Source organism: Ailuropoda melanoleuca, chromosome 13 (assembly GCF_002007445.2).
Source record: "Ailuropoda melanoleuca isolate Jingjing chromosome 13, ASM200744v2, whole genome shotgun sequence".
Classification (NCBI taxonomy): domain Eukaryota; kingdom Metazoa; phylum Chordata; class Mammalia; order Carnivora; family Ursidae; genus Ailuropoda; species Ailuropoda melanoleuca.
The window spans coordinates 36,188,389-36,416,595 of NC_048230.1; the positions used below are offsets into that span (position 1 = coordinate 36,188,389).

Below are 228,207 nucleotides of genomic sequence, written 5' to 3' on the forward strand. Positions count from 1 at the left end.
AACTTGCCTTTTGCATTAGTATCATTCTCTCTCCTTTGCATTGATTCCTATATTCCCCATAATCCATCTGTCCTTGACTTTCTACCACAAAAAAGGAATTATGCTTTGGATTTTGGGTTATCCTGCATCATGATTTTTCATTATTTGTGTGAAAAGCAGCTAGCACTCTGGGCCTACCACGTGTCAGGTGATCCAACAGACACTTGACATAAGTTTTGCCTAATCTTTAACAGATGCCTGTGTGATTAGGTGACTGCCCTCACGCAGAACTGAAAAGTAAACCTGTGTTTCATCGATTCTGAAGTCTGTTCTCTCTTCATTAAGCCCTGCTGCTTCCTATATTCTATTTGTATTTTAAAGTGCTGTTCTTCCCAAAACAGAACTGATGTCATTAGCCCACTGCAGTAACACATGATCCTCTAATGGTGGGATGTGTTGATGTTCACTGGCATTAATCTTCCTTCCTCTTCTGACCAAGGACAGTGATCTGTTCAGGTTCAAGGTGCCCTCCGTGTCCCCACATAGATGATTTTCTCTGAGGAAAATGAATAATCCTTTAAAGAGATAAGTGAAGGCAGACAGTGACCTATTCCACAGATTTTAAGGTTTTTGTTACCTACATTACACCAAAGGTCCCCAAAACGTCTTCAACCTTACAGATAAGACTGCTATAAAGTTTAATAGGAATGATCACGTTGAACTCAGAGTTGTCTGGAATTAGGAAAAAGACTTATTGTGCATTCAATTTCCTACCCCATCTCAGCTCTTCCATTTCTGGGCGATATAGTGATGCTATTTGGTCCTGGAAACAGCACTCATGGTGGATTCTATTATAACTAGAGACATGCACGCTGCATAGATTTAATTTGAGTCAGACCACAGAGCAAAACCTAAAGCAACAATCTTTTGCCAGCCCTGGATCCCTTGAGGGACCGTCAGATGACTAACACTGTTTTGCTATAGTCTGGGAGAGAAGGGGGCTATCATTCTCAACAATCCACATTGTAAACCAGAAGTCTTGAAGGAGATTTTTCTCTCCTTCCTTCCCATCCATCCTTTCCTCCTTCCTTCCTTCCTTCTCTTCCTCCTCCTCCTTCTCTCTCTCTCTCTCTCTCTCTCTANGCGATATAGTGATGCTATTTGGTCCTGGAAACAGCACTCATGGTGGATTCTATTATAACTAGAGACATGCACGCTGCATAGATTTAATTTGAGTCAGACCACAGAGCAAAACCTAAAGCAACAATCTTTTGCCAGCCCTGGATCCCTTGAGGGACCGTCAGATGACTAACACTGTTTTGCTATAGTCTGGGAGAGAAGGGGGCTATCATTCTCAACAATCCACATTGTAAACCAGAAGTCTTGAAGGAGATTTTTCTCTCCCTCCTTCCCATCCATCCTTTCCTCCTTCCTTCCTTCCTTCTTTTCCTCCTCCTCCTTCTCTCTCTCTCTCTCTCTATCTCACACACACACACACACACACACACACACACGCAGTATTCAATATATTCAAGTTGGCTCAGGGCTTTTCTGAATTACATGTTTATTTTGTCTTCTTGACTGATATTTCCTCATGTCTGAGTATTGTGCCTCTAGGAAGGAAAACTTCTATTTTTTTAAAGGAGAGCTTTTCTAAAAGTCTTGCCAAAAATAAAGTGGCTTAAAATGACAGCACATAAAGCTCTTCCTTTTAAAAAGAGAATAATGTTGAAAATTTTATTTGTAACAATTTCTATTGTCCAACAGGTTTTTTGAAGAAGCAGGAAGGCCTTCATTTGAATAAGATCAGAGAAGACAGAGTCAAATGTTGATGGTGCCCAGGGAATGTGGGGTCACAGTGAAGGCTTAGGTATTATTGGACATACAGACATAATTCCTCTACTAGTCTTTCTTCATCAGTTTCTCACACCTGCAGCAATTTGGAACGTGAATTACGAATAATCATTGAGCATGTCTCTCTGGTCACAGACTGGTCTCCTGCATCTGCTACCCTTCTTTCAGCCACGCAGGGGTACTGACAGGTGCTAAACGCACCACACTCTGACTTCTATTGTCTGCAGGGCTCACCTGCCTACTAGGCCTGACACTGCTTCCGCTCATTCCTCTGGATCAGGTCACCTGTTTTCATCTCTGAAATGGGATCCTCCCCCCTCCTCCTGAGAAGAATCCACTCCATCCTCCCTTGAACACATCCTGATTTTAGCCTGTAAATGAGATACAATTATTTGCTTATAGATCTGTCTGCTTTACTAAGCAGGAGTAAGTTGAGATGAAGCCCATTTCTTATTTACATTATATCTTGACCACCAAGCACAGTGCCTGGCAGATGGAAGGTGCTCAGTAAACACTAGGGCTATGACCAGTGAATTCCATGATCTGAGACTGGTCTTGCTTTGAATGATACATACGAGGCACCAGAACTTCGGCTGGCAGTTTCAATCAACGGTCATTTTCTACAGATTTTTCAGAAATTTTCTCTTTTCTACTAAATTGAAAACTGCCTTAAATTATAGAAAATTCCTGGGGTGCCATCGTGGCTCAGTCGATTAAGTGCCTGACTCTCGATTTCGGATCAGGTCATGATCTCAGGGTTGTGAGAACCAGCCCTGCATCAGGCTCTGCGCTGAGTGTGGAACCTGCTTGAGATTCTCTCTCTCCTTCTCCCCCTGCCCCTCCCCACTCATGCACTCTCTCTCTCTCTCACAAAAATAAATAAATAAATAAATAAATAAATAAATAAGTTACAGAAGATTTCTGTATGAAATTCTGCATTTCTTGTACTGTGGCACAGTACTCTGCAAATAGTGAGCATTAGATAAATGCAAAGAAAAAAACATTAGGGTACTTGCTCTAGGTTATGTGCCTAGGCCAAACAGTAAGTAAGTCCTTTAGGACTTAATCTAAGTCATTCATTGCTCTAAACATTGCAATGCGTTGTCTCATTTGATCTGCACAACTATGAGGGGGAAAATAAGTACTATTTTATCTCTAATTTATAAACAAGCAGAGAGAAGATAACTTGCCCACGGTCACACACTTGTGCATGGGATACCAGGATTTGGAAAGCCCATGCATTTAACCACCACCCTTCGCAGCCTTGATTAATGCATGTTCAGTAGGGTTAGAAATGCTGCAAGAAGGAATTCCATGTACGAAGAAATCAACAGCTGATGGGGGGAGGTTACAGCAGAAAGGCGGGAAGAATCATATGTTAAATTACGTTTTACACATCTACAGCCCAAAGGTCCCTCAAGTCCTCTTGCTCGTGCTGTAACTTAGCCCTCCAAATGGCACTTGGTTTATTCGCATTTACTCATCCTTCAATAAAACATGTATGTTCATGGCAGCCTGCTCTTGGTGATGTTGGTTTTTTGGAATACAAATGTAAATGTGGTGAAAANTTAACCACCACCCTTCGCAGCCTTGATTAATGCATGTTCAGTAGGGTTAGAAATGCTGCAAGAAGGAATTCCTTGTACGAAGAAATCAACAGCTGATGGGGGGAGGTTACAGCAGAAAGGCGGGAAGAATATGTTAAATTACGTTTTACACATCTACAGCCCAAAGGTCCCTCAAGTCCTCTTGCTTGTGCTGTAACTTAGCCCTCCAAATGGCACTTGGTTTATTCGCATTTACTCATCCTTCAATAAAACGTGTATGTTCATGGCAGCCTGCTCTTGGTGATGTTGGTTTTTTGGAATACAAATGTAAATGTGGTGAAAAGCTACTTTGTTTCGCACTCATTTGGATTTCAATATTATGAGAATGGATCGGATTGGGGTTTGTGTCATCTTAAAAACTGATAGACTAGGTTATGGAATTAAAAGTTCAGATGTTTTAAAAAAGACGCTTTACCAGCATTCTTAAAACCAACTCTACCAATGCGTAGCTAACATACTATTTTATTTACAGTGATGTTTTATCTCTTTCAGCTTGTCTGCTAGTGTTCCTACTTGGTAACACGACCAGCCACTTATTCCTGTTACTCTGCATTCCTAACAGTAATAAAACACCATTTTGAAAGTGGCTTATGATTGAGATGTCTAGTTACTTCTCTCTCTTTAGCGCATCCTACCTAATTTCTTTTCACAGTTCCATCTGATCTGTGGTTCAGTACTTTTTTCTGAAATCATCAAATCCAAGAGAAACTACTTTCAGAAGTTTTAGAATTAAAGTATTTAGGGAGCACCCACTGATGAGCAATCATATCAGTGAAATTCTGGTGGAGTCTGTCTTCTGTGAATACCTTGAAGATGTCAGTTGTTTGTTGTTTTTTTGTGTTTTGTTTTCTTTTTTTTTTGCAATAACATTTTTGTTAAATTGGACATTATGGCTTGAACTTGACTCCAGGCAATAGTAATATTAAATGGTGTGGGAAATAGATTCCTTAAAAGAAGAGAGATCAGAAATTTGGGCCCTGAAAATTGTAATGGATTGCATACATCTCGAATTGAAAATATAAAATCACTTTCAACTGCGCCCGCATCTTCTCCTTGGTGGCATAACTACTTGTCATTTCTTCTGTGATTTGCTTTTAGCTTTTGAAAGAACAATCATAGTTTCAGGGAAAAAAAATTCCATTATCAGCAGATCAATGCCTTTTTAATGTGATACTTTTCTGAAACTCTTCAGGGTAAATCGATATGGTTTTTTTTTTTTTTTTNTTTTTTTTTTTTTTTTTTTTTTTTTTTTTTTTTTTTTAGAGAGGGGGAAGTGGCAGAGGGAGAGAGAGAATCTTAAGCAGGCTCCATGCCCAGTGTGGAGTGCAACGCAGGGCTGGATCTCACGATCCTGAGATCATGACCTGAGCTGAAGTCGAGTCAGATGCTTAACCAACTGAGCCACCCAGGCACCTCTATTTATTATTTTTTTAACGAAAATTTATCCTTAAGCGTAAGGGGTAATAAATTCTGAGGAATCGACGGTGTATACTTTGTTCTATCAACATTTTTCACTTTTGATAATAAAGAATACAATTCATTGGAATGGATTTCTCTGTTTTCTTTAGGCTGGTTACAGTCACAGATTTCTACTTCGACCTTTAGCTATGTCATTTCATGGTGAATACAATCCCCATGCTCAAAGTTGAGCACAGAACATCTAGTGAATAAGTCAAAGAATCTAGGAAAGACTGATTACTGGAACTTCAAGAGTCCCCAGAGCAGTCAGGGGAAAACCCAATCTACGTCAGACTCTAATATTTATTGGGAACATGACACTGATGTGGTCACTTTTGCTTGTTTACCGTTGAAGTGCAGTTTACTAAAATTTGAAATTACTGAATTCCTTTTGCATGGCTAGTCATGAAAGCGAAAGGGAAAACAGACACTGGAATGAGAAGGCATTGGGAACACGGAGAAAATAAATTAAAGGAGCAGGAGTATATAAACAACATTCTAGTAGCCCTCCTGTCTCTACGTTCTCTTATTAAGTAGTGAATTCTTCACTCTCTGCGTTTCAGGAGGGTGCTGAGGTGATGTAGTTATCAGCCGCATGGTTGGGCCAAAGGAAAAACTAACCAAGCAAAAAACAACCCCCCGAGTTCACATATCGACTCTCAGAGATCTGGGACTATCTGAACCTGGGGTGAGAGGGAATCTCTGAGGTTCCTCAAATCTCAGTAATTTCGAGAGAAGTGCCTTTTCACACGGCACATCCATGGAATGAATGCAAACTCAAATGGTTCAGTCAGTAGGTGGACTGACTTACAGATTATCCCCTAGAAAGAGCTTTAAGTTGACAATCTGCTCTCATAGATCCTGAGATGTCGCTGTCAAAAGCTGGCGACTTGGACCGTATTTTATTAGGATATCTATCTAGGAGCAAGGGAGGTAACTCTTCAGATCTATTCTGCATGGGTCAAATCACAGCATACTTGTTTTAAAACTCCCTCTCTCAGATAGAATATTCTCAGGGAGAGAGCAACCACTGAGTTCCCTTGAGTAATGAGACAACGGGGATGTTCAGCCCACAGAAGCAAAGAGTAGTGAAACCCGGAGAGAATACGAGAGTTTGGACATGCTATCATGCAAAAGAAAGTTTAGGTTTATTGGTGATCCATGGTTAAACTTCAGAAGCTAGTGCAGAAAAAACTGTAGGCTGAGAATATTTTCATAGAGTGGAAGATTTTCTAATAGGGGGAATGATGTCTTCTAGTTTAAAACAAAAAGAAAAACAACTATGACTATTCTAACTCATTACTCTTCAAGCCCTAGTCATAATGCAAATTGATGTGTATGTTATCGGGAAGACTGAAGCACTGGGTAAGAAATTGAGCTGAATAAGAACCATAGGTATTTACTAAAAACAGCTTGTGTTAGATCGAGCGGTAACAACGCATATTACCATTGCTAACTTTCAGAAGAATTCCACGAAGTTTGTATTATTAATCCTATACCACAGATGAGAAAACAGTAGGTCAAGAAAACTACATGACTTTCCCATTTCTGGTGAAAATTTGAGCAGAGGACAAAACCAATCTAAATTTTATGCCTACAGAGTCTCTATTTTACCCTGATATTCTTTGATGCTAACAGAATCTGACCCATGAACAGCGTCTTTTCCACCAATTAAGCTGTTTTTTTAATACCCCCCCTTATACTATGTCTTAAACCTGCCCATATTCTCTCAGATGTGCTAACAGCCGTGTTTAGTTAAGCTTCTGAAAAATCATGGCATGAGCCTATTACATCTGCTCCTCACTCCAGCCATCTGTTTTCTCAATTGTCTTTCTTGCTGCTTCTCTACCAACCACACTTTGTGGATCTGGCTTATCTCCTTCTAACCACTTTGTTTTCAACTCAGGAACCGTCTTCTCTCTCCACCTTACGTATACTTGACTTGCTGTCTGTTAATACTTCTTTTCCTCCTTGACTTTGAGACCATCTTTTGTGAAATGTCCCTAATATTCCTGGGACCAGCCCACCTCTGACTCAATTCTTGAAGAACTGTAGAATGCAGAAAATATTACTGACGTCCTCTGAATTTCTATAGTTATAATTGCCCGTATACAACCAAGCAGCAAATTGCAGAATCTCTTATATGAAGTTTCCAGTGTTCTCATTTGCCCTGGCTACATATCATCTCCTCAAAAAAAGGTACAAATTCCTTAGAGAAAGGGTTATATCTATAGACACACTTACTACTCAAAAATGGGGTTTACAATGGGACTTAAAAAGGTATTATTTGATTTGACTTATTTATACAACCAGGTTTATATTTGATGCAAAAATCATCCTATGTTTTTTGGTTAATCTAAATTTTTATGGAAATACCCAGTTAAATTTGATCTCCCCTTAGTAAAAGCCAGTGTAGATTTATATTTACATGACTGATTATATTAAAGGAAGTGACTAATTCTAGATTTTCTTATGGTGGAAAACAGATTTATCTCTAATTGGAAGAGTCTTCTCTACTTAAGCCTTGTGTTACCCCCAAATCAGCAAACACACAGTAGAATTGAAAAAAGGACAAAACAAAAGAATCACCAAGTACTGAAGCCTAGAAAAAAATTAAAACAACAGGCACAATTTATTGAGAATTTATTATGTGCGAGAGTCTAACCACCCATTTCATGTATCTCTAAGGATTAGCTTTCTAGCACATCTGCGTGAACCATCAGTCAGCACACAGGAGTTCAAGGTGTTTAAAGTGAAGAAAAAACTTCCCAACTTTCAGGAACATTTCTGCTTACAATCTTACATCATGTTTTCCCTATAGATTTACAAGCACATATCCAAACTGTAACCTTATTTTTTTAATGGAATCTTGCTTTTTTTTTTCCTGGTCTATTTAGATACTTATCAGAGTACAAACAGTACAAGTGGGCGCACACACGTGCACAGTGAATAATAAAACTAAGTATTTTTAGTACTGTGAGTGTATGTGTTATTCTCATAATGTAAGACGTGGAGAAGGGATGGCAACCTTTTTGAAATTTTTCTGCATTTTAGATAGAAGGCATTTTTATTAAAGTCTGTGGAAAGTGCCTCTGTCACTTGGTTGCACACGATCGGCAGCTCGTGCAGGCTTAACGTCAATTGCTGTACAAGAGTGATCACACATTTACCCTTGACTTCAGATCGCCTACATGCTCTTTAACTAGAAATATTGCTGAGGGTTTGCCAAACACGCAAAGGCCGCGGCTTTCCCCATTTTGCAAGCAAAGGAAACAGCATCTGAACCTCTTTTGAAAACTTTTTTTTTTCACATTAAGAGGCGCCACACGAACAGAACGTGCCATAAATAACGTGTGCTAACATTTTCCAAAAACTGGACATCAATTAATGCTAATTTATGAGGAAACTTCTTTGGAAGAGCATAGTCCAGACTCATAACTACTGAAAAGACTCATTAATATAAATGTTAAAGGGAGTTTTTTTAAAGGGAGGGCATTAAGGTAAATGCATATCATTACATTGAAAGCTCATAATTTATTGAAAATTCAGTCGAAAGGAAACTTTACACTGTATGTTTCCAAAGGTAATGTTTTAGCACATTAATCAAGAAAATAAAGTAAGGTTGAGGATGTGACCTTAAGAAAGACACGCAATGAAAATCTAGCTTAATGATACCTAACGTTTATTGAATAAGTACTACGTGTGCCGTTATGCATACACAATCTTGTTTATTTTTTCCAAAAAATAATATGGTGTAGTTCGTATTATTTTTGCCATTTTACAACGGAGCAAACTGAAAATTGGTGCTCTAGGTCACAAAACTAACAACTGGTCAAACTCAGATTCAGAACTCCACTTCTTAAAAAAAAAAACAAAAAAACTCCACCACTCACAACACTACATTCTATTGCCGTTGACGATTGTCAGACAGATGTACCGACAAATTTAGGTAAACTTATGTAATGCTTACTCTCCAGGATCTCTCAAAATCAAACAAATCATTTTTCCATGAATTAAACTATACATTTCTACACACACAAATTAATTTGATTATGATGGTCTTAAGTAATTTCTTTGCTGAAATAAAAGTGAAAAAAAAAGATATTTATTTGGTTTCTTTAAGGATTGTGTGTGTGTGTGTGTGCAGATGTGAGTATATATTGACAGAGAAAAGATGGGGCACTGGGGAGAATGACAGAAAGCAAGAAGAATATTTTACCCACAATCGTAAGAAGGGTTATCTATTGCCTTATAAATGATAGACTTCTGGTAGATTTATTTGACTTCAATGTAAGTATTTCTTCTACAACCTGCAATTGACCCTGTAACTGGGCAAAGACTCTAGCAAAATTATGGATGTTCGTCATCTCAGTAGACAGTAAAATGTATGAATCCTTCTAGAACAATGGGTCTCAAACTTGATCATGCTTCAGAATCATCTGGAAAGCTTGTCTAAGCATAGGCTCCCAGGCTCTTGTTTCTGCTTCTCCAGCTCTAGAGTGGGGCCTGTGAATTTGCATTTCTGACAAGTTCCAGAGACTTGCTGTTGGTGCTACTCTAGGGACCCCACTTTGAAAACCACTGCAACAGAGTGGGCACTGTTAATGGAACATACGTAAGCTCATAACGTACTTTAGTGATAGTAGTCAAACATGCAATAAATAGACAGTGTAGTTTGTTGTTAGATTAATGAATTTAAAATATTTATATATATATATAAAGTAGTTACTAATAGATTCATAAATGTCACATTCAGTTCACAGAACTAAAAGATTAGTATCCAAAAATAATTTACTATGATTATTGAATAACTTCAGACTTTCTAAGTCTTTTTGTAGCTACCAGCAATCTACCCAGACACTCAATGTAACTTTGGGTTAAAAAGTAAGAAAGGGAAGAACTCTCAGCGCCATTCCTTCCTGAATTCTCCAAGGGAACTGAAAAGCTTGCAACTTGCATAAATTGAAAGGGGAATCTCATTAAAAATGGACCACACTCAGCATACAGAATTAAAGGAGTTCTATTTGGATGATTAAGTACAGAGCTTATCAATGAAAAGATAAGGCTAGGATACCAGGATAAACAAAGAAAATTCACCAAGGAAATACGAGGGAAAATTAGGGATGAATTTAAGCGGAATAAAAGATATCATTTTCAATTGTGAAAGTAGAAATCCTGTCTATGTTTTCTCAATAATTCACTTTAAGAAACACCTCTCCTCATAAATCTCTTCAGGGAAAGGAGGTCGTTGGCAAAATTAAGTATGAAATCCTTCCAAAGTTTACCTAATATGGCTCCCTAAAAAACAAACAAACAACAACAACAACAAAACCCCCACCAGATCCCTGTTCCCGATTCTACGGGAAAAATTTGTGTATCAGTCATGCAACGTCCTCTGTAACTGAAGGAAGAAGTATGAGTTTAACATGCAAAATTCACTACATGAAACTGTGTGAAATGTTTCAATTATTTCTATAATAACATTTAACATGTTCCAGATACAGCGCATTAAGCACACAGCCAAGAAATGTTCCAAGCCTATGCTGTTTTTCATTTGGGTGTATTATAAGTGTATGAAACACATGTTAGGAATATATTTCATATTCTGCATTTGTAAAATATCAAATTTATATCAGCAGAAACCACAAGGCAGCACAGGAGCTGCCCCCAGAGCAAGGCCATTTTGCAATCAAACTTTTAACACCACATTATCATTTTAAAGAACAAATCTCCTGGTTGAAATGAAGAAAACTATTTTCACAACTCATGGAAATTTTCTTTATGTATTTATTACACAGGATTCAAAACACATACTCAATAAGAATTAGTCTCAAGTTTCTATTTTTCTGGAATATGTACCATGCTCAAAGTATATATTACAAATAAAATTAATTCAACTTGGTTATCTATCCCATTTTACAGCAGAGATATAATTGTGTGAGATTTTTGAAGTTTAAGCTGTGGGTCTTCACAGTATTCTATGCTAAAAAGCAATCAAGGGAGAAAAGTATTCTCATAGGCTAACTAAATTTATTTGCAAACTACTTTGGTATTATAGTTAAAGAGATGAAATGTTGATAGTTTTCTGAGAAATTTACTTATGCTGCAGAATTTACCTTGCATCCCCAAATCTTAGGTGTTTCCCCCACATCTTATTTTTTAATTAGAGATGATATTATGCTAACAGTTATATTTTATTCTAATTATGGATGACATGGATTTTGATAGGACCAGCATGATTTGTCTTATATTGAATTATTTTCTAATATAAGTACTTTTGTGCTTGGATCCACTATCATTATGGTCACATTTACAAATCCTAAATGATGTACTCACTTCCTGGACCTGGCACACCCTGGTCAACTTAGGATACACTTGAGAGAAGCTGATTTCAAGGTAGTGCCTAAAATATCAGCCTAAAGTGCATACTACACTGGTCTGTTATACAGCCATCTACAGTCATGGATCTTGCTTTGGGATTTTTCCCACAATAAAGGAAACTATTTGATCAGTATATGTCTGTGGCTCCTACACAGAGTGGGCAAGTTACTTAATTTCTCTGTCCTCAGTTTTCTCATCTGGCAAATAGGAACAGTAGTAATACCTGCCTCATTGATTTTTTTGTGTGACGACTTACTGAATTAATACCTGTAATGTACTGAAAATAGCTTATAGCATGGAGCAAACACTGCCCAGATGATAGGTAGTATTATCGATCACCAATAACACTGTGTTCTCAGTGCCTGCCTAAAAGGAATATGCATTTAATAAATGAAGATTAAATTAATGAATAAAATAATGGAGCCCTTCCTTGGATTCCTTCATAGGCTTTTGTTTGGACCTAATAAGATATACTGTATTTCGTATCGTATCAAAATGTTTGTTCTCATATTATGTTCCCCTTACATTACGTGTGGGCAGGGAGTATATCCTGTTCATATTTGTAGCACGGCAGTGACAAGGACCATGCCTGGAACACAGGATATATCTATTATGAGCATGTGTGGAATGAATTAACAACAACAGAAGAGCCCAAAGAAATGTGAGACTCTTTGCCTCTCAATCATTAATTTTTTTTCAATTTATTTTCATTCCATATTTCTAGAACAACTAGTCTGTGGATGACATTTTGCTGTGTGTGATACAAAAATGCATCAGAGTCCCTTACTCCAAGAAAATTATAAATGCATAGGAAAGGCAAAATAACACAAAATGCTTCTACCTGGGTAACATCTGACTTACAAAAGAGTATTATATGAAATGCGAAGAAATTCCACTGGAAGAAGACATCATTCCTAGCATCACAGAGCGCCAGAAAGACATTGCAAAATTGTACAAGGTTATCTCCCTCTAGTGCAGCCTTACAGCAAACAACGGCATGGCTCTATTTTCTCCCACTGGGTTGGTTAAATTGACATTTGTTTTGTTTTATTATGAAATAAATTTGTGGGTATTTCTACCCAGACTCACTAAACCACCTGTGAATTCAATCAAAGTGGTGAAGTGGATTAAACAAAATTCATGGGCTTTTTTGGATTCTTGTAGGCATAGCTCGGATATTAATATCTGTTTGTTGACTTTGGGGCTATATATTAGGAAGCCAAGGAACTAGTGAAACTGCTTAAACTCATCAGTGTGTTAGTATTTAATAAAGCGTTCCCGGCTATCAGTAAGCACGGCTCTGCGTCGGCAAACACTAACCACAGGAAAAGCAATATCTGATGAAGAGCCAGGAGCAAGTATAGCCTAATGTGATCATTTTCAGTGTTGTGATCAGCTAAAAAGAGTTAATCAGGCAAGCTGTGTAGACTCAGCATTGGCTCCTAGGACCCACTTTGTGCATGCATGTGCATGTGTGTGTATGCATGTGTCTGTGTGTGTGTTTCCATGATATTTCTCTTCCTCTTTTTACTTGGCAGAAATGGCTTGACCCAAATGTGAATGGACCTGGCAAGATGTGTTATGTTTCACAAATTTCTAATCAGAGTGGAGGATCCAGGAGCCTCCTGCCAGCCTGGGCCTGAGGCATCCTGCAATTAACATTGTCAAGTGTTCCCTGCCTGTAAACAGTTACCTCACGTTACCTCAGAGCACGAGGCCATGTTTGCACAGGAGAGCCGGCAGCCACAGGATGGCTTAGCTGAAATTCTGACTTCTGGAAGTCATTTTCGACCACGTGCACGTTTCAATAAATCTGCAAAATAACTTAACCAAAGAGACCCTGGGTGATTTTTCTTCTTTCGTTTTTCTCCCCCCGCCCCTCCCCACCCAACTAAGCTGTAAAACTAAGTCCCCTTTATCACAAAAGTCTCCACTGTGTAATCCAATGGGCTTTCAGGGTTGGCTTTCACACGTGTTTGTCTCTTCCTGCGCCACTAAATTGTATCAGCTGCTCTGGATTTGGGTTTGATGGTGATTGCTGAGGTGGGAAAGGCAGTGGCTGTATTTGTTGGCTACTTCCTCACAAAACACCCAGATCAGGGAGTACCGTTTGGGGCGTTCGTGGAATTTACTAGATATATAGGTTATTTCATTCACTTTTTAATTTGGTCTTTGGTCAAGATAAAAGATAAAAACCTTGAGATCTAGACTTGATTATACTTTTTGTTTCATACCACATTGTATATAATAATACGGAATTCAATATTCCATTATGTTGATCTAGGTATGTATAATCATACCAATCATATTAACATATAAATATCTATATAACATAGTAACACTGTATATAGTAATGATGCGTATAATATATTATTTCTAATAATAAAATTACTGAGTAGTTCTGAGGGCAAAGGATACAGTGTTGTCTAAACTCAACAGTTTGTATGTTCATGTGTTTTGATAAATTCAAATCTAAAGTCAAATAAATGTTTTACATATATTTATGTGTGTGTGTACTATTTTTAATAGAGCCAACACATGAGATAATATAGCCAACCCGGGGTCTTAAATGTATTTATTAGGAAGATTTACAATTCGGTCTTCACAAAAAGCTTTGATTTCACTTTTCCAGAATGATCCTTCCCCTTCGATCAGCCTTCTTCAGCATATGCAGTATGAACTAGATCTACTTGTCTGAAGGAACCTAGATTTTAATCCTCAGCCATATGGCCAAGCTGCTGGGTGACTAGACAAATGGGTCTTGCTATCATTCCACAAAACGAAGAATATCATACTTGTATTACTTCTTCATTATTTTGTTTGGCCTGGTTAAATAAAATAATATATGTGCTATATTTTGAAAATGTTAGTAGTATCATCCCTAAAAAGATACTGCTAACACTATTAGAATTATAATTTAGCGATCATGATTACTTTCCTTTTTACGTTCTTCTTGGGTTTTCTTTCTCCTTTGCTCATCTTGACTAATATTTCTCTGACTAATCCCACCCATGCTGTAAGCCCAGGTCAGCAGAGTTTTCTGTAATAAGCTAGATAGGAAATATTTTGGGCTTAGTAAGCACCCAGTCTCTGTTGCACACACTGATTTCTGCCATTACAGCATGAAACCAGTCATAGGGCATTGTAAGCAAATGGGCATGGCTGTGCTCCAATAATACTCTCTCTATGAATGCTAAAATTTTAATTTCACATAATTTTCACATGTTCTGAAAATAATTCTTCTTTGGAAGTTGGGCTCCCCCCACCCCCGACTATTTAAAAACAGAGAGGATATCATTCTTAATTTTTGGTCCTCAAAACAAGTCGTCTGAGCTAGATTCCTCCTGGGGGCCATAGTTGACTTACTCCTGCTCCAAGCAGGGAGCTAACCTCAGGACCATGCTCCAGACGAGAGGGGCAGTTCTTGGCTTAGAGGAAGGGGTACTAGTGGCTGGAGGTCACCCCAAATCCCAGGTTGTACCTCCAGTTCAAATTCCAGGGAGAAAAACTAAATAAATGTTCTAAAAATATAATCCGTAATATAGATTTCTTTCAGACCAGTCATCCTCGGGCAATCGAAAGACAAATGGCCGATTTTCAATTCTTTTACCTTCAGGTCACTATAACCCCCAAGTCTTCATCAGTGATGTTAGAATGTTTTAAAGGGAAAAAATGTAAGCTAGAAGTCACCTAAATCCTCTCTCTTTCTAGAGAAGGGAACTGCTGTCCCACTGAAATGGAATAATTTGCTCAAAATCCATGCAGGGCAAAACTAGAACTCGTAAGACCCAAGAGGGGGCTCTTTTCACTACAAAATTATGTTTTACTATAATAGCTCCTGGAAGCTCACCCCAAACAAAAACAGAACCCAAGTAACAAACTCTTGGACGCTTCAATAATTCTAGGTAAAGACGCTGACCCAGTTATTTCTCCCTCATTTTAGAACTACATGGCAGAGAGAGGGTTTTGAGTAAATGCCAGTGGCCTGCTAAGTAGCCCCAGTTTTCAGGTAACGTTTTAGGGCAAGCAACTGTGGGGGCCCACTGCTGGGTGGAGCGGCTGTCTCTGCTTACATCACATCTTCTTATCATGGGCTACTAAAAATCTAGAAGGTTTTAGCCCCTCAGAAAACTCGCCCCAGCAGACCTAAGGCACCACGGGGGTTTCTTTCTGATTTGGCGGAGGGATCCGCCCCCAGGAACCTTCCCAATCAGACCTGCAACCCGGTCTCTGTGAGAGTTCACGGCTTCACCATCACCTAAGGCCACATCTCAAATCCTGCAGTTTTTCATTCTCATGCAAACAGACACCGGAATGGAAAGGTGGTGCATATATTATCCACATCTGTAGGCTACAAATCCTGCTCAGTTTCATGCTTTTAGGACAAATTCCAGGCAAAGGGCCACTGGGAGAGGCTCCATTTCTCAGTACCCCATGCCCAACTCTGTCAGTGAGGCGGCAGAATAATTTCTTTCATAAGGTCTGTCCCAGCCAAAAACAACATACCCATGCCCCGTGGCATGGGATCTCCGAAGGGAAGGGACTGTGTTCTGAATTACTCTCCAAGGGGAGCTGACCTGAGATCCGATGCCTTAAGACCTGGAAAGCAGCGAGACAGGAATATATCAAAGATGGGCTTTATCATTTGGCACGGTTGGAAAATCAATTTTCTATATATGGAACCGTGGCATGGATAAAACCCTCCTCTCTCATACTCTGCTCTCCTTCTCCCCCGGTATACATAGGAAGCACCGCTTTCGTAGCTGGGTATCAACACTAAGGAAACAAGCATCTCGAAGTTAGAGCCAATCATTGAAAGTGATGGAAAAACAAGCCTTCTTTTAAAAAAGACATGGAAAGATGTCATTTATATGCACAGATTAAATTAGCAAAAAATATAGGCCCATTCAAGGTCCCTGCTGTGCTGCTTTATGTATCTAATGGAAAAATTGCTCCTGATCCAGGATTTTATTATTATTGTTATTATTTGAAATGCCACCTTAGAAAAAAAAATTTCCATTCGATACCCACCTTACTAGGAGAGGCTCAGTACAAAAATAAATAGTTGAAAATGTGCTGTGACTAAAATAGCGTTAGCCAAATTAATGCTAAATTTCCATCTGGACTTCAACATGCTACCACCCAGAAATATTTTTTGGATCTCATTTCTATCTAACTCTTTCCTGTTGTTCTTTTTTTTTTTTTTAAAGATTTTATTTATTTATTTGATAGAGACAGCCAGCGAGAGAGGGAACACAAGCAGGGGGAGTGGGAGAGGAAGAAGCAGGCTCCCAGAGGAGGAGCCTGACGTGGGGCTCGATCCCAGAACACCAGGATCGCACGCCCTGAGCCGAAGGCAGAAGCTTAACGACTGCGCCACCCAGGTGCCCCGGTCGTTCTTTTTTCTTTTCTTTTTCTTTCTTTGGTTTGTTCTGTTTTGTTTTGAGATTCTTTCCATTTGATCTTCTATGGTAATAGGGTTGGGCAGTTGGTATAAGGCGAATTATTTTATCACAACCTTGGGCTTACCTCCCATCTCTCGGAGGTATGTAATATCATGTGATTCCATTGGGAGGGGGCACCTCTAATGGTGGTCTTCCCCCCACCCCTTGGCTGCTGGGCATTTTAGCAGGTTTATCCTTGGCTACAACATAAGGAAGGAGAGTCTCTGACACCATGGCACACCATCTCTGCATCTCTTCATCATGCTTTGCTATAATCTTGGCTTTACAACTTTTAATGAGTAAGGGAATAAACAAACGTGGGGTCAAGCAGAGCTTCAAACAGAAAAGCTGGACTCACCAGGTAATGAAATAGTAGAATAGTTCTCATAACTTAAAATATTCTTATTATTGACAGGTCCAAAAAGCCTTGGTATGTCGGACAATTCACACCCACAATCTGAACCTCTATGAAATGAATTAAGTTCTTACCATGGTGGGAAGGGGCAGGGGGAGGCAGATAGAAACAGATTAGAAATCCTAAAGTCTAGGCACTCTTCCAAGTTTCATTGCTAACTGACTCTATGACCTTGTACGAGTCATACAACTACCCGGGTCTCTAGCTCTTTATTTATTTTTTTTTAAAGATTTTGTTTATTTATTTGACAGAGATAGAGACGGCCAGCGAGAGAGGGAACACAAGCAGGGGGAGTGGGAGAGGAAGAAGCAGGCTCATAGCAGAGGAGCCTGATGTGGGGCTCGATCCCATAACGCCGGGATCACGCCCTGAGCCGAAGGCAGACGCTTAAGCACTGTGCCACTCAGGCGCCCCTCTAGCTCTTTATTTTAAAAAATGGGACTAATCACAGCCACACTGCCAACTTTTTGGTAGTATCTAAGCAGATTCTTGAATAGTTGCAAATGGCCTTTGGAAGCGCTAAAAATGTGCTATAACAGCACCTTTTTTTTTTTTTTTTTTTGGCCAGGAAGATCAGCAAAAATTATTTTATAGCTTAAAGAGATTGTTATTTGAAAATTCAAACTAAAATTTATTGGGCATCTTTTCTATTCTAGGCACTGTGCTTGGCACTTTATAAATATTGTCTTCAACCCTCACAACATCCTTGGAAGTTATGTGTCTGTATTCTAACAGGACAAAAGAATAAGCAAATCTCAGAGAGCTGAAATGACTTGTCTAAGATTGCACAGTATGCATGGTGGAAATGCTTTTAGCTCTCAGAACTGGCTGGTCCCAAACAATGGGTGCCAGTCATCCACCACACAGTATAGAGACCTGTTGCTGGAACCAAAGATTCCTGTTTCAGTTCATTTTAGGTAGTTTCTGTTCATTAGTTTTGGGCAAAGCTCATTGGATGAACAGGATTTTTTTTTTTAATTAGGCTGGAAGTAATGCTTAGTGGTAATATCTGGAACCAGTGGCCTCAGGATCTGTGGTCCTGTCCAGTGCGGTCCTTACGTGACATTCCACACCATCTGTGTATAGAAAAATAAGTGTTTGTGGGCGGTGTGTGTTGTTTTGGTTAGTAAATAAAGAAATTATAGTGTTAAAAGTATAATTATCTCCTCTACTTATATTTTTTTAATGTATTAGCAATAGCTACTGCCACTTTCTTTCCCCTACTAAATACCAAGTCCTATACTAGATCCTGAGGGGCAAAAGCAAACGTGGTCCCAACCTCTAGCTTTGAAAGTCCACATGGTGGGAGAGAGTTAGGTCTATTGGTTACTGAGAAGGCAAATGGTAGTTTTAGCCTAGGGTCACGGCGAGGAATTTGGAAAGAAGTAGATACCTGTGACAGATATTTAGAAGGTAAAAACCAGTAAGTCTTGATTATGGACTCAATACAGTGGGGTAGGGACATGGAAAGGAGAGAGGTCTCAAGGATGTCTTGCAAGTGAGAAAGAAAACTCTGGAGTATGGTGGCATTTCCCTTATTGAGTAGTAGTGAAGATTAAGGCAATGGAGAGGTTTATGCAAATTTGATAACATATATGGGAATTCCATGTAGGCATTCAATAAATGTTAGATTGTGTCTTCCATGGATCGTTCATAATTGACAAACCAACCAATAAAGCTTCCTATTTATCTCAGAATGAAAGTCACATGTGTATGTGCTTATTTGAGTATAACTTGTTTCTTAAAAAAAAAGGTTTTATTTACTTGAGAGAGAGCGAGAGAGAGCACAAGCGGGGTGGAGGGGCAGAGGGAGAGGATGAAGAAGCAGCAGCTTCCCCACTGAGCTGGGAGCCTAACGAGGGGCTCGATCCTAAGACCCTGAGATCCTGACCTGAGCCGAAGTCAGACGCTTAACCAACTGAGCCATCCAGGCGCCTCTAACTTGTTTCTTATTCGGGAAGACATATTAGTAGGAAGGAATCCAAAGATACACCACCTCTATTATAGGTTCTGGAACCTTCTTTTCACATTGGTACAGCAACCTTCCCTCCACTTTTTTCCTAAGGCTACAATAGCAGGAGCAGAAATTGCCTGGTTGAGTTTCCTTCTCTTGCCCTTCCCTCTGGTTAAGGTTCAGTCAACAGTGCTAATGAGCAGTGAAATGGCCAAGAGGTAACAGAAGAAAAGAGAAGGAAAAGAAAGGGAGAAGAAGTCAAATACTATATGTTTTAGTGCTTATCTAGGATTTACATTTTGCTTATATTCATAAGGGTTTGAAATAAAATTTAAAAAGAGGAAGGTGCCTCTCATGGTGCAGAGTATAACAGATTCTTGTTAAACACATCAACTTGCTCTGTGTATCAGTTTTTACTAATATCACCTTGTTCATGACTGTCATCAGACAGGGTCAGGGTAACTTGGGGAGCTGTAGGAGATTTGTGGAACAGGACATCATTTTAGGGGTGTAAGACTTCATCAGAAAATATGGTGTAAAGCTCTTTACTTCCAGATCCAAGTCAGGATAATGGAGGAGACATTCCTAGTTTCCATGATAAACAATGAAAGGATACAGATGGGTTCAACAGGTAGCCTAACCAAATGGCACTTAAAGGGATGCATTAAATCAGTGAGCTCTGAAAATTAAATCACCCTGCAATTGGTTAGTGTCTAAAAACCTTCCCTCTAAATGAAAAGTAATAGGAAACATCAAACTAAAATAAATGTTATTAATTTGAACTCTGATGATTAAAATGTTAGTCATAGGTACGGCTGTAAGTGTTCGGAATAAATGAATGATATTAGAGGCAGATTTGAAATAAAGAACCAAACTTGAGTTTTAAGGTTTACAGCAATATTCTGTAAGTCCTATTTTTCTCCTTTCATTCTCTTATTTTACTGTATCTTTGGTACTTGCTTCAGTTTCTAGCTTTATCACATCAATTTCCTTCAGTGAGAAAGCAAAAGTTAATATTGCAAAATTAAATCTGAATTTTTTCTCATTTGGACAAATTCTTACTGTTGGATGCACATTAGTGAGGCTTGGCCGTTTAGGGTAGGATGACTTATTTTTACATTTCCAGGATGGTTTCAGGAATAATTTAGGGGAATTAGTAGGTTTAGAAAGAAATAGGATTTTTTGTTACAGAATTTAAATTAAATAAGAAAGCCCCTTTTCTGGTACTGACTGAACACGCTGCTGTATGGAACATGTTGAAATAGGGCTCAAAGTCACGGGTAAGAGGCTCTTTCTAACCCAGCATCCTGGGTCCAATAGAGCCACAGGGTGGGGATGTGAGTCTGCAGATAAGCCTCTGCTGGTTTGAACACCCACAAAGAAACATTCACTGGTCGGGTACACTGGATCCTGAAACCACAAACCAAGGGAGTCCGTCCAAAGCTCCTTGACCGAGTTTAAATTGTGTGGATGTGTGTGCTACCTTTTCATCCGTTTCCTCAGGTTACAAGCAGGCGCAGAACGGACATTTATGTCCCTCTAAAGACCTCTTATTATCACCAGCTTGGTATCAGCCAACTGATGGAAAGCGAAATGCGCCTTCGAAACCACCTAACAGCTCCTTTTAAAACGTCCTGTCATCTTCGGCATTTCCTTTGGCCCCAAGGAAATAAGCAACAGCTGAATCATTCAGCTAGCTGGCTTCCATATCAATACACCTATTTCTCAGAAAATCGAAGTAAAAGATATAAAACGATTAAAAGGCCAAGGTATCGGTTTCCTTAATAAGGATGACTAAGCCCCAGCACTGCTGTAGCCCCCGGGGCCACCATGCTGTGGTTTCTATTATTCACCCAGATTTGCAGTTTTCAAAATGTATTAGAACATAACCAAGGTCTCTTTCTACAAGTAAACTGCTGCTGCGTAGGGGGAAAAAAATGTAAGAGTTTTACAAGGTTTCAGATGCTTTTACATGAAACTGCAATACAGAACGTGACAATTTCATATAATTTTCACTTATTCTTGTTTCTGAGTGAGGGTGTTGACTCTCTCTCAAAACTCCAACACCAGAACTATACCAAGAGGAGCATTTCAATCCACATTGCCAGCCCAGCACTGAATGTGTTATACTCAGGCTTCTGTCAAAGGAAATTTTCCAGAACCTTCCACCTCACACCTTCTCTGGACCAAGGGGACAAGTACCAGTTTCAGTGGTAAATTGGTCCGTATCCATGATCCGAAGGCAGATTATATGCTTGATAGATGAAAGACTGAATTCTTACACACACACACACACACACACACACACACACAGAGATAAATACACACACAATGTGTCCTGGTAACAAGCCTAGCGTTAACATGGTTATGGTATAGGTTACTTATTTTTAAAGTTGTAAACAACAACAAAATAGTTTATTTTTCCTCTTTGAATAACCCTTTAAATAACTGTCTCTTTCTCCTCTCCAAATAATGATGGCCCTATTAATTCCCCACATGAGTCCGATTTTAATCCCTTCTTTCAGAGCTGTTCATGAGCCCTGTACTCCCATGAAGACGGAAAGAGTCATGCATATGTACCTTGCTTTTGGTACTGGGGGAAAATAATTGAAAAGTATAATGGATATGCAATTATTTAAAGTGTTAATTGTGTCAATGTATCAAAATTTTGAAATAACAGCAATTTCAAATGCTTGTTGAGTATATTAATGTTTAAAAATATTCAAATATTTATATGATTGGTCTATCATATAAACCACATGTGACTGGTTAATTCTGTACCTGTCTTTTTGGTAGTATTTAGGGTACGACGTGTCCTAAAGCCTCTTTATAACAGAAATGCACTGATTCGTGATAACTCAAGAATGACGTATGTGATTCTTGGACATAAAATAAGTCATTAAATCATTTTAAGACCTAGCTCATACAGAAATCAGCAAATTTTAGAGTAAATGTCAAGAGGTGAGAAAGCCCACACTGTAAGCTTCTGGTAATATATATCTTATGCTAAACACAAAAAACATTTAAAAAATATTTTATGGTTATTATTTGTGTAATATTCGCTCTTAGGAGTTTTTTCAGCATTTAGTATCTTTGCAACTTAGTTTAAATACAATACGTAGAACTGTTGAAGGAAGAAAAGGTTTCTTTAATTGTGCACCTTAAACACAATTTTAAATGAGTCATGTTCTTATATGTACTTTCACTGATTCTGTGAAATCTGAAAACAAAATGAAAATACAGTTGACCCTTAAACTAAGCAGGGGTTAGGGACATTGACACGCTCCCTGCCCCACACAGTTGAAAATCTATGTATAGTTTTTGACCCCCCCCCAAAACTTAACTGCTAATTGCCTACAGTTGACCAGAAGCCTTACTGATAAACAATCGATTAACACTTATTTTGTATGTTATTATGTATGTATTTTGTATGTTATTATGTATGTATTCTTACATAAAGGAAGCTGGAGAAAAGAAAATGTTATTAAGAAAGTTGTGGGGCGCCTGGGTGGCACAGTCGTTAAGTGTCTGCCTTCGGCTCAGGGCGTGATCCCAGCGTTATGGGATCGAGCCCCACATCAGGCTTCTCCACTGGGACTGCTTCTTCCTCTCCCACTCCCCCTGCTTGTGTTCCCTGTCTCTCTGGCTGTCTCTCTCTGTCAAATAAATAAATAAAATATTAAAAAAAAAAAAAAAAGAAAAGAAAAAAGAAAATTGTAAGGAAGCTGTGCCTGGTTGGGTTTAGTCGGTTAAGCATCCAACTCTTGATTTTGGCTCAGGTCATGATCTCAGGGTTGTGAGATCAAGCCCCATGTAGGGCTCCATACTGGGTATGGAGCCTGCTTGAGATTCTCTCTCTCCCTCTGCCCTCCCCCACCTCCTTCTTTAAAAAAAAAAAAAGAAAAAAGAACACCATAAAGAAGAGAAAATATGTTTATAGTACTCTCCTGTATTTATTCAAAAAAACTTGCTTATAAGTGGACATGTGTAGTTCAAACCTGTGTTGTCCAAGTGTCAACTGTGATTGATTTATGGGTAGATTCTTTTTTTTTAAATTTTTATCTGAATTTAATTAATTAACATTATTAACATTAACATTAATTAATTAATGTATTATTAGTTTCAGAGGTAGAGGTCAGTGATTCATCAATCTTATATAATACCCAGTGGATTCTATCTATCTTTAAAAGTAGGAGAAAGGGGAAGCTTATTAACCTTTTGCTATCTGTCTTGAGTATCCTGTAGTTATTTTCCTACAACAAAGCATTAAAATTCCTATTCAATCAGTGATGTTCTTGCTTTAATGCTTTATTCTATGTTGCTTTACTCTTTGCAACTGTATCCTATATCCATGCAATACAGCAGGTAACTTTTGAAAGAGGTTGAGGGAAGGAGATGTTTTTAATTGGAAGGGGAAAGGTGGTTTCAATTTAATGAATCAGCTTCATTTTTGCACTATTTCCCCTTCTCAAAATTGACATTCAAAATTGAGTTTGGTTTTAGCCACACACTTGTCTTCTACTCTTTCCTTCACACCTGCCATGAAGTAGATAAAGGTGTGAGAAATGTGAGCCCATTCCAGTCACGCAGGTTTAAAAAATGGTCACGGTAATAGGTGTCAAACAGAGTTGGGGTTGTGAGAAAGAAAATATGACTGTTTTAATTTTAATGTTTGAGCATTGGCAATATATTGGGCTGTTGTTGTATACTCCTCTTGTCCATATTTTCTTTGAGTATTTGACTCTGTGAAGAACACAATACATTTCCATACTATTTTAAGTTTTAAGAGCCATTAGTGTATTTATATATAATACTTGGGGTGGGGGTAGTTATTAGTGTCTAGTTAGTTTACTTTGAGCATTTAAATATCAAAACTGTCACTAATACAATGCTGAAACTTCCAAAAACTATGCCAGTATATATATATATATAATCTTTAAAATGATCTGCAGAGTAATTTAAGTACATTTAGTAAAATGTTCACAATCATTTTGTTTCATTTTATTTTACTTTTTATTTTGTTTTATTTTTTTATTTTATTTTATTTTATTTTATTTTATTTTATTTTATTTTATTTTATTTTAAGGGATGGAGTATATAGTAAAAATAACCCAGTGTGACCATTATATACTCACAATAAACTAAAAAGCTTTAGAGGAAAGTGACATATTCCCAGTTTCAAATCTGATTTCAAAATTATGTATTTTTTGAAGAGGAGTATAGAAAAAAAATAAATAGGTGTTGCAACATGTAGAAATATTCCTTCCCTAGTAGACTGTGTCTGCTGGCAAGGTTCAGGAACCCTGTGGCCACTTTTTACCCAGGAAAAGGCCACAGTAGTGCTCTGTAACGTGAAACTGTTTCACATTTTTGTTAACTGTTTAGATTCCGTCTGTCAAACTGAATCCTCACATGCAGAATTTTAATTTTCACATTTTGCTCTATCTTTCAAAGCCCTGTGCACTGTTAAGAAGAAAGGGAACCCCAAGGTCACAGCTGGAATCTTCCAAGTGGGGCCTGGTGGTGAGCGGCACAATCCACTGTGTCTCCATGCCTGCATTTTATTTGCAAATGAAGGAATCAATGTGTGCTAATACTTAATATACAGCTGTATATGGGTGTCTCCCCATGTCATGTGTCACTGATGGTTATAATACATAGATTGGTATGGGTATGTAGCAGATGGTCACGTGTCCTGTGCAGTCCAAAACATGCCCTAAGGCAAGGGTGTGGGTTCGACAGTGCAAGTGTCATCGTCCTCTTTCTTTCAGATAATTGCAAGGCATTGTGAAAATATGCAGTTTAAATATATTTAAATAGATGGCTCCACAGGTTACAATGTCTGCTTTTAACTACCCCAACACTCATAAAATGGACACAGGGCCTAGATGGTTTCTACGAAGAAGCCACAGATAGACTATCTTGATGTGAATCCCTCCTCTACCTTTGCCACTTATTAACCGTGTGACTTGAACACTGGAACAGTTTACATCTCTGGGGCTCTGTTTCCTTATTCAAAGTCAGATAAGGGCATACTCCTCACTGCTTATAGAAGGCATTAAATGAGTTAACATATGTAAATATCTTGAACAGTGCCTAGAACATAGAACGAGGTAAGGCCAATTGCTATCACCTCCACTACAATTACATTTACTAATGAAGGTGGGATTCGACAAAAGAAAAATGATAGAGCTATAACTGCTTTTACTCTGAGAAAAAGGTTTCCAGCAGGCATTGTATTGATCAGTGTTCTCCAGAGAAATAAAATCAAGAGGATGTATGTGTGTCTATGAGTGTGTGTATATGTGCGTATACATACATATATGTATGTAGACAAAAAGAGAGAGCTTTTAAGGAATTGGCTCACATGATGGTGGAGGCTGGCAAGTCTGAAATCATTAGGGTAGACCAGCAGGCTGGAGACCCAGAAAAAAGCTATGTTGCAGCTGTGGAGTCTAAAGGCAGTCTGGAGGCTGTATTCCTTCTTCCTCGAGGTACCTCAGTCTTTTGTCTTAACGTCTTCGACTGATTGGATGATGTCTACTCACATTACAGAGGAAAAGCTGCATTACTCAAAATCTACTGATTTAAACAGTAACCACATCAAAAAAAAAAAAAAACCCTTCACAGTAACATCTAGACTGGTGCTTGACTGAACATCTGGACACCACAGTTCAAGCAAAGTTGACACATAAAATTAGCCATCACAGGCATACTACAAGTCAAAAACAATAAGAAGCTAATCAGAACCAATCTGTTTAGTCATGTACTCTTTTGCTCTTCGTTCACTTTCAAAAAGAAAATAATCTGCCAGGCTCTTTCTATCAATTGGTCTGTCATTCTAGATTCTGAGGACACGACTGTCGACAAAATGCATTAGTCCCTGAATCAGAGAGGTTATATTCTGGTGGTGGTAGATAAACAGTAAACAAATGCATAACTTAAAAAATATATACATACAAGTGCTTACATTGGGTAAGGGGTGATGATTTGCAGAGTAAGGGGAGTAAGAAATGCTATGGGTGGAGAGGTATGTACTGTCAGTAGGGGCTCAAGGAGCAGAGACATGAAGGAAATGAAGGAGCTACCCATGCAGACACTATGGGGAAGAGCACCCCAAACAAAGGGCAGGGCAAGGAATGCTCTTGGTATGTTCAAGGATCTGCAAGAAGTATTCTGAGCAAAGGAGAGGTACAGTCCTATTTACCTTCTGACAGTAGAAGTACTAAGTGCTAAGTACTGTGTGACCAACAGACTCTGCGGGGTAATAAGGACGATCCCTAGAAGGGTACTTCAGTTATACAATGTGGGGGTGGGGATGATGATGGCAAGGACCAGAGTGGCAGCAGCGATGGTAAGAGGACTGCTCAGATTTCAGAAATAGAATGTTTTGAAGGTAGAGTCAAAAAGATGTATTGATGAATTAGATATGGTTTGTGAAGTAAAAAGAAGTTAATTTGTCTCCATGGCTTTAAGGCTGAACAAAGGGAAGGTTACAGCTGTCATTTACAGATGTGGTGACAAATGAGGGAGAAGCCATGAAGGGGAGGAATATGGAGTTTGATTGGGACCTGTTAAATTTGAGATGCCTCATAGACATAGAGGTAGGGGTGTCAAGTCAGTGTTTCTAGAACTATCTGGAGTTCAGTAGAGAGGACCAGGCTTGAGATGGAAACTTATAAGTCATCAGCATTTGGATGGAAAGCCATGAGCATGCCTGAGAGCAACTACATGCATACGACCCCTGACTGGATGATGGACGGTACACTGTCTTCAGAAGTCTTGAAAGAACGGGGGCGCCTGGGTGGCACAGCAGTTGAGCGTCTGCCTTCGGCTCAGGGCGTGATCCTGGCGTTATGGGATCGGGCCCCACATCAGGCTCCTCCGCTGTGAGCCTGCTTCTTCCTCTCCCACTCCCCCTGCTTGTGTTCCCTCTCTCGCTGGCTGTCTCTATCTCTGTCAAATAAATAAAATCTTAAAAAAAAAATTTAAAAAAAGAAGTCTTGAGAGAACAGAATGAAACAACAAAGTAAACATAGGGTCAGATGGTAATCTTGGAAGGGAGACAGTGCTTCCCAAGGGTCAGGTGAAGATGGTGTGTCAAGGAGGAGGGAATGGCCACCCAAGGAGGAGAGAATGGTCAAGTATTTAAGAATTAGCTAATGGATTTACATCTGTGAAGTCACTGGTGACCTTGGAAATAACTATTTCATTGGGGCAGTGTTTGAGGTGAAGAAGGCCCTAAAGGGAGTGTATAGGAAATATTTTCAAAGAAATTTGCTATAAGGTGGGATACAGAGGAGGAAAAATAAGTTTCCTTTTACCCTTCTAGGTTCTTGGCTGAGACCTTTTGTAATAAAAGATGGATTAACAAGAGAAAAACCAATAGACGTTAAATAGCATGTAAATCTCTTGTATACATTGAAGATACCCAGGAAAACTGAGTAATTTTCAAAAAGTGGCCCAATACAGTACCTTAAATACCATCTCCAGACAAAGACGAAAAAGAGGGGGGGCAGGGTGGGAGGGAGGATGGAATATGGGAGGTTGTCAGGAAAAGCACAGTAAACAATATTGAGGATGTGTAAACTTAATTTCTTTGTCTTCTCCACTGATAAGTTTTTAGAGATTTAGTCATTTTTCTCTTCCAGGTGCACAGAGAGAAATACTCTTACAAATGGTAATTTCCCTTAGAAATGTAAATGTCTCTTACAAAAGGGTAATTTCTATTTGGTTTTTCGAGCACTTTCTGTATCTGCGCTTTCTTAAAAAAATGAGCTCAAGGTAAAAGTTACGCCAAAGAGACATGTTTTGGGGTGGCAAAATCTTTTCCCCAGAGCAGAGATAGTGAGCTATTAGAGTCCTGGGATGCTCTTGTTTTGGTTTTCAGATAGGAAACATTATAGAATGTTTGTATGCCATTTGAAACAATGCAACACGAGTACGGGGAAGAAAACACCACCTCAGAAAGAACAGAAACAAGGGCTCCTGGGCAGCTCAGTTGGTTAACAGTCGGACTCTCGATTTCCTTTCAGGTCATGCGCTCAGGATTCTAGGATCGAGCCCTACATGGGGCTCCCTGTTCAGCACAGAGTCTGCATAAGGATTCTCTCTCTCCCTCTCATAGATGCGCACACATGCTCTCTCTCAATCTCTCTAAAATAAGTAAATAAATCTTTTTTAAAAGAAAGAACAGAAACAACTGCTGAAATTATGTACTGATTTAGGAGAGAAGAGGATGGAAATTGAAGCTGTCCTTCCATAGAAGCACTGAATCCCCTTATTAGCAGGATGACACAGAGCATATGTGCAGACAGAACAGGTCAGAAGTGGCAGCAGACACCATCATCTTGCTCTTATCAAACACATTATTTGTAGTGTAGCTAGTATTCGTATATTAGTAAGAACAAAAAGATTTTTATGTATGCTGTTAATACTAAAAGATTTATATTACTCATACACCTAAAAAATTTATTTCGAGTATTTAACACTGTCTTTGTCAACAATACACAAACATGCTTGTATGTGAAATAAATAAAAATGTATTGGGGAATAATCCTAAAATGTAATATTGGTAGGGGCGTTGTAACCAAACTCAAGGGGTTTCCCCCTTGGGGTGCATCAAATTAAAAGCAACCCAAGGAAGTGTTGAAAGCAAGTAACTTTTTGTTACTTGTTACAAGTAAGGAAACAGGGAGACAGCTCTTAAAGCACTATCTCCCCATTGGGTTAGTGCAGTAAGTTTTTTTTTTTTTTAAGAGTTATTGTTTTAATTAGTTAGTTATTTGACACAGAGAGAGTGCGTGCACACAAGCAGGGGGAGCGGCAGGCAGAGGGAGAATCAGGCCCCTCACTGAGCAGGGAGCCAGATGCCAGGCTCTATGATGGCCCAGGGCCAAAATCTGATCCAGCACCCGTTTTTGTGCAGCCTTCAGACTAAAAAAGTTGTTTTTTTTTTTCAAATGAACATTTGCAATCAGTTTGATGACAGAAAACATTAACTTTGAACCTCAATTAGATGAAATTTTAGCCCCCAAAATGGAACCCTATTTTTCTCAGTAGATCTGTATTACAAAATAAAATAAAATACTTAATTTTTATTATTTTGAATTTCATCAAAAAAATGTGGAAATGGGTGTGTGTGTGTGTGTGTGTTTTCTCGTGCTATATAAGTACCTATATAATATCCTCAATTTACACCTTAGCCTACAAGGTCTAAAAAACTAAACTTGATCTAGGTAATTCATTAATTTTGACAATCGATACTTCTCCATTTTATAAGTACACAATTATTTATGTGTTCATTATTTAATTAATAAACTAAATTTCATTGTTTTGTATTTTTTGCTATTAGAAATAATGCTTAGAAACTATGGTGTCCTCTTACACATGAATGAAACTTGCTGTGTGTATGAACCTAAATGTGGTTTTGTTGGCTTAGAGGGTATGTGTATCTTCACCTTTATTATATATTGCCTATTCATTCCACAAAGTTCTCTACCAGTTTATATCCCAATCAGCAGTGGGAGAAGGTCTCGCCAACATCTTAACCAATACTTGTTAATTTCTTAAATTTTCTTTAGTGTATTTATTGTAATCAATGTAATTTCATATCTGAACCATAAATTACTTAAAAACATGTCTTCCAGTTTCTCAAATCTATTTTTAAATCTATTATTCTCTTTCTAGCGTATGGACTTTACAACTAAAAAATTGATCTGAATGAAACTGACATGCAGATATTTATAACATAGTATATAGTCAATTTGTATAAACATTCCATTTGTTCTTGAAATTGTGTTTTGTTCTACAAGCAATGAAACCAATCACTTCTTGGCCTTTTGGCTAAGATCAAGTGTAGTACAGGCAATCAAACTAATCATTTATAATATTGAACTCCATCATCTTTTTTAAAAGATTTTATTTATTTACTTGAGATAGAGAGAGAGGGGAGAGAGAGAGAGAGAGTAGGAGTGGGGGGTGGGCAGAGGGAGAGGAAGAAGCAGACTCCCTATCTAGCACAGACCCCGACACGGGGCTCAATCCCAGGACCCTGGGATCATGACCTGAGCTGTAGGCAGACACTTCACTGACTGAGCCACCCAGGATCCCCATCATCTACTTTTTGCCTGATTTATTTAATTACTCTTACAGAAAGGCATGCATTATTGCAAATTAAATTTCTCCTTGGTCTTCCGTCAATGATTGCTTTATACATTTAGGCCTGTATTGTCAGATACATATAGATTTAATGTTGTTTTGTGTTCCCAGTAAATGGCTCCTTTATCACTAAGTCATGACTCTCCTCTTACCCAAAAATCTAATTTCCAATATTGATAGTGATATATCAGCTTCCTTTTGGTTGTTATTTCCCAGTCACGTTTTTCTCCATATCTTTATTTTCTACCTTTCTATAACAGGATATTTAAAGAAAATCTTTCAAAGCACTAGGTCATTTTATTATTCCAGTTTTAAAATTGGTCCTTTCACAGATCAGCTGTTTTGTTTGCAGGTAATGTGTTTGCTGACATACTTGCAGATCTTCAAGCCATCATATTGTGCATTTTCTATTTACCTATTTTTCTCTTTCTTGACTTTTATCTACCTAAGCCCATTTTACTCCCCTAATTCTTTTGAATGTGTTCATTATATTTTTATTCTTAATTGCTTACTCTTAAATTTAAAAAGAATCAACAGATTTATTTTTAGTACAGTTTAGATTTATAGAATAATTGAGCAGATTGTATGTAGAGTTCCATATATGCCCCACCCCAACCCTATATGCAGTTTTCTTTATTTTTAAAATTTGACACCAGTGTGACCCTTTGTTACAATTAGTGAACCAGTATTGATAACATAGTCATTTATTATAATTCATAGTTTGCATCAAGTCTCACTCCTTGTTTTGTACAGTTCTATGGGTTTTGACAGATGCATAATGATAGGTATGCACCATTACAATTTCGTACTGAATGGGTTTACCTGTGCCTCACTTACTCATCCCCCCCCCCCCAATCCCTGGCAACTACTCTTCTCCTCACTGTTCCCATTTTTGCCCTTTCCAAATTGTCATGTAGTTGGGATCCTGTGTTATGTAGGCTACTCAGAGTGGCTTCTTTCACTTAGCAACATGCATTTAAGGTTCCTCCATGTGTTTTTGCAGCTCAATAGTCCATTTATTTTTATGGATAAAGAACGTTCCACTGTATAGCTGTACCACAGCTTGTTTATCTATTCACCTACCGTGTTGTTTCCAGTTTAGGGCAATTACAAATAAAACTGCTATAAACATTTGTATGCAGGCTTTTGTGTAGACATCAGTTTTCAACTCACTTGGGTAAATACCAAGGAGTGTGATGGCTGCATCCCACGGTGAGTATGTTTGGTTTTATAAGACGCCACCAAACTGTCTCCCAAAGTGTCTGCACCATTTTCATTCTCACCAGGAGTGAATGGGCATTACTCTTGTTCTGCATTACCTGCAGCATTGGGTACTGTTAGTGTTTCAGATGTTAGCTATTCTAATACGTGTGTAGTAGTGGTTTTGTTTTAATTTACAATTCCTCAGTTTTGTTTTAATTTACAATTCCCTAATGACATATGATATTGGGAAAATTTACTTTTTATTAATAGACTATACTTTTTAGAGCAAGCATCTTTATTTTATTAGCAGGCATAATTTTAATTTCTCATGGGAGAATTTTTCCCTACCCAGGTCCAGACAGACAGCAAATTTCCTGTCCCAATGTGTGCGAGTGGATGAACTTTTGTCTGTTTCCATTTCATAGGGGTTACATTCCTCCCAGTCCTTTGGGTTATGCAGGAGTCTCAGAATCAACTTTGCTCGGTGGTTCCAAAGCAGTATCTCCTACCTCGTGGTGGGGCCGTAGGATTCCAGATAGCCATGGGATTCCAGATAGCCACGGCTGCTGTAACTTTGGTATATGTGATTCCTTTTTTGGTGTGGTATCCCCTCCTACTTGCTGGAATTTGGCTTTTTCCATTCATTTTCTCTTGCCTAAGTATCTGTTAAATGAGGCATCATTTAAATGCAGCCTCTCTCTTTATGGGATAGAAGCTAAATATTGTTCAAAATTACCTAGGTAATATAATTTTGTATTTTAATAAAAAAGGAACGAGGATCCATGAATACTTTTCTTCATTTACATTAGGGAAAAAATTTAAATAAAAAAGCTAAGTTACCAACTTAAGAAACTAGAAAAGAGAAGAGCAAATTAAAACCAAACAAGCAGAAGGAAGGAAATAATAAAGAAGAGGTAAGTGGGTTTTTTTTTTCATTTTAAAACAGAAAAATAACTGAGAAAAATCAGTGAAATGAAAAGCTGAATTAAAAAATATATATTAATTAAAGTAATAAAACTCTAGCCAAAACCATCAGGAAATAGAAGAAAAGAGACACAAATTTAAAAACTAAGAATCAAAGATGGGATAAACTATAGACTTTTTTTCTATAGAAGATGCTGAAAAGATAATAAAAGAATGCTGCCAACTATGCCTACAAATTTAAATAGATTAAATGAAGTGATATATTTTAAAATAAAATGCTGTCTTGACCCAGTTTGAGGCCTTGGTTAGAGGCTGGTCAATTCCCTTTCCTGCAGCCAATGAAGTCCACACTCCAATCACCTCCTTATGAGGCTCTCACACTCTCAACTACTGTTCACCTGTCTTAATCACCCCAGAGCTAGATACCAACAACCAGTGAGAACTACAACCCATATCCCATGAAGTTGTTCAAATTAGCCAATCCAGGGAGCCCAGGAAACCAACCTGATTCTGCTCTAACGGCCATACATAAGCTGACCCTTACAGCTCCCGTTTGCTATCACCCTACACCCCAGGTGCAAGTCTTTGTGTGGCCCTGCCCAGCAGCCTTCTCTAATTTGATGTTGTAAGTAACAGAGGGATCTGCCTTTCACCTACCCAAGTATATTATACTGTGTTCCACCATCAAGAGTCTTTAAGTCTTATAAAATAATAAACCACTTAAAAGACACAAACTATTAAAACTTATTGGAAAATAAATAGATTACCTAAATAATACCTGCTATGATCTGAATGTTTGCGTCTTCCCAAAATTCACATGTTGAATATTAACTGCCAAAAGTAATGGTACTGGTAGGTAAAGTTCGGGGAGGTTATTAGGTCATGAGGATGGAGACCTCATTAATGGGATTAGTACTCTTATAAAAGAGGTGCCACAGCAATTCTTTGCACCTTCCACCATGTGTGGACACAGTAAGAAAGCTCCAGTTGTGAACTAGGAAGAGGGTCCTCAACAGACCATCACCATGCTGTCACCTTGACCTTGGATTTACCAGCCCAGGTCAGAATTGAGAGAAATTAATTTCGTTGTTTGGAAGCCTATTTGGAAGCCACTCAGTCTGTTTTGTTTTGTTTTGTTTCTTTAACAGCAGCCTAAACAAAAACAATAGTATTGCTTGGAAATAAATTGAATCCATAGCTAAAAATCATCCAATAAAGAAAACTCTAGGCCCAGATGGTTTCACTACCAAATTCTCTCAAACATTAAGAAATAACACAAATACTGCACAATATCTTTCAGTAAATGAGAAAGGAGGGAATACTGTACAACACATTTTATGATGCCAGCATTACCTTGATGCCAAATCTAGATAAAAACATAAAAAGGCACAAAGACCATAAATCAATATACTCGTGAACACAGACGAAATAATCTCAATAAAATAACGCAAATTGAATTCACTATATATAAAATGTATAATTCACTACACCAAATAAAATTTATCTTAGGAATGCAAAGCCAGTTCAACATTCAAAAATCAATCAGTGTATTTCATCATTATAAGCAGAATAAAAGTAAAGCAAAAAAAGTTAATTACCTTAATAGACGCAGAAAAGCATTTGACAAGGCTTTAAAGATTCATTTATGATAAAAACTCTCAGCAACTTAGGGATAGAAAAGGACTTCCTGAACATGAAAAAGGGAATTCACAGGAAGAAAGAACATGAGCTATTATACTCAATTGTGAAAACCTGGATGCTTTCTCCCTAAAATTCGATACAAGATAAGGATGTACTTGCTTTCTACTCCTATTCATCACTATACTGGAAATCCTGGTCAAAGAAATAACACAAGAAAAAGAAATAAAAGGAATACAGAGTTAAAAAGGAAGAAATAACACTCTCTTTTCACAGCTCATACCATCTACCTAGAAAATCTCCAGGATTAGCTCAAATTAAGCCACAAAGAGCTACAACTACATTACTCTTACAATGGCAAGAAACAAAAACAAATACAAACACCTGATATTGCCAAGTGCAATGAGGATAGAGAATAATTGGAATTCTTATGCACTGCTGGTGTGGGTACAAAATGATATGGCACAACATTTTGGCAGTTTCTTATGAACTTAGACATACACCTACATAGGCATCAGTAACCCCGCTTCTAAGTATTTAATCAAGAAAAATGAAAATTTATGATCATTCAAAAACCTGTACATGGATGGTTTTAACAGCTTTACTTAGAAACACCAAAAACTGGAAATAACCTGAATGTCCTTCAACACATGAATGGATTAACAGCCTAAGGTACATCCACACCATGGAATATTACTCAGTAATGAAAAATGACAAGTGGAATGGCATGGATGGCACTATTGACAAGTGGAATGGCATGGATGAATCTCAAATGCATACATTATGTAGTACTAAAAAGCTAATATTATATTATTGCATTTAAATGTTTTTCTGGACAAGCAAAACCAAACATAGAAGATATCAGTAGTTGCAAGGGGTTGAGTAGAGAAGGGTTGACTACAAAGAAGTAGCATTAGGGAATTTTTTTGATATATGGAGGCATCATGTTTATTGTTTTTGGTGACAATTACATGATTTTTAAATTTTTGTTAATTTTTGTGGAACTACATACCAAAAGAATAAATTTTAATGTATATAAATTTTAAAATAAAATAATGTCATGTTTCATTATTATCACATCATACTGTCAGTATCTTTTTCTCATTAAAAATAAATACTCACTACATGTATGGTTGGATTTTGCAATTAACATTCCCACCTTCCTGTGGGGGATCAAATCTAGTCACTGGCTGAATCAAGAATTAGAGAGATGATCTGGTTTGTAATCACCATTTTTATGTTCTAAATAAACTAATTTTATATTCCCCAAATTCCTTCCTAAGATGGACGGCTCCAGTAATTCTTCACCCCCCCCAATCCCATTTCCAGTAACACTAATAATTTGGGTTTTCCTAAATCGGCCCCGCCCTAAGGCAAAGACAACCTCCTGTGGAGATCAGCTTCTTGGTAAGAGGATGTTTCCACCCACCACTGTATACTGACACTTGCTATGCTTCTGGCCATAAATCACTTGATGACATCACATTGTTGCTATAAATCCATGAACAAATAAGCTATCCTTCCATTAGGGAACATAAAACAGTCCATTTTCAGACTCAGTCTGCATACTGTTTATGGGTTGCTTGCTGCTTTCAGGGTTTTTACAAGAGAACATCCACTGTTTCTTTCTGGCGCTACTCCAGAGAGCAGTGTTAACATTGCCCATTTTCCGAGATATTTGGTGGGAACACTGCATAACAGAGCCACATTTTCCATCAGGGACCTGCACCATATTTTAGTCTCTATTTTCCCAGACAAATTAAACCCACTGCTTTATGAGCTTCTTCAAAGGGGCTACACAGTAGCTCATTTTATTAAGTATGGATCCTGCCACTCAGAAAACCAATCATATGATAACAGAGCCTAGAGCTTACAGAGTCTAGAACATAGTAATTACTACGTCAGAGTCTGCCTTTAAATTACTTAACTTCCTCAAGGAAAGTTAGGCAGTGGCATAGTGTATGACCTTGGAATGGAAAGCACCATGAGCTCTGACTGGTTATCTGCTAGCTGGGGCAGGGTAGAATAGTACGGGATCACTAAGCACCAAGCATCAAGAAGGGAGTATATTTTTACATCATTCTTTCCTTCCTTTCTTAATTTGAGCCAGAACATGATGCTCTATATTGTAATTTTCCTTCATGGTTTTAAAGTCAGCACTTTGGTTTGGGGTCTGGGTTCCAACCCAGAAGTAAGTTGGAGTGACAATGATTAAGAGGCAAAGAGATTCAGGGGCGCCTGGGTAGCACAGTCGTTAAGTGTCTGCCTTCGGCTCAGGGAGTGATCCCGGCGTTATGGGATCGAGCCCCACAGCAGGCTCCTCCGCTGGGAGCCTGCTTCTTCCTCTCCCACTCCCCCTGCTTGTGTTCCCTCTCTGGCTGGCTCTCTGTCAAATAAATAAAAATAAAAATCTTTAAAAAAAAAGAGGTAAAGAGATTCAGTTTAGCTCAAAGAAAGAGATAATAGGTAGATAGATGATACACAGATGAAGCTACATGCCTATCCATTTCTAGAAATGTATATCCATTTATAATTATATATCTTATAATTTATAGAAATATATATACATTTATAGAAACAAAAGTATACAAAGTTTTGAATTGTTACTTATTAGCCCATTCAGTTATTATTGTTAGGTTATCCAAGCCAATCCCTGGTTTTTGTTTCTCTTGTTTTTGACTCTTTGTCACTGAAATTGAATTACTTAGGTTCAACAGGTTTTGGATGGTTCTTTGATTATGTCTATGGTTCTTGGTTCATTTGCTTAACAAATAGCAATTACAATAATACCCAATAAAATAGGTTAAATTTATTTATGGTATGACAGGCACTATAGTGAGTGTTGCGTATGTTTTCTCATTTTAAAACTACAACAACTCTATGGGGCATGCACTGTTGTTATTCCCATCTTGATTAGAAAAATGAGCATCGGAAAATTGGACACCTACCCAAAGTTGTTCAACTTGTAAAAGAGGATTCTGATTTTGAATGCATGTCTAAGTGACTCCAGGGAACATTCTCTTAAAACAATCTAATCCTGATCCATTTACTAGTAATTTAAATAAGATGATGGGGTATGTTTCTATTTGGTAAATAAAGGACCTCACTATGAAAGAGAGCGCTATCATGAACCACTTAGAGAATAAAAGCTATTGACCATTTCCCTCCAGAAGTGTCCATAAATGTTACTCAAGCCATTTTTCATAATTCTGTCCACTGATTTGAGAGGTTCAAATAGAATCCTGATAATAAGGCAATTTAAAATCTGTATTTGTCTATTTCCTTTCTTGTAAATTCTCCCTCTGTATTAGTCAGGGTTCTTCAGAGAAACAGAACCAGAAGGATACGTATATATGAAATTTATTATGATAAGGAACTGGCTCACATGATTATGGAGGCTGACAAGTCCCATGATTTGCTGCCTGCAGTCTGGACATCCAGGAAAGCCAGTGGTATAGTTCCAGTCTGAGTCCAAAGGCCTGAGAACCAGAGGAGCAGACATGTAAGTCCCCGTCTGCATGTAAAAGACTGATGTCCCAGCTCAAGAAGCCAGGCAGGAAGAAAAAAGGAATGAGTTCTCCCTTCCTCTACCTTTTAGGCTATTCAGGCCTCACTGGATTGGATAACACCCACCCACACTGGGGAGGGCAATGTGCTTTACCGAGTCCTCTGATTCAAAGGCTCATCTCATCTGTAAACACCTTCACAGAAACACCCAGAAATAATTTTTTTAAAGATTTTATTTATTTATTTGACAGAGATCGAGACAGCTAGCGAGAGAGGGAACACAAGCAGGGGGAGTGGGAGAGGAAGAAGCAGGCTCATAGCGGAGGAGCCTGATGTGGGACTCGATCCCAGGACCCCGGGATCACACCCTGGGCCGAAGGCAGACGCTTAACCGCTGTGCCAGCCAGGCGCCCCGCCCCCAGAAATAATTTTTAATCAGATACCCGGGCATCCTCTGATCTAGTCAAGTTGACACATAAAGTGAACTAACACACCCTTGTGTCTCAAATGATTTTGCATTTTTGTTGGTTTTATTTGTTCATGGTAGTTTCAAGGCAATTGTGGATCAGAGACATAAAAAGTGGGCAATACGTAACACACTTCAAAACACAGGCTTCATTGTCAGATAAACGGACGTTTACATTTATTTTCCTGGGACACCTGGGTGGCTCAGTCAGTAAAGCATCTGACTCTTGGTTTCAGCTCAGATCATGATCTCAGGGTCGTGAAATCGAGCCCTGGGTTGGGCTCCACACTCAGTAAGTCTGCTTAAGACACTCTCTCTCCCTCTGCACCTCCCCCCTACTCTCTCTCTCTCTCTCTCTCTCTCTCTCAAATAAAGACTTTTAAAAAATTTATCTCTGATCTTCTTGCTATGGGAATGTGAGCAAATTATTTAAATTCCCCAAAATCCATTTCCCCGTATATAAAGAGAGGATTAACCTTATGGATTTTAGTTAGGTTTTAAATAAGATATATTTGAAACCTAGAAAATTCTTTAGTACATACTGAAGGTACTCAGTATATAAGGTAGCTAGTTAGTCCAAAGTTCAGGGTGGCATAGTACATGTGTGCATGTGTTGTGAACCCCATTCTCCCTCGTGAGGATATTAGTAAGAATCATATAAAATTTCATGAAATGCATATTCTTTGTGAATTTTCACCGGAAAAACATGGAGCTGTTTCTCTGTTTCTCTGTGCCTTGGGTAGCAATGGTGGTGGTGGTGATATGTGTTTGTGTTGGGGTGGGTACAGGCTTCTTTCCAAATAATTGAGTTAGAAGCACATTGTTCCACATAAATATTCTACCACCAGCAGGAAGGAAAAAAAAAAAGAAAGAAAAAGAAAAAGAAAGGAAGGAAGAAAGAAAGACAGAAAAGAAGAAAGTAAGAAAGCCCTACCTAATTAAAAATCTGAAAATTGGCAAGATGGACGTGATTTGCAAGTAGAAATAAGTTCTTCATGAAGTAAAATTTGAAGAAAAGAGTAAGTGTGTGGAAGAAACATGTGAAAAACTGCATCAATAAAATTGCCTTAGTTTCAATATCAAATAGTCCATGAAACTAACAACGAGAACAACAAAAAAGATGTGCAGAGGAACGGCCAACCAAGAGCACTCAGCAGTGTGGTCACAGCAAATGGGATGAGGAGACTCACAGGTGACAGCGGCGAGTGGGAACCCCTAGGACATATGGCGAGAGCTAGATGATGACATCTGATTTTCCCGTCCTGAGGTCCTCATCAAGAATCTCCAACTCAACCTGATGCGAAAAAAATTAAAAAAATAATAATAACCATACTTTTGTGCTTTCCAAGTGAACAGAATTCTAAAACCACACCAAGGCAATGATACCATTAATGCTTTAATTCAAGTGGAGAATCTTCTATAGGCAAAGAGGACTCAATATTTTATCACCGTATTTACCACTACATAGGTGTATTTCTGGGGCTCCGGAAGAACTGTCCCGTATCTAGCTTTAAATTAAGATTTCATCTCGACAGGTAACTCCTGTCAGGTGTCCAGCCTTAAATTAAGATTGAAGTCATTGCCTTTGGAGGGGCGTTTTCAATCTTTGTGGACAGAAGTGACTGGTCAGGGTACTGGAGAAATTGGAATGTCTGTTGGTAGTTCATCAAACATCTGCCAGCCTAAATATGACCCAAATTGTGTTTTCTTATTGAGGCTTCATTTTGGCTTAAGATGTGTTCCAAGACCTCGGACTTTCGACAGGAGAGCTCTAGATGCCAAGTATCAGCAAGGAAACATAATTATTACTAAAATTGAAGCAGGTACTATTAAATCTTTTCATTTCAATTTGGAAATATAAGATGAAGAGTTTAATATTAACTCAATCAGTCAGTTTAAATTAGGTCACAGTGTATTACAGTTAATAGCATTAAGATCACTAATACAGCTCCTTGAAAAACAAGTGAAGTATTATAGTTAGTCCAAGTAGACATATTCTACAACGATTTGATTATATTTATATGTTTTCTTGCAAACTCCAGTGGTATTTCTCAAGATTTTTTAGGTGTCAACATATGGTTTCAATTTCTCTGAAATATATAGCTTAGCTTGTTCTCAGAGCAAATGCTGTCAAACAGGACTTGTAAATGTATCTTGAGGTAAAACTTAACATCTCGTCCTTTCCTATAGGGCTCCTTGACTAATGCCTGCATAACCACCTCAGATGGAAAATCACACCATTACCCAAATGAGGTTTTCTCAGCTGAAAAGGGAAACAGGTTTGCCTTTCTTATGTACACTAATCTATACTATAACTGAATTTTTGCCCATCAAGAAGATAAAAATATAGGCATGTTTAGGTACTTCATAATTGCCAGTTACGATCAATTTCGTAACTATTCAAACTAAAGGGACCAGGCTACCAACATTAGTAAAACAGAAAATTTTAGGGAGAAGGCATCTTTAAATCATCTTAAACTTCCCTGGTCTGCTGTTGCTCCAAACACAGAAAAAAAGGACAATTTTTTTAAAAGGCTGCATTTGATTTCTAATAAAAATATTGCCAGAAACCGTGATAATGCTCTATTTCCTGATGGAGCAAATATTTGTATAGAATTGTTTAACTTTAAGGTACATTTCAAATTCACTATTTGTGCATTTGCATAATGCACATTCAAAAGTTTTCTGTTTCTCTTTTGTGTGTGTGTATATATATGCACATATATGTATGTGTGTATATATATATATATATATATATAAATATAATGTGGGTATGGGTCTGTTTTTTTTAAATAAAACTCTAGGATATAAATTTAAAAATTCAGTTTGACATTTGTATGTTTTGTCTATATTATAACCCAGATCCAGGTAGTGTATGAATCCATTTTTAATCCTAATACTTTGTTGTAGACATTTTCTTATGCTATAAATTCTCAAGGAACATGGATGGCTGGTTTCAGTGGTTTGGTGCAGCATTGATCCCTGTCTAATACGTGTGTACCCTCTGCTGATAAAGATGCAACATGGTTCATATGCAGAAAATGTTTTAAACTTCTGTTTTTATATTTAGGTAACAAGAAGATACAATCGGGGAGCAGAGGGGGGATTTTGTCTACGAAATTGTCTCCTAAGTTCCAAATGATTATCTTGAAGTCATAAACGATCCAGCAGTCCATTAAACCGTATCTCTCAATTACTCACGATTTCCACGCTTGGCCACCTTCGCACTATTACTGTTTTGTCTCATACCAAAGGTGTTTATAAAATACGTATACAGAAACAGACTAAATAGAACGGGACAATGGTGTGCTTCAGTGAGAACAGAGCGTGTTCGGTGCATTTCCCTCACCAACATTAGGAACATGTTGTAGGAAGATTAAGACTCCAGTTACTTTTATTAGTTTAGTACTTTCTTTCTTTTGATTATAAAAAATAAAAAGGTTATGTGTAGAAAATGTTTAAAAACACAGGTAAGTGAAGACAGTGAAATTGAAACTTGCCTAAGTCACTCCACAGAGATGTGTAACCATTTGTGTTTCTGTCCTCTTAAAAAAAAAACCAGGCCTATAACCTACAGAATTTCTTTAAAATATAAAGATGGATCAGAAGCATCTTTCTTTCCACTAAACACTTTTCAGTTCAGGGGTTTTGGTTTTTTGTTTTGTTTTGTTTACAGCATTGTGTTAAAGTAATCATAGCTATTACATTTCTGGAACACACCAAATTATATTTACAAAAACTACTGGACTTTTAAGTTATTTTCTTTTAGTTACTTTCTTTGTTTTTAAAAACTCAAGAAAAGAATACCATTTATTGAATTTTTATAGTGTGTCCAACAGGGTGCTTTGTGCCCTGCATGAATAATTTAGTCCAGAGGTAGCAAACTATATTCTGTAGCCAGACCTCGCCCATTGCCTGTTTTTTCAAAAAAACTTTTATTGGGACAAAGCCACACCCATTTGCTTATATATTGTCTAAGGTTGCTTTTCCACTACAATGACAGAGTTGAGTAGTTACAACAAACACCATATGGCAGACAAAGCCTAAACTATTTATGTGCTAGCCTCTGACCAAGTTCAACAGAACCTTCTATAATGATGGAAATGCTTTGTATCTGCCATTTCCAACATGGTGGCCACATTTTATACGAGAGTACTGAGCATTTGAGATGTGGCTGGTGTGACTGAGGAAATGAATCTCTACTCTTTAATTTTGATTAATTTAAATTAAATTTAAACAGTCGTATGTGACTAGTGGCGACTGTACTGGATAAAACAAATTTGGAAGCCTTGGTCTGAAATATTGCAAAGCCCGTTCTCATAATGCACAATTTATGAGAAGGCTAAAGATTTAGTACCTCGAAATTTCGTAACTAAATCTTTTGGCATTGTTATTATTTTAGCATTAAATTTTTGTTAATTTAGCAGTATGTGGCAGTTATCAAAACTGTTCTTATTTTAACAGTGGAAGTTATTTGGGGCACCTGGGTGGCTCAGTTGATTGAGCGTGCAACTCTTGATTTGGGCTCATGATCTCAGGGTCATGAGATAGAGCCCTGCATCAGAATCCATGCTTAGCATGGCGTCTGCTTGAGATTCTCTTTCCCTCACCATCTGCCCCTCCCTCCACTCATACTCTCCCTTTCTACCTTTCTCTCTCTCTAAAATAAATAAATAAAATCTTTTAAAAAAAAAGCAATAAAAGTTTCTTAAAATAATTACATGACAGGTTGCACAGAAATAAGAATATTTTCCCCTGAACAAAATCAGAAAGTTGTATTTTGCAACACAAATAAAATGTTACTTCTGTTGCTCCTGGTTAACCCTATTCAATTATTTAATAGAATAACCAAAGCACAGAGAGAAAGATAAGATCCCCAAATCCCCAAGTTTCTTGTGAAATAACAAAGCATAGAAATGGAGGGGACTATAACCATTCTCTTTATGAAACCATGGAAACCATTTTACAAGAAAGAAATTATTTTATTCTTAGATTCAGTTATTTATATGATCAAAAAGGGACTTCTTTTGTGTTTTGCTGTTGTGTTTGCTGTTTATTTCTTTCTTCTCTTAGATTCAGTTAACTTGTTAGGAGAAAGTGGAAGCATGCGAGTAAATAGCTGTTTTCTCCTCAGCAATCAGACACATTGACTTCTGTTACCCTAAGCATTTTTGCCTTCATAGCTCCCTTCTTTCATTAAATAAAGAAGCAGAGAAAGGAAGGAAGAGAATGAGCAAAGAGGGAGGGGAAGAGATGGAAAGAGAAGGAGGTAGAAATCATATTTTAAAACTGCATTGGTGGGCGCCTGGGTGGCCCAGTCAGTTAACCATTTGCCTTAGGCTCAGGTCATGATCTCAGAGTTCTGGGATTGAGCCCAGCAGTCGGAGAGCTCAGCAGGGGGTCTGCTTCTCCCTCTCCTCTCCACTTGTGCTCCCTCTTACTATGTCTGCCTCTTTCTCTCTCAAACAGATAAACAAAATCTTCAAAAATAAATAAATAAATAAATAAATAAAAAACAAAACTTCATTGGTATGAAAATAAATGTATTAGTATTAGATATTAAAGCTTTTATTTGACATTAAAGTACAGTGTGTTTTTTCTGATTTTAAAATAATTTAAAACACTTTTTTGAGCCCCTCAACTTATTAGAGGTCCTGGTACCTTGTCTCCAATGCTTTCCATGACCAATGGGTCACATTAAGTATGAATGGCCTTTGGTGGCTGGATTTTAGGAGCAGTGCTCCAGAGGGGACTCCAACCCCCCAAAATCTTTCCTGTTACTAGTAACGTATTCTTCTGGAATAACAATTAATTTATCCTTTAAACTGAAAATATTTTAAAAGGTTAGATAACCAATGGAAATTAACAAATTAGGATTCACAGTAATTAGTGCATGATTTTATGGCGTTGTTTCCAGAGAGCAGCAATGAGGAGGGAGAGCACCAGAGAGAGATTGAAGTGGGGGGAGGGGCAGAGGGAGAGAGAAAATTTCAAGCAGGCTCCATGTCCAGTGCAGATCACTACCGGGGTGGTGGGGCGGGGGGCGGCTCGATCTCACAATCCTGAGATCATGACCTGGGCCAAAATCAAGAGTTGGTCACTCAACTGACTGAACCACCCAAACACCCCAGGAACAGGTGATTTTATGAGCAAATCTACTGAGTACATTTGCTTCCTTCCACACCTAGAAGCACACATTTATAGCTTTTTTTTTTTTTTAAAGATTTTATTTATTTATATGACAGAGAGAGACAGCCAGTGAAAGAGGGAACACAAGCAGGGGAGAAGCCTGATGTGGGGCTTGATCCCAGATCGCCGGGATCACGCCCTGAGCCGAAGGCAGACGCTTAATGACTGCACCACCCAAGTGCCCCTATAGCTCTTTTTGACACTTAAGAAGCAACTGTAGAATTCTAAAGAAACCGAGCTATGCAGGCATGGCCCCCCAGGTGCCAGAGTAGGGCTGGAATTTGGGTTTGAATTCCAGTTCTCTCACTTCACAGCTGTGTGCCTTGGGCACATTTACCAGACGTTGTGGGGCCTGTGTTTTCATCTGCGAAATGGGGATTATGGTCCCTAGGGGCATCTGACTGTCAACAGGGGTCCATGAGGCAACTGATGAGGGCTCTTAGGAAAGTGTCTGGGACATAGCACGCACTGCTTAAGTGTTGGCTCTAGTGAATGCAGCTGTCTAGTGGTAGATGGATGAACTCAAGGAGGCCTTGCCCTTGAAGAGCTCATGTCCAAGGCATGGATCTGGTCTGCCTCATGTGCTGACTTCAACTGAGAATTCTGAGGTTTTTATTCAAGTTTGGAGAAAGAGAGTACCCAGTGTGCAGAAGAGGGCATTATCGTAAGTATCACACATTTTCATGCCTGTTCTAATAAGATGAAGGAAAAACAAAGTCAACATTTTAATGAGTTATTTTTACAAGCTAATGATCTCCCTTAAAATATAAGTGCATGGCCTAATGTAACTTAATACTCTTTCATTCATAAGGTTCATGTATTCGAGTAACTTGCAGTGAACATTCAGACAATAATTTGTTTCATTTTTGACATATTTTCTTCCCCCCCAAAACCACTGTGCTCTTTCATTTCATAAAAAGGAATAGAGAAATTGTAAAGAAGACGTTAAAAAAAAAGACAATAATTAAGAAGTGACGATTGTATTGAGGAAGAAGGACCTGCTTTTGTTAGACGCATCTATTTCTTACTTGGCTCTCTCAAGTTCTGTTCATCACGTATTTCGCTGCAAAAATACTTGGCTGTATAATGATTTGAAAGCCTGTTTCTGTTTGCTTCAATCTGCCACAAGCAAACGGAGGCAAACAAATGCTTGGTAAATGAAGAATGATCAAAATGGCCTAATACATCAGCCTAGCCAATAACAAATGTCCTCTCTGGGTAGCCATTTACAAAATTACTGACAATGCAAATCATGATCAGAAAAACAAATCTATAAGGTACAATTCTTTTAACTGAAATTAATCATACATAAATCTGTTGAGTTACCTGGCCTTGAATATATGCACATATATGCACATCTTTATCAATCTTCATGTACATCTCCGTATTTCCTTTCCAAATAGGTAAACATCTGGGGGAACTATATCCTTCTCAGTGTACTTGAGTTATAGCAAAGAGCTTGACTTTTGGGTTTTTTTTTTAAATCCTCTTTCATTAAAAAAAACACACACACATTGAAAATGGAAAATTCTTACCACAAAATTAATATTTATATAAATGGATTTTCTCCATATATAACTAAACAGTCCAATAAATCATTTGAAACTTAAAATGTATTCTTTAACTCCAACAACTACATTCCCCATTCAAAATTTACAATTTGTAGCTAATTTGTTAGCAGTATTTCTCCTAGTTTAGCAAAATAATAGAAACATAACATTTACTTTACCCATAAGATACAGAGATATTAGAATTAGACTCTGATTTCTATTAAATGTAGTTAATAATTTAAGAGTTATTTTGGGAAATAGTATGTGTTATATGGATTTTTAGAGATAAACTTAACTAGATGTGGTCTTTGGAGCCTTAATTAGCAGAATATAGTTATAAAATATGTCCCTTGTTTGATGTACCAGAACCAAAGTATAGAAACACTTTAACAGATTGTCATACAAATTAGCTCCCTTTAAAACTGTTTTTGTTACTTTCTTCTGATATTCTAGCTTGTAGACATCCCAAAAGAGCAGAGAAAAGCAGGGGACAGAATGTGTATAATTTCAATCTGAAGTCAGATACTGTTAACATTTAAGCATATTTCTTTTTTAAGTAATACACTCATTTTGATTTTACATAATCAGTATTACACTGTATATAATTCCCATGACGCTTTTATTTCCTTAAGTCTGTAACATAAGCAATTTCTTATGTCATCTAAACCAACACATGAAAATGAGCTTTGAAAACTGGACTCTAATGGCCATCTATAATTCCAATGGTCTGTAACAGGAGTCAGCCGATGTTTTTCATAAAAGGCCAGAGAGTCAAGGTGTTTGGCGCTGGGAGCCAGTGGTCTTTTTCCCAACTACTCAGCTCAGCTCCTGCAAGTCAGAAGTGGACTATCGGCAAACAACTGGATGTGACTGTTTTCCAAGACAACTTTTTTTATGGTTACTAAATTTTGAATTTCAAAAAATAGGTACATGTCAACAAATACGATTCTTCTTTTTATGCTTTTCCCTAAACATTTAAAGATATAAAAACTACTCTTAACTCCTAGGCAAAAACGAACAGGAGGCCAGCTGAATTTAGCACAAGGATCTTAGTTTAATGATCCTTGGTCTAGGGCTCCTTTAACTTGCAATATTCCTGAGTCTTTCCTAGTGCAGCTATGACTTTGTTTACCTATTTTTTTTCAAATTCGGGAACTTATTATAATATTTGAGAAGAGTGACAGCAGTTACTTGACTTTTAATGGAAGCATTTAACCAACTGGAGGATTTTGTTGTAAAGGGCTTCCAGAAAGTAATTCTAAATGTGGCATCTCCCAGAGTCTAAATCCAAGCTGATGTAGAGATGGAAACATTTTCCTCGACCCTCTTAGGGGTTGGTTCCTGGCTGGGTGTAAAAATTAAACTGACAAAGACAGGTTAACAGTAGAAAAGCATACATATTTTGTAATGTAAGTTTTATGGGACCTGGAGCCTTCATAAGGAAATGAAGACCCCAAAAACAGTAAGACCCTATTTCTGGAGAAATAGGATAGGTTAAGGAGTATGAGGTAATGGTAGTAAACTGGGAAAACCCAGTGAGGCCCATTTGTGAGGATTCTTCTTGAGATCCCTTTGTTCTCAGAGAAGGATGCTCCTTTCCTGTGGCTAGAGGGTGGCACCTCTCTCATGAGTGTTTTATGACCTGCTTCAGGACAGAAAAGCAAGCAGGCAAGGAGGTCAGAGTAACCTGCCTGCTTCTGCCATTTTTTCCAACACCTTCAACTTGAAATATTCAATAGGCCAAGATGCCATATCTTGGGGTAGCATATCCTGAACCCCCTTCCTGATTCATGGACATTTGAAAGAGTTTGCTTTCTTACCAGTAACCATAATTTGTTACTGTTCTTTCAAATGATTATTTTCAAAATGGTGACAGGTGATAAAAAAAAAATAAGATATTCTGCCATTTGTGAAAAATATTTCTTAAACTTAGGGAAAAGGAAAATTTAGACTGCTGTGGGAGAAAATCAACAAGGGTACCATGAATAAGCCTTTCTTTCAAAACGTCAGGTCTGAGAGCATTCTAACATGGGCAGGGAGGGCAGAATCTTTTCTAGGGCTTCAGCAGATGGTGCCTTATGGTGGCAATTTTCTGGAATAGTTGGTCAAGGATGGTTCTAGAAGAAGGGGAAATTGTTCCTATGAATTAGCAGCCATTGTTTGGACAATTTGGATTTTTTTTTTTTTTTTTTTTTTAGNTTAGATTTTATTTATTTGAGAGTGAGAGAGAGAACGCACATGATCGGGGGGAGGGGCAGAGGGAGAAGCAGACTCCCTGCTGAGCAGGGAGGCCGATGAGGGGCTTGATCTCAGGACCCTGGGACCATGACCTGAGCTGAAGGCGGCCTCTTAACCACTGAGCCACCCAGGTGTCCTGACAATTTGGATTTTATTAAGAAGGGCAAGGAGGAAGAGCTACTGTCATGTGTAAGAGGGGGTGAGGATGAATGACTGGGGCTAGGGGGGACACCCAGGATGCTATGGTGGAAAATTCACGTCACATTGCACGGGTATTTAAATTGGAACTAAACCTTTATAATAAACCATTTGCTAGAGTCTGTATCACTTTTTTTTTTTCCTATTTCCACTATGGTAAATATTATTGTGCTGGCTTAATTACTATAAGAATGTTATTATTAAATTATCTATTGATTATATATAATAAAATATTATATTAGGTGGATGGGGTGAATTCAGCTGCAAATTGATCAGATCCCTGATGCAGAAATGGGTCATTAAAAATTCTCAAATAATGCTCGGGATAAGCAATATTCAACCCCTTATTTTCCCCAAAGCAAATAACAATGACAATATAACAATATTAGCTTTCCTAGAATGAATGATGACCACGTGAGAGGAGCATTATCTTGCCATAGATCACGAGCTAGGTATTATAATCTTTTTTTTTTTTAAAGATTTTATTTATTTATTTGACAGAGAGACAGCCAGCGAGAGAGGGAACACAAGCAGGGGGAGTGGGAGAGGAAGAAGCAGGCTCCCAGCGGAGCAGGACCCTGGGATCACGCCCTGAGTTGAAGGCAGACCTTTAATGACTGAGCCACCCAGGCACCCCAGTATTATAATCTTAATTTTAAAAATGAGGATGCCAAAACGTAGAGATTTTAAGCAATGTATATCACATAGTCAATGGAAGTGAGCATTTGATCTTGGGCAGTCTCAACCCTACTATATTCTTAACTACTAGGTCACAGAGACAAAAGTCGATTATTCAACATGTGACTTAAAACTGCTTATAGATCATATCTGCAGAAATCATTCTCTGGCGAAATTTTATTTCTAGTAAAGTAACTGGCAAACATACATATGATAGAGACCGTTTCTCAGTATATTTGAAGATTGCTTTAGAGATTTTACCAGGCAATTTCACTGGCCCCTGCCATATGCCCCAAAGTGTAGCATTCAATCTTATTAGAAAATCTGTCCTTAAGAGAAGATTCATAGGGAGAACCCACAGTCACTGTTCTTTTTCCTCCGGTGTTAGGAGCCAAACTCTAACACGTTCTTTTAGATTTCCTAAAAGGAAGGGGGAAAAAATTACCCAGGAGAGTACATTGAGACAACACAATTTGCATATCTTAACAGCCTCCCATGGTGCCCCGCAAATGGAGAACAGTTGAAGGATATAGAGTTCCTTTTACACAGCATCACCAGCGGAAATGACCAGTGATGTTAATTTGAAACAGAATGAGACAGCTACACTGAGGTGCCTTGAGGAAGGAGACAAAGAGAGCCTTCTCTCGAGCACGAGGTGCTGACAGTGTGGGTGAGTCCATCCTGTGCAGCTGATGGAAGGAATGGCACATCCTTAAATCTCAACACCTGGATAGAGCTTGGGAGATTTTGAAAGAAAGCTAGACAGACGGTTTCTCATAATGACAACGGCATCTGCAGCTGGCTCACTTAGAATCAGAGTTAAAAAAAAAATCTTTTTTTAGAAAGGCTCATTTATCAATGCAAACAAAGTTGAGCTACTTAATAAATCCTTTCTAAGTCCCCATGTTGCGTAGACCTATTTTTGCCTTAAGGCTCTTTCTGGGGGCTCGGAAGTTCTTGGTTGTCATCAACCTGCTTTAATCCCAAGTACAGCCTGTGAGAACAGAGAAGCATCCATTCATATTTAAACCAGTTGAACAATCCTTGTAGAATTTGATTTTCTATTTGTTTTCCCCATTAAAAATATCATCTCCCCTCAATCCATATGGAGTTCAAAATGGAATTCATTGGGAATTTCATGGGTTAGCATTTGATAAGGCGCATGACCTGTCTACCTTTCTGTGACCATGACACCAACCTCAATCTTTCTGCTTTCTCAAATAATCAGTTTCAGTTTATCTATTAAACTGTCTGGAAGATGAGCCTGTTAATGCACTGGCTCAGCGGAAAAGAAAAATACTCTTCCTCCGTGATGAGAGGCGTGCCGGGGAGGCAGTACAGGAGAGGAAACTCACGACTTCAAGCATGATCTGGTTTTCTCTAACCTGTAGAGCAGTGACATACAGCCTCTTACTGCACAGATCTGACGTGAGGCTAAACAGAACGAGAACGATAGAAAACCGCTGTGTAAGTGCACAGTGCAAGGCCATTTATTACAAAATAATTTATTATTCAGTTTCAAATACACTGCCTTGGACGCCACCTTGAAACCTTTTTAGAACAAAGTGAGATAAGAATAAATAATGAATAGAACATAGTTCCCTCTGGCTGTATCACGAATTCCTAGCCTACATAATTTATGTACATTGAAAGACTAAAGAAAAAAAAAGAAAGAAAACAGAAAATGTCTGGGTCTCACCCTGGAAGCCCTTCTAACTTGTTTTAGGATTAAGCGATATGCCTGTGGAAGGAATAGTCGCACAGAAAAAAAATATCTCTAGAAAATGGAACGTCAGCATCAGAGGCAATGAAATTCTTCAGAGAAAAGGAGCATCTCTGAGAGACCCAGCAATCCTGGAAGACGAGTCTGCACCTCAAAGCAGGATGCAACCTGTGTTGACCAGGAGGAACTGGGGAGAAGTCCACAAAAGAAATCTTCATGAGATAAGACTTCCTAATCATGCCCTACGTGTATGAGATAAAAGTGCCAATTACACACTTATGATTTATTTGATTTTGTTCTGTTTCTACCGAAAGGACAGTCTTTGTTTTTTTCCAGCTTCACTGAGAGATACAATTGACATATAACATTATGTTAAGCTGAAGGTGTACAAGGCGTTGATCTGATACACCTATATGTTGCAAGATGAGGATAACCCTGGGACGCCTGGGTGGCTCAGTCTGTTAAGCGTATGCCTTTGGCTTAGATCATGATCCCAGGGTCCTGGGATGCAGGACTGGGCTCCATGCTTGGCACAGAGCCTGCTTCTCCCTCTTCCTCTGCTGGTCCCCCTGCTTGTGCTTGCTCTCTCTCTTTCTCCCTCTGTCAAATAAATAAATAAAATCTTAAAAAAAAAAAGATCATGATAACCCTGTTGTTAGTGAACACCCCCATCATTACCCTTCTTTTCTGAGATGCTACCATTTAATATCTACCCTCAAAAGGCCACTCTTAAACCATTTACGCATATGAACAAATTTAAAAGCTGGTGAAAATACTACATGCTCAAAGGTGAAAGGGAACACCAGCTCAGGGCCAAGCGTCGGTGCAGAGCGAGGCTTTGATTTTGACTGTCCTTCCCATACTACCAGCTTGGTGGGAAACTGTACCAAGTCCTCAAGAGTATCCTGCTTTCTCGGGGATGCTCTAGCAGCCCCTTCCATGTGTGGCACTGAAATGCCTTCCTGGAGCCCAGCCAACACCTGCTCAGAGAAAGAAGTCACAACACAAATGAGGGTCACCAGATGACTTGGAAAGTACTTAGGATCTTTGTATAACCTAAGAGTTTAAATTTAACAATTAGGACAAAACAGTTCTGGGGGCCGGCACCGAAAAAAATAATTAAAAGGTAAAAAGTGTTAGTACGCTGTGAATTAGACAAAATTACATCGCCACATCTCCGGCTAAAATCGAATCTTGGAATTACTGTGGGGCAAAAAGTGAAGACATTATCATTTAATTGCTTGGGTAAAAGAAAATGCCACAGCACGGGAAAATAAAACTTTACCAAATAAGGATTAGATTAAAACCGGGGGCCATCACCCACTGCTTCAGTGGCTCCTGTGAGCTCCAACAGCTTTCGAATTGCTTAAATAGTTAGCAAGGTGACTGTAACATTGACCAGCAAATGACATAAATCCAGAATTAATTATAAAGGCTTACATAAGCAAAAAGAAAGGGTTTCCCTGGATCCAGGTTTATTGTGAGATGTCAGCGTAATGAAATTTTAATCAGTTTGTTTATTTAAGGAAGAATTAATTGCATATCATATTGCAGAAAATATAGTGCAGTTGTAAAGGTACCTGACTTCAGACTCTTATGTAAGTGGATCACTTGTATCTTAATTTTCTTAGACAATTTATATGGTTTTGGAGTTTTATCAGGCCTGTGCTCGGCTTGTCACATTGACTAAAATTAAGCAATGCTTATGAGATCTTTCAAGGGACTGCTTTCATTTTTTAGGGAAAAAAATGTCCTGTCTTTCCCATCCCCATGCCTCCTGAAATGTCATTCTCCCATCTAATTTGGAGTAAGTTATTTATGGATTGTTTTTAATTTATGAAGTGGTGAGGGGAGCCATAGTTAGCTGGATGCCCCCGTGAAGTTCCACAGATCAGTGGTGAAGCCATACATTTACCAATTGACTTTTAACCTTCTCTAGCTGACAAAACATGATTTATTTTCATGCAAAGAAAATGAGTGAAACTTTTGAATATAACCGGGTTTTTGTGTGCAACCTGAGTATATTGCCCCTGAAATCAACCATTTCTTAGAAATACAGAATGGATCAGAGCTAGTCACAGAAGAAACCATAGGGCATTGGTGTTCAAAGTCAGAATACCTATCTTTATTGTGCTTCAGGAAGATAACTTCCAGATCGGTTTCCATCTGTGGAATAATCGTCTTACATACACGTTATAGACTACAATAGTACTAAGATTTTCTTTGCTACCAAAATGTATTCCCCTCTAAATTTATCCCGGAATTTAGTATAAGTAACGCTAAAATGGAAACAGGACAGAGTAAAAGAGTTTTGCTTCAGGAGAACAGAATTCTATATATGACATTAGTCATTACATTAATTATTATTTGAGTGAAGATTTATTGAAACCTCCAAATCCACCCACCATTGTCCCTGACAGTGCTTTGTCCAGAGCCCAAGCCTGCATTCATTAGCACATTTCCTTGAGTACTTCATAGAGGCCAGGCACTGTTGTTAAGTGCTTTGGGAGGACTGCTTTCTTGTCTGTCCTCATGGTAACTTTATGAGTTAGGCATTATTATTATTATCCAAATTATAAAGAAGAAGAAACTGAGGCCTGAACAGTCAAACAGCACTGTGTGGTTACCACTGCCACGAACTGGTATACGCTCATACTACTCATGTTTTTTTATTTTCTCTATTTTATGATGCTTTCCTGTCTTGGAACCTCAGGAACCCGAGGAGGAAAGAGACTGAACCTGCAAGGTTAGCTAATTCCTAGTGCTAGCTATCAACTTGCCTGTGAGCACACCTTTGATATGCAAACCAACCAATTCTGAGTTCAATCACCTTCTTTATCAAATTCTCACTTACCAAGCTATTTAGTGTTCCTTCTGCTTTCAATCACCCCAGGGCCAGGTTTGGAATAACCTCTATGGTTATAAGCTCTATGGGCCAGAGCTTGCCAAAAGTTTTCCAACTATCCGATCCTAAACCTGTTCAGCTGCTTACCCTGCCTCGCCCCTTCCTTCTTGCTAAAACCACAATCAAGGCTCTAGTCCATGCTTCCCCTATACTCCATCTGCCTCCAGACTGCTTTCCTCTGTGGACCTGTAGGGACCAAGGGCAGGCTGCCCCCAAATGGGTCACTTCATCATGAAAATTATTTTGAGTTAAAAAGCAATCAAAACCCAGCAGACTTAGGAAAAGCACTTAACTTGCCCCTCAACTGCCTAATAGAATTTACATAGAAGACCTGCTTCAGGAACAGAGCTGTCACCATGGACAACTACATTAGGACGCGAGCTAGGTAGGGCAGATAGGGAGGAAGCTAACAAGGCCAGTCTGAGCAAAGTCCTCTCTTCGTCCAATTGTTTCCGAGTGGCCCAGCAAACATTTGTATACCAAACATTACTTTTTCATCTTCCTGTAAACTGCATTCCTTTCTTTGGAAGTCCCAAACCCCCACCCCCTCCTCCTTAGTTCAGGATGACATATGTCCCTCATTGTGCCTGATTGTCTTTGGAATCTCCATGGAATCTCCATGTCTGTGTGGATTCTCTGTATGCTATTAAATTTGATTTCCTTCTGTTAATCCATCTTATGTAAATAGGCATTCTTGGTCCAGCTAGAAGGACCTTGAGGGGACAGAAAATTCTTGCTCCCCGACAGTCTATGTAGCATGGCTCCTGTTCCCTCCTCTGGGGAACTGTGAGTAACTATCTTTTCAGTGATAATGGTCTCCTGATCTGTTGGCCTCACCATATCTGACTACAAATAAAATCCAAGGCACGTTATAAAACATGGGCCAAGGGTTAAGCCAAAGTCGTTTGACTGCTAAATGCCCCCTGACTGTTTTCCAAGCCCAAGGGTCGTCTTCTTCTTCCTCATTATTTTCAATTTTAAAATAATTAAAGCTTTACAGGAAGTCACAAAGAAATGTACACGGAGCTCTTACGTGCCTTCCACCCAGCTCCACCAATGTCTGTTCCTTGTGTAACAGAATTCAGTATCACAACTAAGAAACTGACGTTGGTACAATCCATGGAACATATGTTAGACTCACTCATGTGTATATGTGAGCAGCTCTGTGTGATTTTATCACGTGTCGGCTCTCTAACTACCACCGCAATGGAGGTACTCAATTATAGCATCACTGCAAAGCTCTGCGCCGTGAACCATTTATAGCCACACCTACCCTCCCCATCCCTGACCCCAGGCAACAACTAATCCATTCTTCATCTCTATAATATGTTATTTCACAAACGTTGTATACATGGAATCATGTGGCATATATCTTAAGATTAGTGCTTTTTTTTTGTTGTTGTTGTTCAGAATTATCTCCTTTTTTTGTTTGTTTTAAAGATTTTATTTATTTATTCGACAGAGATAGGGAAAGCCAGCGAGAGAGGGAACACAAGCAGGGGGAGTGGGAGAGGAAGAAGCAGGCTCATAGCGAAGGAGCCTGATGTGGGGCTCGATCCCACAACGATGGGATCACGCCCCGAGCCGAAGGCAGACGCTTAACCCCTGTGCCACCCAGGTGCCCCCAGAATTATCTCCTTAAGGTTAATACAAGTTCTTGCACTAACTCCTTTTTATTGCTCAGTAGGATTCAATAGGATGGGTTTAACAGTTTGTTTAGCCCCTCATCCGCTGAAGGACATCTGGGTAGTTTCCGGAGTAAGGCTGCTATGAATAAAGCTATGATCATTTATGCACAAGTTTCTGTATAATACATCGATGGCTTCCAGTGCAACACACTTCCTGACATGCTCTCACCCTTGTGTTGTCTTCTCCCCTTGAATATGGGCTAGCCCAGTGAATCATATTAACCAGTAGAAGGTGGCAGAAGTGACACTGTGCCAGTTCTGAGCCTAAGCCTTAGGAAGATTTTGCTCTTGCCCTTTTGGAAGTTAACTACCCTGAGAACCCAGTCCTATAAGGAAACCCAAGCTAACCACACCGAGAGGCTTGGGGAGGAAGACTCATGAAATCCAGGCAGAAGTGTGAACCAAGGCTAGTGGCCAACCCATACATCTGCGTTCCAGCAAACAATCATCATCAACCTTCCAGCCATGGGAGTTAGCCTGCTTGGGAGTGTAGCCTTAAGCCACCCTCCAACCCCCGCCCCCGCCTATGCCATCGAAGCACATGAGCTCTGCTTGCAAAGCACTGACTGGATGGCAGAATCATGGCAAATAAATAAAATGGGTATTATTTGAAGTCCCTGAGTTTTTAGTAAGTTTGTCTTACCAAAAACTATGCATAACAATGCATTATTAGAGAAGAAGTGCAGATCCTCGTATAACTAGGTCCTGGATGCATGTTAGTTTTTCATTAGTATGCTAAAATTCCAGGATATTATTTTAAGTAAATATAGTTGTCAACTATACACATCTAAATAAGTAATACACAAGAAGGCGTATTTTATATAGCATAAAGGTCTACCGTATTTGGATATTCTAGAAATGTTCGGGATCTGGACTCACAGATCTACAATCAATCCACAGCTCTATCGGTGACACTCTGAAATATCACAAGCCATGGACAACTGTTAGGATCAGATAAAACAACTGATATAAGGTTATTTTGTAGGCTGTGAAACATTAAACAAAGAGAAAGTATTTATAGTGGCTCACAATCATTCAGTTGTTGATTGATAACTGGGTACAAAGAAAACACAGGTGTTGATCATAGTTTAAAGAACACTGAATTTAACCCACCATCACGTTTATCAACAAACTCTCATCATATGTTCAGACATTATATGGCGTATACTCTGATAATTTCATGAATTTATGTAGAAACCCATGACTTCTAATAAACTGGACATACACTTAACTTCACACGAAAACAGAAGTGACTAGTAATAATGTAGCTAATTGGAATTAGACAAAGACTCACATTTCACTTTATTTTCATAATTTTATATAACGACTATCACAGCAGCGAGGAGAAAAGGATAATTAAGTTCACTTGCTCAAGTACTTCTATCAATGAGTTTCTATTATCTTCTATTATCTTTTCCTGCCCCCCCCCAAAACCAACTGTGACTTGAGAGCATCTGATGTGGGGGCAGACATACATTTTTCAAGTTTGTTTGTTTCTGAGCTATTTTTGGCTTTCTTTCATCATTGAGTCCAAATTAAGTGTTGGTTAATGTGGTTACATTTTACTGGAGCTACTAAAATAAGGTTACATAGAGCAGAAAATGGAAATAAAAGTTTACAACAAGCTTCATTCTGCTTTCTTTCTTTGAAGCTCAGTGGAAAGTATGAGAGCATTGCACATTCAAGGCTTTGCATATTATTAAACTAAAAAAAAAATTATAAAGAACATGACAGGCTGAAAGGAAAAAGCAGCACAAGCCAGTACAAATTCTAGCTGTTGATCGTTTCCCAAAGATATTCCCCTTCGTGCTCCATGGAGAAAAGCATCACAAATTCTGTCCAATACCGTGTTTCCCTAATGTCCAAAACCTGGAAAATTCAAAAAGTGAGTTTCTTTGGGTTTATGCTGCACTAGATAATCAATTTGTGGCTAGTGTTTTTCCTCACCCAATTTCCCAGTTGCTTTGGAATTCATCAAATGTGTTCGCCAGTCCTCAAAGTAGATCAAAAGCAAGTCAGTGACAAGACACAAATGGAAACATTTGGTCCCATTTAGTATGAAATTCATTTCAGAAAAACATAGCCACAAAATCTAGATGAATGAAAAAAGACACTAAGGAAATGAACAGGTTACCATGTATAGATATTTAGAGGAATTCCTCCATCTTAGGCTACTGTGGTGAGGACCATTTCTCTTCTATCTAGCATTCTTCTGACAAATGACAGTTTTTAAAGTTGTTTTGCTTGTTTAAATCTTCGTCTGCAACTTAAAGTATCTCTGAGTGGATTTTTTCCATTTTCCACTAACTGTAAAAATGAGATTGTAATAGAGACAAGTTGAAAGAATTATTTGAATCTGAATTTTAAAAAAATTCAAATTCATTGTTCGGTTGAGAGTATGAGAAATACTGAAAATGGTTCATTCCTGGAAGTGCCTAAGAGCACACCTATGCTAACCCGTATTAAGCAAGCCATCTTTTGAATATATAAATTGTATCAAATTATAAAAGCTAAGTATAGAAATAATCAAATATGTTTATAACTTAGACCAAAAGTCTTCTCTGATGGCGTGTGATTAGGCATGGGTGCAAGAGGGTGATGGTTATAATAAATATTTGATGAATTGCCTAAATTGTCCGCATTATTTTATTTATTTTTGCAAATGTGGGCATCACCACTAAATCATAGTTTCTCCAACTGTAACAAAAAAAGATGTGTCTAAAATGACTGTATTAAAAAAAAATTGGGGGCACCTGGATGGCTCAGTCAGTTAAGCGTCTGCCTTCGGCTCAGGTCATGATCGCAGGGCCCTGGGATCCAGCCCAGAATTGGGCTCCCTGCTCCGTAGGGAGTCGGCTTCTCCCTTTGTCCCTTCCCCTGCTCATGCTGTCTCTCTCTCTCTCTCACTCTCTCAAATAAATAAAATCTTTAAAAAAATTCAAATAGCAGTGAAAGAGGGGAATACTTTACTCTTAAATTGCTCCAATATTCCATTTATAGATCCACACCCCTAATAGATTCTGAGTAATAATCTGACTTTGATCTTTGAAAAAAATTAATCTAGATTTTAGATATACATTTAAGGGTGGTCTAGATCTCTCTTTGATCATAGGATTGTAAGTTACTAAGTGCTGTACACACAGTATTAAATACAGTATATTAGGGCAGAGAGTGGATATGAGTACTTGGCAACTAACTAGTCAAACTTCTGATATGTTTATTTAATTTAATAAAACTGTTTAGCTGGAGAAAGAAAGCAACTTTTGAAGAGCAAAAACTATTTTGGATCCTTTTAAAAAATTTTTAAAAATTAGTTGTAGTATTTTCCTATGTGGTTTTTAGTCTTAAATATTATGGCGACAGAGGCTTTCCATCCCTAAGGTTGTTAAAAAACAAAAACTAAAACAAGCAAGCAACCAACCAACCAAACAAACAAAAACTACTCACCTGTATTTTCTTCTAATCCTTTAGTATTTTTGTTTTCTACCAATTTGCTTATTATTTCACCTGGAACTTGACTTTATGTAACTTCAGTTTTATCCATATTTTAACCAGTTTTCCCTAATTCTGTAATCAAATAAAATGCTGCTTCCACACTGCCTTTGAAATGTCACTTTTACTAGAAACTACTTCCCTGCATCTAATCCCTCTCTGACTTCACCCATCCTTTCGGACCATTTCATACTCTGGCCACTGCTGCAGCTCCCAGTGGATTCAGAGCTGAGGGCGACTTTGCCTCCTCTGAAAACAGAAATCTCTCCTTTCCAGCCCAGGGACTTCCTCTGCCACAGTGGCAGAGAAGGCTTGGTGAAACCACTCGGCCACTATGACACATACACAAATCCTGAAGTATAAGTGAATAGTACCCTTGACCAAGGACAACCCCTGACCAGTGTGTGGGACAGGAGACCAGATGAATACACTGCTCTTCTGTCTTCTTCAGTGACGAAGATGTATTGTACATGGCTCCTCAGAATGTCTCCAGTGGGACCAAGTCCTAGTTGCCCACTTGAGTTATCAGCCAAATAATGCATCCCTTACATTGGCTTTGCCTCTTTCTTTGTGCCAGTCTTCCAAGTTCCCAGCTCCTATCCCTAAGCTATCTGGATGCAAATGTTTGTCTTACACCGATTTTAAAGCAAACCCAAGCTAAGATAACCATCCTTTATTCTTGATTCTATTTCTTGACTAGATTCTGTACCATGACTCTGTCCTTTTCTGGCTTTATAACATATTCTAATACCTGTTAAGATAATCGTACATATGCTATTCTTTGTTTGAAAATTACCCTTGGTTGCTCTAGTGGACTTATCTTTTCCGACCAATTTTGAACCATTTAAGAAATTCCAAATTCCTATTCATTTTTCAAATTAGAAATAAATTTACTTCTATCCAATTTCACATTCCTCCAGTTAAGCTGTATGGACTTATGTGCTTTTTTTCTTTATGCCCCAGTATCCTCTTTTATGAGTTGAACAAAATAATTCCTTCCTCACTGAGTTGATATGAATAATAATTGGGATATACACACACATACTAATAATTGTACAGTTACTGACACATAGTACACCCTAAACATTCCCAATGGATTATATGTATTCTGATATCACTATAATATTGAATCTCTTAATCTATAAAGATAGCATATTATTTCATTACTAAAAGGAAACCTTTTATTCCATAGTAAAATCTAGTATTTTCCTTCTTATAGGTCCTACATTTTTTCTGTAAAATTTTTCTAAGAATTTTTTTGTATATTTTAATGACAGTTTTGGATGAGATAATATTAATATCATTTTCCAACAAATTACAACTAAAATATTATGTTTATTCAGCTGTTCCGAATGCTTTATGTATGTTATCTCAATTATTCTTATAGTAGTTGTTTGAGATGAGAACTATTATTAGTTCTATTTTATGGATAAAGAAATAGACACAGAAAAGTTTTCCCCCAGCTAATTCCAAATTTAGTTCAAGACTAATCTTGATTTTTAAGAAAGCAATTGATCTCTCTATATTCTTTTTACAGCAAGCCACCAACAATTTACACTTGTTACTTATAATTATTTTTGTCAGTTTGCTTGCTTTTTTTTTTTAAGATTTTATTTTTATTTATTCGACAGAGATAGAGACAGCCAGCGAGAGGGAACACAAGCAGGGGGAGTGGGAGAGGAAGAAGCAGGCTCATAGCGGAGGAGCCTGACGTGGGGCTCGATCCCATAACGCCGGGATCACGCCCTGAGCCGAAGGCAGACACTTAACCGCTGTGCCACCCGGGCGCCCCTGCTTGCTTTTTTTTAGACAATCATATTAATTCCAACTATTGATATCTTGCTTCTATTGTTCTAATATTTATCTTAGTAATGATTTTCTGAACAAATAGAGCTTCAATGAATTAAAAACAATACAATTTTAACTCATATTTTATGAGTTGTTAACAGAAATAAAAGACAAATGTCCCAGGGACAGAGTGTCCCCCCTCATTTCTAAATCTAAAATATTTTGCTAAATCTGTTTGCCAAACCCTGACACCTAAGGGTTCCCCCATCTTTTCTTAAAAAATAAGATACCACCACCACCGTATAATTGTCCCAACCTCATCTTGTAGACATTTTCTGGTGCTTGGCTTGGAAAGGCAAACTCTAAGACACTCAGGAGCATATGGCAGGGAAAGGTGTTTGGGATCAGGTTAACCACCTTTCCCACCCAGGACACCACATTTGGCTCACAGTTTCCCTCCAGATGCCTCACACAAACCAAAGGACAAGTCTGGAGTCCAAGTTCTGAGAGAGCAGTTTAATTTCCAAAGGCCACATGACTAAGAGGTAACTTAAACTTTCCAGTAAGTCCTTCACCTTCTTTTCCCTTCAAATTCATAGACCAAAATATTGAAATCGAGGCCCTGCATGGTGGTAGCTCCTTCCCAGTGAAACTTGGTTATTCACAAGACCCAAGGCATTGAGTCAACAGACTGATTCTCAATCTCCACTTTCCCTCCTATAAGCCAGGGAGAGCAAAGAGCAGTACCCATGTGTAAAGAAGGAGCAGATCTGTATTCAAAGGCAAGCCAGATGAAAGAAAGGACATTAGCAAGAGAAGATTCCAACAATTCATCAAAGTCATTCCAAGGTTGTTCTATTGAATGGTTTTCCCAGGTGATTAATTTGTGTCCATTCATTAGATTCAGATACCAGAACCTTGTTACTCATTTGCTCCATATTCTAGCATATTTCCTTGAAGCTTTTTCTCAAACTGCTGTGGTAAGTGTTTCTACAACATCGAGAATTTTAAATGAGTTTATGTAGGGTTTTTGAAAGAAAGAAAAAATAGTTATTTTTCTCTCATTAAACTTTGTTGAGAGACACAGGACAAGAATGATATCATGGTAACCTCTCCCCACTTAAAAAAAAATGCCCACAACATTGTAAGCTCTTATTTAGTGATAGGATTAGGACGTGTGCATGTATTATTCCTATATTGACAACAATCCACTAACCCGATTAAAACAGAAACAAAACCCAGAACTCCATCTTACGGATGTATCAATGGAGAAAATGGAAACACAGCACTACATATCTCCTATAGACATAAACTATGTCTATAAATATATACCAAAGAGTCTTCTGGTGAAGGAAAATACTCTAATACCACAATAGCCAGTCTATTATCTATTAATCTTGCAATAATGTATAAAATGTCAACACTGGCCCTCATGTCTACAATGTGTGAAACAATAGGACAATTTCCAGTAGGTACAACAAAAAAGCAATAAAAGAAGGACTCGTCTCTTTAACTGAAAGTTCTAAGAACAGGAATTGCCCTTGTTTTAGTAAAAGTAGATTATCTGACCACTAAATTAAGTCAAATACTCATTTTTCCTCTCTCAAATACAGTCGTCTAAGCTATCTTTGGAAAAGATCATGGTACTCAGAGATGGGAAAAGACAGAATGGTAGCTTCGGCAAAAACCAGGAAGACAGAGGGACCAAGGAGCAGGTACAGGGAGCAGGAAGGCAAGGTGAAGGGTTTAAGAGATGTGTGCATCCAGGTGAGCAATGAAACACATGCAGCCATGCGATTTTTATAAAGGAAACGACCTTTCAAAGAAAGAAAATATAGAAGTGGCTAGTCTTGGTTTAAGGAATAACAGAAGGCCCAAATGAAATAGTATTTTATTAGCTTTTTAAGTGGAGTGAGTCAAACATGACTTGTTTGAAAAACATAAGACATCCAATTAACCTGATTTCTGAGCCTGACATTTAAAGGGCCACTGGTCTTCGGAGGGATAGCTCCCTGAAGGTTTCTGGAATAGATCCGTAATTGTTCGTGTGAGCACACACATAGGCTCCCGTGTGGTATGCATATTCACACACATGCTTAGACACACACCTAGAATATTAAGTTGACCTGCTTTCCACGAGGGACTACTGATGAGAACCCCCCCAGGGCAAGCGGATGAAAGTGAATTCGCGCTAAGCACGAGGAGGCAGGAAGGGGATGAGAGATGGCGAGTGTCTGCGCCGTGCTCCCCCAGTCCCCTCCACTGCGGTTTCAGCCTCCCTGGGCCTTCCCCGCAGAGCCACAGTTACCTGCGGAAACAGCCTGGCTCCGCCTGGAGCACCAGGCAGTCTCCCCGGGTCCCTACGTAGCCGAGTGGAGCCGGAGGGTTGATCCCTTAGCCCCCATACACAGCCTTCCTTTCACCACCTTCCGTTTATACAAAGACTGGCTTATCCCAATTTTTTTTTTTTTCTGTTGCCTTTGCAATGAAAAGCTCTCCACGCGCAGCCTAATAAAGTTCTACGCCTACCCCACCCCCATCCCCCAAATCCCTGCCAAAAAAAAGAAAGGGAGACTTAAACCTGGAACTCATTTAGCTAAAGGGACTTTAGTTAACAAGAAAGTTACCCATCATGGACTGCAGGTAACACCTCCCGTGATCCTAAGTCCATTACCTGGAGACTTACCCAGGCTGAGTTTGATTTTATGAACTGTGAGGTTGCAATGTTGAAAGTCTGCAAATTGGACATAAATTGGACGCAAAAGACTGGGGGAGCCGAGTGATTTTCTCTCTAATGGTGTAGCAGGCTCTGGCTCTTACCAGAGATTCCTGTAATCTGGAGCAGAGCCAGGGATGAGTGAGTGCCTGCGTCTGTTTGTCTCTCAATCCTGGACCCCCCTCCCCCAGAAAGGTTTGACTCAGCCTCTAGCAGCTCTGCCTAGAACAACCTGCAAAGCAATCAATTCCTCTAATGGAGGAATGCGCATGTGCATGCGCCCAGGGTCTGAGCTCAGAAACAGAAAAGGAGTTTTCTCCTGCTCCTTGTCCCTACTGTCAACAATGTCCGCTGGTGGTTTCGACCGGACCACTTTTCATTCGCCCCCTCGCTCGTCATTTTTCACAATTGTATTTTAGAGACGACAGCTGATGCCGTGTGGTATGCAGTCATGAGTGGCTTCTGCGTTTTAAGGAACACTAAGACTACTTTCAGATTAGCAATACCTTCTGCTCTCCATTTAATTGAGCATTTATTTATTATTTTTTCTTTGTTCACTTATTCATATTCATTTAACTTTTACTTACTATGGAAGGAGCTAAAGATGATCCAGAGATCAAAGTCGGGGAAGGCACACAAGTGTCCTAACTGAAGTAGAAATCCAGGTATAACCAATTCTATAATAGAGATCAGACAGAAAGATCCAGAAGGAGGAAGATGAAATCCAACTGGGAACTGGGGGGCAAAAAAAGTATGAAACAGTCTGGGCTTCAAAAATTGAATTGTGATTCTCCAAATGGAGAGTGGTGTTGGCTTGGGGCAGAGAGTAGTGGTAAGAACTACAGGCAGAAAGAAGGATTTTAGGGAGAGGGCAGGAGAAAAGTTCATGGGATGGCCATTGGAGTGACACAGCCATGGTTCCCTGTACACAGGGGAGGAGAGGAGCAATGGATAAAAGTCTGAACATGTCCTTATGGTCAAACCCAAATGCCACACGGATGGGTTTGGGCTTTATTCCATACATAATAGTAGGAGTTTCTGGAATATTGTGAACATGAGAAGTATACCAGAAACATGTGTATAAAAATTTGCTCACATCAATGACAACATACATGTCAGTGCCTCAAATGCATAAATCAATCACAGTTCATTCAAATGATGGCATACTCTACAATATTTTAAACAGAAGTATTTTTTAAAGTGAATGTAAGAAGTTTAAAAAGTTGTGTATAATCTACTATTATTAACATTCAAAAGCAAAAAGGAAACATGAATTTTTTTTTTTTTTATGGATTCCCATGTCTCAGCTCCCTGATGTTAAGTACCTGTGAGGACGTAGAGGGGAACATGGATATAGCTATAATGTTTTATTTTTTTAATAGAAAAAGCATAAAACTGTACTCTTAAGCAAATATGGCAAGATAGTCACAACTCTTTTATGTGGGCTCCAGGGACTTGGATATCAGTGTTCTCTGAATTTTCCATAGGATTTAAATATTTTGTAATTTTTAAAGGGCAAATTCCTGTATCTCTTTTCCTCCACACACTCATTCAATGCTTCAGCTCCATCTGAAGCTTCCTCAAGGGCGCTTGGGTGGCTCAGTTGGTTAAGGGTCTGCCTTCGGCTCAGGTCATGATCCCAGGGTCCTGGCATCGAGTCCCAAGTTGGGCTCTCTGCTTCAGAGGGAGTCTGCTTCTCCCTCTGCTCCTCCCCCCACTTGTTCCCTCAGTCTCTCACAAATAAATAAATAAAATCCTGAAAACAAACAAACAAACACAGCTTCCTCAAATATTTCAGAGAGTCTCAGGGAGCATCTCACGCATGGCCATAAATAAACATGGTCAGTCACCATGGGGTATGACTTGTGTAGTGCTGGCCCTCCAGGAGGGACCAGGGCTGTTTCCCCGAGTCTCCCTGTGCCTCACTGAGTGCCAGTCCAGGGCACCAATGTCTCTTTCTTATCTCTGACAGGACTTCTTTATTTTTATTTTATTTTTTTTTAGAGAGGGGGGTAGGTGGGATGGGCAGAGGAAGAGGGAGAGAATCTTAAGCAGGCTCCATCCCCAGTGCAGAGCCCAACTTGGAGTTTGGATCTCACGACCCTGAGACCATGACCTGAGCCGAAGCCAAGAGTCAGACGTTTACCAGGCTGAGCCACCCAGGTGCCCCCAACAACACTTCTGTAGAGGAAAGCTGTCCTATAGGGCTTTCCAACTCTACAAGTGTTACCACCCACACATTGAAACACATTTTTAAAAAGATTTATTTATTCATTTTAGAGTGACAGAGAGAGCATGGGGGGAGGGGCAGAAGAAGAGAAATGCAAGCGGACTCGTGCTGAGTGCAGAGCCTGATGTGGGGCTCAATCTCACCCCCAGAGATCATGACCTGAGCTGAAATCAAGAGTCAGACGCTCAATGCACTGAGCCACCCAGGTGCCCCTGAAACACATTTTGGTTCCAAAAGCCCACGAGGGACCTCAGAGAAATGAAAACAAGTAACGTTTAGCCATTTTTTGTGTTACGCACAGTTCACAGGATACCAAGTAGTGATTATTTTGCTCTTAGGGTATAAAGAATTTTTAGTAAAATAGATCTCCTAGCTTTAGCTCCACAGTGTTCCTCTGGATGAAGATTCTAAATCCAGTAGACTAATCACAGGCTCCTGGCTGAACTCAGAATCATCTGTCATTTCTGACAACTCAGGTTTTATTACTTGATCAAGCTTTACTTTTTAATTCTTTATTTCCCACAAGATGAGTTTCTCCCAAAGGCCCCCCGAGCCCACCTACAGATAAATGTCTTGTCATAACTGCCCATCAGTTTAAACGACATGCCCAGACATAGTTTAGGCTCAAGTTGGGTTCTCCACTACACCAGGAAGTTTATTCTGGCAGGAGAATGTGGGACAGGCTGGAAACAGGAAGAGGCTGGAGTCAGGGAGACCAGGGAAGAAGGAAGCTACTGCAAATATACAGGCACACTTTTATTTTCACATTTAATCATTTACAGGCAGTCTTCTCGTATGATGTACTGTGGGTGCGTTACAGCACGTGTACTCTATATGTACCCACTGCAATGGGGTTTTCTCTACTTCTTCAAGCCTGAAAAGCAATGTATTGAAAAACTGAGGCTTTGTATGAATATCTCAGGAGGTTCCCTGACTCTCCCCAATCTGCAGATATGGCCCTGAAATGGAACTCTCAGAAAGGTAACAGAGGGATGAGGAAGAGGGATGAAAGAGATAATTACAAACATTCCATGGATTTTGTCTTTAAATATGCCTTTACGTATTTAGCTCACTTAACTCTTTATTCTGCCCAGAACGACTACTTACAAAACCAGCTGTGCAAAAGCAACCAAACCAATAAACCAACATACAAAACCAGCCATGGGACATGCTGAGAATCACTGATCAGGCCACCTTCTCTTAACATTTACTAAAGTGTTGCATTCTAAAAGCAAATGCCTACAGATCTCATGGATGGAGGCTTGTTGACCTCAACCGGTCATAGGCCTGGTACCAGGGGGAATGAAGACGAGTTAAGAAATAAGCAACCTTTCAATATTGCCTTGAAGTAGCTAAATCGTTTCATTTGATTGGTTCCACTATTACAAAAGCCAATGTTTTAGGTGAACACTACTTTTCCCCAGTATCATTTGTAGATGTGTTAGGTTTCTATTGTGCTGGATGCTCACAGTATTTGCCTGCAGATTTTGATAGCCTGAGTATATAACAGGAGGAAAACAACATCAGCCACTGAACAAAATATAGCACAGCATGCATCTGAAAGTCTTCTGTTTTCATATACTCTCAGCACAACCAATACAGATGGATTGGACAGTAGAACATGGTTGATTCTAGTCTTAAGTGTATTTATGTGAACTGCACAAGCCAAATAACTGTGCCCTAATTCAGCTAATTGCTACAGAACAGACTATGAGAGATCTTTTCTAACGTTTTCGATTACTCTCATTACTACTCGAAAAACCAACAAAGCAACATTTCAAAATGGTTCCCTGATGTCACTTGCCATCATGGTATTTTAGGGATGGCCCAGGTTTCTACTAAGGCCCGTTTTCTTTTTAAACCATTAGGGAAATAGAAGGACCTCATCCACATGAGAGACGAGAACAACCCTCCCTCACTTCTCCCTTTGATCTCTGACATAACCAAGTCAATCAATAAAGCTGAATTATTGTTGACATCTTCATTATAAGGCCAGAGAAACCAACCTGGACAACAATATTACTCATTGGAATCTCTTTGTGTACCAAGTGCAGTTGAAAAATGCATAACTAGGAGCTTGCGTGTCCACAGTTAACTCACCTCTCTCCTTCATAAAATAACATAGTGTTCCATTCTTACATAAGGAGATTTTAAGGAGTTCACTGTTATGGTAGGTCAACATCATAAATAATTTAATTAAGCTTCTTAAGAAGAACTGGATAATTGTCTAAGCAATTGCTAGCTAAAATAATGATAAAAGTGAAATCGAGTCTTCTGCTGCAGGGCGTAAGCTGAGTAGCAGTGGTAGCTGGGGAAGGCAGTTCCCTCTGCTATTTATTTATTATATTTACTGGACTCTCCCATTGCAGGAAAAGCCCGAAGGCACAGTTAGGAATAGCTAAATGTGGTGGCGTCGAAGGTACTTTTTTATCTATCTATTTTTCTTTCTCTATCTTGCAAGGACGTGTAAATACGGGAAAAACTATCAGTCAGCAGCAGTTCTGTTGCTCAAGCCGCTTTATGGGCTGTTGTGTATAGCTGTGCGTTTTTGTGTCCCCTAAAAACACTAGGGACCAACTTCTATGAACATAAAGGGATGTTATTGGGCTTTTCTTGTCACAGTACAAACTGCGCTTTCTGGCTGCAGCAAGAGCAGAGAGCTTAAAAACGTAGAACGTGAATATATGTAAAAAAAGAAAAATAAATAAACTATTTTCCCGACTCTGTACTCTGTTTTTCGCCCGTATATTCTGATCACTGTAGCTGACATGAGACTGTTGTATAATTTTTGCACATTACAGCTGTAGAATAGAGAATATGAAGTGGTCAGACTCCCACTGAAATAAGACTGTGGTGACAAGGCTCTGCGTGCCCTCATGAGTGGGACACAGAGCTACTCAGGTGAAGAAAAGCTTTCTCTGAGATGAGATAATTTCACAAGCAGGATTTATGATATTCACTGGACGCTCCTAATGCAGGAAAGGCTCACTGTTGGGTCAGCAGCCAGCTGTGTATCCAGTCTTCATGGGATAGGCAGTCCAGTGGTAGCCTGAACTACATCCGGGTGTCTGTAGATTTTGGAAGGGATGCCCATAGGAGAATCTCCAGGAGTACCGTCCTGGGTGTTGGAAATTTACTAGGAAAAAAAGTCATAAGGTCCTGCAGTCATAAAGTTATAAGGGCTGCCAGAGCACCGAAGCAGTGAAGGTGTAGTTATCACTCTGATGGCCACCAAGCTTTGGAACATTCTTGGATATCTGTGATGACATAAGCACAAGCCCCCAAATCTAAGACAGCTCATCTAATTCTTAAGTTATGATTTTCTACTGCCCAGCCCGATTCTCATCTCCACAAAGAGAGTCACTAAATGCTATTACCACTCCCAGTAGAGCATTCATCAAATTTCTTGTCTAATTAAAGAGGAATTACATGATTGAAATATAATTTGAGGGACAACTGCCTAAACTATGTTCAAAGATCAATGCTAACAGTGGTTGGAAACATGCATATGCAAATGAGTCTCATTGTGAGGTTCTCACTCTTGCTTGACATAGATCTTACTCTGTTCTGTTTCTAAATATCTTTTAAACTACTTCTCTGTTAGAAGGGTATTTTTATAAAAGATATTTTTCTATAACATGGATTTTAGTAGAATATTATGTAATTTAGTTAACCAGCTATACTTTTTTACTTCAAAATTTTGTTTAGCATGATTTGAAGCTTTTCTGAACACACCTGTATGCAGAACTACTGTTATTTTCTGGAAAAAAAATATAGTCTAGAATGTGGGTTATAGAATCAGTGAATATCTACAAGACCTTTGAAGAATACCACAAACTTGTCCTCTAGAATTATCTTGCCCATTTTACCACACAAGCAGGTCACTTTCTTTTTAAGATGCTGGTATTATTTTTATCTTTTTAAGCACCATGGGCAAAATAAGTTCTAAAACTTACAAAGCACTAATATGTGAAAAGAAACCTGTATGCATCATTAGTTTTAGTGTGGCTGGTCCTCCCCTGATCTGTGGGAATAGCACCATTGCATAGAGCTCCCCAAGGATTAGGACGAGTCAGTTACCCTCACTGTGGCCCCACTTTCCAATTTCTAAAACTGAGACAGGGCTTAGCCATATTTATTCTCATTGCAGCAGACACAAATGCGCTCACAGTAACACAGTGTAAAACATCACTGCAAGAAGAGCGTGCTTGTTGTAGGCAGAATATGTGACAAAAATAAGGAAATGTCTTTTGGAAAAAAATTTGGAGGATCTTAGACACAAGATAGGGTACAATCCGTGAATATCTCTGTGCCTGACATGGGACTGACATTTGGGATTCTCAGAATTGGGGGGAACTTCCTGTTATGGGAAAGAATAAGGAACTCTTCTCTGTCGATAAACTGTTATTCACTCATGGTACACTGTGTACCGCCATTTTGGTCACATGTAGATTAAATTTGCGTAATTTATGAATAGAACATTAAAACAATAACAATAGTGAGAACACTAGCAAAGTCTGAATTCTGATTACTGCAGATAACCAAAATCAAAGCTTCTTATCAAAGACCATTTGAAATTAACCTGGTGGAATATAGAACAGGTCTAGGCATCTTCAGTCAAGTAATTAGAAGCTCTGGTGTAGACGTGATGATACATGAAGGAGGTTGACAGACCTGGGTTTAAATGGCTGCTGTGTGAGACTACATGCATTTCTTATGTGTTTTTTTTTTTTTGGTCTTATCTTTCTTCTTTAATTGACAAGGATTTGGTGGGATAAAGTGTATAATGAGCTGAATGTAGAATAAATTATTTAATAAATTGTAATTATTAGGATTAAGTGTAAAATGCATAGAAATACTAAATATGGATGGATTATCTGAGCTTCTTCCTGCCTGTCAGCAAATCCCAAGTTTTGAGAGTGTGCCTGAAGTCATTATAAAGCCCACTAAATAATTAATTCATTTACTTTGGTCTCAATATCCAATAATTACTTGAGACGAACTACACTGGGCTAGACCCTCGGGTTATGGAGATAAATAACTCACAATCTTACTCTGTGCGAACAAAGAGGGTGCATCTAATAACTGTCCAAATATAGAGAATAGTTCTTACCTCTACTTGTTCATATACAATTCTCAAATTAATAATCAATTACTGGGAAGCCTGGGTGGCTCAGTTGGTCAAGCGTCTGCCTTCAGCTCAGGTCATGATCCCAGGGTCCTGGGACCGAGTCCCACATCGGGCTCCTTGCTCAGCAGGGAGCCTGCTTCTCCCTCTGCCTGGCTGCCCCCCCTGCTTGTGTTCTCTCTCTCTCTCTCTCTTTATCACAAATAAATTAAAATTAAAAAAAAATAATCAATTACCGCTCCCCAGGCTCCTGCTTTCTGAACTAAATACACTGAATCATTTGTCTTTCTGTACATAAAAACTACCCAATTTCTTACCTTATTTTTCTGGACTTTTCCTAGCCTTTGCAAACATTGCTGACTTTTACTTTGAAGACTGCTACGTACAGGGACATGACCCATTCCTTAATTAAGAATTATGAAGGAATTCTTAATTATCCGGGAATGAATTATTGGAATTAAAAATTATCCATGAGGACTCTGCTTTTAAATTTATATTAACATTTTCATTCATTCAACTAATTATGCATTTGTGGAAACGGGATATTTACGTAGGGTTAGGCTAGCAAGCAGAAAGATTTTCAAAAGCCAAAATAAGTATCTCTTGCCCTAGGGAAGGTGCGAGGGGACAAGATTTGCAAAGGACTGCTTTTCCTCAGGTTGGTGGTTTGGAACAATCAGTCTCAGAAGTGATATAAATAAGTCCTTCTATGAAAATAAGGAGAGGAGAGCCAAGCACGAAGGCAAATTGAGAAAGGTGACTGCGCCTCATTAAACATCATTATATGAATCATTATATTAACTTAAGAACTGAGAAATTCTACCTATCACATCACTGCCACTATATTAAAATAAAACCCTCCAAAGAGCAAATGGGCACAATTTGAGGATTGTTCTCTCTCTAGAGTTATCTGTGGCATCTTTTGTCGCTGTCTCTTTTTTTTTTTTTACCCATTAATGCAAATAACTGATGGGCGACTATATGAAATGTGAAGTGTGGGCTGGGTCAAAACCATCACTCTCCTTGGAACTTGAATGAGGGCAAACAAAGTGCAATGAATAGTAACAAAAACAAGACATTCCTACTGCCCGTTCTAGGATGGAAGGTACCTCCCGTAACTGAGAGGACTTTGACATTTTATTTCTCTTCTTGTGAGAGGGATCAAGGTGGGTAGACTTCCCTTTCTCCTCAAATACTAGCTCAGTTCTCTGAATACTAGAGCATTATTTGCTGATTAATTTATTTTGTAGATTTAAAACTCCAGTTCGTTTTCTTTTTGCAGTGTTTATTTAGGAGAGATCTAATAGAGAATGGAAAGAAAAAGAAGAAAAAAAAGCACATATTTGGGTGAGTAACAGAATTAACACACACTGGATCCTTTGATAGGTGGGAGTGAGGTTTGTTCAGGACTGGGTCCCCTAGAATTTTGCGAAGAAGAAGAAAACACGGAGGCATTTCCTTTTAACTTTTGGGAGCAGACTAATTTGGGGTTTATAATTAATTTAGGACCATTAACATTATATGGAGGTGGGGGGGACAAATTACCCCACAACATCTCAATCCTCCCCTGGAAGCACATCCAAAATAAATGCTGTCCCTTGATACTGTACCATGAAATACATTTCTAAGAAACCCTTGGCGCCTTCTCCCCGAATTTCCAACATCGTCTGCTAAAGAAACTTTTCAATGAAACCACACAGGTACCGCCTCAGAAAAAAAATCATGGCACTGGAGAGCATTTTCCAGCCAGTTAGCTGGATGTATTCACATTTTTCATATTAGCCAAGAGATGTTTGGGATAGCATCCATAGCATAGGGATTTCTTACAGAACTTTAGATGTAGTTTTCTAATGAGACAGTATCCTGATCTCTGTCTGTCTTTCTCTCTCTGCAGGTCTCTACATATTTATCTTTGTCTCTCTGTCTGTCCCTCACTCATTTTCAATCAGTGTCTCCTCCATAATTTGGGAGGGAGACATTCCTATAAATCAAGCAATAGGCTCACCCACATTTCAGGATCGTAGAGCATTCATCTTAATGTTGCCTTATGGTTATCATTCAAATAAATTATTTAACTACACTGAGTCTATTGTTATTTATTTTTTTACGTAAACATGAATTAGGAAAACGTAATATTTATCATAGAGGGAAGTACGCAGGGAGAGGGTATAAGGCATGTCTTAAGAATATATTTTCCTTGTCCTGAAGGAAAAACATGCAGATGTTCCTTTATCGAGTAAGAGTTGTCAGGTATATTTAGTTCAGTCAGCCAGGGGAAGAAGCAACACAAAACAAAAATCACAAGTGTTCAAGCTACTGTATTTTAAGAAATTATAAATCATGTATCATTTTTATAAATATCATAATCTCATTTTATATTCTGTCAGTACAGTCTGATCGTGTATCACCTACTACCCTCCAGTTCACTTACGCTGGTTCTCCCAACTAACTCACCCATCAGTACTTCCAACCCATCTCTGGCACCCTGTTTTCATTATCATTCAAAACCTCTTTACATCCAAGTGCTCATTTCTCTTCTTAACCAAGCTATGTCCCATAGTCTAGTACTATAACCGATCCCTTGCATATATCCTTCAATATGCCCAGCAATACCTAACTCTAGTTAACCCATTAACCACTTACTCAATGCCTGGATCCGAGGATCTGAACAATCCTTGAAGTAAGACAGGTGACAAATTCACGATCACAAGTAAGCCTCCAAGTTTCTGGACTACTTTAGTATTTTAACATAGTCATGTTTCCCTGTTAAAGATGATATTCCCCCATTGTCTTTTTCCTGAAATCTTCAACACTTTCACTCCTCATTCTCAGTTGAAGACCTGATTCATACTCCATAAAGAAAATAGACCTAATAAGAATCCTTATCTGACTGCAACCACATCTACCAACCCACCTGCCTAAGCATCATATGTTGAAACTCATCTCCCTTTAAAGTACACGAACTTCCCCTGCTCTTATTCACGGCCGTGTGTATACTGTGGGTCTATTCCCCTCTACCCTCTTAGGACTCTACTCCTGGAATTTCCCCCTTTCTGCCCTGCTTCACCTAGTTCTGTCATTCTAATGGCTCATTCCCATTAGTACTCAAATGTACCTTAATATCACCCACCTTTAAAAGGACTTCCGTAGACCTCATGTCCATCTTTTACTATTCCAGTTTCCATTTCCTTGGCTGGCAACATGCTATTTCATCAAACAGTTGTCTGTGTTCCTAATTTCTTAGCCACCATTCTGTCCTTAGATCATTCCACTTGGACCTTCGTCTCCATCACTCCATAGATATTTCTCACGCTGTTACTAACAACATTAACCTCGTGAAAGATGATACTCCTGATGCTCATTTTATTTTTAAAAAATTTTTAATAATATTTTTATTATATTATGTTAGTCACCATACAGCACATCCTTAGTTTTTGATGTAAAGTTCCATGATTCATTGCTTGCGTATAACACCCAGTGCACCATGCAATACGTGCCCTCCTTACTACCCATCACCAGCCTATCCCATTCCCCCACCCTCCTCCCCTCTGAAGCCCTCAGTTTGTTTCCCAGAGTCCATAGTCTCTCATGCTTCATTCCCCCTTCTGTTTACCTCCCGCTTTCTTCTTCCCTTTCTTCTCCTACCGATCTTCCTACTTCTTATGTTCCATAAATGAGTGAAATCGTATGATAATTGTCTTTCTCTGCTTGACTTATTTCGCTTAGCATTATCTCCTCCAGTCCCATCCATGTTGCAGCAAATGTTGAGAAACCATTCTTTTTGATGGCTGAGTAATATTCCATTGTATATATGGACCACATCTTCTTGATCCAGTCAAGGGCCATATGGCCCTTCTCTTCACTACGTCTGTATCTTTGGGGTAAATACTCAGTAGTGCAATTTCTGGATTTTAAACCACAATTTAGCCTCAGTAGACACAGAAGAACCAATCCCTCCTTCTTGAAACTCTTTGTTTTCTAGATTTTTCCCCCCCAACACCAACTCCTATCTGGGTTTATTTTCTACTTTTCCTTATCTTATCACCCTTTCTGAAGTGCTCTTTCTCCCTTATTGGACCTCAAAACATTAGAATGTCTTAGAGCCCTATCCTCAATCTTCCTGTCTTTTCCAGCACTACCTTATTCTCAGATTTCATTTGTTCTCATGGTTTAAAATACTTTATGGACCCTGAAAAATCTTCAATTTTCATCTCTAGACCAGTCTTCTGAGCTCACATATTACATGTCTGACTGCCTGTTTGGGAGCTCCATTAGGATACTGAATTGTCATCACAGTAGAGTATGGCCAAAAGCAAAAGTCTTGATTCCCCCGACACACAAACTTACTCCAAAATTTTAGTAGACAATTCAGTAAACAATGTCACCACCACTTTGTCATTTAGAAATAGAAACTAAGAATTTTCCTGGTCCTGCTTCCTGCTTTCTGCAAAACATCTACTCCAAGAGCAAGTCATGTCAGTTCTGCCTCCAAAATATTTTATGAATCCAAACTTCTTTCCATCACACTGCTAAAATTATATTGCAAGGTCAACATCATCTCTTGCCTGTATTATTCTGATAGCTTTCTCACTGGTCTCTCCACCTCTAGGCTTACCCTCCCTGCAATGTTGCCTTTCTCACCATTCCCTCCACACAGCAACAAGAATGACTTTTTCCAAATTGTGACTGTTCTCACACCTTCCCCTGCTTAAAACCTTCTACTTGGTTGCAACCAGATTATCCACACTCCTCTGTATGGATTACAAGTCTCTATATGACTTGCAACTTGCCTATCCATCTGATCTCTACAGTCTCAAGTCTTCTGTGTTCCTTCTGCGTATGCTACAGAGACACCCTTCTGTCTCAAAGCCAATATGCTTATTACTGTCTGAAGATTTCCACTTGCTATTTCTCTGTATAGGACACTTTATTCCCTTGAGATTTCCTCAGCTGGTTACTTCTCATCACTGAGGTCCCAAATCATAAATAACTTCCTTAATGATGACATTAATAACCACCTTAGTGAAAATGAACACATGATCTCTATCACATTACTATGTTTATTTTTCCTTTTTCTTTTTATAGTATTTTTCAAAAGCTGGAACTGTCTTACTCATTTTGTGTTCATTTTTAGCATCTCCTCTTAAGCCCAACTAGAATGCAAGCTTTTAGAATGTTTTGTTCTTTGTTGTATCCCACAGCCTAGTAAGGAAATTATTTTTTTTAAAGATTTTATTTATTTATTTGACAGAGATAGACAGGCAGCGAGAGAGGGAACACAAGCAGGGGGAGTGGGAGAGGAAGAAGCAGGCTCATAGCGGAGGAGCCTGATGTGGGGCTCGATCCCAGAATGCCGGGATCACGCCCTGAGCCGAAGGCAGACGCTTAACAACTGAGCCACCCAGGCCCCCCAGGAAATTGTTATTTTGATTTTTAAAAGAACTCATTAAATTTGTTCACTGGGCTAGCCACACCTATCTCCACTGAGACACAAAGTGCCAAGCATGCTTCACAAATCCCAGCAAACTTTAATGCACTCCCATCAGCTGATTATAGACAAATGGAGAATAACAAAGTGACCCACCATCTCAGACAACTGTCCAGAAGTTAAAACAGGCTATCTTTACATTATAGGGCAGATTGTGTCAGGTCAGAGAGTGGGGCACTCTGGTTTGGTTAAACCAAGGTACCCTGATTTTCTTGCATTCGCTGCAGAGCAATGGCGATGGTGTATATCAGCGGTGGACCCCAGTGCCTTTAGGGTCTTTGAAAAGCAACTGGGTCCTATGAAAGACTCCTCTGTCCCTCGTCTCCTGAGTGTCAATCTTTAGTTTAGAAGAAAAGAAAATTACCGCTCTCTTATTTGGCTGTGTTAAAATTTATGGGGCAGGGTGGTTTCCAGGCTGCTGCTCCTGCCGGGCACTGCTCTGATGATGTATGACTGTGACGTGTCACCAGTGTAGCCAGGCTCTGATGATCCATCGCCGCAACAAGTCATTTGTCATACATCACTGCCTCCACGGCTCCCCCCATCCAGGCCTCTCCTGTACTCTCCAGCAGGGAGTCCTGGCTCCAAACAAGCTCCATGTTCCCACTGCACTCCCACGACCACCACACGCACCACGAATTTCTCCTTTTAGTGGAAGAGAAGGAAAATAGTTTTCAGGAGCAAAGTCTATTGGACGAAGTTAAAACTTTTAAAGATAAAGGGTTCATATACTCTGATGCCATAAGCTACTAGCCAATGATAAGTCTGGGAAGGTGCCTTATGCTTTCAGAATGCCACGCTAATGAGAAACACTAGTAAACAGTTATGCAGCACCCATTCATGGACAGCCATTCTCCTAAGGGTTTACAGGCACTGACTCACTCAATCCTCTCACAGTCCAATAAGGGAGATGGCACTGTCAGCACCCATTTCACAGATGAAGAAAATGGAGGCATAGCAGGATGACTTTGCCTGCTGTCACCCAGCTAAATACGGAGAAGAGACAGCATAGAAACCGGGCAGCCCAGAGCTGGAACCTCTGCCCTCAACCATTGTGTCCTGCTGCATGTACTTCAGTCCGGTCCTAGTGGCTCTTCACGTATGCTTATATTGACCCCAGCCTTCTAGGACCAGACAAACACATGGACACAGTCCAGGCACCTTGTAATTTACGTGTCACTCTAATTTACAGTGACACCATTTAACAATTGCTTGTTAGAGTCCACAGTATACACTAGGTGCTCTGCTCATATAATCTTCCACCCCTGCAAGATATTGTTTCAGGTCCTTTTGTTTTGAAGAGGTGGGTAGAGAAGTAAATAAAAAATTGACTGAAGATGTTTTCAAACAAGGGACTTGAAAGGGGAATAAAGGGAGAAGACCAAAGGATTAGGGATAGCTATAAATTAAAAAGGTGTAGGTGACTGGAAAGAATTTCTATAGAATTGTTGAAATGACATTTGTATACATTTTAAATAGATCAACTTAATGACAATCTATTCAAATGTCACTAAAACAGAAAACTATGGAGTATGTCCGCTTTTTTTGTTCCAACTTTTTTGTTCCAACTTTTTTGTTCCAACTATGGAGTATGTCTGTTTTTTTGTTCCAACTGAAAATTAAAGTTTATGGGGAAGGAAGAAAATCCCTTCACAGATTCATATTCTTCACAATTCTTAGTATTTAATTAAAACAGACTAATCCATGAAAGAAAAAAAAAGATAATTTGGACTTCATTAAAATGTAAAACTTCTGCATTGTGAAATATAAGGTTAAGAAAGATAAACCATAGACAAACTTTTATTTGTAAAATACACGTCTGGCAAAGGATGTGTACCCAAAATATATAAAGAACTTCTCAAGGTGCCTGGCTGGCTCCATAGGTTAAGCATCTGCCATCGGCTCAGGTCATGATCCCAGGACCCTGGGATCCAGCCCTACTAGGGCCCCCTGCTCAGCAGGGAGTCTGCTTCTCCCACTCCCTTCCCCTCTGCCTCTCCCCTAGCTTGTGTTCTCTCTTTCTCTCTCAAATACATAAAATCTTAAAAAAAAAACAAAACTTCTCTTTGCCTCAACAATAAGAAAACAAACAATCCGATTTAAAAGTAGGCCAAAGATCCAACAGACATGTTACCAGAGAGATATAAAGACAGCAAGTAACTATGAGAAAATACACTCAACATCATTTGTCATTAGAGAAATGCAAAATAAAATAACAATAAGAGACCACTCCATACATCTTAGAAGGGCCTAAAATCCAAACAAACAAACAAACAAACAAACAAAAACCAACCCCAATGTGATGATACCAATGCTGGTGAGGAAGAATAACAGAAACTCTTATCGTTGTTGCCAGTCGGGGATGGTCGGGGATGCAAACGGGTACAGCCATTTTGGAAGACAACTTGGCAGTCTCATAGAAAGCTAACCAGAGTCTTAGCCTACAGTCCTGCAGTCATGCCCCTAGGTAATTAACCAACTGATTGAAAGTGTACCTGCAACGAGAGTATGCATGTTTATAGGAGATTTCTTCACAGCTGTCAAAAAGTAGAAGCAACCCTTCAATAAATAGATGGATAAACCGTGTTTTATCTATAAAGGGAATACTATTTGGTAATGAAAAGGAATAGGCTGTTAAGCCACACAAAGACACAGATGATTTTTAAATGCATTTTGCTAAGTGAAATAGAGCCAGTCTGTAAAGGCTACACAGTGCATGCTTCTATCTATTGACATTTTGGAAATGACAAAACTACAGAGATAATACACAGATTGGTATTTGCCAAGAGGTGGAATTGGATGGTGAAGCAGTGAGAACATTTTAGGGCAGTACAACTATTTTGCACAATAGTATAATAAAAATGCATGACACTAAGCATTTGTCAAAATCTTTAACAAAATCACTCAGGCGGCTAGGGGACTCCAGAATGTAACCCAACTTTATTAAAAAGGTATGAAAAAACCTTACTCAAGGAGATAAAAAAAAAAGTACTGATTTAAGTAACTTTGGAAATGAGTTACATCTGTAAGAGTAAAAGCAAAAAAGACTATTCTTAAGCCCTGTACACTAGTTGATAGTATTGGGTAATAACTCAAAGTATAAAAGAAATATCCATGAGTGCTTACTGATAAGTTACTTAATAAATAATTACAGAATAGTCTCCCATGCAGAAGAATTTAAAATAATGTATGTACATATTCTGCCCGCAAGGAAGCGAGGCATAGCCCCTACTCCTGAAGGGTGGGCTATCCATACTGACTTCCTTCCAAAGAGCACAGTGCAAAAAGGGGGAAAAAAGAGTAACTTAACTGCGGAGAATCCTGACAAACACTGCTTCACCCAGGTAATCAAGATTAATATCTATAGTAATAAGTTATGTTGATAGAATGCACCCTTGGTATGATGGTATATAAATGGCACTTTTCTTCTGTAGACGTCCTCCAAAACGCCCATATAACCTCAGTCTAATAATGAAAAAAGAAAAAGCTTTAGAGAAATGCCAACTGGTGAGCATTCTACAAAATGTTGACCCGTACGCCCCAAAACTATCAAGGGCATCAAACACAAGGAAAGTCGGGGGCGCCTGGATGGCACATTTGGTTAAGCATCCAGCTCTTGGCTTTGGCTCAGGTCGTGATCTCAGGGTTGTGAGACTGACCCCATATTGGGCTCTGGGCTTAGCGCAGGAGTCTGCTTGAGATTCTCTCTCCCTCTCCCTGCCCCTCCTGCTTGCGCTGTCTCTAAAATAAATAAATAAATCTTAAAAAATAAATAAGGAAAGTCTGAGAAACTCACAACGAATAAGACACTAAGGAGTTGTATCAGCTAAACGTAACAGTATGTTGGTTGGGATGCTGGGACAGAAGAGACATTAGTAAAAAGTGAGGAAAACCTCAGTCAAGAATGGACTTGAATCAGTAATGACCTATCAGGATTGGTTCATTAATTGTGACAAATACGCTATGCTAATAGAAGATTTTATTAAAAAGAGAAACGGGATGTGGGTTGTAAGGGAAGTTGGTGTTATCTTTGCAATGTTTCTGCTAAGCTGAAGATACTGTAAATTAAGAGATATTAAAAGCAGATTAATGTATCTCAAATTTATTGCCAATAAAACTGTAAACAAGTTGTTTTGCAAAGGGCAAAACACACAAAAGAAGGCCTTGAGTGCTTGATTTGATGGATATTTTTGAAGACTTTTTGGCTTGACAGAAATTCACAAATGTTAAAGGAACTCTTGGAAAAAAAAAACAACTCAGCATTTTAAAAAAGGGCAGGATAAAATAAAACCAACTGAGCCTGTTTACCAAGACAGTCCATGATGCCCTCAAATTCTAAGGAAAAGGTCTCAGGCTAAAAAGCATTAAAAAAAATGTTTCCAGGGTCTCCTGTTAAAAGATGGAATTATGAACCTCACTGACAACTCAGTAATGTGATTTAATTACTGCAGGATTTGATATTTGGCACATGCAGAGAAAGCCCAGTTTGAATGGGTGGATAGTGACTTACAGCTGTGAAGAGAAATTATTTTAAAGTCAGTATCAGTCCACGATCTTTTAACTTGACTTATTAGACTTAGTAGCGAATAAAGTCCCACTTGACAAATTCTATTCTGAATATCCAGGAACCCATCTGTGCTGCTCTCTTAGAGACTTTCCATTCTCTATGCATTAAATTATAAACTTCGGTGGGCATTTGACTCTTTAGGAAAAAGGTTAGAATGTTGCATCAGGCCAATATAAGCCCCCCTATTTTATTACACTTCAGATATTTTGGAAATGCTGCTGGCTATATGTTCAATGCTAGTCTATGGTGTTGCTTGTCCCATGGGACCCTCAGTTGGTTACTAGAGTCCCCAGCAAACAGTCACACCCAGGAAGACCAGCTCTGCGTGTGAAAAACATTTAAATGGAACAGAGCCATGCCTTAAACTGTACCAGCGGCTGGATTCAACTTCCCTGCACGCCACTGTGTGGTGGAGAAACGACAAATTTGCCCTCGATTTCCTCAAGCAGTCCTTTTCTGAAGGGAGGGCTGGTGGATTCTTAATATCTCTGCTGCCATGGCCTCCAAAGCCAGACATTCCTCCTGAATATTCCCCCAGGCCAGGCCTTTTATTCCTGGCCGAATATTGAGGCCAGCAATCAATAAGTTGGTTCTCCATCTGCCTTTGACAGAGGAAACACCAGGCTGACACCAGCCAGTCTGGGATCAGCTGCTTCCCGGCCTTTGATCTCCTCAGCTGGGGCTGTCTAAGCTCCCCGGGTCTCTGCTTCAGCTTAGATACAAGCCCCGTCCTGCTGATATCTCCTCCAAGGCCTATTGTAGCCATTGTATTTGAGGAGGGGGATCACCTGTCAAAGTGACTGGTTACAACCCCTCCTTGACTGCGGGAAGTCTTTTTGATTCGGGGCAGATGATAATGAGAGTCTAATTGAGTGATTAACTACCTCAACTGACTTGGAGGTTTTAATGACACCTCTTCATTAAGTTCTGCGTTTCTCAGCAGGGCCCCAGTTTGTAACTGTAGGGCCATGATATTTGCAATTATAAGCCCTTCCTTTAACCAGCAGGGATTTAATAAATGGACTTGGTTAATCATAGCTAGATGCTCCTTACATCTGACTTTGTTGTGAAAAACATGTGTAAAGTTCAAGCACATGACTGAATGATTAATACAGGCCATTTCAAGTCCATGGCTCTATACATAAGGGGGAGACTGAGTTTTGGAAGATTTGGGCCAACCAAATCTTGACGACCAACGTAAGCTTCAATAGAGGGAAAATACCTAGATAAGAACTGGTTTTTAAGAGTTGCCATGCCTGTGAGAGCCCGCCTAGATATACTGTCTTTAATTAACTGGGTCTGAAGGGCCTATTAATGCAATGTTAAAAGGAACCAATCTCCATGGGTTCTCACAGTGGGAAAGGTATCCAAGGCTTTCAATTTACAAGGTCTTATTACAAAAGTGCCCTGCTGTTCTGATCCGTGTTCTTTCTGCCTGGGAGCAATTTAATGATCTGCTTTAGAGCAGAGAAATGGTCAGAGAGAAAATGTTCAGTGTTATGTGTTAGCGATCAAATACCCAGCGGAATTTACAATGGTAACCAGACACTTCCTTTTCATATCAAAGTAGAACGGGGACAATGACATAAATATATTTGATTTGAAAAACGCTAATTGAACAAACTGGTAGTCCTCTGTGAGTGTTTGTTGATAGTATGAGGCTAGTATTGAGTATGAAGCAAAGCGCAAATGATCTAGATGAAATGTGCAATGTGAAAGGAAAAAAAGAGGACGAGAAGGAAGAAAGAAAGCTTATTTAAGGAGAATATGGCTTTTGACTTGAAAGCCCCTTAATAATTTATTCTTCATTTATTCCACATCATTTAAGAAATATTCATAATTATCTATCATGTCCCAGGCCTTCTATTGCCTATAGTGGGGTCAGCAGCCATCTTTCCTTTCTTCATTCACATAACTATTGATAAATGACTACAATTTGACAATTATTATTGTACTCTGTTGATAATATTTTGATTATCTTTATTTCCTAGACCCAAATGCAAAGGCTGAAAAATATCATTGGTGAATAAACAAACAAGTGAATATTTACGGAGAGATTCCTGACCTGGTGTCAATGTGGTTCCTCGTCGAAAGCACAGACATGAAACTAATACTTAGGGTGCAATGTGATAAAAAATACAATAGAAATTTGCACCTGGTGGCAAGAAACCACAGAAGTAGGGCTTAGTCATGCTCCTTAACTGAAGAGAGTAAGAAAATACAGAAGATCTGAAATTTCAAATGAGTGGTTGAGTTTGGAGGGAAGGGAAGAAAATTCTGAATCTGGGATGAGCTTTGGGCATCTGTTCTTTTAAAACAGAGCTTCTAAAATGTCTGAAGCTTACATTTTACAGAGCTGGGGGTCCTTGATTTCCAAGGAACGAGCATAAACTAAAGGGCATCAGAAGAGTTTAGGATTTAAAAATTTTCAATCCTCAAACTGCAGTTAGTTGTCCCTTAGTTCGTCTTATCTGGAATAACAGATCGGAGTAACAGGAAGGTAGGTGAACCAAGCTACTGACACTTTGAAATTTAAGAAAACACTGTGAAATTTTAACTTTATCGGGTCTACACTTCACCACTAGGACTATTCTTTCTTCTGGTAAAAGCAAAAAGGTGGTTTCAGGCATACTACCACAGCATCCAAGACTGTTCTGGGGTGTCCTCTGGTCTTGCCCCAATGTCACAGTTGACTTTCTCAGATTTGCCTTTCCTGACCTGTGAACATACTGTACACCTGGGATAGTTCTATAAGAAGAGGAATTAAACCACTGCCTTGAGCCCTAAAATGACAAGCTCCTCTCTAGACTAATGGCTTCAGGCTAGATCACTAAAAACTTCCTCCAGGCTTAAATCAAGAATTATTTGCATTCAAAGATGGTTTACACTCACACTGTATTTTAACAACACTTACAGGTTGATATAGGGACGTCAAATTTGCTGAGTTCCATGGACCATGTCAGGTCTTGATTCAAAACACTTAGAAGGCATTATATATTACGTAAAATAGAAAATGTGGAGAAAAACACTCTTGTCTACAAGAATCGTTATTGTTACCCTCTTGCTAGAGGAGAAGCAACTGGACCACTCAAGAATTCAACCCATGAGAGCACAGCAAGGCTCTGACCACTGGCTGGTCACTCACAGGAAGTGTTCTTTGCTGGCACTACGTATGGACAGCATAAATCTGATTTTAGCAGACAATGCTGTAGCATTCTATGAGCCAGTGCGTGCAATGAGAAAGCAAATTGGTGATGATAGCAGTAACTTGGTGAGTTTATGATGTATAACTGCCACTTGGAAAAAAACAACACTTCCTAGTGGGAAAGTTGCTAAGGGCAGAAAATTGACCAGGTGAGGCAAAAAGGTCAAAATTGATGACTTTGGAAAACTGCAAAATGACCATCCATTATGAGTTGACCCTTGAACAACACAGGTTTGAACTGTCCAGGTTCACTTTTACGCAGATTATTAAAAGTAAACATGGGACAGTCCAGTAAATGTATTTTTTTCTTATGATGTTATTAATAGTATTTTCTTCTCTCTAGCTTATTTTATGGTAAGAATACAGTGTATAATACATATAACGCACAAAATACTTGTTCATCGACTATTTATGTTATCGATAAGGCTTCTGGTCAACAGTAGGCTATTGGTAAAGTTTTTGGGGAGTCAAAAGTTATACTTGGCATTGTGACATCACAGGGGGTAAGTGCCCCTGACCCCTACATTGCTCAGGGGTCAACTGTTCTTTCATTTAAGGTCTTATAGATGCTGGTTCTAAAAGGGAGCCATGCATTGCAAGTTGGCAGGGGGTGGCGGGGGTGGGGGCGCTTACCTGATGCAGAGGGACTAAGACAATAATTTGTTTCAAATCACTATTTTGTTGCAGAAAATATACCCAAGATTTTTTGTTTTTTTCTTGACGCTTTTTCAAAACACATGCTCTTGTATCCTGGGTATCTCTTTTTTATTATCTGAAAATGCCTAATAACATAGCTTGCCATAGAAATGACCCCAGAAGAGAATCTTCATCACATATTTTGTGTAGTCTTTTGGTTTTTATAGGATAAGATTTGATATTTTCATAATCTTCCCTAAAGAGAATGAATCTGAATGAAAAGTTACTGAAATCAATACAGAGATATTGTAATTTATAAAATGTTACTTTCCAGAAGCAACATTCTATTTCTTAAAGTTCTGCATGTAAAAAAACATATCCCTTCAAGATACCACGCTGTTGCACATGCCAGACTTGATCCAATTATTTTATCTATTCAAATACTGAAAAACCTCACTGAGGCAGCAACACTCATTATGTCTAAATGAACCCTATTCACAATCATCCAGTAAAAGAAATACACATTTCAGTGGGCACAATTTTGGGGTTCACACTCTATCATGAGCCCATAACAATAGTATCCAAAAAATGTTTTCACATGAGTAGACCATGTCTTTCCTGTTTTAGAAGTATGGCTTAGAGAAATTTATCTGGAAAAGTGTATATACACATGCACAAACACACACAAACACACACATAGAATGGGTACTCGATAGGACATGATGTCACACTAGAGATAACCTTCAAATAATCTGTGGTTGGAATGAGGAAGACACACAGCGCTCTAAGAACAAGTTTTTAAGAGGTTAAAAGCATGGAATACTCATTTTCCTACCCTGTAAGGGAGGGAGATGGAACATTTTAATTCATTAGAAAAATCACTAGCCATTATTTTTTTGTAAAATCATAGATAGTTACAGTCTTGGAGCAGTAAGAAAAGACCTTGTACAGTAATAGGACAGAAAGGATGTTGGATATTCAACTTTATAAATGGTGAAATCCCAAAGAGAAAATGTGACTTACTTACAATCACAGACTTATTTGGTGGCCTCACTGAAATTAGAACCCAAGTTTTCTTGGTATACCACCCTGTTTTTCTGTTTTCTATATGTTACATTTACTTCTACTTAATGTGAATTTTGTGGGGAAAAAAATAGTATTTCTCCAGGAAGAAAGAAGCTAAAGTCCACTAGCAAGGTTGCTGCTGATTCAGGTTAGGTCCGATTGGAATATGGCAGAATGTGGTTTGCTTTACTTGGCTGGGAGCATTTCTCTGTAACTTGAGGATTCATTAGTTTGAAGGACTGGCCTTTTGCCTCTTTCCAAGGCCATTTTAGATGCAAATTGTACCCCAGACATCATTTTTAAGTGACAGGAAAATCTCTGGAGATAACAAGAATCAGTCTGTTAAATTTATGGACCCTTTGCATTTTCTAATCCTTCTTGATGAATGACTCAGTTTCCAGCCAGGGTCTGAACTTAAGAGTTGATAAAGCATCAGCTGAAGCTGCTGGCTACTAAATCAATGTAAGCGATGGCTTAATCAGCCTTTCTGCTCCTTCCACTACCTTCCCACAGAATTCCCTCAGACTTCTCAGAGCCAGGTCAACAAGAGACAGATACCCGACAGGCCATTTGTAGCCATCAGATAACATGGGAAGAGAATGTTGACCAGCAGAGTGACTCAGTTCCATCACCGAGAATATTGGTATTTTGGGGAGTTAAGACAGAAAACCCTGATTTAGAGGTGGCAGAAGTTTGGGGAGGAGTCGTATGCCAGGGTGACCATTAGAACAAGACGAGTTACAGTAGGAGGTTAACAACTTGGGTCACTTAGAGAGAAGACACCTCTGGTGATACCGGATCCTTAGCTGGCTTTGAAAATCTGTAGTAAGAGCTCATGCCTGGGGGCAGAAGACACAGCAAATTCGAGGGCAGTTTTCAAACCCTTGTGAGAGGGGACAGAGCAGAGCTTTTGAATGAGGGAAGGCCTTCTTCAGTTTTCTTCTCGAACATTCTATTATGGAAATTTCTCAAAAAGCCCATCTTCTGGCAAATTGAGACAGGTTTCCACTCTTCTGAAACCGAAGTTTTGGCATGTAGTTTTAAGGGTAGGCTGCTGTTACACAGGGAAATCCCCACAGTCATCAATTGCTTCATTAAAATTTTGTTGTCCATATGAGTAGGTAGTTTAATTACGATGGAGAGAAAGTGTAACTAAGGTGTCCCGTGTTGGGCTGAGTATTTAACGGAAGTGTCTTTCTGTACCCAGACCCATGAAGAAGCTCTGTCTTATTTGTTTTTGTGCACCATTGAGTGATAATTCACGACTCTGCGATCACTTCCTAAGCCAGATTCTAGGAGAACATGAAGAACACCAAGATGAAGATGGAGCTGAGAGGTGTGGCTTCCTCTCCTCTGTTTGTTAGGACCCCAGAGCAGTTGTCAAGGTCAAGTCCTCACTAAAGACAGGCACTATGAACTGCTTGACTAAGAACAAATCCACCATGAAAGGAGAGAAAGTCTATTTTGGGTGAGGGCAAGTGTTTCCTTATATTCTCTATCCTAAGGTCCTTTGGGTCTTCTCAGCCTTGCTGCTTAAAGTGAGATCCATGGCACAGCAGCAGGAGCACCTCCCAGGAGGCTTTTAAAAATGCAAATTCTCAGGTCTCAGTTCAAACTTGCTTACAGCAATTTGAGATTTTCAACTCACCCATATGTACATTAAAGCTTGAGAAACACTGTTGTAAAGAAAGCACCGAACAAAGCTTTTCTTCCTTGAGGGTCTTAAGACTTCCACGTTTACATATATGTGTATTTACATATATATGTATAAATAAAATTTACATATATAATACAATTATAAAAATACATAAATATTTAAAAAATTATAAATACATAAATATATATTTATGTGCCTATACATAAATTTGCAAACCAGTTTTTCTATGCATGAGATATTCATTGTGTTTTTAAATGATTCAGATGGATTGAGGCTGTTTTTCTCTTTCTTCTTCCCTCCTTCCCTCCCTCCTTCCTCCACATACTACCTACTACCTCTTTCTAGCACACGGAGAATCAAATCTATCAGTCCATAAACCTTCAGTATTTTAGCATGAAGACAAAAATGTTTTCTCTTGCTGGTTTAAGGATCGCTGTGGAGGTCAGGGCTTGAGAGTCTGTATTCCTAGGCACAAATGTGAGATTTTGCTGGCAGAGTGATTGATAAAGTGTCATCTGTGACCCTTGCCTGATTTGTGACCCTCACTTGGACCGCAAGAGAGTTTCTCAGAGCTCCATCGAAGACCAAAAACTGAATGCGGTAGGATCTGCTATAAAAACATAAACACTTTTCATACTTAAAAATTTAATATTTTACTTTTGGTTGCATACAGGTTTCCTTAAATGGGTAGGCTTGAAAAAACAAAGCTGATTTTTCATCTTTTTTGGGAATGTCCTTAAGCAGGTACAAAGAACTTTGTGGCCAGATGGGAGTTTGCTTAATAAACCAAAAACTTGCTTTAAAACCCAAGTTCCTTTTTTTAGTGGATTTTAAATAAATTACTGAGTAAACAAATATTTACTTTTAGCCAGCTGCTACAGGAGGAGACAGAAATGATAGGTTTTTCTAGTAATAATTTTTGGATTTTCCTATATACACTTAGATCTGTATTGCTTCATTTCAGACTCAGGGAAAATATCTATGATTACAGATACAAACTGGTATCCCTGGAGTTTTAAAAATATTTTCTTCCAGATAATTTTCCACATCCAAATTTAGAGAGTAAATGATCCAATCCTTCCCTCTGATGGCAAAGGGGAAACAGAGTATAAAGAATGCAAATTAGGTGTACGCACAGTCAAATTGAATTTTTGAATAATAGTGAACAGTGATCATCATTAATGCTAACAGTATTTAAAGAAAATATTATAGCTTAATGTTTTAGCAATATTGTGTCCTTTGGAGTTAGAATAACAACAGTATTCTCCTTGGAAGTGAGGTTATCCCACAGATCCTACAGATAACTGAATTTTAAAAAAAACTAGAGAAAATAAGCAGCCCATCTTTCAATTTCTAATTTATATGTGTCTGTATACTTTTTCATTTATGATTTTCCTATGACCAAATGTCACAGCAACAGATCCAGAATAAGACAATCACATTTGTGGTGAAATGGCAATTCACATTATTCTTGTTTATGTTAAGTCTCCAAGTACTAAAATTCTATAATGGCCAGCTGGGTAGTCAGGGAGGATTCATTTATCTACCATCTACCTACCTAGCTAGCTAGCTAGCTATCTCACTGAGTTATTTTTAGGAGCCAGTCAGGTATTAGAAAATACTACTCAGGTATTTTCCAGGTCTCCAGGAAAACAAAATTGACTGCATTTTCATGTGTACGTGTATAAATATGTTACCAGCAACGAAATTTGCAAACTGTAAGAAAGTAATTTATGCAGATAAATTTATGACAATTTAAATTCTTCATGCACAGAGTTAATTTTTTAAAATTATTATGTATATTAAATTACAAAACAGCAAAATTTATTGGAAAACATTCTACAATTCAGAAGCATTGTATTCTCTAGGTTTAAAAGTATGAGTATATAAATTATTGACTTTACAGGTTTACTGAGAGAGAGAGAGGGAGTAAGAGAGAGAAGGAGTCGGGGAGAGAGAGAGAGGGGAGGGCGAGGCATGAATTTTTAGTGGAATGAATGTCCACTGATTCTGTATTATTGAATATCATCTAAGGGCTCAATTTCCTTCCCAATTCCCAAACTCCTTTCTGTTCCCAAACTTCATTAGGTCTTGTCTTTAAATTTAATCAACAGTATGATTAGGATATTTTTCCCTGAGAAATTTCTTTTATTTATTTATTCGCTAGAGAGAGAGAGCGAGCAAGAGTATAAGCAGGTGGGAGCAGCAGGCAGAGGAAGAAGCAGGCTCCCCGCTGAGCAAGGAGCCCAATGTGGGACTCGATCCCAGGACCCTGGGATCATGACCAGAGCTGAAGGCAGACGCCTAACTGACTGAGCCACCCAGGCATCCCTCTCTGAGAAATTTCAATAAGGAAACATTAATATTTAAAACTGACAAAAATCCTTTCACAAATTAAAGGTATATGATAGCAATCCAGCAGCAGAGAGAAGGTTGCAAGAATAAACAGAAATGGGATATTCAGAGTTAAAGTGTTAAAGTGAGGAACAAGGACTTTGGAAAAGTCTAGAAAGTTTTGCTAGGAAGTGTGAACTCAGCTAGGAATCCAGAATTACATACATAAAGCTAAAGGGGAGCTACTGTAAGTTTCTCAATACCAGGAAGTAGGACACGCTAGCAGCAAGCTTTGCCTCCTCCAAAATGTTACCACTGCTAACTCTAGTCAGAATTACACAAGGGAAAAAAAAAAAAAAGGGAAAGCTGATGAAATGCTTCTGGAACAACCCGATTCATGCATTTTGAAATAGTGGATTCATGTGCCACCTTTTAGTCATTTCTGGCTTTTAAGTTTCTGGGCAAATATGAATAATCACATAGAGAGTACACAAAGTAATAAATGTTAGGAAGGGCTAGCTAGTAATTGTGGTTAGGCTTCTGTTGCCATATTGACTACCTGGTGGCCCCGCCTAATGGTGGCTCCTGCATTACTGCCCCTCCTTCTCCGTACCCCACGCAGGGCTGAGCCAGCTGCCCGATGAGTCTGTGGCTCAGAAGGACTTCTCAGGTCCCGTGAGTCACAAGAATCAATTCTTGCTCTTGGCTGGTCTGGCAACTTCAGCAGGTCCAGCAAAGATACAACAGTGTTCTTTGTATCTGGACCCCTCTTCAGATTCTCTTCTGCATTAAAGGGGGACTTTCCTCAGTAGGAGCTCCTCTATGTACCCCAGAGGCACAGTGGGGGACATGAGTCCATTTTGTTCTGTTTCCCATTTGTTTGTTTGTTTGAGTTACTTGCAGTATCAACTTGAACTCTGCAATGGAGAGCTCCATACCAGATCTTGAGGTGAAAGGTTTCATGAAGAACATAAATCCATGATTGGTCTAGAGTCCAAGATATGCCCACATTTTTCTTGAACACCTGCATGTATAAAGCTGGGTTCTCTCTCCACTTTCAGATCTGTATAAGATCGGGCACATACTTGACTTCATGTCCAGGGAATGCAAAAGCCTGCCTATCCGAATACACCAAGGTACTCAGCAAAGTAAAAGTCTTCCCATTTAACAATATCCAACCTGGGGGCACCTGGGTGGCTCAGTCTGTTAAGCGTCTGCCTTTGGCTCAGGTCATGATCTTGGGGTCCTGGGATTAAGCCTGAGTGGGGCTCCCTCCTCAGCAGGGAGCCTGCTTCTCCCCCTCTCTCTCCCCCTGCTTGTGCTCACTCTCTCTCTCTCTCTGTCAAATTTTAAAAACAAAAACAAACAAAATAACCCAATATCCAACCTGGCAAGAAGACAGTGTTGCTATAATTAAGCATCTGTCCCTCTTTATACTTACAGAATCAAAAGCCCTATCACTTGATAATATCCACACTTCTTAGAAGAGTGTTGTCACTTAAATAACTTCACTCTCTCATTGTACTAACAGCACTATTAAATCTCTAATTTTCCCCAAGATCATTAACATGTCTAGGGGGATGAAAAACATCTTTTTGCCTCCTCTGGTTTGCTCAGTCTTAAGATAGGAAATACTATGGTCTGAATGTTTGTGTCCCCCCCAAATTCATATATTGAAATTTTAACTCTCAAGATAATAGTATTAGAGGTGGGCCTTTGATAGGGTGTTAGGTCACAGGGGTGGGACCTTTATGATTGGGATCAGTGGCCTTATAAAAGAAACCCCAGAGAATTCTTTTGCCTTTCTGCCATATGAGGACACAGTGAAAAGACCTTTCTATGAACCACAACAAAGGCTCTCACCATAATCTGACCATGGTGGAACCCTTGTCTTGGACTTCCAGTCTTCAGAACCGTGAGAAATTCCTGTTTTCTATACGTCATCTGGTTTATGGCATTTTGGGGATAGCAGCCCAAAGGGACCAAGATAGGAGGGTAGGTAGGTGCTTACTAATTTTGAAGGAAGTTGTTATTTGTTTATAATTTCATCAGAAATTTCTGCTCCAGTGGCACTTGGGTGGCTCAGCCGGTTAAGTGTCTCACTCTTGATTTTGGCTCAGGTCATGATCTCAGGATCCTGGGATTGAGCCCCATGTCAGGCTTCCTGTTCAGTGGGGAGTCTGTTTCTCTCTCTCCCTCTGCCCCTTCCCTGCTCTCTCTCTCTCTTAAATAAATACATAAATCTTTTAAAAACAAAGAAATTTCTGCTCCAGGGACAATATCTCTATTTCATAATTTTTATATTGCCAAAAGCACCTAATGAGATGCCTTGGAGATTCATCTGTTTTTTTTTTTTTTAAGAGTTTATTTGTTTACTTGACAGACAGAGTGAGAGAGCACTAGCAGAGGGAGAGGCAGGCAGAGGGAGAGGGAGAAGCAGGCTCCCTGCCGAGCAGAGAGTCAGATGTGGGACTGGATCCCAGGACCCTGGGATCGTGACCTGGGTGGAAGGCAGCTGCTTAACTGACTGAGCCACCCAGGGGCCCTGGAGATTCATCGGTTAATAAATAAATGGATGGGCATACCTACTAAAGGAAGACCACAAATATACCTTAACATCTTAGAGAAATGTGGTAAACAAGCATTTAAGTAAATGCTAGCTCTTATGTCCACCTCCATAGAAGGAAGCAGGTGGTTAGATGGGATAATCCTCTCCATTCTCCCTCTTGTTGTCTCTTGAGTGTATTCTATTTGGGGTTTTTGTGAGCATGACTTTGCTCCTCTAGATTTATTCTTACAGTTATGTCAACCGTGGGCACTTACTCTCTTACCTCAGACACGGACGCAGACTCGGGCTTCACAAATAAATTGGAGTCTGAGGAGCCCCTAGCTTGGCTTTTAGAATTAATGTATAAAGTAACACCCTGAACCAGAGATAACTGAGCTGATTGCAGCTGCCAAGATATAGATGAAGTGATGTCACGGGAAATACCTGGAATATTGGTCAGCTCTCTTCTGACTGAGAACGTGGTATCAAGTCTCTGGTCTGTGGTTTTGCCCAAAAACTCCAGGCAGTGTCTGAAAAGAATTCACTGAAGTAACTCATCTCTTTCTAAATATATCTTTAAAAAGACACCCTCCTTCAGATATTCTGTTTAAATTTGAGAACAACTTTGTCAGGAAATGTATAGTCCATGTCACACTTAACAAGAAAGTGTTTATCCCAAACGTTAATACAGATGAGTCATCTCACGCTCCAATGCCAGTTCTCTGGAGGTGGGATTCCCGTAAACAGCCAGACACTTTGAACTTATGGTTTTCACTTTATGTCATACTCTAACCACTAAAACAACACACCACCATGGAGTTCTTCCCTGTTAAAACCCAAACACACCCACCTCATGGAAACTTACTCTGGAAAAAGGAGAAAGGAAAGTATCTTTCTAGAGAAAGCTCATGGTCATCTCCTGGACTTGGATGAATCTTTCACTGCAAATAGGACCTGGCCACACCCAGCGCACTGGCTTGAGGCCCAAGCACTGGCTGTGGAGGTACAGTGAGTCGCTCTGCAAATGTTATCTGTGCCTACAAGACCCGGGCAACTCTTCCAAGAGTGATCTGCTTTGGGGATCTGACAACCTCTCAGCTTTGCTTAAGAAAATGATCAGATTGTAGATCTCAAAGCTCCTTCCCAGCTTTCTTTTCTTTCTTCTTCTTCTTCTTTTCTTTTCTTTTTTTTTAAAGATTTTATTTATTTATTTGAGAGAGGGAGAGAGAGAGAGAGAAACTGACTCCCCACTGAGCAGGGAGTCCAACTTGGGGCTCGATCCCAGGACCCTGAGATCATGACCTGAGCCGAAGGCAGATGCTTAACTGACTGAGCCAGCTAGGTGCCCCCCTTCTTGGCTTTCCTGCCTCACCTTCTCCATACCTATATTATAGTACATTACTCTTCCTTCCTCCATCTCCCTCATTCAACTGCAAGCTGCTTGAAGGCCAAGGTCCCCATCTTCTTAGTTAAAAACTCAGCTCCTAACAGAGTCCTCCCATCACATTTTAAGTACTCCACCAATGCTTATTGATTAAATGAAGGAATGAGTATCTTTTTATTATTTCAATGTCTTTCATTTAACGAAGCAACTGTACACATTAGGTAATTGGATTTATGGTTGAGGACAATACGCTGCTGCCCTTTGGTACTTGCATCATTTAGAGCCATTTCTATAAACTCGGTAGTTATGTGTTTTGTGTGTATGTGTTACTTCTCTAGAGCAGCCCTTGCTGGGAATACCGGGAGGATTAAATTAAGGTGGTGTCTACTCAGAACACAGTACACTGGAAGTAGATAGTCAAATGAGGCTATTCTTTTAAGAACTATATAAGTATTTGGGTATCCGTTATTCAGAGCACTGTCTCTAGTCATCTGACCTGCAGAGCAAATCTCCATGAAAATGATTCGGTAAATGTGGAAACTTTCATATCCTGAGGAGGCGGTGTTAAAGTCTGAAGTAATTTTTTGGCCTAGAATGAGTGGTGGGAAACATCAGAGAACCGTGTAGAATTTAATCCCTGACACGAGCACAGGAAAGCCCTGGGCACAGCTGAGACTGCATTTTATCTGTATGAACAATGATATTATCTGAAGAGTCCAAGTGGCTAATTGGATTTTTCAGACCGTCAGTCAGTCAAGAAGGGAGGGGAGATAAAAGGAAGGGAGACATCAAGGGATTTTAGATTTTAAAGCTTGAATTATCAAGATTTACTGCTTCTCAGTTGGCATGTCCCTGATGTGTTTTAATCACTTGTAAGATGTGTTGAAAAGAAATTCTTATGAGTAATAAAGAAGTTTGTGAATGATTTATAGATAGAAATATATGGAACTGATTTAAAGTTCTTTATAAAAATCTTTCCCTCTAATTTGCTGGGTATTTTTTATTGTTGTTGTTTTTGTTTTTAGTTACAGTAGATTTTTTTAAAAAAAATTTTTATTGAGATATAATTTACACAGATTTTAAGTTCAATGAATTTCTGAAAAGCATACACCATGTGACCCACAACCCTATCAAGAAAATAGAACATCACCATTCTCATCACCACAACAGACACCCCAGTCTTCAACCCCATTTATCACCATCTTGGAGAAATCACCATTCTGGTTCCTCTAAATTTATCTTGCCTGTTCTAGAATTTCATATAAATGAAATCATACAGTATACACTAATTTTATATACTTTCTTTAACTTAGCATAATGTCTGTGAGATTCCTCCAAATTATTGCTTGTATCAGACATCCATTGTGTGCATTGCTGGGTGGTATTTAATTATGAGACTACCTTGCAGTATGTTTAACCATCCTGGATATTTAGACAGTTTTCAGTTTTTGTCTATTATAAATAAAATTCTTATGAACATTCTTTTTTTTTTAAGATTTTATTTATTTATTCATTCGACAGAGATAGAGACAGCCAGCGAGAGAGGGAACACAAGCAGGGGGAGTGGGAGAGGAAGAAGCAGGCTCATAGTGGAAGAGCCTGATGTGGGGCTCGATCCCGAAAGGCCGGGATCACGCCCTGAGCCGAAGGCAGACGCTTAACCGCTGTGCCACCCAGGCGCCCCATGAACATTCTTATATGTGTTTTTTGGTAGCCGTATATTTTCCGATTTTGTGCCTAAATACCCAGAGGCAGAATTTCTGGGTCACAGAGTTGATAGGTGTATATATAACTTCATGAGAAACTATCATAGTGAATTCATGTTTTATATTCTCATAACAATACTTGAGAATTCTGGCTGCGTCACATTTTCACTAATATTCGATGTTGCACTGATGTGCTATTTAAATGTGCTCAAGTGTAAAACCAAGAGAAATCAAGTAGAAGACTGTTGAAATTAACCAGGTAAACTATGATGGAGGAGCAATGCATCACTACGGCGGTGGCAGAACAGATTAGAACAGGTCAAACAACAGGACTTGACTGGACAAAGTACAGGGCATGAGAAATAATGTAGCAGCAGCCATGTGTTGTTACCTTGTGAAATTAATTTAGGATGAAACCTAAATTGGAATTAATTACCAAACATTCACTACTTTAAAATATTACATATACTGTTATTTATCTTTTTAAACAAAAGTTTTGTTATCTTATTGATATCTAAGTGACAGTTAAACATTAGATAACTAGAACATTACATAGCTTAGACACAATGGACAATTTCTTAGAAGATACAAACTATTGGATTCCTTCCTACAGGAAGGAAATTAGAATATACCTGTAAAAATAAAGAGATTGGATTACCAATCAGAAATCTTCCCATAAAAAAATGTCCTGGCCTAGACAGCTTTATAAGTGAATGCTACCAAACAGTGAAATAAGAAATACCACCCATCTTGCACAAACTCTTCTAAGAATAGAAGGGGAAAACTTTTAAACTCATCATTGATGAGGCTGGTTTTACCCTCATACAAAAGCCTAACAAAGACATCACAAGGACGGAAAACTATGAAACAATATTTCTTATAAATTTAAACATGAAAATCCTCAATAAATTACCAGTAAACTGAATCTAGTAGTCTGTAAAAAGGATTCTATACCAAGAATGTATCAGACTTACTCAGGATTGCAAGATTGGTTCAACATAAGAGTTTCAATTACATACACCAAATTAGCAGAATAAGGGGAAAAGAACAAATGATCATCTCAATTGACAGAGAAAGAATATTTGACCAAATCCACCACTTTTTCATAAAAAAAAGAAACACCCAGAAAACTCAGAATGGAAGGAAACTCCCCAATCCAATAAAGAGTGTCTATAAAAATTCAATAGCTAGCATCATACTTAATGGTAAAAAAATGAAAGTTTTCTAAGATTAGGAACAAGACAAGGGCATCTCATCTCACTGCTTCTTTTCAACATTGTACTGGAAATTTTAGCTAGGGAAATTAGGCAAGAAAATTAAATAAAAAGCATCCAGATTGGACAAGAAGAAGCAAAACTATCACTACTTGCAGATGACATGAGCTTGGGTATACAAAATCTTAAGGAATCCATGGAAATACTGTTAAAACTAATGAAAGAGTTCAGTAAAGTTGCAGGGTATAACATCAATATACCAAAATCAATTTGATTTTTATACACTAGCAATGAAAAATCTGAAATTAAGCTAAGAAAATTCCATTTACAAAAGCACCAAAACGAATATGATCTGTAGGAATAAATGTAACAAGTAAGTGCAAACTTATGCTTTGAAAACTGTGAAACAGGGGTGCCTGGGTGGCTCGGTCGGTTGAGAGTCTGCCTTCAGCTCTGGTCATGATCTTGTGGTCCTGGAATCGAGCCCCACATTGGGCTCCCTGCCCTGTGGGAAGCCTGCTTCTCCCTCTCCCTCTGCTTGCCACTCCCCCTGCTTGCATGCTCTCTCTCTCCCTGTCAAATAAATAAATAGAATCTTTAAAAAAAAGAAGAAGAAGAAAAGAAAACTAAAATATTGCTGAAATAAATTAAAGAAAATACAAATAAATAAGGAAAAATCCCAGGGGTGCCTGGGTGGTGCAGTCGTTAAGCGTCTGCCTTCAGCTCAGGGCATCATCCCAGTGTTCTGGGATCAAGCCCCACGTCAGGCTCCTCTGCTATGAGCCTGCTTCTTCCTCTCCCACTCTCTCTGCTTGTGTTCCCTCTCTCGCTGGCTGTCTCTCTCTGTCAAATAAATAAATAAAATCTTAAAAAAAAATCCCAAATGTATAGACTCGTTTTCATTTTTGTTAAAATGACAAAATGCCCCAAAGCCATCTACAAGTTCAGTACAATCCTTATCAAAATTCTGGCAAGCTTTTTTTTTCCTTTTTAGAAAATGATAAGCTGAACCTAAACTTCACATGGAAATTCGAGTGATAATTCAAGCAACCCAAGATGGCCAAAGCAATCCAGAAAAGAACACAGCTGGAGGACTGACTTTTACCCACGTAAAAACTTACGACAAAGCTAGAATAACGGAAACTGAGATGGTGGCACAGGGATAGATAAACAGATCGATGGAGTAGAACTGAAAGTCCAGTCATACACTCACATTTGTGGTCAATGATTTTTAACAAAGGTGTCAAGATGATTCAATATGAAAAGAACAGTCTTTTTAAGAAGTGCTGGGGCAATTGGTTAGTCACATGCAAAAGAATGAAACTGAATGCTTTCCTCACACCATACACACACACTCTAAATGTAAGAGCTGAAACTATAAAACTCTTAGAAGAAATCCAGGAGTAAATTTTCATGACCTTGGGTTAAGCACAGCTTTCTTAGATATGACAGCAAAACCACAAGTGACAAAAAATAAAAATAAATAAAAAATTGTACTTCATCAAAAATAAAATTTGCATGTTTCAAAGGACACCACCAAGAAATTAAAAGACAATCCCCAGGACAGGAGAAAACATCTGCAAACCATATCTTTTTTTTTTTTTAAGATTTTATTTATTTATTTGACAGAGATAGAGACAACCAGTGAGAGAGGGAACGCAAGCAGGGGGAGGAAGAAGCAGGTTCTCAGCGGAGGAGCCTGATGTGGGGCTCGATCCCATAACGCCCGGGATCACGCCCTGAACCGAAGGCAGACACTTAACAACTGCGCCACCCAGGCGCCCCTGCAAACCATATTTTTGATAAGGTAATGGAATCTAGAATATATAAAGAATTCTTACAACTCAATAATAAAAAAATACACAGTTTTAAGATAGGCAAGGTATCTGAATAGACATTTCTCCAAAAGAAAGTAGAAAGAAAGAAAGAAAGAAAGAAAGAAAGAAAGAAAGAAAGAAAAAGAAAGAAAGAAAGAGAGAAAGACAGGCAAATGTTCAATAAGCACATAAAAGATGCTCGATATCATTACAAGGATCTGGACAGATGTTTCTCCAAAGATATACAAATGACCAATAATCACATGGAAAGGTTCTTAATATCATTAACCACTAGTGAAATGCAAATCAAAATCATGATTTTCTGTGACATTTTACAAACACTGGCATGGCCGTAATGAACATGACAGAATGTAACATGTGTTAGGGATGCTAGAGAGAAATCAGAATGCTTACACATGGGGAGAGAATCTAAAATGGTAAAACCACTGTAAAAGTGTTTGGCAGATTCTCATCAGTTTAAACATAATGTGACCCAGCAATTCCATTTGTAGGTATGTACCCAAGAGGAATGGAAAACTTACGCCAATGTAAAAACTTGTATATGAATGTTTACAGCAGCTGTATTCATAATGGCCAAAAAGTGGAAAGAACTGACAGATGGAAAAATAAAAAGTAATAATGCATTCATGCTGTGGAATAGTACTTGGCAATATAAAGGAACAAAGAACTGATGCATGCTATAGAGAGATGAACCTTGAAAAAATAGTATGCTACGTGGAATTATGATTACATTTATTTTCAGAACAAAAGGAAGGAGAAACCTCAGCTCAACCCATGCTGGAGTCCTCCTCGCACATCCTGGCATTTCGCTGTGAAGTGTTTCATCCTATGAACCCCTAAGCAACAGGATTAAAGACATACTAAATTCTTTTTTTTTTTTAAAGATTTTATTTATTTATTCGACAGAGATAGAGACAGCCAGCCAGAGAGGGAACTCAAGCAGGAGGAGTGGGAGAGGAAGAAGCAGGCTCATGGCGGAAGAGCCTGATGTGGGGCTCGATCCCATAACTCCGGGATCACGCCCTGAGCCGAAGGCAGATGCTTAACCGCTGTGCCACCCAGGTGCCCCAAAGACATACTAAATTCTATTGCTACATTCTTGGTGGCTGAACCAAACTGTTCTTTTGTAGAAAAAAGATTCACTTGTAAAAGAGATACAAGTAGGGTTAATCTGTTTCCTAGGTGGTAAAATTAAATCCCCTATTTTGTACTTTGTGGGAGGGCTTGTAAATGCTTAACTCTTCTTTACAATTTCTCTGAGCATCTGGTGTGAAACAGAAGATATCTCTTTCTTGAAATCCCCCAAAACCCTTTTCCTCCCAAGAAGAGTTCACAGAAGGTCCCAGCGTGAGTGATGAAAATGCTCTTTACCTTGAGCTGTAAATTCCTCCCAGAGCTTATTCCTAAATGACTGGACAAACGAGCCATGACATAATTCACTTCACAGTTTATTTCCTCCACCAACATTTGGAGACTACTAGAAATCACTGTCTGAATTTGGTACTCCAGATAAGGTATTTGATAGACACGGAGCTAAAAGAACCAACAGAGCAGTAGGGTAGCTAGATAAGCAGATTGAAAATGACTCTGGAATGTGAACATGCTGTAGGGAAACAGATCAAGGCGTTCTAGGGGCTCAAAGAAAGGAAGCTAACCCAATCTGCGATGCTCAGGGAAAGCCTCTAGCAGGCTTTAAATCTTCACCTTAAGAAATAATTAGGTTCTAAACAGGATGAAAAGGAGAGTAAGGCAGAGGAAGGGCATTCCTGCCAGAACTTTAACAAGATGCAAGGCAAGTTATTGGGAGAACATGCGTGTGTGGTTATCTGTAAGTAGCTTGACACACAAGACTATTAGCAGGGCTGCCCATGAGCTGAAGCAAAAAACTGATGACTCGAATGAGCTTTATTCCAAGGAGCTCTAAGTTTATGCCAAAGACACGTGTGAATTTTGGCAAGACCACTTATAACATGGAAGACAGAGTAGAGGGACATAAAAGTGAAGCCGGGAAGAAAAGCAAAATCTACTGACTTATTCAATAGAAGGTTCAACCCCAACTAAACTAGAAACACTTGAGATGTAGCAAGGGCTGGATTTTAGAGCAGGTAATAGACATAATGAGCCTACGGGTAATTTGGATAAGGGAATGAGGGAGAGGGGTGGTTTAGGGTGACTCTCTATATTCTCTTTTGTACAGATAAAAACAGGATAGTGTAATTTATTGAGAAAGGGAGGTTGGGGAAGCAGTGTGTGTTTGCTTTGTGAAACACGCTGAGATGTGCTTGGCATGTGTTTCGTTTGTGGTGTTCCCCAAATTTCTAGAAGGATGAGCACAGAACTCTGTAGTGCAGGAAGCTCAACCACGTGCAAGAGAACACTGGAGTGTCGTTATCGTTTAACAGATGAGTAGGGAAGGGCTGTTCATGGAAAAGATCAAGAATGACCAGAGAGAAGTTTCCAAAAAAAAAAAAAATCGTCAGAGTGTCATGGAAGTCAAGAGATGAGCTATTTTCAAGAAGGGAGGAGTCAAGAGTGTCCAGTCAGGTAGATAAGTCATGTCACAGCAGAGCTGAAAAACATCCACTAGATTTTTTGGCAAAAGGCACACTCCAGAATTTTGTCAGAGCCTTTCCATAGAAGTCCCTGTATCAGGCTGGATGGGTAGCATGGGGATGAGTGCATTGGTAGCGGAGTCAGTACAAAGAGTGAATAATCCCTGCAAAAACTTTGCTGTGGAAGAAGGGAGAGAAATATGGACGTAGGTGGAAGTACCTGTGGACATGATTTCTTTCATTTTTCTACATTTCAGTGGGATGTTTAGATTGTTTTTATGTTTAGAAGAAGGAAATGCTGGGCGAGGGGTTGGTGCTATTGTTTCAAGATGAGGAGAAATACCAGAGAGATGTCTGAGAAGAGAAATGCCACAGAGCAAAATAATGAAGTTTGGGCAGAAGAAGGACCCCCTATTCTTTGAGAAGGGAGGATAGATGGAAAAGCAGATAGCTAAAATTGTTGCTTATTTCCTTTGGAAATCCCAAACAGTAAAGAAACACAGTCTCACTGACCAATAATGGATGATGCCATGTCCAAGTGTCTCCATCCGGCAGGAAGAGCATATGATTTAAGATAGAGGATCTGTTTCCCTGTCTGCACTGGGGCCATTAGATGGGGAAAAAAATAGGCTTGGTGAGTGAGGGGGGAGGTGGAGGGGACAAATGAACTCTCCCTGGGTCCAATCTCACTATATTTTTATCCTCCAGGGAAGAGAACAGATGTTCTCTTTTTTGTTGAGAAAGCATCATGCTTCCTCCCTAACTTCATTTTAAACAAGAGGTTTCAAGAGAGGCCACCCACAGCTCGGAGTGTTCCCACTGAGAGGAAAAATAAATGCCAAACCTGTGTGCACTGAGCAAGGAGAAACAGCTGAAAAGAAGGAAAAAAAAAAAAAGATGACTCTGTAACTAGAACAACTTGGCTGGATTAGGGCAAAGATGACATTAAGTTTATCATGCTTTTACTCTTATTATTTTTTAACCACTAATAATTGATTGCCATTGATAACAGGCAACGTAACAACTATTTAGTGATAGTCCCAGTTTACTAAGCCCAGAAAGTCTGGAAGTTCTTAGAAAAGTACTGTAGAACATGATTTTCTCCCTGGGGATTCATATGGTAATGGGGATGGTCTAGAACACAGGTTATGAAATAGTAAAATATTAACAGTAGTGACCAGAAGTTTCCCCCCCCCCACAGGAAAATAAGTGGGAAATGAGAAATTCTGGAGTCAGAAAAAGAAAAAAAATTCTAGGTTATCATAGCACCTGTGGCCTTTGCCAAATACAGCCTTTGGGAAAGTTATTTAACATTTCTACGTGTGAATTTCCTTGACCATAAAATGCTGGGTCTAAAAGCACATTCTTTATAGGGTTAAACAGATAAATGCAAATATTACATATATATGTGTATATATATAAAATATTATTTTTATTACACATTTTAAACTATGTTTATCTATTTATTATTGCATAATCTGCCAGAAAAGAGAATTCACAGATGGTTTGAATGTAGATACTTTAAAGAAGAAACTACTTACAGAGATAAAGATGGGATAAAGGCACCTAAGGGAATAGTAGTAAAGTTTAAAGAGACTCAGCAATTGCTGGAAGCCATTAGCACCCTAAAGGACACAGAGAGAAAACAGTGTTATTAGAGGTAGCCAAGATCTGAAACCAGTGGAACCACGGAAAAGGGAACACCCTGGTGGGGTCAGTAGTCATGAGGGCATATAGTCCCTGTTGGACTTGGTGTCTATGCAGGGAGGAAGCAGAAAAAGGAATTCATGATCTTATTTTCTTCCGTCTTGTGTCCCTTTTTTATGTCTGCCATTGGCTGAAGGCAACAGAATCTAGCCAATGAGGGGGAACTTAGGTGATGCTTTCTGCAAAGATCAAAATTCCAGGACATGGAGCAGGACACAGAAGAGGACAGAAAAAACCTGGATGAGGAGAGCACTAAGTAAAATACTAAAGATAGTTCCTAGGAGATAGCAAAAGCATAATAAATACCACCTAAAATTATTATAACTATCAAGTTGACTGTACTGATGAAGAAGGAGATGATGATGGTTACAATCGTGATCATGTATTACAGAAAAACCTAGAGAAGAAAAGTTCAAGGAATGCATATATTTATGTTTTTCTTATTTTTTCAAATAAAAACGTTAAGTGCTAGGCATGTTTCCAGCACTAATTTCCAAGGATTATAAAGGATTGATGGAAGACACAGATATGAAATTGTTCCAATACAAAATGATATATTCTGGGGTGTCTGGGTGCCTCGATTGGTTAAATGTCCAACTCTTGATTTCAACTCAGGTCATGATCTCAGAGTCATGAGTTCGAGCCCTATGTTGGGCTCTATGCCGGGTGTGGAGACCGCTTAAGATTCTCTCTCATCCTCTCCCTCTGCCGCTCTTCTCTCTCTCTCTCCTTCTTTAAACAAACAAACAAACAAACAAACAAACAAACAAAGTGATATATTCTGTTCAGAGAGGTATATATCCAGCACTTAGGACAGTCAATTAATTAAGAAGAATTGGAGAAGTTTTTAGACAAAATAGTTTATCATATTAACTTGCGATTAACATTCTCATCTAATTATTTAATAACTAACAAATTGTATGACATGGAACTGCATATGGTTTTCAAGAGAAATTCCAAGCTAATTCCAAATTCCAAACTATATACATAACTAAAACAATGGAAAAAATAAAATAAAAAAAACTAAACAAAGAGTAAACAAGCTTATTTTATTGAACAAAAATCTTATATTTTCTATTCTTAAACATTCAGAAGCACCACCTAAATTGTTATTTTTTTTTTAAACTTTCTTATGGTGCTGACTTTTTTCTTTGTGAATTACTGACCATCAAAAGACACAAAGAAATTATTTCAGGTCTGCTTAAGCTAAAATGATTTAAAAATAGTATTTAGTGCATTGTTTTTATAAATATCACTAGAGATATTTTCACTGACATTAAAAATATCCTTGAATTTTTATTTAAGGATTTATATAATGTAAATAATAGAGAGTAAAGATAAGTAGAGGTCAAGTCATACAATTTCTTGCTTTTAGTGATAGAGAAAGTGGGACACAAAGAAGCCAAGTAACTAGCATCATGTAAATATATGGAGGCATAATATGAAGTCAGGTTTCATGATTCTTAAGTCAGTGGTGAAATACAGAAAGAAGAGTTTTCCTTTGATACATCTCCAGTTCTCTCATTTGTCATTTCTGAAGGTTTTCTTGTTGGAAGACACTGCTGTATACCCTTAGTTGCTGGAAGAATTAATGCATCTACATGGTCAGTTAACTCATGCCTGTATCTTCTGGATTTTTTAACTGTCTTCAAGGCTACACTTCATCCAGTTTGTAGGGAGAAAGCAGAGTGTGAGGGGCCTGAAGCCATTCACTCATGTTCCTGTCTCCCCAGTTTGGCAGCTCTGCTCAACCTGACTCTTCCACAGCAGGTGTTTCTTGGATGTGAATGACCAACAAAGTGCATGCACACTTTCAGGGTAATTTATGGATAAAAAAGTTAATGCGATGCTGAAGTCAAAACGTTTGCTAGGTATTGCTGGAACATGAGACACCAGAGGAGTCTCAGTGTGTCTGTTCACTCTTGGGGGAGGTGTGGAGAATACAGAGGAAGAGCTTGGAATCTGAGGTTTCATCTTGAGATCCTAATAAATGCTGTGTCAGGAGTTCAAAAGGCAAAAAAAAAGACAAAGACCAAAATTTTCATCTTAGCTTTTTCTGTGTTCCTGCATATCTGGTACTAACTGTGTTGCTTGTCTTCACATTACCCTTGCCTTGTATTTGAGGGACAGTCAAATCTGCTCTATCACTGTTTAATGCAGACGCATTGGCCTTCACCTGAAACATAATTGAATGAATAGTCATAATTAACCTTTGGTTTGTCATGAAGTTATGACCCACTATGAAAAATGTATAGTTTGAAAAATAGAGTTGGGGCACCTGAGTGGCTCAGTCAGTTAAGCATCTGCCTTTGGCTCAGCTCATGATCCCAGTGTCCTGGGATGGAGCCCCACATTGGGCTCCTGGCTCAGCAGGGAGTCTGCTTCTCCCTCTCCCTCCACCTCTCCCCCTGCTCATGCTCTCTCTCTCTCGGTATCTCTGTGTCTCAAATAAATAAATAAAATCCTTAAGAAATTTGTTTAAAAAAAGTGTTTTAAAAAAAGAAAAATAAAGTTAAGTCACAGATGAGCATGATTACCTACTTAAAAGATATTCACAATAATGTAGTTTTAAAGTAACCAGGTCCCTTTTAAGGTTAAGTATATTTCAATTTATAAAATTATGATTTACACACAACCTTATATTTATAAAATCAAAGCCTCTATGTTGCTTCCAGTCTGTCTCTCCCTGAACAATTTCTCCCATGTTCAAAACATGAAAAGAAATAAAGAAATAACCCAACCCTGGAGTGATCTCTTATGGCTTAGTTTCATTGAGTGTGATATTTAAGTCAAATGTATTGTGATATGTTATATATATATATATATATATATATATATATATACACACACACACATATATATATAATACCTATTGTTATAATGTATTTAGTATATTTAGTATACTCTCAAAATTGGAATATGTTTATGAAAAATGTTCAAAATAAAATAAATCAGTCCAGAAACGAAGTTAGAACAGGGACTGGTTTTATGTACCGAACTTCAGTTTATTCATCCGTTAAGACACAATTAACAAACATACGAAATTTCTATTCTATGTTTTCTAAAATTTGAAACATAAAAGTAGATCTCATGTATAAAATAATTCTTACATAATATTTCCATGGATTTTTGTATAAAACTGAAATACGAGGTAATAATAATGACATCAGAATGAGGTTAGCATCTCTACAAGAACTTCTTACATAACTTAAAGAATGGTATCTTCCTCCATCTCCATCATTATCTCCACCGGCCCTTGTAGGGACCAAAGAAGAAGAAGGTGGCCTTTCCCTAAGAATTTAGAAAGAATTTAGCAGGACATGATTTCATGTCTTTCAAAGACCTAGGCATCTCATTGCACAAGCTGACCATGGTCAAATCTCTTGGCAGGGTTCACGCATTCCACAGGAGGAGCTGAGGAATTTGTGTGCTTGCCATGTTGCCTTGAAGAAGAATGGAGCACAAAGAGAAGAACTGGGAAGGAAGGGAGAAAGGAAGGCTGAACAACAGGACTGGACGTTGAAGCTTCAGCTGTGCTAAGAGACAACTTGGCTCAGCAGTCTGTCCCCCAAATAACCATTCACCTGTCTCACAATCTCTGCTTTTAGCTCAGCAAATGATTTCTCTCCTACTTACGCCGGGTGGGAACAGCCTCCAACTGCCGTCCACCTCTACATAAAAACATACTGGCATTCCCATTTTCCGTTTGGCCTCGGATGAGAATACATTTCTCCTCTTTTCCAAGTATAACTTCTCTTTCTCTGTTCTAGGTCCAAAACCCTCAAACACCTGGCCTGTATGTCCTCTTCCTCTCTGTCAGCTCCTTCCTCTGTCAGATAAGCCTGTCTTAAAACAGCATCAAACCGTGTTGAACTTTTAATCATGCTTCCCTCACCTTGATGCATCTTGAAAGAACGGCCCCAGCTTGTTACAAATCCCCCACTTCCAAGTCATCATTCAACCCTTTTCATCTGGGGTCCATCCACTACAACTGTGTTGAAAACGCAATCTTCAGTTCAACAATGACCATTTATTTAATCCAATGAACGTGTTCCTTTCCTTTAGCACTGGAACCTTTGGCAATTTTGAGCTTTTCACTTCCTTCATCCTACTGGTTAAAGTCTCCAGTCTTATTCCATATGCTTCTTTAGAGTGATTACAGCACCCATGACTCAAGGAGCTCCTATATGCCCTTACTCCTGCCTCCTGCTTAAGCAACTATATTCTCTCTACTGACTTCACTGATTGATAGCTCCCAAAGGAACCCAAACTCAGAATGTCTACAAATCAGCCCTTTTTACTTCCCCCTGCTCTTCAAATCTAATTCTTTTATTCCTGATCTTGAGGAAGCAGCATTACCATCAGCAGGTCTCCCAAGCCAGAAATCTGCAGCAATGTCCTCCAGCTCACCACTTGGTACACCATCAGCTCTGTATTTCCTCCTTCCAAATGACTCTCATGCCTGGTTCCTTCTCAGCATCAGTATTTTATTTTAGACCTCCATTATTTCTTCCCCTGAATAATGCATTTGTCTCCCATCTCTACCAGAGATTAAGGAATCACCCCATTCTATAGTTATAAAATGTAAATATCATTTGCAACCCTTCTTTCACCTAGACATGACAACACCGAAACTAGTAGGCATGACATACACACCTGGTGTCTATCCTTTGATATCCTACTTCGATGACCTCATCTCTTCATCCTGTCCTATAAAGCATCCAATAGTCATATTGAATTAATTGAAGTTCTTGAAATATGCCATGATCTGAAAGTCCTCTCAGCATTCTGTGCCTACTTCCCCTCTTTCTGGAACCTCCTGCCATATTCTCTGCTTGACTTATTTCTACAATTTTGCTGAATTCCAGTATAGCAGCATTTTCTCCAGAGCACCTTCCTGGAACTCTCTCGCTGAGTTTGATGGCTCTCTTCTGTTTTTTTTTTTTTTTTTTTAAGATTTTATTTATTTATATGACAGAGAGAGAGACAGCCAGCGAGAGAGGGAACACAAGCAGGGGGGAGTGGGAGAAGCAGGCTCCCAGTGGAGGAGCCTGATGTGGGGCTCGATCCCAGGATTGTGGGATCACGCCCTGAGCCGAAGGCAGACGCTTAATGACTGAGCCACCCAGGCGCCCCTCTTCTGTTTTTTTTTGTACTACCTTTTGCATATTGATCATTTAAACATGGCATTTTAATGACTGGATTGATCATTTGCCTTTTCACCTAAAATGTGAAATCTTCCAATTTCTAGTCTATGTCTCTCACATCTGTATCATAAACACCTAGTGGCAAGTCTGACACCAAGTAGATGTTTGCCATGTATTTATTGACTAAACCACACTACCACAATCTCAGATAAGATGCACATGTGCATTAAATTACAGACTACACTGAAGTTCACATCAGCAACTGGATAATGCAAGTCAATTCATTAGCGAGGTCTTATTTATTATTATCCTGCCAAGGTTGATTTTGTATATTTGCTTACATCCGTGTTATTTTGCTCAGGATAAAATGGTGACCTCCCGTTTGAATTTCACATATTTTGCCTTTCACAGCAGGGAACTATACTAAGTCAGCATTTTTATGTCTCAAACTACCTTCAAGGCATAAGGTCTTACTTAAAATAATAAATGATCACCCTTCAAGAGTCAATTAGAATCAGAATCATAACAATTTCTCTCTGGAAAAGACAGTCTTAAGAGACATGTATTTCAACTGTAGTTGAACTGACTCATGAATTTGATAATTGTTCTTCCTGCTGTGCGTGTTAGCTTTTATTCTTCTTTTAGTCCAACATATAAAGTCCCCTGCAACTGTAGAGTCTGTTGAAGTCACTCAAAATCGTTACACAAAAATGCACACTTATGTAGTGGCCGATTCAGTCATTCAAAACAGTCTGGAAAAAATAAAATTTAGCCACATGAAAATTTCAAGGGTGAAAGTAATGTTATTGTTTCTTTTCAAACATATTGTTTTTAGCCTAGAGCAAAAGTCAACTTTAAGTAGTCCCTGCAGGGATATCTGACGTGCAGTGTTCATCAAGCTGAAGACGTACCCAGCAAGTATAAATAAGTTAGTGTGGCTCTCCATGCTATGGAAATTTCTTCACAGACATTCAAGCAGTGCCTTTGACATACTGGTTACTGGGTCACAGGGATAGAAGTGCTAGGTCATGGGAAATCTCTCCCCTCTGAGCAGATTACTATATAATGTGAGATATATACCTGTTAATCTTATTCTGATAAATTATGGACAGTATCCTACAGTATTCTACAGAAGGACAGATGAATGACAGTCAGCTCTAGTGTCAGAAAATATTTCCTGACTTTACTGATGAACAAGTGTAGTTTTAATGGAGAGGTTAAGAAAGGGGAGAGTAATGGGTTTGTTACATTACAGAGAATCTGACACAGAAGACATACAGGGCACATATCTAGGCAATGTACTAGTGATGGGTATTACTCAAAATGTAGGTAAGCCAGAGAGGAGCATTGGGTAGCAATGTGAGAAGAGGCTGGGACCCAGAGAGTCTCAGAGTTTTTCCTGCTAGTCATAGGATGCCCCTGGAGGGTTTCCACGAAGGAGATAGGCATGGCCAGAGTTTTGTTTGAGAACAAGCTGGAAACAATGTAGAAGATAGACTGGATGGAGGAAGTTGGAAACCAGACTGAGGACAACTACAATACTCAACGTTACTGATGCTGGGGTCTGTTCTAGAACTTTGGAAGTGGGATGAAAAGAAAGGCACACATTTGAGGAATATCTGAGTGGCAAGGTCCAGAAATCGTTTTAAGTGAAATCTGAAATCTACCACATTTATCTGATAGCGGGTTCCACACCAAACCCACTGCAGTTATCATGGACGCCCTTAGAGCTTCCCATCCAGAGCTGCTTGGTCCCACCACTGCCCCACCTCGCCTGCTCACACACAGTCTGGCTGCATGCCCTTTATAATGCTCAGCTTAAAGGGTGCAGAGCCGCGCATAATTATATCACAAATGAAGTCGCGAAATTCAATTTAGGGCCTAGGCATAGCTTCTCAATTTGGAAAGCTAAAAGCCAACGCTCAAGCGGGGACGGAGGAGGGAAAAGTCATAGGGGAGCTGACTTATCCTCTGTTCTTCATTTCACTTTGAAAGTAAATACATTGGCCTTGGGCTCTAGGATACAAAGCAAATAATGGGCAATTATTCAGTTAATATGATCACTGCAGACAGTGAAACCAGATAATGCCTGCTGCGCTCCTCCACACACCCGCCCCTCCAAGAGCACGCTGTTTTGTCTCCACAGACATTTCCAAATATAGCCCAGGTATGTCGTTTCAGGAGCTGAGCTGCTAATACAGTTTGAGGTTTGCCTTTGAGCCCACTTTCGCAGAGTGCAATGTCTCAGGAAATTACAAAATAAGTGTTTTCTGTTACGTGGAGACTGTTGAACATCAGAGGGAGGTAAGGCTTTCCTTTGCAGTGGTGAGCCGTATGTTTGGTTTTTTTAAAGGCTCCCATGAAAAACTGAAATGGGGAAACAAATACGTTTATCCTTTAATTTTTAAGGTATATTGGGAATAGATAGAGCGGTTCATTTGGTAAAAATTCCACTGTAGCTAATTTTTTCCTTTTCTTTTTTTTTTTAATACTCTGCAACTGAAGAATGCAGTTGATGTAAAACCGATTTACCCCCGATTTGAAGGAAATTTCCAATGTCCAGAAGTCCCTTCTTTCTTATTGCAAGTGAGTTTGTTTTCAAATTTAGGCAGAAAGAAGAAATTCCTCTCTTCTTTCTTTAATTTAAGCAGACTGTTCCTAAGTGCATTTTTTAAAAGGCCACAGAGGTAAAACTAGGCCACGGTGGTGATATTAGCTCCAGGAAAAATAGTCTGATTTACACTTGAATGCAGTTCTTTCAACTTTTCAAGTAATGTAATCTTAGGGAGACCTTGGTTCCAAAAATATGACAATGTATTAAGTAGAAAATCAAACTTCACAGGATCATTTTATTTCCATTAAATTCCACTCTGAATATTGCAGAAGGCAATATTTGGTTTTATTATTGTTAATTCCAAATATAATAAATATTCGTCTCAATCTGAGTTGATTTATTATCATTCAAAGTAGTAAACTATTTGAAGCTTTCACTATATAGAAGATATAATAGGATTTGGTCCAAACTACTATTATTTTAATTTCTCTTCTGCTAAAAGTAGCATGGTCTAAATTCTTAGAAAGCGTACATTATAGATATAACTTTTTTCGAGGAAACAATAATAATCTGACGTACAGTTATTAAACAATATATCATAGAAATTATTGTTTTGTGGCAAAGGATAAAAATGCTTGTGTAGTTATTAGAGAATATTGCTGTTATGTACGACACATGCACACCATTTTATATTTGTTACTAGTACTGGGCTTTTCTTTTTCTTACTTGTAATTTCCTCATGATTATGCATTTTTAAGCTTGATATAGCATCTTTCAAATAAGTACTGAAAAGTGCTATGAAAAATAAATTTAAAAAATATCTTTGAGCTAGTCCATACAGTGTAATACCCTGTTACTGCTAATATAATCTGTTAATTTCCTGTAAGAAGGTAGTGGTTAATATCTCTAATATACTTACAAAGTGATAACAAAGTGTTTGAACTCTGTTATCAACAGAAAGCTGACTCTCCATGACAGAAGCATGAATGGTGGAGCCCAAGAGCCTGGACTGACTGACTGATTGATTGATTTTAAGGTTTTACTTTTATTCCAGTTATCATCAGTATAATATTAACTTCATTTGTACAATATAGTGATTCAACACTTCCATACGACACCCTGTGCTCAACACATAACTGCAATCCTCCATCCCCATCACCCGTTTTTTTAAAAAGAGCTCATTTATTTGAGAGAGTGCATGTACCCTTGTGAGCTCAGGAGCAGGGGGAGGGGCAGGGGGAGTGGCAGAGGGAGAAGCAGACTCCCAGCTGAGCAGGGAGCCTGACGTGGGGCTCAATCCCAGGACCCCAAGATCAGGACCTGAGCTGAATGCAGATGCTTAACTGACTGAGCCACCCAGGCTCCTCTCCCCATCACCTATTGAGCCCATCCCCCCCATCCACCACCCATCTGGTAACCATCTATTTGTTCTCTATAGTTAAGGGTTTGTTTTATGATTTTCCTCTTTCTCTCTCTCTCTTTTTGTTTTTAATCCCTTTGCTCATTAGTATTGCTTCTTAAACTTTGCATATGAGGGAAATGACATGGTATTTGTGTTTCTCTGACTGGCTTATTTCACTTAGCATCATACTCTCTAGCCACATCTAGGTTGTTGCAAATGTCAAGATTTTGTACTTTTTATGGCTGAGTAATATTCCACTGTGGTGTGTGTGTTTGTGTGTGTGTGTGTGTGTGTGTGTGTGTGTATCACATCAACCTTTTTTCTCCCTCACATCTATGGTTAGGGTTTAAATCCTAGCTCTCCTACTTATTATCTCTTGAGTTTGGCCACCAATTTGACTTGTCCATGTCTTATTCTTTGTACCAAATTATCTTGACAGATCTCATTTTTTATCAACTGTAGAAAGGGGCTCATAATGGAATGAGATGGTTGAACTGTAAGAATTATTCGAATTAATCGCAGTAAATTCTTTGACTTGTGCCTGCCATATAATGTTATAATGGTTTTCATTATTATTTTTGTGTATTGTTGATAAGATTTTTGGGAAGATGAAGTTGGGGGTGTGGGAAACAGGGATCTGAGATAGCAGTATTTATTGCACTAATAAGTACTTATAACGAAAAGGTAAATGTTAGCTTCATTTTAATTAGAATTTAATTAAAATCTTGAGGCAAAGGCCATCTTAGGGCTGAAATACTTCATTTGTAATCTCTTGTATCAGATCAGTATTCATGGTGCATCAAATTTCAAATATGTGCACTAGTCTTCTCAACACCTTTATAAAATTTTAGAATTTACCTTCAAAAACCATGTTTGCATTGTGATTCAGCATCCTTTCAGCACCTGCAGGAAAGGGGCGATGAACATAGAAAATAAGTTCAACTGAAATGTGTCACTGTTCTTGTAATGGAGATAAAAGGACTCTGTAGAAAGCGCTTCTGGGCGCCTGGGTGGGTCAGCTGGTTAAGCAACTGCCTTTAGCTCGGGTCGTGATCCCCGGGTCCTGGGATCAAGCTTCTCATCAGGCTCCCCGCTCAGTGGGGAATCTGCTTCTCCCTCTCCCTCTGTGCACCCCCCCACACCACTGCTTGTGTGCTCTCTCTTTCTCTCTCTCTCTTCCTCTCTCTCTCTCGAATAAATAAAATCTTAAAAAAAAGAAAACACATCTTAAGAATGTTAGTATGTTAGTAGTAACTGCAATTCAATAAATAAGTATATTACAGCAGTGACTATGAATATTAATGCTCCTTACTAAGGAAAAACAAACAAAAATAGGACATCTCTGCCAATGCCATAGCCTTGAGGGTTAGTAAGCATGCCATTTGATTGTCTTCAATCTGCTCTATGAACTGCCTACAAGAGTCTTTATCTTTCCTAGACATGATTAATGGGAGCATATATCAACTCCAGGGGTTTCTACCTTCTCTACTGAGCTTCTCTTAAGGGGATCATCTACCACAGGGAACAATAAAAGATAGCTGGAACTAAAAAAAAAAAAGCATAAGGGTGGGGAGAAAATCAATCTTTTTCACCACTAAACCTCAAATAAATAGATGACCCTGCCAGCAGCGCCCTTGGAGCCCTAATGAGATACAAATTGATCGACAAATGTTCTCCCTATGGAGAGCTGTGACCTATTCAGCTCAAAAGAGCCAAAGACCGAGTTAAATCTCTTAAAATATCACACCCTTGTGCTTCAACCATTTTCCTTTTGTTGCTCTTTAATTTGAGACATTTGTCAAAGAAAGAAAATATATGCCTTCTGGGAGTTCTCTTGTGGAGTTACAAAGGATCCAAATCTGGCCTGAGATACGATAAGCTTTCCAAGAACGTCCAAACTCATACTGTTGCTTTTCTCATTTCTTGCTCAGTTGTTTAGCTGGATCTGGAATATGCCCCTCAACTCCATCTCACAGTGCTTTTCGTAATGGCTATGCACCTCATATGAGAGGAACTTGGATCATATGCTTTAGACACCTGTAGGGTCACTGCTGAAACCAAAGACTCATTTTTAATCCCCAAATTAAAACAACAACAACAACAACATCAAGGGGGTGGAGAAGGGAAACAAAAAGTTCATGGGTACGTCATCGGGGAGAAGGAAGCTGATGAATCTTGCGGTTTGTTTTGCTTATTTATCCAGGAGAATGAGATCCTTTGCTGGGATTTCGTATTCAACTTTAGGCTGCTTGGAGCAAACCAATTTCTGTCCCAGGATCTCAATTTCCTCCTCTGATACGTGAAAAGACCAGAGTATATAACCTCAAGGGTTATATTTTTGGGGTCTGTGATTTTTATTATTTAACTTAGGGAGATTTTGGCCCTAAACATTAGCAAACAGAAATTGCCAAAGATGAAAACTCAAGAAAAACATTGTTTTCTTAATAAGACAGCAAAAATACCAGGCAATGTAAGGTGCCAAACACTCCTTATGTATTTAGTAATACATTTATATTACATTTCTTCATTCTAATACTCTTGACCTAAAGAAATCTTGTGCCTACATCAAATGGATCCTCTGGTCCTACTTCTCTATTTTATGGCAGAGGAAGGTGCTGCCTAAATCTCAGAGCTCCCAAATTACAGGAGAAACTGAGAGATGGGGAATATTTGCAAAAAAGGGGGGAATATACTATTTCCAAGGCATGCATGTTAACACTATTCACATAACACGTAAACACGCACATATAATTCAAAGAACGGTTTTTAAAATGGGACTGAGTAAAAGTATAAAACTGAAAAATATTCTGTCCTTTCCCTTTGGGGGACTGTGATATGAGGGCTATGATATATATAAGTAAATTCAATACATGGAATTATGTCATTAGAGCAGATAGAATGGTGTAAAGAAGGAGGGAAAGCCCTTTCCCACAGGGAGAGTCCTGGAAGGCTTTGTGGAGGGTGTCATTTGAGATGGGCCATAAAACATGGATAGTGTTTATATTTTAAAGACATTTTGGGTGGAGGAAACAGAATCCATCCATTTATTCACTCATTCATTCATTTACGCATTCACCCAACATCTATTAAGCAGTGACAATGGAGGAGGCGTTGTGTTTGATCCCAGACTATGAAATCGAATAAAATGAGGTCTTTGCCCCCGGAGGGTAGCACTTATTTGAAAAACAGCTAGGTGACCGGTTCATCTATATCATAAAATATGTAAGAGAATGGAAGATATAAAACAGGGAAGGTGGATTGGAATCTAATTGTGGAAGGACCTGAATCTCAGCTTGATCTTTATTTGAAAGACAATGAGAGGGTCACAGGTTTCTGAGCAGATGGCAGGTTCAACTTGATCAGCGTTCGGCTTTAAGTAAAGGTCACCAGGTAGCCATAAGCAGCACTGGCAGGCAAAAGTAAACTAGACAGAACTCAAGATGGAAGAAGGAAAGAAAATCTTAGCAAACCAATACAGGTTAATAGGGACTTAGTACCTCTCCTTGCAAAGCCTGACTTGGATAATCCGCTTGAGCTCCAGAACCAATATTTCTTCTGAAATGGTTCTCTTGAAGAGTCTTAACACTTAAAAAATATAAGCATATGAAATCTCAGGGAGACCGGAAGGACTAGATGGGGGGCCATGAGGCCCAGCAAGATAGAAGGACTTGTCCAAGGTCATAAAGTGACTCAGAGAAGAGTCAGGAAAAGGCTCCATGAGTCATGGCTCCCAGCTCTTGCTCTGACCACCAGACGAAGCTCCTCCTTAGCAACGGAGAGAGGACTCAGGCTTGATGCAGTCAAACTGGCTCTGTCTCTACCTCTTTGGCCTCCCCTAATGTCAGGACTGTGTCCTGTTACATTTTGTTCCATGGCCCAGAATAAGTTCCAACGAATACATTTTGACTAGGTGGAGAAGTGGTAGCAATGAGGTAGGTCACCTTATAATACTATGCCGTGACCGCCCAGTTCAGGTAGTAAGGCCAGGGCTGGAAAGGAAATGAGCAGATTCCAAGTCTCAAATGGGGACCATTCAGTTTCCACCGGCAAGGTATTCGGCAAATCTGGAAAAGACGGGGAAAGAAGACCATGGGTTGAGGGAGATGTTGGGAGCGTCTGCTCTTCACTAATAAAACAGTTGTGCTCTGGGATGGTATATCACAATAAGGAATGAGTATATTAGGACCAAGAGCCCTGAGGAGTTTGCTGATGTCCTCACGGATGGCCATTGTTTGTTAAAATAATGCTGGTCGCCATCCCCCAATCCCTGAGATTCTAATTTACACCCTTCTCTGGCAAAAAGGATGGTTTTTTACTGGGATTGTTTTAAAACCTCAGTCAACTCTGATACTCACCCTACATGGAAACCACTCTTGCAAAATACCAGATTTGTGGTATGGGCGTAAATGTTAATTTTTCCTTTTTTTTTTTTTTAAGTGACTTGTCCTTGCCATTATTCTTCCTTCTGGGCCTAGAATCTTCTTTTGCTGTTAATCATGTATGGCTCATTGAAATAATTGTTAAATTGCATTTTAATATAGCTTCTAATGCACAATATTAAAAACATACGTTGGTCATTTAATGGTATAGAAATACAAGTATTCCTTGTACAGACCTGTAGGCTTTCCTTCCAGTTCCAAGGTAAAGGTATATTTACAAGCGTCTGGGAGAAATGAGTAATAATACCTTTTTTCTTATGAAAGTATCAGTGTGGGAAAGCCAGTATGCTCAATAATTCTTTATAGTAGAGGGTGTATAAATCCAGTGTTTGTACTTGTATGGGCAAAATATTGCATTTAAAAATTTAAATTTCATTTAAGTAAACTAGCCACATACTTGACAATTCAGTCAAAACCATGGAAAGCTGAACTACATTGTTAAGGGATGCATGCATAGGTGATGAAAATCTAAATAAATGCAAAGTAACCATCACCAAAGTCCGGGTGGTATTACCTCTAGAGGTTGGGAGGAGGTTTGCTGAGAGAGGCACATGGTGGGGGGTGTTCGAGGGCCAGCAGTGTTCTATTTTTTGACCTAGGTGGTGGTCACACAGATGTTTCCTTTATTATATTGTTAAACTGTCCAAATATGTTTTATACAGTTTTCTGCATATAAGTTATAATTCACAAGAAAAAGTTTTAAAAAGTTGAATAGTGCTGGAAGACTCCATAATAAAAAACAGCTGTTTCTTTGTTCCTCTTGTTCTCTTCTTTTAATTCCTTTTCAACAGATGAAGCCACTCGGGCTGTTTCTAAGGGTATTGGTCTTCATATTTCTCAAGAAAATGCTGATATATCTATTTTCAATTTTAAAAATTTTAGAGATTCCACTTTTGCTTCCCTCCAGAGCTGACGGACAATTAACTCCAGGTCTTATTCCTCAACACACACAGGCGTGGGTGGGCTCTTTTCCTCCCTCCGTCCTGCTCCCAGAATTTTTTGGTTAAATTAATATTCAGCGCACACCTTATTATGACTGGGAATATTTTGTATATAGCTTAGCCACCCAGTACTTTAAGATTGCATTTCACTCTTTTGTACATTTTTATGCTCTCCTGACGGTTAGAAGTCGCTTCTATTTTGTTTTTCTTTGCATTTTGTTCTATATAACCATCACTTACTTGGCTTCAAAGATTTCAAAGGAAAAACAGTCCAACTTCCCCAATATTCTATTCCACCATGAGATAGTCGATTGGTTTGTGGGGGGTGAGGGCGTGCACACGCGCGTGTTTGTGTACTTCTTGGTATCTCCTTTCTTCCGCCTCAAACCACAGAAGACATTGCTCGGGTCTGCTATACCAGCTGTCTTCCTAAGACTTCTCTTCACCATCATCTGGGAGTTGTCTTCACTTCTTCCCTATTTCATAAATCCTACATATTCCTCTTTTATGGATTACTGCCTTGGAGTGTGACGCCAGGAGCTTCCTGGAAAAAGATGTATGGCAGGTAATTTTTTTGAGCGTTGGCAGGTCTGAAAATACCTGGATTCTACTATTACACCTCCTGATGGTTTGGCTAGGATTATAATTATAGTTTTGGAATTTTTTTCCGGAATTTTGAAGACATATTCCTGCTATATTCCAGCTCCCAGTAATCTCATTCATAGTTTTTCTTTGCATTTGCCTTGTTTGTTTGGGTTTTTTCTCCTAAAAGCTTTTAAAATATTTTCTTTATTACTGGTGACCTATGATTTTTTTATGAGGCACCTTGACGTGAATCTGTTTTTTTTTTAAATTAGAATACCGAACACAAGGTGATGTCTTTTAATCTAGAAACTCGTATTTTTTTAAATTCTGCGTAAAGCTCTTGTACACATTGTTGATGATTTTTTTTCTCTTAATCCCGTCTTCTCTAACTCCTCTTCGATGCTGGATCTCCCTGGTCATCTTTCTTTTTCCTCCTCATTTCCCTCTTTTTATGGAAAAAATGATTTTCTATAATTCTGTCAAATTTTTTATTTCTCCTTTGCCATTCTCCCCTCTTCCCACATGGAGGTTTAATAGGCTTTTACAAAAGATTGATTTAGGGACCCACTCTTGGCTTCAGATACAGCTGCAGATTTTCGTTAGGATAAAAATAAAACCCCTCAGCATGCTGTTATGATTTGGCTCCTGCTTCCCTCCGCAGTTCACGTGTTACCATTGCCCACAATTATCAACACCTTATTGAACAATTCCCAGTTCTTCAGGGGTTCTCTGTTCTCTGTTATCTCACGTGTGACTCTTCTTTGCCTTGGGATTTTTATCTCTGTCCCTTCTCTGGCCAACTCCTACTTATTCATTCTGATTTAGAAGCATATTCCTCTTGAACCTGTTTTCTGACCCACTTCTTTTAGCCAATACACACTTCCCACCGTGTTCCAGTACCCCTGCTAAGTGCTCCAAAGTGTGCCGTACTCCTCACTTCAAATCATTTATCACACAGTATCACCGTTGTGCGCTGTACTTGGGTAGGAGGCATGGCGGTCTTACTTACACTTGTGAGCCCATCACTTACCAAGTTTGTGGTTATCGTCTGGACTCAGTATTTGCTGGGTGGGTAAAAGCATAGCTCTTGTTGCACGCAGTAAGTGCTTACGAGGCTCCCTGCACTATTTTAACTGTCCTACATGTATTCATTCATATAACCATTACAAAGCCCTAACAAGGTCACTCCTATTATTATTCCTTTTTCAAAGACAGGATCACTGAGGTTAAGTGGAATACCCAATTCACTTAAGTGACAGTTATTGATCTAAATCTAGACTTTTTGTTTCCAGACCTTTCATTTGCAACCTCTTCATAATGAATACTTGAATGGGCACAGGAAACAAAACACAAATTGGACCTTTCGCAAAGGGCAAATACTACTTAAATTATCTCCATAGACATGGAGTTGCAAAGAAAAGGGAGCTGACTTTGGTCTGTCTTCATAAAATGTGTTTAAGATCCTTTTTCATTCTAGATATAAAAGCCTTAGGCAAATCTCAATATTTTTATTCTCTAGAAAAGAACTTCCCAAAATGTTTCAAAAGTTTAGCTAAATAAAAGCTTTACATTAAAAAATGAGAATATCAAACTAGTTTTGTCTTTCTCAAAAAGATAAGGAGGATACATATTTTAAATCTATCTAAAATTTACCTTCACAAATAACTGCATTGCAAATGTTAAACATGCTAGTGTAACAAGAATGGAAGATTTGGGCCATTCAAGGAGCTGCATAAGAAGGGTTGTACCACTGAACAGAAGATGGTCAAATGCAATGTGTAGGCAGAACAAGAAGAAGAACTGCTGTATCATACCACATGGCCAAGTTTTTATTTGTTCTGTTTTTTTGAATAATCTCTCTCTCTCCCATAACTGAATCAGCAAAAGGGCACAAAGCCATGCCAGTGAAATTGGGTTTTTTTCCCCAAATTATAGCCTTACCCCTGTGTGAAAAGAGTCATTGAAGAAAGCTTCAAATTCCATTTTTTTAAAAGATTTTATTTATTTATTTTGAGAGAGAGAGAGCATGAACAAGGGACAGGGCAGAGGGAGAGGGAGGAGCAGACTCCCCACCGAGCAGGGAGCCCAACGCCGGGCTCGATCCCAGGACCCTACGATCAGGACCTGAGCCAAAGGCAGACACTTAACCAAGTGAGCCACCCAGGCGCCCCTACAAATTCCAGTTTTGACAAAGCAAGCTTCATGGCTGGGCAGCTTGTGTTGTCCACGGGGCCCTGCACTTGGAAGGGTCCCATGCTTGGCTTAATGTTTTGCTGTTGCTGTCTCAAAATTCATAATAGCTGTTAAACAAGAGGCTCACATTTTCATTTTGCACTGGGTCCTGACATTTAGAAAGCTCGTCCTATCTTCTGGCACGGGGAACCTTCGCATCAGAGGAAGTTATGGTTGAATGGTCAAAGCAGAGACCTGGGGAGCTGGAATCACCAACTCCAACAAAGAAATCCATGACTTTGGATGAATTATTCAGGCTGTTCCCCTAATATCCATTTTGACTTCATGGTGGCTCTACTGTCTGCTTCTTCCCATTTATTTAATTCATAGCCTTATCAATTCTTGACTGAAATATTCCAGTGGTCCTTTAATGTATCTTGTAGTCTTTAATTTTACCTGATTCAATTTGCTCTTAAAAATGCTACCATGTATATACAAAATTAGTTCCCTTTTCCAAAATGAACGCCCATGTTTCTGTGTCTGTGCTTTATTGAGAATGCTCTTTTCTGATGCATCTGCAGATTGCAATTCTTGCTCATTAGATCAGATATGAGTCTTGGTCACAAGACAGCAGAACACTGACCCAGACTAGTTCAAGAAGAAAGAAGGAAATTATTATTTTGTAATAATAAAAAAATAATAGATAGCTCTTGATTTCAGGTATGGCTGAATTCAGGACACAGGAGGTTACTGGCACCCAGAATCTCAGCACTAATGGCATCTTTTCTACAATGTTAGCTTCATTCTCAAACTACACTTGTGACTCCAGCAGCCCCAAGCTCACATCATTACCAAACCAGATCCAAATGGCCACAGATCCTGCTTCTTTAATAGTGATAATGGGGGCACCTGTGTGGCACAGTCAGTTAAGTGTCTGACTCTTGGTTTAGGCTCAGGTCGTGATCTTGGGGTTGTGAGATTGAGCCCCACGTTGGGCTCTGTGCTCAGTGTGGAGTCTGCTTGAGATTCTCTCTCCCCCTGCCCCTCCTGCTTGTTCTCTCTCTCTAAAATAAATGTTTTTAAAAATGCCTTATAATAATAAATAAATAATAAATGCCTTAGGTTTTGTAATATTTACTGACCTGAGACTGATATAGCAATGGGGTTTTCTGATTAATTTTGCCTATAATCATGAATACTGACTGGAATTATTTCCAACTGAATCACATAGATAAAAAACAAAGGGGATACATCCCCACTTCACTCTCGGATCAGAAGAAGAGGGAGCTGATACTGAGATGATCCTGATATCCATAACCACTTATGCTGCTACAGCAATGAAACACTCACATACTCGTTGATAAGGAGCCCTTCTCCAAGTTCCCTGAAATCTTCATGTCAGTTCTGGACAGACTGGCCACACTCATAGTATCACTCTGACCTCGCCAAGATCTACAAATTAAAGGGTTAAAGACTGGCACAGCAGAGGGTTGCTAAGACTCTTCTCTAACTCCAAGGTCAATGTTCATGGGGCTTGCTTGGTAACTCTGCCTTATTGGTTGTTTTATATTTTTATATGATGTCTGAGAAAAGAAGTTTCATCTTTAGGATAATGAGACCTTTTAACGATAGTGTTTTGGGATTAAATTTGATAGCAAATGTCAGACAACCAAATTATTAGTGGCTTAAACAACATGGAGGCTTCATTGGGTCACATGAAAGTACAGGTGGACAGCCCAGGGTTGCTTTGACAGCTTCTTCATTGTTGGGAACCCCAGGTTTTTCTCTTGAGTTGTTCTGCCATTTTCCATAACTGACTACCAGCTTGTGAAACAAGATGTTTCTCAAGCCCAGCCATCATTTTGCATTTCATACAGCATGAGGATGAAAAAGGGGGCCGAAGAGCACGCTCCCATTCTTTAATGACATTTCCTAAACCTCATTATGTCTCCTAGAAGTTACACACACAATTTCCCTTATATCCTATTAGAACTTAATCAGTGCATGTAGTTCTAAGAGAGAAAATACACATTATTATTGCAGAGCCATGTGTCTAACCAAATAGTAAGATTTTATTATTACAGAACAAAATCCAGGTATAAGTAGACAATTATTTCATAGGCTTCAACTCATCATGGGAAAAGGTCCTTAGGAAGGAAAAGAATTCTTCAAGACAAGTTTAATGGGAGATTAGAACCTTAGCAGGAAGAAAGAAAGAAAGAAAGAAAGAAAGAAAGAAAGAAAGAAAGAAAGAAAGAAAAGAAAGAAAGAAAGAAGAAAGAAAGAAAGAAAGAAAGAAAGAAAGAAAGAAAGAAAGAAAGGGAAGGAGGGAGGAAAAAGAGGGAGTGAGGAAGGGAAGAGATAGAGAGATTGAGAGTGAGTGAGAGAGAGAAAGAAAGTGAGGAAAAAAGAAAAAAAAAAAGACCTTTATTTTATATCTCAAACTGGTGATGAAGGACCATGTAGAAACCATGACTTTTATTCTGAAGGGAGAAGGTCTCTCTTCTCAACTCTGTTTTCCATACCTCCATCCAATATAGGTGTTTTTCTTTCTGCTTGATCTCAACCACATATGGCACATGAAATACAAGCAGGAATTATGTATGTTCAAAACTCTGACTCCTCTGGCTAATACTTGTCTCCCTCTTCTCCAAACTCTTAAAACACTTACAGCTTATATGAAGCAATACAATTAATTTACTGAACAAATATATATTGAGCATATGCCCTACGTAGAATGTTCTTCTAGAAGCTAAGGAAACGTTAGTGACAAAAAAGAGACACTTTTCCAAGTGTATAAAATCTAACAATGATTAAGTAAAGGATGGTTTGTGTTATACATTGGCAAAAGAGAGCGAGCTATGGGAGACTGGGAGTTCTGGAGGTGGGGACGTGAAATTTTTAAATAAGGGACCTCATTGAGAGGATGGTATTTAAACAAAGGAGGCAAGAGAATGAACCACCCCGAAATCTGGGGGAAGAATGTTTCAGGCCAGAGAGGAAGAAGCTCAAATGTCTTGATGTGGAAGTGTGACCATCCCATGAATAGCAATGGGGTCTATGATCTGCCTGGCTCTGCCGGAGTGCCCAAGTGGGAGACGAGGTCAGAGACTAACTACATCACAGAGTGCTTAGTAAGCCATTTATGGCTTTGTCTTTTACTCTGAATGAAATGGGAAGCCATTGAAAGGTTTTGAGCAGAGGAGTACGATCTGTTTTAAGTGTTAGAAACACCCTACAGCTTGCAAGATTAAGATCAGACTTTGGAGAAATATGAGTAGAAGTGAGAAGAGCAATTTGGAATCTACTGCAATAATTTAAGACAAAATTATATACATTATATAGAGAGAGTAGATAATGTCAACAGCACGAACTGACAGATTGGACATAGGGCGTGAAAGAAAAGGAGGACTCTAGAATGACATAAAGACATCTGAAGGATGGAGTTGTGATTTGGCTGAGATGGTAAGGTGGTAAGAAGCTTTGGGGGAAATTCCAGTAGTTCAGTCTGTTAGACATCCAAACGGAGGTGTTGAGTAGTTGTCTGAGTTAAGTGGAACAGCCTGGGCTCGAAATGTAAATGTGGGGATTCTTAGCATATGGGTGGTATTTACACCATGCTACTGGCTGAAATCACCAAGAGATTGAGTGCGGATAGGAAAAGAAAAAAGAAAAGAAAAAAAAAGAAAACCCATGGTTTGGGCTTGGGGGGTGGGGGTGTTTCCAGGTTGAGGGGAATAAAAAGAAGTACCAAAGGAGACTGATAATGAGCAGCTAATGAAGAAAGTTAAAAAAAAAAATGTAGAGCGATACTACGGAAGCCAAGCAATGAAAGTGTTTCCAAGATGAGTGATCAACTGTGACAAAGGCATGGTGACAGATCCCATGAGATAAGGACTGATCGTTGATCGTGGATGCTAGTAACATGGAATCTCTGGAGATCTTAGCAAGAGAAGTTTAAGTGGAGGAGTGGGGGCAAAAACCTGGTCGAAGTGAGTTTAAAAGAATATGGAAAGACACAAATTGAATACAAGGAATCATTTCCTGAAATGTTGCTATATAGAACAGTTTGCTTTCCCAAAATGCAAGAAGTAACAGCATGCTTGAATTAGGATGAAAATGCTCTTGAAAGGGAAAATTGATAATATAAGAACAAGAGCTGGATTGGAGCGTCAATAGTTCACTTGCAGAGTCCCAAGAGGGCAGAGGATTTGGGCACAGAACTGGGAGGTTGGTGAGTGGCCTGGAGAAGATTTAGTAGATGTTCCTCATGTCTTTAGCTAGTTTCTCATTAAGTCACTGATATTATGTTTATCTGTTAAGAGTATTTCTCCAGCCCAAAACCTGTCTTATGTATTCTTTCAATACCTGTCTAGCCAAGAGATGAGTAACTGTTCAACTTTGATAAATAACATGGCAAATAGGCACTCCACTACTATCGGCGAATAATTGTCTCTAAAAATCTTGAGACCAGAAGGGATCCTATGATAAAATCTTAAGTGTGATATTTACTGACAGAAGATATTATTGATAAAATAGATTTTACCCATAGGTTTTTAAGGATTGATAAATCTGGTAACGGTTTTTAAAGTTCTACTCTTCTTGGTTTAAATGTTCTTTTTTCATTTTATTGTGAAATGTACTATACGTGGAAACATGGATAAAATATACATATCATAATGTGAACCCTGTCTAATTAAATAAATATAACATTGCCTTCCCTCAAATAAAGAAAGAAAGGACATCATCATCCCCTCGGGAGACTGAGGTTCCCTTCTCTGACCATTTTGCCCTTCAAGGAAACTGCCATCCAGACTTACACTAAAATCATTTTCATTTTCTTCATGGCTTATTGCCTATGTGATACAGTTGACTTTTATCTGTCTTTGAACATATTTGAATGAAGTCGTATCCTTTTGTGTGTGATTTGTTCAGGGAGTGAGTGTGTGGGGGTGTGTGTGTATTTTAAAAAATGTTGACATTTGGAGCATCTGACTGAAGGCTATTTGGGAAAGTACTGATATTTCAACATTCCTGAAAGGCTGGAATTAAAAATTTTAAAAATGCATACGAATGATATAATTAATAAATTAAAACACAAAGCACCTTTAAAGTGTATTTTCTATCCTTGTATAATACCACCTCTGACATACATTAAGTATGTATATATATATGGTCTATTGCTGAACTGCCAAATACTTTTGTGTATGTTTATCTCTGTGAAAATTCCACATTGCTTTAATTACCGTAGCTTTAAAATAAGGTTTGATATTAGGAAGAGAAAGTTCTCCCACTTGTCTTTCATTCAGAGTTCTTAACTATTTATGATCTGTTGCAATTTCATGTAAATTCTAAAATGTGCTTGTCAAGGTCTACCAAAGGGGAAAAAATGGTGGCATTTTTATTGGGATTGCATAAATCTAAAAATCAGTTTTGAAGAGATGAAATATTTCCAATATTAAGGCAATTACCAGAGAGATAAGCAATAACCCTCCACTTCAATTATGAATTTGCTCATTTTTCCTTTAGCCATATTTATTTGTTTTTTTTTTTTTAAGATTTTATTTATTTATTCGACAGAGTTAGAGACAGCCAGCGAGAGAGGGAACACAAGCAGGGGGAGAGGAAGAAGCAGGCTCATAGCAAAAGAGCCTGATGTGGGGCTCGATCCTATAACACTGGGATCACGCCCTGAGCCGAAGGCAGACGCTTAACCGCTGTGCCACCCAGGTGCCCCAGCCATATTTATTTGTATGTATGCATGTTTGTGTCTTAAAGCCATGTTATTTAGTCCACCTACATCTGGAATTGTTACTTTTTTCTTTTTTTCTTTTTTTTTTTTTTTAAAGATTTTATTTATTTATTTGACAGAGATAGAGACAGCCAGCGAGAGAGGGAACACAAGCAGGGGGAGTGGGAGAGGAAGAAGCAGGCCCATAGCAGAGGAGCCTGATGTGGGGCTCGATCCCATAACGCCGGGATCACGCCCTGAGCCGAAGGCAGATGCTTAACCGCTGTGCCACCCAGGCGCCCCTGGAATTGTTACTTTTTTCTAGTGAATTAAATCTTTAATCATTATGAAATGACTCTCTTTAACTAAAAAAGTATTACTAGTATAAAATCTTTTTAGTCAGTCAATATCTGCTTTCAGCAAGAGATTTGGTCTCAAAAACCTCGCCTATTACTAGAAACAGAAATCTACATTTAATTCTTAATCCTTCTGCCATTACTTGTTATAAATGGTGTAAAATAGAGAGATAGTTTCATTATTTTCTAAGGGCAGACTAGTCGCTCAGTGCTTTTCAGGGCTAATTTCTCTTTTCTAAGTAACTGGTCAGGTCATTTTGTCATATATCAAGATTCCATATACGAGTAGGTTTATATCTGTACCCTGCTTGCTCTGTTGCTGAAACATATGTCAGCACATAGCAACACTGACAAGATATTAAGGAGTGACTGTGCCAAAATTTATGGGAAAGCTGGAACCAAGATAGCTACAAAGAAAGTACCATGTGATGAAGTGCTGATGGCATTTACCTTCAAAGGCAAACCTGGTGTGTAACTTTGGCAACCACAAGGGGGCAGGGAAGGGTATTAACTGGGTCAGAAGTCATGTCCCAAAGCCTTTCCAGGTAGAGAAAGTCAGATGGAAACTCCCACATCAATATAGGACTACAAAGATTTTAACATGGCAATATTGGTAAGAAGTAGGAAGAAGATATAGAAGCAGATACATAATTACAGGCTCATTTGCATGTTGCTAAACATCATCAGGACACACTTCTTCTATTTTATTAAGACTTTTATACTCTCTTTGGCCCCAAGCAATTGTCCACATACATAATCTCATTTCTTCTTTGTTTCTTTCCAGAATGATTTCTCTCCATTCTGCAATTCTGTGTTAGTGATTCACTTGAGGGTAAGGAGTAAGTTTTTAATATTTCTAGTTTTAAATATTTTAAAACATTTCAGATTTTTCATTTTAGTGTTTCTTAGATATGAATGTTTATTAACTCTTTCATCTTTTTGTTACTGCAACTCCAGCAGAATCTCCAGTTGAGAAAATTTTGTTTTAGTCAAGTCAAATTAATATTATGAGCTTTAAAAAAGCTACAACTGAATGCCAATTATAACAATATATTATTTTTACTTCTTAGCTAAGGGGAAAGAGTTAGTGACAGAACCTTGGAAATAAAATTATTTCTGTACATTAAAAGCAAATAAGTGAAACTGAATATGCTTATTTCATCCATAAAATTAGCCGTGCAGCTTCTGAATGCTTGAGCCACGGAATGAAACACCCAATTTCTTGAAAAGTGGCTAAAATATTATACCGACTATATCAACTTCAAATCAAAATTCTGATAAATCATTGTCATCTTCATGCTATAGATTCCCAAAGCTGTTCTCTCCACTGGGATTCCAGAGAAAACACCTAAAAATCATGGATATTTTAGCTTGCATCTGAAATTAAACATTATTATTTTTCCACCCACATAGTCATTGAAAACTGCTCTAGGGCTAAATTTTTAAGAGAAGGATATTAAACTTAATGATCAAATCAGGTCCTCGATCAAGCTACTATCCCAATGAAATGGTATTTTCTCTCCCCACATCTGTGTAAGAGTTGTTTGCCTAATCAGATTTATTTTCTTGGTCTTTTCCCCTTGTTTCTTTTTAATCAGAACATTAACATCGTTTTAAGTTTCTTGTTTGTTTGTTTGTTTTTTTGTGTGTATGGTTTTTTTTTTTTTTTTACACATCTTACCTTATTTTCTTAGGATATTCAGCTAGTGGTGGAGGAGAGAGAAAATAATTCACGAAAGAGCTAATTGCTAAGCTACCTTTCAAATCATACTTTCACACATCCTGAAAATCCACATTCCTAGCTCATCCTTTCTTTCTTGATCAGTATTTCCTTCTTTTTTTATGATTCTCAATATGAACAGCATCTGCATGAACATTTCTGTTTGCAGAAACTCACATAGATTTCATTATATTGTGCATACAAGTGGATATCTTTCTGTTTAATTATGTTTACATAGAGGTTTTCATGTAATAAAATAAAAAAGTAAATCGATTCTACATTTGGCTCCTTGCCTAATTTATTTTATTACTACCTTATTTTATTTTACACCCAGACACAAGTTTGTTTTCACGGCTCAGATAAAGAAACTGGACACGCAGTTCCCTTCTGTCGGAATTTGGTCTCATTTATGTGACACCACCCAGATTACCTCCACCCCTTCCTTACCACCACCCCTATACTCACCTAAAGTGAGTTAAAATATTTATTGGGTTATGATAGTAAGGATTCTTTTTTCTAAAATTTCATATAAAATAATGGTGCAGTATTGGTCGTGACCAACAGAGTCTAAGGCTCCTTTGTAACCACTAAATGTAGGAAAACCCACAAATTACTGTTGGAGAGGGGTTGGCCTTGAGTTCTGGCTTCAATGACCCTCTCCCTCTAGATTCAAATACCCTGCATCTGTGTAAATAAACATCTCTAGGTGTATGGTAAGGGAATATTTAGCACGAATATGTTTCATACAAAATTAGCAGCAAAGAAAAACTTTAGACTAGTAATTACATGAAAAAAAAAATGTAAGCCATTAGTGTAATTAAGATGTTTCTTCCTTTTCACTTAAACAGGTAGAATATGATCTATCATTCTTTTGCATGCATACTCTCATTGATCGAATTTCCAATGTACTAATTTTTTTCTTCCTTTCATGAAGATTTATAACGATACTTATATTCTGGCAAGAAGCTAAAGTCTAGCATTAAATGTTTATTGGTTATAAACACTAAGTTTAGAGTTGAGTTTCTGCCAACGGGATCTAGGAAGCCAATAGATAAGCTTCTTACTTAGGAGGTACTAGCTAAAAGTCTCATGGTTAAGCCATAAATAGAAAGGAAGTGAATACAGACAATATAAAGGCTGAGTCATTTGGCTCTAGAGAGTATGTCTTATAGCTTTCGCACTCATTTTCCCTTTCTTGATTGTTCCTTTTCTCTTCCTAGTCTCTGATGTCAAAACTACCTTTTGAAAGCAACACTGAAAATTCTAGCTTGGGGCTCTGTTAGCGAGGCAGTAACTCATGAATACGTGTATTCAAGAAGGTGCTCATGGCTCTAGTCTGGTCTGTCATCTTCCTTTTGAATTCTTGCAAATAACTGTATCTTAATACCTTCACGGTTTTGGAAGTGATGAAAAAAGTAACCTCAACTCAACAGCATTTTGTACATTATCCCCAGATAAATCAGAAACCCACAGCCTACAAATTTATTCCACTCTTAATAGAAGAAATGGAAGTGCACATTATCAATTTGTGTCACTAGAAGACTTCCAAGTAATGGTAATGGAGAGAGTAGGGAAATGTTTCCAAGATGACAGAGAAACCACCTAAACTGCATATACACCTTTCAGACTCAGCTTGGGCCGCCAGTATGGTCAAAAGCCTTCCAGGATTTCTTATTTCCAAGAGAATCACAACAGAGGTCAGCCACACAAGGCTAGAGAGGTCATCTGCTATAGTCTTCTCATTTACAAGTGAGACAACTGAGCCCCTTAGAGGTAAAGGTGGTGGGAGGATCAGAGTTGGTGGTAGACCAGAACTAAAATTCAACTCTTGTGACTCATCAGCCAGCGTTTTATCACATTTGTTCTTTCTGTTCACAAATAGTCCCTTATACTGTTTTCACAATGCCCTACTTGTATTTCAAGACCCATCAAAACCTTGCCCCATCTAACTGTTTAATTCCATTTTCTATTAGTCTCACAACATGAACATTTTATCACCATCAAGCTGAATTTCTTGCTTACCTTTATCCTGTGCTAGTGACCAACCATCTCAGGTGGCTGGGACTGCCCTAGTTTTAGCACTGAAAATCCTGCATCCTGTGGACCTTTTCAGTTCCACACAAATTGGCTCAGTTGGTCACTCCACCACGTACACTACTTAGGTACCACTGCCTTAATCTTCTTATCTGCAATTTTCTTCCCCCATTGCCCAATTTTCATGATGACCAAAGAAGCTCAAACCCCATTTCCTTCAGGCAGCCTTTAATTCTTATCCTCTACTTTTCTATGGTTCTTAAATCATGCTTCACACAAGTAAACTTTTAATTGAAGGTTAGCCTGCCTTGCTTGAGGATTATTCGGGACACATCATTTTTCCTTCACAAAGTGGACTATAACTTATTATCGAATGGAGTTTGCCTCAGGGAAGCGCTGCTGTGTGGTAGGCACTGCACGGATACTCGGTCTCATTTCTAGCATCAGACTCTGTGAGGTTGGTATTATATTATTACATCTATTTTACATAAATCAATTAAGTTCAGACAGCCTAGTATTTGACCAAAATTCAAACCCAGGTCTATCTGGCTCCTTCCACTATACCACACTTACTGCATAGGAAACATGTTTAATGTTTTGAATGTCTCACGGCTATTAACAAAGTGTGGAACCTAAAGCACAGTCTCAAGAAATATTTGCTGTTTTGTCCTAATTGCTTTTCCATTTAGATCTACAAAGCCATGGTAATAATGGCAGGGGAGGTAGTTTTATTTATTTATTTTTTTAAACAGTAAATCATAGAAAATGTGCGTTTTATCCAATTGAGGCAGAGCTGTGTTTCATAGACTGGTATTCTAATAATCATAAATGAGTTTATTCTCTGCGTCTTATTCTTTGAGATTTAAGAATCAGGCCATCAATGATCAATGTCCTCTCTCTATATATATAATTTAAGTCTTGTCATCATTTTGACTTTCTCTGGCTTTCTTATTTTTTCCTTTAAAAAGAAAATTCTTTAGATCTCCACTACTCAGTAGAGTAGCCACTACCTCAAGTGTGGCTACTGAGCCCTTGAAATGTGGCTTATAAAAGTGAGACATTCTGCATGTATGGAAAACATTGCAGATTTTGAAGATAAAAAAATAAGAATGTAATATAGTTCACTAGTGATTTTTTAAAATATTGATTACACGTTTAAATGATGACATTTTTAATATATTGGATTAAGTAAAACATTAAAATTGAATTTTGCCTGTTCCTTTTTACCTTTAAAAATTTGGCTACCAGAACATTTAACATTACATATGTGGCTTTCATTATGGATCTATTGGGTACCATTATTTTAGATGATATCTGGAGACATAGGGTGATGAATACTTTTTATTCATTTTCCTTTGAGAAAATCTCATGTTTTAATAGAGTTGTTTAGAATTTTTCCTGATAAAATTATATATTTAAATATTATGGAAGGTGTTTAAATTGATAAATGTCAACATATGTCCCTACACACGATGAGACAACTTTTTTCCTGATAAGTAATTAACAGTAAAAGGGAATTTATGTAAATCACATGGACATAAGTGTGACAGTGAAATTTTAATATTGTTTTTGAGGCCTGCATCATGATATTCAAAGATACACATTTAATAAGCCTCTTTTTACTTTGAATTCCTATATGTGGAATATAGGAATTCAGTTCAGTTCCTGTGGAACTGAATTTTAACCAAATTGATAGAGAAAAATAAAACAGAAAAAACATTCATAGTCACTGGGAAAACACAAGACACTTTTTGGGGAATACTGCACAGTTCAACTATCTTTTCAGAACTGGAATCTGTGATACCCGGACCTGACAAAGTTCTAAGTCCTGTAAAGCATTCTCTTATCAAAGGATGGCAGTAAATTGCTTTGTTAAAGCTCTTACAGGAAGCAAAATAGAAAAACGCTCCACCCTCTTGCAGCTGGTGTGATTTAGAAATTACGAGTAAATGTACTAATTATTTCTAAATGAGGGAACTTTCCATAGTTCCACTTCCAAATCCTATCCAACAGACTGACAGAACACCGTAAGAGAGAAAGGGGTCAGTGGGTATGGGTTCACTGCATGTGCGCACGCGCACAAAGGTACAGGCGCCCCTTTGGTCACCGAATAAGTGCCTATTGTAGGCTGGGATTTCCGGTTCCGGGAGCTCAGCAGAGTATCTATTTTAATAGCAGAGGGGGCGCAGAGTTCAATAGTGCAAAGAGCGGCCTCCTTTACAGAGTTTCTCCATTTTTATTATTTCAATCTCTAATGCAGGAGCCTCCAAGGAAAACGAGGTTCCTTGATTTAAAAAAACAAAAAAACCAACAACAAAAAACACCCCGAAAGCCTGAGTGTTACAGGCGTAGACTTGAGTCACTAAAGAAACGACGACTATTAGAGTCATAAAATGATTCTTAAACACTTAAAAATATTCCTTGGAGCCGAGAGCCAGCGCAGGCATTAAGGGAGGCGCACTACCGTCCGGCCCCGCAGCAGCCTTATCAGCAGGGTGGTATCTGGCATTTTCCTTAGGGACGTGGTCACGTCACTCAGGCTCTTTGATCTCAGAACAGCAGAGAAGCATTCATATTTGCTTTTCTCTTGCTCGGCACCTAAAAATTACTCTCAGTACACTCATAAAATCATTGGTGATGATAACTTCCTGAGGATCAAACACTCTGAGAGTATTTCCACAAATAAACGTAATATTAACAAGACGTCATCTTTATCTCTTACCGGAAGTGGTTGATACAGCAATCGAGATTTACCATGAGCACGAATACTATAGAATTTCTGATTTAAGTGTTGAGGGGCATTTGGTATCTGCCACCAGCCATTAGGCAGTGAGCCTCTTTTGCAGGAGTAATAGGAAGCATAGACATTTCCTGAGTGCTTACTGTGTGACAATCATGCTGCTTGGCCCCTTACCTGCACTATTTTAGTCAATTCTCATGATGGACCGATGATAAAGTCCTATTACTGTCTCTATTTTAGAGATGAGAGAATTGGTTTCAGAATTTAAGAAATTGGCCTGTGGTCTGCCTTTAGTAACGGCATAAGGTATGTGAGCCAGAAAGTGGTGGTTCCACCTTGGGCAGGTATCAGCACACTGGGGCAGCTTATGAAATCACAGATCTGCAGGCCAGCATCAGGAATTCGGATAGAGTGCCTTGAGATTGGGTCTGGTTATCCGATAAATATACAAGGTCCTCAAGGAATCTGATGTAAATAAGAGCGTCAGAAGAACTGACCTAACATCACAATTTCCCTGCCACTGACATGCTGCAAGAGATGGACTGCTCTTGACTCTGATTTAGTTTTTTCAAAGACTTAGTGATTAATGGGGAAGCCTCTCCTTTTTGGCAACGTGGTCAGCAGTTGCCTGGCTTATGGGCTTCTTCCTCTTGGCAGAACTCAGTGTTTGCCTTGTTTACCAGCCTCCTTGTGTGGAGAGATTAGTTATTTATTTCTTAGTCTTGGCTTCAGTGATTCTGCTGATAGGACTCATGCCAGAGAATGAGTGTCGACCTTCGTTTTCAAAATAGAGGCTCTGGGCTGCTCTATACAAATGATACTCTAGCTCAGTCCTCAAAAATCCACAGAAAGCCTTTTCAACAATTTTTATATACCTAGTTCCAGCCCCCACTTCCTTTCCCAGTCTGAAGAATGGATAAAATTCCTAAGCCACCTAGTAGGGTAGGAAAGATTAGAAATGGGGGGGTACAATACAGAAGGAGGGAATAAAGTTGGTCACTTCTGGCCTCTCTCCAGCTTCCCTCACTCTCTGTTCTTTGAGATTTAGAAGTGTAGTGCGTTTAGATTAATGTATTCTTGGCGTTGTTTCCTGTTTCAAAGAAAGAGGAGGGATGTCAACGGTGTCTGATATCAAATAATTTAACCAGAAGGGTAGGTAAGCAAAAGGAAAGAAAGGTCTAGGCTCATTTTTCAACAGGTAAAATTAAAAAAAAAAAAAGGAAAGCTTTAGATATCATTCATTTTGATCCAAGGCATGTTGACCAAACACCAACTAAGTACTTTGAAATGTTCTCGCTATATTGTGGGCTGGAAATAAATGGTATTGAATGAATTTATTACTGAAGGCATTGTGTTGTATACAAACAGAATGAAAGCTGGTGCCTGCCTTTAAGAGAAGAGTTTTAATCAGTTATGGGAGCAATGCAAAACTCTCGTGCAACTAGCTTCAGCTTAAGGCAGATTGTGACAGAGTAATAGAGGCAGAGGGTGTTGTGAAGTTACAATAGGCCGAGAATTAGTATTGATCAGGGAGAGTAGATGATACAGGAGTTGGGTTCTTATGTTCACCCTGGCTCTCACAGAAACTTCACAGACATATTCTCCTAGAGCTGTTCATGCACCATGCTGACAGAGGAGAGAAGAGCACTGCAGAGAGATGGTAAGGGTGGGAGGAAGCAGGGTTAGGGGACAGGCTCTCAGGAAAACTTTAAAAAGTCTGTCACTAAAAGGATATGGTTGTGACCTTCTGGGTTGTATGGGGGCAAAAAAGGAACCCAAACAAAAGTGAGAAGATCTGTTCTGATCTGAACTAGATGTCAGCTGTCTGATCCCATGGGTTGACGGAATGTACTAGTTTCCTAGAGCTGCTATAACAAAAATACCACACACTGGGTGGTTTAAAACAACAAAAATTTTTTTTCCTCACAGTCAGGGCTAGAAGTCTCAGTCAAAGTGTTGGCCGGAAGAATCTATTCAATGCCTCTCTCCTAGTTCCTGGTGGTTGTGTCAATCTTTCATGTTCCTTGGCTTATAAACATACCACTCAAATTTCTGCCTCCATCCTTACATGATATATTCCCCTGTGTGTCTCTGTGTTTTCACACGGCCTTCTTATAAAGACACCAGCAACTGGACTTAGGACTCACTCCAATCCAGTATGGCCTCATCTTAGCTAATTATATCTGTGAAGCTCATTTTTAAGTAAGGTCACCTTCTAAAGATCCAGGGGGACATGAATTTTAGGAGAAAACATGATTTAACCCACCGGGCCACATTTTTGATACAGCTGTATAAAGACATTACTGTTTTTGATAATTTCCACAGTTCTGTAAAACCTCAGCAGAGAAGAACAAGGAAACTTAGAAATGAAAGCTGATTGGAATCAAAGAGATGAAAGCCCTTATCAGGGGTCTGTGGAATCAGGAAGTCTACTGGCCAATCATGAGCCCGCTGCAGGAAGATGGGAGGAATCTATGTTTCATAAGACCTGGCAAAGGGGAGATTGTTGTCAGGTAAGTAATTGCCCTACTCTTTGACATAGAAATTTTGGTCCTTTCTATCCTCAGACAGGTTGCTTCTACGTTCCTATTTCCAAATTCCAATGGTTCTGAGGTTCACTGACACACCTAGCATACATATATATATATATGTTTTTCATCCATTGTGAGAGAAGGGTCAAGCAGTATTCAGTTGTGTAATTATTTTTAGCAACATTGAAGACAAAACTAATATAAACATGGGAATGGGCTCCTGACCTGGGTATTAAAGGATGGAGAGGACTTTGTAAGTGGAGATGGAGGAGGCCCCCAGCTGAAGGAGCGGCATAGTTTCAGATGCGAGAAGGTGAATGTTTTGTTCAGCTTACAGATTGTCCAGTTTGGCCAAACTGTACTCACATAGTCAGATCAAATGGGACACGATTCTGAAAAGTTATGTTGGGGTCAGATAGTGAGTAGCTTGGCATAACAGGTTCAGAAAGGAATTTGATATCTTTTATATAAAGAATAGATCGTGTCCAAGATCTTTAAGCAAGGGGGTGACATGACCAGGCCATGTGACGAATGCATTTGGGAGGGAAAAGGTTGAGGGTGAAGTCATCTTTCAGTAAGGATTTGAATAAGCCATGTGAGAAGGGCTGCGTATTTGCACTGGGACACACGTTATGTGAATGGAAATAAGATGCTGTAGAGAAACTTCAGAAGCAGAAATCATACACTTTGATGATAAGGCATTGAGAGAAAAGTTCAAAAAATCACTTGGACTTCTGGTTGGATAGAGAGAATGATAAGACAAATAACAGCATAATCAAGAGAAAGAAACCGAGGTGAAAAGCATGCTTTTGTTAGTTTTCTTTGTTGCTTGTAGGGAAGATCATTTGTTTATAGATCTATTGAATTTATAGTGCCAGTAAAACATCCATATAGAGATGTTTACGTGAAAGCTGAAATATAAAATCTGGACCTTGGTAGAAATGCCTCGGTTCAAATGTACTTTGGTAGAAGAGGGTGTGAAGGGAAGACAAGGGAGATCCTGGGACTGAAACCTCAGTAAAAAACCTACATAGAAAGGCAAATCACAGATGTAGCCAATTAATGAAATGAAATGATTACAGACAGTGAAATCTAGAGGATGAATCCCAAAATATCACGTCATAGGACATGCGGGAGGATTTCTGGTTGTTTCAGATGCCAGTGAGGTCAAAAGAACTGAGCAGGAGACAAGCTTTGTCACTTATCTTTCGGCGCCTGTGCATCTCGTTGTCCATGTTGGAGCCACAGCTTCTCGCTCACCAGTGAGCAGCTCTGACACCACTTTCAGGAGCACATGCGATGGCATATCTGACTGTGGAACACCACAGAGCACATGAGATATGCAGGAGATGGCAGTTTGAGAAGAAAGTGAGGTGGAAGGAGGTTTTATCTGCTTTTCCTTCAGGGTGTGGATAGATTAGAACACGTGTGTATATGGGTGCCTGGGTGGCTCAGTCCGCTGAGCTTCTGACTCTTGATTTTGGCTTAGGTCATGATCTCAGGGTCATGAGATCAAGCCCCATGTTCGGCTCTGCACTCAGCAGTGAGTCTGCTTGGGATTCTTTCTCTCCCTCTGCCCCTCCCCCTGCTCTCTCTCTCTAAAATAAATAAATAAATCTTTAAAAAATAAAAGAACATGTGTGTATACTGAGCAGGAGAAGTCTGGAGACCAACTGGAAAACAGAAGAGCCAGGTTATATGCAAGCAAACAGGACGTTACAGAATGGAATGTAATTTGGAGGTAATAGGAAAAGAAGGAATAAGCCCAGGTAAAAATATGGTTTCGAAAAACAATAAGGGTATTATATACATTTACATACACACACACATGTGTGTGTGTGTGTGTATTTAAAATAAGAACAACACCAAAAACTAACAAGAGAAAGAACTAGAAAAGATTGATTTAAGAGAGAAATTCTGTGATAGAGAGGTGAAACGCAGCAAGATGTTATAATGGATGGATTTTCTTTTGTCAGTAAGTTGAAATAGGAGAATCAAGGAAGTGAGGGATGAAATGAAAGTGGCTTTTGGTGATAGCATGTTTAAAATGCCTGTCACTGGTTCACAACTGGGAACACAGCCAGATGAAGCTCAGGGGGGTCAGAAGGACTGGGGAGAGGAGGATAAGGTAAATGACTAGAAGCTTCCATCATGATTATGAACAGGTTCAGTTGGAGTGGAGGGGAAAAAAGAGAATGTGATGAGACACATTCAGATACAGCATATGGCTATTTTTAATATTTTTATGTTTTATAGAAATGGTATCAAGACGTTCATTTTTAAATTTGCTTTTTAAAATTTGCATGAGCCCAGCTATGGGCCATACCAGGAAAATAGACATCTGGCATCAGGCAAGCCCAGGAGACAACTCCAGTACAAAGAGACCTGACCAAATGGGCTAGTGCTAAGTAGAGAATCAGTAAGATTGGTTTTACTGGAATTTGGCCAAAGAAATAGAGATAATACCACCAGTTGTTACTAAGAGCAAGATGGAAAAGGTCCACCTAGAGGAATTGAGATAGCACAAAGAGAGATCATCCCAGACATGGGAAGAGATGCCAGTGGTTCTGTGTCATTCTGATTCATGTGTATCCTTAAAATAAACCCAGTCTTCCAGAGAGCCCAATTAAGTAGCCAATCTTGCATAACATGGTTAGAAATAAGTACATGGAGAGCAAGGGACCACACAAACTTGATGAGTTCCATGAATGGACACTGCTGAAGCTAATTCCCCCGTGTGTTCATCTCCTACGGGAACCTTGACCATCCTGCATCACCTTTGTGGCCATCTGCCGCAACTTCTAGACAACTTGTTGAACGTAACACACCTGACCAGAGTTTTGAATACGCAACAAGAATATGGCAGTGTCTTCTTATCATAACAGTTCCCATTCTTTGGAGGGTAATTAATAAAGCTGCCAAGCACTTATCTGAATCATTTTCTTTCATGTTGAAAACAAAAAGTACATTCCTTCAGCATCGTACAGATTTGACTTGCTGCTCGCTAAGCTATGATGTGGGTGTACAGAATGGACTGAATTAACTCCCCTGGCAAAGCTAATAGGGACCTGGAGCATTTGGATTTTGCTTGCAAAGTGATACATCTGTAGTATTCCAAAGAGAGGCAAAGAAAAGTAGAGGCTCTCAGATTTCTTTCTTTGTTCATTTCTGCTTCCTGTTGGATGTTGGGAGGGGTTGACCAGCCCCTCGGGATTAAGATTCAAAGTGGTCAGTAATTTCCATAATAGGATTCCGTGATCAGATTCAAAAGCAAAGAACAACTAATAGTAGAGGATAAGAAGGATGAATGACTGACTGTCTAAAGCAGGCTCTCAGAGCTGGGAGATGGGAATTTTGAAGAGAGCGTTTTGTTTGTCCTCAAGTCGTACACAAATACTAGACACTATTGAAAGGAGGAAGTCTTGATGTCTTAATGCATTTATGGAATAATTTCTATTCCAATAGTGGGCTACAAAATTGAAAGAACAAGAATGACATTTTAAAAAGGAGAAAAATGGAATTGGGAAAAAATGCAGCATTCAGCTGTTGGAACAAATTTTTGGAAGAGCAACTGGAGCTCTGAGAGTAGGCAGGAAGAAAGAACCGAAGGCCAGATTTCTTCCTGACTTTGACTTTTAATGAATCAGTAATGTGTAGAGTCATGTTTACAATATTTTCTGAGAAAGGTATTAGCTTACTTCTTTCATGGAAAAAAATACTAAATAAGGGATTTGGATTGAAATTCAATCTCTTTTTCTCTCTCCCCCTCATTTATTTCTTCCTAATATATATCTTTATCCATCTCAGACTCACCGTTTGTCCTCTTGACTGCATTTCATGTTTTTATGTTTTAGGCAGCGATGTAACAACACTAATACTTCCAGTGTAGAGATTAACAACAGACCATGGAGTCAGACAGACCAGCTTCAATTCCCTATCCGTTGTTCTCTGTTAAGTCACTTACACTTCTGAGAATCAGGTTTTGTTTGTTTTCTTTTAAGACTATTTTTTAGAGCACTTTTGGGTTTACGGCAAAATTGAGAGGGAGATACGGAGATGTGTCCCCGCCCCCACACCTGCTTAGCCTCTCTTATTACTGATATCACTCACCAGAATAGTACCTTTTAAACAAACAAACAAACAAAAAAAAAACAAACAAAAAAACAAGGATGAACCTATATTGACCCATCATAGTCACCCAAAGTCTGTAGTTTACACTCTTGGTGGTGTACATTCTATGGGTATGCACAAAACATAATGACATGTACCCATCATTATAATATCATACAGAGCAGTTTCACTGCCCTAAAAGTGTGTGTGTATAAATACAAGAAATAAAAGATTTGAAAATCCATATTTGAAAAAAAGAGGATATTAGTAGCATTACCCTATGGGGCTGTTATGAGATTAAATGTGATCTACATAAAGCACTTAGCAAATAAAAAATGTTAGTGTTACTTTATTATTGATGATATTTAAAAACTGAATTTTCCCTCCTGTGTCACATTTGTCTTTCCTGTGCCAGAAGCAATTGCTATAATGAATTTGGTTTATTACCTTACAATCTACAATAAAGTTATGAACATACACGCATTTTTATCATGTCTCTGTATGCACATGTATACACACACACGGTGCTTTCTCTTTTACATAAATAATAAAATAATGTTCCTTTCCTTCTGTAACTTAATTTTTCACTCAATTTAGTTTTTGAAAATTATTCATTCTGATATATATGTCTCTTGTTCATTTCTTTTAAGTGTCATACATTATTCTGTCATATAAAAATCCCATATTTCATTTGCCTTGTACCTTTCAATGAACTTTTACGTCATTTCTGACTTGGGGCAATTATAAGCAGAGTTACCATGAGTATTCTCATGCACGTATCAAGGTGGCTGAGTGTTTGTTGTTGTTTTTATAAACTGTATACCTAGAATTGGACTTTCTGAGTTACAGGCATGCACGTTTTCAGTTTGGCTGGATATTTCCACATTCCTTCCAAAGTGGTAGTATCAATTTATGCTTCAGTAGTGTGTGAAAGTTCCTGGTTTCTGGTCATGAATGATAATACCACGCTTCTTAATTTTTGCAGTTTTGTAAAATAGCATTTTATTTTTGTTTTGATTCGCATTTCCCTGATTGCCAGTTAAACTGAACATCTTTTCATACTATTTGAATATTTGAGTTTATTGCTTTTGAAATGCTTTTTCAAATATTTTGCCTAAATTTTCTCCTGAGTTAATCGTCATTTTCTTATTGACTTGTTGATCTTTATACTGAATACTACTCTCCTATTGGCTGTGGATTATGTTAATTTTGGTTATGGTATTTGTGGTTATATGGCCATATGTGTTTTGCCATAGCCATATTTATTCATCTCTTAACGCCGGGATCACGCCCTGAGCCGAAGGCAGACGCTTAACCGCTGTGCCACCCAGGCGCCCCTTCATCTCTTGTTTTTATGCTTTAAGCCTTTTCTTGAAATTGTATTTCGATATAGTTTTATGCAATTCCAATGGTTGTCAAAATCTAGCATGCATAACCATTGTTTGGAGAGCTGGTTCAAAGGACAGAATTCCTGGCCTCACTCTCTTGAAGACTCAGGAATTCTAAGGTAAAGTGTGTGCACAGTAAGTTCTTTAAAAAAAGATTCTCATGCAAGGTGATCTGCAAACATACTTTAGAAAATGCTGGCATGTGCCACATTGGAATTACCATCAGTCAGGAGACCAGGAGACTGCCCCCAATTGAATCATTTTCTTTCTGACATTTTATGAAAAATTTTTGGGGATTCTGTCTGAAGCAGCTGCGGATCTGGGGAAATGCATGGAGATAAACGTGCAGAATCGCTCTGGTCATGATGAGGGAATATTGACTTTTTCGACCCTTCCTAGTGTTTCTGAAACAAGGAAGGGCAAATCCATGTCATAACAAGAAGTATGTACAATTAAAAGCAAAATCCCACTAAGGCATATTTTCTTTATTTTATTCATGTCTTCTGATGAATTTTTTAAAGCAGCTATTTCGAAATGAACAATAAATACAGCACAGAGTGCTTAAGACACGAGCTTTTAATGAAAACAGTGTAAGGGATAAAGAAGTTGAAAAATAGTATGAAAATTTGGGGCATTTTAAGTTTTTTTTTCCCCCTAATTTTAAGGAATCTAAGAGAGATTTCTTGTTCTCAGCCAGATTTATTTCCGTTTTGTATTTATGTGCAATATCAAATGTTTTAATGTTGTGGGTTTGTTCTGAACTCCATTAATAAAGTGGCTTCCTGTCTTAGCTTAGGTAAGCTATTCACCTAATTTAGGAAATAACTGATCCATGTTTTGAGACAAAGCTCTTTTGTTTAGAGGACTTTAAGATTAGAATGACAACCAAGGGACATTTGACCCAAATCCCAGAAAGTCCTGAGAATGGATTTTCTCTGTTTAGCACATTGCTGCAGTTGAAAACATTAAAACAGAAGAGAAATGTCCGGGAGAAAAGCTCCCATTTACTCCACTGAAGTTGTAGAATGGATATATTCTTTCCAACAGCCTTTGTTTATACTCCTCAGAGGGATGGATGAATTCTAGTTAGGTGTTTTGGTCACTTTTATTAGGAAGTTGACTCAGGTCTGTATTGCTTTTAGAAGCCAGACAGAGGGCAGGAGCCCTACTCACAAATCTTTAGGAAGTGCTGAAAGCTGAGTCATTTCAGACGTGTAAATCCTGTTGCAACAAACAGTGCGTATTTGCTTATTTTGGACAGATACAGAAAGAAAAAGTTAGATGTGAATTTAATATCAAAATGGAGGCCAAATGAAATGGATGAAAAGACAGGCATGGGGGCAGGGAAAGACCTTTTTCTGCTCTTCTGTCCCCCTGCTTCACCTTAAATAATCCTGCCTCTCCCCGCCCTTGCCTGATGCTCAGCCATCAGAGGGAATCAACAGGGAATTCCCAATCACACGTGAATCCATACAGTAAATTATATCATGTGCTCTTTGGAGAAAGGTGTACCCTCCACTCTGGAGCAAATGTTACCTTTACCCTGAGAATGGTCAAAATATTCTAAAAATGAACAATGTCTAAAGATAAATGACCTATCTCTGCTATATTCCAAGTTGATTGTAAAGATAATGGAGATAATATGTGTGTGTGTGTGTTTTAGAAAATCTGTGATCAAATGAGTAAATAAAAGAAGGCTTCCAAATAAAAAATTTAGTTATTACTTTTATCACAGAATCTCAAAGACCTCAAAAATATATGCATAGGTCTGTCGACAGCCTTTCTAAAACATAGAATTTCTGTTTCATAACTCGCTTGACAGAAAACTCTCGAGTGATTTGTTTCCACGACCATAGAGAGCCAGGGTGTTAAATGAGGACTAAAATGTAGGGGATCTGACTCCAATCTGGCCGGCTCAGACCATTACACCATGAGCGGCCACATGCCTCACCTTGCTCCTGAACTTTGACAGTAAATATTTGACTGGTAGAGCTGGTGAGGACCTGAATAGTAAATATTTTACGAGGGGAAATGGGAACTCTCCTTTGCTCTGTCCTACCCTCACATTAAACATATTAATTTATATTAACTGGGAACCAGGTAATTCTCTATTTACCCCTGTCAATAATTAGTCATTATTTTGAATCCTCAATCCTGCTTCTATCATAAATGGGATGCATTTTTTTTTTCTTTTGGCCAGATTGGGATAAATCTACAGATGCTAATGGAGCACGCAGCCCTCGACTGAGAAAAATCAGGAGCCTCAGATAATACATACTGCACGTGGATGACTGATTATCTGATAAAACAGAGAATGATCAACAGAGTAATCTTTCTCCACCTCCTCCTTCCCATCAAACTCCATCTTTCTTTAAGGACTTAGTAAGTGAGATCCTGGGCTGCTGATTCCCTGCCTATCCAGGTTTTAGAATACTTGGCAGACTCTTTCCTCTTTTCCTCTGAGGGGCAACAGCTGGTTTTCATTATGCATCAGATTATGATACACACCGAAAAGAAAATGGTCACAACGAATAAAAAGGGAGTTCTGGTAATACTGTGGTTTGTTCCTGGGGGTGTCAAGGTGAAGAATCCATCCTGTTCTTCAGACCACTGTAAACTTAATCCATTTCATTATACACACGAATGAAATTCTGTAGTGTTTTCTTAAGAACCTCTGTCGCTTTTATTTACTGTGGGAGAGGCCCCTTGGTTTTTCTTTCTTCTTCCTTTGGTAGAACGCTAATGCATTTTATATGCTCTTTAATCTCGGTCCCGGTTCTGTCAATATTTGAGCTTATCTTAAAACGAAGAACTCCAAAGGAGGGTCAAAGAAAGTAAATTTCTCAGTCCGGAAGGCAAATAACAATTATTTCATTAAACATCCAAATCACAAAGTACCCCCTTGGACCAGTTCTAGATATAAACAAAAGGGAGCAGTTTCCCCTAAATCCCTCTCCTGGTGATGAAAACTTAAAAAGTCCCAAGTTTTCTAATACGGGATTAACTTTCCCCAAAATGTATTGTTCTGCTTACAAGTTCAGTGACAAGGAACACTAAGCATGCTGATCTCTGCATGCAATTCTATCTTTGGAGTGGCTATTTCTGAAGATGACAGGTGGGTAGTAGGGACCTAGGTCACGGTCCCAGGTTGGCCTGCTGTGGTTTTCTCATGAAACACCACTGAGAGAGCAGCACGGCACCCCGCATCTTCTGCATGAGCCAAGCAATTGCGATTGCCTCTTGGTCCTTCACACCGTGATGCCGACAGAAATGCAGACTCGAGTTGAATCCATGATTCTGGATCCCACTAGGGCTGTCACGGCTGCTTGAAAATGTTTGAACCATTTCCTATGAGCTTCCACTTGTAAACTTTGGCCATTGTGTTCTCTTAATAAAAGTGAGCCCAACCTCAGGCGCCTGGGGGGCTCAGTCGGGTGAGTGGCCAACTCTTGGTTTCAGCTCAGGTCATGATCTCAGGGTTGTGGGATGGAGCCCTGTGTTGGGCTCCGCGTGGAGTCTGCTTATCCCTCTCCCTCCCTCCCTCCCCCTCCCCCTGTGCACGTGCACGCACGCTCTCTCTCAAATAGATAAAAATCTTAAAAAAAAAAAAAAGTGAGACCGATCTTAACAAAAGCATTGCACAAAGACACATTTTGGTTTCCCATACTGTAGCTGCTTAAACAACAGGAGGATGGCCAAGCGTGGTGGATGGCATTTGCTGTTAAGTGGGGTGTTCACACTCTCCCCACGGCAGGAGAATGCACGCACAAGGGAAAGCATATAAGCAAACATATACTATCCAAAATGAAGGTGGCCGGTGGTTCTCACATACCCCCTTCCCTCTGGTTCTAGCAGGGATAGTAAAGAGCTGCAAACATGCTTCAAGCACAATTACTTAGGGGGTTGTTCATCTGGACAGTGTGAAAACTTGGTTTGTCTTCAGATTCCGCACCCTGAGGACAGATTCCACACACCACAGTGGCTCTTTCCCCTTCTTGTTTCGGCTTTTACACCACTGGAGACCCTGGCTCCATCCTGCTGGGAAGCAATTAGTGCTGAAGGAATGACAGCCAACACACAAGTGGAAGGGTCGTGAGGGTGGGGAGCAAAAAAAGGGGGGAAAAAAGAAGGAAGGGGCCATGGGGGAACTAAATCAAGGAGACTGAAGGTGGGGTAGCTTTCTCTGGATGCTGCTAATGGAATAGCCATCTGGGCACCCCAAAGGTAAGCAGTAAGAGCTTGGATTTGCATAAAAACCAAAAAAAGTCAAATCTCACAGAAGAGCAGAGAGCAGTGCTGGCTGGTAGAACTTTCTGCAATGAGGCAATATCCCATAATCTGCATTATCCAAAGTAGTGGCCACCGCCACATGTGGCAAATGAACATGCTCAATGTGGCTAGTGCCACCAAGGAAGTGCCAATTTGGGGGTACGATGGAGTTTTTTATTATATTAATTTCATGTAATTTGAAGAGCCACATGTGGCTAGTGACCACTATACTGGACAGTGCAGGGATAGAGCAGCCACTCAGAGATCCCCAGGTCTTTGTATGAACCCTTTAGCAAGTTGATATCAAGATGTGACCCCAAATCAAGGGCTGTTTTATGTATTATTGTGGATATTTTGTAAGTGTTTGGTTAACATAAAGAACATTTGGGATACGGATTTTCTTTCTAGTCTTAGTAGGCCTCGATATATCAATAAATATCCAAACAAAACGGTAACTACCCCAATACACGGCACAGTGGGCAGAGGCTTTGGAATCAGATAGAATTGACCTTATACCCTAATCTCATGACATTCTGGCTCGGTGACCTTGGGCAAGACACTGAATCTATTTCATACTGTGTTTCCTCATTTGACAAAATGGAATTAAAATGCCCCATTCATTTGAATGTTACGATGATAGAATTAAAGGAATTTACCAAACACCATAATAGCTTTGTGGTGTCTTTTTCCCCCCCACTGGCTACTTTTGTATCTAATCATAGGCGATTTATCCCAGGATCATTACAGACTTAAAATAATGATGATGATGATTATAATAACAACAGAACAGCAACAACAATAATAATAAAGTCAGTTAGCACTTTATTTTATTATACCCTGCATACACTAGTTCACTAACTCAGCTGTATCAAAGAAACCTCAAAATATAATGGCTTAAAGAATAAGGTATTTATTTCTCTGCCATATTACCGCCCTGAGTTGAGCAGTTCAGATGGATGGGGTGGGCTGAGCTGCGTGAGGGTCTTTAAGTTCTCTACTTTCCCCGTCTTGTTCCCTGTCTACCCCCTAGAGTAGTCACAGGCAAACCACAACTCAAAGCTCAGATCCAGCCTGCTCTCCTTGTATATGAAGTTTTACTGGAACATGACCATACCCGTTTGCGTACGTGTTATCTATGGTTGTTTTGATGCCCTAAGAGCAGAGTGGAGTATTTCAGTGATCTCATGGCTACAAAATCTGAAATATTTTACTATATGACCCTTTAGAGAAGAAGTTGGCAAGCCCCTGTCCTAGAGTGCTGTGGTCATCTGCAGGCTCAAAGCTGGATCACAGGCTCAACCATGTGCCAGAGAGGGACCCAAGGCAGAGTTTTTTTAAGGAGGGGCAGAAGTTGCACACGTGACTCCCCCCGCCCCCGCCATTTCATTCATTTTTTTATTCACTCAACAGATATTTGAACACCAATTTGTTCCAGCCACAACTCTAGCTGCTTGCAACATATCCTTTTGATGAAAATTTGGTCACATGGCAACATCCAGACACTTAGAAGTTTCGGGGGGGGCACATATATGTATATATGTATGTCTACGGCCTCCAGTTGAGGCTGTGTGGCCAGCTTAAGCGCATTATTGTTAACTTTCCACTTTGGAACTGTAAAGTGTTACCTAGCAATGGGATCATCTGATTAAGGAATAAATAGACCTGGAGAAGCCCCGGATGGAAAGCAAGACAGCAAAAATAACATTTTCATAAAATTAAGATCCCATAATGGAAGATTGGGTTTCTTACCTAATAAATGTTTTCAAGCTTCTGCTATATGCCAGACTTTGGGAATATAGAGGTGAAAAAGCCATGTGGTCTCCACAGATGTTGAAATACAGCAATCTACTTAATAGTCTGAGAAAATTTGTAAGTGACATCCATGTTTTTTCTAAGGTACTTCACACAGGGAGGAGTGTGGTCCCTTTTCTGACTCAGCAATATGTTTTATATTAGTTTTATATACAGACAGACTTGTATTTTCTCCATCAGCTTCCTTTCTGATAAGGCTGAACTGCACATCTATTCTTTCAAAGGCAACACACAGAATTTCAAACACAGATACTGGTCTCTATGTGATTTCCCATAAAGAATGTATAAACTAATTAATGTTCTAGAAACAGTTGATAGGATACACTGTTTCAGAGAAGCATTCCACTGAGTTTATAATTCTGAAACCATGTGGCCATTGACAATTTTGTTGCTAATCCTGTTATAATTACAGTAGAAACAAAATACCAGGACAACCACCTAAGTGACAAATACTGAGCGTTTTCGTTTACAAGTCATTCCTATAAAAAGCGTCTCATTTGATCCTTACAGAAAGGATATGATATAGATACGATTTAAGAGATTAAGGAGATAGGAAATAAAGCTGGAGCTCTGAGACCTGACCTCCTAATCCTCCCTCGAAGTGCGTCTAATTTGTTTGAAAAATGAAAACTAATAAGAATGAAATCTTAAGAGGACCACTGGGTATGAATTTGGGGTTTCTGGCTACAATAGAATTTGTTACCATGTAGAGAGAAGTTCACAGTAATAAACTAGAACAGAGGAGAAAGAAAAGCCAGGACTCTGAGTGAAGCGCTGTGCTTGTCCAGCTTCTGGATGGCCAGCTCTAGTGAATCATAAGAGCTGGAAATGAGGACCAGGAAACTGCCACTTAATGAGCCACCTCGGAGACTCTGATCAAGTCCAGTGAGAGGACTGCAATCTATGAGAGCATGCGGTGTCCTGGGATCAATAAAAAGGAGATGACACAGATCCAGTCTGTTGAAATGGAAGAGAGAAAGGTTTGTGAATGTTTTTTTTTTCCCATTTATTTATCAACAAATATTTCTTAAACATGTATGATATGCCAAGTCCTGTGCAAGGTGCTAGGAGACAATGGAAAGCAGAAGCAGCAAGGCCCTTCTACTTGGAGAAGTTTACACTCAAGATACACATTATAAAAGAAGCCAAGTCAGCACCAATGACAGACTGGACAAGAACAATAGAGCAGAGGGATTGTTTCTGAATGGTTCTAAAATTTCCAGTACTGAGTATCAGGGAAAATGTGCTCTCGTTTAAATGGAGGAATTGGTCAATGTGATTACTAATATGTTCTTTTTAATTTTGTCAAGAGTAGGTTTCAGCTGATATAAAGAGAAGCTGAATTTAGGATCCTCCGTGAAAAAGTAGGAAAGGAAGACAAGAGTGCTTCCTGGGTATAGGCCCAGGGGAAGCAGATGTGCGTGTGGTCCGAAGAATAGTTAAAGCCATGTGGGTGAACGAACGAATCTAGAAAGTGAGACCGTAAAGAGGAGAGGGCTGAAGATAACGTGTTTGGCTTTCGTGCACACAGAGAAGTGGGGCGAAGAAAACGGGTGACATGAAGCAAACACAGAAGCGACAAGGAGAGTAGAAATAGCAGAATTAGGAAACCACGCGGCTGGAAACCAAGGAAGAATTTCAAGGACCAGGTTCAGGTCACAGAGAGGTCGGTGAGCATAAGGATTGGGGATGGCCATTTGAGTAAGTCTTAAAGCTAAGCATTTTTGAGAGCAGACTTAGGCGACAGGACATGGAAGGAAGATTTCAGAAGGCTTGACTGTGAAGAGAGAGACAGAATGCAGGGGCAGCGGTAGAGGCTGGCCAATGAAGAACAGAAATTAAAAAGTTGATCAAAGACATATTAGGCTAAAGTTAAGAGGACAGTTACACACACACACACACACACACATACATACACACACAGACACATGAAAACATATGTATGTATATATATATCATTACTTACTGAAAATAGGAACAAAAAAGCCCATGCAAAAGAAGTAATTGAAAATTGTAGAAAAAGAGAAAAAATTCTATAAATGGTGAAGAAATGGGTCCAGAGGAGTTTTAACAAATAGGAATAACATGGTATTTCAAGTCACCTGTTTCTAAGAAATAAGATCTCCTGGATCTATTAAAATGTAATCATTAACAGTTTTTACTTGCATTTACTTGCTCTCTGTCCTGAACGTGGAAGGAGGCAGGTTTTTATGCCACTAGGCACTGAAATGACATTACCAAGGTAAAATTTTCCAGTCTCTGCAAACGTGCTGTGTTTTCACTGTGTTTTCCCCAGGTGATCACCTAACCCCCTCAATATTTTTTCCACCAGGTGGCAATGCCCCCTTACGATTGAAGAACTGAAAATCCAACCTGATGAAAACAGTGAATAATCTGGATTTCCGAAAGAACATTCTGACAACTGTCTTTGTTTAGAAAGTTGACATTTTCATCAGAATTGCCTCCTGGAAAATCCATTAGAGATTCCCAAACTGCTGATTATACACAACTTGAGTGGAAACCTAAGAGAGGGTAAGCGAGTGCTTTATATCAAAAGAAGGTCACCCAATGTCTTGAGCTCAAAGTAAGTTTTCTAGAAATAAGGAAAGTAAAGGTTTTCTCATAATCTGTAATTTGGGGAGTACTGGGCAAATCACAGAAACTCTGAGATCTCCTCAAGAAAGAAAGGATGAGTGTAAAAAGTAAGAAAGATCACAAAATGAAGGTATAAGGGGAAAAATTCAGGGATTCATAGATTGTCATTTCTAGAACAAGGACTGAATTAGTGACCAATACGTATTTGTTGAATGGATGAAAGGAGAGAAAAAAAGAGAACTTATAAAAAGCAGTTAGGATCCAGTCCTCCAGAAGTTGTTGAAAGCCTGAAAGGGAACTAAAAAACATATATATAAAATAATATCTATCTATCTATCTATCTATCTATCTATCTATCTATCTATCTATCTATCTATATCAGGGTATAGAGTAGGACAGGGTTTGGCAAACTACAGTCCCTGACCTATATCTGGCCTACTATCTGTTTCTGCAAACCAAATTTTGTTGGAACAGCCAAAGTCACTAATTTACATACTGTCTCTGGCAATTCTATGAGCTGCAAGAGCAAAACTGGGTACTGGCGACAGAGACCATCTGACTGGCAAACCCTAAAATACTTATTACTTGGCCCTTTATGGGTAAAGTTTGCCTATCCCTGCAGTAGTGTTTAAGGATATGGGGTTTGGAAATGTGGATCTCAGGCACAGTTTGAAAAATTAGCTCTTTGACTCTGAGTAAATTTTAAGGATTAAATCAAGTCCTGCTCTTAAAACCATTAGTACCCTGCTGGGACACAGAAGCCATGTTACCCATCACCAGCTCTCTTCCCTAAACTAAATGAGAAAATTTCCTCGATGCTCACCAGCCCTCAAACACTAGAACCGAAACCCTTTGTCATTTCTAGAACAAGGACTGAGAACAAATGCACCCCCTTGGTGAGGCTTTCTTTAAGTAACCATTCTGTTTCTTTCTCTTTCCACAGAGTCGCACTTATTATTATTATTATTATTATTATTATTATTATTTAAGATTTTGTTTATTTGAGAGAGAGAGAGAAAGAGCTGGGGGGGTGGGCAGAGGGAGAGGGAAAAACAGACTCCCCACGGAGCAGGGAGCCTGATGTGGGGCTCAATCCCAGGACCCTCAGAATCATGACCTGAGCCAAAGGCAGACGCTTCAACAACTAAGCCACCCAGGTGCCCCAGAGTCACACTTCTGACGATGGTATTTAGCAGTTAATAAATACCTACTATGCTTGGGGCTGTCCAGATCTGATACCCTTCACAGTCCCTGACCAAAAGCCTGGGTCCTGAATCTCATAAAATGTGCTGGAAACATGAAGGATGGAAAGGATTTGGGGCCTGTGTTTGGAAGTGCTTCTGACCCCAGATATCTAAGGTCCAAATCCGGCTCACAGAACATGTAAAGATAATTTTGATGGTTCCCAATCTAATTTCTAGCTAATCCAGTGCTTAGCTGCCAGGAAAGGCCTTTGGCAAACACCTATAGGAGAAGTGTCTAAATGTAAAGTGTGAATCACTGGAAATGGGAACTCTGTCCAAATAAGGGAATTACGTTCATTAGAGGTGTGGTAGCTTAACTTACTGTGCCAGCACATAATGACCAGTGCTGGCACTAAATGCTCCACTAGTGCAAACCCACCCAAACTTGGCAGAATAAATGACCCCAACCAACCCAGCCTCTTGGCTTTCTCTCCAGGTTAAATGGGCTTAAATTAGGAAAAATTGGGTTTGGACTGTGGGCCTTTCTTGTCTTCTAGATTGGGGCTGTGTTGTGTCAACACCTTAAGGACAAAAAGCAAAGACAACTGTGGAGTAGTGGGGCTGACATATCAGGTAGGAAGGTCACCTCTAGAGTTGCGGGGCCTTTAGGAGCTGTAATCAACAGCTGCGAGATCTTACCTTCCGGCCCTATAGACACACGTTTCCAAGACTGCATTTGTTTATTTACTTACTTACTTATTTAGTTAAAGATTTTATTTATTTAATTGAGAGAGAGAGAGCACAAGCAGAGTGGCACGGCAAAGGGAGAGGGAGAAGCAGACTCCCCGCTGAACAGGGAGCCAGACGTGGGACTAGATCCCAGGACCCTGGGATCATAACCTGAGCCAAAGGCAGATGCTTCACCGACTGAGCCACCCAGGCACTGCTCCCAGACTGCATTTAGATCCCTGTCTCGATAGAGAAGTAGGCAGGTCCTTGGAGAAGATGACCTGAGTGCAAGTAAGGACTGCTCTTGGTCCCACTGAAACCACGCTGGCCACGGCACAGAGTCACTGGGTAGTGGGGCTGATTTGACAGCGGCCCACCCTCTGATGCAGAGACCTTAAAATCTAGGTGAGGTTTATGTGGGCGAGTGGAAACATGTCAAACACGGTATGTTTGCTACTTTCCTCCTGACGGAAGGGCAAGCTATCCCTGTTTCAACTAATGTCTCAAATCTATTTGTCCAAATCTTATTTTGCACACGATTTACATGGCTGAATTTATTCACAAGAGATTCGTTTAGTGCTTTTCTCATTGGTATGGGCAGAAAATGAGTGAGTACCCTGCCCTCACAGAACTTCATTTCAGGGACAGGAGATAGGCTTCAAGGCAAAGAGTTATAAATCATGAGCATAATGGTGACTATAAGGTAAGAGCAGGATGCTAAGTAAATAGAGAAAAGAGTGAAGGGGGCGCCTGGGTGGCTCAGCTGGTTGAGCGTCTGCCTTCGGCTCAGCTCTTGATCCCAAGGTCCTAGGATTGAGCGCCGCGTCGGGCTCCCTGGGAGCCTGCTTCTCCCTCTCTTCTGCCCTTCCTCCCTGATTGTGCCCTCTCTCTCTCAAATAAATAAATATCTTAAAAAAAAAAAAAGAGTCAAGGGAATTCACCCAATGGTGATGATGTTGGACTGAGACCATAAAAAGGAGATGACAATAGTAACATGTAGTGTTACTCCTTGGCCCACGGCCCTCCATTATATTTTCTAAGAAGAAAACTGAAGATTTACTTAAAAATAATAATTGCTATAGATGTATATTTTTCTTATCCTTTCTTAGCAGCATGTTGTATTAGCTCTGTTGAATTTGCTTAAAATCCAGATGAAACTGGTAGAAGTTTGGAAAAGAACATTCAAGGGAAAGAGTGTGCCCGTATTTCATGACATGTAGATTATTTCTTTGACATTTGTCTGTTAGTCATAAAGGGACAAGTAGAAACATTATGGAAACCCCCTGATATCAATCATCTGTACAGTTACACTGGGGGACTCGCAGACCTGGCAGCCTTTTTATTAAAGGAAAGAAATAATTGAGAAGGTACCACCACACTTGGTTAAGAAAAAAGGCAGACATGGGCTTCATTTTTTCATAAATGTATTTCCTATTGTTTGCTTATTTCTTTTTCTTTTTCTTTTTTTTTTTGAAGATTTTATGTATTTATTTGAGAGAGATGGGGTGGAGAGAGTGCAAGCAGGGGGAGGGGTAAGGGCAGAGGGAGAAGCCAACTCCCCACTGAGCAGGGAACCCAACTCAGGCTGGATCCCAGGACTCTGGGATCATGACCTGAGCAGAAGGCAGACACTTAATGGACTGAGCCACCCGGGCGCCCCACTTATTTGTTTGTCATCATAAAATCTTTATAGTCAAATGAATTGAGATCTCTGTAGTAACTGATGGTAATTTTGTGATGTCTTACACAACACAGCTGGCCTAAATAATACTTCCTAACTAATAGTAAGCCAAAATAAATGAGTTTTTGAAGGTTATTTTTTAAGTAATCCATTTAATAAACATTTACTGAGCATCTCTAATGTTCACTGTGTCAGGCAATGAGAACAAGAGAATTATGAGCAAGATACAAAAGTCTCTTACCTTCTTCATATGATGAAAGAAACAGACATTTTATCATCACAGTGATGATTAAAAAAAAAAGAAAAAAAGCCAAAGAGATATTCCACTAGAATGTGAAAGAGGAAAACAATTATAGTTGCATGGAAAGTGGGAATGTGGCTGAGCAGGGAAAGGGCAGAAAGGATTAACTAAGAGAAAATAATTAATAGGGAATTGGCTGATATTTTACTGGCAGGAGAATTTTTCATGACCTTTTACTGTAGCCCTCAGGCTTTGGCTTAACTGAAAGATACATGCTGATGTGCTTGCATTTGAAGAGGAAAAACATATAACAAAGAAGAGGAAATGTGGGAAATGGGGAGGCAAGGCTAAAAAGAGCTCAGTGATAAAGAAAATTGGGAAAGAAAAATAAAAAGATGGGACGGTTGGTTTCTTTTTTCAACAATAAAAGAGAAAAGTTAAAAAAAATCTATTATATAAGGGTTTGCCCCCCAACTGCAGAGATCCCAACCTCAGTTAATGCGGCCATTCCCCCCACCTCCTCAGTTCACTCTTCCCTCACGTCTTCCTCCCTGAGTTCTGCGTCAGACTCATTTGCTGGATAGAGCAGAAAATGCTGACAACTTCCACTTTGGGAGGTGTTAATGCATTTCCTCTGACGTTATTCGTAGAGAAATTGCAAGGAGAAAAATCCGTTCATCGAAATGTAGAAGCTATTTCTGGATTTAATTCTTAGTGGCCTTTCTAGTGTGTACCTGTGGCTCCTATGGGGGAAAACTGCCTTTTTCCAACTTCCATGTGCACAGTGTGAGTTACCAAGCATTGCATACACGGGGGTAGAGTCAGAAAGTCTCACATGGGCTCTGAGCCCCAAGAAGGTTAGAGGTTTGCTATCAAACAGCACTTAGGAAACATTTTTAAAAAGTTACTAATACTAAAATCATGCTAAAGCTGTAATATTTAGACTCTGTGGACGTCTCCAAGTTTTAGCCATTTAAGACCTACGTTAGTATATAAAAAATAGACGATAGAGTGATTTTTTGTTTGTTTGTTTTTCCTTTAGTTTATTGCCAGGTAAACTGTATGGCAAGTAAATAATAATAATATCAATGAATAGCAATATTTCTTAACAAGTTGTGAATTGGGAAAAACCAGAGTCTACCCAATTTTCTGAGGGAACTCCTAAAACCTTCAGTGAGAGGGATGTCAGATAGTCTTATCCTGTAAAGTTCATATAAAGAATTGCATTTATTGAATGGGGGCAAGATAGTATGCTATGGGTTGTTTAGTTTTGGTTTTCTTTTCCATATAAATAAATTAACGATATTGTCATATTCTACTGCGGCTTGCTTTTTCATTTGTTAATATGTCCTCAACCTACTCTCATGATGAAACAGTCTTCTAAAGCAGGGATCAGAAATCTATGGTCTGCAGGTCAAATTGTGTGGTCTGTCATCTTTTTTGGTAAATAAAGTTTTATTGTAACACAGCCACACCCATTGTTTTCATATTGTCTATGGCTGCTTCAAGAGCGACACTGAGAGGGTTCATAATTACAACAGACACTCTGTGGCCCACACACACCAAAACATTTACTATCTTGCCAACTCCTGATCCACAGCTTGATTTCTACTAACCATGCTAATGTGGTGTTAACAAAATTTCACAGTAGTATTCAAGTAAACAGCAGTATGGCATAGTGTGTGATATTTTCATGGAATAACGAAAGTTCCTAATGCTTTGAGAAAAAGAAAACAAAAGGGAGGAAGGGCAATATTTTCTACAACCCCCCAAAAATGCCTTAAAATAGTTACCTAACATGGATTTCCTTGGAAAGAACAACATACAGAGTGACCATGTGATGGATCATCCAATTTAGAAGTCAGACAGGATTACAATGTAGCATACCTGGGCTGTCCAGAGCAAACTGAAATCTGTGGTCACTTCCTAATGTTTAGCAATCCAATCATTATTTTCTCATTTCAACTAAGTCTCCAATTGCATTGTATTCTGGCAATTGACCTTCCAGTGTTCTCTTTTCCCTCCACTTCTCTCTCTTGAAGATAGAATATTCATCAAGAGGTAAATAACCCTCCCACTAGATATCTAGGCACCCCATGCTGCTCCTGACCTCCCTTTAAATGCTCTTTCTGTGTTAGGAATAGAAAAATCCCATCTGTTTTTGCAACTAATCCCTTAGATCTTCCTGCCTTCTCTCTTGATTCCTGACAACATTCTCTGCACAATTTGTTCACTAGAGAATACATGAGCTTTATGTAGTGCTGGAGCCATTAAAGTGAACATGTAGAGAAAGAAGGAAAATAAAAAATAGTTAAAAAAAACAAGGAGTTTCTTTCCAAAAAACGCACCATGGTGGCTGCAAATGGGCCCCTGCTCGGAAATGCTGAATCTTGTGTATGAACCCTTCAATGGCATGGCAAAGGAAAACAGGCCACCCTTATTAGAAATTTTCTACAGCTAAAGATGTAACATCATAGCTAAATTCAGTCGGAGACAGGTCGAGCAACAAAAACCAGGAGCCAAGGCAGTCTAGTCGGCTCTGAAATTTGATTCAGGCACCAGATTATGAATAGATTTAACTAGTTCGCCAAATGAAAATGTAGATTTTGGCACTGTCTGAATTTTTTTTGGGGGGGGAGGGGGTATTCTATATGTGGAGTCCCAGTACACACTGAGGGGATATGAAAAAGAGCTTTTTATATTGTATAACTACTCAGCCTATGTTAAGGGAGGAAAAAAAAACAATTAACCCAATAAATGCCAAAAAATGTTCCAACTTCTTTTTACTGCCTAGAGCATCCAACTTCTCCTATTTACCTTATTTTATAATGCAAGCTTTTTCATTATTCCAAACGACACAGCAACAGCTATCGATAGCCAAGTAGTTACTCATGTAAACTTATTATTAAATTGCTTACATCTGGTCCAGTCCCTCCCTGTAGGAACTGAGATATGGTTAAGAGGCTCAAATCCCACAGCAGGTGAGTAGCACATTGTCAGTTAGGATATGGAAATCAAATTTTAATTGTCCTGAGGTTTCTCAGATTCCCTTCCCTTTCCTGGCGAGGGTGGCAATGTGTGCCACTGACACCGTGAACTTCAATTTCCTTCTATTTCCCTAGCAATGGGCCCTCAGAGCACTATTATTCCAGGCTTTGTGATGATAAACAAAGATTAAAACAAATGAAAATAAATGGCCTAGCATGGGGATCTCTTTCTACCTTTATACTGCGACCTGCTTCTCTTCAATCTCCAGTCTTGTACCACTTGGTTTTAATAAAAGTTTCCAAATTGCCCTTCATTAAAACACATGTCCCAACACCAAAAAGCAAACTACACTGGAAAATTGTTCTACTGCTATTTGATGTACGTGAAAAAGAATTCAATAAAAGCACAATTCATCGGGAAATTTTGATAACTCTCTTATAACATGGTGTTTCTGGATGGATTGAAAGACTAGTTGTCCAGTGAATTTGTTTCTGTTTCCTATGTGTGTTGAGTGAGTCCCTAAATTGGAATGATTCTGGTAGTTTCAACTGAAGAAGATAACTGTTGTGAAAAAAGCAGACTGTTGGACCCTGCATCTTTAAAGGTTATAGAGTTGGGTGTAGGGGACCAAAGCTAAAGGGTCAAATTCTGGCTCTACCACTTTGTAGGCTTTGAAACCAAGTGTCTCCAAGACATGGGTTCCTCGTCTCAACATTAGGATAATGATACTAATCTAAGGAGATTTTAAAACATGGCAGAAAGTTTATAAGAAAAATTTTCCATTGTGGTTTGACACACTGAATGAGTGTAGATTATGTGTAAGTCACTGAGGGGTATATAATGAATAGCAAATAGTTTCTCCTCAGAAAGAACTGACCACTCAAAAGAAAGCATACAGTTACAGATTTTTCTGAATTTAGTAGAAACTAGCTGGGTGCAAAGAAACAGAATGGAAAAGAAAAATGAGTGCCATGTCAGAACAGTACAAATAAAAATAACAAAAAGATAGTACAAAAGAAAAAAGGAAAGGAGATGGACGGATGGAAGGAAGGAAGGAGGGAGGGAGTGGCAGGAGGGAAGGAAGGAAAGAAGGAGGGAACTGAAGCTACATTGCCTTCTTATTCAGTGTTTTCTCTTCAGGTGAGAACTTTACCCCCAATGGTATAGAGATCTGACTAACATGCATTCAAAATACAAACAGGTTTTACCAGTAACTTCACATAAATTATAAAAATCTTGTTATCTAATATATTGTGATGGACTAATTGTATTTCTAAAGCCAGGCAATAAACCAATTTCTATCAGCATTTGTTATGTCATTAGTCACTCGGATAAGCAGTATTTATAGTATTCTGCATGTCTAGGCTGAGAATGAATTATGGCGCGCAGAGTTTTAGTACTGGCAGCGTCCATGTAGTTTATCTCGTCCTGCTCTCTATTTTGGCGACATAGAAACCCTGAACACAGAGATAAGGTGCTGTCCCCAAGGTAACAAACTCAGGTAACAGTAAAAGACCCTATTTTCAGACTTTGGTCTCATGTTGGCACTATCATTCAAACCATCACAGTATGCTCTGACTGGGGAAATGTGGTTGTCCTTGTTAAAAACGCATATTTCTTATTCCCCAACACTCTGCAAGGGTCTAATAGTGAAGAATTCAGAGTGAGGAATTTACTCACTTCCCGTGATTCACTCAATGCGACCTGATTCCTAGCATCACGCCTGATTGATGATGTTGTCTGTGGTTGACGATTTTTATAAGGTTTAAGTATGTTTCACTTTATTTGCAGTATGTGCATATGGACGAGGCAAGAACATTTGTGCTGATAGCCCGACTCATGTGTACTACTCAATGCATTCTGTAGAATAAAGGGATATTTTTGTAAAAAAAATACTGAGGTGAGTATTTCACCCATATACGTTTTTAAAATACCACGAGTCTATAGACCACATGTGTACAGATAGAGAAACAAACACGAAACCTCTGGAGGTGTGTTTTGATTACAGATGCCAGTTCCTTGTGGTTGCATTTCACTCTGATTCCGTTCAGGTACGTGCTCTCGGAAGTAGTAAAACGTACGTGTTTAGAAAGTAAAATACAATAAAAAAAGAAAAAGGAACAGCCGGACATATGCATATTTTCTGTCTTTTAATGGTGACATACTGTGATGAAAAGGGTCTAAGTATTGAGGGTATATCGTTAGCAGAGAAAATACACACATCTTTTTCTTTGCTTTCCAAGAGATTTCAGCCCAAACAGCACTGCTGTCTGATGGGCACCGAGGTGTTGTTATGGAGAGCCACAGGCAGGAAGGCATGGTTACAATGGCATTTGAATGTGTATGCATGGATTTCAAAAGAACAAAGAAAAATTGAAAGGAATTAGGAGTGTATATAGCTATGTGTTTCTCTAATCTATAAATTTCCCAGGTTTTTATAATGGATCAACAAGAGCTTAACAATAAAGTAAAATTGTTCATTGCTCAACCTGTTTGGTTGACTGAAAACACGGAGTATAAAAGAATTCTTTGGAACAAGCAATAGGCTTAACACAGTACAGTAATGTTACGTAATACCGACATAGCTAAAGGATGGATTTAATATGGCATACATTGTTAGTGAGGGAATGTAAATATGGCCAGTGTGTGTGTATCTGTATCTCCCTAGTTACCTATCTACACACAAACATGAATGTAGACACAGTTGTTGTTGTTTTTTTTATAACTTAGAAAAGGGAATGAAGAATAATGAAATTGAATTTCGTTCTGTGCCTTGCTACAGTCATTTTGCTCATAGTAAACTCACAGCCAAGTTCTCCCGAGAAAAGTCTAATTAAAACAAAACAAAAGAGAACAAAAAACAAATAAAAGATCAGTTAGTTGCCAGTTTTAATTGATAATGAATATAATATGATTAAAATTAAAGTTATTTAAAAGGAAATTTTGGCTGTAATACACTTAATTATGTCCCAAAGTAAATTTATCCTTTTTTAAATTTTTTAATTTTTATTTATTTATTTTTTTTCATAATAATATTTTTTTATTATATTATGTTAGTCACCATACAGCACACCCCTGGTTTTTGATGTAAAGTTCGATGATTCATTAGTTGCGTATAACACCCAGTGCACCAAGATGACATATGGACTCATTTGATAGAATTTAAATCCATTCCTTATTTTTAAAGAGAATGTATAGAACTAGAAATAGAAGATATTTCCTTTGCAAGATAAAGAACATCTTTCTCAAAACAAGAGGTCAAAAACAATAGAGGCATTTATACTAATATCAATCAGTAAATCTGGAGACCTATATTACCACTATCATTAAACATCCGTGGCGCACACACAAAGATTTAAAAATGGCTCATAACACGTGAAAAGTTGTTTAAAAACTCCTTCATAATTTGTGAAATGCACATTAGAAAAAGCCCACTGAGATATCATTTCTTACCATCAGATTTGTGAAAAATGGAAGAAATTCTGTTAGTAAAGATCAGGGAAAATAAAATGATGTTAGTAAAGATCAGGGAAAATAAAATGATTCATGCATCACTGTTTGTAACTACAAAATACTGGAAACAAGCTAAAGGACTATATTTAAGAAAATGGTCTTCCAGCATATTTTCACATAGCAGAACACTATGCAACTGTAAAAAAGAATAAGGAAGATCCTTGTGAACTAAGACGGAGTGATTTCCAGGCTATGTGGTTAAGTGAAAAAAAAAAGAATAAAATTTTCTGTATCACCTTCATAAATGAAAGAAAGGGTTATAAGAACATGCATCTGTATCTTCTCATTTGATAAAAAGAAGCACAGGAAGAATCAGCTAGAGACTAATGATGTTGGTCACCTACAAAGGGTAGGTGCAAACATGGTGGAGCTAGTGGGGACCGGGAAGAGGGCACTGGAGATGGTGAAGGAGCCATGTTTCTCTGAGCATGTTTTTTTTTTTGGGGGGGGGGATATACATATACAACAAATCAACAAATCAAATCAACCAGATTTTTGGGAAAGATCCCCAAATGGAATACAAACAGCAATAAATGAACCTAACTATTACTAATGAAAAACATAACCAAATGGAAGGAGGTGGGGAAGAAAAGAACTAACGTAAAGTAACTTATGAAAAAAAAAATTGACCAAATATTTGTGCTATAAACTTAAAGGCAAAAGAAATCTACACAAATAGCGTACTTCAACTAGGAAACAGGTTAGCAACACTAAAGACACCTTCTGTGTACTGTAGGATTGAGAACGTAAGTAAATACGGTATGAAAGCAAGAGCCAGGCTTCACGCTGCTGAAGACAGGAGTTACAAGTAAAGAAAACTGTGAAAGCTAGAATGAGCTTTGTGGTGTTGGACTGGAATCAGAGGTATATGAACTCACTGGTTTAAAAATACAGACAGGGAATATGTCTGCACATGCGGACTTCCTAGCTCTGCCCACTGAGCCGGCCTCAAAGCAACTCCACTCAGTAACAATGATAACACCAAGATCCTGATTGTGGTTTTTAAATATCATTTTCAGGTAAAATGCACCGAGAGGGCTGGGGGGATGATGCTGGGGCAGGGGAAGTACAAGTTGGTTCTGGAACAAGAAGACTGTTGTGCCAGAAAGTAAGGAAGTGTTAAGAGAACATCACCCATATCAAAGCACACAGGAGGTGACTGGAAGCAGCTCCCAATGGTCAGATCCGGGAAAATCTGAACAACAAAATAAATATGCATAGGGAGAGATTATAACCCATGCAATAAATATCAGTGAGTCCAGACTAATATAAGTAATTGAACATATAGATAAATTAGGGGAGAGAAAAAGCTCTTGGCTAACACAGAATCTCAACAAAGAACATCTTAACGCGGCATTTTGTTACTTCTGTTAAATACTTCCTTGAGGATCAGTTTAAGGGAGTAGAGTTATTAAGTGAGAATACCTTTACACATCTTTTCTATGTCCTGTGATAACAGAGAACACCTTCCAAATTGTTATGTACTTACACAAACATACAAAATAACAGTTTGCATGTATATATGTAACGAACTTATGTAAGTATTATTATGCATATATGTTTTTGTATATGTGCATATACAAAGTTTTGCAAACATAAAACAAAATTATATGTATTATGTGTAATCGACATGTTATATATGTGTGTGTATATAGTTTTTGTTTTGCTTTGTATCTTAATAAATGTATATCTTACAGTCCTAAGAAGCTTATTTCAAGACTTATTTTATTTGCATTTTTATATTTACCTCTGGATATTTACTGAGTGCAAAGAAGAAAATTGACGCGGCCTTGCCTTTTGGAAAGTGGCAGTGAGGTAAGGAAACATCTGTAATCATTAGCTCTTACAGAAGCCCATACTATAATTTATTTGAAAATTAGTCTATACGATTACAACTCTTTGCTCTGCAGTCTTTTTGCTCTGGGTTGAATCTGCTCGTTTTCTGATGAAGCCTCTGTTTAGTCCTAACAACAAATAACAGGAACAGAAGCATATACCCTCCCCTCTTCTCCTCTCTGTTAGGTAGTGATGGGCATCCTCTACCCTGCAATCAAATGCAATTCAGTGCTCAACAACATTTTTCTATATGCTTCTGAAGTCCACAGGAACATCATTTGATCCAGAAATTATCTCACTAACTTGGAGGCCAGTGGATTTCACACTGGGTAGGACTTGAGCACAGAGAATCCACATGCTGTTTTTGATATTCATTAATCATCTAGCTAATTTGTTTTAACATAGGAGTGCTGACAGCAGACGAATGTTATTATAGCAATGGTGACTGCATAATCCAGACTATTATGGCATTAACATTTACGAAGCTGGCGGTTCCATGTTCAGATATGGTCAATGTTGTCTTTCTGTCTGATTGCAAATATATCTATATTTAATTCACATCTGCTATAATCATTGGGTGGGCTAGATAGGACCAGTGGGATAAATGGATTACAACCTTTTTTTTCTTATTTTGATCATTATGTCAATAACTATATTGAAAGCCTGGGGTGTATGAATCTGATAAATATATGGATTTTATTTTAATATTCTGCAGTTTAAAATGAAAGTAAAGTTTGCTGTGCAATATAGCATGTATTTATAGTACAACTTTAGATGTCTTGCATCACATAGTAGTGAAATTAACCAAACTTGGGAAAAGCTTTGTCTCTACATTATAAAGATGAAAGATATAAAAAATGTTATGGATTACTATTTTAGAATTCTAGAAATGTGTACCATTCTTCACATAGATAGTTAATGGATTATAGATATTTTAACTTTTCAAAAGATGTTTCTCTTTTTACTACTTTATATTATTCTCACTTATTTCTGAAAGAGATCATTTTTATTATGTTGTTAAAAATAATGCTTAAAGAGGTTATAACTTATCTAAAGTCTTTCAACTTGTTAGTGGTTGAACTGGACTCTAATTAATGTTCCCTTATTCCCAGATTCAGGGACTAACCATTAACTAACACAACATCCTTGCTCTAGATACACCATGGCTTCTCGGTTTTAATAAAATTATAAGCTGAGTCTGGTATCCAAAACTCAGAGATAAAAGACCCCTTCCTCCTTCTTTCAAATGTGTACCATGAACACCTTCCTCTCCCACCCTCTCACTGGTGTCATTTCAAAAAATTACTCCTAGGGAAGAAGACATTCCATTGTTTGAGTTGTAATTTTCTAAGTCATTATCCAGAAGCATTTAACAATGTATTTCTTGATGCACCTTATTCTCTGAGAGAAATATACTAAATGCCTTTAATAGATTGAGAGACATTAAATGCAAGGGAAAAACCAAGATGTTTGAAAGGACTTCTGTTCACTGCACCAAACTGCAACTTTTTACCCAGTAGGATAATAGAGGAAATAAATGGTTCTTGCCCTGACATGTTTACATTGTTATCTACAGTCTTTTAAACAGTAGCGGAGCTGTGGTTCTCTTGATTTGCTCACTCATTCTGTTATTAGTGAAATTCTTAACCTCTTCCAAGGGGAGCCATTTTTCTGTCTTCACTCTTTTCCTAGGGCCCATTCCCAGTTCATCAGGATACTGTCAGGATGTTGAAAGTGTGTCCATGTTCCCTCCTTCCCATATGTGGTAGTGTTGCTCAGTTATCTCCCACATTTAATGAGCTCATAGGCTTTATGCATGACAAAAGGCAATTTGACACTTAAGTCATTTTGTTTGTGAATTGCTAGCCAACCAAATGCTGATAGAATTAAAAATGAAATGTGTCTATAAAACTGAAAAAAATGTAACATGGCATAGAGGAGAATTTTTTCATAGTCAACAAAATATATCTTTTACTTACAATGTAGAATAAAATATGTCGATCAAGCAGTAAATTATTTTTAAAAATGTATCTTTTAGATTTCAGTTGTAACTCAAGACAGTTATAAGTAAAGAGCACACAGGTGAAGACACCTTATAAATTTGCTAATTTTGAAGGCAACTTTTCATTAAATTAAGCCATTTAATTGAGGAGATATTACAATATTGGAACTCTGAGCTGTGCCTTTTAAGGCAAGTAGAAAGAATACCATCATATTTAAAGGAACATTGACAGTCTTGAACCAATAACTTGCTTAAGATATATTATTTCAAAACCTAAATGCAAATATTAAGTCCCTATATATATCTTTTATACAAACATCTTATTTCAACCCAGTGTTTTTATCTGAAATTTAGGTCTTTATGGTTCACTTATTTTGCATTATTAGTGTTCACTAAACTTTTAATGACTATAAATGCAAAATATTACATAAAATGCTTTAAAGAGAGTTAAGAATTTTCTTAGAGATGATGTAAAAATAAAACCATAGTTCATTAAAAAAATCATGTGAGTTTCCTTCCTTTCTACCAGCATGAAAATACTCCTGTGTTATAAACTTAAAGGGGCTATTTGGATGTGATCTTTTTTTTTCTTTGCTTAGACATATATAAGTTGTACTTTTCCTGTTATGTGAGGCAGAGCAGGCACCAGATAATTTGATAATAATTATTAGATAGAGAAAAATAATTATTTTAAGGTATATTTTGGAAGCTGCAATTAGCATCTTATCTTGGAATTTGAGTATTATTATTATTATTTAATTTACTATGTAAACATGTAATTCAGTACATTTGTATAATTTGTTGAAGCAAATTACTCTTAAGAAAATAAACAGAATACGTGCCTTTGTCTGGAACCAGACGAGGACATCCTCAGGGCAATTTCCCCAAGTACTTAACTCCCCTTCTTTAACTCAGGCCCTAAGAAGGAGGGTATCTTAAGACTGAGAGCTCTCAACCTTCCAAATGAAGCATCAATCAAGAGCGAAAGGACAGGTCCTTATTTTAATACACAAAGATGAGCTGATCCGAAAATCATGCTGCAGTGGTAATATTTGGTGTGAGTAGCAAGACAGAAGTCAAGAAGAGGGAAATCAAGAGAAGGGATTTTTGAATGTCAGACGTTTCCAATTTGTGTATATGTTTAGGAAAATTGAATTATTTCTATACATTGAAGAGAGTGTTTTCCCGATGAAATTTACTTTCATTGTCTTATGAATCCATCCAAATTTTGTTCAACATAATCAGACTATCCCAAAGAATACTTCAGAATTTATTAATCAAAAAGTATATACTGGAGTAAGTGATTTTTTTTGAAATTATTGGTAATGTTTAACATGATAAAACTCAGATTTCACGCCTGCTGAATCACAATGAACTTCCAATTTGCCCCTTAAATCTTATAAGACTAACAACATATGAGAGAAAATCATTTACCGACATAGAAACCTAGAAATGGATTGGTCTTGGTTGAAAACCATCTGCTGGTTTCTTGTTCTCAGTTAAGATATAAGAAAGCCAAAGCAAAAAATAAGTCAAATGATGTACCTCAGCTCCAAATAGTAAGTTCCAAAGACTTTTATGAAATATTATAGCCCTGATGTCAGTAAACCTCAACATTCTTGCAATAATTTTAATTTCTCAGGACGAGGACTAGAGCAGAATATACACCCTAAGCAAGGTCTTGAAAACCTAGCAAAATCATTACTTGCCCTTCTGATTGCATTTTCTAAGCTAACTGGTTATTTAGGTATAAGGGTCTTTGTTACAAGCCTAAGTTTATTATATTTCTATCTTCAAAAAGAGTAAGACAATACTTTTTCTATCACATTCTTAAATTTAAATTTTACTTATATCAACATAATTTAACAGTGTATCTGATTTTGAAATAATTTTCCCCAAAGTTATGTCATTTTTCTACTATAGTATATAGTAAAGAAATGCTGATTTCTACTGCTCCTAGATCGAAGTAAAATTAAAATAAATAATTAAATAAAGTAGCATGATAAAATATTTTACTTCAAATCTACCTTCTCCATATTATTCACAGTCCATATCTTTTAAATTTATTTACTTTAATTTCTCTTTGTAATATCAACTTTTTAATAAAACAGCATAAAAGGCATACCAACTATACTTATCATGTGTATATATAAATATTTATACATTTTAAGGATCATAATGCATTTTTTGAAACTGCAATAATAAAGAGAAGGCCCAAAGGAGACTTCTAAATTTTGGCAGAGGCACGTTGTACGTTACTTAGATCTGGCCATTTGACAGAGCAAGAACCACCTTAGTCCACAGCCCACATGAGCATGCAAGCAAGTGCAATTCAGCCATAGGTGAAGCTTAGGGACATAATTTATTTTGGAAATATGATAATTTGTGTTTTTCTGTAAACGTAAATGTTGGCTGTCTGTCTTGAATTTATGATAAACGTAAGTCGTAGTCCCAGCATGCTCAGCTTAAAGATGATCTGTCCCTTTTCCCATTGTCTTTTTTTCTATGACTTATGTAATTAACAATCGAGTTAAAAAAAAAAAGCTGACCTGAAATGATATTCAAGGTCAATATATGACCGCATTTAGTGACCTCTAACACATTTATAGTTGAGTTAAATTTGTAAACAATGGCCATTGTAGAATGATCACTCCAGTCAAATGAAGGAAAGGGAAATAAGGGAGCTTTTTTGTAATTTATTTAAAGCTGGTCTGAAAAGAGAGAGAGAGACTTATTCAGAGAAATGTCCCATGAGAACATGGTCTCATGGCATTTCTAACCTGATTTCCAGGCCAGAGAAATTCTGATGGATATTCAAACTTTGAATGGCTGTGCACATCAAACTTATGAACCTTTGGAGAGCCATCCTTCATTAGGCTTGACTGCAGTGGGGAATAAGCAGCAAGAACAGATGGGCTACTAAGGCAAAGGTCTCCATGCTAATCATATCAAGAAAGACCGAACCAAGGAAAGAATATCCATAGTAGATTCATGATTGTTTCAGCCATCCAAACTAGAAAGCTTCTCTAAGGTTTATTGTAGGTATCAACCAAGTTTTTAAGAAATAGTTAGAATTTTTTCCATACTTTGCACATGAAGTGAATACAGTTCCTAGGTAAAGAGCAAAGCACAGGGTCTATAGCAATAATGCCAACTTAAAGGGTCAATTTGGAGAATCCCTATTATGAATGTGATTTTTTTAGGACGTTAAAGTTCAAGCTCACTTAGGAGAAGCATCAAAATGAGAACCAGAGGGAAGATTTCCAAAAAGCACATGTGTAAGATGCCGGGTGATAAAAAGGTAAGGCCTGTGTGCAAGCATGGGCTACCAGCTCTGTTGCCAAGTTTATGAGCCATGAAGCAAATGCAGCAGAAGGGTCCCTCCATGGGTAGTTTACGGGAGATGTAATGAAAACAGGCGCATCTTTTTTTCATTTCCACCAACTATTATTCTTAGCGAGCCTTGTAAGACATGCTAATTCATCAACAGATAATTCTGTCCATAAGTGAACAAATAAAAGGTAAGAAAAAAATCACAAAAGAGTAATTACCCTTGTGGTATGAGTGGATTAAAACCTACAGTCTTATTGGTGGGAATCCAAGTTGGTACGGCCACTCTGGAAAACAGTGTGGAGGTCCCTTAAAAAGTTAAAAGTTGAGCTACCCTATGATCTAGCAATTGCACTACTGGGTATTTACCCCAAAGATACAGATGTAGTGAAGAGAAGGGCCGTATGCACCCCCATGTTCATAGCAGCATTGTCCACAATAGCTAGATTGTGGAAGGAGCTGAGATGCCCTTCAACAGATGACTGGATCAAGAAGATGTGGCCCATATATACAATGGAATATTACTCAGCCATCAAAAAGAACAATTTCTCAACATTTGCTGCAACATGGACGGGACTGGAGGAGATAATGCTAAGCGAAATAAGTCAAGCAGAGAAAGACAATTATCATATGGTTTCACTCATTTATGGAACATAAGAACTAGGAAGATCGGTAGGAGAAGAAAGGGAAGAAGAAGGGGGGGTGGTAAACAGAAGGGAGAATGAACCATGAGAGACTATGGACTCTGGGAAACAAACTAAGGGCTTCGGGGGGTGGGGTGAGGGAATGGGATAGGCTGGTGATGGGTATTAAGGAGGGCACGTACTGCATGGTGCACTGGGTGTTATACACAAGTAACGAATCATGGAACTTTACATCAAAAACTAGGGATGTACTGTATGGTGACTAGCATAATATAATAAAAAAATATTATTAAAAAAAAGAAAAACAAAAACCTACAGTCTTTCATCTTCCAAAAGCTGAATTGGTTGGATCCTAAAGGATCTAAAATCTTCACTTACTGATTGTAAAACTAGTTCAACAAATGCCCTATTTTGACACTGCATTCTTTTCTTCTGCATTTTACAAATTAGTCATTTGACAGAAGATATTGTGTTCTATACTCTACATGAAGGAAAAAAATAATAATTTTTCAGAATTTTCCTCCTGGCTCACATAACAATCTAAATGAAAGGGAAAAAAATTACATGAATCTCAAAACAGTATTGGTCTGGCTTTCTTTTCCCCATTTTATCCATTCTCTTCCTTCCTCCCTTTCTCTTTCTACTTTTCCCTCCCTCTATCCCTCTTTCTTTCTTACGTTCAGAGAACCCATGAGTGAGCCATTGGATCCTCTTCCCTTCTCATTTAATAGAAGTCCTTGACTGTCACAGTGTTTGAGTTCAAAGGCAAGGAATCAAACCCGGTTGGACTATATGCCAAAAAGGCAAGGATAGAAAGTTGCCTGCTATCATGATGAGTCCGGGGGTCAGATTTAATTCAGATCGTGCTCCCACTAGCTCATGCGTCAATTACCTCTTGCGGAAACACTGAGAACTTGGGCCTTCCTACCTGGAAGTTGTGAGCACAAAGACAGATTTGCCATGATCATGTCTGTTACTGCCTGATGTGGAGTTTTATAAAGGATGGGAAAGTAAAATCTTCTATTAATTTGGTCTCTATTAGCTCTTTCCATCCTCTCACTGGTGTTGAATAAGAGTTTTTTTCTAAAAAAAAAAATAACAATAAAGTATTTTTGGAGTACAGAAATTTATGCCAGTCTGGTTAAGAACAATCTTTTTGTCGCTGATCTGACTGAGTTATAATATACCACCGAGGGTAAAGTGCCATTTTGTTTTGTTAAGGAAACATGTGAAGCTGCTATTTAAACCTGTTCCTATGTCTTCTCATTAAGCTCTGTTGAATGCATCACATTACCACATTGAAAACCCAGTTTGTAAAACATAATTTCATTTAAACTATTAAATGGAAGGTTTTGCGGCTCATGTTGGCAAAACCGGAGCTTCCAATAATGAACAGAAAGCAGCCCAAAACTTCGAACTGAGCTAAACTCGGCATTAAACGTCTCCGGAACAGGAATCTTTGTGACATTTTGTCATTCGATATATGGCTGCTCTGCACATAAATGTGATATTTAATGTTGGTCAGTGCCTCTCTGTTGAGGAAACACAGTTTTATTTTCAAATGCTTGCTTAACAACCACAGACGCTTTATCATCAGGGCTGAGCACATGGTATCTTAAACTGTGGCATGAAATCGAGCCCCTGCTAAGAGGGCTCCCTATGTATCAGCTTGGCTGGTACCACTCCTGCCTTTGGCATCATTTTCCAGTGGCCAATGTGCCAATTAGATTTTTACCTCAGGTAACTCTTCAAAAGAAATGCCTAATCATTTTAATAGGATGGGCGACATCTTAGGGGGAAAAATAACAAAATTAAAGTTGATTTTAACCTGCAATGAAAAACAAGCCATGGGGTGTTTCCATGTGAAATCTTGGATGTCATACAATGGATGGAGGGCAAACAACCGAAAACAGGGGAGGGAAAGGGGAGGAGGGAAGAAGGAAAGTTTGCTCGAGTCATTTTCGGCCAAGGTCTGCTTCCAACTAAAGGTTCATGGAATGGGTTTAGAATTTCAAAATGCTGCTGACAATTAGCTACACTTGGTGTCAGGCACTTGAGAAGAAAAGCCTTAGAAAGAATCCTTCCTTTTTATACCTTAGCCTATCTCAAAGGTCAAGTAATCATGCTGACAATGTTTGAAAAAAAGTCACTTCCCATTTTGGGTTTTTTTTTTTTTTCTGTCTTAATAAATAAATCATTTACTCTGTGGCAAGGAGCCTGAAGAGAGAGACAGAACACCAGTGTTCAGGTCTGCAGTTTTATTTTAGTGGTCATTTAAAAAAATAACATTTCTTTTAAAAGAAAGACATAGAAACGAAGAATGAGAAAAGGAAGGGGAGAGTGAAAGGGGGTGGCGAGTTACTTCTTCTAGAACCTGATCAGTGGTAGAATGGGAGATAAAAGGAACTTCTTACTTTCCCATCCTTTATAAAACTCCGCATCAGGCAGTAACAGACATTATCCTGGCAAATCTGTCTTTGTGCTCACAACTTCCAGGTAGGAAGGCTCAAGTTCTCAGTGTTTCCGCAAGAGGTAATTGACGCATGAGCTAGTGGGAGCACGATCTGAATTAGAACTGACCCCCGGACTCATCATGATAGCAGGCAACTTTCTATCCTTGCCTTTTTGGCATATAGTCCAACCGGGTTTGATTCCTTGCCTTTGAGCTCAAACACTGTGACAGTCAAGGACTTCTATTAAATGAGAAGGGAAGAGGATCCAATGGCTCACCCATGGGTTCTCCGAACGTATGAGGAGAAAGAATCATCTTTCCAGAAGCAGCTGTCTGTAGTCACAGACTCATCATCTAAATTAAAAGATATGCTTACACCAATACAGTCCATTATATTAATTCTTCGGTTCCAAACGTTTAGAAAGCCTTCCACATTTCAGTGCTGCATGCTTCTCAATGTTAGAAATGTCTCCCTAGGGTCCATTCTAAGGTTTTTTGCTACAAACTAGGTTTGTGTGTGTGTGTGACGTGCACGCACACATGGCTGTTCCTCGGGCAGCCTGTTTTAGTCTTTTGAGTTTTTAGTCCATCTCTTACTAATCCTATAACATTAGGCAAATGACTTCACCCTCCCCTCTGAACCTTATTTAGTTTTCTCATCAATAAAATCAGGATAATTTGATGAGATATATAAAAGTGCATATAAATCGCCAAGCAGAGAACTTGGCACATGTTGGTCACAATAACAAAAATATATTTTTTTTAATTTTTATGATCAAAAATACAGTTAATAACAAAAATGTCAATACTTCCAATGATCACTTTTATCCCATTGGAAGTTCTGTCTTGGGAATCTAGGTGAGCGGTTTTTATCACTGTAATGTTTGTTGTCAGAATAACTAGCGAACTTTCTGTCTAGTTTCATCACTCATGTACTGAACTAACTCATTAAGTGCCAAAAATGATGTCTTACGCATAGAACCTCCTAAATTCAATTGGTTTGGTTTCGAACTTGATTAGGAGCCTCAAACTTCATTTCCTCTATTTCCTTAGGGCCCCGAGACTCCCAAGAGAGTGCTGACCAGGCAGTGAGAGAAATGTGTCATGTGAAATTTGCCAAACAGACGTTGGTCCTATCAGTGAAATTCTGCTCTGAGCGAAGTCCAAGGACTTCCTTAGTTTTCACTGTGCCCTGGACTAGAGTAAGTACTTTCAGTTTCTTAAAAGTGCATGTTTAGAGAAGCCTCCCCCCCAAAAACAAAGAATTGGGTTGAGGGTTTTCTGGCCTCTACAGTGAATACTTTTTGCCTCAGCTGTGAAACACATTCTTTAAGCAAGCTCTCTCATTTAATATCTTGTCGACATGCTGTCATTGCTGATATTTTCCAAAACAATTTTATCTCAAATGCCCACACATTGGTGAATGGATAAGCCCAATGCGGTATTATAGTGCAATACTGTCTGTTAATTAAGAAAAAAAATAGATACAGGGGTGCCCTGGGTGGCTCAGTCAATTAAGCGTCTGCCTTTGGCTGAGGTCATGATCCTGGGATCCTGGGATCCAGCCCCACATCAGGCTCCCTGCTCAGTGGGGAGTCTGCTTCTCCCTCCCCCTCTGCCCCTCCCCTACTGGTGTTCTCTCTCTCTCTCTCAAATAAACAAAATCTAAAAAAAAAAAGCATGGAATACTGACCCATACAACATAGATGAGCTTCAAAATCATTATGCTAAGTGAAAGAAGTCAGACACAAAAGATTCTATAGTGTATGATTCCATTTCTACGAAATATACCAAACACGCAAAACTATAGAGACAGAAAATAGATTCGTGGTCTCCTGGGATTGATCCCGGGAAAGGGAGTGACTGTCAGTGGGCACCAGGGATCTCATGCAGGTTGTGGAAAAGTTCTAACATTGGATGGTAGTGAGGGTTCCACAACATGGTAGATTTACTAAAAATCAGTGCACTGTACACTTCAAATGAGTGAATTTTGTGGTATGTAAATTATACCTCCATAAAGCTCCTAACACAGCAACCACAAAAATTTCACATTTATTCATTTTCTCCAAGTTAATACCAATGAGAGAAGATAACACCTTGTTTACTACTATCATCTGAAACATTCTTTGCTGCAGCAAATCCAGGACAACTTTAAAAAGCAATCATAAGGAGAGCACTGCGTACTCCTATAGTCACCAAAGTCCACTTGATATTGTTGGAGCAGGTGGTGAAAATATGCAGAAGACAGGTCCACAAAGCGCCAAGCATCGATTTGGAAACTTCCTCTTATATTTAATTCTCTGCCTAAAATGTCGACCCGACAAAAAGCCATAGGGAAGAATCATGGGGAATTATTTATTTACTTGTGTTTGCAGTACCCTTTCTGTCAGATGTTTTACAGATTAAGAAGGGAAAGTTAAGTTCGGCACGAAGGAACGCAAAACGAAGGCCAAGTTTTCTTTCTGTCATGACTCTACGCCCCCCCAACCCCCTTTCCCCTTCTCTTTTTTTCCCCCAGCTCCATATTGCTACTTTGACAAATGACAATGCAAGAGAATTTATGTTGGGTCTTGGAGATTAGCACATTATCACAAGCAAAACAGAGCCCTCAGCTCTTGCCACTGGGGAGCAATTGAAAAAGTCTTTGAATGTGATGCATGGGTCAAGACCCATTTCTGAAGAAGCAAGGATGCTGTTATGCTGGGACAAGTCTGGATAAAAGCCCTTGGAGAGCCAGGTGAAGACACTTCGGGCTGGATGAGGAGCATTTAGCCAGAAAGCTCATTCTGGGAAGGAAAGAGGAACCGGTCGCTCCCTGAAGACCTCTGTGTTGAATGATTTAAGGCTACCTGTAGGAAATGCCTTTTGCTTTATTGCTTTTTAGTCTCCCTGCTTTTCAGGGGGGAAAAATGAAGAAACACAACCCTGGCCTTCCCTTCCTTCGACTCCTGTCAGTATTCCCCAGAAAGTTTTAGTGGGAACTCTGTCCCATCAAGGCTCCTATTGGGCTCTTTAACAAGCCAGTCTGCAGGTGGGATCCCAGATTAAACCAAAACAGGCAACAGAGGGTTTCCGTTTTTGAAAGATGTTCAATTATATGTACATGTCTTTTAAAAGTTCGCAACACTTAGTTCACAATATTGGGCTTAAACATTCGAAATACAAGTCACAAGTCAATTTCAGGAGAAAAAAAAAAACAAATACCAATTTTTGGACTGAAATAGACTTGGGGCCTACACAATATTAACCCAGTCCTTCAATTATAGAAAAAATGGGCAAAATAGCCTTGAGAAAGTATTCAAAAGAAAAGCTGCTTCTGAAGGTCATAAATAGCTGAACATGATTGCACATCTAGCTGGTAGCTTGATATCTACAGTATACACTGAATAAAACCTAAGTGACAATGAAAAACCTTGGAATGGCAGGTGATGAGGCCATCATAATACAGCTTCCTGGAGACTGTTTATTGTCTGGGAAACTCACATTAATAGAGCAGGGTTTCTTAACCTAAGAGCAATTTACATTTTGGGTCTGATCATTCTTTGCTACGGGGGATATCCTGTTTGCTTAAAAATGCCTAGTGGTGGGTGCCTGGGTGGCTCAGTCGATGGGGTGTCCAACTCGTGGTTTCAGCTCAGGTCGTGATCTTGTGGTCGCGGGATCAAGCCTCACGTAGGGCTCTACGCTCAGTACTGAGTCTACTTCTGATTCTCTTTCCCTCCCCCCCGCCCCAAATAAAAAAAGAGAACGCCTAGTGGAATCCTTGGCCTCTACCCACTAGATATAGTAGCATTCTCCCCAACCAGAAATGTTGTCAGACATTGTCAGATGTCCCACAGGAGTAGGGAGCAAAATCAGGCCTGGTTGAGAATCACTCATTTAGACAGAAGAGTTACACCCTCCAGTTTTGACAAAGCTTTTGTCTGTGTGTCAGACTTCCCAGTAAAAGCAAGATGAAGATACTTGTAGTGTGTGATGTCTTTCTGTGGAAATTATTGGTTTAGAAATAAAGCCTATGTATTTCTTTCAGCCAAAATTCATGTAGCTACTGGGTGTTGGATGCTACAATTATACTTATCAGGGCTTTACATCCATTCACCATTGTTCACTCTTCTGGACCCATGTTTTGGGTAGCTGTTCACACAATAGTAAGAACAGTTATAGATATTGAACACTTCAGATGTGCCAAGTATTTATCTGAGGTCTCTCTACCCTATAGTATGATTTGTAATCTCACAAAAGTCATTTGATGTCTGTAACTATTACCATACCTGTTTTATAGATGAGGCTTAAATAAACTTACCAAAATCATTCAGTGATGGACGAATTTGGGATCACCCCATTTAAAGAAGGCATTATCTTTTTTAAAAGATTTTATTTACTTATTTGAGAGAGAAGGAGAGAGAGAGCAAGAGAGTGAGTGAGCACGAGCCAGCAGGTGGGCATGGAGAGGCAGAGGGAGACACAGAAGCAAGCTCCCCGTTGAGCAGGGATCATGACCTGAGCCGAAGACAGACGCTTAACTGACTGAGCCACCTAGGCACCCCAAGAAGGCATTATTAAGAAGGCTGAGGTTAAAGGCCATGAATGCACACACTTCCATAGTTCTTTTTAAATTATGGGATAATCTCTAGGAATGATGGGCCATGTGGTGTTCTTTTCCTAAACTGGAAAGGGAAAATGCCCCCAGTTACTACAGGTAAAATCGTACCGACTCTCTTGTAATGTCTAAGCCTGCAGACATCAGAATGATTCTATTACCTGAGAGATCCTGAATGTCACCACATTTTTGCCGTTACCACATATTCTCCACTAATTTTCGTTTTTGCTTGTAGGTCCGTAGTTATGTAGATGAAAGCAGGGGTACTTTATCACTGCAAAACTGGCCCCCGAAAGGGGACATCTGGCAATGTCTGGAGACATTTTTGATCATCATCTAGAGGAGGGCTACCAGCATCTAGTGGGTAGATACGAAGGGTTCTTTTAAACATCTCACAATACACATGATCGCCTCACGCTACACAAAATTATCCAGCCCAAAATGTCAACAGTGCTAAGGCTGAGTGAGAAATCTTGGACCAAAGGAATGTAGTCAGCTCTAAATAGTACAGAAGATTCCCTGCTGTAACTTCTTTGGGAAACAAATATTCTCATAAATTAGTTGGGATTTATCATTAATATTGGTTTTCTGGGGATGGCCAATTAATCATACCACTCACTACTTCCTCATGGATTCTAAACAGATGGACAAATAGATGGAGAGGTCAAACAGAACCCCAAATCTCAGTTATATTACCAGCAATGTTGGTTTGCAGAAATGAGCCTAAACTGGAAGCCAACATAAGTTTTCTACATATTTCCCCATGAATTAACCTCACCTACACACAAGTGGAGCAAATAGAGAAGAGTGAAATCCCCCAAAAGACCTGTGGTGGTTAATTTTATGTGTCAACCTGATTGCACCACTTGGTGCCCAGATTTAACATTATTTCTGGTGTGTCTGTGAGCGTGTTTGTGGATGAGATTAGCAATTGAATCTGTGGAATCAGTAAAGTAGATGGCCCTCCCCAGTATTGGTGGACATCGTCCAATCCATCTGGGCCCAAACAGAACAAAACATAGAGGAAGGGAGATTCACTCCCTACTTGCCCGCCTGTTTGAGCCGGGACATTGGTCTTCCTTGGACTGGGACATATACCATCAGCAACCTTGGTTCTCAGGTCTTTGGGTTTGGACTGGAATTACACCATTGGTTTTCCTCAGTGTTCAGTTTGCAAACAACAAATCATGAAATTTCTCAGCCTCCATAATCACGTGAGACAAATACTGATAATAAATTGCCTTACATATCTGCTGGTTCTATTTCTCTGGAGAACCCTGATTAATATAGGACCCCGGGATATTTCATGCAAGGGTAAAAGAGAATGAATATGGCCCGCAGGCTGAGAGAGAGTGATCCTGCATATGTAGTGATCTTATCATCAGTTGGCTGATCAGTACAGCCCCCACACATCCCAAGAGTGAGAAAAGGGGTACACAGTTCAGTACATTCAAAATGGCAGGAGTTTGTTTTTTTTTTTTAACATTTTATTCATTTATTTATTTGAGCGGCAGAGCACAAGTGGTGGGGTGGAGCAGAGGGAGAGGGACAAGCAGACTCTGCACTGAGGGAAAGCCCGATGCAGGGCTTGACCTCATGACCCTGAGTTCATGCATGACCTGAGCTGAAATCAAGAATCGGAGGCTTAACCGACTGTGCCACCCCCAAGATGGCGGAAGTTTTTGTTGTCACGGTCATGAGCACAGATCCTCAGCCCAAAAGTCATATCTGAAGGAAGAGAAAGAATGACAAATGGGGAAAGTAAGGGGGAGTAAATTAATGAAAAATTATTCATGACTGGAAGAGATTTGGTTAAATATGTCTTAGAGAAAGATGACACTAGGGAAAGGATTATTAAAGATTAGAGACAGAGAGATCTATTAGATTATTTTAATGCTATAGGTGAGAAATGATGGGGTCTGAACTAAGGCAACAGAAGTGAGTGGGAAGGAAAGGATAACTATGAGAGTGATGTGGAAGATAATTCAGAAAGAAGAGTCTAGAAAGAATTATCAAGTTTTTAGTTTTAGCTCTGGGGACCTAGAAGATGACATAATTTATTTAATAAGCACTTAAATAGTGCTCACTATGTGGCAGGAACCATGGCGAACAATTTTCAAAGGTTTACTCAGTTAATCCTAAGAGTGGTTCTAATGAAATAGGAATTATCACTATTCCCTTTTACATGTAAGAAAACTGAGGCCCCCGGAGACAACATCATTTGTCCAGAATAACACTACTAATAAATGGCAAATTCGAGATTCAAATCCAGGTATAGAAGTCCAAAATGCACAACGTTACTGTTAGTAACCCACGGGTATATAAGAAAAGGGCAGATTTGTGGAAAATATAATACATTTCCTTGGACATTAAATTTTGTTTTTTAGTTTTCTGTGGAATATTTAGCATTTCCCTGAGCAAATTCAAATAGTAGGTACATTCTAAGAAAATACCAAGCAAGAAGTTCTATAAAGTTTGAAGTTAATTTTTTAAAAAAATATCACAGGAAAAGACATTCTATAAAACAGTCACTTATAATTAAATTTTAAAAAAATGTAATAGACCACAGGGAAACAGTTATAACCCAATCATAATAGTTATGACCCAGAATAATAATAGTTTTGCATCTGTTTGTTTATAACACAGGTTTAACTCTGTCTACCTAATAGATTAAACAGACAAGCCAAGTATGTAAATACATTTAAAATTTTTCTATATCCCTTTCAGTCTTTCCTGGGAGCAAATTGCTGAGGTTGTTAATATCCGCCGGTTTCTCAGCACCACCCCCCCTTCTGCTACGTATCTCCATCTATGAAGACATCTGCATCACCTGTATCTATACTAATCTTCTGTCCCTCTTAACTGGATTCTTCAGACCCTTTCCAATTGCAGAATCATTTTTTCCCTAATCAGAGTATCTTTATCCTACATTAAATTTTTATGTTAAAGGACTGTTCTTCTCTCCTCTAACTTAATGCATCAGATAAAGGAATCCAAGCTAGGACATTAGAAGACAGCCTCTGTTGCCTCACCAGCTTTGACAATGCCTTAACCAAAAAGGACAATGCAAAAGAGTGGAAATTTTGGAAACTTGGCAGGGCAGTAAAGAACATATTTTGGGGAGGAAGTACCCTGAAGTCAAAATGTACTCCAAAGATAACTCTTAGAGATATATCACCAGAACCCTGGTTCACTAACTTCCTAAGACTAATAATTTGTTTAATTTTAAAAACGCAGAGCATAAAAGATAAATTCTAGACAGCAGTTTGAAAGTTTACTTTGTTTACAGTTTGCAGGTTAGGTAAAGGTCTAATGACCTGATAAGGATATATGCCATTTTTAAAAAAGGTTTTATTTATTTGAGAGAGATAGCGAGAGAAAGCACGAGTGGGGGAGAGGAGGAGGGGAGAAGCAAACTCGCCGCTGAGCAGGGAGCAGGTAGCCGAATGCGCGGCTCCATCTCAGAACCCTGAAACCATAACCTGAGCCGAAGGCAGACGCTTAACCAACTGAGCCACCCAGGAGCCTCATATGCCGTTTTTATAAACACAGTAGTGATCACCAAGACAGAGTACATTATTGGCAGCTGTTCATGTCTGACAACACAGATCAAAACCCTGTTATACAAGAGGAGACACAGATCCCTTTCAGCTTGGATATTCTGAACTTTTAAATTATTCTCTTGAATGCAATTATCTACACAGTGACACCTCTCTTCAAAACTCTCTATCCTTGCTTTTGTTTTTCTTGATGTGTGATTTTGAAGAGGAACAATACAAATATTTGGTGTGTAATGGTACATCTTTAGGCAGACAGTTGGCCATCTGTGTTAATTTTGCTTTTACTAAGGCAAAATAATAAAACAGTGAATTTTTTATTTTGAAAATTCTCTCCTTATTGGAAGATTTAAAAAATAGTAATAATTTACACAGATAGCTTTCCTGTGTGAAGGTTATGTTCTTTAAAGAGATAACTGACTCATCTAACATCTCATATGCTTTGGAAGTAAAGTAAATAAAGGTTCTGAGAAAGCGCATTTGTGATCGTGAGCTGTTGTATCAAGGGGGAAAATAATGTGGTTTGTCATCAATCTCTCCGTGTGGCATACAAGGGCGGACTTGTTGAAATTTTGTAGGGTTTTATTTACAGAGAAAACACAGACCCTGTGCTGCTCAGAGTCCTATCAGGCCACACATTCAAAGGAATCACATCTGAAAAAGAAACTGCTTAAATCATAACCTTTACAGATAATCTAATCCATAAGGAGACCAAAATTACTTTGCTCCTGTGAACAAGAACAAAACCTAAAGAATTTAATTATTTGCGAATTATTCATGAATATTTTGATCCTGGCTCAAGGCTAGAGCTGGAAAAGAGAGACAATCCCTGACTGTTGCCAATCAGGGTTTCATGGAAGAAAAATATGGAATATTTCAGCCTCAGCATAACACCCCATATTTCCAAGTTTTGTTAAAAAAAAAAAAAAGAGGTGTTGCTAGAGACAAGTGAGACTTCAGTGGAAATAGAACTAAAAGCAGACCCTCAGAGAAAGAAATGGGATATGGACTGTTGCTGGGAAAAAATAATTGCAGTGATGTGTGTTGTTTAGTTATAATGCTCAGATTGTAAGTTACATTTCGTGAGAAACATATGGCCATGTGCTAAACATCCATATGCCATAGTTAATAAAACTGAATTCCACTGATCTATCTTATACTACTGATCTTACTTAGTGGTTGGAAGTCCATAAGTGTACAAGTATGTTATGCACACACACATACACACTCACACCCTGATGCATCTGGTAGATGCAAGTAATTTATATGTACTTAGGGCTTGATACAGATGGCTTTTGCCAAAGTTATGGAAACAGCCTAACTAACTTATCCTGGGCCATGATCTGTTCCATTGTTTCTATGTCATCCCGGCCTCAGATGAAAAAAAACAGTCAGTATGGTAGCAAGAAAAGAGGAGTTAACACTACATAGATATTATATGGTTTTGAATTTTGAAACTTGAGATTATATATTCTGGTCAATAAAGTCATTTTTTAAAAGATTTATTTATTCATTTTAGAGAGAGAGAGAGAGCAGAGCCGGAGGGGCAGAAGGAGACAGAATCTCAAGCAGATTCCACACTGAGCACAGAGCCCGACTTGGGGCTTGATCCCATGACCCTGAGATCAGTGTCTAAGCTGACACCAAGAGTCGGATGCTTAACTGATTTCACCACCCAGGGGCCCTGAATAAAGTAATTTTTTAAAGAAAAAAATATTAGCTCTTCTGCCATTTAGTGTAGTCATTTTGTATATGTAATTTAATCTCTCAGCATCAGTGTAAAGAGGATAATATAATCTACCTTTTAGGGTTGTTAGAAGGATAAGAAAAATTGATATTAAAAAGTAGCATGGTCTTAATAAATAACACAGGAGTTTTTCTCTCTCTCATTGCTCACTGGTTGCCGTGAACGGAGCAAACAAATGCAGAGTTCCAATACAGAGGCGTTATCTGTGGTTCTGCGCCCACACCCATGCTCCAACACTTGGGTTGTCTTTCTAAAGAGCCAGTCTTCAATAAAAGCACACAGACTGGAAATATCTCCTAGGTAAGAAATGTGTCATTAATTGAACCTTTATACATTCTTCTCAAGTTTAGGATGAACAACTAAGACATAATTTAAATCTGAGGAGCACTTAATAAGAACATCTGTTATATAACACAGAGATGTGTGGCATTGATGCTTATTACTCATAAGTCCAAGATCATCCCATTGTCATAATTATTAGGGAATCTTCATACTAAATACTTCAACACTGGGACCATCATTTCCCAGCTCTTGATTTCCATTGCTGATTAATTCAGCTAAAATTATGTATTGTGTATTGTTAAATAGATAAGGCTTTTTGACAGTTCCTCACCACAGGTATTCTATTTTTTATTTTATATATATACATACACACACATATATAGTACATATATAATTTAATATATATAATAAATGAATAAATAAATGTTTTATTTATCTTGTGTATCTATGAGTCAGACACTATGTTGGTTCCTGAAACAGCAGTGAGTATATGAGAACAGGTCGTTTCCTAAGGGAGAAAGGCAGTAAACTAGTAAACAAACAACTATACATGATCATTCCAGATAATAACAAGTGTTGAGAAAAACAAAATAGGGTAATGGGATTTAGAGAGATTGAGGAAGTTATATGAAGGAGAAGCAAAGGATGGAGAACCACCACCTTACATCAGGTATTCGGGGAAGGTCTCCTTGAAAAGGTGACATTTCTTCTAAGATATGACTAAAGCAGAAGGGCCAATCCACTGAGAATTTCAGAAAAGGGAGTTCCAGTCAGAGGAAACAGAAAGTATGTGGGCCCAGAGTCTAGAATGAGTTTAATGTACTTAAGAAACAGAAAGGAGGCCAATGTGGGTAGAATATAGTTTGAAAAGGAGAGCAGAGTAACTTAGAATGGAAAAGAGAATCAAGGTCCAAGTCCTGGAGGTCCTTCTGGGCCAGGAAAGGGATCTGGTTTTTAGGCCAAGTGCCACAGAAAGCCCCTGGAGACATGTAAGTAGGGAGATGGGCTGCTGGGGTCCAAGAGTGGAAGAAGCCAGACAAATTAGCAGGCTATTAGAATCATCCAGTGAGAAAAGACAGTAGTTGGGAACAAGGAGGAAGCAGTGGAGATGGGGCGAGTCCCTGGGTTTGGATTTGGGGAACAAGAGGCAGAGAGGAAGCAAGAATCACTCAGCTGCATAAAGTCCATGTCATCTTGTTCAACAGCGTAGCCCTAACTCTTGGCACGTATTAGTCTGCACACAACAAAAGTTTACTACAATTATTGAAAGATAAGCTCTTCTCTAGGTGCTATCTCTGGATTACCCCATGTAATTCTCAAAACCTCACGGATTAGATTCTAACATTTTCCAGGTTTTATATAGAAAGAAACTAAAGTTAAGTAGTTTGGTTAAGTAATTTCCTCAAGGTTAAATAAGTGGGAAGCCATGGTCCTGGAAAGCAAGCCAGGGTGGATTTTCTGACTTCTTTAGGGCTCATGCGCCTATTTGCTATTTCTGGAAATAAAGACTAAATGCAAGTCATTAACATCTTCCCCAGAAATGGTCTACATGGGGTTCCTGTTCAGTGGTATTCCTACTGCTTAAGAATGTTTTAACCTTGGTTCCTGATTTAATAATAACAAAAGCTAGTATTTGTTGGATCTTCCTATGTGTCAGGTACTCTACCAGACATTTTACACTCACTGGATTAATTTAATTCTAATACAAAAGCTATGAGATAGGTACTGTTCTTGTTCTATAGATGAGAAAGCTAAAGGCAGAGAGTCTATCCCAGTCTATTTAATTCCAAAGCCAATGATTTTAACACAGAAGTTATGGGAAGAACCAATGACCATTTTAAAGTGATCAACATCAGAGAAATGCAAGCTGAAACAGTGTGAGGTATTACTATACATCCAACAGAATCACTAAATTTAAAAGACTGACAAAACCAAGGGTGGTAAGAATATAGAGAAATTGAAACTCTTGTGCAGGGCTGCTGAGGCTTTAAAATGGCACAGTTATTTTAGAAAACTTACAAGTTTCTAAAAAATTAAATATACACCTACTCTCTGACCCAGTAATTCCACTCTTAGGATTGTCCAGATACTCCATGGCAGCCATTTTGATTCAGGAAACATTTATTGAATACTTACGAGGTACCATGTAGGATGTGTAGTAGTCAGGGTTCTTCATAGAAACAAAACCAATAATATGTACAGAGAGAGGTTTTCTATAAGGAATTAGCTCACATGATTAGGGAGGCTGAGAAATTCAAACTCAGCAAAGCCAGTGGTTCCTGTTTGAGACCAAAGGACTGAGAAGTAAGTGCGCTAATGGTGTAAGTTCCAGTTCAAGTCAAGTCCAAAGGCAGATGAAGATTAATGTCCCAGCTTAAAGTCAGTCAAGCAGAGAGAGAGAGAATTTTTATTCTATTCAGGCCTTAATGGATTGGATGAGGTCCACCCACAATGGGGAGAACAATCTGCTCTACTCAAGTTTATAGACTCAAATGTCAATCTCATCCAGAAACTCCTTTACAGACACACCCAGAAATCATGTTTAACCAAATATCTGGGCACATAAAAGTAATCATCACACATGTTAAGCAACCTAACTCATTTTATACACCATGAAGAACCCCCACTAGGATGATCATATATCCCAATGTGTCTGTACCTATTGCCCCGGTATTACTACTAATAGCATGTCTTCTCACTTTCAAAGAGCCCAGTTTGCATAGCAAACGATTTGGTTGCCAAAATTCAAATCTGTGTGTTCCTTCTTATAAGCCTGTTACCAGCTATGGCATAATCTGATGCTAAAACTTTATACCATCCTTGATCCTCCTGCTAAATGATAGAATAAGGCCAATGATTAAAATGCAGTTAAATGTTATGCACATTACCCATGAAACAAATATGTATAGTTGATTGAGAAAGAGCATGTGTGCATGTCTTCATATCAAAATGGCCTATTCAACATGTTTCCAAAGAAGACATACAATGGCCAACAGACACATGAAAAGATGCTCAACATCACTTGGCATCAGGGAAATACAAATCAAGACTACAATGAGATACCACCTCATGCTGGTCAGAATGGCTAGTATCAAAAAGGGCAGAAATAACAAGTGCTGGTGAGGATGTAGAGAAAAGGAAACTCTTGTGCACTGTTGGTGGGAATGTAAGTTGTTGGTGCAACCACTATGGAAGAGGCAGTATGGAGGTTCCTCAAAAACTTAAAAACAGAGAAACCATATGATCCAGTAATTCCACTACTGGGTATTTACCCAAAGAAAACAAAAACACTACTTTCAAAAGATGTGTGTCCATCTATGTTTCTTGCAGCATTATTTACAATAGCCAGGACAGGGAAGTGACCCAAGGGTTTACCTATAGATGAATGGATAAAGAAGATGTGGTGCGTATATATATTGGAATATTTCTCAGCCATAAAAAAGAGTGAGATCTTGCCATTTGTAACAATACAGATGGACCTAAAAGGTATTATTTTGAGTGAAATAGAGAAAGAAAAAAATACATATGATTTCCCTTATATGTGGAATTCAAAAACCAAAACAAATGAATAAACAAACAAAATAATAAGCAGACTCTTAAATACAGAGAACAAACTGGTGGTTGCCAGAGGGGAGGACGGTGGGGGGAAAGGCAAAATAGGTAAAGGGGATTAAGACGTGCAAGATTCCAGTTATAAAATAGAGAAGTCAAGGGGATGAAAAGTACAGCATAGGAAACAGTGTAATTAATATTGTAATAATGTTGTATGGTTATAGGCAGTGATTACGTTTATCATGGTGAGCACAGAGTAATGTATAGAATTGTAGAATCAATATGTTCCAAATCTGAAGCTAATATAACATTGTATGCCAACTGTACTTCAATAATAAATAAAAAAGAAATAAAACTAAAAGAAAGGCTATTCAAATATCACATTTGCTCTTAACAGGATATTCTCTCTCATTAACAAAGTGGCACTCTCCTTGTATAAACTGTTCTATAACTTTTTTCTTACATCTTAATGTTGTAATCAGTTAAAAACAGTTTTAGTGTGCATTATCTAATACGATTCTTGAAAGAATCGCTTAATGTGAACAGAATAGACACCATCTACCCAGGACTCTAAGCCATAAGATTACCTGTTCTCTCATATCTAATGAGGGCCATGATACCTCCTAAATTGTTCTTATATTTATATGCCTTCCTTCCCCACAGCCACTTTTCTTGTTGATTCTCACCTTTATTTTGGTCCCCTACCCCTTACAACTTTCCATGCTGTTGGAATTCTCTTCTTTCAAGTGACCCTTTGTTGATTAATCTCCAAAATAAAAATTCGATCGTGTCTTTCCCTTGCTTAATCAATTCGCTGGGTTCCTGTAGCATGGCATAAAGGGACTTTCATGACCTAGCTCATGGTCTCGTTCTGTTCTGGCCATTCAGAACTAATCGAGGTGTTCCCAGGATATCCTATTCTCCCTTACATTTGGGTTTAGGGGCTTTAGAAATGCTCTTCCCTTTTCCTGAAACTCCTTCCCCAAATTGTACCTGGGTAATTATTATTTGCATTTCCTGGTTCTGCTTCGATATCATATTCTCCTTTACACCTTTCCCAGTCCTCAAAGACTCCAGTTGCCTATAATATTCAGCGAACATCATACCCTAGCAGTTATTAAACCACGTTACATTGCCTTTATAATTCTCTGACTCACCTTTACTCTTGCATACTTTTCTGTCTCTAGACCCAGACAACTGGATGGCAAGAGATTATGGTCATTTTAGTTATCATCACATTCCCCAGGATCATTTGGACTGCCTGATATAATGTTGAGGCTCAGTGAACACTTCTTGAATAAATTAATCAATGAATTACTCTCCATTTCACAGACTAAGTAATGGAGACTATGTCAGCTACCCAATTAAAAAATAGTCTTTACGTAACTATATAAATAAATACATAAAATGATGTGATAAAAGACATGACAAGAATAGATAGGGCTGGAGGGGCGAATGGAGGGTGTGATGCTTTAAATAAGTTGACCATAAAGGTCTTTTCTAAAAGGGTGTGAGCTGAAGCTTAAATCCTAAGATCCAAGGCCAAACACACATAAGAATTTGTTCCTTACACTCGCTCTGGCAGGAAGAAGAAATTCCCTGAGGCAATGGGACACTAGGCACATAAGTTTGCATGAGGCACATGTTTGGAAAATTTCAGGACATAGATTCTACCTATGGAATCGCCCTCCTGGGGAGGATGTGAGCGTGCGGGGCACACAGAGGATAGAGCAAAAAAGTTCAAGATGCTAACAGAAAGAAGAAGAGGTCAACAGAGATGTGGACGTACTGAAGATGAAGTCCTGACTAGAGTGAACTTTACACCACCACCACCGACAAATCCAGCAGCATTTACTTTGCTCAGTAAACGGGACTCTTTTTCTTCTTTTTTTCTAGAGGTTATTATTTGAGTGTGTTTTCCCTAGGAAGAGAGCAAAACTGCCAACAACATATATATATTCTTATATTTTCTCTCTACAAAGAAAGGTGAAAGCTAATTAAACTTTTAAAACATGCAAGTCTATTCTTTTTTCCTCAGAACCTACACATTTCTGCTTTCCAAAGGCAGCATGTCCTTTTCATAAAGATTCTGAAAGCTTATCCTAATAAATGTGTTCTTTTCACTGAAGCAAATGATTGCATTTATTTTTTCAAAAACATTAAAAAGGTGATGAGATCATTTATTGTTGCTAAACTTTAATAGCGTCTAAGCAAGGGGGTCGGTATTTTTTTTTTCCTTGTTTGTCTGTTGTTTTTTCCGCTCTTGCTGGACCAGTAGCAGCCTCCAAATGACATGATGCTAAATCAGAATTTTTTTTTCCTTTCCAATTTGAAAAGAAAAAAAAAAAAAGCAAAACCTCACCTCAGCACCAAATGAGGCAGTTCATGCTGGTTTTGGAAAAGGAATTAGCTCCGGAGAGAAAAATAACAAAGTCCGTTCTGAGGTCTTTCCTATATATTGAGAAGGCCAGTTTGGAAAGGAAATGCGGAAAAACAAACAGAAGGTACCCAGGCTTCTTTATCATACCTGCAGAAGGATATGCTAAAATCTACACAGCCCTACCCTGACGCCAGGTCTTCATTATTTTTTCTCTTTTAAAATGGCACCCACTGCTCTATAAAATGATCTATTGGGACTTCAAAGCCATGGCAATTGCATGTGGCACAGGATGTACGCAATTAATTATGTGATGCTTAAATGACAGGGTGTAGGAAAAATAGGGGAGAAGAAGAAAAAGTTAAAAAAAAAAAGCAAAAAAAAAAATCCAAAGTAAACTCAAAGACCTGGTTGTCTGCCTGCCAAGAACCAGTAGCAGATAAGGCCTCCAGTTGCCGTGGAAACTTGGGCCTCCAGGAGCCAGAATCCAATTTCAGAAACCACAAAATCAACATAAACGTGTGCAAAAATAAAAAGGTTTGTTTGGCAAGTAATAAGGAGAAGGGTACCAATGTATAAAACACATGAACCGAGGTGACCTCGGCCAACTGAAGCCGTAATGACGATGATGTCCGTGGCAGATTTGGCACCTCCAGAATGAGCGGTAACAAGACACAGTCCACGCTGCTTTTTGTTATCAGGTAATTGCTACCTTTTTGAAATATAACCATCCACCACCTCTTCCCATACCTCACCTCAAAAAACATAACACCACCCTTCCTGAAAGCAAGGCTGGTAGACCTTGATTTTAACCCAAGAGGCCAGAAAACAGACAGCTAGATTTTTCATTTGTTCCTTAGATCATGAACCACATGCTATCCCATCCAGGACAAAGAAAAATGGATTCTGTGTAGAGAATCCCTTCTGCAGGATCTGCAAGGAACATTTACATTCTCAAGTAAGACGCAGGCTTCATGTGCAAGCTCTGAATAATTGCAAAACTCCGTGTTATTCTGGGCTCTTCATTTAATTTGCTTAAGTTTGGCATAAAGAAGTATCATCTAAAATAAAAACTTTTTGATGGGCAGACAGCTTTTAACTCATCCTGTTCTCCCAGAAATTATTTATGTAGGCAACATTATTTTTGTGCTTTTCCTTCATTTTCTTTAGAGACTAGATGCTCTCCTAGATTCACTTCATCAGTAGGCTGATGAATAATTTGCTTAAGTAAGACCTCCCAAGCTTGAGGTCATGGAGAAAATGCACCAGTATATTTGGTACTGAGGAAGTTCCTTTTCCAGCAAGAAAAAAAAAAATTGAATTCCCAACAGATAAATATATAGAGAAAGAAACCAAACCCAACACAGAAATGTCAAATATATATCAGTTCACTCTAGAAATACCCCCTTCTCCTTTATCTCTCAATCCTACGGTTACGCTCTTCAAATTGACAAATTTAAAATGTATAATTCCATTTACAATAACCTATATTGTCTATTGCTTGTGTAGAAAACTCCACCTCCCTGGCAGAGACACTGCTAAGTGTCTAACACATCACTTCCTTTGTCAGCCAGGCCCACAGCTAAGGCTGATCTCCTGGTGGCTGAGTGCCAGCCAATGTAATGTGGGCGGAAGCCATGACCACCACTTTCAAGATTGGCCCTCTTATGATCCTCCATACTCTACTTGTCCATTTGCCAGCTAGATACAGAAGACCCAATGTGCCTTTCCCTTTCCTAGAAGATAGCATATCACATAATGGAGGGATTCTGGCTTCCCGATTTAGCACCTGGAGAAGAGCTGTTGAGGACGGCACTCTATGAAGGGCATCCACGCTAGACTTAGTAGGGCTGATAATTACACTTTTAATATGTTGAGCCACAAAGGTTCATGGCATTGGTTACCACATTGCATACTCTATCTACTACAACACCTCTCAAAAACCAACCTAACCGTTACCTGTGACTATGAAGCAGCCTGGTACCTCCAGAAAAGCCAAGGCATCTTCTTTGCACACCGTTGCTGTGGCATCCAGCTCTATAAGAGCCCTAATCACATGTGATCGTTACATAACTGTTACTTTAGTAAGTGTGCCAGGACTACATTTTTTTTTCCAATATTTTCCAGGTAAAGTACCATCTAAAAGCACATGTTGACACTGGGAGTCTAGAAAATGTATTCATCAATCTGCACATACCTAGTAAGGATGAAGATAAAAAAGTCATAAATGTCTGAAAAGGGTAGTTTCTTGTCCCTCCAGCCAAAAGAGCTTTAAACAGACCACTGTGTAAGCTGGACAATTAAGGAAAAACTCAAGATCCTACGTTTTGAAGACTAAAGGAACTGTCGGCCACAGTGATGAGAAATACCTTCCTTCTGGAAACTCTAAGCGGCAGGGAGAAAGCCCAGAGGCTTTAGGTATTCAGCATGGTGCTGCATTTTGACATGATTCAAGTATCCGTTATTTTGAGCAAGGTTTGCCCAATATAAAATTCTACCAGGAGCAGAGAAAAATTTGTGTGACCTTAAGAATGAGAACCTAATGATCTGGAGAGTGAGGGCGAGTTGAGAATCTGTCTTTTTGCTTTTGTAACTCCTTAGGGAATTATAAGAAAGGAAGGCCAATATTAAAAAAGTGTTCATTTAATTCTGCTCACAAGTAGATGATGCCACACCATTTTCTCACTAAAAGTTGCAACTTCATTTTTTTTTCATTCACTTCTATTGAATACCCACTTATTGGTTATATTAATGGTAATATAACCATTAATATGAGCTCCTATAACAAGGTAATGTGGGCCTTAGAAATCATGTTTCTTAGAATATTTAATGACTTTAGAAAGTTCTAACATATTGTAAGTGAAAAGAAAAATCAGGGTATATAATTTAAACCTACAATGAGGGGAGCCTTGGTGGCTCAGTCAGTTAAATGTTTGCATTTGGCTCAGGACACAATCTCGGGGTCCTGGGACTGAGCCTCTCATCGGGCTCCCTGCTCAGCTGGGAGTTTGCTTCTCCCTATCCTTCTACCTTTCCTCTCCCTACCCTTGTGCTCTCTCTACCTCTCTCTCTCTCTCAAATAAATAAAATCTTTAAAATAAAATAAAATAAACCCTATGATAAAGTATTTGAGAAAGAGGTTGAAATAAACAAAAAATTAAAAAGCTATTTCATTCAGTAAATTATAGTTGATTTTTATTTAATTTCCTCTTTATAATTTTCCATAATTCCAAATTTTATCTACTAAATATGCCTTGTGATTTGATTGTCAGCATTCAAGGTAAGATTAAGACAGCCTACAATATTAAAACTTATTTAATTTTGTACATTCAAAAAAAGGAGAGATCATGAAAATTAATGAAATAAATTCTATAATAACACTAATCTTACAATGTGTTGGGTGATCTTTAAAGTATTGTACATATATTAACTTATTTAATAACATCCTCATACCACCCAATGAAGTAGGTAATCCTATTGCTTTTTACAAACAAGGAAACAGAAGCACAGAGAGGTTGAATAACTTACCTGAGGTCACTCAGCTAGTTACTGGAAGAGTCAGGGTTTCAGTCCGGGCAGTCGGGCCTCCAGAGGCTACACTTCCAGGCACCACACTGCAGGATGGCTGCAAGAAACAAATACAGTGTTTGCCTTTGGGTTCATCTATCTCAAAGCAAATGGGAATAATAGGTTCTGTAGATTTACCTTTCTATTATAAAAACACAAATAAGCATTTAACTGATTCTATAGATGGTAGGCCTAGGCCTAGGAATTGATTATGAAAGTTATCTCATGCAAAAGTGGGCACGAGTTTTGACTGTGTTACTGGAGAATATAGAGAACCAAAACCCAGTCTAGAAAACAAAAAGAAGCAAGGAAGCCTTACTTGAGCTCAGGAGGCATGGCCTTTCAAAGCTTTCATCTTTCTGTGGGGAAAGGTAGATAAAGAGATGCTTCCTTCCTAGAACAGGGCCTGTTACTGGTCATAGCCCCAGATCTTATCCCATTGTCTCTGCATGATCAAAACCACTACAAAGGTCAGAGTGGGGCAGAGGAGCAGGGTTAAACAAAATCTCTTTGGCAAGATCATTTCTTCCAAGGGGACATCATTCATCTAATAATGTTGCACATTAAATCAATTTGCACCAAGAAAATGAAAGCCACACATGGTGATATATAGCCTATGGGAGCTCCCCAAATGAGCCCCAGTCCCAGCCAATGTTTTAGTCTCTTGCTACTTCTTTTATTTTACACAGAAAATTAAATTTTAGCAGTTGAGTTCTATTTTCGTTTAGTATGTCTATTAAAAGTCTGGCTGTAATATTTATGAATACCAAAACAAGACCACCAGGGCACGTATGTACTAAAAGCAAGTCTCAGTCACAGATCTACCAAGCAGTTCCTCAGACATTAATAATAAAATAATAATAATAATATAAAATTCATTAGCTAAAACTATAATTGAGAGGTTCAAATTGGAAGAACAGATTGAAAAGAAAAGAAAAAATTTTAAATTTTGCAAAAAATGCCCTTTATGTGATTTAGAAACCCTAGCCTTCCTCTTGCTTCTATCCTGGGGCTGATAAAAGATGCAGACTCAGGTTCAATGATAGGTTCATCAGATTTCATGACAAAGCTTTCAAGAAGGTATTTTAGAGGAAACACTCAAATATTCACTGAAAAGTATGTGAAAGTCTCAAATGCAAGAATGTTAATGCAAGAATTTTTTCACCCCCAAGTTTTTTTTTTGTGTTTTTGTGTGTGTGTGTGTGTGTTGTTTTTTTTTTTTTTTTTTTTTTTTTTTTGCCAAAAGTTTTGCTGAATTCCTAGTGGCTTTTATTTTATTTTGTTTGGTGGAGGTAAGGGTTGGCTTACAGACTGTCTTGGGATACAGTGAGTAGAAGGAGACAGACAATTTACTGTGAAATTGTTAGTAGCCAATGCTGAAGAGAGATAAATAATGATAAAACACATTAAAGGTACAACATCTCAAAAATAATAACGTGAACTAATGGAGAAACAGGATTTGATTCGAAAAACAAAAAAGGGAGTTCGTTCTCTATGCTATTTTCCAGTAACATTACCATCCACAGTTTAGCCATCCGTCAAAGTTAAAACGGAGCACCATCCTTGCCACTGGAAAATGTAAATACATTTCTACAAGATGAATTAATCTGAATCTTCAGTGAAAAAATTAACCACTCATTTCAGGTTCATCTTCGACTGTGAGGCAAACTTCGTCTTTTTTCCCTGGATAACGTTATAAAAAGATAATATTTTCTTTTTTTTTTTAAAGATGTTATTTATTTATTCGATATTTATTCGACAGAGATAGAGACAGCCAGCGAGAGAGGGAACACAAGCAGGGGGAGTGGGAGAGGAAGAAGCAGGCTCATAGCGGAGGAGCCTGATGTGGGGCTCGATCCCATAACACCAGGATCACGCCCTGAGCCGAAGGCAGACGCTTAACCGCTGTGCCACCCAGGCGCCCCCAAAAAGATAATATTTTCTAAGCATTAATTCTCAGGACTACAGCATTTGCATCATTAAATTGTTCTATTGCTCTCCCCAACCCAAAACCACAGAAAGGAGGAGGAAAAGAGAAAGAAGAACTAGGAGAAACTGAGTCTTTCTTCACAGGTTCCCAAGTCATAAACCATCACCCCTTACGTGACACTCTTCATCTTGCCTCTTCCCTTCTTGCTACCCTCTCTGCTAACCCTTGGGAGCAGGTCTTCCTTCATTCACCTGAACTGACCCTATCAGAAGTTTCTGTGCTTTTACATGTTTCTGAGCCCAGGAACGAGGTTACACAAACACTGGCCTTGGGATGGCAGAAGGCTTGATGGTTCCCACCAACAAACTGACTTTTTCCTAAACATTCCTCCCCCTTTCCCCTCTCTTTTTTCCTGTAAAGAAGGAAGGCCTCTTACTGAAGCTATAGGCATAGGGAGAAAAATGATGAGAGAGGGTGGTGACATACAGCAACCTGGTGAGAAAAATGTGCCAGAGTTCTTAAAGGGTTTTGCTCTTCAGTTGAGTTTAATTTAGTAGCATTTTCTGTATTACTGGATTGGCTTAATCAGAAGGGATTTAGGTACAACATCAAGCCTGGATTCACCAACTCTGTGTGTGTGTGTGTGTGTGTGTGTGTGTCCAAGAGCATGGTGATTTTCAGATTGTGGAGAACCGCTGGCTAAAAATCTTTCCACAAGGAAGAGAGGGCATGGTTTTCTTCTAGTCGACTTTCAAAGGAACGGCTCTGTCATCTGAACCCAGAGCTAAGGTGGCCCACCTAGACTTTACAGGGCTGATCTGCCTGAGTCCATTTCTCACTCCGCCTCCAGAATGGCAAAATGCCAAAGACTCTCTTGGTAATCTTGTGCACTCGGCAGCTTTCAGTTTTCTCTATCATTCACCTCTGTAGACCTTTTGAAGTGTACTTACTCTGGTTTTGCTCACTTCCCTGCCATTCTCCAGAACGCATTTGCATGATATCTGGCAAGTGAAAGAATGTTAGATTGGAAAATCAATATCTTGGGACCAAAGCTGTAAATCTGAACAGGAAAAAGAGCCAGAGTTTGAGGATTTTTCCCTCCAATATATTCTTTGTTACCAATATTCATCATTTCTTTTACAGAACTACAACCTTTGAGGATTACAATGCAATTTGGCCTTCACATACTCCCTGTTCTTTGGGTGGGAAAAGAGCTATGAAATACACAATCAGGCCCAATGAACTTGATTCTGAACATGGGTGACTCTCTGAACTGGGCTCACGGTGATCCTCAATAACAGATTAGTTGAACTAAAGAATGTGGTCCATCTGAGTGCGTATGGTAAGCTTCACTAAAGCAAGTGATTGAAAGGACTTTTTTGAGTCAGTTATATGAAAAATTTTAAACCACAACAATTCATATGAGTTCACGAAAGGGACAGAGGACAGATTTACCTTGAGGGAGAAGAAGGAGGTTGGCGGGCAAGAGTTTGGAACCTGAGGTGGTGACTAGATGGGGTTTCAGACTTTGTTGGAATCAGCCTGAAGGCGGAATGTAGTAAAACTCAGATACCAGGTTAGAAGTCTAGTCAAACAGGTGGACCATTCATGATGGAGAAAAGGTAGAGAGTTGAAGCGTGTTGCTTAGTTGGACTCCTAAGGCTCAGATAGAGCAGACAGACGCCAATCTTCCAAGTGCATCCGACAAGGCTCTCTTTTATCCCGTTCTGAGTAACATGGAGCTACGTATAGCTGACTGTCGTTGTTGCTATATAGAAGAAGGGAGAGAGAATCAGGAAAGAATCAACGCACAAGGTGTGCCCAAAGTATAGGTCTGTGGTGGCTGTGATGAGGTATGAAGGCCTCAATGTGAGGATGGAGGTGAAGACTGGCAGGGTAGGAAAGAACACTTGAAAGAACAATAGTCCTTAGCGGTTTTGTTTTTTATTAATGCAACATGGATATAAACATCCTATTCCTAAAATTATGTAAACTATTAAGAAGCCTCTTCCTTCTTTAATAAAAAGACCACGGTAATTTCTTCAGATTGCTCCCAATTATATGTGCATTTTATGATGACGATTTATTTGAAAGTCTCAAATATGACTGAGTAATCAGAAAATTATGCTCTATCTTTTGTGTCTCATTTATGTGGTATCTTTGGTGATACAGAGAAAGTGGTTGATATCAACTTAGCTTCATAAACTTTCCAGTCAATCTGGTACCTATATTATTCAAGGTTATCTCATAAAACAATAAATCTTTATGTATACATAAAACATTTAGTCAACTAGTTTATTCATAATATTATTATTTTACGTGGCTAATGCTCAGTAATACATAGACTATTTTTTAAAGTGAATTGACTGTATAATCATTTTTGCAGGCACTCTTATTGCCTGTGAGCCGGAAGATCACATTATAAGGTATATTAAACATGTGTGATGACTATACCTTATGAAGAATATAATCCAGAAACCTTTAGACTCTAGATCACCATTGACAAAGAAATGGGATGATATTTTCATAAAACTATAAAGAGTATGAGTTTCCTAAGCCCACAGCACTCATTTTAACAGTGTTCTTTTCCAACAGATTTCCATTTATTAATGTATATTTAGTATATTATCCAATACATATGATCTATATATGACTAACTTTTAAATCACTATAACTTTAAATGCCAACTTATAAAAGGTTTGAGAAATTCCATGACTTCAGGAAAAGGGAGAAGACTAAAAAATTCTAAGTACCTTCGATTTCAATTAAAAGTTTGTATTTGAACAACTGATCCTCCATTCTGAATAAGATAGAGATTACTGTACATAGCAAACAGAAGACCTTGACTAACTAAAAACAATGAAGTTAGTCTGGAGGACATGGCAAAATCTTACTGAGGGCAAGATTTTTAATTCCTTTCTTCCCAGAATATTATGCCAAGGTCCATGATGGTTTCAGATAGGTAAGCTATAGGCTTACTAGCCTACAGGAACACGAACCTGAAGTCCTGTGAGATCTTTTATGGCCATGCGAGTCTGTGAAATGTTGTAGTTAATTCTCTGCTATCACCTCACACACAGCACTAAATGTATTTGCTGGCTGGCTTCCCTCTTTCTGTCAATGGTGCCACCATTCTTCCAGCCACCCAGGCTTGAAATTTTGGAGTTAGTTTTCATTCTTTTGGCTTCCTACCCCTTAACCCAGTCACTTACCAAATTTATTCAATGCTTTTATGTCTCTTTCCCATCCAAGCCTATCTCACTTGTCTCATTGCAAGACCTTAATTCAAACTCCTATTATTTCATGCCTGTTCAATTACAGTACTCCTGTAATTGGACACTTTTTCCATCCAACTGGCCCCATGTGCCACCACTAGATTAATCTTCTTTAAACATTACTTTGATCATGTGATTCGTCTTCAGTGTCTCTGTCCTGTGTTCATCTGTTGCACAAGCTGCTGTTCCGTTCAGCAACAAAAGGGGTGTGTGACTATATTCGGGAAAGACTGCCTGCAGTAAACTCTCAAGGAAATCCACGGTGCTTCTCAGCATCTTGTGCACTGGAATTTCACATTCCCATTTTTTCAAATTTAGCTGTATATGGAAAATTTTTTTTTCCACGTAAAAATCATTAACATCTCTGAGATTGAATATTTTAAAAAACATACTTTGGGAAACATTCGTGAGTATCATAATATCCTACATCTCCTTAGCTTGACATATTTTTTCATAATCGTGCTCCATTTGGACTAGTCTTTTATTACACTCTCCGCCCCACACAAACCAACACCATGTCTCGGTCTACACTCCCTGATCAGACTTATCCCTTCTTTGTTACTTTTACTGGTTAATTAACCAAAAAAAAATCATTTGTATCTTCAAGATCTAATTCAGTTCCACCTCTTTTATGAAGATTTTGTAGTGCTCCAGTTCCAAAGGTTAGATAGGTCTCCCATGTTATGTGGGACACAGCAATGAGAACAGTTATAGAGTAATGCTCAATCCATTCAACTCAGTTTAGCAGATATCTGTTAAGTCCGTTCTAGTCACCAGGCACTGATGATAGGAAGTAGATGATGGAAGGCCCTCCACTGAGGTGCTCAATGGAGTGTTTGGAGACTTGGAGATATTGCTATAAAAGTGATATGAAAAGTACTATGGAAACCTAGTTCATTCTACTTGGAAATCGGGGGTGGTGCTCATGTAAAGCTACAGAAAGATGGTCTCTGAGCCAGCTCTGGTTTAATCAAAACGTTAAACAATTATCATCATTAGATAATGAGATTAGATAATTGTTCTAGATAACCTATATCCTCGTATTGGACTCAAAACCTGTAACATAAGGCTGTGCTCCATGGGACAGAGGACCCTCAGTCACCATTACCTCTTACGAGTTACTCATTCAAGTTGAAAACTATTCCCAAGTAACTCTTCAGTTACTTATTCTTCAGACTATAGAAACCCAGTTCGTTTTATCTTTTCTCAAAGGTCTGATTTTCTAGTCTTTAATCATCATCCTGTTTCTCTGAACTCCCTCCAAAGCCTCCACGTTCCCCTTGACTTGTCGATTCCACAACTGGTTACTATGCTGTGTCAACAGCAGAGAATGTCATGCACAACCATACAACACAGTGAGGGTTGATTTAGTTAAGAACCCAACTCACAAACACTTATTCAGAATATCTCAATCCTGTGGTGCAAAACTTGGCCTTGGCTCAAGAGTGTTTTAATGGCCTGTTCAGACAGCATTACATGAGGGTGATGATTTTTTAAAAATTCTTCTGGGCATAATATTAAGCTACAGAAATTCCCAAATAAGTACATCCACACAGCACCAGATATTTAAGAACTATTTATGATTTCCACTCTTTAGTTGTTTAAATAAGTATGACACATTTAAAATATTTAAGATATATATGTATGTGTGCATACATATGATACATATATACTATATAAATATGTATTAAATATCTAGTTATATAAAATTAAATAAGGCATGTAATAGGTTTTTTTCCCACATGATTTAAGTTTTGAGGCTTGTGTGTGTGTGTGTGTGTGTGTGTGCAATTATGCATCTACCATCAGAGAACACATGGTGGCATATTTCTTACTACTACATGAAGAAGGAAAGTAGAATATATCCTTAATTATAAATGAGCACTGGGTGTTACTCACAACTGATAAATTATCAAACACTGCATCCGAAACCAAGTATGTACTATATGGTAGCTAAGGGAATTTAAATAAAAAAATAATAAATGAGCAACAAAAAATTAATCAAATTTTAATTTATAAATTTGTGGCACAGAAGGCAGAGGGAAAAGACATCTCACTAATAGAGGAATAATAATTGCACTGATAGGAGATTTCTTTTTTTTTATTTATTTATTTATTTATTTATTTATTTATTTGACAGAGATAGACAGCCAGTGAGAGAGGGAACACAAGCAGGGGGAGTGGGAGAGGAAGAAGCAGGCTCATAGAGGAGGAGCCTGATGTGGGGCTCGATCCCATAACGCCGGGATCACGCCCCGAGCCGAAGGCAGACGCCCATCCACTGCGCCCAACCACTGTGCCACCCAGGCGCCCCTGATAGGAGATTTCTTAAAAGTAACAACAGAAATGGGAAATCAACAATAAGGAGGGCACGTGATGTGATGAGTGCTGGGTGTTATACGCAACTAATGAGTCACTGAACAGTACAGCAAAAACTAATAATGCACCATATGTTGGCCTACTGGATTTAAATTTTAAAAAAGAAAAAAAAAACAAATGAGAAATCAAGGGAATCTTCAGAGTGCTTGAGAAAATAACTATCAAACAAAAATAGTGTACTAAGCTAAAACAGCTTTAAACAAACAAGACTAAATTCATAATATCTTCAGGTAAAAAAACAAAATTTCCACTAATTGGATTTAAAAATATACTTCAAGGAGGAGGAAAATATGAGGAAAATTCAAGATATAAAAACAAATGGTAAGAAAAAGTGGTGAACATTTATTAAATCAAGACAAATATTATCTGGTTTAAAGCAATAATATTAATGCTGCTACTTAAAATAAAAAGTGATTTTTAAAGAACAGTAATAAAGTACAGGAAATTAATAGCATATAAATTGGAGATCAGGTCTTTATGAGGTCCTTATATTTTTTGGGGGGGAAAGGGGGGCTAAAAATAGGATTTAAGATATTGTTAAGCTTTGTACTTGAGTAACCAAATATGCATGATAAAAGTTCAGGAGTGATCACTAAAATAGTAGCAATATTAAGATTAATTCTAAGTCTAGCTTGAAATTTTAACATGTTAAACTTTGGGCTTCATTCAATATTCATGATATAATTTCCAGACTAACTTCTAAATGGGAAGAGATGGATGAATTCAAAACCCAGTGAATTTTTTTTAATGTGGAAAAATAAGAAAAATAAACTACAGTAACTCAATAAACCACAACCAATCCTGAAGAATGCAAGAAAGGGAAGAAGAAAAGAAGAAAGGGAGAGGGATAAGGAGAAATGAGAAACTTGAACTAACCTTGTTATTTAAAAGACAGAAATAATGAAATGGTATTTAAAAAATCCCAGCTTATATATATGTATTCAGAATACACCAACCGTGATCCCTAAACAGCTTCTAAAGACTTCTACAGCATAAAGACACACAGTTTTTTTTTAACTAAAGGGACTGTAAAAGACATACTCAGGGTACAATCAACAAAAGGTAGCTGATGTCTCAATATTAATGTCATACAAATAATGCATTAAGACAAAAGCATTATCAGGAAAAGATAATTATTATATAATAAGTAATAAAGAGTTCAATTCATCAATAAGCTAAAAAAATTAAACTTGTATTCATCTACTAATTCAGCTCTAGAATATATAAATCAAAAATGCATAGAACTTCAAGAAGAGGATCATTTGGTTAAGCATCTGACTCTTGATTTCAGCTCAGGTCATGATCTCAGGGTGCTGGGATCAAGCCCCGTCTCAGACTATGTGCTCAGTGGGGAGTCTGATTGAGGACTCTCTCTCTCCCTCTCTCTCTCTCTCTGCCCCTACCCCACTCATGCACACACTCTTTCGCTCTCAAATAAATAAATCTTAAAAAAAAGAACTGCAGAAATAAATTAACTAATTCATAATCATAGTGTGAGGCTGTAATATACCTATCTCAATGAGAAGTGGCAAACAAAAAAATAAACTTATGTAAAATTTACCAACAAAACTAACAAACTTGATTTAATGGACATACATGCAATTATGCATCTACCGTCAGAGAATACAACTTTCTCTTGAGCGTACAATAAAACTTTAGGAAAACTGAATGTATGCTACTAGGCCATAATTCAGTACTCAATAAATTTCAGAAAGGAGGTAATTTATAGAACATGTTTTTGGTAAATAACACAATTATGTTAAAAATCAAGGAAAACAATATAAATCTATTTACATCTCATAACAAAAATTACTTCTAAGAAAACATAATAGAGAGTTGAAATAGAATTACTGAATGAAAATGAAAACACTACATATCAACAATTGTGGAATGTATAAAAAATGGAGCTCCCTAAGAAATTAATGAGCTAAGCATCCACCATTACAATTTGGAAAAAGAATTATAGAGTCATCTTTAAACTGTAGGAGGAAAGAGATAGTGAAGTTGAGAACATAAAGTAGCATAATGAGAAGTAAAGTTTCAATAAAAGAATCAATAAAACCTCAATTTTTTTTGGAAAGACTGTTAGATAAACTCTCAAGATAGAAAATAATAATTAGGAATGGAAATGGTGCAGAAATACACACACAACAGAAGTTTTAAAGAAAGGACATAATGAACTACTTTTTACCAATCAATTTGAGGATTAGATAAAATAGATAACTTAGTAGATTTTCGTACTCAAACAGAATATCTTGAAAAGCTCTCTATTTGTACTTTAAAAAATAAAATGCACACATTTAAAATACTCTCACATACAAGCGCAAAAATACCAGGGTGGCAGCATTTTGTANTTTTTTTTGGAAAGACTGTTAGATAAACTCTCAAGATAGAAAATAATAATTAGGAATGGAAATGGTGCAGAAATACACACACAACAGAAGTTTTAAAGAAAGGACATAATGAACTACTTTTTACCAATCAATTTGAGGATTAGATAAAATAGATAACTTAGTAGATTTTCGTACTCAAACAGAATATCTTGAAAAGCTCTCTATTTGTACTTTAAAAAATAAAATGCACACATTTAAAATACTCTCACATACACAAGTGTAAAAATACCAGGGTGGCAGCATTTTGTAAGGAGAGTTTTTCCAAAATTTCAAGTACAGGATTGTTCTAATCGTATTCAAATCTTCTAGACAATGGAGAGTCCTATGTTTCAACTCATTCTTTGAGGCCAGTATAATTTTGGTACTAAAACCATGGATGCAAAAGTTCCAAAGAAAATATTATCAAATTGAATTCTACATTGTATAAAAGAGATTCCATAATGATCAAACTAGATGCAATTCAGGAATGCAAGGGTGGCTTAACATTTTGAAATCTATACACTTACCTCATCACACAACACCGATTAAAAAGACATGAGACAGAGACTAAGGCAGCTGCCCAGAGATGTGCCTCATCAAGTGGCCAAACTAGGACTTCCATGGGAACAATTAAATAGTAACCGTCTCCCATGAGAAAGACGTAAAAATTAAATGAGTTAAAAAAAAATACAAAGGAGGGGCGCCTGGGTGGCACAGCGGTTAAGCGTCTGCCTTCGGCTCAGGGCGTGATCCCGGCGTTGTGGGATCAAGCCCCACATCAGGCTCCTCTGCTGTGAGCCTGCTTCTTCCTCTCCCACTCCCCCTGCTTGTGTTCCCTCTCTCGCTGGCTGTCTCTATCTCTGTTGAATAAATAAATAAAATCTTTAAAAAAAAATACAAAGGAAAGTGGCCAACATATGGAAAATGTTCTATGGATAGGGGAAAAAAATAGTATTCTTTTAACTACTTCGTATTTTGCCCAATCCTTCACCCCTCCCTGCTGCTCACAAAACTGCTTGGATTTAGAATCAAGGGTATACAAAATTAGGGTATTAACTGTAGGGTTGTGTGTTTGGTTTTTGTGTGTGTGGGGGGGCGTTCTACTAGGTTCTGGATAATGTAGACACTCTTCAGCTATCTTTAGAATGGGGCTCATTGCAAAGCGCAGGCATGGTGGTAAAGCAGATGTTGGGAAGTTATTGTCAGGTGAGAAGATAAATCAAAGATGCTGGATTGTGATACTCAGAATGATCCCAGAAAGCCAAACAAATGGGTCAGTCTAATAATAAATTGGGCCATATATTAAACCTAGCTTGTTCCAGATCACAGCAGTGGAAGCAGAATGAGTTTGGAACCCTGATTTTAAATGTACATTGCCTTTTTACTATGTTGCATGGAAATTATAGAAACACTTTTTAGTGTCATTTCACATTTCTGAGCATTTTCTCTAGGTCCCTCTGCTAATTCCTGGAAACTTTCCATTCAGAGTTGGACTCATAATCAGATTTGGCCAGTCAATACCAAGGCAACTGTCTGTATGTTTTCTTTCCACTGTATCACAGGATGCCAGCACACAGCTTAAGAAACAGTCAAGAAAATGAAGCCTGTTTCGAGAGGGGCTGATTAAGCAAGACAAAGTCAATTAACATCTGATTCCTCACAGGTTTCTGCAAGCAAATTGTTGCAATTATCCAAAACCAGTGAGCAAATTGTGAGATTATTAAAAAGGGCAGTCATGGCTCCACTGACATGGTCCTGCCACTGCTGTCAGAAATTCTGTAAGAGGCTGATTAAGGAACAATTTTCAACACGCAAAGTTTGCTGCAGGAAAATTTTCCCCTTTAATGATAATGTGTATATTAAAATACAACTCCTCTATATTTTATGTAATTTTAAGTACATTTCAAGTGTAATGTGCTTATCTGCATTTTGTATTTTTAACAGTTTATTGTTTTCATTTACATATAAAATAAATGCAACATCTTTACAAAGTGTGTTTAGTATATACATGTTGTCACAGCCAGGACATTTTACAGCTCTATGGAATAAAAGATAGACTCCACTGTTACTGTTTATAGTCTGTAATAGGCAACATAAAAACAAAGTCCACATTAGTTATGTAGACAGCATACTTTTATGAGCCTGTTAAACTTTGTTTTCACAGGCTACTTAGTCATTTCAGAATAGAGCCTAAACAAACTACCCATATATTTACTCTGTTTGTCACCAAGAATTAAGATTTGATCTCATTATGTAGGTGGTCATTAATGCAGGATTGCAGACATTTCTTTACCATGTTTACAGAAGAAGCTACCAAGAACCAAAATGGAATGGACCAGCAGATAGGATATGACAAGATTTCTTTCTTAACGTGGATAAAGTGACATTTTCAACGAGCCTTCAGAGCAGACAGAAATTGGGTTTTTCAGCTGACATGGCTTGGACAGAGATTTGTAATGCTGTAGTTACAAGAACTTATTAAAAAAATCCACCTCCATCTCTAAAGGGGAGGGAGTTGTAAATTGTTTGTTCAATCTTAGATTTTTGCACTTTGAGATAATTCAATGAAGTGTGTTGTCCATAGTTTTAGAAGGATACAGAACAAATAATATATGCTTTAATGAGTATGGCCAGGGCGGTGAATAAAAGCAAATCACATGGAGAGCATTTTCAAAGTACCAGGATTGTTTAGGGTTGAGGAAAAGTCAGGGTTGCCTTCCTTGAAAAGATAATGTGTGTACAGCTAGGAAGGAGGTGAGTTAAATGTGTGGATGTCTAGAAGTAGTGGAACAGAGACCACACGTAAGAGTGGGCCAAACACTTAAGAGAACCAAACAGGAGGCCAAAATGGCAAGAGCAAAATAAAGCATTTGAATTTTATAATGGAAATTTATGTGACTGAAATATAACTTAAGTGGGAAATATTTATTAGGACGACACACCTTTTTATATGCTATTTTATCCACTTAGGAACTCACGTTTCTTGGAAATTCATTTATATTTATTCATTCAACAAATGCTGAATGAGCACCTATTATGAGCTAATGTTTTAGGGTGTTTGGATGCATTAGTGAAAAGAACAGCCAAAGACTCCTATTTTAATGTAATTGACCAATGATCATGACCAATCAGGGTGTAGCCCTAATTTAAAATAGATTAATACTAGAAATTCTATTTAATAGATGTATTCACATGAATGTGTGTTTTCACATGAATTCACATGAATACACCAAAAGAGAAATCTCTCCATTGTATGTCTAAGATAATGAGTAATTTAAAAACTGACATGTAATAATAAAATTGGAATGATAAAAATCAATGGGTAGACATAACAGAAGAATTTCCATTGCAGTCAAAAAAAAGCCAGGAATAGCCATCATTATGTCAATTATTCTAAAAGTTCTAGTCAATGCAGTAAAAATGACTACCAAAAAAGGGAGACTACAATCCACTCTTGGTAGATGAAGTCTTCTATTACTAAAGAGCAATATGAGAATGAAGTGAATAATTATTAGAAATCATAATAGAATTGCACAGGAAGCTTTTATCCCCAAAATACATACAGATATCAATAATTTCCCTATATATACTAGAAATAGCCAGCTTGAAAATATAGTATCTATACATTAAGAACTATAAAAATTAATGGGATATTAAAGCAAAGATTTAAATACGGGCATACCCTTTATTGAGAACACTCAATAACATAGTCTCAAAAATTAATTTAAAAGTTTTTGCTAGTTACAATTAAAATCTGATTTGGTGTTAACTGGTGAGTGGTTTTGAAGTTTATCTAAATAATAATAATTTGAGTATAGACAAGAAAAATGATGAAAATAGGGGAAGGGTGAAGAACAATAAAACTTCAAAAGTTAAAATACATGATATAAGCCAAAGAACAGAAAAACTGGACAAACAGAAAACCCAGAAGTAGACACATATGTATATTTCAATGTATTTCATTGAATAATAAGTTAAAATATCAGATCCATGAAGAATGGACTCACCCATAAACTAGGTGTCTTTCTTATACTACTTGTTCTAGAATGCCTTTTCCCTTGTGCTTTCAGCTCAAGGTGGGATCAAAAATCATCACTGCTGAGAATTTTACCTTCCCTCTGGGGCCAGCAAGGATAAATTCAAGCAATGAGTTATTTCATGGCAAAAGACAAAAAAACAAAAAAATACACCCCAAAATATAACTCACACAAACACATATACACACATACACATTCACACATACAATGACCAAACTCCCAAATTAGCTTTTATTGTAAAATTTCATCATGAAGTGTGTTATTTGATTAACTAATAAAGTTTATTTTTCCACGCTCTAAATGCCATGGAATCCTGTAGATTGTCCCTAGTACCTCCATCACCAGAAATGGCTCCTTTATCACAAATGTACCCAGGAAGTCCATACTCAGAATGCAGGTGAGATGGATTCCATGGTATTAAAAATGAGTTATATCGGTCTGAGGCATCCACAAACCAACTATCGCGGTGACTATCGCCAGGTCTACTTTCCGGCGTGAAATGGACTCTGCCATCAGTTCCTCTGCCACAATGGCTACATAACGCAAGTAACACTAGGCGGATGCCTGCATAATCCTGTTTTTGTCTAGAGAAATACCAAGTTAAAATGTTTTATCTTCATTTTAGACTACCCGCTCCATACCAATAAAGAAGTTCCCATACACACACACACGTCCAGAGTTCCCATATGTGCACCACCTAAATGAAAGCTTTCCCTAACACTTAAGAACACGTACATACCATGGACTATGAAATATTACATGGAATATAATATGTACATTACAGGGACTACATAATAACCAATACATATGTATGTGTTATATCTCACACACACGGACAATAAACACACACCATATATCTATATATATATATGTATATGTGTGTATATATATGTGTATATATATATAGCTTTTCTTTTAAGATAATTCTCTGGGGGCGCCTGGGTGGCGCAGCGGTTAAGCGTCTGCCTTCGGCTCAGGGTGTGATCCTGGCATTACGGAATCGAGCCCCACATCAGGCTCCTCTGCTATGAGCCTGCTTCTTCCTCTCCCACTCCCCCTGCTTGTGTTCCCTCTCTCATTGGCTGTCTCTATCTCTGTCGAATAAATAAATAAAATCTTAAAAAAAAAAAGATAATTCTCTGAAGCGTATTTGTTTTACATCGAAGGGCACACATACTATTTAGAGCTTTAAAATCAAATTTTCCCATTTTCCCTTAGAAAGTTTATGCCACATGTTCATTAGGCTTGGAGGCTGGAGGTTAAAGGGGAAAATGTCCTTTTCTAGGAAAAATTTTCCTTCCTGAGTTAACTTATAAAATACTTACGCTGGATGTGGTGATGGGAGAAAAATACAATTATTTAATAGATTTGATCTGTTTTAAAATGTTCCTCTAGACATAAACCATAAGAGACTCTTAACTACAGAGGACAAACTAAGGGTTGCTGGGGGGACGGCGGGTGGGCTAAACGGGTGATGGGTACTAAGGAGGGCACTTGTTGTAATGAGCCCTGGGTATTATGTATAAGTGATGAAATCACTCAGTTCTGTTCCTGAAACCGATACTACGCTATACGTTAACTAACTTGAATTTAAATAAAAACTTGGAAAAAAATTTTTTTAAAGAAGAAAAGAAAAAAAAAGAAAATACAATGTTCCTCTAAAATTTATAAGCCCAAACTACATTGAGCTACAGTTACAATAATTATCCAACTAACAAAAAGACACAATTACCTAGAATAGCTTTAGTTCTCAAACTGCCAAGGTGCTTATGGTAATTTTTCTCAAAAGAATCTTTTCCATATTTAAAATTTTTAAAATAATGGCTAGATGCACACCAAGGAGGGAGACCGGAAGAACATGACTTCAAGCCAAGCCTAACAAGGTGTCACAGTTTCTACTAACCTTTTGCATTTGGCACCCAATCGTCCTGTTGGAAATGCACACTGAGAGAGGGATAAACAGGATGGGCTCACGGATCCTTAGGAGCCTCAAGAATATAGCATTTGAAGATTTGTTCACTGATTTTGAACAGAGCTATTAACAAAAGTCCACCCCCACTTATAGTCAACCCCCCTTCCTGGAGGCACTGAATGAATAGGACACTGATTCAACGTGTGGCTGATCCAGAGCAAGGCAGCAGCGGTACCTGTCTGTGATTTTCATTACTGCTGGGCTGAGTCTGCCGCCATTGGTTGTGGCCAGAGTATCACATTTCCCTTCCATATTTCCAACCCACGTTGGCTCTTTGAATGTTTCACCTTAATGCTCCAGCGATCCCAACAGTGCATGTAAGCTCAGTCGAGGTTACCTGGACGTGTAACCTCTCCAGGATTGTACTCCTTGAGCCTCCATCAGACCTGCTTTGTCATAGAGCAGACGGATGAAACGAACACGTTACTCAGAAGGAAAGAAATCTGTCCAGCTTCTAATAGGCTTATGATTCATCCTTTGACGGCTCACAGGCCTTTCTGGACAACAGCGATTGGCCATCTGGTTTCATTGGGGATGAGACATTCAGCAATAAACATGACTCTTGGTCCTCTGTCCCTCTAAACCCAAGTCACAAATATTGTGAGTCAGATGTCCCCGCCCAACAACACAACCGCCCCTGAGCTCAAATGCTCCTTTGACAGAGCCCATGCCACCCAACTTCAATTATGCCTGGGCCACATTTCTTTTGGAGGCACTACAGGATTTTTTTTTCTAACATCACACACACACACACACACACACACACACACACACACACGCGCGCACACAATTTTTTTTTTTAAGGAGGCAGAGGCATCCAGCCAAATAAACTACGTTAAGCAGTGGGTTCCATTTTAGGTGTTGACAGTGTATAATAAATCCAGGCCTACCTAACATTTACAGGAACGTTATAAAATGAGTGAAATGGCATGAGTTGGTTGCCAGGCCAACCAGACAAACACAATAAACAGGCAGCAGTGACAGGAGTAAGTTACACCATCTCTCCGGTCTGAAATATATCACTTTACATTAGTCTTTGACCACTTTGAAAGCTCTTTGTTTTATATTTTTCAAAATGCTCTTTTACAGCATAGATTACCATTAAATCTTTTCAGATGAGGAAGTTTCTTTTTTTTTCTTCCCGAACTTGCATAGCTCTAGAAAGTGAACATTTATTTTTATTTTAACTCTAATTAAAAAATAAATTCAAGCCTTAAGAACAATGTTAAGGCTCAAATCCGAAAGGTCCCTTCTGGCAGATTAAAAAGAAAAAAATTTCCCTAGACTAGAAAGAAAATAAACAATAACAGTAGTTAGTATACTTCGTTGCTTTAAAATGTTCTGTTAAAATGGCAGCATTTGGCAGTACTATTTAACTCTTTAAAAGTCAGTCTGCATTCTGAAGTACTTTCTTTCCTAAAGAAGAATATATTTTATTATAAACACAGGGTTCTAGAACATTCTAGCTGGAAGGATCTTAGAAATCTTCAAATTACTCCTCTATTTGGCAGAGTAAAAAAGAAATAGATAACTTAGGGTTTTTTAAAAATAATCATTAAAAATAATGACATCTCATTTCTGCGATTTATACTCTACAAAAGTATTGACTTTTATTCCTTTAGCCAATATTCACACAAGTGAAATAAGCTGTACCTCACTTATTTTCAGCTTCGGCTTTGAACAGCAAAGTAGAATGATTTAGATTTTTCCATACAAAATGAAATAAAACTATGCCTGTAAGACATACACAGAATACTTTTAAAACTCAGTTTAACCTAATTTGTTTGACCCATAGGAAATATTGCCAGGTTATCAACTCTCCTTGCGAAGGGCATGTTTGTGAATAGGGTGACCAATTTGTCCCCATTTGCCTGAGGCATCCCACATTTGAGCACTGACAGCCTGTGCTTTAGAAGACCCCTCATGTCTGGGCAGAAAGGCATACTCACGTACCTACTTGTGCTGGTAATTTATCTCATTCTCATTGCTTTTCAATACATTTCACAAAACCTTGTTTGTCGGTTACCCTGAGGAAAATTTCACCCTTCCCTAAAAACATTAAAAGGGAGGTAAGTTCCCTGATGATGGTTCATTTCTTTAGAATCCATATTTCAAATCTATTTCTACAGTAGGAGTAGTGGGTTTAGTACAAGGCACTTATAGTTAACTTACACATCATTTCAAGTTTCTGGGTTGTAGCTATATCAGCAGAAGAATTTCACTGCTGACTCTGGAAGAAACTAGCCTTGTTTCCCATTGACTGGTTTATCATTCTTCTACTTGCACCACCAGGACTTAGTTTTAAGGAAAACAACATAAATATTAAGGGAAATCAGAGAAAGAGAAAGGACAGAAAGGTTAGAGGGAGCCCTCCCGGAACTTGGTTACAACAGATCATCAATTTCCAATTCTTCTTCCACATAATGCTTTGAAATGTCCAAAATTGATTGATATTTTAGTATAAATGGCACAACATTTGTTATATTGACTGGAGAAAAGGCATTGTTCTTGCTTCCTATGGGCAGAATTATAAGTCACCTCTACAGATACCTCTCCCACAACTTTCACTTTCTAATTCTGTATTTTTGTCATGTTATAGGCAGCTTGACATCTAATAAAGCTTGAAAAAAGTAAAATTTTCTGATCAAAATGTTTCTGCTAAGGAATAAATGGATGTAGATTAACTGTATGAAGAGACCAGGTTCTTCATGGCTTGCTGTTCCCACGCTCTTTGCCATATAACCTTGAAGTTTCATTTTCTAAATAGATGGGTCTATTTCCTCATCCTTCGTGATGAGTCTGTGATGAGATTCAGTCAACATGATGCCACGGAGTGAGGGTGCACCAATTCCAAGCCCAGGCACAAAGATCACGTGCATTTCGACTTTCTCTCTCTTGATCCTTTACCTTTGCTCTAACAACATGTCGGTGCTAGCCTTCCAGACAATGAGAAACACAGGCCCTGCGCTACTTGACTCCCAGCTAACAGTTATCAAACCGCCAGATCATCGAGTGATCCCAGTGGAGCCCAAAAACCACCCAGCGGAGCCCAGCCTAAATGAGCAACTAAACTCCTAGACTCATGATTTTTAAGATGCTTATTGTCGTAAGCCACCTGTTTTCAATGTGGTTTGTTATATAGTGTTAATATGATAATAGATTACTAGTAGAAAGTAAAGGGCTTCCATATCCCCCTACCAAAGCACACAGACTCTGTAAAAAATTACAAAGGAGTTGTGGTGTCGATACCTCCTAATACCATCTTGGGGCTTGATTACAACCTTACTGAGCCCATACTCCAAGCCAGTCAATGCTCACATGTCCCTGCTTGGCTGCTTGATGCTCTTCCCTGAGGTAATAGTACCTCAAAAGGTACTCAGGCTTGGCCATCATGTGCACAAAATATACTTATCTGGCATGTTATTCTAAAAAGAGAAAATCTGATTTCAAAAATCATATACACACCCACACAAATAAAGACTGAATATCCTCTAAGAAAGTTCTATTTCCCCAGCATACACTTCTAGATCCTGTTGTATTAGTACAATGCAGTAATGAGCCTCTAGATATCAAGAATGGAGGGAGACTACTTGGGAAGGCAATTGGCATACATTTTAAAAAAAATTTTAGACTATGGCAACTGACTTCCACAGGTAGAGCTAATTAACCAATTGGTTAATTAATACACTAATGCTAGAGTCCCATCCATGACCAGCATAATATCTGCACTTCTGGAGGTATGGATTTATTTCAGCACACACACTGGAATGCTGCTAAAAGATATCATTTCCATATTTTAGTGGACTTAATTTTTAAGCTATTATTGCTAACTCTCAATTCTCTATTTTGACTGTGTTCTGTATGCAGTATCTAGCAAATAAACATTTAGAACTTAAATTTCCTGATCTTCGATATTATCAGAAGTTTGGCACACACTAATTGTTTGCTTTGCTAAACAGATACAAGAATTACGGAACAACTGAAAGAGATGATTAAATGCCCTATGTGAAGAGATAACTTACTTTAATAATTACGCATAATGAGTGGTGCCTGGGTGGCTTAGTTGGTTAAGCGTCTGACTCTTGATTTCGGCTCAGGTCATGATCTCAGGGTCATGAGACTGAGCTCTGCATCAGGTTCCCCGCTCAGTGCGGAGTCTGCTTGGGACTCTCTCTCTCCCTCTGCCCCTCTTCCAACTTGCTTGCTCTCTCTCTCTCTCAAATAAATAAACAAAATCTTAAAAAGATAATTAGACATAATGATAAATGTAAAAAATAAGACATAGAATAACATTAGAAATACAATATAGGGTCACAGTAAAACATTTCTTATTTCAATTAAGACCTGAGAGAATACTAACAAGCTACAAAAGATGGCTACTTCTTGGGCCACAAGAGGCAAGACTTTCTAGCCTTCTGTAACTACTCTGACATCGCTCTTACCACATCTTATGGCCATTTGTGCCACACAGCTTCAAATTAAAAAGAAATATGTAAAAGAGATACTCTGTTGACCAACTATGGCCACTCCCATTCTTGAAAACTACCCTCAGAAAATAAACAGTAATGAAAGGGAATTGAAAGTGGTAAGAAAGGAAAAAGTGGTAAAAAAGGACAGTATTGAATGTCACGTACTGCCCTGAAATATAAGAAGCCTTGTTTTCTGATGCCCAAGTTTGACAATATTTCCTAAACGGTAAAGAAATAAACTGTGAGCTGTCTAAAATATTTAGCGACAGAAATTGCTAAATAACCAGTCTGTGTAGCTGTCCATGGCTGAATAAAGCTGCCGTAGTGCATGAACCCATTCTTAAGCTTTGCTCAAGTTCATCTCTACGTGTTATTTCCCTCAGCTACCCTTCCCAATCCTTGCTCACCATGCTGTTTGGAAATCTCTAGAGGAAGGGTGGAGTGAGCCCCATGACTCCTGCTCTCTTGCCATTTTTAGCTGCCTGCAACCTTTCCTGGCTGCCACAATTTATAGACTTGGGCTCAGTGGCCTTGCCAAATAACAAGCGTCTGGCTCATGAACCCTGAGGTGGACTCCCATTAAATGGAAACGTGTCCACTCCACCATATGAAAGCAAAGAAGGGGCCTGAAATGTCAATGTGTGAAAAGTCAAGGTTAATGGAGTGCAAGATTTTTATAAGAGAACCACCACCCTGCAATGACTAATTAAACTGAGTGAGGTCCAGATGGCAAGCATCTTTAAAGATGCCAATTATAGATTCAAATGTTTTTGTGTGACACTGTTTTCCTAGAAAGATTAAGTAGGAATGACGACTTGCTCTTAGTGTTAGGCACCATTTTATTCCACCAAAGATCTGGCCAATGCCTGCCCTTGGCTGCCCCTATGTGCACAATGGATGCTAATTTCATCATATATCCTAGACACAGAGCAGACACCAAGAACATTTAAGTATGTGTGGCCAGCCCAGAAAAAGAGAGTGGATCCTGGTAAAGAATCAGATTCCCCACATTTGTACCGACACACTCTTGCACAGTTACCAAACTGAACGACAGTGAAAAATTTACACTTACGAGGCCCACGGACAAGTTGGAATGAGGTGTACCCAATTCTTCTACTTTAAGACACAGAGAAGTCAATTTGATCCTTTTTCTCTTACACAGAGTCTCATATTTAGACGGTATTCCTCAATCTACTATTTTGCTCAACAGTCCTGCACAGCAGACTGATACTACAGATGTTATCAAAATAGTCCATGTTCAAAGCACTTTAACAAACTCTGCATTAAACTGAATTAAAAAGGGTTCTTTGCTATAAGATTTCTCAGCTCCTTTTCTCACTATGGTATACCATTGACTCCTGGAAAAGGATGAGATATTGTATGCTTGCCTTACCTCCAACATACATGTATACACACACACACACACACACACACATCAACGGCTTTCAGACTTCAAATTTTTAGATTTTAGAAATTTTTGTAGATGTATATTGACTGCAAAACTAAATAATTAAGGTTTCCAGGAAGAGGAAAAATGACAATTCTGACATTTGGGAACATTAATCTGGCAAAGGAATCAGGATATCATAGAACAAAGTGATAAAGCAAAGAGATTAGCTCAGTGTTTGGCTTGTTTCTCACTATAATCCTTATATTAGATATTTAAAGATTGCTAAAGAGAGAGTGGAAAGAGAAGCATGGATATAAGAGTCATTCAAGAGCTGGGGTGCCTGGGTGGCACAGTCCTTAAGCATCTGCCTTTGGCTCAGGGCATGATCCTGGCATTCTGGGATCGAGCCCCACATCAGGCTCCTCCGCTGAGAGCCTGTTTATTCCTCTTCCACTCCCCCTGCTGTGTTCCCTCTGCCCTTGGCTGTCTGTCAATTAAATAAATAAAATCTTAAAAAAAAAAAAAGAGTCATTCAAGAGCAAACCTAATGGTCTGTGGATCTTTCTATGCGCTGAGAGCAAGGAAGAGGTCAAAGATAATTCTGAGGTTTCAAGACTGGAGCGATGATGTATTAATAAAAGTTGGGGTGGGGAACTGGAGAGAAATTCAGGTTTTTACTTGTGGAATTTGAAGGAATGGGCATCTTTTGGAGATATGTTGGTAAAATGGAGAGTGAGCCTAGCAAAATTAACACAAAATACTCAGAGATACATTTTGTTCCAAAAGGAAGGAATGTTAGGCTTTTGAAGCCAGTGACGGACCTGCAGAGCTATCCTGTGTGATAGGAAAGCAGACAGTAAAAATGACAGCAGCGAAAAACCTGAAGGGCTAAGGGGAAGATGTTTTAATGGGTATTCTGTGCCTCCAGGGCCACCTAAGGGAATCAGATAGCGATTAGGGTATGTACAGTGGGGGGGGCGGGGAGGCGGTGCTGGAGGGGGTGGTGTTTGTATGTGTGTGTGAATAGTTGCTAAAGAATTCTTTCTATAAGGAAACCTGGAAATGAGCTGAATTTCATGGACGTTAATAGTAATAATTTTGGATAGTTATTACTGAGCACGTATTAAAGTCCCAGAAGTACTTTACATAGAGAATTATTAAAATAATCTTCCTGGTGATGGGTAGTGAGGAGGGCACGTATTGCATGGTGCACTGGGTGTCATACGCAACTAATGAATCATTGAACTTTACGTCAAAAAAAATAAATTGAAGCCTTTAATTTTTTGAAAAAAAAATCCTATTAAAAATAATCTTCCTATGCAAATACCACCCTTTCCTTTATTAAGCAATTGTATTGTGGTATATTGTACATATCTTAACATCTATCCATTTAAAGTACAGAATTCAATGATTTTTGGCAAATTTCCTGTGCTGTGCAGCCATCACCACGATCCTGTTTTAGAACACTTGCTCAATGCCAATAAGATAGGTCATGCTCACATACAGTTAATGACTGCCCCCATCCCCAGCTCTAAGCAAACAATCCTCTACTTTTTTTCTCTCTACATTTTCTGCAGGTACCTTTCTATTCCCATCGTCATCTGAGAAAACTATGTTATCTTTTTCCTCATTCTAAATAAAATTCTTCCAATCAGGATGCAATATAAGAAACAGAATGTCTTTGAAAATCATCACGAAACAACAATGACAAAAACAAAAAGTAGTTGACACCAGAAATATAATCTCTACAGAATGGAAGATGGGAGATATTTCCTACACTAAGTTAGTATTTTCTGTGTTCAAAAAAAAGTGTCCCAAAACAAGGAAATAAAGGTGACACTTTAGTCTAAGAAGCAAGATCCTACACGAAACCTGGTATGGAATCTGAAAAAACAAAGTCAACAAACAAACAAAACAAAACACAACAGAAACAGGTTCCCAGATACAGAGAACAAACTGACCACTGCCAGAAGGAAAATGGGGCAGGAGGATGGACAAAGTAGCTGAAGGGGATTAAGAGGTGTAATCTTCCACTTGCAAAATAACTAACATATAGGGGTGCAATCTAGAGCATAGAGAATATATAGTCAATAATATTATAACAACTCTGTATAGTGAGAGACAGTAACTAGACTTACTGCGGGTGACCATTTATAATGTATATAAATGTCAAATTGATAAACTATACACCTGAAACTGACACAATATTGTACGTCAAGTACTGGAAGGAAGGAAGGAAGGAAGGAAGGAAGGAAGGAAGGAAGGAAGGAAGGAAGGATGGAACCTGGTACCAGGAAGAAAATAAGGGACGTTTTACTCTGGGCTGAATTTTCAGACATCACTAGCCTGGCTAGGTGAGTTTGCAGAAAACTCCATTTGGCATTCTCCAGAAGAAAGCCTGATAGGCAATTTCACTGCAAAGACAGCCACTGTGGTCAGCAAGGTATTTTGATTTGGCCCACAGTTCGAGGAGGGGGCAGAAATGGGCCACATGGAAATTGGCGCTCAGAGGAATTGCATCTGGAAGGCAAACTTTCCAGGCTGCTGACGGCTCAAAATGTCAAATTGTTTGAAAAAACAAACACTCTGACATAACAGATCCATGCAATGAAGTTTTCAAGATGTTCCCAACAGAACAGCATGCAGCAGTTGGCACGATAAACCTATTCCCCAACCAACCCCCAAATACTGTCCCAACAACCAAAAGAAGACGATGAAACTTTGAGACTTACATAAAGTTGTTGAAAAATCAATTCCACCAGCTAGATTCCCCCTGCTCTGCCATTCATACAGTAATAATCAGATATTCTCTGTTAGACTCAACTTTTTTTCAAATGGCCCAGCCTCCTACATGTGGTAAGTGCACATTCCTACACCCTGAAAGGACACAGTCTAAATATTCTACATGTACTGAAAGATTAAGCCTTACAGATATTACAACGATAAGGCTCAGACAAAAGTAAAGAAAGCTGTTCAAAGTTACCTGTGAATGGAATATTCCTTCAAGGAGCTGAGAATCGATAATCGAGCCTGTGAAACAGCCATTGGACATTCGAGATATAAAGAAAGTTGGTAAGAAGTAGGAGATGGTAAAACTTCTGGGAATTTCTAAAATACAGTCCAATTATGCAAAGTATAAAAGTGAGCTTATTCTTTCGGAAGATATTTGTGGTTCACTGGTAGGCTGCTCGGCAATTCAATTGTGGTTTCTTTATTCTCACTCATCCTTAAAAAATGTGATGAGTGTAGTAAGCTGTGCATCCATTTTCAAGGCACAGTAAGTATGAAGTCTACCCAGCTCCTATCTGGCAAACGTCTTCCTGTCTCTGCAAATTTCCTCCATCACTCAACCCTGTGCCTGGCATTCCATTATCTTCCTCAATCACCTGTCTTATCATTCTGGTATCAAATCTATCAAGCTTCAAAGTGTTTTTCAAACATTCATATCTTCTCAATTTTGTTTTGTGTCTATATATAATTAAGAAAACAAAAGTCTAAGAAATACAAGATGGACACTAAGAAATACAAGCATGGGGAAGGCACAGAGATTTCACAAATGGTCCTTGCCCCCACATATGCTCAGCCTCCCTCACTGTCATCATTCCCCACCAGAGAGGCACACGTTACCACTGACAAACGTACATACTGACACATCATCATTACCCGAAGTCCATACTTTGTCCTGCACATTCCATGGGTTTGGACCAAAGTTTAGACAGGTACCCATTACTATGGAGTCCTACAGACTATTTTCACTGTCCTAAAAATCCTCTGTGTTCTGCCTATTTATCCCCCACCCCTCCCTGCAAGCCCTGAAAACTGATCTTTTTGCCATCTCCATAGTTTTGCCTTTTCTAGAACGTCATGTAGTTGGAATCATACAGTATGCAGGCTTTCTGATTGACTTTTTTCACTTAGCAACCTGCATTTAAATTTCCTCCATGTCTTTTCATGACTTCATGGCTCATTTCTTTTTAGCAATAAATAATATTCTATTATCTGGATGGACTATGGTTTATACACATACCTACTGAAGGACATCTTAGTTGCTGCAAATGCTGGCAATTATGAATAAAGCTGCCTTATACAGCTGTGTACAGGTTTTTGAGTAGGCATAAGTCTTGAACCTGTTTGGGTAATTACCAAACAGCACAATTTGCAGGATCAGATGGTAACGGTATATTTAGTTTTGTAAGAAACCACCAAACTGTCTTCTAACATGGCTGTACCATCTCACACTCCCACCAGGAATGAATGAAAGTTCCTGGGGCTCCACATTCTTGCAAGCATTTTATGCTATCAGTGTTCCTATGCTTTTAACAATAACATCTGGGGGCATGTACATCTGATGGGCCAACAGGATGATCATGAAAAATTGATTTGGAAAAACAGACAAAGCAAACTACCATGCCTAGCAGTTAGTCCTTTCTCTACAAAAAAAAAAAAAAAAAAAAAAAAAAAAAAAAAAAAAAAAAGATTGTTTTGTTCTAATTTTAGGCTTCTCCTTTTTTTTTTCCTTTTTTTTTTTTTTAAAGATTTTTATGTATTTATTCGACAGAGATAGAGACAGCCAGTGAGAGAGGGAACCACAAGCAGGGGGAGTGGGAGAGGAAGAAGCAGGCTCATAGTGGAGGAGCCTGATGTGGGGCTCGATCCCATAATGCCAGAATCATGCCCTGAGCCGAAGGCAGATGCTTAACCGCTGTGCCACCCAGGTGCCCCTCCACTTGTTAGTTTTTAATCACATGAATAAACATGATTCTTTTAGGGAAAAAAAAAGGAGAAACAAAGTACAGATAAGCAAGAGTAAAATTCATCCATAATTCCACCTCCCAAAATAAAAGAAAAACACTACCAACAGTTTAGTTTATGTCCTTCCAATAACCTTGTGCATGCATGCACATGCATGCATGTACAGACACACACACACAGCACACAGGGTATCCATTAGTTCTTGCTGCATAACAAACCATCCCAAAGCTTTGTGACTTAAAATAACAATCATTTATTTAGCTTATAATTCCTTGGGTCAGCCATTTGGGCTGGGCTCACTTGGGAGGTTCTTCCGCTGCCTTAAGTAAGTTAAGGGACTCTTCTTGGGAAGATGCCATAAGGGTCTCATTATCCAGCCAGTTTATCTGGCCTTGCTCTATGGATGGCAGTAGCAGGGTTTCCACGAGAAGCAAGAAGGCAAGTCCAATGTAGAAGCCCTTTCTAAGCCCCTCATTTAATCATGTATACCAGTGGTCTGTTGGCAACACGATTCACGTGGCCAATGCAGAGTCTGGGGCTGGAGAAATAGACTCCATCATCTGATAGGAGGGTCTGGATTGGGAGAATGTGTGGCTATGTTTGCAGTCATTCATAATCCTGCCACCCAGGGGGTGAGGTACTACTAACATTTCGGTTTATATGTTTTTCAAAAGCATATAAACCCACACTAAATTAAAACATATTGTAAGCGATCTCCATATCAATACATATTGCTCTACCTCGTTGCTTTTTTTTAATAGTTAGGAATTTTATTTTTTATTTATTTTTTAAAGTAAGCCCTACACTCAACGTGGGGCTTGAACTCATGACGCCAAGATCGAGAATTGCGTGCTCAACCAACTGAGCCATCTGAGCGCTCCCGCCTCATTGTTCTATATCACTGCAGAATGTTGCCCTAAATACCATAATGTATTTGACCCCTATCCTGATTCAACTTTAGAACATTTCCAATTTTTCTCTATCAGGCTGTAAGTAACATCTTCGTGCATTCATCTTTCCATCTATCCATGATTATTTTCTTACATAGGTCCTCAGTTAGCTTATTTTCACCTTCCAAGGCTCTTAAAAAATGCAGCCTTTGTTCATTAAGAGACATGGGGAAACAGAGACAGAAGGATGGAAATAAAGCCCAGGATAAAACCCTGACTATGTATTACAAACTTGTCACCAATACTAAACAAATTAAAATGACAAAGTAAAAGTAAATATAAAGATAACTATAAAATCATCATGGAATCCCACCTGTTTATAAAGGATAATTTGTAAGTATATTCTCAACCACTTCTGCTTAATTTATTGTTTCAAACAGGCAATATGGGACTATTGGGACTATTTTTTATTTATTTTGATATCAGCCTAGGTTGCTGTAGCATTTCCTTTAGCAACGTGTTGGTCTCTTCCTCAACACATCCTGAATCAGCTGCGTCCAGTTCTTACTGGTTCTGGGAACCAGGGCTCCTCTACCTTCACTGCCTCTCCCATATGAGTCCAGAGCCTAGAAGAGATCAGTTTACCCAATTTGGTTTCACTGGCAATGATAATCTTGGTGTCATGGCTCAGCCTCCCCACCTGCTTTTGGGCCTTTTCCAATTCACTAAGTACTTCCTCTTCAGTTTTTTCCCTTTCAAGAACAAGGGAAAATCTCTAGCACTTGATGTGCACCTGTATGCTGTGGGTACTCAACAAGCAAAACAGGAGAAGAAATAAAATAAACACCTTATTATAGTCAAGCTGGACTAGGTCCAAGGAGATGTCTAAAAGCTTTTGTCTGCAGAAAACTGAACTCACAGGGCTGATAAGGTGACTGGATGTCAAAGGTGTAATAAGAAATAAAGTTCTTTAAAAACAAACTGCAAACACCATAAAATTGTATTGTTTTCAGCTTCCCTACTGAGTGGCTTTGTTATGCGTGTGCATTACAACAGACAGCTATGCCAAGGGAAGACAAGAATATTCTAAGTTTGTCATGTGTTTATATATGACTTCCGGAATTAAGGTTGCATGTATGAATTTTTTACTCACCCTGTATAATTGATAGGGTAAATCTGGGAAAAGAGAAAAGTGAAGGGCTTGAAATTATGCTTCGCTTGGCTGTTTTTCTTCATTGTGTGATAGTTGCTGCTTAAAAAAAAAAATCCATTCTTTCCATGTGGTGTTTTTAACTTTCCATGGCTATTTTTCAGGCTCCTAATTCCTAGTTTGTGTATTTGGGTTTTCTTGCATTAGCTTTACTGGAGACATAGGGCAAGACAACGCTATACTGGATAATTAAATTTGCTCTTTTATAAAGGACTTCTATATGGAAAGATTAAGACAAAACAAGGATGGAAGATCTAAAATCCATTTGTGACACAGTGCTATAAGATTGTAAAGGTCATTGAGATTTATTTTAATCCAAATAGTACAGGATGGAGGTCATAAAACAATTAGATGATTTACTTCTTATTTCTTCTTCAAAATTATTATAAAGATTAGAATGCAATCTTACCATTTGAGTTGTCCTTTACCATTACTCAAAATCTTGTTCAGAATAAAATGAAAAGTATCAAAGTCTCTGGTCACGTCCCTAATTAGTGCTTAGCATCTCTGGGATTACATTTTCTCCCCAAAACACAAGGAATGCCTCCATTCATGGAGAAAGACCAGTTTCATTTTAAGCATGACTACTGATGTCCATGGCAAGTCTGCTGACTGAAAAGAAAGTGTTTATTGATTCAACCTTTCCATAACCCTCTACTAAAGTAAACATGTCTGAGACAACTAAGCAAAACATCAAATTTCACTCAACTGCCATGTGGCCCTCTTGCTTAAAGAACTTGGCATGGGCCACTCTCCAGTCAAGGCCCCAACAGTACAGAAGATCTGCCTTTTGTATGTACGGCAATCCCCCACACCACGAATTTTTTCTCTCAAATCCTCCCTCATGTCTCTCCTATCTTCAGTTAATTGCTGGTGCTTAAGAGTTTAGTATCACCCTCATTAGGTACAACTGTTGTAGCACATGCTGGTTTTATCTTGTTGTAAGTTGGTATAAACATCTTCTCATGGGAGATGAGAGAATAGGTCTGCATAGTTTCATCATCTTTGGAAAATTTCACTTTGTTGGTAAGGCCGTAATCATGCATCACCCATGACTTTCAGGTCTGATCCTAAACAAGAATTTTGTATTTTCAATATCTAAATCCCCAACCAAACATCATGGCAATCTGTACTAAACCCCAGATTTTACTCAACATGGGGAAATTAATAAACTATCTTCACATTCTTATATATAACTTTTGTCCTATATTACATCATCACTAAGGCAGGAAATGAATGGTTAAAGACATGCACATATGAGAATTAGTATTATATTTGTATTGGCATTTACACTTCATTTATTCATTCAACAAATAGTATCGGTCATCTACTATGTGTGAGGCACCATACTAGGTGCTGAAAACATAATGATAAATAAAACACATTCTCTAAAACTCATGGTGCTAACTCCCCAGGAGAGAAATATAAAGGTTGCGTCGTGTTAACTACATATGAACATGGTAACCAAAGGAAAAAAAAAAAGTGGTTCATTTATTTTTGATGAATATGTGATTTGTTTTAAAAAGGCATAGTTTTGAGTTTGTCTTCCTTATGAGGATTTTTTAGTTTCCATTGCTCCCTAAAGCAACTCTTGGAATAAAGTGCAAGATGATGCCATTCTTCCGGGAGAGTATGGCTTCCTTTTCCCCTTCTACCGTAGTAGAACCATGGATTCACTTAATCTTAAAGCTATATAAAACCATAAAGGTATTTATATTTAATTTAATTTATATTTAATTAAATTATTTATATTTAAATTGTATTTATATTTAATTAAATTATTTATATTTATATTTAATTTATATTTAATTAATTTAATTTAATTTATATTTAATTTAAATACATCTTAGGACATACTCTCTGGTACATCATTTCAGATTATACTTTTGGGGGGGTCAGAGTTCATTTATTGTATTCTATTTCCCACAGAGGAATTTTAATAATGACTCCGAATGAGATTTTAAAAATGTGGATCAAAAACATCTTACATTTTGGCCTATATAGAAAATCTGGGTATAAAAGTGTAAGCTGGCAATGGAATGGTGAATGCTGCAAACCATTTCAATGCTGTTGTTGTATTTCTGTTCCATGTAACAGAAAGCATTTGTCATCAGTGGTAGAACAGTTGTGCCAGTAGCCTGAATGTTTCTCATGAAGAATCTGATAAAGACGCCCAGACCTAATGTCATTGGGGGAAATATAGTATGTAGTTTGGGGACACTCATTAAATATCTACTATAAGAAGAAGGCAGATGTTTTGTTCTTTTTGTCCCATTCTAAATAAGATAGGCTCTTCTTTGAGTAAGCCAAGTCTAGAGAAGTTACAGAATGCAAGGACAATAACATACAACTAGCAAAAAGATTTAAAATAGTTTCAGTATTTTGTAAACATCTCTGGTAACTTTTTCAAGGGATTATTTAAAAAGTATAATTAACCATAGTCAGGCTGGTGAGATACAGTCAATGTTTTACTCCATTTCACTGCCCTACCTAGTACCTATTCAGAGAGTTTTCTTTTGAAGGTTCAACTCACTAGAAAGTACATCACGGTATCTTGTCCTCTTACCTCCACCTCATCGTAGTGAATCAGTATTAGTCACGCAACCCAAGGTTGCCAGACCAAGCATCAAACTACCAAAAAGGTTTTTAAAAACATATATTCTGAAATGTGTTTGTCTTGGTTGGAATTCAGCTTCTATCTTGAGTTATGTGACCTCAGTCAGGTTATTCAATTTCTCTGTGCCTCAATGTCATCATCTATGAAACTGCATGATATTAGAACCTGTCGGCTGTTGTTTGGATTAAATGTGAAAATAGGGGTGCCTGGGTGGCGCAGTCGTTAAGCGTCTGCCTTCGGCTCAGGGAGTGATCCCGGCTTTATGGGATCGAGCCCCACATCAGGTTCCTCTGCTATGAGCCTGCTTCTTCCTCTCCCACTCCCCCTGCTTGTGTTCCCTCTCTTGCTGGCTGTCTCTATCCCTGTCAAATAAATAAATAAAAAATCTAAAAAAAAAAAAGAATATAACCATTTAAAAAAAATAATAAATAAATAAATGTGAAAATATGCTTAACGAGTTTAGAAAAGAGAATGGGATATACTCAAAACCACTAGTTACTCCTATGTGAGTTGAGTTCTGTTGGCACATGAACTGGGAAGATATAAAGGGGTTAGGATGGTACTCTTTCCCATGTGTGGGGAGAGAAAGAGACTGAGACGTGAGCACAGAGGTAGAAAAGACTCAAGGGCACACACAAAGAGAGATGAAGAGATTATATTAGTCAGAGTCTGGGAAGGAAACAGATGCCACATTCAAATATAGATAATTTGAGGAGGTTTGACTAATAGGATTTGATAATAACCCTAGTCCTAAATAGTGGGGAGAAAAAGAAGTTGCTAGAACTAGAAATGAGAGATTCCAGTAGCTCCATATTGGATCTGCTCATTCCAAGATTGACAGATGTAGTCAATCTAGGTGAACCTCCTGGAGGGTAACAAATACTTCAATTTCACTCCCCTTATCTCTAATCTTCTACCAAGGTTTCCCACTGGCTGAATCCGACCAGGACCCAGAGAACAAGAAAGCCATGTGATAGCATCCATACAGGTCAGCCTGTGGAGAAGGGCAGAGAATGGATCTGGAGGGCCCACACAGAGGAAGTCCTGCACACACACCATCTGGGCACAGAGAGGCGACACCTACTCTGTGCAAGGCCTCTTCTGGTTATGACACATCCTGTCTTTGGGTCTTTCCAATACATTTCCTTTTTAGTCTAAGCTATACAGAGGAGTTTTCTACTATTTATAACAAAAGCCACTTTGCCGTAAGCAGAAAAGTTTCAGTGACTACAAAATATGAGTAGAAAGTCTATGGGCATAAAGTCAGAGGGAGAATCATCAGTTTTGCCTTATTACAGGTTTTAATAGAACTTTCAGAGTATAAGGATCACATTCCTAATGGCAGTTTATGAATACTCATTACCCCACTGCTGACAACTAAGCCGTGAAAGCTATGGCTTAAACTTTCTACTTTTATTTAGTGTCTTGGAAACACTGGAGAAGACCAAGTTACCAGCATCTAAGAAGTTCACATAATTAAAGATATTGTCATAATCTCCAAGTAGCTCACAGCTGTCTATGTTTACTATTACCTAATATTTCTATTAGGTCTTATTTTCTGACTTTGAAGTTACCTGGGCTCATCTCTGAACCTTCTCCAGATTTCCTTTACCTCTATTCAGTTTATGAGCCTAGAAAGAACAAAAGCACGACCAACCCAATATAGTAAAAGTCTAACTAGTACATTACCCAAGGCTGGGTTTATGACTTCTCCTTGCTCTGCTGCCAAGAAGCTCTCCTAAGCTTCATAAAGACACATACAGAGTTATATTAATACATTCCCAGAACACACACACACACGCATGCACACACACACATCTTGTTTTTTTTCATATTGAAGCTTTCTTGGGTGAGAACCATACTTGACTAATTATACTCCATGTCCCAGCCCCCACAACAAAAATTTCCAAAGAAAACAGTTGAAATCTCACCATGGCCAGTGTCTGGATGAAGCTGTCTTGAGAATCATGGAATGAGCAGCTCCCTCTGTGGGGGGGAAAGAAAGTGATTATGTCGCATGCAAGGCCTTTAAATCGAGGGAGCATTAACTCAGCTTATAATAAATCACTGTTGACATCCTCACTAAAGACTTCATGCTCTCCCAAGCCAGGGGGAATTTTTAGCTGGCCAAGAAGGAAACTCCACAAACGCTGGCTATTATTTGAATGTGCGACCTTCATATGAGAGATTCTGAAGGGTTTTCCCAATACGGTCTGAACAAATTCCACAGAGAATAGCTACCCTACTAAAACAAACAAAGATTGATTAATAACTTATTATCATATTTTACAATTGAGACTTTGGAAAATGTGTAACCGCAGGAGGCCTGTCTTCACTTCACTTATTTTTAACTTATATATTGGTCTTTCACTAAGGAAAAAAAAGTCAAAGTCAAAAGACTGAGGACAGCAATCCTTCCTTTCATGGTTTGAAGAAGAAAGATATATTTTTTCTTTGTACTTTTCAAGTAAGAATAACGGATTTACCAACTCTGATGAAATTTTATAGACTGTAGAGCATGTAAGTTGCTCTTATGTACTGTCTCATCTGCTCCCTGCCAAGTCACTGAGGAAATGAAGGCAATGTCTGTGATAATTCTTTCAGAAGAAAGGAACTTCAGTCCGAGAGGTGACGTGACTTAAGGACACCTGGGTAAGAAAAGGTAGAGGCAGGACTTTTGCTAGGCTGTAGTGCAGAGCCTGTTTTCTATCATGCAGAAATACTTCATAAAGAGGATGTGTTCCTTAGTTGATAGAATCGAATTTCATATTAATGATATTTATTGAAAACATTTAAAAAAATCCTCAAAGTGCTACTAAGACTCCCCCAGAGTATTTTTTCTCCCACATGTGTTATTACCAACATTTGTATTAGCCATACTAAGTGACTCAGTGAAAAGTGGACTCATAAGGATTAAATTCTCTAACCCCTTAAGAGTTTTAGCCCATTTCTAGTTGAAACTAGCACACTTTATATTTTTTTGGGGGGGAAGGTTGATTCAAAATTATGTATAAATTAAATACATATAAACAAGATTTGAATGATACTTCACAATGAGTAAAATTTACTTCAATTAATAGGTTATTCCAGAGAAGTATATTCTTGTGTGCTGGATAACTTTGCTTGCTCCTCCAGATATATTCTCCATCTAGACCCACAATGTTTAGTGTCTTGAGAGACAGACCCATAAGCACTACGAGAACAATCCCTTTGCCCTTTGACTTCCACTTGGGTTCAACCAATGGGAGGCCCTGGAAAGACACTGGAAGAAAGCAAGAAAATGAGGTTAAAAATAGTTATCCTCCTCATTCCCTCCTTGCTGGGGATGCTTAGTTAGTCACTGCTCTTATCCCAAGAATCTCTCCAGAACACTGTTCTCTCTTGGTTCCAGGAATGACTCCTTACTCTTGCTCCATGTAGCCCCACAGAACTTCATTTTTCCTTGTAGGTTTCCCTAAATTCTTCCCTCATCAGTGTAATCAGTTCTGTTGCAAAACTTTCCTCAGATCACGCAGATTGAATGAGATTCAGCCAGAGCCTTGCCAGAAAAAGGCAGGTATACACAGAGAAGGTTACCAACTTCTTATTGGACCTCAAAACAACGCACCCAGGACTCAACACATATCTGGGATATTGATGGAATCAGATGGGATTTATTTGTTCGAAGTACAAGTGGTGTATTGGTATCATTGTTTAAAGGATAAAGAAGCAAGTAAGCAAAGTGGTCCTGTTCAATAGATTTATTGTTTTGGGAGGGGGGGGCTAGATTGATTCAAAATTAAGTAGAAATTAAATGTGTAAGAACAAGAGTTGAATGATGCTTTAAAATTACTAAAATTTACTTCAATTAAGAGTACTCCAGAGAATAATAAGAAAAAAAAAACCCAGAATGATTACAGGTCAGCCCGTATTAATTGGGTAAATTTGCCTATTTTCACTTAATATGATATTAACATGAATTAATCATCATGCCATTTTAGATAAATTGAGTTATATGATCTTATGCTAATTTTTATTGATAGCCCTTTGGATAAATTAAATTACATACATACAAATCTGACTTCTCACTTACTAAATAATTTCTACTGTACAACTTACCAATGCAAATAATGTATGTCATTCAAATTCTGGTTTTATGCTCCGGATAAACAAATAAGCAAACAAATTAATAAAAAAGTTTTTAAAAGATGGCCTGATGTTAAATAATGTATATATTATATATATAACGTATAACTGGAAATATATATATTGATTATAGCAGTTAAATGGAAAACTTATGTGGCTCATTGAGTGCTAATTATTATTTTCTCTTGCAACACACTGTGGCATTTTGGTGAACTATTTTGACATCAGGGCATTCCTAAGTATAGTCGATAGGCTCCTATTAATATAGTAGCGTATTTTTAGCAAAGGCTTTAGCTTTTTAAAACCACACAGCTTGAAGTGTCCCCTCATAGAAAAAAAACAAAACAAAAACCAACCGTATTCAAGCATAATCCCATCTGTATATGTCTACTCAAGTCCTTTAGCTTATGAAACGAGTACTCAACTTATATAAAGATAAATATATACTTCTTACTTCTTCTAAAGGGTGTCAGAAGCCCTGGCAGAGCACAAACGTGACATGAATATTTAAAGAAAAGATGAAATTTTCGAAGATTACAAACCACATTATGTATATCGAGCTCTGGACAGTCACATGATAGACTATGCTGTGGCTAAGAAGTCACAACAGTGGGCTCTCCAATGTGATCTGTTTGGTTGACATTTCTGTGTGGTTTGTGCATGTGTGTATGTGTGTGTTTCTTGTCTTTTTCTCTGCAAAGCATTCTACTCAGACAGCCAGGGTAACAAGTCCGACAAGTTCTCCCACAAACAAACTCAACACTGTTAGTTAATCAATCACTCTTTGCACTTTGAGAATTTACTTCCTCCTGAAAACCACTTATGAAATGAACCATTTTTCCTCCTTAGATTAGGGACTGGAACAGAGGGAATCAACATACTCATGGTTACATATTGACATTTTGAGACAATGAAATTAAAAGCAGCAATTCTTGCTGATAGATAATCATTCAGGTCTGTGAAGCAAAGATAACGAGCAATACAAGAGTCCTTAATCACCAGTTGTTATTTATTTGGCTTTTGCTTTCTACTTTGTATAATAAAGTCAATGGCTGAATCCTATATACTTCACAAAACTAGAAATTAATTCTCTGGCCATCTTGATCCTAAGCAAATCCAAAAAGTAGAGAGCGAAGAGGACCCTGAACCATGAATTCCATGCATATTTATGGAGCCACTGTGTCCCTCCCCCAAATGTTATTTACTTTGACATTACACCAGCTTTTCTCCAAGTGTATGATGACAGATGTTCCTTGACAAGGAATCCTTCCGAGGAAAATATGCACACAAAATAAAACATTAACGACATATTCACAGGTTTTGTTCACCACCTTCTCAGAGGATCGATCCACTCTGTTGCTCTGCTCTGGATTTGGGGAGGATATCAAAAGCTGCTGTTTCAGAATTCACTGACCAGCACCCCCACCCCAACCCTTACCCCAATTGCTCACCTCTTTAATAAACACCAAGGAGGCAGTTAAATCAAGCTGATTATCTGATCTCGAGCAGTTTGGAAGAAAATAGGGGAGACTGCAGACTACCAATTAATACAGCTGATATCTGACCACCACACAGTGAGAGCACTGTAAGAAACAGCAGTCACTCCCAACACCTGATGGGCTGCAACCATTTGAGAGTAGAAGCAAAAAACTCTATGCAGTGCAGTTTTGAGGAATTTGCTAGGTTCACAACACAAACTAATTTCTGTTCTTCAGGGATGACTTTTGATCATCCTCACAAGGTAAAGCAACAAATATTTAAAATTGAAAGTCAGCTGAGATGTGAAAAAATTGCCTACTCTAGCTTTTCCTCATTTCACAGAGAAGGAAATTAGAATTCTGGGAAACTGCTAAGTGGTTGGTATGCAGTCAGTTGTTTTGTTTTGTTTTGTTTTATAGAAAAGAGGACAGAACCCAAATCACTCATTTATAACCTAAAGTAAATGTCCAGCCACACCTAATATAGTAAATATTAACAAGTGATACTGATAAGTGATAAATGAGTTTGGTCACTCTTTTTACCTGCGGTTAAGGTTAAAATCTGAAGCTGAGTATATTCATTATTTACTATAAATCAGAACTTCATCGTTGGATGCTATTTTCAATTGTTCAACAATATATAAAGTGCTAGAGGACACTTTGAGAGGCTTCGCAGAGCCCACTGCAGTGAACTTGTTGCCGCAGAACCTGGGAATGCTCTGGCAGATAGCTTTGGATGCTCAGCCATGCCCTTTGCAGCCATATTGGAACCTGACACAAAAGGCAAAATGCGTGCCCCTATATACATGTATCAAAATACCCCCCATATTATGAACCAAGTGGAAAATTTAGCAGAAGCTATCCAATCAAAAAAAAAGAAAAAAAAAACAAGACAAAAACAAAAACAAAACATAACTATAAATAGAACCTTGCTCTGCCCAATCTATCTGAGCCCCATTGTCAATTGTCATAAACCTGCCCAGTGCAGACTTAATACCTGTGAAGGCCTGACAACAACTGTCTGATTGGAAATGACTATTTCCATCACAGGGCCATCAAACAAACAACAGCTTGGTTTTATTTAAATTTTGATATTTTGCTCACCATGGATTTTTTTTTACATGAAGTTTTACTTTTAAAAATATTGCCCTAAAATATTAGGTATCTTGATCCCTGAGTTTTGGATGCCCCTTCAATTTTGCACTGAAGACACTACTTTACCCATCTCAACCGGGTCCTGGCCCCAACACTCTGACCCTTTAGAGATTGCCTCAGTTATAAAGAGCTGCCTCACCAAGGTTGTGCTCTTTCCAAGTAACCCACTCCCAGTAACTGACCAACGCGTAAGGAGCCTGGCCATTCAGGTGCAACAGGAGCCAGCTCTGAAGGATCATTCCAGCTCCAGAGCTCCCCACAAGTTTAGCCAGAGCTGATCTGGGGACTGAGTTGTCCGTTCCAGTGCAACAGGAGCCAGCTCTGAAGGGTGATTCCAGCTCCAGGGCTCCCTGCAAGGTTAGCCAGAGCTGATTTGGGGACTGAGTTGTCCCTGGATTTTTCCCTCTACCCACCCCTGTTTTCTTCCCCTGCCATCCACAGGCATTGACCTCAAGGGCACTTCATAAAGACAGGCTGCACACTAGCCTCCATCTTTGAGGATGCTTCTCAGAGAACCCTATCTATAAAAATTATCAACCTATATTAGTTAATACTTATTGAGCAAACACCAGGTTCAATGCACATCTATATGTATTTTCATTTTACCCTCACAATAGACCAGTAAGGTAGGCACCTTAAGCAACACAAAATTTTTTTTAAGGTAGTAGCATCAGTTATACACAATGTGATTGTTTCCAATGGATAAAGTAACAAGAAAAAGCCCACATGAAACCATCATGCTGTATCGCGACACCACACAAGTCAATGTAGTTCTTTTCCTCACTGGCCTGAATATCTCAAAGATGCTTAACCTCATGAAGGCTCATACATGTTGTCCTGGGCATACGTCTTAAGAAGGTAGAGAAGAACTTCTCAAACTCAATACACGAGAAACAAATAAACAAATCATAAAATGGGCAGAAGATATGAACAG

General features: G+C 38.5%; 1 long non-coding RNA gene and 1 pseudogene across 2 annotated transcripts; one reads left to right on the forward strand and one right to left on the reverse strand.

Moving 5' to 3' along the window:
- Positions 1–29,917: 29,917 nt before the first annotated feature.
- LOC117795860 lies at positions 29,918–30,002 on the forward strand (annotated as a pseudogene).
- Positions 30,003–38,590: 8,588 nt separating this feature from the next.
- On the reverse strand, positions 38,591–214,156 carry LOC117795786. Of its 2 annotated transcripts, none has more exons than XR_004619926.1 (5): positions 214,030–214,156; positions 189,184–189,280; positions 115,459–115,581; positions 112,376–112,420; positions 38,591–39,284 (listed from the first exon to the last, which is right to left on the reverse strand). It is a non-coding gene; the product is annotated as an uncharacterized LOC117795786 (long non-coding RNA). The 2 variants fall into 2 exon arrangements; XR_004619927.1 differs by lacking the exon at positions 38,591–39,284 and adding an exon at positions 104,489–104,590.
- Positions 214,157–228,207: the final 14,051 nt, after the last annotated feature.